General features: G+C 39.5%; 1 protein-coding gene across 6 annotated transcripts; it reads right to left on the reverse strand.

The window, feature by feature from the left end:
- Positions 1-98,653: 98,653 nt before the first annotated feature.
- Positions 98,654-237,812, reverse strand: Il1rap (interleukin 1 receptor accessory protein). Of its 6 annotated transcripts, XR_015736681.1 has the most exons (14): positions 237,639-237,811; positions 236,257-236,340; positions 194,164-194,228; positions 150,173-150,458; positions 146,950-147,136; positions 135,013-135,178; positions 132,619-132,690; positions 129,044-129,170; positions 126,756-126,904; positions 118,561-118,710; positions 117,002-117,145; positions 107,059-107,622; positions 106,695-106,776; positions 98,654-101,302 (listed from the first exon to the last, which is right to left on the reverse strand). XR_015736681.1 is itself a non-coding variant. In XM_087901790.1 (13 exons), coding segments are annotated over exons 2-13 (1,992 nt in total). In that variant the 5' UTR covers positions 236,337-236,340; positions 237,639-237,811; the 3' UTR covers positions 106,248-106,774. The 6 variants fall into 6 exon arrangements, 4 of the variants coding, with proteins under 4 accessions (XP_087757916.1, XP_087757913.1, XP_087757914.1 ...); XR_015736680.1 differs by having other exon boundaries at positions 106,695-107,622; positions 237,639-237,812; XM_087901790.1 differs by lacking the exon at positions 98,654-101,302 and having other exon boundaries at positions 106,248-106,776.
- Between the last annotated feature and the right edge of the window lie 5,981 nt (positions 237,813-243,793).

The raw sequence follows: 243,793 nt of genomic DNA on the forward strand, positions 1-243,793 counted from the left end.
ATATAGAGTGGCACTATTAGGATATTTGGTTTTGTTGGAGTGGGTATGGTCTTGTTGGAGGAAGTGTGTCACTGTGGGAGCAGACTTTGAGGATTCCTATGCTCAGGATACCGCCCAGTGTATCAGTCGACTTCCTGTTGCCTACAAGATGTAGGACTCTCAGCTACTACTCTGCCACCATGTCTGCTGGCATGGCACCATGCTCCCTGCCATAATGATAATGAACTGAATCTTGGAAACTGCAATCAGGCCCCCTTAATTAAATGTTTTCCTTAGAAGAGGTTCTGGGGCCATGGTGTCTCTTTACAGCAATAAAAAACACTGAGAAAGATTCCCTGTGTGCCTAGTTCAAAAGGTTCTTCAAAGACTTTCTGTTTGCTTTTGGCAAAACAGAGAATACTGTTCTGACATGTTCACATGCATCCCCTCTGTATGGAGATTAGTAGTGCTGAAGGATAGAACCACCCCCAAGAAGAACACAGTGCAGGGTTTTCATTGCTTCTATGTCTAATGCTAAGATATGTTTGCTGGCTTGTCAGAGGGCCCCAGAGAAAAGTCTCCAGACAGATAAGGGGTCATTCACTTATACTTCACCTTTTCCTTCTCCATTTTGCTTTCCCCACCTCTTCACTTTTACTCCCAAGAATTGCAAGGTGCTTGCCTTATAGTCCACTTTTTGAAGAAAATCAAATTGAGAGAATTCACAAAGGAAATGACCCAAGAATGTATGCACAAGATGGAATTTGTGACTAGGCCAATTGCTCCTTAGATGCTTGCCAGGACTATAGACAGAGGTAAAGAAATAGTTATTGTTACTGAAATGCTATATTCTTGTAGAATAGAATTACTAAACATGAATGAAATGTACAGCAAGCTATCACTTTGAAAGAAATGAAAGAAACAGTGGCGTTATGGAGTCAGATAACCTATTCATCTCCATGTATGCCATTTAAGAAAAAGAAAGAAGCAGCTTTATTCAGGTAAGAAATCAATTCTGGAAAGATTGTAAAAGATGGGATGGCTTCAAATAGTGTTGTAAGGAGGGCCGCTTGTTTTTCCCAGCTTCCCAATTAGCTTAGCCCTGGAATAACCACACAGAAACTGTATTAATTAAAAGGCTACTTGGCCCATTAGCTCTAACTTCTTATTGATTAACTCTCACATCTTGATTTAACCCATTTCTATTAATGTGTGTATTCCCATATGGCAGTGGCTTACCAGGAAAGATTTAGCATGTCTGTTTCTGGCAGCTCCATAATGTCTCTCTCCTACTCTGCCTTTCTTCTTCCCAGAATTCAGTTCTGTCTTCCCCACCTACTTAAGGTTTTCCCTATCAACTAGGCCAAGGGAGTTTCTTTATTAACCAATGAAAGCAGCACAAAGACAGAAGGACCTTCTACACCAAAATAGTGTGCAAAGTTATTCTCATTCATGAAGTCAAATAATGGACTGATACTAAAGTCAGGCTCAACATTCAGTTAATAGAGAAGTGGAGTTATGAAGGGGCCAAAACTGAGTCTCTTGACATTGGGGTTATTATAAAAAAAGTAGTAATTTCCAAAGACCTGGGAAAGAGAGTATTTTGATATATGTTTAAGAACCAAGAAACTACATTAAACCATTCTGATCTTGCTAGAAAATAAGTTTTCTTTCCTTGCCTGGAGAATACACAGATGCTGTATCTGAAGTGAAGATCTCACGGGAATGAAGTTTTCCATCTCCTAATTCTGGTCCTGTCTCTGATTGTGTGTTGCTCAATTAATAGGGCTATTTTCTGTTTAGAATAAACTGAAAGAAAACATACTCTTTAGTCAGATAGTTATTGTTATTTTTACTTAAATGCTTCAAGTTCAAATTAATGTGAAAGGAAGCCATCGCCTAAAAGCATCCTACTAAAATTAAGGACAAACCCAAGTCAAAAAATAGGAAAATAATTTGTTCAATGGGAGAATGTGCCCTTGACTCTAAATTTAACACAATGACAATGAGCATGCTCACATATGGTATTTAAGCATTATTATAATACTCTTTGTAAATTGAGCATAATGAACATTACAGAAAGCCAATGAGGTGTAAATGTAAGAATTCTTTTCTGAAAACTGGATAGAGAAGTCAGAAAGCATATGGGGATAGGCGAGTTAGAATTGTTCTAACTTGTAGGAATAGTGACCAATCTTGTATCTTCTGAGGTGGTCTGGAGGGTACACTCTTCACTTAGGCAATGCAGTTGTGAAGGGAGTATTGGCTTCACTGAGAACATCTTTGCCCACTGTCTTTTCTCAGCCAAGGTTGACTGTTAAAGGTTCACCAAACTGGAAAAGGTTATGTTTGAAGGAGATTAGATATCAGTAAAACAAAATGCAGGTGTCAACACTGAATCTTTGTAGGAAACCTGAATTGAACTGGAGATTCGGTATGGCATCAAAGCATTTAGAATCTTCAGAATTGGTGTCAATCATCAGTAGACAACAATGATGGTAATGTGAGGTACATGGACTTTTCTTTTTTTCTTTTATTTTAGAGTTTCTTTTTTTATTTATTAAAAATTTCCACTTCCTCCCCGCCTCCAATTTCCCTCCCTCTCCTCACCTCCACCTCCCCCTCCCCACCTCTCCCTCCCTCTCTAGTCCTAAGAGCAATCAGAATCCCCTGCCCTGTGGGAAGTCCAAGGTCCTCCCCCCTCCATCCAGGTCTATAAAGGTGAACATCCAAACAAACCAGGCTCCCACAAAGTCAGTCCATGCAGTAGAATAGAAATCCAGTGCCATTGTCCTTGGCTTCTCAGTCAGCCTTTATTGCCAGCCACGTTCAGAGTGTCCATTTTGATCACATGCTCCAACACTCACAGTTCAGCTGGCCTTGGTGAGCTCCCATTAGATCAGTCCCACTGTCTCAGTGGATGGACGCACCCCTCGTGATCCTGACTTTCTTCATGTTCTCCCTTTTTCTGCTCCTCATTTGGACCTTGGGAGCTAAGTCCAGTGCTCCAATGTGGGTCTCTGTCTGTATCTCCATCCATCACCAGATGAAGGTTCTATGGTGATATGCAAGATATTCATCAGTGTGGCTATGGGACAAAGCCAGTTCAGGCACCCTATCCTCTGCTGCCCAAGGAACAATCTAGGGACCTCTCCTTGGACCTGGAATACCCTCTAGAGAGAAGTCCCTAGCAAACCCTAAAATGGCTTCCATAATTAAGATATTTACTTCCTTGCTCCCATATCCACCCTTCCTAAATCCCACCCATCCCATTCCCCCAAGCTTTCCCCAATCCTCCCCTTCTCCCCTCTTTCTACCCATCTCCCCTTGCATCAGCCCCACCCCCAACCCCCGTGCACCCAAGTTTTGCCTGAAAATCTTGTCTACTTCCAATATCCAGGAGGATGACTATATGATTTTCTTTAGGTTCACCATCTTATTTAGCTTCTCTAGAATCACGAATTATAGGCTCAAAGTCCTTAAATTATGGCTAGAATCCACTTATGAGTGAGTACATACCATATTCCTCTTTTTGGATCTGAGATACCTCACTCAGTAAAGCGTTTTCTATTTACATCCATTTGCATGCAAAATTCAAGATGTCATTGTTTTTTACCACTGAGTAAAACTCTAATGTGTATATGAGCCACACCTTTTTTAACCATTCTTCTATTGAGGGACACCTAGGTTGTTTCCAGGTTCTGGCTATTACAAATAGTGCTGCTATGAACATAGTTGAACAAATGCTTTTGTAGTATGATTGGGCATCTCTTGGGTATATTCCCAAGAGTGGAATTGCTGGGTGTTGAGGGAGGTTGACTCCCAGTTTCCTGAGAGACTGCCACACTGATTTCCACAGTGGCTGCACAAGTTTGCATTCCCACCAGCAATGGATGAGTGTTCCCCTCACTCCATATCCTCTCCAGCATAGGCTATCATTGGTGTTTTTGAGTTTAGCTATTCTGACAGGTGTCAGATGGTATCTTAAAGTGGTTTTGATTTGCATTTCCCTGATCGCTAAGGAGTTTGAGCATGATCTTAAGTGTCTTTTGGCCATTCGAACTTCTTCTGTTGAGAATTCTCTGTTCAGTTAAGTACCCCATTTTTTAACTGGGTTAATTAGAATTTTAGTGTCTAATTTCTTGAGTTCTTTGTATATTTTGGAGATCAGACCTTTTTCTGATGAGGTGTTGGTGAAGATCTTCTCCCAATCAATAGGTTGCCTTTTGGTCTTAATGACAGTGTCCTTTGCTTTACAGAAGCTTCTCAGCTTCAGGAGGTCCCATTTATTCATTGATTCTCTTATTGTCTGTGCTACTGGGGTTCTACCTAGGAAGTGGTCTCCTGTGCCCATGTCTTGTAGACTACTTCCCACTTTCTCTTCTATCAGGTTCAATGTGGTCAGATTAATGTTGAGGTCTTTAATCCATTTGGACTTGATTTTTGTGCATGGTGATAGATATGGATCTATTTTCATTCTTGTACAGGTTGACATCCATTTATGCCAGTACCATTTGTTAAAGATGCTTTCCTTCTTCCATTGTATAGGTTTAGCTCCTTTGTCAAAAATCAGGCATTCATGGGTTTGTGGATTAAGATATGGGTCTTTGATTCGATTCCATTGGTCAACATCTCTGTTTTTGTGCCAATGCCAAGCAGTTTTCATTACTGTAGCTCTGTAATAGAGTTTGAAGTCAGGGATGGTAATGCCTCCAGAGGTACTTTTATTGTGTAGGATTGTTTTGGCTATCCTGGGTTTTTTGTTTTGCCATATAAACTTGATTATTGTTCTCTCAAGGTCTGTGAAGAATTTCGCTGGGATTTTGATGGGGATTGCATTGAATCTATAGATTGCTCTTGGTAGAATTAACATTTTTACTATGTTGATCCTCCCAATCCAAGAGCATGGGAGATTCTTCCGTTTTCTGGTATCCTCTTCAATTTCTTTCTTCAAAACCTTAAAGTTGTTGTCAAATAGATCTTTCACTTCCTTGGTTAGAGTTACCCCAAGATACTTTATGCTATTTGTGGCTATCATGAAAGGTGATGTTTCTCTGATTTCCCTCTGTGTATCTTTGTTCTTTGTGTATAGGAGGTCAACTGATTTTTTGGAGTTGATCTCGTATCCTGCCACAGTACTAAAGGTGTTGATCAGCTGTAGGAGTTCTTTGGTAGAATCTTTGGGGTCGCTTATGTATACTATCATATCATGTGCAAATAATGAAAATTTGACTTCTTCCTTTCCAATTCGAATCCCCTTGATCTCTTTATACTGTCTTATTTCTATTGCTAGAACTTCAAGCACTATATTGAAGAGGTATGGAGAGAGTGGACAGCCTTGTCTTTTTCCAAATTTTAGTGGGATGGTTTTGAGTTTCTCTCCATTTAATTTAATGTTAGCTGTTGGCTTGCTGTATATTGCCTTTATTATATTTAGGAATGAACCTTGCATCCCTAATCTCTCCAAGACCTTTATCTGAAAGGGGTGTTGAATTTTGTCAAATGCTTTTTCAGCATCTAATGAAGTGATCATATGGTTTTTTCTTTCAGTTTATTTATATGATAGATTATGTTGATAGATTTTCGTATGCTGAACCAGCCCTGCCTCTCTGGGATGAAGCCTACTTGATCATAATGTATAATTTTTTGGATGTGTTCTTGGATTCTGTTTGCCAGTATTTTATTGAGAATTTTTGCATCAATGTTCATGAGTGAGATTGGTCTATAATTCTCTTTCTTGGTTAAGTCTTTGTGTGATTTTGGTATCAGGGTGACTGTAACTTCAATAAAGGAGTTAGGCAATGAAACACATTAAGGAGTATAGATATTAACTCTACTTGGAAGTTCTGATCGAATTCTGCATTGAAACCATCTGGTCCAGGGCTTTTTTTGGTAGGGAGATTTTTGATAACAGCATCTAATTCTTCACGACTGACAGGTCTATTTAGATTGTTCACCTGGTCTTGGTTCAACTTTGGTATATGGTACTTATCTAAAAAAATGTCCATTTCTTTAACATTTTCCAACTTTGTGGCATATAAACTTTCGTAGTAAGATCTAATGATTCTCTGAATTTCCTCTGTGTCTGTGGTTATGTCCCCCTTTCCATTTCTGATCTTGTTAATTTGCGTGTTCTCTCTCTGCCGTTTGATTAGTTTGGATAGGGGTATGTCAATCTTGTTGATTTTCTCCTGGAACCAGCTTTTTGTTTCATTGATTCTTTGGATTGTTTTCTGTGTTTCAATTTTGTTGACTTCAGCCCTCATTTTGATTATTTCCAGTCTTTTACTTCTCCTGGGTGAGTCTGCTTCTTTTTTTTTCTAGAGCTTTCAGGTGTGCTGTTAAGTCTCTAATGTGTGCTTTCTCTCTTTCCTTTATGTGTGCATTTAGTGCTATAAACTTTCCTCTTAGCACTGCTTTCATAGTTTCCCATATGTTTGGGTTGTTGTGTCTTTATTTTCGTTGAATTCAAGGAAGACTTTAATTTCTCTCTTTATTTCTTCCTTGACCCAGGGATGCTTCATTAGTTGACTGTTCAGTTTCTACGAGTTTGTAGGCTTTCTGGGGTTAGAATTGTTGTTGAATTCTAACTTTATTCCATGGTGACCTGATAGTACACAGGTGATTACTACAATTTCTTTATATATATGGAAGTTTACTTTGTTACCAATTATGTGATCAATTTTTGAGAAGGTTCAATGAGATGCTGAGAAGAAGGTATATTCTTTTCTGTTTGGGTGGAATGTTCTATAGATGTCTGTTAGGTCCATTTGGTTCATTACATCTGTTAGTTCTCTTATTTCTCTGTTAAGTTTTTGTCTGGTTGACCTGTCCATTGGTGAGAGAGAAGTGTTGAAATCACTCACTGTTAGAGTGTGGGGTTTGATGTATGCTCTGAGTTCTAGTAATGTTTCTTTTACATATGTGGGTGCTTTTATATTAGGGGCGTAGATATTCAGGATTGAGACTTCCTCCTGATGAATTGTTCCTGATATGAGTATAAAGTGTCCATCTCCATCTCCTCTGGTTGATTTTAGTTTGAAATCTATTTTGTTAGATATTAGTATAGCCATACTCGCTTGCTTCTTTGGTCCATTTGATTGGAAAACCTTTTCCCAACCTTTTACTCTGAGGTAGTGTCTGTATTTATGTTTGAATTTTGGATCTTGATTTTGTATCCATTCTCTTAACCTGTGCCTTTTTATAGGTGAGTTGAGTCCATTGATATTAAGTGATATTAATGACCAGTGGTTGTTGACTCCGGCTATTTTTCCTGGTGGTAGTGTTTGTGTGTTTTTCTTCTTTGAGTTGTGCTGGTGGAGGATTGTCAGATGCTTGTGTTATTATGGGTGTTGTTGGCTTCCGTGGTTTGTGATTTTTCTTCTATTATTTTCTGTAATGCTAGGTTTGTGGCTACATATTGTTTAAATCTGTTTTTGTCCTGGAATATCTTATATTCTCCATTGATGGTAAATGCAAGCTTTGCTGGGTATAGTAATCTGGGCTTGCATCCATGGTCTCTTATTGTCTGCAACACATCTATCCAAGACCTTCTGGCTTTCATGGTTTCCATTGAGAAGTCAGGTGTAATTCTGATAGGTTTCCCTTTATATGTTACTTGACCTTTTCCTCTTGCAGCTCTTTATATTTGTTCTTTATTCTCTATGTTTTGTGTTTTGATTATTATATGGCGAGGGGATTTTTTTTTGATCTAGTCTATTTGGTGTTCTCTATGCTTCTTGTACTTTCATAGGAATATTCTTCTTTAGATTGGGAAAGTTTTCTTCAATAATTTTGGTGAATATATTTTCTGGGCCTTTGAGCTGTAAATCTTCTCCTTCTTCGACACCTATTATTCTTAGGTTTTGCCTTTTCACGGTGTCCCAAATTTCCTGTATGTTTTGTGTTAAGAATTTGTTGGATTTGTTTTGTTCTTTAATCAGTGAGTTTATTTCCTCTACAGTATCTTCAGTGTCTGAGATTCTTTCTTCTATCTCTTGTATTATGTTGGTAATACTTGTCTCTGCAGTTCCTATTCGTATACCCAGATTTTCCATATCCAGCCTTCCCTCAGTTTGTGTTTTCTTCATTACCTCCATTTCATTTTTCAAGTCTTGAACTGTTTCCCTTACCTGTTTGATTGCTTTTTCTTGGATTTCCTGTTCTTCTTGGGTATCTTTGAGAGATTTATTCATTTCATCTACTTTTTTGTTTGTTATCTCCATTTCTTTAGGGCAGATTTTCACGTCCTGTTTAAGTTCCTCTATTATTTTCATATAGTTCCTCTGAGAATCGATTTCTTCTATTTTTTCTGGAGTAGGGTGTTCAATTCTTCTAGTCTCGTGATCCCTGGATTCTGGTGATGTCATGTTGCCTTTCAGGTTGTTGGAAGAATTCTTGCATTGGCGTCTGCCCATCTCTTCCTTCAAATGGTGTCAGGAGAGTCTTGATGTTTTGGTTCAGTTTTTGCTGTGACTGACTCTCTGGGTAGATCTCTTCAGTGCAGGAGCAGGAACTGTTCCTGTCCCTCTAGATGGCACTCCTCAGCACCTTCTGGATGGAATTCCTCAGCACAGACACAGGGATAGCCCTCTGGATGGAACTCCTCAGCACTGAAATAGGGATAGCTGGTATTCCAAGGACACAAGAGACAAAAGGGCGACTGTGGCGGTAGGGTAGGGTCGAGTGGAACACAGAAGACTCTGCAGCAGAAGCTGGGCAGGGGGACTGTGCTCTCTACCAGGGCAGTCTGCCCAGGATAGGACATACTCACCCCTCTGGATGGAACTCCTCAGCACTGAAATAGGGACAGCTGGTATTCCAAGGACACAGGAGACAAAAGGGCAACCGTGGGGGTAGGGTAGTGTTGAGTGGAACATAGAAGACCCTGCAGCAGAAGCTGTGGGGGGGGCTGTGCTCTCTTCCAGGACAGTCCGCCCCAGATAGCACACACTCACCTCTCTGGATGGAATTTCTCAGAACTGAAATAGGGATAGTTGGTATTCCAAGGACACAGGAGACAAAAGGGCGACCTTGGGGGCAGGGCAGAGTCCAGTGGAATAGAGAAGACCCTGCAGCCTACATGGACTTTTCAAGATTGTAAACAGAAAAATAAAACACTGAAAAGATGAAAACAAATTGCAGTGGTTACCAAGAGATCTTCCAGGCATTTCCTTCATAGAAAAAAAAAATCTCAAAACCAGAGCCCACCAACCAAAATATCCTAGAGCAAAAATCTGCAATGATATCACTCAGAAAAAAAAAAAACAAAACAAAACAAAACTACTTCCCAATTATTATCCCCATGGAACAATAACCATGTATGAGTAAGTGTTCACAATACTTCCAGAACAGATTGATCAAAATCTACATTGACACTGGACATGACTTATGAGATCAAAAAATATTGCTTCCTTCTCAATATGTAGACCAATAGAGGCCAGGTGATAAACAAAAGTGTGGACCAAACCAATCTGATTGTGCTTCTCTGTGTATACGTATGTTCTCTGGTCATTTCTTTGATCCGAAGTACACAACTGGGATGAATATGTACCAGATGACAGAAACATGATACTATTTATCATTGTGGAATAAATGGTTTTAAGGTAGCAAGGGTCAAGTGGATCTCCTGGAACTCTCAAAAGTTACCAAGAGTTTAAATCAGCACCAATACTGCACCCTAGGAAGAACAACAAATGTTTGTGTCATCATTGTAGATATATAGAATATAGGTCGTAGTGATACCCATTCACTTCATAATATATAATCCAAGTTGGATACACAATTACAGGATCAGGGCTAAATATGATCAGCCTCATAAGGTGCTGGAACTAACTGTGGCTATCACAGCTTTGGATCCGTATTGTGACAAAAAAAGACAGTCTGATTCTTCATGTTCTGACAGATGAACAGGAGCTGTTGTTCTCAAACTCCTCCAATAAAAGGGTAAAATACATGCACATTTTTCTGATCCTGTTCATTCTTCTGGTATCCCTCATATTAGAGATTGTATCAAGGATCCTGATCATCTTAAACTTTACATGACAGTAAGTCTTTATAGTAGCCTAGTACTTTGACCCATCATGCTGATTGGACATGAACAGGAGAAAGATAAAAGTATTTTTGGAATCTTTCTGTAGCTTTTAGATAACAAAATGTTATGACTTCAGAAAACTAATGACACTTCTTTTTGTGTATCTAGCACTTTGTTTTATTTATGTTTTTACATTGGTATGAATTTTTGTATCATTTATTTATTTATTTATTTATTAAAAATTTCCACCTCCTCTACTCCTCCCATTTCCCTCCCCCTCCCCCCTCCACCTCTCCCTCCTTCTCCAGTCCTAAGAACAGTCAGGGTTCCCTGCCCTGTGGGAAGTCCAAGGTCCTCCCCCCTTCATCCAGGTTTAGGAAGGTGAGCATCCAAACAGACTAGGCTCCCACAAAGGCAGTCCATGAAGTAGAATCAAAACCAATGCCATTTGGATCTTGGGGGGCTCAGTTCGGTGCTCCAACGCGGGCCTCCATCTGTATCGCCATCCAACGCCAGATGAAGGATCTATAGTGATAAGCAAAATATTCATCAGTATGGTCACGGGCCAAGGCCAGTTCAGGCACCCCCTCCTCTGTCCAGAGAACAATCTGGGGATCTCTCCTTGGACCTGGGATCTTATATATAATCAAGTTTCCTGTAAACTCTAAAATGACTCCCTTAGTTGAAATATATTCTTCCCTGATCCCACATTCATCCTTCCTCCCTTCCCCCAATCTCGGTCAGCCGAGGTTTCTCCATTCCTCCCCTACTCCCTTCTCTCTAACCCTCTCCCATTCCAACAACCCTCCCACCCCCCCCCCATGCACCCAAGGTTACCTGGGACTCTTGACTATTTCCTACCTCCTGGCGGATAGCTAAATAATCTTCATCAGGTTCGTCTTCTTATTTAGCTTCTCTAGGATCACGAATAATAGGCTCAAAGACCTTAAATTATGGTTAGAATCCACTTATGAGTGAATACATACCGTGTTCCTCTTTTTGGGTCTGGCTTACCTCACTCAGTAAAGCGTTTTCTATGACCATCCATTTGCATGCAAAATTCAAGATGTCATTATTTTTTACCGCTGAGTAAAACTCTAATGTGTATATGTTCCACACCTTTTTTAACCATTCTTCTATTGAGGGGCACCTAGGCTGTTTCCAGGTTCTGGCTATTACAAATAGTGCTGCTATGAACATAGTTGAACAAACACTTTTGTAGTATGTTTGGGAATCTCTAGGGTATATTCCCAAGAGAGGAATTGCTGGGTCCTGAGGGAGGTTGACTCCCAGTTTCCTGAGAAACCGCCACACTGATTTCCAAAGTGGCTGCACAAGTTTGCATTCCCACCAACAATGGATGAGTCAATGAGGACCAGAAGGAGGAAGAAAATGACGAAGGACTGCGAGGGATACTATCACCCACTGATACAAGGGGTCGGATCTAATGAGAGTTTACCAAGGCCAGATGGACCGTGACTGAACGAGCATGTGATCCAACCAGATTCTCTGAATGTGGCCGGATTTTCTGAATGTGGCTGGCCTGCAGTCTTTCTGAGAAGCCATTGACAGTGACACCGGGGACTGGTTTCCTCTGCATATACTGGATTTTTGGGATCCAGTCTGTTTGGATGCTCACCTTCCTGGACCTGGAGGGAGGGGGGAGGAACTTGGACTTCCCACAGGGCAGGAGACCCTGACTGCCCTTGGGGACAAAGAGGGAGGAGGAGAGGGAGGGGGGGAGTGGGAGGGCGTTGGGAGGAGGGGCGTAAATGGAAACTTTTTATAATTTAATAAAATTACTTTAAAAAAAAAACAAAACCAATGCCATTGTCCTTGGTTTCTCAGTCAGCCCTCATTGTCAGCCACATTCAGAGAGTCCAGTTTAATCACATGCTCCATCTGTCCCAGTCCAACTTTAATAGATTTACTTGTTTGCATGTTCAGATATCTTTTCTTTTTTTCATTAAAGAGTTTCAGGAAAACTAATGGGAGATTCAAGAATAAAATTATAATTATAACTTGAAATATTTGAAAACTTTACAATAGTTAATATTTATGCACAAAATATAAGTATTTAATTTATATGTTCCTTAAATTCTATACTCTCTAAAAATTCTGTATTATTGCCTCTACAAATGCAGTATACATTAATTAACCATAATATATTCATAAGGAAACAATAACCATTATGACTAATCAAATATAGATATTAGAAAGAAACATGGTACTTTGTATACCTGATCTGCGTAAATACAGATGTGTGAAGGAAAGAAGACAAATAATAATAGTGAGTCTCTCTAATACCACATAAAGAAACAAAGTAATGGTTAGCTCAAATTGATGAGGTGTTTTGTACGTGGTGTGTGTGTGTATGTGTGTTGGATGTGAAGGGGGCACATGTTGTGTACACAGAGGACAGGACACTATTACTGTCTACTATACTCCCTTGAAATACATTTGTTTTCTGAACCTGGAGCTCGGCTGGCAACCAACCATCCCCAGAATTTCTTTTGTCTAGTATCTCTATCCTTTGCCACATGCACACAGTGCTAAAGTTACAGGCATCCACAACCACATGTGGCTTTTCATGTAGGTTGTAAGAACTTGAAGTCAGGTCCTTACACTGAAAAGTAAACATTTTTCTCCTCTGAGCCATCTCCCCAGCCTATAAGTCACTGTACTTTGTTATTATAAAGTTTTTCATGTGGTCTTAATAGTATTTTTGGTCAAAAGAAAAGTTTCAAGGTAATGAATGACAGTGCTTGTGTACTGTAAAAAAAATTCATTTAAGTATAGCAGAGGTATCTACTATATATAATAGATGCAATATAAAATAAAGAGTATAATGTTTATGTAGCTATATTTTATAATAGAATGTATAACAGCAATGCAGGGAGCACTGTAGTCTCCAAAAGGAAATTTGTGAATCAAAAGAGATTGATGGCATTGCTTTAGAAACTGTCCAGGAGTAGGTTTTAGTAGTTTGTTTATTCTTCTTTATTTTAATATTCTCCTAATCCACTACATAAGCTTTATAATTTTAACAGTTCATGGGGTCATGGTGTCTCATGCCTTTAATCCCGGCACTTGGGAGACAGAGGTAGGAAAGTCTCTGTGAGTTCAAGGCCAGCCTGGTCTACAGAGCGAGTTCCAGGACAGGCTCCATAGCAACACAGAGGAATCCTGCTTCAAAAAAAAAAAAAAAAAAGAAGAAGAAGAAAGAAAGAAAGAAATTTTAATAGCCTAGAAAATATGCGTTCCCGTGACGGCATTGTTTCAGCCTGTTGTACAAAGGCATTTTGTTGGCAAATGTGAAAATGTACTTGTTACACAGGAGAAGCTTTGAGGACACAGCCTTTATTTTCATTCCTTCAGAGTTTATCTTAGAGCAAATGGTTTTATCAGCTGTTTTATGGATTTGGTTCACATTGTTAACTGCATTAAAACAAATTGAAAAAGCCAACTTTACATTCTTCTGCATGAGAGCAAAAGAAATCCCCTAATCCCCTAAGACAAAACCCAAGAAGGATGACTGACCTAACAACTTTTGTACTCTTATTTGTTGAGGAAGTGGAAAGGGCCATAAGATTGATTAAACCAAATAGCTAGGTTTGGGTTGACACTCTGGGCAATTTGTTCATCTCTCTTTGTTTACCCCTGTTCTAAGCACTGCCAAGTCTGTTTCCATGCAAGCAAGCATGATTTCTGGTAAATTATTACTTTTTAGAAACAGAGTTAATGCTGGTTCCTTATTTATAGAAATTAATGCTAAGGCTAATGTAAATACCCAGCAGCCCATTGCTGTTTGTGTTTCAGTTGGGTGCTTTAAATGCTTTATGATTTAGTTTCCTCTCCTCAATCAGCAGAGTCCCTTTTTGGGTCTCCTACTAAAAGTTAATTCCTTCCATTCCTTTGAGCGCAGGTAGTACGATCTGAAGACAGTGACCTGCATTTTAAGAAAACCTTTATTTTATAATTACTATTATCCTGTTTATTCCTAGTCCTTTCTATGGGCAGCGTGATGAATTCGACAAAATACACAATTGCCTTTCCTCAGTAAGGCCTTGATATATGTTGAAGTCAGTTTTAATAACAGGACCTCTATTGGCTTCCAAAAATAGAGAATCAACTTAGTTTCTTTTTTTTGTTTTTTTAAAGATTTGTTTTTATATGCACAGCATTCTTCAAATATAAACTACAAAATCAAAAAACTAAAGAAAAGCTATTTCCTATGAACACAAAGGCAAAATTCCTGAATAAAATCCTAGCAAAAAAAACCAAAATACCAAGAAGACCATCTACAACAATCAAATTGACTTTATCCATAAAACGCAGGGCTTAACCCAACATATGTAAGGCAACAAATATAATATATCACATAAGTAAACTTAAAGACAAGAACTATCACCATCATAACAGATACAGAAAGGACCTTAAATAAAATCCAGTGTGATTTCATAAAAAAAGAAGTCCTAGAGGAAACAGTACTGGGGGAAACATACCTCAATATGGTATGATAACTATATATAACAAATCCACAACCAACATTACAAGAACAGAGAAAATCTCAATCCCATTAAAATCAGGAATAACAGGACTGCCCTCTGTCTCTGCTCCTTTTCAATATGGTGCTGAAGCACTAGCTGGAACAACAATGGAGGTGGTGAAAACTGAACAGATAGAACTATGAGAAGATGTTGAGTAATCCCCATTTGCAGAGAGTATGATATTACACATAAGAGATCTCTCCCAAAAAAAATCTACAGAAATATTCTAGAAAAAAAAATCAACAACTTAAGAAAAGTGTCCAGGTACTAAATCAACCTACAAACATCAGTAGGTTTTCTATTCACCACCAATGAACACACTGGGAGAGCATAACCATTTTCACTTACAGTAAACATCAAAGACAAAAAATATTGTAGAATAAACAAATCAAGGGCTGAAGACCTCTACAAGAAAAACTTCAAATTTCTGAATTAAATGTTTGAGACAAAAGAAAAACATTAGAGAGTAGAAAGACATCCTGTGCTCATGAAGTAGAAGTAATATTTTAAAAATGTACATCATACCAAAAGCTATTTACAAATTAAATGCAATCCCAGCCAAAATGATCATTATACTTTTCACAGAAATAGAAAAAAAATCATAAAGTTCATATGGAACCAGAAGAGATCCCAGATAGCTAAAGCAACCCTGAGCAAATAATAATAATGGAGAGGTTACAATTCCAATATGTAAGATATACTATAGAAGTAGACAGATTAAATATAGTACTGCCATAGAAATAGACATGTAGTCCACTGGAGTAAAATTTATGACTCAGATATAAGTGTCCATAATTATTGTCATCTGATATTTGACAAAAAGTCATAAGACACCCTGGTGAAAGAGAGAGAGAGAGAGAGAGAGAGAGAGAGAGAGAGAGAAAGAGAAAGGAAAGAATTATAGAAGGAAGGAAAGAAGAAAGGAGGGAAGGAAGGAAGGAATAAAGAAAGCATTTTTAACAAATGATGCTGGGAAAATTGGATGCCTACATACAGAAGAATGAAATTAGACCCACACTTAGCATCCTATACAAAAATGACATCGAAGTGAATCAAAGACCTCAAATTGAAACCTGAGTCATTAGAATGACTAGAAAAAAACACAAGAATTACAATAAAAATATAGGTGAAAAGGACTTTCAAAATAGGACTCCATATGTTCAAGATTTAAGGCTGACTACTGGGATCTCATAAGACCAAATACTTTCTGCACAACTAAGGAAACAATCTATACAGTTAAGAAGAGACAGAATAGGACAAAATGTTTGCCAGGTTTACTTCTCAAAAATGTTTAATAAACAGAATATGCAGAGAATTCAAAAAAAAACAAAAGATCAAGAAATCAAATGACCAATTTTTTTTAAAGTGGCAGGAATCTAAACAGAGTTCTCAAGAAAAGAAATGACAAAGACTAAGAAATACCTTTAAAAAGTGTTCAGCACCCTTAGCAATTAGGAAAATGCAAATTAAAACAACTTGGAGATTTTTATCTTACTCCAGTCAGAATGGTTAAGAACAACAAAACAACTAACGACTAACAACATGCTGGCCAGTTCAGGGGAAAGGGAAATCTTCATTTACTTTTGGTAGGAATGCATATTGGTATAACCGTTCTGGAAATCAGTGTGGCGATTCTTCAGAAAACCAAAACTAAATATGCCATATGACCCAACTATACCACTCCTTGGCATATGCCCAGAGGACTTGATCAGCGATGTGCATGGGTCTTTTTAAAGTTATCAAAGTATGTTATACACTCAGTTTCTTTGAACACCACAATCTTAGACCCTGGTTTGTGACCAAATGATATACTTCTTTTATTTCCAGCTTCATTTCTACCATGTTTTGGTATTTTCTAATTCCTGCTGAATTAATTTCCAGACCTTTCAGCCATTTGAACCATAATCCAACCTCCATCCTTTATCCACTTGTAAATAGGGGAAACAAATGCCTGACAACCTACAATAACAATCTCACATAGAACTGTATCATTCAGATGATTCTGTTCAATTCTTTCATTGGATGAGAGACAGAAGAAACTATGGACTCAGTGGAAGAAATTTGATTAGAGTAATGAGAAAATCTGTGGAAAAGGCAGGAGTGACTTCTGGGTCCCCCTCTCTGTTCTCTTTCATCGATACCATACAGCTTTAATGACTCTGATTTATAAAAGGTGCTTTTCTAATAAATACTCAGAATAGCTTTGACTAAACCATAAAAAAACAGTGTTAAGCAATCACATTCCTCCTCCCATCCCCTCTGCAGCAACCTTTAGATTTCATGCTGAGTGATTCCCTAGATGTGAGCTCTGCCATACCAAACACATGTTTTATCTAAAAGTCATTAACTTGTTCTGCGTTTTGAATTCATCATGGCGTCATAGGTTTAAAAGCCCCTTGAGGAATTGCTAAATGTCTCAGACATTTCAAAGATGTTCTGGGTCAAAATATCATTTTGAAAGAGGACACTCAAATTAGAGGTGAACAAATGAGTTGAAAATCAACTGATTTAATCTCTGAAGTAAGCAGGGATGTCTCAATTATAGGCAGGATCGGGTCAGGGCTCTCTGGAGGTTCTATAGTGGTATATGATTTCAGTGTCCCCGAAAGCCAAACCTTTACAGGTGACCTAATTTAGTTATAAAGATAATTGCACTAAAGGGCAGTCTCTTCCTTGTGTCAGACTTAAACATCACCTTTTCCAGTTCATGAATATATTTGATCTACTTTGAAAGGTACAGCTTTCTGGATACGGGGTCCTTATTTACTCTGTCTCATTTTCTTTTCCTGCTTCAAATGCTATTCAATTTCCAAGTTCATAAAGTCTGGCTAAGCTTGCAGACTGCAAAAGATAATTAAGACATGCAAGTTAATGGTCAGTCATACTGAGTACAAATCTAATTTATTTACAGAAACAAGTTCGGAGAGAGAGACCAGTTTTCATCTGTCATCATACAGTCTTCTTTTATCCCCTGTCATACAGCATTCTGCATATGATGTCAACATTAGCCAAGAGAAAGGAAAGCAAAGCAAGTTTAAGGTAAACTTAGTTTGTTTACTATAAAATATGATTTTAAAATGGTTATGAAAGATTAGATACTTGAGTAAAATGGATTAAATTTACAACTCACTTGCATGACAGGAAGTCTCCAGACTCAGCAAGTTCCCTTGGATGGAGCTCAAGTTCCCTTGCATGGAACACCATCCCACCCGAGTAAGTCACATGCTAGCTTCATTACAGGACAGGAATGTAGAAGCAGTAAGCCCTGCAAGAAGTCAGCTGTTATTCTATCTCTGACTGTGTAAGCCTGACCTGTTCTGGTCATGTAGATCTAACTATCAAAAGCAACCTCCTCCTTATCTAAAAATGAATTATTCCTCATGTCTAACACAACAGGAAGATGGATTCTCTTGGCCAATGGAGGATCTCATAGTCTGGACCCACATAATAATATATCTCAAACCACAGGGAGGAACAGAGAGGCAAATAGCAATCACTCTGCTTTCAGTGTCTCCTGAACTGATTTAAGAGAAGTCTGTGAACCGGGGAACCTTGTACCTTCCTACAACAAGACGGTATGGGACATGTATGCTAGCTCAACTGGTCATGTCTTTTGCTATGATATTCAGTTCTTCCTCTAAGCAAAAACTAATTTCAGGGTCTGAACACTAACCATCATGTTCCCTCATTAAAAGAAGATGTCAGATTCTTTCATAAAACTCATAGCTTTGTAAAGTTATTCAGAATATTCAAGCAGTGTCTTTGACAGTTGGTTTTCTATCTGTAGAGTCAACAAATGATTCTACTAAGTGATAGTCCAAGCCCTCGGATTCTTCAGAAGGAAATGACCTGGATGAAGGAGACTCTCTCCAGTGTGGACTCACCTGCAGTGCTTTGAAAATGCAATCTAGTTTCCACCCAGATAGAGGGCTTCAGAGTCAGCACCTGCAATCTCACCTTAAAGCCTATAAGGAGTTTATGGATTTGGCAGTTTGATGATTTGTATGAGAATGTTCCACATAGGCTCATATATTTGAATGCTTTGTCACCAGCCAGTGGAATTACTTAAGAAGTACTAGGAAGCATGACCTTTTTGGAGTAGGTGTGGCCTTGATGGAGGAAATGTATCACTGTGCATGATAGTTTAAATGCAATTGGCTCCCATAATTTCAGAGGGATTGGCACTTTTAGGAGGTGTGGCTTTGTTGGAGTAGGTATGGCATTGTTAGAGGAAGTGTCACTGTGGGGGCCAGCTTTGAGTTTTCCTATGCTCAGGATACTGCACAGTGTGTCAGTCAACTTCCTGTTGTCTGCAAGATTTAGGGCTCTCAGTTACTACTCCAGCACGACATTTGCCTGCATGCTGCCATGCTCCCTGTCATGATGATAATAGACAGACCCTCTGAAATTGTAAGTGTGCCACCCTAATTAAATATTTTCCTTATAAGAGTTTCTATGATCATGGTATCTCCTCACAGAAATAGAAACCCTAACTAAGATACTGGGCTTTGAGGTTTCAAAAGTCAAAACCATGCCTGGTTCTCTCTTCCCTCTGCCTGTGGATCTGGATGTACAACTTTCAGCTATGTCTATAACACCATGTCTGTCTCTGTGACACCATGCTCCCTGCCACGATGATAATAGACTAAACTTTTGAACTGTAAGAAAATTCCAATCAAATAGTTTCCTTTGTAAGAGTTGCCATGGTCATGGTGTTTCATCACAGCAAGAGAACATCAACTAAGATGCTTATGGATGTTTTCAAATAAATTCCAAAAGTTGTTATTAGTTAAATCTCACTTACATTGATTATTGACTTTACAAATTATGCCTCTTAACAGCCAATCTAGCTTTACACAGAGCAATATTAAGAACCTTTCTTACTGCCCTCAGTGTATGGTAATGCAGAGATTTCTCTATCAACAAATGAGTAAAGAGTTGGCTTTAGGTTTCTTTGTTAATTCAGTCTATGATAAGACTTATTTATTACAGATTTGACTGACTGCTATTCTTTTACATCAATTGGTTGAGTATATCGAATGAAATGTTGTAGAGAATTCATTTTCATTAATTGATTAATTTATTTGGCATCCTGACTGCAGTTTCTCCACCCTCCTCCTCCACCCCCATTCCCTCTTCTAATCACCCTTCTGTCCCCACTCCCAACCCATTCCTTCTCCATTTCTCTTCAGGAAAGGGCAGGCCTCCTATGAATATCAATAAAATGTGGCATATCAAGTTACAGTAAGACTAAGTACCATCTCCCCATGTATTAAAAATGGGCAAGACAACCCAAAATGAGAATTTTTATGGGGAAAATTAAAAATCATCATTCTGGTTGTTACGTGTCAAGGTAATCAATTACCTAATCCTTCAATGGAACATTGATATATGGTCCAGCCAGCTGTATAATTGCATTTAACCTTACGTTAACTTTATGCAAAAGTTTTCCTCATGTGTCTTTGTGTCTTAGTTGCTCTCCACAAAGTGGTACAGTTGTTACCTCCTAATTTATGTTCTGGATCTTTGCCAACTGTTAAGTTTCATCAAGGCCCCTTGGATGGACCCTCTTCCCAGGCACTCTAATTGCCTTTCTTCTCTATGCCTTCTGTCACCCTTGAAACACTTACTGAGAGAGCCTGATGCCCCCAAACGTCTCAATGCAGTTCGAGTGACCTCTATATGGGGACTAATGGGTTATGGGCCACCAAACTGATCCTTCTTCCTGCCACTCTGAATATTGTTTGGGGGACTTAGAACTAAAATAGCTGAGGTGAAGCCTTTTTTGCATCAGTTAACCTTCCTGTCTCACCAGCTAAGGTCAGCCAACTACCCTTCAGGGCAAGCTCAACTCCTTGACTGCAGAAGAATTCCTAAATGAAAAAGGACTAGATTTGACTTCTGGGATGGGATTCGTGCTCTCATCTGCAAGCATGCTGTTTCCAAGCCAGTGATCCTAACTGGTTTGAGATGATGCCTAGAGAGGGGCCAGACAAAAATTCAACCACAAGCCTCCTCCAATAGTTCTGTCCCACTCCAGCTCCTTCCCTTGACTCCTTATTATCTTCATACTTATGTTTTTAACCCACCTTTTAAATGTTTTACTTTTCATCTTATATTGCTCCGACAAACACACACATCGACACACACACACACACACACACACACACACACACACACACACGCGCGCGCGTTTTTTCAAGAGCTCTCAGCCTGCCACATCTCCATTTGTTTTGGATACACCTGCAAAAGACCTTTTAGATTTTGTGGAGAAACTCTGGCTAAAAGGAACCCTTATGTCCCTTTCACCCCAGGTCAAATACAATTCTTTACACTTACTTTCTATTGTCCTCTGTTCCCTTCCCTGGATGCTCTGTTGCTACCTGCTTCTTCCACTAACTCAGTTTGGTGCACCAGTCTTGACAATGAGACCAGTCACTGTCATCCTGAATCAACGTTATGATCACTTTCTCTCACCGATCCACTGTCTCTCACACCTCTACTCCTCCTCCTCTCTCCCAGCCTTCCCAGAAGATGTTTGCTCCTCTCTGTTACCAAATTATCTGCCCTCCAGGAACTATTTTCCAAGTCTTTTCGGGAATACAGGATGACAATCATCTGATCCATCTCAGCTGACCAAGTTAAGGCTCTTTCCCTACCTACAACATGACCAGAGGACCCCTCTTCAGTTCACACAGCTCTATGCCCTAGGACAGAGACCCTTCTAAGTAAAACACTGCTATACCTCTCTGCCCTGCATTGTTTGGACACAGGAATGATAGTTTCCTCTTGATAGACTACACTTCCCAGCTTCCCTTGTGGACTACAGGAGTCATTTTCACCCCTATAATGGACTGCATCCCATCTTCTGCTGTAGGCATTTCAACCATCCTCACACTTGAGTACAAAAAGTGCTCCCTTTGCGATGAATCAACGGGCCTAGTTCAGATCTCTCTTTCTTTCTGCCATCTGTTTCTCTACAGCTGCTTTTAACAATTTCACAAACAGGAGGTGAACTTCAGAGTCACCTGAGACTATGGTAATAACCTTCATTTCCTTACTTCTCTCCTCTCCCATTAGTACCTTTTACCTCCTACACGGTTCTAGTTTTACATCATGTATACATATAGGACTTTATAATCCATATAAATTCTAAGAAATACAATGAGAGAGACATACACTATCTGTATCCCTAAGATTGTTTTAATTCACTTAATATGAGTACTCATTTCATTGTATCCATTTTTCTACAAATAATGTAAATTTGTCCTTTAGGACTTACAAATTTCCACAGTGTATATATACTGTGTTTTCATTACTCGTTACTCTGATGTTGGACAACTAGCCTAGTTTCATAACTTAGTTATTGTGAATAGTGCTGTAGTAAACATTGATATGCAAGTACCTCTGGGATATGCTTCCTTGGAGTCCTTATATGGCTGTTTAAGTGATAGATATGTCTTGTTTTATTTTATTACGTTTGTGTGTGTGTGTGTGTGTGCGTGTGCGTGTGCGTGTGTGTGTGTGTGTGTGTGTGTGTGTGTGTGTGGTGACAGGCATGTTGTAATGCTACTCCTGAGGAGGTCAGAGGACAGCTTGTTTGAGTCAGTGCCATCTCCATGTGGGTTCTGGGGGTTGATCTCAAGTCATCAGGTTTATCAAACAAGTACCTTTAACCTTTCAGCCCTCTCATGGGTCTTCCTTTGGGTTTTATATAAACCTGTATACTGACTCCCATAATGCTCGCGCTGTTTTGTGTTCCCAAGAGCAGATGCATCCGGGTTTTCTCTGTTCACAACCCCACCAGCCTTACTTTTTTGTTTTCTTAGTGCCTACCATTCTGACTGGGTAAGCTAGAATCTCAAGGGAGTTTTGTTTCAATTTCATTAATGGCTAGTGAAGCTAAACTTTGTTTGCATATGAGTATTGGCCATTTGTATTTAATCTTTTGTGGACTACCCATTCATTTCATTAGCCGTGTTGCTGGTTGGATTGTTTAGATTCCTATAAGTGAAAGATGTCGGAAGGAAGAAATGTAGCAGCCTCACTTACAGGAAAACAACCATAAGGATATGACCAGCAATCTAATTGCCAAAGACAGCAGGATTTAAAAGAATGGAGGAGAGCAGCTGTTGAGCTTCTATTGGTAAAATTTGGCTCAGCTTCTATATTTAAGTCACAGGCTAGAAAATTGATTCAGATATTAGAAATACAAGGGCTAGGTTAAACATTTTAAATATTTGCCTGACACATGAATTTACAAGTATATAAATATAGGCCCAGAATGATTTGGAGAGCAAGAGATAAAGAAAGTACGAAAATAGATAGATAGATAGATAGATTGATAGATAGATAGATAGATAGATAGATAGACAGACAGATGAGAAAGAGACAGATAATTTTCAAAATAAGAATTTAATTAGATTTTTAATTTTTCATGGTATAAAATCAGTTGACAAACAGAACATAAAGCCCAGTAATGACATTCTAGAGCATCATGACAGAGAACTCTGAGACAGGTTACCTTCCCTAAGAATTCCTAGGATATGTACCTGCTTGTATTTCCTCTTTAAATGCATTGGTTAACTTAACTGTGAGTGTAGTTCTTAGCTGAACTTCGTTAAAGTTTGTTGTTGAGTTGTATTACATAGTAGACCATCTCTTTATTTTCTATGAGTATTGAAAGTTTCAACAAATATAAGTTGAAATTCAAAGTAAAAATATTAAAATATTTAAAATTGAACTAGACAGGTAGATTTAACATGCATGCACAAATATACAAACATACATACATATACGAACACTCACAAATTAATGAACAATAGCATTTAGATTAGAGAAATTATTGAAAATTTATTAAATGATACATGTTACTAATCTGTATGTATTTGTGTCTTAAAAGAAGACAGCAAATACAAAGTATCAGGACAGCTCTTAGCTTCAGATTATATAGGAGATCTGATACATATTATTTCATTTTATAATGCACATTACAAATTTCTTTTAAAAGTGATATTGTATATTCATAGCCCTGTGTGTTCCTCAGGAGAGTTACTGTTTGTAACAGCATCCTGTGAGAAAATAAGGAGCATTCAAATGATTAGTACATTTAAAGGCAGCTGGGAAACGTGAGCTGCTGCTGAGTCTACGAACACAAATTGAAGCAAGAAAACATCTGTTGAGGTATTTGGATTACATCTCTTCATAAAGAAGATATCAGAAGATTTTATGTTCTGATCAAATTTACTTTTTAGGAAAATAACTCTATTGAAAAGAAATCAAAGACAGAGTAACAAAACCGGGTTGAAAATATGTATATGTTACTTTTCTATTGCTATCATGAAACACCATGACCAGAGCAACTTACAGAAGAAAAAGTTTGGGATGGTGGTGGTTCCCCAGGGACAGAGTCTGTGATGGCAGAGAAGTAGCAGGCATCTGAAATAGCAGCTTAGAGTGCCAACCACTAGCAGGAAGCGGAAAGAGCTAACTTGAAATGATATTGGTTTTCTGAAACCACAGAGCCTGCCCTCAGTGACAGATTTCCTTAAGCACTTCCTAATCTTCCCAATAAATCCACCAACTGGGCACCAAGTATTCAAATGCTGAAGTCTTATCAATCCCCTCCCTCTCCCTCCCTCTCCTCTTCTCCTTCTCTTTTCCTTTCTCTCCCCTTTTTTCTGCTCTCTCTCTCTCTCTCTCTCTCTCTCTCTCTCTCTCTCTCTCTCTGTGTGTGTGTCTGTGTGTGTGTGTGTCTGTGTGTGTGTGTGTCTGTGTGTGTGAGAGAGAGGAGAGAGAAAGAGAGAGAGAGAGAGAAAGAGAGAGAGAAAGATTTCTTCAAAATTCTATGTGAGAATTTTTTTTTAAATTAAAGAAGTAAGAGAAAGAATGGAATTGCTGAAATCTCTGCTTTTGTACTCCCTGCCACAAATCTTCTGGACTTACCACCTCATAAAAAGTAAAAGATAACCTTGGATTTTCTAGAATGCAAAACAAATTGGTCTTATACCATTCTAGAGCACCAAGATAAGATGACCTTATTGTCTATAATCCAATTTTGATTCTTCATTGCAAGTTTCCCTTGATCAATTTTGTGTATTTATTCCTTTGTCTGAAGTTCTAAGCAAATATATAGGGTTCCCTTCTCTCTACACATGGGAAAATTCCAATCTACAGGGAGATGTGTACGCAATGAGTGGCAGGAGATTCATAAACTCAGTTTCAATTAGCACGTGAACACCAAAAAAAAAAAGTGATTCTGATTCTGATTGGGAGTATGGAAAATATAGAGCTAGTATATGGACAAATGTAGTTCAGAAGAAATGTACTTTTTTCACATTGAACTTAATGTACTTTTTTCTTTGGGGGAGGGAGCTCAAGGTTCAGGGGGCTAGTGGACCTGAGAGGAATGGGAGACGAGTGTGATAAGGGTGTATTGCATGAAATTCCAAAAAAATTAACAAAAATACTAAGTTGGAAAAAGAAAATGAAACAAAGATTGGGTGTCTCTACTCGCCTGACTAGGAAACATCTCCTGTATGGTTACCAATCAGCTGGGGTTCTTTTTGTTCTATTCTCTCTAGGTCCAGCCTCCTTGAAGTTACCAACTCCTGAGCTTGTAGTGTCAGTGGGCTTTAACTCAGGGTTGTAACTGATAGAACTTCGCCAGTGCTGTTTCGGCTGTTAGTTTTGAGCACCAGTGGCCCTCGGATATTCAATGGTCTGCAAGCTTATGATAAGTGGCTCTGGACAGTTCTTCCAGCAATGGGTGCTGGTTTGTGGTCTTAGCTCTTCACTGCCCCCTTGCCATCCACAGTTCCTCAACTCGCCATACTCTTGTGCTGAAACACTCTCTGGAACTCCTTAGCTACCTTCTAGTGGGCCTGTGACAAGGGCTACCCACCAGTACACAGCAAAACCACAGGAATGAGGGTTATCAGGGCCTGCACTGCTGCTGTCGGGAGGTCCACCATGGAGGTCTGGACTAACCAGGGCAGAGTGTGAAGGTTTCTCATATAGCTAGCCCAATTCTTGGGCTTAGTTTTACATGGTTGTCACAACCAGTGTGGGTGCAGGAGATGTGCCTCACCCACATTTGCTGCAAGATGATCTGGTCTTCAGGAGAAGCTATGGGTTGAATCTGTAGCCTGCAAAGGGACTCGTCTAGAGTCCCTTAGGTTGTCCGAAGTGGTGGGGATGGAAACAGCATCTCTTTTCTTAACAACTAGTGAAACGGGGCAGAAGCAGGGTCTCTGCCACAGCCACAACACCTACACCCGTTTCTGCTCCTGGATTAAAGTGTCCTGTCTGCACTCATGGCTAGAAGTCCCTATGAGCAGGCATGAAGCATTTGAAACGTCTTTAGCTGCCAGGATGACAGACTAACCTAACTGTGAAAAGAGCCGTTAGTTGATGAACAGCCAGGTAATTTCCAACAAAACAGAAGAAGGGCTAAACTTAAAGCGGCTGTCTTTATCCACAGAACTTCTACACGTGCAGCAAGGTCACGTACAGCCTTATTGATCTCTGATGATGCAAAAGTAAGTGTTGCAACCTTCAGTGAGACTTTGATCCCTGCTGGACCTGGCAATCTGCATGCACCATTCCCTGCTCCCCACTGTTCCACGCATCCCAGTATAAGAGAAGAATCTAACAGTTTGCAGTCAAACAAGCAAAAATAAAACATCAACGAATGTTTAAAATAAAGATCTAAAGATAAATAACACTTTTCACAGAAAATTGTATTTAAATCCAGCCCAACAGTCGTAAGGAAGAATGAATCGTCTTAATCTTCCTCTTAAATTATTTTGTGGTGCAAATTCTAATTGGCCTTAATAGTAAAAACCCAGAGACAGATATTAGGGGGTGAAAGCTGAAATATCAGAGAAAGAGGGTCAGCCACTACTTCTTTCCTCTACGAAATCCTGAGATCGAATGGGTATCCTGTCTCTATAAGTCCACAGACTGAATGCCTGAGCATCTGCCTTCTCCTGTCTTGTATTCTTCACTTTGCCCAGTCATATCCCTTCCTGTCTCCAACTCCCCAAGGCTAGGATTAAAGGTGTGGGACACCACTGTCTGGCTTGTATGGTGAACCAGTGACTTAGTTTCACACTCTGTTTTTCAGGGAAGCCTTATTTGTTAAAGTACAAGCAAAATATCACCACATTATCTTTTTGAATTTTTTCTTTTCTAAATTTATTTTACATCACAACCCCAGTTTCCCTCCGCTCCTCCCCTACCACCCCCCAACACCTCCCCTCTGTTTTGCTTCCATCCACTCTTCCTCCTTTTCTATTTAGAAAAAAACAGATCTGCTATGGCTATTGAGAAAACATGGCATATTGAGTTGTAGTAAGACTAAGTCTCCCACTTTATATATTAAGGCTGAAGAAGGCAATCCAATTTGAGGACTAGGGTTCCAAAAACCAGTAAAAGAGTCAGAGATAGCCTCTATTCCACAGTGTTAGGAGTCTCACAAGAAGACCAAGCTACCCAATTGTCACATATATGCAGAGTGTTTGTCAGTGCTATGCAGTCTCCCTGGTTGTCGGTTCAGTCTCTTGAGCTCCTATGAGCGCAGTTTAGTTGTGTTTCCTGTGATGTCCTTGGCCTCTCTGACTCCAATAATCCTTCCTCCTTCTCTTCAACAGGAATCCACAAGCTCAGCTTAATATTTTACTGTGTGTCTCTGCATTCTGTTTCCACCAGTTGCTGGATGAAGCCTCTTTGCTGACAACTGGATCAGGCACCAATGAGTGAGTTTAGCAGAATATCATTAGGCATCATTATATTGATATTTATTTTTCCTGCAGTTCTGTTTGTTTCTATAGTAGGTCTCTGGGCCACCCGGCCTCTGGGTCCTGGTGCCCCAGGCAGTGTCAGGGGTGCACTCACTGTCATGGCACAGGTCTCAGGCTGGACCAGTCATTACTTGCCCACTCCCACAACCTCACTGTCACCCTTACCCTAGCAAATCTCATAGTCTGGACAGACTGTAGGTCAAAGGTTATGTGGCTGAGTTGGTGTTCCAATCCCTCCACTGGTAGTCTTGCCTGGTCATAGGAGGTGGCCAGTTCAGGCTAAGTGTCCCCTTTTGTTAGGAGTCTTAGCTGGCATAATCCTTGTAGATTCCTGGTGGTTTCCCTTGCACCAGGTTTCTACCTGACTCTGAAATGACTCCCTTTCCAGTAAGCTCTCAACATTTCTTCCTTCCTTTTCCTTTTATTGAACCTCTTCTATATATCCCTTCTCACTCTCCTTCAAATTCAGACCTCCTTTTTCACTAACTGCTATTGTATATAATTTCTATATATAGAACGAATATTTATAAATATAACCTCTTCAGAAATCTACACCTCCTGTTCGCAACTTTCCTCAGTTGTTTAGAGTTCTTCCTCATGTACTTTCTTTGTTCACTCTGGCATGTCCACCGGTGTCATCCTTGTTCACCTCACGTTTGAACCATCCTGTTCATGAGACTTCATGCTGTGTGCTTCTGATATTATTAGGAGACAATCTCACCACAAACTCCCTGATCCTCTAGCTCTTATAATCTTTCCACACCTTTCTCTTCAAAGAGATATTCCCTGATATTCTCTTCAAAACATATTCCCTGAGCTATATGTTCAAGAGTGTTTTGTAAATGTATTTATTGGAACTGGGCTCTATAGGTCTGCATTGCACCTGGTTTCTGTAGTGGTCTCTATCTGCTGTAAAGAGAAGTTGAGGGGTGAAGACCATGCTTTTCTGTGGCTGTCAGGACAAACGATTGTAGATTTTTGCTAGGAATCTCCCGTAATATCTCTTCTTAGGTGCTGGCGATTCTGCTACCTATCAATCTCAGACAAGCCATCACGTATGTAGCATTGTTCAAGTAAACAAACTCTTTATCTCACCAAGACATCTGCTTTATTATGCAATTACATGTAGTGATAAACTCACCTATAAAAATAATCAAATAACTTGTGAAGCCAGACATTTAATTAATTAATGATCCAATCTTTGGGTACTTTATGAGTGACCATAAGCTGGCATTTGCTTCATTTTGTGCTCTGATATATAAGGTCTTTGTTGACTTTCTCTACCCTCATTATTTTGAACTGAGCCACAGTTCACAAGCTCATACTATAAAATCTAATTGTGCATGACTCTCAGGACTGTTTAATACTGTTAAACTGGCTTAGGATCTCCAAGGGCTCTAACCACAGACCTTGGAGTAACCAAGCACTATCTAGTGCACTACAGCCATCCTTAAGAAGAAGCCTATACAAAACAAATTCCTTAGCCCATAGCTACAGCATTTTTAACGATTTTGTCATTATTTACATCTCCAAAAATCTTGAAACTATGGCCATACAATTCAGTCATGAAGGTTGTTAATAAAGACAGTTTGTAATCTGGACAATAATGGTAGGACTGCTGAGGTGGCCATAGAAAGGAGTAAGTAGCACTCTTCTTGGTTGTCTGTGGCCTGGAAGCAAAGGCCACACATTGAACTGTGGAAATACTAGCCAAGGAATCTATGGCTCAGCCTTAACTGATTAACATGATACGATTTTAGAAAATGTACTGATAATACAGTAAAAAGTTTTTAGACATTTTGTTTTGAGTTTCCTCTTAGAAGCCAGGTTTGTGTTGGGGTTGAGTCTCCTTTTGGTGCTAGATATTCAGTCCAGACAAGAATAAAAAAATTCCCTGAGCATATTAAATGGTTTTTCTCTGTTTCTCCCATCTCAATAGGTACTCATTTATCCCAAGCTACTCGTAAAGTCCTTTTCGTTTTTTGAAGAAAATAATAACTGCCTTACCCTGTGTAAAATATCTATAATATATAGGTAATGAACATTTCTTACTTTGTAATAGACATAGTCGTCAGTAAAGGAAACTCATGATGTCCAGTGAATTTGAGGAGTATGCCTAGTCTTAAGATTTGTGCTGTCTTATCAAAATATTATTATCTAGTATTAATAATAGTGATGAAGTTAGAGGAAATCACTGATTATATTTTATAAAACAGTAAGTTGTATTAAGAAGAATGAATATGTCCTAGAAATGAAAATCTTAATGATATTTACATTTAATAATAAGCCCATAAGTTGAAACTGGTGATCCAAACCTGTGACCCCACCTATTTGGGAAGTTGAGAAAGAAGGATCTCAAGCTCAAGGGTTGCCTGAAGTACAAAGTGATTCCAAAGCTACCCTGCTCAATTTAACAAGGTCCTGTTTCAAAATAAAACGTGTATGTGGCAGGGGGCAGGGACAAGAATTACAGCCCAGGGTAAAGTACTTGCCTATTTGCAGAAAGCCATGGATTCGATCCCCAGAATAAGAAATCTATAACAATTTGAAGTTTTCTACCATGATTCAGAAACTTTGAGTGCATATTTTACTTGGAACAACGATTCTGAAAATATTCGATAGCTTACAAATGTTCTTAGATAAGTGCTTGTCAAATACTCCTAAGAATTTTGTTAGTTAAATATTATTATCTTTACTTTAACACTGAAAACATATGCTTACCTAATATAATGGGAGTACAGCATTTAAATTCTAATGTTTAGTTTATTAAGAATTTGTCCAAAGCTAATACAATTGTACAAAGAGAAAATTGGCAAATAGAACCAAATTCAGCCATCCACATTGAGCTACTTAACCACCTGACACCTGACCCACCAAGAACATTCATCGCACGTCACTCTAGGTCTCTTGGGGCTCTATTGCTGTTTGTAGCACCACAGGCTATTTTAACTATAGATTGATTTCTTTACAAACTTGAAATTTTCATTCCAGCATGAGGAACTCTTAGATAGCAATGTAATGCTCCAGAATCGAAGACAAATGAAAAATTGTGGGCTTAAAAGGAAGAATACAAAGTTTGCATCCTGAAGCGGCACACTGCTCTTCTGGGAAGATAGGAGGCAGATATTATTTGCCAGGGTCACAGTGAGCCAGGGCCACAAATCTGATCTCCAGACTCAATGCAGTGCTCTTTACACTCTCTAAGTATATAAGTAAAATTTCATATTATATTGATTTATAGTCTCTCAACCTCCAGGAATTGGTTTGCAAACATTCTTGTTCAGTTCAAACTGCAATGAGAAAGTGAACCCTATCAGAAGAAACAGGTTTGGAATTCCATTCTTTCTGGCCATATCAAGGCAGATCTAGTTTCTAGCTTCCACTTTTATGAGAAGTCACCCAAATATATTATCTATTTTCCATATGACTAACAGTGTGAGTCCATCAGTTGATAAAAACGTGCATGCTCTAGGCTTCTGAAAAGGGGTTACTGTGATTGTGCAGACTACAAGCTGCGTTGACTCAGTGTCATTTCAGCAATTATATCCATAATAATGATTATATTTCCATAATTAGGTGCAATTGATTGTATGAAGTGAACTTTATTATTTAACATAGTTACTGTATGCCACTCAGTAAATAATAAGCTTGAATTCCACTGATATATTTGAAAAGTGCTTGTTTTATAGGAATACCTTTCTAATGAAGGCCTAATTGCAATCCATCAACAATGACTGCACAGCCACTTAAGTATAGACAAGGGGCAACAAAGAATGAGAAATCAAGTGCCAAACCCTTGCACAGGTTACTGGAAAGTTGCACAAAGTATTATAAAGATGCAAAGCCTCATGAATTATAATATATAACAGTTCAAGTAAATAGGATAAAATAAATGGAGCTTAGAAAAGAAACTTCGTACTGTGAACTAAGAGGGGAAAGATTGCATAGGGAAGGAGGGTTGCTGTTTTTAGAGAGAGCAATATACAAAATACAACAGTATTTTATCCATGAGCCTAAATTTTAAACTTCCAGAGAAGACTTGACCTTAGTCACGTGATTCTTCAAATATATAATTTCTTCACAACACCATGTTGTTAGTTATGAATATAACAAAATTTCTGAGCTTTAAAAATGTACTAAATTTTTGGGATTCCACACATTCCCATCCTTAGAAAAGAAAGAAAGGAAAGAAGGAAAGAAGGAATGGAGGAAGGAAGATAGAAAGAAAGCATTTTGTGCTGCCCAAATATTCTTGAATGTGTGACCTTCCATGTGAGCATGGTCAGTTTAGCAGAGGTTACACTTTTGGTGGAAAACATCTTTCCCTATTCCATAAGCTAACAATTGCCAATAGTTCCACAGTTATGGGTGAGAATTCATGCTCAGCTTCTCTTTCCAAGATGAGTTTGGTCTGTCTTGAGCTTGCCTGGGTCTCATGCATGCTGTCATACAAAACTGCTCTGAATTCACTTGGACACCTGCTTTACTGTGTCCTGAAGACATTGTTTCCTTGCAGCATTGAGCATCTCTGATTCTATTACTCTTTATATCCCACTCTTCTGCAATGGTCCCTGAGTCTTGAGAGGCGGATGTACAGGTGTATACATTTCATTCAGGATTTACCATTTTCTAGTCTCTTATTTTCTGTACCACAGCCAGTTATGGATCTCTGAGTTAATAACCACTTACTACAAACAGAACCTTCTCAGATGTGGGTTAAGACAGATACACTAATCTATGGGCATAACAATAAGTCATTAAGAGTTGGCTTATGTCCATTTATCAACAAAATTGTAATAGATTCTTGAGGGTAATTGTTCTAGATAGGCTTTTGTCAATTCATAAAAAGTAACCCATTCCTGACACTGGGCTTTTCATTTGTTAGTTGCTGGTATTTAGTAGGGGCATTATTGCCTTGCTATTACAGTAATACCATTTTAATTCTTTTTGTGCACATGCACACACACTCACACATGCACTATGTGTGCATGCACACCTACAAAATGTGTTTTTCTCTATATTTACCCTCAGCATTATATTTATGTTATGTCTCAAAAAGAACTTGTTTTTATTTCCTGTAATGTATTCAGTTTACAGAGTTTTGAGGGAGCATAGACACTCAAATGAAAGTTTTCGTGATTGTTTCCTTCACACCACACTATCATCTTCTCCTCTAGAAACAGATGGAGCAGAGCATGATACTGGTTTCTATGCTCCTCGTGGCAGGGCCCTTCTCCCATTCCGAGTCATTGTCAGTTAAGCACTTCTTGGTGAAGGGAGAAAACTTTTGACTATAACTTGATTCTTATTCACTGAAACTGTTTTTCCAGGAACAGAGCCTCACAAAAGTCTTAAATAGGAAATACCTGACCTCATTCAATACATATTTATGAGACGTTACACCAGTCCAGCAGTCCTGGGGGGTTCAGGAGTCAAGGCTACAGGGCTAATGGAGAGACCCTTAATGATTGGAGAATGTTCCTTCAGAATAGTTATTCTCTTGTGAACTGGGTTGGCCTACTACCAGAAACTAAGGAGAAAGTAGTATCCCCATCAAATAGTAAAATCCCTATGTGCCATGGTAATCTCTCTGTACATGTCCTCTACTCCCACTTTCTAAATACACCAAAAATCATAAAATGTAGCAATTCAGAGCATGGAGTGGGGGACTGGAGAAAGAGTTTTGTGGTTAAAAGTACTCATTCTTTGTTGGTCCAACTTGCATAGGAGAGCTAACATGTCTCTAACTCCAGCTCCAGAACTTCTGAGCCCCTCTATGGCCTCCATGCACACTACACACAATGTTCACAGACACACAGGCAGGGAAAACACTCACACAGACAATAAAAATAAATAAATTTATCTGGGTATGGTGGTGCATGCTTTAATCCTAGCACATGGAAGGCAGGCAGATCCCTCTGAGTTCAAGTTCCTGGATAGTTACAGCTACATGGAGAGTCCTTGTTTCAAAAAAATTGAAACAAATAAATGAATATATAAATCATGATTTTAAAAAAGAGCACAGAGTTGAAAAAAAGAGAGAGAAGAGAAATATCCTATATGGCTAATACGTGATAACAGAAACTACGGATTATTGTGCTATCTAGTTTTATGTCTACTTGATACAAGTTAGATTTATCTAAAAGGAAGAAGCATCAATTGAGAAATTTCCTCCATAATATATTGTTGTTGGGTATTTTCTTAAGTAGAAATTGATGGGGGAGGGCCTGGCCCATTGTGAACAGTGCCATCCCTGAGATGGTAGTCCTTAGCTCTGTAAGAAAACAAACTGAGTGAGCCATGAGGAGCAAGGCAGTAAGCAGTATTCTCCCACAGCCTCTGATTCAGCTCCTGCCTCCAGGTTCCTTCTCTATTAGAGTTTATGTCCTGACTTTTTTCTGTGGTGGGCTACAGTGTCGAAATAGAAATCAAATAAAATTTTCCTCTCCACATTACTTTGGTCGTGATGTTTCATTACAACAATAAGAATCTCAAATACAATAATTATTAAACAAAAATCTCAGTGCCATGTGTGGGATACCTTCTCATGAGCTGTTGGTCAGGGAGGCCCCAGAGGTCCCCAAACAATTCCAGGATCTGGTTGCCCAGCAGAACCAGGTTATGAGACCTTTTTGTTAAAGATGCCATACACCTTGATTTCAAAATCCTGAGATTTCAAAGTGTAACTGAACTGGAAGGTTCCCTCTTGCTGGTTAGGTTTTATAATTCTAGAAGGTGTTATTCATGCTGTTGGAGATTAGAAAAGGAACAGCATCAAAATCTTATCCTCTGTGAACCCTATACACTATAATAGCAAACTGTTGGGCAATATGTGACTGCTGGCTCAATAGTTTCACAACTGTTATGAAAGTAACCAGCTGCTTTCAAGTTCGATACAAGACACATTCCACAAGAGGAGAATCATGCATGATAATATAAGCATGGTAAACACCTCATGGCTGAGGACATAGTGGGCCCAATGGAATAATTTATTGCTGTTGTTTATTTAATTGGTATGTTGCCATGTTGTATCGAACTATCTATGTTTATAGCCACACACAAATGCTACTCTTAGCCTTAATCAAAAAGGCTTCTCTTTAGAATGAATGGCAGTGAATATTGGGACATACTATTGCTCAAGGTACTGATAATACTTGATTCTTGAGTGCCCAGGCATAAACCAGCCATGTATTACTACCTCTCCTAAGGCTCAAGAGAATACCAAGGAGAAAAAAAGCAAAAAAAAAAAATCAGACTGGGATATAAAGAGAGTACTAAGACATACTATTTTCTAGGCACTATGAGCTAATATGATCATAACTTCAAAGTAGCTATTGCTGCCTGCCATAGGCCTGCACAAGACTGGGCCCAGCAACACATAGACTGAGAAGGGTCTTTTAGAGCCCTACTCTCCTCATTGTACTATTCACTGCTGAAAGATTCTGATGAGGAACAGATATTGTCTTAGATTTCAAACTCCCTGTGTCCTCCAGCTCCCAAGTGTCTGTGCCAAACCTATGATCACACATATGGCTAATGTTAAACTCAATGAGTCATACAACACAACAAGAAAACCATGACTGGAGAAGGATCTGTAGGCCTGAAACTATCAAGAACAATTCAACACCAGTTATAAAAAAAATTAAATAAAAAGAAATCCAGGTTCATCATTATCACTAGCCAACAGTAACTCATTAATTAGCTTCAAGTGTGAAGAGTCAGAGGCAAGAAGGTTGGCTGAGGAACCTGATACTCTACCTCTTATTAGCTGAGGCCCCAATCTTTTTCTTTTTCTTTCATCTTAAAATTTAGTTAAAAATTATACCTACTCAAAGGGTTTTAGTGTAAAAAAATGTGTTATTGTGATTTTGATCATGAAACAGAATCTGGAAACAGTCAGCATTGCTAGATGCTTGCTATTATTTTTTGACTAATTTATTTAACATCTATGATTGTCACTTTAAAGTTGGGAGTATACTTAAGTATCATTGCTTCATCGGTTTGATGTAATTAATAGTCTGGTTTAGGTAGAGCATGAAATACAGTTTCAAGTTTATGTATCAGCATTACTGCTGTCACACTGGATATTGGTCTTATTAAAACACGATATAGAAAGACATGACTGTTTGCAAGATGTGATGCAATGTGCATGTCAGTGGGCTCATGGGTCTCTGAAGCTTTGTAGCCCTTTTGCTGGATCTGGTCTGTGGCCTTCAACACTCCTTCTGATCTTTCTCTCCACCAGCCTGCAAAATAGATCAAAGTACTCCCTAGAAAATTAAATGTTCTTTAACAGCACACTTGGGAAAGACTTTAAAAGATGCATTACTTCCAAAAATTATCTTCACGCATGTCAATATCCACCCCATTTTTTGTTGTTGTTTTGAAACAATGACTCTCATGGGTGACAAATCCATCAGAAGTATAGTGAAGCTATAGGTCTTTGCAATGAAAATTGATATGAAAACAACCTGGGAGGAAAGACAATTTTACAGCTTGGTTCATAGTAATATTATTTGGGTAACTGTGTAATAGAATTTTGGATTCCCCTTTACTGGGTTTGCTTGTTGGTATATTGATTTTTCACTGTCAGAAGTAGATTCTAAGAACCTTGCTTCCATTTTCCAGCATGTCTTCACCAGTATACCTGACAACACAGAAACAGAAGAAAGGAGACAAAGATAAAATTCCATATGCTACTCCTTAACATGAAGACTGTGGGACTTTTCAGATATTGACCACATCAGTGCCCTGTCCTAAACAAACAAATAAACAAAAAAACATTCAAATTCAACATAAGCAAAAGGAAGAACTAGACATCACACACAAACCCATGACATCTAGAGATGACTCCCATGTGTATGATGTGGGAGTCCCCTCTGTATTCTTTGATTACAATTAATGAATAAAGAAACTTCTTTGGACCTATAGCAAGGTAGAACTAAGGTAGTCAGGGAAAGCTAGGATGAATACTGGGGGAAAGAAGGGTAGAGTCAGGGAGAAGCCAGTACTTGAGACAGACTCTGGGAACATTACCTGGTAAGCCACTGCTACATGGTGATACACAGATTAATAAAAAAGAGTTAAATTAATTTAAGAGTTAGCCAATAAGAACTTAGAACTAATGGATAAGCAGTGATTTAATTAATATGGTTTCTATGTGATTATTTTAAGTCTAAGCTAGTCGGGCAGCCAAAAACAAATAAGTGGCCTTCTCTAACGTGTGTACAATGGGTAGCACAAAAAAAGGAAGCTGTCTGATGCTATGAGAGAGTTTTAATGGCTTACACACATTTGAAACCAGATGGTCATTATGACTTTTTGTCAGGTGAGGTCAGACAAGAAACATAAACCAGGTCTCCAGGTACAGTATTCTGATATATTTTGCTTCTGTTACACGATTAAATAAATATACACATAGTTATCCAGACATTTTTTATTCCATGAAAATAATTCCAGCTCTTACTTTTTAAGTATACACAAATAATTACTTGCTGTACTAGATTTTCTGTCCCAGGAATTCTACCAAGAATATATTCTTGACTCTGAAATGTTCATGAGAAGTATCTCATTCACAATTCAACCATACTTAGAAGTAATACTTGCACCAGCAAATACTTAGTTTTTCTAAGTTTTCAAAGCATCCTGACATTTCTAGTCATCTGGATCCAGGTCAACAAAACACTTATATGTGTGTAAATACCACATGAAATGTGGCTTTTATGGCTCTTAATTTCACACTGACTCACAGTAGCATAAATGGTTTAATTTTGTCTGTATGGTAATAATACTAGACTGACTTTGGCCAAAATTTGGGCTTTTTTTTAAACAAACTTTGATGGGTTACAAAAACAGATCTTAATTGGAACAATAAATGTATCTACTGAGTAAACATGGCAAGGTCTAGTTTCTGAAAAAAAAATCAAGATTTTAAAAGAAAATCTAGAATGCCAACATCCCTGTGATAACCTGACCTTAGGAAGTAAAGAACATTCTAATGTCAAATCATTAGATGAGAAAATTGGGTGGATTCAGCCCTAGAATTTAGCAGAACATAAACGGAACAGAATGCTAACTTCTTTCTTCCTATAAAGAGATCAGAAAATCACCTCACAGAAATACTAATACGAAACCATCTTTACCCTCCACAGATGCAGAGGTCCCTCTTGAATCCCCAAAATGATAAATTATAAGTAAGTATTGCTCTTTATATTGCCTTTTCTTGGTAATATGACTAATAAAAATGATTTGGATAATTATTTCAGCATGGTATTAATAGAGAAGGTATCTCCGTCTTTTCCCTTTCTGTCCTAAACTATGACTCTACATGTCCCTGATGAAATTTGACATGAATAGCGCAGGAATGTTTACTGCATTATTCAACAAAGGAGCTCAGATGACCAAACTTCACTAAAAGGATTGCATTTGCTCTTCCAAACAACATTCCTCCAACCACAAAGATGTCTGCAAACACTAACAAAGTTGAATCTCATGACAGGCAGATAAATAAAGCTAAAATCAAAGAAATTATTTCTGCAATTACTCAGTTATTGCTTTTCACCAGGTCTTTTCTTTATGAAGCCTTCAGATCTACAGCACTTTGGGGGAAAGAGGAACTGCATGGCCGTGTTTAAATTCCTTTGTGTTGTAACAGATCTGGGATAGGACTGAAGTTAAGTGATTATTCAGTAAGTATGTGGATTCCACAAAGTTTTTTAATTTTTAAATTTTATTAGCACATATCAATTATACATAATAATGGGTTTTTCTATGATAATTTCATGTGTGTAATGTGACACATCTTGACCATATTCACTATTGTGCTCGCTTATGTTTCCTCAGCTTCCACTTATGTCCTTCCTCCTCCCAACTATGATATTTCCACTTTTAAATTAGTCTTTTCTTCCTCCCTTCTTTTTTTCCTTTCTCCCTTCCTTTCTTTTTCTTCTTTATTAAGTGTTACTTTCAGGAACGTTAATGAGAGACTATTTTTCAAGATTACAGATACCTTACCAGTGTCTACACTAACAAACCACATGCTTTCTCTCACCATTAGCTACCTAAGGTGCTCAAGATACTTTAGATCCTCATGGACTCCCTCACCCATCATTGTCTAGACAGATTGTAAAGCCAGGTCTCATGAAGGTTCTTTGAAAACAGTCACAGCTGAGGGGAGCTCAAAAATGCCATGGACATTTCACATCTAGAAGGCAGTGTCCCATAAGTCTGCTTGTTTTCCTGACTTTTTTATTCTTTGTATGTCCTCTTCTCCTTCATCTTCCTTGAGCCTTGTAGTGTTCCATTGATGACTAAACATTAAATGGTCACTTGTTCTTAGATTTTGACTTATTTTTGAGTCTCCACAGTTACTGGTACACGCTGCAAAAAGAAGCTTACCAGACCAAAGCTAGTGTTAGCTCATTTGTAGGGATGAGTGTAATAACTGGGGGGGGGGGTTGGTGGTTACACAATAGCTATAGCTTCCCTACTAGGGCCTATAAAAATGATAACCCTTTAACAGAGAAACTGACTGTTCGGAGTGCAACAGGTATTTAGACTATGTGTGCACACATGTGTGTTTGTATGTGTGTCTATGTGTATGTTTCTCTGTGTTTCTATGATATGTCTCTGTGTGTACATCTCTCTGTGTGTCTCTCTGTGTGCATGTCTGATCACATCAACAGATGTAACTATTATATTTGATACAGTGTGCATTATACTGCATGATCTGCACATTCTGCAAAACATTATACTGTATATTCTGTATCCCGCATTATAGTCATTTTTTGGTAAGGATAACACATAGGTTGTACACTCTTAGCTCACATGGAAATAAAATATGATGGAGTTATTATTTTGCTTCTGTAAAGAAAGCTCTCCATATAGGGGGAAGTGCAATAAGTCCTTGGAACATTCTGAGGGTTCTAAGTTGAGTCAAATAAATGCAAGTTTTTTAAAAAAAAGGATAAGCATAAAACAGCACTATTAACTCCCTGGGAAAAGGGCAAGCACATAGAGTGAACACTTGCTTTTCCAAGTATGGCAAATGCCCAGCACACATATGTTGGCTTTCTCATCATCTAGTACAAAGTAGTGAAGCTCCCAGTGACAGCAGGGCCTTGCTATAGGCCACTATGCAAAAATAATCTTAACAAGCAGAGGACAGTCTTGGGAAAGATATGTTGTCCCAGATCTGAAAAGAAGTTTCACTGAGGAAAGATAAATATTTTTACAGAGACATTAATGGGAGGAATAACTTCTCTCTTCTGCAACATGATGACTATAGTTAGTAATAAAAAATGGATTACATATTCAAAACTGCTTTTAAAAGTAGAACTTAGATGTACTCACTCCAAAAAAGACAGGTGTGTGAGGTGATAAATATATCAGCTTGATTTAAATACACATACATTTCGTACTCAATATATTTATATATACACATATATAATTACATTTGTTACTAAAATTTAGTAAATAATAAAGTTTTTTTTAAAACACCCCCAAATCAAATTATGTGCCTCATGGACTTTACATAAGAATAATCACTTACTGAATTCAGTACTTATGGGGTACTTGTCTTAGTGTCACCAATTTTAAATACAATACTTCACTTAAGTCTAGTAACAATTCTGTGGGAAAAATAAAAACAGAAGCTTAGAAACAAGTTTGCTTAGGTTATAGACGTACCAAGTGGCAGATACTGTTTCTGTTAAGTGGAATATTGAAATAGTATCTCCGATTCTGCCTGTTTCTCACTTATTTCTGCACAGCAACATACACACAGAGACACATACACACTGCCCAGTCCCTGATGGGTGAATGCTTGACTCACAAGACAAAGTGCTATATTTAGTTTTGAGCTGCTTCTTAATCTCATCTCAACACACAACTTCCCTCTTTTATTGGAGTTCTGTGCCCAACAAACCCTCCATATTGGACAGGCAGCTTATCTTTTTACAACTTTACTAATGTGGTTTCCTCACTTTCAGACAATCTTCACCTAATTCTACAACTAGAAGGAAAATCCACTTAACATTTTTTTTGATTCAATTCAGAAGTCACTTAAGACAAAAGATTCACATAGCTCTATATGCTTTAAAACATGAAGATAGTTCAGAAGGACACACTCTAAGAACTTATCTGTGGCTCTGGAGAGACAGTTCAATGGTTTAGAACACTGGTTGCTCTTTCAGAGGACATGGTTTTAATTACCAGCACCCACATGGTAGATCACAACCATTCCTAACTCCAGCCCCAGGAAACTCAGTCTCCTCTTCTTGCCTTCACAGACACCAGTCACATATGTGGTACACACATATGTGATATCTGTATTTCTGTTGCTTTCATTGTTTAATTAATAAAGAAACTGCTTGGCCTGATAGGTCAGAACATAGGTGGGTGGAGTAGACAGAACAGAATGCTGGGAAAAAGACAATGAGGCAGATGCCATGCAGCCAGCCACCAGGTCAGACACACTGAATCTTTCCCGGTTGGTGACATACAGATTATTAGAAATGGGTTGAAGTCAAGATATGAGAGTTAGCCAGTAAGAGGCTGGAGATAATGGGCCAGACAGTGTTTAAAAGAATACAATTTGTGTGTTGTTGTTTTGGGTGTAAAGCTAGCTGTGCAGGATCCGGGTGGGACGAAAAGCAGGCCTACTTGCCTCCTCACTACATATATGCATTTAGGTAGAATACACACACACGCACACACACACACACACACACACACACACACACACACACACACTAATACAGCTTCTGTGTAATCATTAGGGTCTGGGCAGCCAGGAATGAAAAAGCAATCTCCGTGAAAGTCCCTAGAAGATCAGTAGAGGCAGTTATTGGCATCTGAACTTTCATAGACTTTTCTGTCCTCACAAATTAAATGACACTGACCAGAGTCATCCTTCAGTCATTCATCCTGCTGAATTCTAAGTAATTAGGTAGAATACTAATCAAAAGTGTCTGCTTCTGGTCATTCATTTATTCCGGGCATGGTCACTCTGGAGTTTGCCTCACAGTACACTGGCCAGTGTAGCGTTAAGTGATGCTCTTTTCCCCTCATACCTGTGGAGATGCTTTATTTCAAAGTCTTCTCATGGTACACACCCTGCAACTCGCCTGGTGGACACATAAGCATTCTCATGGTGCTTTTCGGTCACTTCCTCCCTCATTACAACTTTGTGAACTCTAAAAATACATTTTAATTCCACTGTTGGAATCCTATCAAAACAAAATATTTTTATGATGACAAATGTCAACCTACTCAAAGAAGCTCATTACATGTAGATATATATATATATATATATATATATATATATATAATATATTTTAAAGTAAAATCATCTGAAACCTGTATCATAATGTAAAGCTGTCTGAAAACTCCATACCCAGAAACTGTGTGTAGAAAAAGTAAACCCTAAAGGAATAGTATAAGATTGAAATAGCCTGGGATTTAAGTTATGCCTGACTTCCTGGGTAGAGACTGAAGTTGCATTCTGAAGAATGATTATGAAGGAGCAATGTTCAGTTGTGATAGGAAAAGCATTCGAGACAGACAAAATAGACCAGAAATGTGGTAGAAAAAGGGAATCCCTCAGCATTGTCAATGGTGTATTATGGGTGCAGTACAGTAATGCACAATAATTACAAGAGATGGGAATTTTGGTAGAGATCAGGTTATCAGACCTGTGGGCCACTTTAAAGATTTGTGTATTTACCCTCTGATGTTCTGGACCTGTAAAGCACAAGCCCAGAAGGGGTAGTGCGATGTTTGCAGAAGGTCCTTCTGGCTTTACATACATTGTGTGATAGGATTAGGTATAAAGTGTTCAGGCAGGAGGCCTTGGTAATATCCTGGAAGACGAGAATGTAAGCCATGGATATGAGGGAGAAATACAGAATATGAAATTTATTTTGCATGTGCAACTAGGATAGCCAGAATAAGCATCTCTGGTTAAACATATTATTTGAAAGTTTTAGTCAAAATTATATGACCAAGTAATATTGGCTCTGATTTTAATATATATTCTCTTTTTGTCTATAGGGACTCCATGTTATTCACAAGGTAAAACTGTGGTGATGGTCTCTGTTTCCAGATATTACATTCTAGCAGATATTACATTATATAATACCAACCCACCCACCTCTCAAGAGCTAGCAAGGAAAGAAAGAATTCAAGACCACTCCTGGGCTTCCATCAGACAATGGGAAAGTTGAAACCACTATATATTTTCAGGTGACTTCCCAGAACACCAACAGAGCTGAGCTCTCAGATTTCAAATTTATAATCAATGAAAGGATTTACAGTGACTGCATTTGGATTAAGGAGCCCAGCACAATAGTATATATTTATAGAACATGTGCTTTAAAAAGAAATCAAATAAGAAATTGCAAATCCTTCTATTCAGGTTCCTTAAGTACACAGAGATAAAATGGAAACCAAAGGTTTGTTCAAGGGCCAAGGGCACAGCTAAGAGCCCACCCCAACTCCTTTCCAGTACTCCTCAATTGTTGCAAAAGTGTTTGTACCTGAAAGAAAACAATATCTCAGAAATGATTCCAAGACAATAAATCATGAAATCTGGTTTGTTCACATTTTTTCTTTTTCTTTTCTCTCTTGGAGTAAGCCTCCCATGGAGACAGTTGCACCACGCAGAACATCCAGCTAAACAGCTGAACTATATTTATACTACCTAGGCATTCATATCTGTGGCACAGCTCCAATCAGCAGATGTGGAGGAAAAGTGTGGTGTGGTGTGGTGTGTGTGTGTGTGTGTTGCATGCTTCCTGTTTTACAATCCCAGCTGTTCAAATATTTATCATTTCATTTTACAATTAAGGGAATTCACAGGGAAGCAGCATAGTCCTCCATCAAGTTTCCATTTGTAAAAGGACTGCAACAAATAAATTAAGAATGTGTATGATTTTGACCTAAGCTAGTTTGGCTCCTTCAAATTCATTCCCAATCAGTCCTTTTAGCCTTCTTGGGTTGCAAGCACCATCAAACCACCATTAGTCCCTGAAGTGAATATTGACAGCTTTACACTTCAGAAATATTTTGCATGCATAAAATCATGCAGAAACTCTACTAGGAAGAGACACTGAATGTGGAGTCTTCAGATTCTTACTGTTGATGTGACAAATGTGAGTGAAGTTTGGTGTGCAGTCACAGCTCTCAAGTTTCTTAAAGAATTTCTAGACAGCTTAGATGAGATTATATATGGAAGGGTGATTTTAAATGTCTGAAATGAGCAAAGGAAGGGCATTAAACTAAATGGCATAAAATCAATCTGTATTTTAAAGATGGAAAGTAGCCTAAATTGAGTAATCCATCTGAAACTAAATTGTAGTAAGCCAGAATCAGAAAATCCACATCGTGATTTTAAGTGTAGAAATCTTTTTACTCCATCCACTGACTCGTGTTATATTTTCTTTCTTTCTTTTCCAAAATGTGAATTCCATAATCTTACATAGAAATGGATGAGCTGCAATCTATCTCAAAGATCAGGATGAAGTGACTTAGATCTTAGACATTCTGAGGTTAAGTCTGAGCTCCCTCCCTCACTAGTTTTTTGACCTTGATTCAGTTTTCTGTACCTTGAAGGAATCATTCTTGAATTCAGAATGAATTAGCACAAAGATCATAGAGTTACTCTGAAAAGTGTTTGGGCCAGTTTGATATAAAGCACTTGCAATGCTTCCTGGAAGGTGGGAAACATCCAATCCACAGCAGCAGCTCTTATGCCAACAGTGCCATGGTGCTCTAAGACGGCCTCCTGGGCAGGACTTGGCATCAGTCGTCACAATACAGCTCTGTTTTTAAGTCTAAGAACCACACTGACTGTGAGTGGAGAGGTACAAGACACTGCTGCAGAAACTCTCAGAGGGAAACCCCAACTTCAAAATGAGCTACTCAATGTATTGCCTGAGCATGTGGAAGCGCCATATCTGAAATAAGCACACACTGCTCATTTGTTCTCTTTCGACAAAGACCATAAGATCTTAGAAGAGATTAAAATAGGTCGAAGGTATCTAAGGTTAGTTATTTTCTCCACTTCCACAGCATTTTTAGAAACCTAATAAATGGGAGAGTCCTTTGACACAATAGATCTACTGGAAACAGCATATACTAGAAAAACACATCCAATTATATTAAGGTATGGAAAAAATTTGAGGGTGACCTTATCCTTACCCCTATCCTATCCAACATATGACTTTTCTCTCTAAGAGTCCTACAAAAATTATCTTTCAGTCACTACTTATTTATTTGAAAGGAATACTTATTCCCAAAGGAAATTCATTTATTATTTGATAGTTTAGATATTTAGAAATTTTTCCATAATTTTGGATACAATTTAATTTCATAGTAAGCCCTGTATGTAGAAACCAATCCTTAGCCCTAAGAGAATAACAATATTCTGTAAAAGAACTATGAAAGTTATTAATAAGCCTTATAAAATAATACCAAGCCTTATGAAATAATCTACATTATTGAGGACGATGAGATGATCCCTACTACAAAAAATTAGATATTTTAGTCTTCACATCATGCTCCACAGGTTTTCACATTAACCATGACCTTTCCTGCTCTCATTTTTGGCAAGCACACCTGATTACCTCATCTTTCATCTCTGAATTCACAGCATGTCGTTAGTTGGTAATCTTTGCCTCCTGATCAAATCATATGTGAACAAAGCGTATATTTCTATTTTTCCTTTTTCTGACCCAATTTCCCTTGTACTGTCAATATTTATTTCTGAGCTGCTAACTATCACTTTTAAAAACAAGATGATTATGGCATATTCAAGAGCATTTTTCTGGGAATAAAACAATTTTCTAAAATGAAACCATCATTGCCTTGAAACTGTCTAGTGATGTGAGCACTACTGTTCAGCTAACAATGTAATAAGAATGTGTATTATGCTGTTGGAGTATTGTAGTCTCAATTACTAGTGAAGAAAAAGCCAGAAAAAGCATTATGTACAGTAGGCATTTGCAAAGAAGATGTACTTCCAGCCTTTCTCCTTTGTATTTGCACTTCACTTCAAATTGTCTTAGGTAAGTTTCAAAACAAGCATGCTGGCTAGAAGACACGTTGATCAGCCTGGTCCTCAGACTCTCTTACCTATATGATGCTAAAAATTAATTTCAATGGGTCCCAAATGTCATGTGTTACAGACGATAGCAATTTCAAAGCTAAGAACGCAAACTTCTGGCCCAGTTAAGACAATTGTGACTATCATTGTTATTATATGGGATATTTTGACATCAAACATTGCAGTGAATTTAATCTTGACCTAAAGGCTATTACTTCAAGTGTTGTGTTCTTCTCAGTTGCTAGTGGAAACGTCAACAGTGTTCATTGTGCCATCTAATCCAAGTAAAAGTTTCCTGCATCTTAAAATTCTGAAGATGTAAGCTTCTACGCAAACACCTTACGCTTAACATGTTCCTTAGCATAGACACCCAGTTCATTTATCTCTCTTCCAACACAGACAGGAAAGGTCGAGGACCAATGAAAATAGCATTTGAAAATACTTTGTCCAGTACTATAAAGATCATTACAAATGCACACAGTGCTGTCTTCAGGTCACTTTGCTTTTGCCAGTTGGATATTGACCACTCTACCATCCCATATGTATACGTAAGCAGTTTCAGCTAGGTATGCAACACTTTCTTCTTGAATGTTCATCATTTCTTTTTCTCCACTTAAGACCTGTCTGGTCTGTCTTGATCATTGCACATAGGGAAAGGGTTATAATTCAAGCCTTATCTCTGGTTGTCATCTGGTTAAGGGGCTTGGGAGTAAGGAAAACAGTCTGCAGTCTGAGAGAAAAGATGACATCTGATATCCAAAGAAGACATGACAAGTATCAGCTCTGGAAGCAACTGAAGATCAGATTATGAGTTTAAGAGAGGGTGGGATGAAAAGAGAAGAACCAAGGAAACATTGGCACTTCCTTGAATAGCTAGAAGCTGCTGTCAGCTGAGAAGGGAAAACATTTAGAAAAAAGAGTGACCATTAAATATTGGATATTTCTGGTCTTGGGTATATGCTAGGTAGTTAAGTAGACCTGCAAAAAAAATTGAATATGAGAATTTAGAGCATGGGAGAAATAGAATCTGAAGTTACAAACTCAGAACCATTGAAAAAAGTTAAATAAAATCACTATACAGTGAGACAGCACAGAAGAAAATATAATCTACATCTGATGCCTGGACACCTTCTGTTCTGACCTGAGAAGAGAGAAAAGGAAGATGCAGGGAGTAATTGTTTATTTCAAAGGCAATTTGGGATGATATAGTGCTGGGAACAAAATGCAAAGCTCTTAAGTAACCCACAGTGTGCACATCTATTGAGGATCTAAGGAATTCGAGAAGGTAAGCTACAGTACCTAGTCAGACACACCATGTTGTCAGAGGTTGCTTGTTCGTCCCGGTTGCTCAACCCCAAAATAATCACACAGAAACTGTATTATTTAAATCTCTGCTTAGTCCATTAGCTTTGGCTTCTTATTGGCTAACTCTTGCATCTTAATTTAATCCATCTCCATTAATCTGTGTATCGTCACGTGCCTGTGGCTTACTGGGTAAAGTTTTGGCATCTGTGTATTTCTGGTAGGGCTGCATGGCTTCTCTCTGACTTTGCCTTCTTGCTCCTAGCACCCAGTTTAGTTTATCCTGCCTAGCTAAGTGCTACCTTATCAGGGTAACCCAGTTTCTTTATTGACCAATGGTATTCAGAGCAAACAGAGGGGAATCCCACATCACATCCCCTTTTCTGTTTAAATAAAAAGAACGGTTTTAACTTTAACATAATAAAAATACATAAAACAGTTATCAAGCAAGAATTACAGTTCCTTTATCCAATGGAAAACAATAACTATCAATTTTTCAACTCCATCAAAGACCACAGAAGGATATAATATTACCTAAGTAAACAGTAAGTACATTGTAAGCAACTTCCAAAACTCTAGAAATGGCATAGACAACTCACTGCCTGGACAGTCACCCAAAGTTCTTCTGTATTTTTGGAGCATTCATCTTGAGCCTTCAGGCCCATAATATCCAGCAGACTTTTCCATGAATCAGGAAATTTCAAGATAGTTTTACCTATAATGGCAGTTCATCAGTCACTTTCTTCTGTGTTCTGCAGAGTGTCTGGCAGACTCTTTCATGAAGCAGGGACCCCAAAGGATCATCTCACCTTTAGGCAAGTTCAGCAGTCATTTCTCTGTGTGTCCTGCATGTTCAATTAAGCAGTCCAGGCAAGAGAAGTTTCTTGCCCAAATGGCTAGCCAACTCCATAAGGAGTCTCTTCGAATCCTATCTTCCTCTTGAAGTAATTGGTTCTGCCAGGAGCAGATGTGTCTCACTTTCATGAAAAGTCCTAAATTCTTAAAACATTTTAAATGCCATATTCTGAAGAATATGAATTCTGAAAAATTTGAAGAATACCTATCTGACTGAAATGTGTCTTTATATATCTAGAAAACCTAACTAACATGACTACAAGCTTGATTATTATAGATATCTATTATAGTTATCTATTAACCTATATTTCCCAATTATACATTACTTTTTTAAATGAACTGCCTAAACACAATACCTTAATCAAGAGCAGAAATATACATATACAGACTATAATAAAATTGAACTTAAATTTGTATCAATAAACCAAGATCCATACCAATACAAATCTCTCTAATATATCCCCCTTTAAATGTAAACAAACATTTATAAACAATATTTGGGAATATGGGACTCGTTTTCATCATATTGCTCCCTGCTGTTTATTGTGAGAAGTAATTTTTTGAGGGGTGTTCACGGTGAACTTTTAGGAGGTCCATCAAACCACATTAGTTTGGAGGTATTCCACAAGTTCTCATCTTCTGTGGAAGCAAAAGAACCTGTTTTCCAAAGTAACATATCCTTAGACCCAAATTTGAAGACAAAATACCTTTAAAGTATATGTGCTGGTTATTTAGCTCCTTCACAATTAAAAAATTAAAAGAAGACACAATAATATACATATTTCAGATTCTCTGTGAATTTTCCATCTTTATGTGGCTTATTTTATACTCTATTATTCTTTAATATTTATTTATTATCTTTACTCTTTTAATCTATGACTGTCTGTACTCTGTCTCTTTTTTTTCTTTTATTTACTTTTTTTTTGAGACAGCATTTCTCTGTAGCTTTGCCACCTGTCCTGGGACTAGCTCTTGTAGACCAGCCTGGACTCAAACTCACAAAGATCCACCTGCCTCTGTCTCCTGAGTGCTGAGATTAAAAGCATGTGCCACCACTGCCCAGCTTGTATTCTGTCTCTTTAAAGATGTTGATTTATTTTTTTTTCTAAACCATTTACTTCTTTTTATAACTCTCTGTACTTTTTTTCTTTTCTCTCCCAAGCCTATTTACATTTAACCAACACTGTGACCCATTTAGAGGTCTTTTTTACCTGAATCTGTATCTGTAATTATTTTCTGACCAGAAGTGCTTCTTAAAATGCTAAGCCCGTCTTATGAATTTAAGTGGAGCTATTGCTAAAGGAAATACAGCACTGCCTGCTTGCCCCACCCAGACCAGCATGATGGAGTTGTTTGCTGCCTCTGAGTACCATGTACATTACCCCCATTTTTAGGCACACTACAGGTCTATGTTGTCATTAAGCAAGTTGTAACCCTCTGTTCACAAACCCCATTTAAACGTTACATAGCCAGACCTTGTCGGAGGTCACGCTGGCAACACAGCCCAGAAAACCAGCATTTCAAAACAGTGCAGCTTTTTTCTACTACTGCTGAATCAGGAAAACCTCTCTTAAAGGAGCCACAGCATGCCACCAGCAAGCAAAGCTCATCTGTAAAAAGAAATGCAGTTAAATTTTATTTTTTAGCATCTAGAATTTCTTTCCAAGCAGTCTCAGGTTGTATGTGGATTTAGTCCGCCATATTGGTACAGCAGTTGTTGGAGGCCACTTGTTTGCTTTCCTGCTGCTCAGCAGCTCAGACCTGAAATAATCACTCCGAAACTATATTATTTAAGTCACTACTTGGCCCACTGTCTCTAGCATCTTATTGGCTAGCTCTTACATATTAATTTAACACATTTCTAGTAATCTGTGTATTGTATGGCAGTGGCTAACCAGATAAAGTTCCGGCATCTATCTGTCTCCTGCAGGGCTACATGGCTTCTCCCTGATTCTGACTTCTTTCTCTCAGCCTTCAGCTTAGTTTTCCCTGCCTAGCTCTGTTCTACCCTATCAGGTCAAGCCAGTTTCTTTATTAACCAATGGTATTCACAACATACAAAGGGGAATTCCACATTATCATCAAGTCTAAAAGAACTGTTTGCTGTTGGCTTATTAGGAATTGAGGTTAAAATCTAAATCAGTTGACACAGATAATACACGTATGCACATTGAAACACATTCAAATCTGTGTTGCCTCTCCTGGTCCAGGGCAAAGGAAGAGAGGGTGGATTTGAGATTGAACTGTTGAAGGCTTTTAAAGAGGGCCAGCCTCAGAGTGTTCAAAACCATTAGTATTCACTGGATAAGCTTAAAAGCTGCCTTGGCACTGATATAATTGGCTCATTTGTCGGTTCAGCAAATCAGGTCTCAAGTAACTCACAGATATGCTTACACTTTAAATCAACTTAATAAGGAATTTACAGATATGGTAAAATGTTAAATAGTTTGCTTTCAAAAGACTTTTCCCATGTCCAATGGCATGCTTATATTATCTTTGAAGAGTAAGATCACTCATCATCATAAGTAAATTACAAACTGAGAATTTTAGTAACTTGATATATAGTAAATTGCTAGGAACTACACATCATTTTATTGATAGGAGGCCCATGCTCCTGGGAAGCAATTAAAAGAAGCAAACCAAGCAAAAAATAAAAGTTATGACAACCCTTACCACATTTTATAATTCCCTTTTTTTAAAGGTCAGTTTCAGATACAGGAAAATCCTTGAAATATTTAATTACTGATTAGTATTTGATATTTGCTCCAGTGTTGCAGAATCCCATAACACTGCATCTTACATCTGTGGCTTCAATGTTTTCTCAGGGTTACAATTTACTAGAAACCTCCATCTCTGCTGACTGGCAATGCCCCCCAGTGGTCATTTTAGAAAAACATTCTGAAATAAGGTCTCATAAGCCATGAGCTAGGCTATGATCAGAAACGACTGCTAATTCAAAGCTCACCCATTTTTTTTTCTATTTTATGTGGTTCTTCTGATAACCCATCTCCTTTAATGTTCTTTCCAATTGCTCTTCTTTCTTTCTATTACTTCTAAGCATATAAAACTGTACCCAGAGTCAATGCCAATTTGATAAAGATTTGCATGCCTAAACAGAGCTTGTGACAAGAGGAGAAAATGCAGACAAAAAGTATGTGTGCTATTTTAGACTTGCATGAATCCTAGAACAAAGCAGAAGATTGTTTGCTGAGGCTTTTATCCCTGGAAAATAAGTCCAAAAACTGCACTCACAGCATGCTTTTCCCAAAATATGTTGCCTAGGGATAAAATTGAATCAATAGTCAATTGATCTAGTGGAGGCCTCAATGGACAGTCTGTTTGGCTACTCATTATGAGAAATAACAGGCATGTGGAGTTAAATCTGCCATAGGAAAAAATGGAAACAAGGACAGAAAAAAGGCTGTACTAGTAAGAATAAGGGAGTAATGGGAAGATGATTATTATCATGTAAACTGTAGGAAAGATGAGAATCTGTGATAAAAATGCATGTTTATTTTTGAGGCTTTATCATGGTAAATGTGTTCAACATGCCCAACAATCCAACGAGTAAACACATTAGTGCCATTCTCTCACATATGAGAAAACCAAGTACAAGACAGTTAAGATATCTAATATGTAAAGTAATGAGCATCCAGCATCCAGAAGATCTTCTTTTAAAAATAGAAAGGCGCTCCTCTTGGATATCCTGTTGCTGCCTTGTGTCATGGAGATCCTGCAACTTTGGGTCCTCAGATGCTCCAGCAGTTCATAGATGAAGGTGAACGTTGGAGTAGGACAATTCATTGCCCTGGTTCCGGGCCTGGGTGGTAGCTGGGTTGGTCATTCTGCCAGAGTTTCCTCATCTGGACTACCTGGACAAGCTCTTCAGCACTGCCCCAACTAGTTCACCCATTGCAGCAGGTAGAAAGGAGTGGGGCCAGTTCTCCTGCTCTCATGTGATGTGGGAGTCCTCTCTGTATGCTGTGAATACCATTGGTGAATGAAGAAACTGCCTTGGTCTGTTGATAGGGCAGAACTTAAATAGGCAGGAAAAACTAAACTGAATGCTCAGAGAAAGAAGGCAGAGTCAGAGAGAAGTCATGTAGACCCGACTGGAGACACACACCAGACAGAACTTTACCCAGAAAGCCATAGCCATGTGGCAATACACAGATTAATAGACATGGGTTAGTTTTGGTTATGAGTTAGCCAGGGAACTGCCACTAGAGACAGGCATCCTGAAACTTTGCCAATAAGCCACTACCACATGGTGATACACAGATTAAGAGAAATGGGTTAAATTAAGATATAAGAGTTAGCCGATAAGAAGTTAGAGCTAATAGGTCAAGCACTGTTTTAAATAATATAGTTTCTACGTAATTATTTCAGGCCTGGGCAGCCAGGAACCAACAAGCGGCCTCCTTGCAACACTCACGCCCTATTTTGATGGTGTAGCAGAAGCCCAAGGTCTCAAACTAGACAAATGACCATTGCAATAAACACTTAAAGTAAAGATGTGTGAACTAAAGAGTACACCGTGTGACTCACTGTGGCACATGCCAAGACATTTCTGTTTGTTTGTTTGTTTGTTTGATTGGTTGGTTGGTTGGTTGGTTTGGTTTTGTTGTTGTTGTTGTTCTATTTTGTCTGTTTGTTTTGGTTTTGACTTCTGCTTTTCTTTAAAATTTTACTTTATTTTGAGAGGGAGGTTACAGGGATGAAGGGTAGATATGAAAGGACAGGGAGATGAGATGAGTGGGATCAGGATGAATGATATGAAGCCCACAAAGAATCCTTAAAAAGCTGAGAGAAACAGCAGCAACAACTAAAAATAGACCGGGGCTCACAGAGACTAAACTAGCAACCACAGAGCCCGCACGACTAACCTAGGCCCTCTGCGTATGTGTTACTGGTGTGTAATTGGTCTTCTTGTGGGACTCCTAATAGTAGGAACAGGGCTGTCTCTGACTCTGTTCCCTGCTTTTAGCACTCTTTCATCCTACTTGGTTGCTTTGTCCAGCTTTAATAGGAGAGGAAGTGCCTAGTTTTACTGCAACTTAATATTCCATAGCTGACTGATGTCTATGGGAGGCCTTTTCTGGAGAGAAAAGAAGTATATGGGGGTGGGACTAGGAACAGTAACTGGGTGAAGAGGAGGGAGGGAGGGGAAACTGACTGGTCTGGGCAAAAAAATTATTAATTAGTTAATTTACTTAAACAGCTTTCTGACAAAAAAGAAAGATTATATAGAAATTTAGACATAAGTAGTAAAGATAAATAGAAAAACCATGTTAAGATTTTAAAACCATGTTCTGTGTGTGTGTGTGTGTGTGTGTGTGTGTGTGTGTGTCAGCTTGAGCAATGTAACAAAGCAGATTGTGTAGCCTTTTTGCTCACACAGAAATTTATTCTCTTACTCTTTTACAAGTTGCATATCCCAGATCCAGATATAAATCAATTCTGTTTCCTGTTGTGCTCTCTTTTTGTGATTCCTCCTTATGTGTCCTCACACAGGCTCTGGAGACCTCTCCTGTTACTGGGGTATTCAGGTCTTCCCTCATATGGACACCGGCCCTAAAGGATCAAGGTTCTAACCTCATGACATTGGCCAGCTGTTACTACTCCTTTTCCTAGAGGTCCTATTTCTAAATAGTATAGCACAGCACGTTGGAATGTATGGCTTTAGCTTATAAACCTTAGGAAGACACAATTCGATCTGTGGTACAAACTTTGCTTTACATAAGTGAAAAACTTAAAAGAGACATCAAAATATTATTTAATACACTTAAATCTTACCCTGCAAAGTCTACATAATCTATAACTAATCCAGCACTCAGAGGGAAAGAAGATTGGTTGACTGAGAAGAACTATGAGCAAAAAAATGACCAGACCTTGAATCAAAGTTTTGGAAGCTGTCCTCCTGGAAGCAAGTTTATGAAACAAGAAGTGTGTAAAAACTAGTTCAAACTGGAACTAGTCTCCCCCAAACTTGACTTCTTTTTTCATAGCATAAATTACATTCCCCTGAAGGTCTTTGTAATTTGATTTTACAAAGCAAACACAGATGGATACTCAATGACAAATATATATTAACAGAAAGTGAGATGTGGCATCAGAAATAGAGGGATGTCTAATAGAGATATAGTACGACGTTTGTTACCCCTGTAAGTGGTAGGAACTAAATCTTCCTGGGGAACAACAACAATAACAAAAACTGTAACAAACTAGAATACAATGCGTGATTAATGAGGAAATTGAAGGGGGCGATGGTTATCTGTCCATTCTCAATAGTGCCATTGGTTGAAGGTCATTCTGAGGCAAAAACAAACAAATAAATCAACAAAAACTATAGCATGCCCATGGTTTCCTTAGCGTTAATCCCATATGCTCCTATACTCAGAAAAGGAAAAAAAAGTAGTACCCATTCATCAAAACTTTTGACCCAGTGTGGTTTTTTTATGTTGTTGTTGTTTGTTTTTTGAAACTGTTATCTATCATCTCAGACATATGACAACGTTTCCAAGTCCTCTTTTCCTGTAATGTTGCTTCCGGTCTCATCTCAGTACCCATAGTCCACCAAGTCAGGAGGATCTCCGCCTTTCAGATAGTTCCACATTTGAAAGCTTGGCTGACTTTTATAGATACACACACTATCACCAAATTTCTCTGCTGAACATAGTGTAATATTCCCTCGGGGCCATTTGAGGCATCGCTGAACTTGTTGGCATTCTTTGGATTTATTTTATAACGAGGCTTATCCCATTATCCTTTCCCTATACAAGCAACATGAATGCTCTCGCCCCCAGACCTTCCCTGCCCCACCCTTAAGTGATCATCAAAGATGGAAACCTGGTTTGGCCTAAAGTGGATCTCAAAACACAGCGCAGCCCTTTTGTAACAAAAGTCTTCTGTCTGTAAGGGTAATTGTTGATATTGGGGCTTTTGATTTGTCTATACTTCAAGAAGATAAAAATTACAAATGCCAACAAAAAAAGAACATTTTTACATGCTGTGATAGATATTTTTAAAATCTTCAATTTTCTGATTTTTTTCAAGCTAAATGACTGTGTCCAAGCACAACAGAAATTTGATGGTGGTTTCAGAAGAGAATGACACAGGGGTGCAGGAGAGGAATGTTTTCTAATTCAGAGTATAGTCCACTGGTTCAAAGCCTAAGTCCTTAGCTCCTCCCTCCCTTCTAAGTTCACTACAGCACGATAATCAAACTCGAATGTCTCACCTTTGAAGGATTCCTATACAGGCCTCTTCTCCCATCTGCTTTGCTACTGTCTGGGATTATTTCCTCCTCTGCTTTTTGGTTTTGTTTTTTGTCTGTTTGTTTTGGTTTTTCTCCTCTCTCCTCCTCCCCCCTCCTCCTCTTCTTCCTCCTCCTTCTTCTTCAAGACAGGATCTCATTATGTAGCTCACAGAGATGTACCTGTATCTGCCTCCCAAGTCCGGTGGCTAAAGGCATGTGCCATGGCACTTGGCTCTGATTTTCTTCCTTTACCTATAATCTTTTAGAAGCCACCTATCAAATTCTTCCCACCATCTAATCTCTCTTCCTTCCCACTCCCTGCTCACCTTTACTTTTGAAAGTGGAGACAGCAATCAATTGAAAACAAATAGCATCAAGTCATTAAATTTTCAAAATACGTTTATAACACTCTTGTTTATTGGATAAAATAACATAAAACATCCTTGTAAATCTGTATCAGTACTGATTAATAAAATATTTACTTTAAATCACTTCTAATGTAACAGCAGAACCCCTCACGCAAAGAAATTGTTCATATTCATTGGAAGAGTATTTTAGGGTTATTTTTTAAACTATAATTTTTGGGGAATTTTTGCTGTTTTTTGTTTGTTTGTTTGTTTTTTGGTTTTTCAAGACAGTGTTTCTCAGTAGCTATGGAACCATATTCTGGAATTGGCTATGTAGACCAGGCTGGCTTTGAACTCACAGAGCTCTACCTGCCTTTCCCTCCTAAGTTCTGGGTTTAAATACATCTGCCACCACCGCTGGCCAAAACCATAATTTCTATAATACCTTTTTTTTTTCTACATTGAACACCTGAAATATCTTTCTTATAGTAAAAATATCTAGTTAGGAAAGAATTGCAACCTTGTTTTAGACCGTTTTTTTTCTCAGTGCATGCTAGAATATCCAAAGCAACATTTTTAAAAGAAAAGAAAAAGGGGAAATCTGCAGAAGAGGACCAGCAGCAAGGACCAGCTGATAAAGGGGTTAGGTGAGTGACAGGTGGTCAAATCACATTTGTATATGTCTGAAAAAGTCATGATGAATTCCATTACTCTGAATATTTAATTTATATAACAAAATCATTAAACCTTATTTTAAATGTGGCTTAAGAACGTTTGTGTATCAGGCATCTACCACTAGATGGCGCTAGATCAAATTTTATCAAATTGTTTTTCCATATGCTGCAGAAATAGCCTGACAAAATGTGGTTTTTCTTGTTCTAAATCCTTCCCCTAGACCTCATCATTGAGTAATTCCCGTCGACCTAACTCAGTAAAGTTAGAGACCTGCCATATTTCCGATATTTCTTCAATTTTCCCAGTACTTTAATGACTTCCTATACCCTGGGAGAAAGACCATTTAAGACTACATGAGTCCAAAGTTCAAATAAGCCTTTGTTTTTGTTATGATTTTTTTCTTTTTTAAAAAAAGTTCCATAAAGTGAAAAGCTTTGTCAGATATTGTAATCTAACAATTTTCTACTGTGGAGTTTGGTCAGGTCTTGGCCGTAGCCCCCAGTGAAGGCGACTTATCCTGTAGACTGGCAGCCTAACACCTGTGTTCCCACAGACATTACCAGTCTATGGCTTATGGACAACAAAAATTGAAATGATCTTCCCGAGCATAGAATGCCAAAGCAGGCTGTGAGGCAGAGCTTAGAGCTTCTCACACAAGGAAGAGTCACAAAGAGGGAGGGATATGAATGGAACTCTGACAGTGTTTCCCAATTCAATGAAAGGAATCTGTCACACGATTCATATATATATATATATATATATATATATATATATATATATATATATATATAGAGAGAGAGAGAGAGAGAGAGAGAGAGAATGCTTTCAAATTCAGTTTCCCAGCTGACCAAATTCCTTCCTTGAGAAAGTCACTGGCTTTCCAGGGGCCAAGAACTACTTACATTGAAGAAATGACCAGGAAAGAAAGAGAAATAATGACCCACAGCCAAATGTTGACCCAGATTCTACCCAAGGATAATCTGCTGTTGTTTCAAATGCTGTAGAGTCTTCAAAGTTTTTGATGCACTATTATCCCGAAACCCATATTTCTCTATTGCTAATTTATACTAATTACCTGATCCTTTCTTAGCTTATCAAGGTTTCTTATGACTTGCCCTGTCACCCTTAGTAATTTCCACTATCTTTTTTACATCTTTATTTTCTACCTACTACCAACAAAATTCGTGGGTCATAAACGAATAAACATGCATAGAATATAAAATATCCAGCATCTATCTTATAGCAGCTACTAAAGAAATGTTTGTGTATAATTGGTTTAGACCAAGCTTTTTAATGTACAGCAAAGTGGGTTTAGCCTTTAGCAGTAAGACCCATTTCGTTTAATCTTCTAAAGGTGCCTCAGCTAATATACCTTCTCTAAGTATTCACTTACATAGAGGAATTGAGAGTCTATTCCTGGAAGAAACTAAATTCATGAGCTTTCTGAGGGCAGCAGCCTTGCCTGCAGGACCTCACTGACATTTCTTCACAGAAGGAAGCCACCCTAGCATCAGAATGAGCTGAGCAAGCCGTAGGTGTTACAGATCAGGACTTCACTTGGAAAGCCCACACAGCACACGCAAGCAACAACAAAAACCCCACAGTTTGTCTTCAGCAAGATGCACAGATGTGTGTGGGGAAATTCCTGAAATAACAAGGATGGAATGTAATTTTAGACCATGATACTGCAATAGAGGGCTCTTGGGGTGTGGCTAGGAAAAACTAAACCGGAAGAGTGAGGCATTTTAAGACACAGTGTGAGAAGTACTGAAAACCCAGCCCATAAGACTCTGTCAGATTCTCTTCCGCATTATATTTGGATGCATGGATGGATAGACAAATGCAGAAATAGATAATTTGGTATGTGTGTATGCCTGTGTGTGTGCATGCATGCACAATGCAACATTTTTCTTTTCTCAGACTTTACCATAACAAGCAACAGCAGTATTTATTTGGACAAAATCAAAGCAAAGGTCAGTGATCACAAAGTGCATGGATTTATATGCTGATTCACAAGACTCCGCCTCTCTTCCTACCCCCACCTCTCAGTTTTCTTTAGAGAAAAGTTTGATGTATAATTTTCCTTTCTGAAGCCAATATCGAAAATTATGTGTATTTGGGGACAAGGGGAGGATAGAAGACCCTCCCCTTCTTGATCACCAGGCAGTACCAGTTGTATAATTTGGGAAGGTTGACGATGCATTCTTAGACATTGCCAAGTTAGAAGGTCTGGTTAAACATTAGTTCTGGGGTCCACAGTGAGGTTACTTATGAATTTGAAACTTCACCTGTTTTGTGCTTTTTTTTAGCTCCTCGGGGCTCTATACCAATAGGTAAGGAAAAATTGAGGTGCCAAAGCTATTATCAGCCCAGATTACTGTAGCCCATGATGCTTCTACTGCCAAATGTTGACAAATGAAGAGTGTTTGGAGTTGCTATGACAATTTTATGCTAGGTGATAGAGAATAGGCAGTCCAATTACCACAGCCCACGCATACAAAGAAAAGCTCAGATCACACTAGGAGAGCCATGTCTATTGCAGCTATGTTCTCTGAAGAAGAAGGAGAGACAGAATGAAAAGTAGAAAAGGAAGATGAGGATGAATGTATTGACAACTGCCTCTGGATGTCACAGAACATGGGAGTGTATTTTAGTAGCTCTCTTGACTACAATCTTCCCATCTAATGTCCTCGAGCAGCAAACATGTAGATACACATGTTATGACAGACTGACAAAGACAGTGCATCATTCGAGACATGGAACAAGCAACAAGTTATAGCAGAGTCGGTGCAAAAGCACGGAGATGACTCTCAGGTATCCTCCACGGGTCATTTATATCTACTCAGTCTCACCGGATCTTCCTCCGTTCACAGATATTTGGACACCGTGTCCCCCATGTTACTAAAATGGCTGACAATCTCATGTTTTTACAATACATCTTCTTCCCAGCTAAGGACATTTCTCTTTAAAGTTGGTTTTTATTGATGACATGTGTGCGTGCAGGTCAGAGAAGAGAAGAGCATGCACACACATGAGTGCAGGAACCCACAGAGTCTACAAGAGGATGTCAGAGTCCCTGGAGTTTTTATGAGCTGCCGCTTATGGTTGTTTGGGAGAAAGCTGGGTCCTCTGAAAGAACAGTACATACTCTTAGTTACTAAGGTATCTCTTCTGATCCATTCAGGGGCATCTTATCAGTGATTCAAATAGGAATCTGTGAGGCAAACACTGAGTCCAAGGGGGAAATGTTTGCAAACAGTGTCATCCCTTCCCACCTGAGTCATATAAGGTAGGTCTTGTCTGGGTAATGTGAGGACCTGAACCATCTCATGTTATTCTCAAGATAGATTATCATCACAACAATAAAACTAGAGCAGGCCAACAGAAAAGATACTACAAATACGTCTACTGATGGGGAAGGCTTCATGACTGGTAAATGTCTGTATAGGCATGGGTAGGATTATAATCTTGTTGGTCTAGAATCCTTGGGCCCTGTCTATGGATTCTCAACAGAAAGAATATAAGATGGGAAAGGGGTCATGAAATTTGAGGATCTCTCTCTCTCCTCTTCTTTCCTTTGCTTTTCCCACACTATGCAGTTCCTTTAACTTCTGTGAGTCTGGCTCTGCATGTGTAGAATGGAAATATTGATAATGACTCCTCTTCGCATTCCCGCAGAGATGTGGTAAAGATCAACAAGGGAATATTTGTGGAAACACTTTAGCAAACACGAAGAGCAAAATCAATATTCCTCAACTATTAATATGATCCCCGTCATTCCTAGTCAACTCTTTCTTGGTTGAAGGAGTGTTTATTCCACATCACATTTAGCAAAGCAAATTACAAATACATAATTGCCTCTGTGAGCTATCAATAATTAGGTTGAAGTAAAAAAGCTCATTTTCTAAATCTTCTTAGACTGAAAATCTTTTTTCCATTACAACTGTGGGATCCTAGAGAACACCAAAGCCTTAGGGGTTAGCGCTAGCCCAGGAGAACAGACCTACTTAATTATGGGATATTTCTTCATTTATTATCTTCTTTATTAAAATAACACAGTCTCTTTAACTGGGATGAACTGCAGATGATTTGAGCTGAGAATATTGTAAAAATAGCTATTGTGCAAGTATTTTTAGACTTTATGCATTCCAGTCTCGACTAGCATGGAAATTTCAGGGGCATACTGGTAGAGACTGGAACGAGAGAAGATAAACCATATGAGAAAAAGAGTAGAAATTCACTTTCTCTTATAACCACCAAGACAATGAGTATTTTTGTAATTCCAAAGTATCTGGGCAATTAAAACCAATATGTGGGTGTTTCTAAGGTTTGTTTTTTTTTCTAATAAGACAGAGAAATGGAGTGGTTCTGTTGGGAAAGAAAATAGGGAAGAATTGGTAAGAGTAGAGAAAAGGGAAACTATAATCAGGATATATTATATGTGAAGAATCCATTTTCAATAAAAGAAAAAAAGTAAAAAATAAAGATATATTTGAGTAATTTTTCTATTACTTACACATGCCTTTATCTGTGTTAAGCATGTTTCCACTGTAGGAAAAGGGGAAATAGCTCCCATCCACCCTCCTAAGTTCTTTGCCGTGGATACAAATTAAGCTGGGCTAGACAGTTAAAAAAGGGAAAAACTGTACTTAGTCATACACATGCACCCAGGAGTCCCACAAAAAAAAAATGCGATTCAAGGAATGCCATTGGACTAAAGCTTATATAGCACTGTGGCCTTCCAGACAGAGTCAGGGCTTGGGACTTCCTGGAAGTGCTTTGAAACAAGACAGGGAGGATAAGACAGAGGAATGCACTGAGGATAAGTACTTCTTCGTTGTACAGACAGAAACATTGTCTCTGCTCAGCCTCATGGGGCACAAAGACAAGCAGTGAAGTAGGTTCTCTCCTGTGAGGACAGGGAGCTGCACCTTGCTGTGGACTGTCCTAAAACAGCCTGTTAACCATGAAGAAGAGTACCCTTGTAGGAATGTTTTGGGGAGATGAGTCCCAAGGTCCAACATTACTTTAGAAAATAATGTATCATGAAATAGAGATGTATTTGAGCAAAAAATAAAAATATGTCACATTTAAATGACAATAACTGACATATAATAAAACATGTGCCTGGCCATCTTCAGCTCCTTTCTTGAAGTCATGTCTCTCCCTGGCTTTCGGAGAAACACCCTCTGTTCACTTTACTCCTAACCCAGAACAATCCTCCCGTTTGGTTGTCTTGTTTGTTCTCTTTTTAGTCAACATGTAAAATTCAGATTATCTTTGTTTGAAGCACATTTCCTCATCTTCTAAAACCACGTGTTTTAATAAGTGATCTTGTTTTTAACTCACAGGCTCAGTTGCTATGAATCAAGGCAATTCACAGCTCATTAAGCTGGAGCTTTTCTCAGAACTACAGGATTGTTTTCAAAGCTTTCATTTATTGATTGATTTATTGTGTATGGTTGCTTTGTCTACATCACCTCTCTCTTTACAAATAAATAAATATGTGCACCATTTGTGTGTGTATGTGTGTGTGTATGTGTGTGTGCAATGCCTGAAGAGGCCAGAAGAGGGCATCTAATCCCCTGGAACTGAAGTTATTATTGGTTGTGTGCCACCATGTGAGTGCTAGGACTTAAATCAGGTCCCCAGGAAGAACTGTGAGTGCTCTGAACCTCTGAGCCATCTCATTGTCTGCTCCATGAACTGTAGAATATTTAGGTCCCTCATAAACTAACACTCAGCTTGGATAGTCTCATGGTCATCAAGCTCCACAACACTAAAAAGCCCCATTTGCCAGTGTTTATCAATGTTCCCTGCCTTAGTAGAATTTAGGATCGTCCATTCAATCATGCCACATAAGGAGTATCTATCCCTTCATCCACCAACAATCCTTAATGCCAGACACCGTCTTAGATGTTTAGAATAGCATCAAAGAAAACATGAAAATTCCTATCCATATGAAGGGAAATAATTTTCTTCACTCATAACCATATACATAGTCCATATATATCAAGTCCTAACATCTATAACACCTAATGGTCCTATTCACTTCGCATTTTCTTATAGCATAAACCCAACTACTCTAAACTACTGTCAACTTTTACTTGTACATTACCAAAATAGCCTCCCAGCTGGTCTTTCTTTCTCACTTGGGTCTCTATCTATAGTCATTCTTCCTGCAGCCAGAATGAGTTTTACAAAAGGGTAGTCACATCATACTTCTCTCTGATCCAAAAAGTTCTCAATTGTACTAAAATTAAATCTATCAGTACTTACAGTTCATAAAACTCTGTGCGTCTGACCAACCTTTGATATGTACCACCTAATTTTTTTGATAATAAGTCACAAGAAAATTTATATTAATACCAGTTTTGTTTTTAATTCACATTCTATGCCTCAGCCTCACTGACCTTAGCAAATTATCTGGAGAGCACAGTTTACTCAGTAAAATGCTTAGTAGGTGCTGATACAGCTCCTGATGATTCTTGAGGTTCTATGTTGGTGATACAAACACATCAAAACATGTGATGAAGTTCATCCCAATGAACCTCTTGGAATAATGCAAATAATGTAAAAATAAAGTAAATTAAAAATCTATTTAAAGCCAGGCGGCGGTGGTGAAAGTCTTTAATCCCAGCACTCAGAAAACAAAGGCAGGCAGATTTCTGTGAGCTTAAGGCCAGCCTAGTCTACAGAGTCAGATTAAGTTCCACCAGGGTTAATAAACCCAGAAACCTTACTCAAAAGAAAAAGAAAATCTGTTTAAAGTGCTTTACCTTTATTATAACCTAAGAATTATAAGTTAACTTTTCCTATCTTAAAACTAATCAGAATGCTTACATTAGCCTATAGTTGGATAAAATCACCAACCACAAATCTATTTTACCACAAAATAGTGAATATCTTGTGAAATTTATGACAAGATGTGCTGGAAGTGAAAAGGCAGAATTGTTGAATGAACACAATTTTGCCTCATTGGTGTTTGTTTTTCTTTTGTTTTTGAGACTATTGTGTTCAGAGTCATCGCACTGAGTATAGGAAGATCATGGTTTTGCTTTTATGAAGTGCTTGAAAAACTACAATGGAGTAAAAATGATACAGGAAAAAAAAAAACCAAGGTCTTCTTCCATCACAAAATAAACAGAAGTTGCACTAAGTACAGCAAATGCTTCTCTAAGAAACCCAGAGACCAGTTTTTGCTTTTTTTTTTTTTTAGTACTGCATCCCAGAAAAGAATAAACCAGCGAACTCGGTTCATTAGAAAAGTGTGTGATACTCCCCAGCCTATCATCAGAGCCTTTTGTTGTGGTCAGAACCACAAACTTTTCCTCTTTTTCTAGGAAAGGGAGATACTTAAACTCGTTTCTGCCTTGACTGAATCCAAAACCTGACTAGAAGAAGGACAGTAAGTTGGGCAGATCTGGGAATGGTTAGTTAAATGTGTGCAGGAGTTGGCAGTGTCATAGACAGGCAGCAAAATGGAACAAGATGGAGTGCCCGGAACACTGTTCTGCATGTTACCCATCCTGTTAGAACAGTCCAGAGAGACACAAGGCCACACCTCCTGAGAGGTTATGGACAGACCTTTTTCAGTGAATTTAAAGGCACAAGGCCAGAGAAGAAGCATCCAAATACAGCTTGCTAAACCTACAGAATATGCAGCCAAGCTGAACAGAGAAAACCTTCTATGACTGCAAACCCTGACTGCAAAACCTGATTGCAAAACCTGAGAGACTTGGAAATTTCTGCAAATGCCAAAATTTCAAACAATCAGACACATAATAAGAAGTCATGGAATATCTAAAGAAATAAATTCAATGCACACAAAGCAAAGAGGAAAAGATAAAAAGGCAAAGAATCAAGATACAATTACAAAGACACTTAGCAAATTGAATGAGTGACCAGACAAAACCAGAAAAAAAGTGAATAAACAAATCAAGAATTCTAACAAAGATGTAAAAATGTGAAAAAGAATTTTTCAGAAAACCAAAGTCTGAGAATCAAACAAATCAGAGCGGTCAAACACTGAAGTTTTCCAGTCGCCACTGCAGAAGAAAAGGGGGAAAGAAAAGAAAGACCGGGCATTGACAGGAAGACCATCAAGTCATGGAAGTGTCGAAAGCAGAAAAAGAAGGAATGGCACACGTTTAATTAAAATTTATTTGAGTAAGTAATATCATATTTTTCCCACATCCTAGAAGAAATGGATTTATAAGTTCAAGAAGTTCAGAAAAATGTTCATTATAATTATAAGAGGTCAACCCTTAAGTCAAATTATAGTCTGTTAAAGCAATGACAAAATAAAAAGGTAAAATCAGAAGGAGAAAATGACTCATCATGTACAAAGAACTTTCTGACTTACTCTCCACAGAGTTCTTAGAGCTATCATAAAATAGCAGAAATACTATATTAGATGTACCAAAAGAAAAAAAAAAACACTACTCAATTATACTCTATCTACCCAAAACATTCTTCAAAATGAAGAAATTAAAACTTTCTAGACACATTGCAGTCGGAACACCATATCTGCTTTACAAGATATTCTGAAAGTTTTTTTTTATACTGAGACAAGTTTCTCTGTGTAGTCCTGGCTGTCGGAGAACTCACTCTGTAGACCAGTGTGTCCTTGAACTCAGAAATTGCCTCCCAATTGCTGGGATTAAAGTTAGGCACTACTCCCACTTGGCTTCTGGAAAACTTCTTAATTGAATAAAAAGATGATAAAGAGTAGAAAAAAAAATCATGCAGAACATACAATTTCCAGGTAAAGATAAACATAATACATGCGTTTATAAAGAAAACTATAGAAATAACAAATAGATGTATAGCAATAATATGTAGATAAACATTGTTCAATGAATGTATAAAATATCAAGTAAGTAAATTTTATGATCAATAACAATGTGGGAGGGAGCAGAATATCAAAGGAGAATTTCATGGGCAATTGATGGCATCTGTCAGAATTGATCATGTCCTATGAAATACTGCATACAATTTTAGTAGTGTCTAGAAAGGTTGTATCTAGAGAATATATGCAGACAGAAATGAGAAAACAATAAAAATCAGCCTCAACAAAAATTACTGAAATGGGGATGGAGAGATAATGGCTCAGGGGTTAAGTGCACTGGCTGCTCTTTCAGAGGACCTGGGTTCGATTCCCAGCAATCATGCACTCCAGCCCTTGGAGATCTGTTGCCCTATTCTGGTTTCCATAAGCATCATATGCACATGTGTTACAGATACACATGCAAGCAAAACAGCCAACACATAAAATAAAAAATATAAAGTGAATTTAAAAATTAATGACATGCAAAAGTAGAAAGAAGAAACGGAAGTACCCACTATATCAAAGATTGATTAAAAAATAAAGAAATGGCTAAAAGTACAATAAATGTATCATATTTTGATAGCTCATTGTAAATGACATACAGACTAACAAGATAGAAGCTGCATAAGAGAAGAGCTGAGTGACATTGTACATGAAAGAATCAAGTAAAACTAACAGAAGAAGACAGAACACTAGATTAACAGAATACACATGTTCACTGGGTCCACACTTGACACATGGAAAGTGTGCCAAGATAGTAGTAACAAAAAAATGGAAGTATTTACGAGATTGAAATCAAGAATTTTTTTTTCTAGAAATCAGAAACCAGAAGTATTTGCCACTAATATACAGAGTATATATAAAGTATCCTTTAAATCTTAGTGACAAATGCTTCAAAAAATAATACTAAATCAACACTCATCCTCTTGCCTCAAGAAACTGGAATATGAAGAACAAACTAAACTCTAAAGCTAGCAGAAGTAAACAATAGGAATCAGATAGTGATGAATAGTGGGCCAATAATAAATCAATGAAACTAAGAGCGTGCAGTTTTTAAAAAATCAATAGAATCCCTAAACTCTGACTGAAAACATGAATAAAGACTCAACTCAAATAAGAAACAAACAATAAAGATGAATCATGTTGTAAAGGATGTTACAAAAACAAGAAGGATGATAAATTATTTATATACTAAAAAGAAATTATTTATCTGGTGGTTGGATAAGGAATAAGAGATATACAAAGTTTGGAAAGATACAATAAAGACTGAATCATAAAAACTGAGTAAGCTTACATCTCAGGGAAGATTTTAAAACAGTGATAAATCTCCCCCTAAAAAAAAGGGCTCCTGCCAGAAGCTTTGCAAACAAATTTAAACATCTAGAGAAGAGTTAAGGTCAATCCTTCCTTAAGTCTCTTCCCGATAATCATATGTCATTCGCAAAAGAATCTTCCTAGAAAGTCAACATTCCCAGAGAGCAAAACCAAGGACACCAAAAACCAAAACTATAAACTCACATTCCTTAATGATGTTATTATGCAAACATGAGTTAACATCACAGTGAAAGAAGTATACGCCATAATTAAGTAGGCTTTATACTCAGAATGTAATGATGTCTTAACTTATGATATTATACCAATGTAATAAAACACATTAAGAGAAAAGAGAAAAAACTAAGATCATCTCCATTTATACAGAAAAAATATTTGGCAATAGTCAATACATTTTTCTTGATAAAAACTGTTGACCAGCTAGTAACAGAAATAAACGAAGACAGGAATGAAGCTGAAAGACTTTAAAGTTCTCTAGGAATCTCAACCAAAGCCCCAAGGGAAGAGATACATACTAACTCTTGTGTAACCTAGTGGCTTCTGGTTTTATTTGATCTTATTATTATTATATAGGGGGCATCTGATTTATAGTTTCACATACCAAAAGAGAAAAAAAAATGAAAACTTTTTAACAACCTTTTGACAGGTAAGTAGAGCTTCCAAAGGGAATGTTGATAAAACTCAGACCAGTCTAACTCTCCCTTCTTGAGCCCATAGTCCTACTAGGGTGTACCTTACTTCCTGAGATTCTTTTTGGAAAAACCCACACACTTTCTGTTGTCTTGCTATTTTTGAGTGCCTGTCTTTCTCTTCACCCTCCTTCTTAAATCTGTACTAAAATACTTTTATTAAACCAAAACTACTTTATAAACTACATAGCCCTAATATTGTTTTCTATGAATCTAAGTTTCGCCCGAGTTAAGGCCCCTAAAAGTGTAAAGGACTTCTCAGACTGCTGGAAGTGATAGCAGGTCTTAGTGTGTCTGTCCCCTCACTGCTGACATAAGATTCTTCACCATCTACAAAAAGCTCAAAACTAGCTTCACATTATATTGTAAGAGGCTAAAAGGTTTTTCTTCTGTCCAGAACAGAAACTGTTTGCAGCACCATCAATGTGAACTGGAAGAACAAACAGAAAAACTGATGAGAAAAAGCAAAGTAGATGTACAAACTGGGAAAGAAGGCATAGACTCGTCTCTGTTTATTGATGGCTTGATCAACTGTGGAAGATCATCTACAAATTAAACACTCTCACAAATCTTATATCACATATACACATATATGATTGTTAGGGCCAGCAAAATAATTCAGCAAAGTTATAGTGTATAAAATAAATACTCAAAATTTAGCTATGTTTACATACACTAGAATAATATAAAGGAAACAATAAATTTACATTATTACATATTATCACAAATAATATGTAATAAACTTACAAGTTTATCCAAGGAGGGAAAGATGCTACATCAGAAATTATCAAACATTCATAAAAGAAATGAAAAGAAATAGCTAAACATTTCTAGGTTAGATTGTGAAAATAAATCTATTTAAACAATCTTCATAGTCAACAGTGTACTTTCTATTATAATTGTAAAGGACTGTTTTCAGAAACCTAGAAAAGAAACCCTAAAGTTTTTATGGAATCCTAAGGGATCCAAAAATTAAAAGTGATCTTGAGAAAAAAAAAAAACCAAAGTCAGAGCTTCACAACCGTTGATTTCAAATTTGTTTATAAAACAGTATCAAACAACAGTAATTAAGATCTCACAACACTAGTGAAAAAAATAGAGACTACAGATAATGCCACAGAATAGAGAGCTCAAAAATAAACCCTTGTTTACATGGCCACATGAATCCCAAGAACGCCAGACGTATACAATAAACAAATGGAGGATCTTTAACAAAGAAGATAAAGAAGAATAGGAAGAGAGCACAATTCTGAATCCTGGAATGAGCTGGATCCTGGCTTTACTGCATATACAGTAACTCCATATAGTCCATTTACATAAACATATACTCCATATACATAAATACTCTTTATACATAGATTAAAATATACTAAAGGCATAAATATAGAACATAAAACAGTTAAACTACTAGGGGTGGGGAAAAGCAGGGGAAGTTTTCAGGACAGTGATGTCAGAAACAATATTCCATGGATTAAATCAAAATAAAACAAAAGAGTGAAGAGATGGCTTAGTGGTTAAGAGCACTGCTGCTGTTCTAGAGGATCCAGGTTCAATTCCCAGCACCTACATGGCAGCTCACAATTTCTGTGACTCCAGCTCCAGAGGACAACCTCACACAGACATACATGCAGGCAGAACACCAAAGCAATATCATGAATATAAATTTGTTAAGGAGGTTGAGCTTGAAGCGGGCTACACCAAACTAAAACTTCTGTATGTGAATAGAAGCAATTTTCAGGGTGAAAATCTGGTTGCAGAATGGGGAGAAAAACTACAAATGACTTGTACAAATAGAATGTGAAAGATTCTAGAATTCACCAAAAGCAACCTGTATCTTGTTTTAAAATGTGCAAAGTGCTTATTTTAGTAATTCTGTCTTGTTGAAACAGAAAAACGTGAACTGAGAAACCTGTAAAACACAAACATTCATTTCTCACAGTCTGGAGATTTTGAAGTTGAAGATCAAGGTGCCAGAAGATTTGGGGACTAGAGCAACCTTTCTGGATTATATGTGGAGGCTTCTCTGTGGCCTCACATAGGAGAAAGGACTAAAGAGTTCACTAACACTAACATTTCTCCTTTTTAATAATGTATTATTTTCATTTTGAGAATAAATATTTTTATTATTTTTATTTTATTTTATTTTTTATTATTTTTATTTTAAGAATAAATATTTTATATTTTGTTTATTTATTTCCCTCATTCCCTTCCTCCCATTCTCTCCCCCTGACACACACCCCTCCTTCTGTTTCCACCATCCCAACCTCCTCCTCCTCTGTTCCTGTTTAGGAAAGGGCAGGTCTCCCATGAGTATCAACACGACATGGCACATCAAGTTGTAGTAAACACTAAGGATTGATCAGGTGGGGAGTGTTGGAGGGGGAGAATACTGAAAGAGACTACTGAAAATGGGGCGGGTCATTTCAGGATCATGTAAAACCTGGCACAAGGGAATCTACAAGGATGACCCCAGCAAAAACTACTAATGTCTCTTTTATGAGGATGCCAATCTCATCGTAAATGCTCTTTATTTATGAGTTACTTATCTTTCAAAAGTCTTTCCTTATGATACTATACCTTCAGTGTCAGATTTCAACATTGAGTGTCAAGACTTGCAAACCTTGAATAAACATTTTCCCAAAGAACATATGCTGATGGCCACTAAACACATGAACATTTGCTCACTGTCCTGAGATGCTACAGATATGAAAATCAAAAACCACAAATGGATATCTTCTCAGTCTCTTCAGGACAGCCAATGTTAGAAGAGCAGAAAATGGCAAGTGTTGACAAGTTTAGAGAGTGTTCTCAACTTCATGTCGTATTGGAGGGATATAAAATGGTATATCCTCACAAATCAATGGGTTAAGATTCCTCTTTATACAGATAGCAAAATGGATACTAAATAAGTGGCAAGCAACCAACTTAGAGTGTGCAGAAAGAAGAATGAGAACAATAATATAGGAAGACATTGACAAATTTGAGATAATAATTGATTATTACAAAGAATAATATAATAGAACTCTAAAATAAATGAGCAATTAAAACTAGGTAATGTGTAAATTAACAATATAAGAAGCAAAAGGAAATATTTCACAGAGATCCTAAGACACTACTAACAAGAAAACAGATGAATGATATTATGGTACAAGTTTAGCAACATTTAATTAATTTGGGGTAAATATAGTTCATGAAATATGCCTGGTAGTGGTGGGTTGTGGTGCACACCTTTAATCCCGGCACTATAGAGGAAGAGGCAGGAGGATCTCTGAGAGTTTGAGGTCATTTTGGTCTACAAAGCAAGTTCCAGGATAGCCAGACCTGGTATATAGAGGAAACCTGTCTTGAAAACAACAAAACAATAATAATAATACCAGTAACAATAATCTCATGAAATGAAGCAGAAAACCTATAGAGCATTAAAATATTGAGTATATAGAGTTTATTTTATTAAAAATTTTACAGTAAGAAAACCTAGGCCCATATATTTTCAATGGTTTATTCTAACACTTATTAAATAAATACTATGTAAACTTCCTTAGGTAATGAAAAAAGGCAAAGTACTCATAGGAGTATTTATGAAGAAGCCAATCTCTGAAGTAAAGGTCAATAGAGCTGTTCTTGGGAGATATATAGTAATATGTCCACTAGCACAGAAGCAAAATATCTTTGACAAAATTCTGGAAAATTTAACTCAAACAGAAATCAGAAAAATCATGAATTATTATCAGGTAGAATTAGCTCATAATAGAAGATTTATGTCTAGTTGATATTCATAATGCACCATATTAAATAAGTGTAGAATGAATCCATAGCACATTTTTCTTAATAAATGGAAAAAGCAAAACATTAGGTAACAGCTAAGACAGACATTATATTCCTGTTAATAAAGCTGAAGTAAAAGGAACTGGGTGTGTGTAAAGTAACTTGTTGATGAGACAGACCAAATAATGCACTCACGTACTGATAGTGGAGACACCAATAATGTACTAATTTTAGAAAAATTATTTGTTAGGGTGTTTTTTTTTAAATTGATTGACTTTATTTTTAAAATGATTTAGGGGGTAAAAGAAATAGCTCAGTGGATAATGTGCTTGCCACACAACTGTAATAACCTGAGTTTGAATCCCCAGACTCCATATCACAGCCAAACATAGTAGTAGATATACCTGTATTCCTAGAACTCTATAGGAAAGTGAAGATAGGAGAATCCCCAGAAGACTGTGGACCAGTACTCAACATTGAACAATGAGAGGCTCTGTCTCAAACAAGGAGGAGGTAAAAACTTATTTATGAGACTAGCCTCTGACTTCCACAAGCATGCACACCTTACTCAAATACAGAGACAAACACACTCACACACACATAAACAAATATTTTTGGAAATTTTTACAAAGTGATTAAGTACCAACTATCCCTGTGGATAATTCATCCAATTGTTAGTAAAAGAAAATAAAGTACTATGTTTTACAGCTAATAAACCATTATCAGCAGTTTTTAATCAACTAAAGTTCACTGTTTTTCAGGGTATTTCATCTTTCACCATTTTTTATTTTGGTTTGCAATAGGAGGTAATACAAGTTCACATCTCCTTTGGTCCCTCTTGACCATGTCAGTGTCTCAGATTCCCCTTGTTTTTTAAGACCCCGACACCTCCAAGGAACACATTTTAAAAATTTTTTAACCTTTCTCTGAGTTTGAGTTTCCATTGGAAATGTTATGGGATAGGAGAAAGAGACTACAAAGAAGAAGTGACATTTGTATCATTGCTTCAAAGAGTGCCTGGGTATGGCAGCATGTCTCAGGCTGCTCAGCTCCACTTTCACTTTTTCCTGCCTCTTTCTGCCTCTTTCCTTGCAACACACGTTACAAAGAAATCCAGATGACAATGTGTACTTAAGGAGCGAGGACTAATGTGATCCCCTACTCCAGGAAACTTTCACTACCTGGCTCCTGTATTTGATAATCATCTCTTCTTCCCTATTCATGTAGATGCTTGATTACTTATTTATATCAGTGGAGTTGTGTGAATATCTGTACAAGGCTACTACATTTTGTTGCTCAAATTGAGCCAGCTTTTACTGTTGAGAGGTCTTTCCATTCATGTCCTATGCTTTTGTGTATGTGTATGCAAATGTATGTGTGTATGTGTTCATAAGTGTGTGTGCATTTCTCTCTCCTCTTCTCTCTCCCTGCCCCCTTCTCTTTCCCTCCCCTGTTCTGTGTGTACATGTGTATGTGGGTATAAACATGTTCATGCATATGAAGACCTAAATCATTGCAGGTTGTCTTCCTCGTTCACGCTCCACTTAGTTGTCTTCCTCATTCACTCCCCGCCTTACTTCTGAGACAGAATCTCTCACTGAAAGTGGGGCTTATTGATTCAACTAGATTGAATGGCCAGCACGCCCTAGAGATTCTATTCTTTTTGCCTCTCCAGTTAGGAAATTACAAGAATGAGTCATCAAAACCCAGCTTTATTTGTGGGTGCTAGAGATTGAGCTCTAGCTTTCATGCTTGTACAGCAAGGGAAATTCCAATTGTGCCATCTCTCCTGGCCACCCCCATGCTCTTACAACGTGATGATGAATGTAATCATTTGGGTTTTTTGTTGCTCTATGTTTTGATTGTGATGGTAATAACATAGCTATAGAAGTTTTTCAGACTTCTAGACTATGCACTACTAAGGAATGAGTCTTAAAGCATGTTAACTATTCCTTGATTTTAAACTAAAGTAAGAATCATAAAGTGCCTGTGAGTGAGCACAGAACAATGCTTTAATACCCAGACAAACAGAAGAAGAGGCAATACGATATGTTCTCAATTACAAGAAATAATTTTGGCAAAGATAAAAGAAAAGAACAGAAACGTCAATTTAAAAAATCCTATTTATAATATAATACCAAATCACAAAGATATTTGCAGAAAAACTTAACATAAGACAGGCAAAACTAAAAAAAAAGAATCAACCAAATTAAATAATCTCAATAACAGGGGAAATGCACCATAGACATGGATAGAAAGATTCAAATATTCAAAATAATATTTGTTTCCAATTTGGTCTATAATCACAAATCTCAGTCATCCCTGAAAGATTAACGAGCTTGAAATAAGAAGTGTTTCAGGAGCACTGAGAAACTCTCACAAGGAGGCCAACATATTGGGAACATCTGCAGACATTTTCTCACTGGGAACTCTCAACAAGAAGGTCACTGTCGCAATGTGAATATCCATGGGCACCTATAGTCCTGGACTGCAGGAAACAGATTTATAGATGGAACTGTCCACCCAAAAATGAAAATTCCATTTTCTGCCCTTTAAGACGCTCAAGCCCTGTGTGCCTGGGTGCAGGCTCCAACCCTCAGACACACACTGCTCTCCTCTGTTCTCATACAGAACGATCTGCTTCTACAGATGTCAGTATCATCTTTTCATTTTCAAATTGCCTCCCTCAAGCCGGATCTAACAATCAAAACAACAGACTTTAAAAATCAACAGTTGGATACTGGATGTGTTGGCATGTACCTTTAATTTCAACACGGGATAGGGATGGGGCAGAAGCAAGTAGATCTCTATGATTTCAAAGTCAGCCTAGTCTGCACTGGAAAAAGTATTGTGCGTTTATGTGTGTGTGTGTGTGTGTGTGTGTGTGTGTGTGTGTGTGTGTGTGTGTGTTTGCATGTGTGTGTGTTTCTATGTGTGTGAGTAGGGTATGTATGCTTGTGGATTTCAGAGGTCAGCCTCAGGTGTAGGTTCTAGCCTCCTTGGTTTTTCAGAAGGAGAGATATGGACCTACCTACTGAAGATTTAAAATTACTCATCCAGGTGGTGGTGGTGCACTTCTTTAATCCCAGCACTGGAGAGGCAGAGAAAGGTAGATCTTTGCGAATTCAAGGCCAGCCTGGTCTACAAGAGCTAGCTCCAAAGTTACAAAGAAACCCTGTCTCAAAAAATAAAACAAAACAAACAAACAAAAGACTCATTGATGCATTCGAAGACTAATGTTGCTAAATTTGGTTTTTATTTGTCTGAAGTAGTGTAATGTGATCAGAATACTAATGCTCAATGTGACGAAGAATAATTAACCTAAATGCCATTTGGTGGCTTGCAAGGTGATCGTTAAGCTACCTTTAATGGCACAGCCATATCCTATGGGAGTGGCAGAAGTCATAAATCCATTAGAGCTGTTTGGCAAAGATCCAGCCAAGCTGAGCCACATGAGGGCCACCATGTCACCTTTGATTTTCATCTCCACCTATTGCATACTTGGGAGACTTTTAATATTTGTACAATTTGGGAATATTGGATTGATGGAATTTTTTATGAATCCTTTATGCCTTCTCCCAGGAATGCCATTTCGAAATTATCCCAGGACAGTCCTAAGCATTACTAGCCCCCTCCCTCGGCTTTAAGGAGAGATATCCTTATCTACTTGAAGGTCTTCCTTACACGTTGGAGGCTGTGAAACACATGAAGACAGAGATCTCTTTATGATATGATATGATCTCTTTATCAGACATTTTTTGCAACATCTCTCCCTGTACTTACACATGAAAGAAGATAACCAAAACAAAGTAAACTTAAAGAGACCAGCAACATTCAGTGGACTAGAGGAGTTGGTCACAGTTCAGATTGTAATTCTTTTCCTACTATACACTCAGGCAATTATATAGCATGTATAGCAAGAAAGCTAGATTAGCTGAAGTTACCTGTTTTACACAGATATTTATACTAATAGACAAAGAATGTTGGGAAAATGATAAAAGTATTATTTAAAGATATAAAATATTAACATTGTCTTATGCCAGAATTTGAATAATAACTGCAACAACTTTGATCTGAGGATATTTCTCGGGCACGCTGACCATTGCGAGTTAATAACACACAGCTTGGGATGTGTCGACATGGCCAGGCTGGCTTGAATAATGTTTTAGTCAAATGTCCTGGCAGCCACTAAAGCAACTAGCCAGACAACAACTTGCCATATGTTTCTAGATTCTTAAAAATTGTGTCATGTGGTTAATGAGTAAAAATGGTAAAGGTTTATTAATAATGTCAAAACTTGAGGGAAATGATTGGAAATGATAACTCTGCACTACCATAGTTTACTAATGATGACGAAAAGATGAGTAAAAGGAAGTGAAACATATGTCCAAAATAAAAAAATGATATGATCTATGTTTTGAAACAACATAAATGTGTCCCTACTTACTAAATTCTGTATAAAGAAGCAATCTGGCTCCTAGTCAGTGAGTCTGCAGTGAGTCTCCTGACCATCATGACCTGGCTCACTCACTCCCTCACCAACTCCTCACATCCTCTGCTGGGACCTGTCCACCATCGGAGATGGTTTCAGCAAATATAATATATGGTAATATACATATATGAAAGAAGAAAATACATATAATAGCAAAACTAACTAGAAAGACCAAAGAGAGCTTACATGATATCAAGATGCACTGTGAAAGTATAGTAATCAATAATCTATTATCATATAATAGACAGATCAATGAAATGGAGAAGTGGCCACAAATATGAACCCACACTCTTAGTATCAAGAATTCATCTGCAATCACAATACAGAATCCAATAGAAAAACTTGAAAAGGGGGCACTTGCCTACAAATCAAGCATATAGTAGGATGAGGCAGGAGAATTGCTATGAGTTTGAGGGACAGGACTCATGTGTGTGATTCTAGCTCAAAAAGCATAAGAAGTAGATAAATAAATCTAATTTATAAAGAAGATTTTTTTAGAAGTTAAATTGGAAAAAAAATAAAGTTTATGCCCTGGCATAATTGAAGCATGCATGGGCAGCCAGTAATATGGTGGTTCTGTTAAACTAAGTTGATGGGGACACTGACCAGGTCTCTTCCTCAAGAAGGCAGCAAATCTCATTATAGATGGTTGTGAGCCACCATGTGATTGCTGAGAATTGAACTCAGGACTTTAGGAAGAGCAGACAGTGCTCTAAACCGCTACACCCCTTCTCCAGCCCTTTTTCATAAGTGCCATTGTAATTATTAGATGTGTAAACAAGAAAAGTGAACCATGACCTTTAGTTAAGATCACACTCAATCACTGTTTTAATAAAAAATAAAAAGGAAAGAAAAGTATAAACTCAAATAAAATCCCTTAAGGAAACACAGTATAGATTGTTTACTGACATGAGATAAGAAATATTATATATGAAGTCCAGAAATTGTTCTCTGTGTGTTGAATGGCATGGTAATGGCAACATTATTTTCAAATTGCAAACTTCCCAACAGGATGGAAAGGGGAAACTCACTAGCTTAGGATGGTAAACAGGAAGTGAACAAAGGGACATCTGTCCAGGAGAAGGAAAATGTAGATTTTTGATGTCTGTAACCGACAGTATATTTGCTGTGGAACAATCTTTGTGTATTGTTAGTTTGTATTCCTCTCATTGGTTAATAAAGAGCTGACTGACCTATAGCTGGGCAGGAAGAACTTGGTTAGGAGAGCCAGACTAGGAGGATACTAGGAAGAAGAAGGGAGTCACAAGGAGTCACCAGCCAGACATGGAAGAGCAACATGGGAAGTACATACATGAGGTAAGCAACCCTCGGGACAGCACATGGGTGAATAGAAATGAGTTAATTTAAGTTGTAGAAGCTACCTAAAAGCAATCCTAAGCTATTGAAAGAGGATTTATAAGTAATATTGAGTCTCTGTGCGATTATTTGGCAAGTGACTGGGGAGAGGGATGGAAAGTCCAACTATATATGGTGTCCAAACTTCTGACACCTACATCCACATAAGACCTGAGAAAACTTAAAAGGTTCCTAAACTGGAGCCAAATTCAGCTTACTAGTCTTTGGTCTCTCAAGTTGGCTGAGGGACAGAGATGCATCTCCCAGCTGCTATCAACAGGCTTGAACTGCCACCAGCATGCCATGATCTAAGCCATATGACAGGTTGAAATTTTGCTCATGAAGACAGGAAAGTTTACAAATACACAGCAAAGAAAGGTGCAGAGGGAAAAAACTCTCTAAATTGATTGCAGTGTGTCTTAAAATGTACATAGGCTTGAGAAAAAAAGAGAAATGATATGGACAGTAATAAAAATAGTTTAAAAAGAATAAATCCTTTAAAGAAAGAATAAAATAATATGAAGAGAAAAAGGACACACAAAAAAGGAAAATGTATGGCGACTCTAGAATCTATATAATATTGAGTTTTCCTTGAATTTTTTTATTGCTGATGAAGAAATAACAGCTGCTACACACTGGATTGTGGAAACTTTTGTATTAAACCAAAATACACATTTTAAAAATGTCTTGACTTCAAATGGAAGTCAAATGATATGTTACTTTGGGGAAGAGTTTCCGCTTTTATTTCCAAAGGAAATGAGAGACTGGATTCATTCCAGGTTAATATGAATCAGGCACAAGAGAGTGAAAATCCTGGCTACAGACATAAACTAGAAAAACCATAAGACATATAGAATATATTTTACCTGCTCAAACATAAAATGAAAAATCATCTTTGGCTGACTTGTATACAACACACAGTCTATACTTCTATTAATAAAGATATATATGTTGCCTTTAAAATTTACAGAGCAAGGGGACCAAACACCAAAAGAAATGGATGGCCCAAATGATCCAACATCTCAGAACACCTCTGTTGCAATTTCCTCAGACCTGTGTATCCACACATCTTCAAACACCTGATTTTTGACAAAGAAGTTAAAAAACAATCAAATAGAAAAACAAAGCATATTTAACAAGTGATTCTGGCATAACTGGATGTCAACATGTACAAGAATGAAAATAGACCCTTATCTATCACCATGCACAAAACTCAAGTCCAAATGGATCAAAAACCTCAACATAAAGCCAGACACACTGAATCTTATAAAAGAGAAAGTGGGAAATACACTTAAATGCATTGGCACTAGAGACCACTTCCTAAATATAACCCCAGCAGCACAGAAACTGAGAGAAATAATTAATAAATGGGATCTCCTGAAACTGAAAAGCTTCTGTAAAGCAAATGGCATGGTCCACAAGACAAAACAACAGCCTACAGAATGGTAAAAGATCTTTACCAACCCCACATCAGACAGAGGTCTGATCTCCAAAATATACAAAAAACTCAAGAAATTGGTCACCAAAAGAACACATAATATAATTTAAAAAATGGAATACAGACCTAAACAGACAACTCTCAACAAAGGAATCTAAAATGGCTGAAAGACACTTAAGGAAATGCTCAAAATCCTTAGTCGTCAGAGAAATGCAAATCAAAACAACTCTGAGATTCCATCTTACACCTGTACGAATGGTCAAGATCAAAAACACTAATGACAACTTATGCTCGAGAGGTTGTGGGGAAAAGGGAACACTTCTGCATTGCTGGTGAGAATGCAAGCTGGTACAACCCCTTTGGAGGTCAATGTGGTGATTTCTCAGAAAATTAGGAAACAACCTTTCTCAAGACCCAGTAAAACCACCTTTTTGTATATATCCAAAGGATTCTCAAATGTGCTACAAGGACATGTGCTCAACTATGTTTATAGCAGCATTGTTTGTCATAGCCAGAACCTGGAAACATCCTAAATGCCCCTTGACTGAAGAATGGATAAGAAAAATGTGGTACATTTGCACAATGGAGTACTACACACCAGAAAAAATAATGACATCTTGAATTTTGCAGGAAAATGGATGGAGCTAGACAACATTATTTTAAACGAGGTACCCTAGACACAGAAAGACAATTATCACATGTACTCACTCATAGATGGTTTTTAAACATAAAGCAAAGAAAAACAGCCTATAAACCACATTCCCAGAGAACTTAGACAACAATGAGGGACTTACATAGATCTGATTTACATGGGAAGTAGAAAGTAGAAAAAGATAAGCTGTTCTGAGTAAATTGGAAGCATGGGGACCTTGGGGGAGGGTTGGACCGGGGAGAGGAGAGGCAGGGAGGGGATCAGAGAAAAATGGAGAGCTCAATAAAAATCAATAAAAAAGTAAATTAGGTATAAAACTTCAAACTCACAAAGATAGAATAGATATTAGAGTATTTTCTCTAATTTTACCAAATCAAAATGGACAGGATACTGTAACTGCAATTCTTACTTCATAACTGTTTTTTGTATATAATTTTATTATGCTACGTTAAAATCTTCCTTTTCAATTAGACAAAAAGGAGGAAATGCTATGGAACTATCTTTATATACTGCAAATACTTTTGCTCTCTGTGGAGGCCCAAAAATGTGAGCCTATTTCCACCTTGTCTGAAGGTCAGAGAGTTTGAAGTTGCTCAGTTGTTAACAACAATCAGGGCTTCACAACTTGAATCAGGATATGGTGACTTGGTTCTAAGATGGCCCATACAAGATGTCATTATTTTTGTCTACTGTGTAGTACTTCATTGTGTAAATGTACCACATTTTCCTTATCCATTCTTCAGTCAAGGGGCATTTAGGTTGTTTCCAGGTTCTTGCTATGACAAACAATACTGCTATAAACATAGTTGAGCACATGTCCTTGTGGCACAATTGAGCATCCTTTGAATATATACATAAATGTGGTATTGCTGGGTCTTGAAGAAGGTTGTTTATTAATTTTCTGAGAAATTAACATACTAATCAAAAGGGGTTGTACCAGCTTGCACTCCCACCAACAATGCAGGAGTGTTCCCTTTACCCCACAACCTCTCCAGAACAAGTTGTCATTACTGTTTTTGATCTTGGCCATTCTTACAGGTGTGAGATAGAATCTCACAGTTGTTTTGATTTGCATTTCTCTGATGGCTAAGGATGTCGAGCATTACCTTAAGTATCTTTTAGTCATGTTAGATTCCTCTGTTGAGGATTCTCTCTTTAGGTCTGTAGTTTATTTTTTAATTGGATTATTTGTCCTTTTGATGACCAATTTCTTGAGGTGTTTTTTTTTTTTGTATATTTTGGAGATCAGACCTCTGTCTGGTGTGGGGTTGGTAAAGATCTTTTACCATTCTGTAGGCTACCCAAGGCTAAATCTCAAACTTGAAGCTGAACTAGATAATATATGAGAGTTTCTCACATAGTAGTGGTTTTAAAGGTGTGAAAGAGTCAAAGAGAGTAGCTGAGGTTTGACATTGTGTGGTCAGGTTGGAGTTTAGAAGGTCATTGGTAAATGTATAGATCCGGTTACAATGAAGGTCAACAATTAAGAGAATCATGAGAAAGGATGAGGCTTGGCACCATGGATTGAGGTCAGAGTCCCTAAAAAGGATGAGTGAGAACATTGGTGAAAGTGCACCCTCAGCTTAGTGGAGACCTCAGGATATTGGACATATCAGGTTTCTGAGACATTCACCAAGGACAGTGGCAGGTGTGGAGTGGAGCCAGCCTGAGTCTGAGACAATCTGTTTGCAATAGACAGCAGAGCAAGAGAAAAAGAGCTGCCCATGCTTAGAAAATCATGGGTGAGTCTCAGATGCCAAAAATTGAGTTGCAGAATTTGATTTTCTCTATTGAATATTAGCTTTGCTGATTCTCCCCTGGATCTTCTCTCTTGAAATGAGAAAGTAATGGAACTAATTTTTTACTTTATAAGAGCCCACACTTGAATAACTAAATTTTCAAAAGAAATTTTAAAGATGGAATATTATATTTTGTAGTATCAATTTTAGATTTTGGGGACAAACAAGATAAGAGTGATTATGTTTCAATAGTGGTGTATTTATGTATCAAGAAGACAAGGGTTCCATTGTACTGGTTAGTCTCTTTCCATGGTGTTTTAGTCACTTATTTATTGCTGTGACAAAATATGACCAAAGCAATTTAGAAAATAGAGTCTAAATGGACTGACAGCTTTAGAGGGTTAGAGTCCATGATGGTATAACAACGGAATAGTGGCAGGAACAGCTTCAATTTGCATCTTAATCCACAAATAGGGAACAGAGAGAAGACATTGGGAATGACATTCTTCTCTTGAAACCTCAAAGACCTCCCCAAGGGACACAGTTTCTTCCTTAAGACCACTCCTCTTAATCTTTCCCAAGTAATTCCAACAACTGGGGCCAATTATTGAAACCTATGAACCTACAAAGTCCATTCTTATTTAAACCACCATATATGGACTCTGTTGACATCCTTGCCTTAAGGTTCCTACCATGAGCTCTTGACCTGTTTTCCCTCTATGGTGGAACATAGCCTGTAATGTGAAATAAATTCTTTCTTCCCCAAGTTTTTTTGGGTCATGGTATCTATCACAGCAACAGAGAAGCAAACTAGATAACGAGGAATGTATTCCTGGCTGGGAATAATTTATAGGGTACTTTGGAGATAATGGAAATATTCTATACTTTAATCAAGGTGATGGGTATACAGTTATAAATATATAGGCATACAGTAGATAAATGTTATTAACAAATACACATTATATGTATGTATAAATTCCTATAAATTACAAAATCTAAAATTATTCTTATTGCATCTAAATAAAAGAGATAGATTTTATTGAGCAAAAGAGTGAAGCAAATGACTGGATACTACTTACTGGTTTAGATCTAGAGCAGTAAACATTTTCCTTCAGAGAAAAAGTTTTTACACAGAAAAGAATATGAGACAATTTGTTTGCAGAAGACCTGCACTATCAAAATACTATTGGCTATTTAAAATAACATAACAATATATTACGGCATATAATTTGAATATACAAAAGTAAAATATAAGACAATTGCATTGTAATAGATGAAGGGCATAAAAACAATTATATAGTTTAAACTATCCTAAGATAATTTGGCATACCCTTTTAATGTAAACTGCCATAGTTTACAGAATATTTATTTTACTTCCTAACATAATAATTCAAGTATAACCCTTATTTAGCTGAAAGCTAATTCAAATAGTAAAAGGAATACTAACAACACTGGTCTATTATGCCTAAAGAAGTTCAGAAAGCAACTAAATAAACAGAATAATTGGAAAAAGGGGAGAATTTAGGTCACATAATGATTGCATTAAAGTAAATTGAAAAAACACTCCAATTAAATAACAGAACATTGTGAAACTGGATTAAGAAAAGAACCAACCATATGCTCCTTACCAAAGGCACAACTTAAACATAGAACACAGATGGATTTAATTGTTAAAGTAAAACGAAAAGAATGCATTAATGGGAAGAGGCTAATGTGTTTATCATTGAGTATCAAAGTATGACTTAAGATATAAAGTGTGCTACAGATGCAGAGAGTCACATGGAAATGAAAAGAAAAAACCCCCAGCATATTCAGAAAACACGAGAAAGACGATTTCTCACGCTCTTGGCATTCTTTAGTTGCCCATAGTTCTTTGTCTAGGGCTGAGGTCTCGTGAGTGTTGCCCATTTGTGTCTGCATGTCTGTTGATGTCCTTGACCAGGACATGTCTGGTCAGTCAGACTTCATAGATGTAGCTTCTCTGACATAGCCTTTCCAGGGAGGAGCACACCAATTTGTTACCAATGCCAAATGATCAGTCCTGAAGACATACGATATAAGTAAAATTAAATGGACTGTGCATATTGAATATATATTCAGCCTGTATGTATATTATAAATATATATTTATATATACACACATATATAAACAAAGAAAAAGTCTGTTTATTTGAAAGAGAGAATGAGAAGGTACATGGGAAGGGTTGAATGGAGGAAAGGTAAGGAAACTAAGGATGTAATTACATTATCGTCTTTGTCGTGGTTTGAATGAAAATGGCCCTCATAGGCTCATAGATTTGAATGTTTGGTCTCATTGTTGTAGCTAGAATATGCCTTCCCATCTCCTTCTGCCCTCAAAATGGGATTTACCTGTCTGGGATCCCTGCTTTAAAGTCCTTGAACTCAAGTTTAATTGCATCACCAGTTTTGATGAGTGTTTAGCCTGCAGATTATGGGTTTTATCAGTTAACATCTTCATGTGTAACAAGCGCTAGTAGCAGATTTGCCTATAACTCCATACAGGTGTGGTGGCACTTGCCTGTCAATCTAGCACTTGGGAGTTGGAGGCAGGAAGAAGTCTTGTTCATTCTTGTCAGGTTCAAGCCTCCCCTATGCCCAAATGACAATTTGGGCCCAGGTTAGCTGGAATCTGATAGGGTAAACACTCTGTGTCCCTCTCTCACCAGTCATTAGTAAGACCCCTGGGAGATTTACCCCTTTCTGAACCAGCATATCTATTGTTATTGTCATTTTTCAGGTCTTGTTTGGGCAGTCATTTCTAGGAGACACAGTTTCACAGCAGATCTCCATGTCCTCTGATTCTTGCAGTCTTTCTGCTTTCTTTTGCACCCTGTTACCTGAGCTTCTGATGCAGAAGTTGTGCTGTATTTTTTGGTCCTGGGTTTCCAAGGTCAGTTGTTTTCTGCACTGTGATGAATTGTGGTTCACAGTGATGCTCATCATCTGCTGTAAAGAGAATCATTTCTGATGAAGAGTCAAAGAGGAGTCTATACTCGTCTTTGGGCATTAGGTTTAGTTTGTTCTTGAAAAGTGGTGATATTCTCTTCCCTTCCAAGACCCTTTGACCTCACTAGTTCCAAGACATTGGTAGGTTTCTAGTTCCAGATCTGAGTTCCCTCTTGCTGGACATAGGTTAAGTACATTTAGAAATCTTTTGGTCACTGTGAAGATATGAGTGCCACTATTGTACCCCTAGGGATATCTTGCCATGCTGGTTATTGTGGTCCATCTATATCCAGATGGCTAGCACTAGCCATTGCTTCCCTCCATTAGCAGCTTTTATAGTACTTTCTGGTACTATGTGAGAGAGACCACAGAAAGAAGCTCTTTAGGTTAGATCTAGATTTAATCATCTGAGTCCTTTGTGCTAAGTGTGTAGTGTCCTAAGCAACAGGAACTTCAATTTCTGAGATGCCATGAAGGGCAATGGTGTAGGAGGGTCTTCTTTTTATGTGTTGCTTTTATTGGTTGAATAAAGAAAACTGCCTTGGCCTTTTGGTAGGGAAGAAGCTTAGATAGGCAGAGTAGACAGAACAGAATGGTGAGAGAAAGGAGAAAGAGACAGAGAGCTGCCCACCATGAAGCTGCCAGGTCAGACATGCTGAATCTTTCCCAGTAAGCTGTGAGAGCATGGTGACATACAGATTATTAGAAATGGGTTGAATCAAGATTTGAGTGTTAGCCAATAAGAGGCTAGAACTAATGGGCCAGGCAGTGTTTAACTGAATACAATTTGTGTGTTGTTATTTCAGGGTATAAGCTAGGCAGGTGGCCTGGAGCAGGGACGCTCCTTTTACAACAGGGCAATATCAGTAGCTTATAGTCTTTTAACCACAGTCTCTTTGACCACTCTAACCAACAACTTAAAAGGAGGTTTCTCATGCTTGGCACTGGAATTTTTGGTAGTCTGTGCTTCTTGTTTAATGCACATCCCCACACATTTGTGCGTTATATATAATTTAGGTAAATGCAAAAATAGCATGGTTCTTTGAGGTTTTATTAAACTACCTTGTTAGTATTTGTTCCTTTGTTCTTCTCGATTGATTTTTCTTCCTGCTCTTCAACTAGAGAACTCCCCCAATTTTTTCCCATTTCTCTTTCACACTACCTGTATCCTATTCCCCCCTCTCATTTTGGTGTGTGTGTATCTATGATGTGTATGTGTGTGGTTCTAGAGGCTTATGTACATTACACAACCACATCACTGAGCTGGATCCTACCTCCTGTAATGTTTCTTTAGCTCCCTCATTTTCTTGTCTTAGTTGGATAGATGAATTTGTCTTTCTGTCTATATTACTTGCAATTTTCCTCCTTGTCTCTTGTTTTGAAATTAAATATTATGCTCTGTACATAGTTTCTATAATATACAGACTAGAATGACAATTTCTGAGAACCAAATGTTTCTTTGTCCTGAACAACATCAAAAGAGGTGAGTCTACTTTAGAGGCCATCTTAATTACTCCCTATTTGGTTTTTCCGTAATCTTTTATTTCAATTACATTTCATTTTTACATTAGGAAAGCAAGCATTCTTTTAAATTTGCTTTCTTTGCTTATGTTTAGTTGATTCTTGGCTCTTATTTGATTCTTCCACACTGCTCCTTCCTGCTGACTTTGCCTTTTCCTTTTGATATATTGTCTGTTTATTAGTTCCATGGGTAGAACTTTTTTACTTACCTTTTTTTTTAAAATCTGTTATTGTGAACTGTCATTACTTCCCCATGGTTATGAAATATAGCTTAGCAAGATATAAATTTTATCCTGACATTCTGACTTATTTTTCCCAGTATTTTCATATTATTATTCCAAAAGTTGACTAGCATCAAATTTTGCTGTTACAAAGTTCACTGACAGCCAAATATATTTATTTTTGTATCATGATCTTTTATTCTTTTTCTTTTTCATAGATTTCCCCCGTTTCATCACTTTGAGCATTTGAAATGCAGCAGCATACTTATTTTAAATTCTCTTTCTTATCTCTTCCTTTCCTGTAGTCATAGTCAAATGAATTTTTCTGCTTGATAAGTCTGTTGTCTACTTACTTGTTACGTCTCTAAGCACAAAATCCATGGTCAAATTTTAGGAAGTCCTGCAAAATTTAAATAATGGGATTTTATCTTTGAAAGTAATTATGTAGATATCTTGCCTCTTATATATGCAGTGGGCCAATCCATTTTTTTAAACAAATTTTCTAATCAATGCTCTGTTGAATATTTCTATTAGTGTGAATATGGGCTCCAAAGGTACAGGCATTTTTCACTCTGGTAGAGATACTATTTTCTTACTTGTATCTTTATGGATGACTTTGACCTTGCATGCCATTAGTCAATAGATAGAAATATTAGAAAATTAATGCCCTCATATATTTAAAGCATCACGCATTTTGGCTCCTGACTTATATTTAAAGAGTGCTTACTACATGAGTAAAATGAAGCCCTGTATAATTTCTGTATATGTCATAATTTTAAAAGCAAACTCTAGTAATGGGCAACTCTAATCTCTCACAGAAGCAACATCACTTCAACTCATTGTCTTGATATTATTTTATTCTCTACTTTCATGAGGATATTTTCTTTTTTGCTTTGCATATTCCCTGACTCTTTTCATCCATGTTTATATGCAATGCAGTAGTGATACGTGTTCAGATTAATAGCCAAAATTTCTTCTCTATTAGCTCTTCCACTTTCCCTACAAATCTATTTCATGTGCTTAGCCCCTCCCTCTTCTTCTTTAACACCTTCTTTTCCCCATTTATCCCATAAAGCACTGTATTTTCTTCAGTGTTCCTCTATTTTCATTCCAGAGGAAGAGCTTCTAACTGATGCATCCAACACCGTTGCCCTGTGAGCAGACACTTCGTGTTAGACAACGTCACACATAAACAGCAGATTTATGAATTTGCTGTTCTTGGTAGTGAAAAATAATAGTTATACTCAAAGTGATCTTCTCTTAACAGAAGAATAGGTTGTGATTAGAAAATGTGTTATTATTACAAACATCCTTATTGGCATATTTAATATGTCTTCTAATGCAATGTTTGAACTTATGAAATAAATATGTATACTGGGCAAGTTTGGGTCAGAGTCAACTGGGAAAAGGTCATCTCAGCTGAGAAAATGCCTCCATCATATTGGCCTGTAGGGTAGTCTGTGAGGTATTTTGTTGATTAATGGCTGATGTGGGAGAACCCAACCCATTATAAGAGATGCCATCCTGGGCATTTGGTCTTACACTGTATAAGAAAACAAAAAGCATCACTCTTTGTGGTCCCTGCCTCAGCTCACACTTGTGCTTCTAGCCTGACTTCCCTCAAGGATACTCTATGATTAGGGCATGTTAGCCAAATAAAACCTTTCTTTCCCAACTAGCCTTTGGTTAGAAATTAATCGCAGGAATAGAAAGCAAACTAGAACAGTGTTAGACAGGGAGGTGCAGCTAAAAAAATAAGAGTATATTTTGGGCAATGGTTGTACAAAGCTATTTGTTGAAAGACTGAATGCATCAATGAAAAAATAACCTGTGTTTTGTACAGCCTCTTCACTTTATTAGAGCAAACTTTTTATCTATTCCTCAATTTTTCCACGATAAAACAGTGAGAATAATATTGGCGCTGCCTACTTCACAGGTTGCTATGAGAAGGGAAACAAAAGGAGACATAACTTGTGGAAATAGTTTGAAACTGTAAAATGGTATGTGAATGTGATTTATTGCTATTGCCATAAAAGCAAGCAAAAACTATATTTTATCTCCCAAGACAATTTAGGCAGTAATATTACAGTCTGAAGAGGAAAAATAGAGAGGCATAGTAATTGTGAAACCATTCTTGATAACATCACAATATGTCATCATTGCCAAAACGTAGACAAGCACATAAGAACCAATTTGGATTGAAATGTTATGAGGCAAACTGATTTGTGGGGAGGTTTAGACACTGGATGGTGATTGATCTAGCTTTTGATGGTTGTTTGATCTTTGAATAAGTTAGTGGTTTTTTTTTCTGTCTCTACTTTTCCTCACTTATGAAGTGAAGACAACTCTCTGACCTGTTGCTATCTTGAGATGATCAATGATTTAAAGTACAGGAGGATAGTAGACCTTGCCACTTCTTATGTGCCTCTCTTCAGCCAGTTCCTAAAGCCACCCCCACACAGTTCTTTACAGGAAGTTTCAAGGTCAGAGAGCTAGAAAAGAGCTGTGTAGTAGGTAGAGAATATTCATTCTTAAATGAAGACTAGTCATAAACATAACTAACTGAGGAACTGGAAAGGTGGTTCAGTGGTTAAGAGAACTTGTTGCTCTTGCAGAGGACCCTGGTTCAGTTCCCAGAACCCACTTGGTGACTCACAACTATCTGTAACTCCAGTTCCAGGGCATCTGACACCCTCTTTTTGAAATCTCCAGGCATCAAGCATGCAGATAATGAACATACATTAATGCAGTCAGAATATTCACATGGGTCTGAAAGTCATGTTTGTTGGGTAAGTGTTAACCCTACCAGTCCTCACCAAAGATAATTCTCTTTAGAGCAAACAGACAGCATTCAAGAAATCCATAAGCGCTCAACCCGAAGGAATGCAATTTATATCCCGTCTTCAGCATCTCTGGCTCAGGGAAAGGATGGAAAGACAAAAAGATCCAGAAGCAGCCTCTGAAGCAGTCTCTCCTAGAAATAGCTGCACAAACAAGTTCGAAACAATGGCAAGATCAATAGATATGCTAACATGGAAGGGGGAACTCTCACAGGGAGCTTCCACCTAAGCAAAGAACTGCAGGAAACCAATGACTCCCTAAAACAGGAGGTTTAGCCTTTCCCAGGGATGAGACCCCTCACTGCGGACAACTAAATGAACTCTGTGAGTTCGGTTTATATCTGTGCACACTTGTACATGCATACACATATATGTGTATATATGTCACAAGATAAAGAAAAAGAGGCTATCAGTTTGAGACTTGAGGATACATGAGAAAAGTCGGAGAGAGAGGACTTGGGAAGAGCTGGAGGAAGAAAAGGTAAGGGGGGAATGATGAAATTATATTTAAATTAAAATGCATAAAACAGATACATAAAAAAGAAGTAAATCTCAAAAAACATTATTAATTAGTTCAGTGCTGAGACATTTTCATGTAGCTCTTATATATCTAAGCTATTACACGTACTCTTTGAGGCAAGTCATTAACCACCTTGAATTGAACTTTTTGCCTAATCACTATGACCGGCTTTATACAATTATGCAGTTCCCTGAACAAAATATCTAGCCCAGTTTTGCCAGATCAAGGGATGTGAGACAAAATGATGCCGCCCATTATAGACATGCTGTAGGTATGGCTGTCATTCTCCACAAGTGAGCCTCTCGGTATCCTTTGTCTTTCTTCTTTGATAATTCTTCTAAAGAAAATAGTCTCCCCCAGCCAACTAATAAAATATGTCTTTGATCTTTTTTTTTTGAAGTTTTGAAGTATATTGGAACTCTTAACCAAGTGTTCTCTGGGTGTCTTCACTAATACATTCTGGGTTGTTTCTGAATTAATGATTGTTAATTAATTAATTGACTTACAGCTTTGAATAAAAGATTGCAATTCTTGAATGAAATACACTGAGAGCTCTTGCTCAGGGCTTCTAACTTGATGGAATGGAATAGGAAAGAGAAGTCCTTGGACATATTTTGATCTTAAACTTTACTCTGTTTCTTTCAAGGGCAGGTTTTGTTTTAAGGTTGTGTGACTTGTGTTGAATAGGGCACCGTCATAATTGAATGAATCTTTAATTGTAGACTTTGAATGGCTTTCAAAAGAAAGAATCATTTCCCTTTAATTATCTTTGGTTAATTATCTCTACATTAATGGCTTGACTGCAGTTATCCATCACATGAGAAGCATAAGGAGAGGGCTACAGCAGAGGAGCACACCCCTAGACAAGGTCTTTTCTTCTCACTTTCAAAGACACAAAACGTTACTATAAAAGGGGCCTATAAGGTCAAAAACTCTCCAGATCTGGGGTTTTGATGAATTGACCCAGAACTTCTGATTCATAATATATCAAAATTATTATGTTAATTATGGCCAATTACTTATAAACGGTGATATCCATTCTTATTGCCTTCAGGAAAATAGAAAATTGATGGATATATGTGATTGAAAACTCCATAGAAAGCAGTTGCTTAGGCAATGCTTAATGAAGAAACTCAACGACAGATTTCAAGCCATCCTCTTCATATTTTATTCTTCCCCCAATTTGGCTTAATTTAGATGGTGTCTTGCTAGAGAGTGAAGAATGAGATATCAGTTCCTATTCTCCTAGAAACTTCGAGGAAATACAATTTTCTTCCCATAACTGGCAAGAGTAGAACTAGTAAAATTTCTTTCAAGTAGTTTAGATGACTTCCCTTCTGTTAACTATTTATGGTGACCAGGAACATTCTACTTACAGAGTGGTCTTAAATCTGCTGCCTTTTGAGTCTCATCTGCCCATGAAACAAGGATTAAGAACAGGAAGAGCTAGATTCCCTAATGATTTAGATTTAGACTGTTATTATTGTGAAAGAGGGAGATTGGTATGGGGTTATAAAAGTCTGTCGCCATGTTTTGTCAAGAATGTGATGATTTTGTTTAACCTCAATCACCAAGCAGAAATTTATCTAGTTCCCAAGCAGTGAATAGCAGAGGCAGGTTATTTCTGTAGTTAGGATTCCTGATTCTTTATGTAGTATCATCTCTAAATGGGTACTACACTCAAGGCTCCAGGACCTGAAGTTTTCAAACATATTTAAATGTGTGCACAAATTTTGAGTGGAATAGAATTGCTCCTATTCAAAAGGAAGTTGGAAGAAGAGCTTGGTTTTTTATCCAAATGTTTTATGAAGGTGTCTTCTGTGTGTGACATTGTATGGCAAGGAGACCTTAACATGGAAGCAATGATTGCCATCTAAGGAACTGTTGCAAGTGACTATAGAACATGAAAGTCAATCACTCACTGCAGGGAAGGAAGCAAAGAGCCTCATCCTTCTCTTGCCCAGTAGCATTCCATTGGCTCATGAGATAACCCTACAGCTGTAGGTGGTACTCACAGGCTTCAACTTTTTCTACTGCAGTCACGGCCACATTATACTTTTCTACTTAGGGAATATTGCAACTAATTTTATAATCCCATCATGTTATGCACTTATTTCATCAACAATGAAAAAAATAGATGCTCTGCAGTCAGACTTAAAATATTAAAATCTGTTCCTTATACAACTTTTTACCTCTCCCAGCATAATCCAGTCTCACACCATATTTCTACTGGAATCAATCAAACAAGTTTTATTAGTAGTGACACATGAACCCAAGCCTATAATAATCAGCCCTATAATTTCACACATATTCTATACTTCATTTTTTCTGACCTTACTCTCAATCTAGACAATTCCAACATTCAATTTCCCTTAACAAGATCAATGATCATTGATTTATTTTTCTTAGAACATTTCTCCATTCCCAATGCACTAACTTCATTATTTATGTGATATAAATCCCATAGCCAATCAACACAATCATAATTTGATGTGCATTCTCAATTCCCACTTAATAACCCATTGTTTGCCCATTTACCTTCTGTACATGCATAACCCACATGACAAAGACAAAAAAAATAAGTATTTTGATTGCTTTTATACATTCCATGACAAAAATTCTCATGTAGATTCTTACTGCTCTTTCTAAATCTTGCCATATTGCTCTGGGCTATTGATTCCCCAACCTTTTTAAATGACTACCTCTTACATGGTTCATCTGCCTAGCATCTAACAATCATTGTTTCCTCCCTTACTCTCACTCTAGACTGATTATACTGTTTTGAAGCTGGTAGACCAACAGAAACAAAAAACCCTAGATGACTGTAATAGTGTTAATGTAATTGTTCCCATAAGCTCATAAGGGATGGCACTATTAGAAGGTTACATCTTAGTTGGAGTACATACGACCTCATTGGAAGAAGGGTATAATTGTAGAGAACTTATATACATTCAAGCCACACCCAGTGTCTCAGTTCACTTCCTGTTACCTTCAGATCAAGATGTAGAATTCTCAGTTACTTCTTCTGCACCATGTCTGTCTCACACCTCCAAGGCCAACCATGATCATAATGAACTAAACCTCTGAAACCAGAAATCAGTCTAAATTAAGTGTTTTTCTTTGTAAGAGTTGCAGTGGTCATGATGTCTGTTCACAGCCATAAAAACCCTAGTTAAGACAAAGATTTTGAGCTCAAATTCCAAGTAGAATGTCTACTCACCTTCTATCATGGCTCTCCTGTTTCTCAACTGTGTGGTATTTAAACAAACCTTCCCAACTAGTGTACTGGGTTCCACTCACTCAAGATCATTTCCTCATCTATTTTCTGTTCCTGCAACTTTAATTTGTCCCTTTCTATCTTCCTGTCTGCATGCAGCCCTAAAGGGAAGCACATGGAGTGTTGTAACTACTTTCATAACAAACATAGATTAAAATTCAGTAATGAAGTCTCCTGGATTTCAGTAGGATAAAAAAAAGACATCACAAAATACTTCTTGATGCCCCTTTTCCTCTCCTCTACCTAATTTTCCTGTTCCCTTTCACCAGATTACTTCAAATTTCTTGAAACTTCATCCTCTTTCTCAATGCTCTTGAAGACACTCCCCTGAGGAATTTGCTCCCATTATTCTGCAATTCTCTTTCTCTCTCTCTCTCTCTCTCTCTCTCTCTCTCTCTCTCTCTCTCTCTTATATTTTGCCAGTAGATGCTGACTAAACCAGTGGTCAAATCTCAACAGAGAACTTAACTTGATCCAGATCTTGCATCTGGCATATTGCTCATTCCCTTCACTTTGTTTACTCCCAGGATTCTACATTCCTAAGTCTTTTCTCCCTTCAGACTCTTGTTAGATTTTTCTCATTATCCTCAGTTCACATTTAGTGCTTCAGAACTATTCCTTGGGCATTTTAATTAATGGTTTTCTGATAATTACTGATGAATTAAATATGAGTCTATCTCTTTAAAACCTTTCTATTAAATGGTGTGTTTGCATCAGTAAACTGTCTCATAAACAGCATCATTTTAAAATCCAAGAGCATCTTCAACTTAAAACAAAACTAAAAACAGCAACCAAACCCTGAATTCCCAACTTCTCTCCCCCATCAAAACCACAATTCTTTCTGGTTGCTCAGACCAGAAGTGTGGTTTCATCCTTGTTCCTCTTCTGCTTACACATGGCTCATCTTATCTGGCAGAAGATCATGTCAGTTAACATCCACAACTAGAGTTTTCAGGCACATCCCACCACAGGAAGATCTTCCTACTCCCCCGAGAACCTGAGATCCAAATCTCCACCATCTCCTATTTTGTTTACTAAGGCAACCTCTCAGTGACGTTATCCTGGTCTTAACTTTACTGGTCTCAGAGCTGACTGATCTATCTTGCTAAAATATAAAGAACAAGATGTCCTTTTGCTTTGATCCTTCCAAGAGGTTTCAGGCCTCTGAAGCTGTAAGTCAACCCCAATGAAGGATTTTACTTTATAAGAATTGCCGTTGGTGGTCATGATATCTCTTTACATCAATAGAAACCCTAACTAAGACACAAGATCTCACTGTGTAGCTCTAGCTGGCCTGAAAATCACTACGTAAAACAGGCTAACCACTGCATAGAACAGGCTAACCTCAAATTCACAGATACCATCCCAAGTGCTGGGACTAAAGGCTTATACCACCACATCTGCTTTAAACTAGCCTTAAGATTTCCAATTTCTGAATGTTAGGCATTCCCTGCTGTTGGGATTATATAAGATACATATTCTATGTAACTATGAACAAAGAAAGCACTATTACAGCATCCGACAAAGAATTAATTAAGAATACTTCTTTCCAGTGTGTGAGCTTCATGGCATATTTCTTTACTGGGCTATTGTATTCCAAACACAGGGCCCTTTGCCCTTCTTTTTTATTTCTTAGTGGTCTTATACTGACTATTATTATATATGTCCAGTCCCTTATCTTATTGAATTCTTCATTCAAAAGTTTTCTTTTTAGAGCAACTGTCCATGAACACTATTTAAAATTACAAGTTCTGTGCTTTACACCATCCCATGTGTTTGATTTATTTGCTTCTATTGTGTGACATATTCTATAAAATCATTGTGTGTGTGTGTGTGTGTATGTGTGTGTGTGCTTACATAGGACATGTGTGCTTGTATATTCAAATGTGTGGTGCATATGCACATGTGACAGAGCATACATGTAAAGGTCAGAGGCAGCATCGGCTGTCCATCTATCTCCATCTTTACCTTTTTGGAGAGTTTCACTTGCTACAATCTATACCAAGCTAACTTGTACCTGAGCTTCTAAGAAATCTTTTATCTCTGCTTCTCACATTATTCTAGGAATTCTGGGAGCACAGACATATGCTGTCACATCCAGCCTTCCATGGGTGCTGGGGATTTGAACTCAGTTCTTCATGCCAGTGTGGCAAACAGCTTGCCCAATGAATCATTTCTCCAGCCCTCTCTATTATTCCCTCTTCTTTTGATTATTTTAACTCTTGTCACTAAAATGTGCATTTCAGTAGAAGATGTAACTTGTTCTGTTCATTCATGTTTCTGAATTTTGTAAGAGACCTGAGCACAGAGTAGACATACAATTATGTTGTTGAATGAATGGGTTAATATTAATCTGGAAGAATGCTATGTAAGATTAAAGAAAAGAAATTCTCTTTTTGCTGGTAATGCTGGAGAAATGGCATTTAATGTTGGAGAAATGGCATTTAAACGTCCCTGAAAAATGGACATATGTTTGGTGTGGTGGCCAGAAATCTTATTTCCAGCACTTGGGAAGCAGAAGCAGGTGGATCTCTGTGAGTTTGAGACCAACCTGACTTACATATGGAGTTCCAGGACTAGTAGCGATGTTACATAGAGAAACCCTGCCTCAAAAAACAAACAAACAAAGGAGGAAAAAAATCAAAGAAAATGGTTCTATGAGATGAATAAAGGGTTTTCCCAGACCATGATAGTATAAACATACTCACACTGATGCAAAAGCAGTTAATTTATCCTCAATCTCTTAGATGAATTAAATGCTGAATGTATATATGAACACAGAAGAAAATGTGTTTTTAGCAGTAGGCTGATACTAGAGAATGCAAAACCCTATATGCAAAGTAAAACAAATCCAAATGAATCAACTATTAGTACGGAAGTGATACACCAGGACTCTTGATTCGTTTTGTTGTAGTGATATTTCATTTGTCTTTTAATAAATAAAGTTTGCCTGAAGATCAGAGTAGTAAAACAGTTCCACTGGTCAGCCTTACAGACCAGACAGTAGTGACACACACTTTCAATCCTAGCAGCCACACTAGTTGCCATAGCAACCGAGCAATAGTGGTGCATGCCTTTAATTCAGGCCTAGAGAGGAATATAAGACAGGAGGAGAAAGCTCTTGGACACAGTCTCATTATGAGATTCCTGGAGGCAGGATCGCCATTTCAGCCTGAGGTGGAGGGAAGAGCCAGTGGTTGGCTGTTTTGCTTTTCTGACCTTTAGAATTAACCCCAATGTCTGTCTCTAGGTTTTTAGTCATCCTGCTACATTTAGTGCCCAACGTTGTATGAATTGACAAAATAAAAGTCACTTTCCTGAGGCTTTTTAGCAACCTGCACAGGCCAGAACTAGACTCAAACCCAGCCACCTGGGTTGAGAGAAAAACTAGCGCTTCCCCATCTTAGCTTCCTCTTTTTTGTGGTGGATTTGTGGCAAAATTGAGGAAGAGCTAGACAGTCATTGAGGGAATAAGAAAGCTCTGGACTCAGCACTGGTCTGAGTGTGGAGAGAGGCTGCAAGACAGTGCCATAGAGGACGATACGATACAAGGTGTGAAGAATTTACCTCTTCATTTTCCCCTTACCTACACCACCACAGTTCTCTATTTCACTTTGCCAGTGTGATATGGACTTTGAAAAAGCTGACAGGTTTAATTATTGTGGCTTCAAATCATTAGCCTGAGAAGCTCTGTGGTACACTGTAGGTAGAAAGTACTTATCCCAGCTCCATGTCCTGTCATTCTGAGCTATTTAATAGCGAGATCCCAAGCAGAACATCTGCCGATGAGCCTGATGCTGGGCCCTGCTTCGGCTGTTACTGCGGATGAAAAAGAGCAGGACGGACATCCTAATGTGAGGAGGCACCCAGGCCAGGCCTGGTACAGCTGGACGTCTTTTCATTCTTGTCTGTCCATGGATCATCTGTCCTCCAGTAACACCAAGGACCAAATTTACTGGTGCTGGCTATGGTATTGGGAGACGCAGGATTCCAATATTGGAATTCATTTCACACAGTGATGAACAAAAGCCTGAAGCAGTGCCTTTGATAAAACACTGCATCTGTAATGAAAGGGAAGTGGAAGAAAGACATAGGCAAGGCTCTTTTATTTTGCCCTCAATGATGATTGCCATGGTATTTAATTCATAGGACCATTAGTGGAAAGGTCGTATATGCTAGCCATCATGCTAAGTGCTCAAATTAGAGGTCCAATATATTATCTTCTCAGTGGAACTCGGGAACAGCGGGCAAAGTAGACATTGGGAAGTTTATGTTTCAGTATCAGAAGGATTATGAATTATACATTTGTAAGGTGGAACATCCTACTTGCCTGGGGAAAAATTCACAGACTTCGTAGCATTTGTACCAAACCTGGAGCATTTTAAGAGCCCTTGTATGAGGAAGAATAAATACTCCACCAGTTTTGTTAGAAATTCAGATAGCTCTAACCATGCAAGTATATGGCATGTTACTGAAATAGAGTCTATAGTGTTACATACCTTATATTCCTGACACCTTCGAGAAGAGGAGGCAATAAGATTTGCAGTGACATTTTAAGAAGGCAATGATTTTGTAGCATTTGCCCTTTAAGAGTTCCTATGCAAACACCTGGATTAGGGTCAGTAGGATGAGTTTGGACCTACACAGAAGTCACGTTTGGCTACTTTGCTCCACTTCATAGAGCATCGTACTTGAATTGCCTTGATTACAGTCAAGCACCTCTTCAAAGTCTCATAGCAAAGCATTAACAGGGGTGGATTTGAACCTAGAGCCCCTAACTCTGAAGATGCTGCTAGTGATACACTATGTCATTTCAAAACCAGAGAGAGAGAGAGAGAGAGAGAGAGAGAGAGAAGCAACACTGTTAAGAAGAGAAAGATAGGTTCTGTATAAACGCATTTATAAACCAGAAACCTTAGTCCCTGAGACGTAAAATGATTCAAAAAAATTACAGTACCAGTCTTGATCTATGAACCAGCTTCACATAATCAATGCTCTTTCTGAGCGTAGTGGTTTGGGGAGGTGAGAGAAAACAGCTGCTGAACCTTGTAAGTGAAAAGTCCATTTGGTAAAAGGCAGTAATTGACAGGGAAGGCCTATTTGTGACTCACATTAGAGACAAATCCTCGCTCCTTAAATGTCTTTTCCATAGCACTAACAATGACACGCTAGTAAGTGGCTATGTGCAAAACAGGGAGAAAATTGTTTTAGTATCACTCAGTGAACCTGTCAGAATTTAGCAGATGGTTCTGCTCCAATCCATCACTTTGAGGAATCATAAGACGGAGATACAGAAAGGATAAATGACTTGCCTATTAATATATAACCATTTCAGTACCAAGTATGATGAAGTTCTGGGTGACATGAAAGAAAACAAGTACGTGGTCTTTTTCTTTCTTAGTGACTGATTTTTTTTAATGGAATAAGTACTCATTTTCAATACCTCTATAAGTGAGTCCAGAATAAAAGTTATATTTTAATTCTTGGATTCCAGACCAAGAATTTGGCTTCATAGTCCCATTCATATCTTTCAGATTTGCTTCTATAGTTCACATTTCCTGTTTTGTGGTTAGGAGATAAGGAAATGGAGGTTGGGAGGAGAGAGAGAGAGGTAGAAAGAGAGATAGAAGGAGGAGGGAAGAATTAGAGATTGAGACAGGAAGAAACAGAGACAGAGAGATAGAAAAGCAGAGAGAGACAAGGAGACAGAGAGACACAGAGGAGTCGTATAGGACCACAAAGGAGAAAACTCTTCTCTGTTTCCCTGTTTGGGCTCCTTTCTAACACACAAAACAGTCATCAGTTGAAATATAGTCCCTTGGGGACCAGGTCATAGAGGGCCCACTGGCTTCCTCCTTGCCTATTGTTCTCAACCACATATTCTAAGAGAAGATAAGGCTGATGATGCATCCTGAAGCACCCCTAGTTTGAAAGTTCATATAGGACCGAGCAGGTATCATGGGAGCTCCCCACCAAGTACTATGAGACCATATTTAAAAGTGGGTCCTTGAGCCCCACTGAAGCCTCAGGTAACTACAGCTTTGGCCAATAGTTTGTTTCTCCATTTGTGATGTTGAGCAAGAATCAGAGAGTCAAGCCTTTGTCACATTTTTGATCCACAGAGCCGTAATGTAATAAGAATTCATTGCGTTAGGTTTCTATAGTACAATTTCTCACTAAGAAGCACAAAATACAATTATTGTCCTGCTTCTTACTTTTTAAATATTACTTTTGAGACATTCAGTGCTTAGAGCAATAAGAGCCTTGGTTGTCTACTCCCCTACTCTTTACATAAAAGATTACAGCTGGACCAAGTGTTCTAGGAAGCACCCTGATGTTCAGCCAAAAATTTCTCCTGGAGGTCTTCATCTCTTCTAGGAGATGAAGTATTATAATGAAATACTGCTGCTGATGGTGAGGAGGAGGAGATGAGTGTGATTATGTGATGATGGTGGTGGTGAGGAGGAGGAGGAGGGGGTGAGTGTGATTATGTGATGATGATGAGGAGGAGGAAGAGGAGGAGAAGGAGATGAGTGTGATTATGTGATGATGGTGGTGGTGAGGAGGAGGAGGAGGAGGGGGTGAATGTGGTTATGTGATGATGATGATGAGGAGGAGGAGGAGGAGGAGGAGGAAGAGGAGAAGGAGGAGGTGAGTGTAATTATGTGATGATGGTGATGGTGGTGATAATGATGAGAAAGAGAAGGAGGTGAGTGTAATTATGTGATGATGTTGGTGGTGATAATGAAGAGGAAGATAAGGAGATGAATGTGATTATGTGATGATGATGAGGAAGAGGAAATGAGTGTGATTGTGTAATTATGTGATGATGGTGATGATGATGATGAGGAGGAGGTGAGTGTAATTATGTGATGATGTTGGTGATATGAGGAGGAAGACAGGGAGATGAATGTGATTATGTGATTATGAGGAGGAGGAGATGAGTGTGATTGTGTGATGATGGTGACGGTGGAGATAATGATGAGGAAGAGGAGATGAGTGTGATTATGTGATGAGGAGGAGGAGGAGGAGATGAATGTGACTGTGTGATTATGTGATGGTGGTGATGATGACGACAACGACGACAAAACAATGCCATCACCACATGTGTAGTTACAGGTTTCAGAAGTTCACATTTATTGATTAATTTTACCCTTACAACAATTCAATGAGGTAGATATTATTTGCACTTAACATGAAGAAACAGAATTGGAGAGCAAACATGTGCTATTGAAATGCACATTCACTATTATAATTAGTATCCCAAATCATATGTACTGACTCCAAAGTTAATATTGTATATAATATCAAGCTTGAAATGGAAGTAACTGTCTATCTTTGTTCTCTAAGCCCTGAGACCTACCCAACACCTTACTCTAGTCGATACCAAAGAGATTTTACATTTTTTTCTTTCATCCTGGTGCTTCAAAGTAGGGAAACAAGGCTTGATAGTCTTCACTGTTTTCTTCAGTTTCTTCTTAGATATCATTTAGTGAAATTTGCCACTAACCAAGTGACTGGACTTTATACACTCTTTTCTGCTTCAGGGGACTGATAATGTGAAGATAATAAACACTAAGACCATTGTCTTCTTTGGTTATTCAGGTTAGAAGCTCTATTTACTTTTACAACTTTATGTTCTTTATTATTATCCTCTCCTAATCCAGAATGCAAACAATATGAAATCAAAGACCTAAAAAGGCAAAAAGATTTCTTTACCCATTGACAAATAATTCACTTCTAGCCTTTGACAATGAGTTTCACATTTTACCCTTTAAGGAGGAAGAATACTATCTGTTATATTAGTGGGTTTTTTTACCCTTTCATTCCATATATACAAGACATTATTACTGAATTTTCATCAACTCTTATTCAAAAATTATAAAGATCCTTCAAGCCATCATCCTTGAAAATATTAGGTTTCTCAAGCATTTGGGGGAGATTTGGCTCTCTGGGGCACATTGCCAGTATGTGCAGTAGGCCTCCATGACTAAGTTTACTTCTGGCTCAGCATCACTTGCCCTGGCAGCTAAAACACAGTTATCCTGTGACTTAGCTGTCACTGTTGAAAATAAATCAGTGGGTTAAATAAATGGAAATCAGGAGTTACTTTATTATTCTATTTTGAAGTATGTGGTCTCTCTATATAACTCAGGTAGACCTGGAATGAACTCTGTAGCATAGACTGGTCTCCAACTCATAATCCTTTTGCTTTCTCCTCCTGAGTACTGAGACTGGAGAACTGGTCCATTAAACATGGTTTGAAAGTGTTTTAAAGTGTTGAAAGAACAGTCATCCAGGGAAAGAGCAGAGCTCAGGATCTGCTAGCAGATGTTGTTCACATACTTTCATCTTTCTACCCTGTATATCTTCCAGAAAGCCATTCTTCACACTTTAGTATTTTTAAATGTTTGACGTACTCAAGGCAAAACTATGTGAACTATTCTTAGAAGGATTTTAGCTAGTGAATAATTTCCCTATGACACCGAGAAGCAAAATTCTTCTTTGTGCAACACTGCGTCCTCATGAACTAAGACTTGAAGTATTAATTTTTGCCAAATTATAGAGAGCTTTTAGCTATTACCAAATAATACTGTATACATTAAAAAATATATAAAATTCAGATACCTAATGTCAATAGAATCCAATCAGAAAGAAAGAAAATGCAAGAAAAGGAGTCACAGGCTCCATGATACCCATAGGTACTGGTCTCCCCTGAGCTCATCTGAGCTTCAGCACCCTCAGTTTGAATTCCCTGTTTAACTCTTTAGATAAATGGATCAATGATGCTTTCTAATGACCATGTTACATGCTCTACTGTGTTCTAAATGCCTTCAATTCTTCTGAGGCTCCCTGAATTTCCAAAATGAAACGGCTCATTTGCAGACAGTTTGAGCCTCACATTCTTAGAGTACTAACCAAAGCCACTAAATAGAAAGTAACTCAACATAATATCATTCAACTTATAGAACATGCTTCTTCTTATAAGCAGAAACTGTAATTATTGTAATGATGTCTGTCAACAACGTTCAATTAGGGAGCACTTACGTGCAAGCTTTATTCTTTTCTGTGTGGACTTTCATCTTGATTACTTGGCATACTCAGGTTGGATGTGAGCATCAGAGCCCTTTGTTGTTTTATTATATGAAGTAACAGAAAGAAGATCGAAGATCCCTCTTTGCTTCCTCACCCTATCTAAATATCTCAATCTTATCTCATTTGTAGAAGAAGACAATGCTACGTGTTCATAAAGGTCAATGTAATTTTCCCTTGCTAGTGACTGTAGAACATGTTTTGTAAATTTCTATATTATTGGATCAGGACCTTGGCAATAGTTCTAGTAAATAAAACATAAGGAAAAGAAATAAGAGGTGTCCGTTTAAGTTCAATTATAGGGCAACTGCAAGCTACACATTTCACAAGGCAAACACACACATACAAAAACCTGCAAGCCCCTATGCTGGACATTCAGCATCAGCAAAAGTAAGATATGTGATGGGAAGTTATTGAAATCTTAGACCAGCATAGCTTATCTTACTCTAGTAGAGATGATGGCTGGAACACTTCCACCACGTTCCAAAAAGCAGTGTTAGATAGTTCATGGGTTGTCAATACACTCTACCAACCACTCTATTTGATTGTTTGCTTGTGCTGAGACAATTCCAAGGTCTAAACAGGCCCTTTATTTTCAGCTATTGCCTGCAAACACTTTGTTAAAAGGATGATTTGTAGTCCTCCTTGGCTGGAGAAAATCAGAGCCTACAAGGGTAAAAGAGAGGTAAAAATTAATGGTTCTTAAACAATCTGTGCATCAGAATCCCCTGAAAAATTTCAGTGATGCTGTGCCCCGCCTTAGCGATGCTTTGCCCCGCCTTTGTGACACTCACTGCGTTCATCGTTTGAAGCAGCAGTAGGAAATGGGCATTTCCATGTGAGTACAAATGGTTCTGATATAAGGGCCTCAGAGACCGGAGCTTGTCAAGGTTAGGGCAACTGATTCTTTCTCACAATCTGAACTACACTATAGGAAATATGAAAAGTGTTAAAGAGTATTGTAGGCAATAGTTTTCCACGTAAGACTCATGGGGTACCTACCTTATTCAAATTACCAAAGGCACACTTGAAAAAGGCAGATACATAGACTGTGTGCCCCAACTTATGAAAACATCACTGTAGTGAAGGAGCTGTTTTTATGTCTTCAGTGTGGAGGTGCTCCCGAAGGGACTCCCAGAGACACGACAGTTTGCAAACATTATCTCTTTATTTACCTTGTGCATGTTGTAATAATTAGTTCAAGTTATTTCTAGCCTGGAATCTTAGTTTATCCAATCACTTCAAATCACCTGTCTGGAAGGAAATTTATTATTACTGGAGGTCTTAGTAATTGTAAGAGGAGGAACTCATAATGTGTGCCACAGCTTCAAAACCTTAAATTCTGGTTTTAATGTACACAGGTAATACACTTTTACATTTACTTTGGGAAAATTTAAAAGCATGATTTTAAAGTCCAGAGGACAACAATTCTAGTTTTTAATGTTACTATATATGAAAGCAAATTTGTATAAAATCATAATACAACAAGTTTAGATGATCCACTAGATACTTGCTATAACACAACTCTGTGTAGATCTTTCTTGTAATGGCTTATGGTTGTCGATTTGAATACATCCAACATCAACTAAAACCCAAGTAGCTTGTCATGCTAGTGATGGGTTTTCCTGGTGCTATCTATCACGTGACATGGAAAGACCCACACTAAGTCTGGGCCACACCTATTGCTGGCAGTCTTTGTAAAAGTCCTTTGAAGAAGCAAGTATTTGCTTTTTGCCTGCTTGCCTTCACTCTTACTGGCAAAATCATCCATGCTGTTGCTGACACCCCTCCCCCTTCATTGGTTGTATAACCCATTTCTTTAAGTTCTAGTGCAGACTAAAGACCAGTAGTTCTTTAAAATTTTATGATGCCAACACCTGTTCATCCAGCCTTGTGAACTGAATAACTACTGAATTCTTGGCCTTTCTGTTGGCAGACAGATATTACTGGACTACCTGGACCAGAGACTAAAAGCCACTCTAATAGACCTGCTCCCCCCCACACACAAACACTCCATTCTATTTATTCTGTTCCTACATAAAACTCTGATGTGCCTGTTTTTTTATATTGTGATATACATGGTCATGATAAAATAGTTCCACGTAGGAGGCTTGGAAAAAAATCCTTTCACATTCACCCACCAGGGTTGGTTTGAGAACTGGCACTGGGATGTATGTTAGAAGCTGAGCTTAGGGTGCTATCTGGGCACCATTGAGAAAGACACTCACCCTAGATATAATTTCTTGTTCTGTGTTGAATTAGGACAAATTTAAAAAAGAGGTGTTGCATACTAATTAAGCTTGTAGAATGTCATTTAATGCTCAAAACATTTAGTGAGATTAATAATATTACTCCTGTTTTAGCTAGCAGAACACCAAGGCTCAGAGAGATCATAGCCAAAGAGAAAAGAGATAAAGAAGACTTCACTTAACTTTAAAATCATGTTTCTAAATAGAAAAAAATAAATTCTTACATAATGACATGTCAACTTAGCCAACAATTACACCATTTCAAAGATAGATAGCCATGGTCCATAAGTAAAATTTCTTTTTATTTACATTGAAATACATGATACTGACTATCACGCTATTGTGGCATGATGGATCAAAGAATAATGCTAATTTCTGAGTCTTTTTTCATAAACTTAAAATATAGGTCATTGTCTTCCAGACTCTTAGGTAGCCAAATACCCAAAAGTATGACTTTATATTGTTAACTGTGTGCTTGTATCTTTTAAAGAAAATCACTATAAAAATTTAGCTTTGAGAGTACCAAAATTACACAGCTGTTTAACAGAACTTGTATTTCACATTCACTTTTCTGTCTTTAGTTCTTTATTTTATTTTATTTTATTTCGCTTTCTAAGAAAATGATTCTGCAGGACCTAGAGACATCAATCTGACACCTCCCAGGCAAATTTCTGTTTGTTGACTAGCTTTCATAGGGTCAGAAGGTGCTATTGCAGGCTGCTGGAGGAAAAAAATCTCAACTGTCTTACTCAACGCTGAACACTGCATGACACAATACCAACCTCCCAAGCAAGACACGTTCACTGCTGCAACGGTGGCATTATGTTTATGGAGTAACCAACTACTTTCTGATTGGATTTGAGGCCTGCAACATGTCTGGCATTTAATACATGCCTGGTATTTAAAATATGGTCCAAACTCTGTGGTTAGGGAGATGCATAGGCTTTACCTTAGGTGGAACTTTCTATGCTGTTAAATGGTTGCATTATCAAATCAGTTGCCTTCAAAATAGTTATATTTACAACCATAGACTTCTGCTGGTCAAAAACCTCTTTTTGCAGTGCAGATACTCATAACTCATCAGTGTGATAATAAATGATTGTGATTACCCAACCTTAAAGAGGGCAACTTTACCAATCACCCGGCCAAGGCTTAAGGAACACTGTGGAAGAGGAGGCAGAAAAAGTTATAAAAGCTGTAAAATAGAAAAAAAAACTGGTGTGAGATACTTTGTTCTAGACCTGAGACGACTGTTGTACTTGCAAACTCAGAGCAGCTGCGGTTCTCTGCACAAGCCAACCACACTCTAGCATGAAGGGCAGCAGAGCTGCGGTGCAAGCAATGTTTAGGGACAAACACACTTCTTGGGTCAGTGGCACTGGAGCTTCAGTTTCTGGCCCTACATCTATATACATATTGGTAGCTGGGTTTAGTGTGTGATTCTTTTTCTAAGACTTGAAGTTGAGAGAGGAACTTGCTGTCAGTATTAAGGGAGAGTTTGCCAAGGGGCCTAGTAGTGACTATGAGCATCTTTCATTGTATACAGCCATGATTTTTTTCTTTTCTTCAGTCACTTATATTTTTAATACTTATTTACTTGCATTTTGTGTGCTAACTCTGTGTATGCGCACCATGTTTTTAGAAGTCCTCAGAAGGCAAGAGTCATTGACTTCCCTGGAATTTTGGGTGCAAACAGTTATGAGTCACCATGTAGGTGCTGTGAACCAAGCCTAGGTTCCTCTGTAAGAGCAGTCAGCTCTCAACCACTGATCCACCTCTCTAGCATCATGGATGAAATTTGCAAGGTGTACTTTTGAAAATGTTTAAAATATTGTGCATAATTGACAAAGTAATTTCTTAAATTTTCCAAAGGTATTTTACAGTTTGAATGTTAATAATAAGATTATTTCCTCCCCTCACAGAATTTGAAGCCCTGTGTATTACCCATTTTCTGGCAGCTAAGTTGAGGCATTTGAACATCTCTTTAGAAAACGATGCAACCTGAAATGAGACCTTAGGAGGTGCTAAGTCTTGTCTGCTGAGTATCACATCTGGGCAGATCTTCCACAGTGACTAATGTTTTAGACAGGGCTATTCTTGTTTCAACTGAAAAAATGCAGGCTTCTCCCTTGTGCTTTATCTGTCTACCATTCCCATTGTGTTTGGTGGAGAGGCTGTCTCTGAACCCAGCACACTAGCAGCAAGAGGCTGCTGTACGGAAGGTGACTTCTTGCATTGAATATTGTCTGCTGTTGTTTTTGATTTACTTCTGTTCAGAAGCAGCAGATTTTGTGCTTGTAATGCTCTTAAAGTAAACACGGAGCATACAGAGCCGCAAGAAGATACACAGATTCTCAGCTGTCTTTTGGGCTGTAGGATTTATCGGATCAGTTCTATTAAGAAGGCCAGATGTTTTCAGCGTGGAGAGGGAATACCCACTTCCCACGTGTTCTCATAGCCAACTTACACTTCCAAGGCCACAGTTGCCAATGGCAGTTGCACCCCCATTTCAGCATACATTCTTCGGCTGAATATGTTTGTCCAGAAATTACATACTTGTGACCCTCAGGATGAATATATCTCACAGATGAAGGGTTTTTGCTTGTTTGTTTGTTTGTTTGGCCTGTTTTGTTTTGTTTAGTTTTACTCTTTGACTCTACTTTTATAAATTTGAGCCAGGATATAATTGCAAGCATGCATTCAAATATTAATGTGTGGGACCTCATAAAAGCGACTGGATGATCTGCCTTGCAGGGTCTAATTCAGTGTGAACAAGCAGAGCTGAGTGAGCACTCATGTGTTCATCAGTTATCTGTAAGCTCAAGGGATGCTGGTAGAACCCCGACTTGGGAATAAATTGCCGTGAGCCTTTTATAGTAATTAGAATGTTTGCAGAAAAGTCTGCTACTCTGAACCTGCACTCTATTCTGCTGCTGTTGGATGGAGTCAATGGGAGTTAAACCTACATCTGTCCTCTTTCTTCCTTTTCTCTTACCTTCTGCCCCTAGGAGGGAAGCATGTGAGCTCAACATCCCTTTTCAAAATCTTGAAGGAAGGGTGTAAGTGCCAAACCCTACTTACAGTTTCATTCTGATACTAAACTTTTTTGCTGTGGTCCTAACGAAGCAAGATCCTTACTTAAGCTCCACTTCTCATAGAATGCCAACTCAGTGTCTTTGGTACTTTCATAGGTACACACCAGAAAAAGAAAAGAAAACAAAACAAAACGAAATCACCTTTTACATTTTCTACCTAATCCAAATCTCAATTTCTTGAATTGGAATATTGTTTAGATTTGAATATAAAAGTCAGAAAATGCAAAATGAGGAGAGGGGATTAAAAATCTGTTAGTACAAAAGACATGACATAAAAATATACCTTTATTAAGACTGACAACATTAGGAAGTTCAGAGCACACTATTTACAGGAAGGCGATAGGATGCATAAATTTCTCTGAGAAAGTTTGATCCTGGGGGGAGGAGGAGGGCAAAATGTGCTGTAGGTTTGCTGCTGAGCGCTGCCCTACAATATCCACCAGAACCTGCTCCTTTTCAACTCACTCCCTTGAGTATACACACCCTGTGAATGTCAAAATCCTGTTCCTTTGGGTACATACACCCTGTGTCAAAGCCCTGCTCCCTTGGGTACACACACCTTGTGAGTGCCAAAGCCCTGTTCCCTTGGGTACACACACCCTCTGTCAATGCCCAAGTATACTTTACTGACCCACGTCATAAGGAAACCCCAGTTCTGAGCTACTTTTAAACCGCTGGGCAAGATCAGACACTAGGCAACTTTTACATACTGACCTTCTAGGGCCCGAGAAGAGTGTGCTCTTCCGAGGCCGTTAGAGGCAATAACTGCATTCAGGTGCTTCCGGTCTTTTGTCTCCTAGAAACAAATAGTTTTTAGAAATCAATAAAGGGGACACAAATCTGATAGTCTATTAGATGATAAAAATGTCAATTATTCCCAAATGTTTGTGACCCAGGGAGAGTTGGTAGAAATAGCAGCCGCCACCCTCCACATAAAGTGATTACAGGATATAAAAGTCATTGTTATTGGATAAATCTGTAAACTGGTGTCGTGCAAGAGCTGCAATCTGGGGAGCTGACTCGGGTCTGGTGTCGTTTTGTATCCACTGATTTTCCGACTCTTGGAGAGCAGGCTTACAGAGGTGTGTTTCCCACTGGGGTTGGGTATGCATCTCTGCCAGGCTCTTGCTTTCTCCTTCACAGTAGGTGACACAGCAGCGACAGGCTGCGGAGGGCTTCCCTCGGTGCTTGGATACGATGCCCTGGGTTGGCGCTACTCCAGGCACACGCTCTAAGCTCCGGAGTTCTGGGGGCTCTTTCAACCGACTTCTCCTCTGAACGTGATCCAGACTGGTGTCAGACTGAGAAGAGCAGCTCTCATTCCAGCCTGAGCTGGCGCTCAGACTTCTCAGGGGAAGAGCCAAGCGCAAGGCCTTCCAGAACTTGGAGCCAGAATGTTTGGACTTCTCTCCCTTCCAGCTCACAAAAGACACAGACTCCTTCAGCTGCAGGATGCCTGGGTGGGGATGCTCGAGGGGACGGTACTCCACCACAATAAGCTTGGTGGCAATGGAGTTCTGGCACATGACACCCAGCTTAAACTCCAGCATGCTGATGCTCTTTTCTGTCACATAGTCGGGGCTCAGGACAACAATCATCCTTCGGCTCCGCTGAATGAAATCAAACACGGCTTCCACCGTATCTATAGGGAAATGGAAAGATAGCATAGCATCTGGTAATGATGTCTTCACACCCAGCTGGTCACTGTCTGATCCGCCAACGATGGGCATGCACACGCTTTTGAGAAAATAGAATATCAGTGTTAAACTAAGAAATCAAGTCATCTCATCCACACCATTCTTACTGACAATTGCTAAGAATTTGTTCCCTGTTAGAAAGAGGAGTCACTTGAACTTAATCTCTCTCCCTACACAACACCTCCTTCCACTGCAGATAGTCTCTTCCCCTATTAAAAAATGCCATGAAAATATCTTCCCCTGATAGATCATGAAGATAAAGGGAATGAGAATTAGATGAACTGTTTCAGAAAGCAGCCTACTCTCTGTTTGTAAAGCATTTCTTGTTTTAGAATTCTCGTTTCCTTTAGTTTTATCTGGTGGCCTTAGACCAGATGTCTTCAAAGAGAATCTCAAAGGAGCTAGGTGCTATTGTGATGCTACTGTAGCTTCTTCTTATCACTGGATCATGTGACTTCAGGTATTTACTCTTATCCTATACCAGACATAACTTCCAGACCCTCCATCCCTTATCATCATCATCATCATCATCATCACATCATCATCATCATTCCTGTGAATAATAACTCAAACTGTATATATGTCTTCTAGAATAATAATATTTTAGATAACAATGAACATACTTACTTCTTCAGAATATTTGACTGTCAAATTACCAGGGGAATTAGCACTTCCCTAGATCTTGAGTTGCAGCCAGCCCCTGGTACGTAACATTTTGGGCACAGGATTGATCTCTATCAACTAAAATGCCCTATCTTCCTTGTTTGTTCCTTCCTGTCTTCCCATCTTTATTGCTCCAATTTTCTCTTGCTTTCCTTTCTCCTGTGTGTATGTGTGTGTGTGTAAAGAAGTGGCGTAGAGTCAATTAAAGAGCCAAATGCCACCATGGTAGTTAAGAATCAGTCAATTAATTAAGACTTCTGGCAGAGTACTTGATTCTAATGTTTGCTGAGGGGATATGGATAGGACCCAAAGGAAACTTCCTCCAATTAATGCAGTATCTAACCCAGTATGGAATGCAGGGACTTAGAGAAGGGTCTTAGATCATGGGAAAGAAATCCTACCCGTGTAACGCTTACTGCTGACAACTTTGAAAGCACGTGGCCTTCAGTGTTGAGGCTGGATTTGCTTTTTTTTTGTCTCCAAAAGACAATGAGAATTTGCAGTGAGTATGATCGCCATGAACTTGAGAGCAATGAGGAAGCCAGGATCCTTCCCCATTCATTCTTTCTAATCAGGGAAAGAAGCTTTTGTTCTGATATTGAAAGATTTAAATGTTCAGTTCTCAAAACCATGTGTGTGTATGCAGATGTGCATGTCTGAATGTGTGCATTTTGGTAACTCTCTTGTCTCATTTCCCCCTACTCAGGTTTGAAGAAATGCCTTTAATATATTAGAGAACACACCTGTGAGGAGTCTGTTGCTTTACCTGGATCATGAGGAATAGAAAATAACCTAGAAAATAGGACAATATGGCTAGATTTCCAACATAGGAAGCAGTCAAATCCCACAAGTGTGCATGTAACTTTAGCCAAACGATGATGTTAGGAATAATGGTAGTGTTGTTTTCAGTGGGTGAACCATGGATGGAAGTAAAAGACAGATCTTAAACATCGTCTTGGATTGTGGGATTAAAAAAAAATAATATTGCACCTTTCAACAAAGTGGAAGGTTTCCATTTGGAAGAGGACAGTGTGGATCCAGATCTGAGTGATGGAAACAGACACCGACAAAGGACTGGGGCTGCTCCCAAGATGGGGCTTCTCTTGTGCTCAGATCTTCACTTCATATTTTACAAACAAGCAGCTTCCTTTTATGCTTTGTAAAACTCCTCCCAGATTTTCAAAGCTTCACATTTGAAGATGAGGGTGATAGAGTTTGTGTAGAGGCATCATGAATTAGGTGATTTATTGTTGGGCTCAGAAGAATGAGGTCTGATTATACAGCAAGGGATTCATTTCTTTGAATCATTAGGATGTTTTTAAGCTTTGGTTCTGATCCGGAACTCTATAATCCTTATGGAAAAGCATGCCTTTAAAAATTGTAGTAGCCATGGAAGTCATATTCATCTACAAGAAAACCTTGAATCTGATGATTTTTCTTTGCTAGGGTTTTTATAGAAAAACCTCCCTTCTCATGCTGTCTGTCCTCCCTTTTACAAACAGAGCAACTCTGAAGAACCATCTGAATTCAATTATTTATTTTTCCTTGATCTCTCTTTTTTATTTTAATACCTTTATATCTGAGTCTATTCTTCTACAAAACACATATGATAAAAGCAAAGGTGTAGGGCCATAACAAAAATTAGCAATGGTCAAAGAGATTGTGAGACTGTATTAATAGTAATTATTCTTGTCTGCAGCTATTATAAACTAAATGCATAGAAAATGTAAACCTCATTACTATCATGAATTTACCAGGTTCATATTCTAAAACTATATCAATAACTGACAAAAAATCAATAAATATACCAGTTAATTTTATAATTTGGCCAAAACATAAAAATCAGAGCCAGTGAGATGAGTCAGTAGGTGAAAATGTCTGTCATTCTGAGTTTGATCCCTGGGCAGAATACGAGAACTGACAAGTACGTACCCATCCCCACATAGGGACAGAAAATAAATACATAAAATATAACTTTAAAAATGCTTCAAAAGAAACAGTAGGTTAGCTGCTGAACATGTCTTTCATTCCGTGCTGCATACTTGGCTGTGTGAAAGATCTGGTTAGGGATGTAGACAACTGGATGGAGAAAATGTCTTGAGAAATTTAAATAGGCAAGTGATAATGAGATTGATGACACTAATGCAATGGATGCCAATCCCAAGTCTTCTAAATGGATTGAAGGGTGAAGCAACTTAAGACTGGTTACCATTACATACAAAATGTAATACAATGCATATTTCCTAGAATGGAGAATCTAGATGCCCACAGTAGAGAATTTTGTTGCCTTTCAATTCTGCCTGACAGTTGTTTATTAACTGAATAGAAAACTGTGTCCTCTTGGCTGTGGTCCATGCATCCTGGCTCCTTCCTTTTGTTGACTAGTAAGACTTTTCTGTGCATTAGTGGCGTTTGAAGCTGAAACCAGAGAAATAACTGTGGTTTTGTTTTAAAGTTATCACTACATGTGGCTTTTGCTTCCCCGCCCCTACTCATCTAATATCCTGGACTATTCACTCTACTTAAGCAATTCTTTTACTCATATGCAGAGGAAATTTTCTTGATACAAAGTTCACATTTTTCTTATTCCTCAATAAATATTTTGCTATTATAACTTTTTTCGTTTATTTTTGTAAGCATAATTGCTCTTTTTTCCTTTTATTTCTCAATCTTAAACATGAATATAAGAACACAAAACACATGCACAAAATAAAATTCAAAGTTGAAAATAAATGGTTTATTGTAAAAAATATGAAAATATACAAATCAAATGAAAATGGAAAATACAAATGTGTATGAATAAAATTAAAAAGACAGTCATAAAATACTAAAACCTATAGAAACCAAATGCGTAAGTAACAAGTGGAGTGATGCTTTGTTTCCCAGTAGAGGACAGTACTTTATTATTAGAATCCCAGGGAGTCATTTAAAGTACAAAAGACAATTAAATAAACCACATGTGGCTGTGTAAGTAGACATTTTATATAGCATGGTTCTTTGTTAACCTGGGTGCAGACGTTCCCTTTAGCATAAACCCAAAACTATGGAGGGTGTTTTTTATTCATAAGAGACATGATGTATCTTCTTGCCCTCTAAGGACAAGTGTGCGACCCCTCTTCCAGAGCTCTGCTATTCTGTATGGAGCATCTTCTGAAGCTCAGACAAGAGTCTTGAAACTAAGCTTTCTTAGGATGAGATACGTTCTTTAGGTTTGAGATGCTTTACACTATAGCATTGGAGCAGGGTCAGTACAACAAAGAAGAATATAAATAGGAAACCATGAGGCATCTCTAGGGATACAGAACAGCAGTTGGGCTGAGGACAGAATCCAGCAGGCAGAAACTACACAGTGCAGAGAGTCGCCTGCAGTGAGGAGCTTACCCCTTGCTTTCCTATAGCTCATGCTGGAAGTAACATTCAAAGCGTATCTGGGGCCAGCTTTCATTTGGTACCGTGATTAAAGGGTTATTAATGGAAATGGTAATTATTTGAAATAACAAAAAGCGCTAATCTTTTAAAAACTTAAAAAGACTATATATTATAGTTTTTATGTCAAAGATTTGCAAGGGAACTCTTTTCAATTTAGAGTAACCAATAATTCTAACGCAGAGCAAAGATTTATTGCAGACACCAGTACTGATGACCACTTAAAATAAGAGAAAATTTCAGAATTGCTTATTAACATTAACACAACTTGGATAGAATCTTCCTTAAATTAGGAGTTGTGTTTCATGGGATACTCAGACTCATTCATAGCTATGTATGTTTTTCTTCATCACTCAGTAATCCACACGGCTGAGCACTGAGATTAACGTATCTTAGACTCTAAATATGTCTTGCAAGAAATATAGTAGAAAATCAGCTGATATCAGGTGACTACCTGCTGTTGAACAGTGACAATGAGAGCTCCCTGGACAAGAGATAGCCCTGCAACCCAGATCAACAGTGGGATCATTCATATTAATCCAGGGGAGGCAAGATCTGAGATAACTATACACAGAGAACCAAGAAGTGACAAATAAAATAGTAATGGAATGAAAGCACCAACAGAAAACCATTGCACTATAAACGTAATTTTAAAACTGGACAATAATTCTACGGGTTTTTAATATCATACTAATGGCTGTTTAAAGATATATATGTGTGTAATTATGTATAGACCCAAATACATACACATAGATAATTTATAGGCAAATGGATATACACACATACACATAGTTTGTGGGAACTTCTATATACATACACACACAAAATTCACATGTACCAATATCACAGGTGTGTATATGTATATATAAATACATATATGTATACACACATGCTAGAAACGATGTAGAAACTGGCCACTCTAAACATAAATGTACTTAGTTTTCACTTTTAGAAGTCTGAAGAAAAGTAAAACTCTGCTTAAAACTGAAAACCCCAGTTTCATCAACAGTGACTTTCAGGGTGATTTATTTGGAACAAGGTACTACATGTACTCGTAAATAAATTATTGGATGCGGTCATGCTTTTAGAATAGTAATGCCAAAAGGAAAATCGCTCCCTCTCAACTCCACTTCATAATGAAGTGGTGCGAATGAGCAGGGATTAACCACTTCCCCGGTTCTCACATTAGTAAGGTTGGAATTAAAAGACAAACTGCAAGTATCCTGCTCCCTGTTCTCTTCCAGTGTCAAGAATGCTCTGAGAGCATTTTGGCATTTTCTCACTTTCCATTAGCACCAGTAAAAGTTTGGTGCCTCCTATGAAACGTGGACAATGGACACAATAGTTAGGGAAATAGAGTGACAAGCATAGACCTTTCTATCTGTACACCCTTGAGAAGCTACTATGATAAGGCAAAAGCTGCTGTGACTTTATCAAGTTTATAAATATGCTATCCATTACCTGAGACGAGGGAAATGTGGTTTTAGTAGTAGGAAAGTGGTCTGCTACTTAATCCGCCATGAGGAAGAGCTAGGCAGTGGTTTCAACAGACAAATAAGCCATGGAGTGAATTATCCTCAGCTGAAATAGATTTAATCTCTGGTGACATGTTCAATGGATGACTGAAAATAAAATAAAACTCAAGGAAAATCCTACGGAGAAACAGGCGGTACTCCCATCAGCAGGGAACCTATCTTTAAAGGAGCTTTGAGTCACGGGGCAAAGGGGCTCCGATAACGGTGACATTTTTACAAGGAGATTAAGAGAGAGGGAGGAACAGAGACGGGGGATGTATCGAACACATCTTGACTTACAAAGATCATAATGGCTTTAGACCTGGCGACAGACTGTAGAGAACAGCTCTCTAACCCTTAAGTTTGCCTGAGAAGCCAAACTGCCAGTCGCACAGTCGCTAGAATGTTTCCCTATGAGGGGCTTAGACAGGGTTCTCTTTCTATCTAAGAAGCCACAGCCTGGGAGGGAAGATGGGGTCTCTTCCCCCTGTGAGCCCATTTGTTCTTTTCGCTCCTTCGCTTTCCCTTTCATACATTTTTCAGGGAGGAGTAGGAGAGGCCCTGCTTGTCGCTGCTAGACCACCTGGAACTCTTCTTCACTGGCATGGCCACCTGCAGCTGCTTCCAGAACCTGCCTTGGGGATACTTGGATTTTTCCCCTTTCCATTTAATGACCGTGAGCACCGTCTTAGCCCTCTTCAGCTCTTTCACCTTCATGTCCTTCACAGCTTTGTACTGCACTAAAATGACGTTGATGTTGCCCCGGGAGGCCATATTTTCTAAGCCCGCCTTGAGCTCCAGGAGGGCTTGTGTTCCCTGGAGCACGTAGTTGGGGCTTAGGACAACCAGGAGGCGTCTGCTTTTCTGAATGAAGCTCAAGGTCTCATCTGTGACAACTGGGAAAGAAAACACCATGGGGATTAGTGTTGGCCAGGAACTCCTGATGTACAGAGCTCAGGGAGCAAAGGCAGGGAGGGGACTGGGAATGGCTGCCTGCGAATCAAAGCTGTAATGCGCTCCCCAACAACAGTACTCATCTTTAATCCAAACATACTGTCCACCGAACGTCACTCTGCTCAGGGAAAATGGAGTTATATATAAATGCCCTATGCCCAAAATATTTCCAAATGAGCTAAGACCAAAATATGGTGGACTGCTGTCACCCAGACCTTACAAGCACTGTTTGGACAAGATAGACATTGCAGTGACATCAGTTTCTTCAAACAGCATTGTGTCTCAGCCCACCTGACTCCTGAAAGATACCCTAGAATAAGCCATCATATGAAAAGAATTAAAAACCATGTACTGCAGAGTCAAAGTCCCCAAGTTTCAGTTGCAGCTAACCAAGGGCAAGAGCAGAGAATGTGGAGTCTCCATCTGCTGATGGGTGTTGTGGAATAGAATAACTGTTAATCTAGGTACGATGTGTTGCCTTTGTTTATGCTGAATTTGTTTAACTATGCAAAGATGTATTGCTGTTTTACCTTGCCTACCTAAGGCACCTGATTGGTCTGATACAAAGTTGAACAGCTAATATCTCAGCAGAGGAAGAAAAGGTGGGACTGGCGGGTAGAGAGAAAAGGGGAGCCAGCTAGCCAGCCAGCCAGCCAGGAGCCAGTCAGACATGAAGGAAGCAGAAAAGCAGAACAGACAGTATTTAGATGCGGTAAACAAGCCTTGGGGCAGCGCATAGATTAGTAGAAATGGGTTAACTTAAGGGGAAAAAAAGACTAGGTAGAAACAAGCCTAAGCTAATGCCAAGAATTCATAATTAATAATGAGCTTCTCTGTCATGATTTGGGGGCTGGTGGCCCTAGAAAGCTGACTACAGATGTGTACTTTCCTGATGCCAACTGATGTCACAATGTTGCTGCATTAGTAACTCAAACAAATGGCATTTTGGCCAACAGTGTTTTCCCACATCAACGCCTTCCTTTTCTCTGGGGTGGAGATGAAAGCAGAACATGGATCTTTCTCCTTAATCTTTCGGCCCTGGAAAGCCAGCCCTTCTTCAGCAATTGCTAGCTGCTGTATTTACAATCACTAGCAAACACTTTCCCCGAGATGAACAAAACAAAGTGGAAAAGAGGGAAACACAGGCTAATTTTACTCAAGGGCTCTGATTAGTTCCTGCTGCTGAATTCTTGAGACTAATCTATCTGCTCACAGATGCTCAAGGAGACCCGCATAATCCTTCACCTAGAGGAGTGATGCTCGCTCGCTGGCTCCAGGCAATGCACTGGTGGTGTGGAAACCTGTATCACATTCCCCTCTGCAGTGATTTCCATTCTTAATCTTCACGGGTGCAGAAGTAATAGGGAAGGACTTGCCAGGTAAAATCTAACATGTGCAGCCTGGGGGAGGACCCAGGAAGAGGTGTGTATTTCCTCTAAGCATTTCCAGCAGAGGCTGACCCTGTCTAATCGTAGACAAGGTTCAGCAGCAAAGTGGCTTCAGAAAGAGCAGTGGGAAGAATCCAAAGAGAAGAGGGCCTGCTGTGTGCAAGAATAACTCTGCATCTTTTGAAGGACTGTTAGTCCCCTGTAGGTCTTATCCAGATATATACTGTGCACCTTTTATTCACTCTTCACATAGTAGATAAGATAGTTTGATTGACTTTGTAAACGAATCAATAGATGCATGAATGAGTTAAGCAAACTGTTAATTAATGTGAGTAGAACTTTGCCTTTTACCATGTAGGTGATCATTTCATCGCACAATGACACTCAAGGAGAGATCTTCTGTAGAATACAAGCTCAGGCTTGGGGTGATGACTGATCAGGTAGGAAAGATGATCTATTAACTCAGAATGAGAAGAAAACTGTTCCAGGTATCAATTATCCAAGCATTTCAAAAACGTATAAAACAGAGTCATCGTGAACAGATTTCTTTGGAAAAAGAGAGGAAAAGAGCTCGTTCTGCTGCAGATGGGAGTCAGTACCCTTATTTCAGATAGGAAAGGCTTATAGGGAATTGAACAGCGTTGCTGACATGCTTGTTACAAAACTCCTGAATGAACCATGACTCTTTGGACTTGAAAAGAGTCCAAACTTTTTGCTACTGTTTGGACTTGAAAAGAAGAAGCCTTGGTTTTTAAAATTTCAATAGTTGAAGCTTTTCCTTGTAAAACTTGGTAGAATTCAACGGCCTTCCACATTGTAAGCTAAAACTCAAACATCCACACTGCTGGAAAAGGAGATACAAACAATGAACAGGCAGATTTGGCCAGCAGCAGCTCGCTGGCTCAGAAGTGAGGAAAGGATGAGAAAGAAGCAAAGGGCATGCTGTGTTAGTGGGGAAAGGCTCGACGCTCTCTGTCCTGCAGCTCTGTTCCAGGTAAGTGGAGTAAAACTTTGTTTGTGTAAAGAAACATTCTCTCCACTTGGTCTTTGTTAAAGAAAATGAATGAAAATGATATGCGTGTCAGCCCAAGGCTTCTTGAAAATCTAACTTCCAGTGAGATTGACTTCCTCAGGGCTGGCTCTTTCATGACATGGAGCTCTTTGAGATTACAAGGGGAAATTTTAAAGTCAGAAACTAGACTGAACAGTGTCTACCTGGCACTGTGGCTGTACATCTGGAGAAGACTCCGTTACCTGAAGGAACTGCACGTTCAATATCTGAACACCATTACTGTGCTACATCCCATTCATGCACCAGAAACTCAGGACCCACTGCACCCCTCAGGGTGGCACCTGTGTTGCTCATGCGCGACACCTACTTCCCCCAGGCAGGCTGTCTCTGTCAAAGATGCACAGCTTGTATCCAAATTCATTCTCCAAAACGCCACGGAGCGTCAGCAACACAAATTCCTCTTCTTCAGCGTTTCTTGCATAGGAAACATAAATATCATATTCCTTTCCATCTAGCAAAAGGGGCACAGAGACAAAGCAAATTAGGAAAAAAAATCTGAAATTGTTCTTTTTTTTCTTAACTCTAACTTTTGGGTGTTGGACGTTTTCATTTTTTTTTCATTTTTTTTCCTTTTAGCATCTGTGAACAATGTGACAGATCTCAGTGTAATTTTTTTTAGTTGTGACCGTATTCAGGCAGAATGACCATATGGGTTCAGATCACGCCTGATGTGTCTTCTACTCTCATCTGAGGGAGGGACCCCTGGAGCGGACAAAGACTGTCCCATGAATCATGGGAACAGGGATGCACACCACAGGTGCTGGGAGCTAAGGCCAGGCAGGAAATTTCTACTCAGTGTTCTAGAAAACCACTTGCTAATACATTAGAATTCTAAATTGAGAAAGACTTTTTGAAATTGACTAAATTATACCCGAAAAGAACTAGAATTAAATTATGTTAAGATCGATATATTGATCTTTCCGAAATTTGCTTAATAAAATTCATGAGTCGTTAAAAATATAGATTATGTGTTTCTTCCCAAGGCCTGCTGAATTAGAATTTTAAGGGGTGAGCTGTTGCTCCTTTTCCTGTACAGCAGAGATTTGGTAAAGATTCAGATGTCTCAGTGGTACTGCCAGGAAAATTTCTACCAGGAATACACATTGGAAAGGTTTTTATTAGCGAGAGCAAGGTAAACAATACACTCTTATGTACACTGGGACCACCTGGATGTACTGTTATAGCATATGTTCTGGTTCAGAGGGAGTCATGTTTAAAAGTCTCCACCTAAGATGCTTTTGGGTGATCAAGATGCTGCTAGCCCATGGATCTTCCCCTGAAGCATATGAACCTACAGCTAAACGTGGTGGCACAGGCCAGCCATTCCAGCACTCAGGATTGAGGTCAGCCTGAGCTCCACAATGAGACACTGTGTCACAACACAAAGGACAAAACAAAGCAAAACAAAAGGCTGTGGCCCTGCACTGTCCTCTCTAGTGACCAAGAACCACATGTGTCTGCTGACCATCTGAGTGCAGCTGTCCCTACTGAGATGTGCCAGGACTGCAAAGTGGCGTTCTGCATTTGAAAGCTGGCAAAACATCTCATTAACATTTTAAATATCATTTTTATACTGAAATAACAATGTATGAATATTGAATCAAATCCTTATTTTCACTTATGCTCTTTGAACCATTGGGGGGGAATGTTAATTTCATATGTACTATGCCTCATGTTTTTATAAAGACAAAGCTAGTCTAGACTAAACCATATTTCCATCATGAAAGGCAAATGGCATACTGGAAAGATTTTTATTAGTAAGAGCTAAAAGAAAAAATGGATGATCTTGTTAAATGCAGTTGCTCATATGCTAGAGAAACACATTGTGGTGATACAAGAGATTTGCATCATATGTCCGATACTCACCAAGAATCGTTTCATCTGTTCCGAAGTGAGCCCGGTAAAAGAGGACCATCTCCAGCCAGTATACATGGTAGACCACGATGAGAACCACCACCAGAAATACCGTAGCTCCAAAACCACAGGCGAGTTCCACTGTATACCGTGGCGGTATTACTAAAACAAATGACAAAGTAATGATGATAGTTAACTTCTACTTAATGATCATAGTGATCCCCCATCTCCTTCATGACTGGATCAGCCATGCGGGCAAGTCAGGCACTTGACTTGCAAATGTTAACAAGAAGAAATGACATGGTAACAGTTTAGGCATCATCTTTTTCGAATACTAGATTGCATCCTATTTATTTACTCTTTTGTTGTTCTTGCTGCTGTTGCTTATAGTTCCTGGTACAGAAAGTGCTTTAAATGACTCAGTGATTTGAATAGATCCTAAATGTACACAAAATAAAATAGGCTCTTAACATTGGGAAGGATTTCCAGGAAGGTTATCATATTCAATTCAGCACAGGGTCTTGTGCATGCTAGGCAAGCTCTACTATTGAACTATAACCCCAAGTCATACATAAACTGAGAGGGTCCTGCTCTTCAGCTCAACCTCACCAATGTCCTGTCCCAGCCTGGGGACTGAGACTGCAGTACTGTGCCATGATCCTAGGACAAGGAGAGTTGTGAAAGCGACTGATTTTTCCTTCAGTGCTCTCCCAAGAACCCTCCCCGAAGAGAGAAGAGAGTCCCATTATCAGAGGAGGTAACCTGAGCACAAGTCTTGCTGTGTCGATTAATTTTGACTTCATCCTCTTTCTAACATCAATATCAGAGAAATTTGATCCCTTTCCTTTATTTAAAAAGAGGCTTCAAACTAGTATTTTCATTGAGTTTTGGCAAATCTACGGACTAGGAAGTGGTATTTGGTTCTCATATTTCCCACGCTCACAGTTCTGTGACAAACACTTCAAAGGCTGACCTGAACTTTCAGAGACTTGATTATTTCCTTGCTATCTACTTACTTTTTGACACTGTGAATATCATAGGCAGGCTTTATGGAAGTACCAGAAATAGAGTGAGATAATTCCCAATGTATTAAAAGCTAGGAATTAAGACAGAAGCCCTGTTCACTCCACCGACTATTCTAACCAAGTCTCCAATCACTCTCCTGTCTCATTTACGCTGTCCTTGTCTCAAAGGGCTCAGGAAAAGCAAACATAATGCTGTGACCATAGTTTGACTTCTGGCCATAGTATGTCTTTCTTTTATTTCTTAATTTCTTTTAATTTCCAAGTTCATTTATATATGTCTTCATTTCATCAATAAAGATGTTTTTTTTTTTTCAGACTGGGCTTTGTCCATAGAAATATCTACCTTTTAATGATTTTATCTCAGCAATATTAGTGAACTGTAGATAATTGTTACTCCTTCCCACCCCCTGCAAAATAGACTAGGCCTCCGCACCTTCCGGGTGCAAACCGTTCTGTCCTTCCTATCCCTGCGGCACCTGGGATCTCAACAAACTTTCCCGCAAATAGCACTTTCCTCTTTCAGGATAGGGAAAGAAGCCCAAAGTTACAGTCAAGGGCGGAAGCATCATTTGTTTGCTATGTTGGCTGTGGCACGGCAGCCGAAGACTTTGAGGAAGAACGGAGTAATTTGCTGGCGATGAAGCCGGGCTTGGTATTGGCTGGCTCGATAATGCCTTTCTTGGCATGTCTGCCAGACGCTTGAGGGATAGAAAGGGAAGACGGCAGGAAGGGCTAAAAAATCTAATGCAGGGGAAGCACAGAAACAAGAGAATATTTCATTGGGTTAGTTTAAAAATTGTTACTGATGTTTTGAAAAAGCAGGTCATGTGATGGGGTGACCTGGGCCAGATGGAGTGAGACTGGGGTGGGGGAGGTCAAAGAGTGGAGAGACAAAGATGCTTCTCCAAGCAGTCGAACACTTTAGGTGCTGAATGTCTGTCTGCTGAGATGAGGTGTGGAGAATCTCCTCCAGAGCAGGACTACTATCTAGGTTCTCTTCAAAGTGCATGGTCTGTGTGGAATGCTGCCATGGTGTTAGATCATTGATCAGATGTGGACTCAGTGGCTGGGAGGATTTTTCAAATGACGTTTAATCTGAATGAAAACATGGTAAGCAACCTGGAGTGGAGTCCAAAGTTCTCAAATTTCGAGATAAATCCTGGTCTTTCAAGTTCATCAACCTGAATTCAGTGTGTTGTGTATCTAGTATAGGGGAACCCTGGAATTGAGCATTCAAACCTTGTTATCGGGTGGACCCTAGCCCCGGGGTTGCAGGATGGTGGTCCTCTAAATGGGTGGATGTTTTTCCAGGTATTAATAGAGGTCTTGCTTGATGACCAAAAGATCAATTAAACGATTGATTTCTCTCTCCCAGGCTCATTTCTACAGCCTCCTTTACTTTTAATAGGGCTCTTCAATTTTGTTTTGTATCTCCGATGATACAGCTCGTATTTACAGCTCAGACTGCGTTTCCTGGTGTCATCTTCTTATTAAAGATGCCCTAACGTCACTTAACTGATTGGACCCGAAAATTAATAATCCACCAGACTGCTCTTCTAAATGGCTGTGCTTCTAAAGGGCTGTCTTGCAAAGTGAAAGGACGTTACAGGGAAGCAGTGACCCTTGGCCTGTATTTTGTGTCCTTCCTACTGCAAGTCTCGGCATTCGAAATGACAATTTTGCGCTGATGCAATTCCAGACAAAACGGTTTCCAAATCAAAAAGGAGTGACGCAATCTGATCACACTGGACTCCTGAACTCCCCCTCTCATTGATTGCAATAAGTCTCAATTAGAATGTAGCCAAATGCCGTCATTTGCGTGTTGTTTCTCCCCAAATCAGAACGCGCTTTGCAGTTCTGTATTATAAACTGGCCCTGAACTCCATGTACCCAGCCAGGCATCTTTGTTAAAAGAATGAAGGACCCCAGCGCTAGTCCTCTCCCCTGCTTTTGGTTCTGGCTCTACAATAAATTTTGTCCTTGGTAACCCAAATTATCTATCTTCATTGTTGTAGCTGGGCTTGCAATCTACTGAGCTCTTGCTCCAAATGCCAGGTGCCTGGACTGCCAATTGTCCCCTGCCACAGAGACCAAGGCTCGTCCGTACTAAATTATGCATAATTTTTAAAATTGTGGTGATGGCCATTTGTTTGAAATACTAACAAAAGAGTGTTTTATTTTAGTGATGTCAAAACAGAAAATGGTGTGAATTGAGCTGCAAATCTGATGGTTCAGGGATGAGGCTACAATCTCTGTCCTCTGAACCTCACCATTGGTACCAGAAAAGTAAATGATAATGAACTAGCCTGCGCTCCAGAATACCTTAAATAATGCTGTTGTTGTTGCATTTTAGCCTCATACAGTTGGAGAACTGGTAAAACTAAGATAAACCCACGGTCATTATGTCTTTTTCTTTCTAATAATTATCAAAGAGAATTTTCCAGATTTTGGTACAGAAAGGGAAGTCCTAAGAAGGTGGTGGCTGTTCTGAGCTAGGGAGAGAAATGAGAGTTGAGACGATTGTGTCAGTTTGAATTTCAGGGACTAAGGAATAGAAAGAGGAGAGTTAAGTAGAAAATGACCTCTGTCTACATGAGGTTATCTTCAGTCTGTGGCAAAGAATGCACGAATGCAAAGCTATGGAGACTTGGTTTGTACTTACAAAGTCCTATAAAGAACACCTAGGAAATGAAAAGCCATAGGAGTCCATGCAGATCTGAGGTGATCCAGGAGTCCAGCTTCAGAGCAAAGAAATAGCGGCTAGCCTGTGGTGCCTAAATGGCTGAACCTGAGAAGTGTATCCACCAGCCCTATTTAATGGCGGAGCTGGAGAAGTCTATCCACCCAGCCCAACCAGAAATGGCATTTCTAACTACTGTAACAAACGCGATCAAGAGAATTCCAGAAGGAAAAAGGGAAGGGAGAAGAGGAGAGGAGACCTATAATATAAACAAATTAAACACCTGCTACAATAAAACTCAATTTGCTCACAAAATACATTCCATGGTATAACATCTATGATGCCCAGAATAACGAAAAAACACTAGATAGCAGAAAAATAAAAGAATCATTCAAAAGACATATCAACAAGTAAAAATAGAATCCAGAATTGGCAGAGATGATTTAATGACTAGCTAAGCATTTTAAAATCCATATTAAAATGTGTCTGCTGAGGTCTTTTTTTTTTCTCAAATGAACACTTGTGAAGAGTAAATTGGAAATATCAATGGAGACATTCCAGTGAGGCAGAAATTCAAAACATAAAAAATATATTCTTGAAAAAGCATACAAATCACTTATCATAACAAAACCACCAAAGCCTCCATAGACTCTGAAACAATTGTAAGGAAATGATCCCCAGAAAGCATGCCCGTACATGACAACTTTGAAGAGCAAGAAAGTGCCCCGAAGGACAACTTAGAAAACTGACACAAGAAAACACACTCTTGAGGAAAGAGAATAAGAGAAAGACAAGCAGAAATTGTGATAATTAAATTTTGAAGAGCAGCTCAAGGTGAGCACATAAAAATCAATTAACTGCATGACTATGCTTTATTAATAAACAATTAGAAAAGTTAAAAAATCTAATGGCATAAATTTTTAAATTCTTTAGAGACGAATTTGATAATATGTAATAAAAACCTGTACACTCATTTTTTTAAATTGAGGAGATAAATTACTAAGACTTTATATAAATGGAGAGGTTTATCATCTTTATGGATTGATAGAATCAGTATTGGTAAGTCTTCAGTGTTACTCACAAATTTAATAGAGTCTCAATCAAAATCAAAGAGTAGATGTTGACAAACTGGTACTAAAACAGGTAAGGAAACTATGAATCTTTCTAAAACAGTGAAACTACCTTGAAAAAGAGAAAAGGGCAACAGTGTCTTATTTAAGAATTTCAAACTTTAGTAATAAAAATGGTGTAAGACTAAACAGCAACTAGTTGATTAAAGGGGTAGAGTAAGGAATGCAGAAAGTCATAAAGATGATTGAGTTTTTGACCAAACTTTCAAGACATTTCAAGAAAAAAAAAACAGAGAAACACATTCAACAAGATGTCAGAAAAACTATTTCTATGGAGAAACAGGACAAAGTCAACATCAGACTCCACCCTGCAACTCATGTCTTCAAAACTACAATCTAAGATGGAACAAAGGCCTAAATAGAAAGGAGAAATCCTTGAAAAAAGCCTGCCATCATTTGACTTATACAACAGAGAGTAGAAGTTCATTATTCAGAAAGCACTAACACATAAAAAGAGACTGATAAAATGAGCTTCCTCACATTACTGAGAATTGAGCTTATCAAAACATCAACTCATGGACTTAGGGGTTAAGAGCACCAACATTCTTGCTGAGGATTTACCACCTGTATGCTGGCTCACAGCTCTCTTTAACTATAGTTTCAGGGACTCTGATGTCTCCTTCTGTCCTCTGGAGGTACTAAGCACACACATGATACATGATACACATACATGCATGCAGGCAAAACACTCATACATGTGAATAAAAGCAAATCTTTCAAAAATGAATAAATTCACAAGCTGGATGAAAGTATTTTTTAACATTCAAAAAAGTTAACAAAGGATGTGCATTCGGTGTGTGTAAATCTGGGCGAGCATATGTGGTAGTGTGTCTTGTATGCATGTGTCCAGCATGAGTTACATACCGCACTAAATTTAAGACAAATGATCCAGCTGAAAATGACCAAAGATTTTTACCGGCCTTACAGAAAGATTTATTAACGATCAATGAAGTTACAAAAAAGTCTTCAGCATCACCAGGAACTCGAAGAGCAACTCAGTGAGACACAAACACTCATTTCCTAAGACAACTGTTAAAAGCTTAACAGTTGACAAATCCAAAAACTGGCGAGAAAAGTTAGTGTACGTAGGTTCTCTGCTGTGCTGTGTAGGGGGCAGTGTGCAACAGCAAACCTCTTTGGCAACTGGTTTGGCAACTTCTCATATGACTTAAAGCACATGTCTCCTTAGAACCTACCTTGCTACTCTCTGATCACCAAACAACTCCATGTTAGACATGTTTACTTTAGCTCTCTCATAGGGAGGACTTTAGTCAGCTGAATGGATGAAATGTGCAGTCAATAAAACCTGCTGGAGGCAATTCTCATTCCACATGTTAATCTCTCCCTGTCATATTCGTTGTTTGTGTTTGAGACAGGGGTCTCATGTAGTCCAAGCTGGTCTTGAATGTACGAAGTAGCTGAGGCTGACTTCGAACTCCTAAACTTCCTGGCTCAATCTCCCACATGGCAGGATTACAAGCCTGGATCACCACTTTGTGCTTCCTGTCATCCTTTTGATGATGTGCAGACAAAAAAAAATCTTAGAACCAACGCTCATTGGTCAAGAGGATCATTTGTTACTTCACAGCCTCAGTATTGTCCCCACTACACTCAGAATCTGAGTTTCTGTGCTACAGTAGCTACTCGGGTGGACATCCTTGGGCATGTCTCCCACATAAAACATTTTTTTATTTGTGGCTTGATCCTATTCTTTGATAAGTGATCAATTTATGTCATCTTCTATTATTGTTCTACAGAGTACATGCCAAAAAAGAAAACCCCCAGATTCTTTGTACTTCAGTAATATGGATTTTAACACAATTGAAAACACCCAGCCCGCAGCAATCTAAACCCCTGAAGAACTTCATTTGGAATGTTAAATATTAAAGGCTCTAACAGGTCTTGAACTAAAGTAATTTGATTTATTTTGTAACCTAGACTATAATGGTACTTGTTTGATTACAGATGCTTTAGTTAATTATTGCCTATAATACCCTCGGAGAAATAAGAGCTAGCATTTATTGAACAGTTGATAGTATGAATTAGTAACGATGCTTGCTCTGTGCATTTTTGACAACCTTAGAGGTGCTGGTATAATTTTCTCCATTTTTTTTATGATAAAAATGATGAGGCTCAGAGAGAGCTTTAGTTTTCCAAGATCAGAGAGTTGGGCTAAACGGAATCTAGGATTTTATTAGGGTATTTGATGTTCGAGCACAGATAATTCACTACAGTGATTTCTGAGATGGAAGCAATGGAACATCCTGAACAAATTCTTTAAGACGTCTTAAGATCTATAAACAATTTCTTTCTAATTTGTAAGACAACATTTGATTGTGTCCTCTTTGTTGCTTAGCTTAAAGTAAATAAATAAAAAGGATTCAAGTCTAAAGCAAATGCAACAACCATAAGTCAACGTTTTCCTTTTTATATAAATGTTATAAACTGTATCAAATATTTCATTTTTATATAAATGTTATAAACTAAAAATGTGAGAGCTAGGATGGTCCAAAATGCTATACTGACCATGTGATGTCTCTGTTAACTTTACTCCATACCTCTGAAAATATTCAGGAAGGGATCAGTTGGTTGGGATTTGTGCCGGGGGAAAGACCCAAAGAAAAATTTAGGCAGTATGCTTCAGGAGCAACAGCTCACACAAGAAGGATTTGTAATTTTTTTTATTTTTTATTTATTTTAGAAAATACAGGTATTAACATAGAAATTATTTTAACATCAAACTAAATCACAATTTAGTAAATATTATTTTATCAATTATAACATAAAACTGCCTAATGATGGATACATAATGTGTAAAACATGAATCTGAAATTACATTTTTTTTGAAAATCAGTATCCTATTCCTTCCTTATGTATTTATAGACAAACAGATGACTGCTACTTATGTTTCATTCTTTCTTACACTTCTAAGAATAGCGGAGGATGCGTGATTCAGGAAAAATTCCTAAAGGTCATATGGCATGATCAAACTTGTGCCCTTTGAACTCTGCTTTCAATTATATCTAAGAGCATCTTTGGACTTCAACAACAGTATGTGATTCTAGAAATTCTATTCCATCTTTACTAGTTTGAGGATTTTCATTTTTCCTGGTTATTTAAGATATAAAATTGTGTCTTGCTATTGCATTCATGGAGTTTTCAAGCAACATTTAGGTACTAAGGTGCTGGCACTTTCAGAACCAAGATGCTAGCCTCTTTGCAAGGATGGAAGCTTTCTCCTAAGGTTTTTCATTTAACCGACTCATTGTTTTGTGTCCGATGTGCTATGCACTGGCGTTCTCTCTCTGATTTCCTATTCACCACAGTGTTATTTGAGAGTTCACAGAGTCATCGGCTGGGTGCATCCATTACCTTTCTGTTTCACCTTGGCTGCTTGCTCGGCTTCCCCTTTGGTATTTCGTGCATGACAGACATAGTTGCGCCTGAGATCCTCAGGGGTGACTTTCTTGATGCTCAAAATCTGAGTCCTTGTTTCATCCTCTGTTGGGGAATAACTTAAACTACACACAAGGAGAAAGAAATCAAAATGTTTGTGAGACACACAGGCTGTGCCCTCTGTGTGAATAAGAAGCAAGCACCTACAGAGTCCTGTGGGAGAGAACTGTCATGCTGACAATGGCCTTATCATACCACACATTGGCCTAATGCCGGACAAACCCAATGCTAGATTCTCACTGCAGCTCTTCCTTCACAGCTAAATGTCACCCTTGCTCCAGACACTGAGGCACGATGACTGCATCAGCTTGAAAAGAATCTTCTGGTATCAGACTTATTTGGGGGGTGGGGGCGGGTGATCCATGTTTTGTCATTTGCTCCTTGGGCAATGTCATTAAACTTTCCATGCCTTGGCTGTTTTGTAAAAGGGTGTATTATGGGAATAATTTACTGAAATACTCAGAAGATTGAACATGCATCTCTCCTGCAGCCACGCTTGATGACTGCTCCTCTGAGCTATCACAGCCCCACATAACTGTCACGCTGCAGAGATACGGAAGGCTTGATTTCCAAATGCAGACAGGCAGAATGTTTGTGTGAAATGTTGAAACTGCATAGTTCAATCTTTACATGCAAAGACAAGAAATAGCTCAGAACATGAAAACTGAACTGTGAAGTAGGTATATCCAACTGCAGTAAGTCCAAGACCAAGTGTTTGTGTTTAAGACCAAGATTTAAAATCCCTTCAACTCCTTGTCTCAGAGGGGTCTAAATATATTTCTCCCTTAGCTGAGCAGGTTTTCCTTTAGATTAGACATAGTGTCAGTCATAAAACTGTGTTTCAGGGACAAGTATTTTTCTCCCAAACTTATTTTCCTGCTCTCATGAACACTGCAAGTCTGTCTTAATTGCAGCAAAATGGAATAACATGACTTTGTTCTCATAAGGATTCATTTAATATGAAGAGAAGAATCTCAATTCTCAGAAATCCCGAAATTATCAGTAACTGTCCCTTGGGGCCTCAAGTTGAACCTTTCATCAGTTCCTTCTACAAAACATGCCATGTTTGGAGACTTTTGCTCCCTCCAATTTTCCTCTGCTTCCCTAAAGTCCTTGTCTTTGAACACAACATTTCTTTTCACCAGCTTTCATTTCATAACTTAGCAAATTTGATGTGAACACTGTTTCATCTGTGGAATGCCCCCTAATCCTCCCAAACCGACAGAGTCCCCTAGGAACTCTTCCTGCAACACCCATTCCTTCTCAGTCATCTATTTATCTTTATACTTTCTACAAAATCTTAACTTACTAGTAGGAAAGAAACAGGTATTGAATTGTAAAAATTCAATGGACTTAAGGTCTGTTGGCATAAGGTGATAAAACTTGGGGACTTCTGCCACTCTGTCACATGCTTGACCACTGTGATTTATTGGTTTATGTAGCAAAGCAATTCTTTCTAGCAATTTATATCTCGCTTATAGAGAAATATTCAGTCTTCAGAGACCTGTACATCTCCTTTGTTAAAGTCTTTAAAATATCAAGTTTGCTTAAGAATAAAGTGACTCAGTTTGACATTTTTAGAGAGGTTAGCACTATTTCCCATCAGCTTTTAAAAAATTAGCTCTTTGAGAGTTTTGCACATTTACCTTTTAAAGTGAAATTTAAAGAATGAAAATGTTAGTATTTAACAAGTAATTCTCAATTATCAGAGGACGATAGGAAAAATATGGGTCATTAATAGAAGAAATAAACATAATTAGGAGAGAAGCAAATATCCAGACCCATGTTCCAGGACTGAGAAAGATTATAACCCAAATACTTTCATGCAACCACATCCCAATATTTCTCCTTCTCATTTATCTTTAGATTCATGAGGGAAATACATTCCATATGTTTCTAATTGAGAATCATATCATAAACATGTGAAGTCTGTAGAGGTTAAGACAATATAGCACATGCCTGTAACACCTGTGATGAAGACACCTGGACTCAAGACAATGTAATACCAAATTTTGACATGCAATCTATCAAGTGTGTGCACTTCCATTGCAAGGCCCATAGCCCTGCTTTGGGATGCAGCCACTGAAGATTTGAAAATCTTGCTACATTTTATTAAGGCAAAAACAATCATCATGCACACTGAATGGTGTGTATATGGACCTGAGATTGACAATGACTAGAGAGCCAGTATACACCCATGATACCTTTCATTAATGGTGATGTCAGTGGTGACATCATCAGGCTTCTTTCCATCGATGGTCCACCAGATCTCATTGTGGGAGTCCATGATGAAAGTGAAATAGACTTTACAGGGGATGAGAAGCTCTTCTCCTGACAAACGAACAAATTGAAAAGATGATGTTAGCCTATATTAATCCATCAATATGCATCTTTCATATGACTCTCATATGCCTGATTCTCTGGTAGCCACTAACAGCCAATAAACCATTCATCATTCTAACACCAAATGCACACACACACACACACACACACACACACACACACACACACACACACAAAACAAGAAGAGAAGCCCAGCAACTGTATATAAAACTACCAAAATGGCCATTTTCTATCACTATATAAATACGCTCTAAAATGCCGAGGAACTCTGGCAGCATTCTTCTCAGGCTCAAACCTTCCTTTTTGTTACTTCCCTCATAAAGTGTGACTGTCTTAGTTATTTTTCACCATGACCAAGGCCAGTTATAAAAGAGAACATTTAATTTGGGGTTCACGGTTGCAGAGGGTTGGAACTGACAACCATCACAACAGGGAGTTTGGCAGCAGACTAGCAGGCATGGTGCTGAAACAGTAACTGAACAGATCGCCTCTCATCAAAAACTATGAGGCAGGGAGAGCTAACTTAGAATATCATAGGAGATCTTGTAGCATCAAAGTCTACTCCCAGCCACGGCTCTTAATCCTTCTCAAAGAGTTCCATAAACTGTGCACTAAGAATTCAAATATATGAGCCTATCATGGCTATTCTCTTTCAACCACAGTGACCAATAAAAGAGTCCTTCGGTGATGGGTCCTTATCCAAGGAGGAGGGAACTGTGTCATCACCAAGAGAACCAGCCAGGGAATCCACATCTCCAAACATGCAGATACTTAGTTTTAAAAAGCAGTTCTAAGTTATGTAGCTGAGATGATGCGTGAGATGAGGGAGGTTCACAAGTGCGGATAATAGTGCTAACAATCATGTCAAGATCAACATAATTGCTGTGAACTTGGTAGAGCTAAATACGTGTGCTTGCTATTGTTCTCTTTTATTATTCTTATTCTTATGTTTTATTCTTTCAGAATCATATACATTTACATAACAAAGTCTGGCTATTTTCATCCTGTCACAGTCATCCTCCCTCTACTCCTCTGATTACCTTATTTTCACCAACAAGTCTTCTCATACGTATTTTATTTTGTGTGTGTGTGTGTGTGTGTGTGTGTGTGTGTGTGTGTGTGTGTGTAAAGCCATGAATATAATCAGGATTGTTTGCATGAGCATGAGTGTGGGTACTATTTACTAAAACATGAGCAACTTATCAATGGCTATGGTCCTGGAAAAATCAGTGACTGTTGAGTGTCTCAATCTATATGAGAAATCTCTATCACCCCTTCCATAGCTCAGGAAACATTAATGGAGGTAAAGCAGAAAGGATATAAGAGCCAGAGAATGTATAGGAGTCCACGAAACCGTTATTTAAATTACAGATATATAAGTGTATGTTTGCCTTGAGCTGTGGGTAAAGGAACTGTGATAGATGTATCAACAGGGATGGGTGCCTCATGGTCAGTTGATCTCGACATTTTGATCAGTATGGCCTGGCTGAGAAAAGAGGCTTCTTTGATGAGGGATGAGAGTTACACCTGGCTGTGGGTATTTACACAGAAGTTAGAAATTATACTGGCTTATGCAAAGGACAATAGTAGATGCTCTACTAGATCTCATAATCTCACCAGCTATCTATGTTTACAGATGCAGGCATGAATTCCTACCAATCAAGACGGCATTAAGTCTAACTAGGTGGCTGTTCATTGGTCCTGGTATAGAAGAGCCGTTATTGCACCTTTTGCAAGACCTTGATGTTCTGGCTATTTTAGTTTAGTTTGTAGATTTTACAGATGGGTAGAACTATTTTAAATGAACATAAAATATCATAATTCTCTCCAGCTTCTTAAAGCATCCTTGGTGTTAGATATTCCTCCTCCTTCCCTCTCCTTCTGTGTTGCCCTCCTCCCTCCCACCTTCCCAAATAAGTCTTCCCTACCCTAGGCATTTATTCTTAATCAATCAGCATGAAGTCTTTTAAAAATTAATGTGCCACGGAAGCAAAAGTTGAAATGTCTACATGTTAAGCAGCATAGTTTGTAGGTCAAATTGTTAATAAGAACTGGGGAAGGATTTGACCCAGCTCGGAACTGTCACACCAGCCTGTTGAGAATAATTCTGCTTTATGCTTGTACTCTTGGTTCACTATTGCCCAGGCTCTGAAGAAGCCTCTAATTATCTTGGGATGAACTGACTAACACTGGCTCCAAACCTTTCACTACAGATTATGAAGCACTATGTTTCCATAACAAAGGGAAAATGAACAGGAGTTCAGGAATGCTTCGGAAATGCGACCCAGTAAGTAGCTGAAACATACTTGGGTTGCTGATAGGTTTTTACTTCAACGGTGACAAGAATGTTCAAGTTCCTAAACAAAGCCCATATTAACCCTAGGAAAAGCAGTCTATTTGAGACCGACCAACTCAATATGTCATCTACTCCTTACGAGGCAAATCATATCTGAAAACTCAGAATATTGCCTTTTTGGCAATCCACCTACATGATCTCTGGCTTCATAGTTTCAATCCACACAAACAACTCTTCTTCTATACTTCTCACGGGTCTAGAATGGTCTTACAGTGGCTTGAGCGGTTTAGAGGGCCACTGGAAATGAGACCAGTATTTATCCCTAGTGCATGAACTGGTCTTTGGAACCCATTCCCTCTGGAGGGTTACCTTCCTCAGTCAAGATACAGGGAGGAAGGCCTTGGTCCTGCCTCAAGTGATGTGGCAGACCTTGTTGACTCCCCATGGGAGGCCTCATCCTCTCTGAGTAGTGGATGGTGGTTGGGTGGGGGAGATGGTGAAAGGAGCAGGAGGAGGGGAGGGAAAGGGAACCGGGACTGATATGAAAAATAACAAAAACGTATTAACTAAATTAAAGAAAAGAAGATTATGTAAAAGTGTCAGAATTTTCCGTGATTTTCTACTCTACTGTAGAAGGCTTTTAATCAAAAGAACAACAACAAAAAATCTTTTATTTGGTAATTTATGAATGATTTCTTTCTAGAATAAAACATTATGAAAACTTATGGGTGGCCCAGGGAGGCATGGCAACCATTTGACAGTGTTCTGAATCTAGCGTTCACGGATCTGTTTTTTCCATGACGCTCTCAGTCCTGTCTGATTCCATGCTCCACACTCTGAAGAGGAAGTAGAAACTTAAAAGCCGTTTTGTGCTTTTATTATGGCCCCGGCAAATCAAAACCCTGTGCAAAGTCAAGTTTTCATTCAATAGTAACCACAGAGGAAAACAAGGAGCAGAGGACAAAGGACTGGAAGAGAAGCTGAAACTCCCAAATCCTTCTATGCCATTGGCTTTCCATCACATTTCACTTGAAGCCTGTGTATTTCCGTCCAATTATACTTTCGCTTCATGCTAACCTATGCTTTGCTTCTTGTAATGAAGAGATTCTAACCAAACATAGGAACCACTCCTATAATTACCTGGTTCTTTCTCATAGACAACACGGTCATTCGGAGAATAGATCTGGGGTGGTAATGCATCTTTTGGCGAGCCTATGATAGGAAATGCAAAAGGGGGATGTTAAATCATTCAGGCTTATGCAAACCTCTGCATCCAACTTGTTCAACTTCCTGGCATAGTTTTTCGAGAAGGCCTATGGCCTAATATATACCCAATTCCTGGACTTCACTCTTTGAAAATGAAATGTGATGTAATAGGAAATATGTATTCATCGCTATTACTTATCCCTAACACAGAACTCCTGAGAGCCCTTTAATTTCCTGAGTGCTGCGGGTGGCGTGAGCATCTTTCATCACAGTCCTCTGATACTTACATTTAGTCCCCAGTTCCTGAACCAAGAGCTTTTGAGTCCCTCAGATTCTTTGAAGACAGGGCCCTCAATCTGTGTGGTCTGTGCAAACTCCAGGTATTTAGTATCAAAATGAATTAACATGTAGGAAACACAGATGGTGTCTCAGAGAACTGGAGAATTGCTTGGTGTGGAAAATTCGCACATTTAGTGACAGAAGTGTTGTGAGCACAGAAAAAAAACAGTTTTTTTTTCCTTTGCAAAATTGCAAACGAAATATATGGAACCCCCTGCATTATTTTGGGGTGGGTAGATTGTTTCATCAGTGTTCTTGATTTCCAGGGCTCATGTGGCTCTCTTGCCATATTAGAAATAACTGTTTCATGTCTCATTTCTTCTCTTTCTTCATCCTCTTTGAATTTCCAAGTTACTTTTTCCACACATATTCAACACACGGAACTACGTGCTCTCAGTTCGTAAACTGTGCTTATTATTTACGCTTACTGTCCAAGAATTTCTCCCTCGGATACTCAGAACGTCTAGTATGAGACCTGGATAACAGTAAATGAATATTTAGCTACGTGGAAAATTTAAGAACACTTGTACATATGTCTGACTGATTAACACAGCATTACTAGCCAAATGTCCATGCAGGGAAGAGCTGCTGCTTTTATGCCCTATAAATATATGTTAAAGTATCTTGAAAGAGTTTTGCAGTGTGATGTTCTTTGAACATTTGTTTATTTCCATTTTATGAATATGGATGTTTGGCCTACATGTATGCCTATGTATCACCTGCACGTCTGGTGTCCATGAAGGACAGAAGAGAGTCTCGGATTGCTTGGGTTCTCTGGAAGAGAAGTCAGTGCTTTTAACCTCTGAGGCATCTCTCTAACCCAAGCATGGTATTTAAGAGTGTGTGTTTAAAGACTGGCCAGGTTCTCACCCAGATTTCTCCATCTATTAATCATATGTACATAAGAATATTTTACTTTGAAGAATAAATTTTTTATAACTCTAAATATGGTAAATAAAATTCACCCCCAGTTTCACAAATAGGAATAAATTACATAAAAACAAGTTAAGCACAATATTACTAAAGCATCCTTTAGTGAAGTTTAATAAATGTCCAATGTGTCACAGCCTTGAAAAGTAAACTTGTGTCATTTGAAGTTTAGTTAAAAATGACTTCTACAGCTTTGCTGTGTCTGTCAACTACTTATACCTAAATCTGTGACCAAGAACACCTGTTCTTACTTTCCAAACACAGATAAAACTACACACATATAGGCACATAAACTCTAAACAACATCTGAGATCAACATTATGTGATATAATTCATCTGGTTTCTAAAACAAACTTAGATTCTAAATTCAGCCTTATTTTTTTCCTCATGAGTTCATTCAAAACCTAGCATCATTCCAAAAGTAATTGAAGAAATGCAATCACAGAATTGGTGGATTTAGATTTTACTGGTGCTGTGTTAAAAACTTGCACTATTATTTTCTTCCCTTTTTTGTGTTAATTTGTATTGGATCCGATAACATATTCACTCAAGGAAACAGTCTCGAACAGAGACTTGAAACTGAAAATCTTTCCACTAACTCATGCAGCACCTTTATGCAGTGTCCCCATCCATTAAAAGGTGGGGTATGAGGAAAGATGACTCACGTCTACCTAAACCTGTTACACACAGTCTCCATCCCAAGCCGTTCTCCCTCTGCCTTGCTATGCAGCTGATCCCTAGGCCTTGGTCAAAGTCACGTGACTAACAAAAGCACCCACAGACCATTAGCACCCATCTATCCAGCTGTGCTCTCATTCCATGACACCCTGACATGCTTGTTGCTCATTCACATATGCAGTAAGTTAACCAACAGTTACTGATTGCTTACTTTGTACATGGTCCTGCTTACAGGCTCTGGGGTTAAGGCAGCGAATAAATTCTGTATCTTTTTTTTTTTTTTTAGTAGCGTTTGCGTGATTGTGTATAATAACCCATTGAGAGCCTAAACAAAATCTTAGCCCTTCCGCAATACAGTTGTGAATGACAAGTCATGCTTACCTACCACCTTCACACTCATAGTCCTGGTGAGGTGAAAGAGGCGTCCATTTTCTGAATATGTGACAACACATGTGTAATTGCCGTTATTTGAAACCAAGGGGATGAAAAAGGTCAAGTTCATACCCTCAGGTAGTACATTATGAAAATCCACGATTTTAGTACAACCCTAGAATAACAAAAGCAGTTTGCTGTTTAGATACTTGTACACACATAACACATGCAAAAAGTGGCTTTTACACCTCATTTTACACAGAACATCCAAATACCTATGCTATAATTTTCATAAAAGTATTTAGTCAAGTATCTGGACAATGTTATTTGCAATAAAAAGTATATGGATTAAGTATAACTTTAAGTTTTGGTGCATAAGAGAAGTTAAACTTCTAATTCAAGATAAGATATCAAAATTGAGCTTTCTGTCTCAGGTTGAGTTTTCAAACTCTTGGAATCCCTTCTTGATAGTAAAGCAAGATTCATGTTTTGCAATGAAAATTAAGAAAATACGGACGGCTGCAAGCCCTGCTTTATGACAGTCATACACCATTTCCTGTCCCTCCTCGCGGATTCTGTCAATTCAGGAATCGCATCACTTTGGTAAACCTGACACCAATATTGACGTACAGTTTTGGCAATCTTGGCTGTTCTATTGTTAGTTATTTTCAAATGTTTTGTGTTCTTCTCTTAACTTTATTCCATTTTTTCTCAAAAGAGTATTCATTACAAACCGCTTTTAATCTGCCACCCCTAAACGTATAGGCTCAAGAAGTTATTTATGCTTCCAGTTCATATTTTGATATAAATCAGCTGCTATTTTAAAATATAAAACTGGAGTGTCTCTTGCAAAACAAAAACCATAGTCCTGTTGATGCCTTAGTCTCTGGTTGTGTGGTTTTATTTATAAAAAGTCAATGAATCACATGTGACAAAAATCTACTTTAAATATTTACTTTTCAAATATGGATTTTCAATTAAAGTTCAATTTGTGAATGACAAAATAATACATTATCTTTAAGGACTTGAGATCTTTAAGTTCCTGGATATCTGATACTGACTTGTATTTTAAAGTTCCTGTATTTACACATTTAACATTGAAGCTCTGGATGTTTAAGGGTTTTTTTCTTCCTTTTTACTTCAATTCCTGGTTGGTGCATTTTGAAAGATGACAGTTATCCCCAGAAATGCATTTTGCAAGACTTTGTCAGAGGAAATATAGTTGTGCCTCATGGAAATGAAGAGGAACTGATACTGGCTCAGGTAAGACACTTTCTCAATCTGTTTCTTCTGTTGGGTAAGCAGTCCTTCCAGATGCTTGTCACAACAGGACCCCGGGGTTACCCCAAAGTAGGAAGTCAGAAAGGCTGACAACTTATAATGAATTCATGTCAGACGTGGTTTGGGCTGATTTTATTATGTCCCTAGAACTCTATTTGACGGGACGGCACATTTCATTTGAACAGCCACAAGATAGCGTTCCTTCATTTGTTGACTTAGCTGTTCTTAAATCCCTGTGAAGCAGGCAGATCAGGCTGAACGTGTCCCAGTTTTGCTGATAGAAAAAGAAATGAGGTAGATAAAGAGTCATCCTAGACGGCACAGCATAGAGCTGAAACTCGCTTCCAGGTGCTAGAATAAAGGTCTCTCACTGGATTCTGAACAGAGTGAAACTGTTATTCAAAAGCTGAGGTTATAACAATTACAGCAGAACATGTGTTTAACATGCTATATTATCTCATTTGTCCCAAATTTAGAAAGTTTGTAATCTTCTTATCCCATTTTACGAATGAGGAAACAAAGATGTGTAGAAGTTAACGGCTGATTTCTTACAACTTGGCAGTGCTAGGACTGGAATTTCAACTGGATATATTTGCTTTTATTGTGAATCGAAATACATTTGTCTCAAAGGCTTTTACTTTTAACTCCACATAACACTTGGTTATCATCCTATGCTGTGGCCCTGCAACTGGGCCGTATCCCTGCATCTACGTCATACCCCTGCATATGCCATACTCATGTATCTGTGTGACACTCAAGGCCAACACCAGTGTTAAGAGTGTGAAAAGACTATTCTCTACAGTCAGGCTAAACTGGAAAGTATACTTCTCTGCATGAAGAGGTAGATATTTTTTCTGAATTTTTGAACAGCATATACTGAAATCTGCTTCAAAGCTGTTAGTCCAATAGCGTTTTATGAATAAAAAGGAGGGAAATGCTTACATCTTAAATATGTATATGTGCTGTATATATATATATGTATATGTGATATATATATATATAACAACTGAGCACGTTGTTATAGTACAAATGCACATTAATCTCAGTCTGCAGTTTAGTTAGATCATTTTAAATACAAATAGATCTACATATAGACTCTTTAGTATGTGTTCCAAAGACATTATTTTTATAGATAATAAACTAATCCTGAAAGCAATCATTATTATAGCTTCAGAGACATTTGCTTAGAATTCAGAAGAAAAGTGTCATGAACAAAGATTTGGCTACTCAAAAACATAAAACAAGTTTTTAAAATCAAGAAACCAGTTATCACTGAGTCAATTTCTTCAATGGAGCAAAAACACTTGTATAACTAGCAAATGGCCCTTTGATCTGGTCCATTAGTTCCTCATTCTGAATTCAAAAGAGAGAAGTTAAACACAAGACCAACTGGTCAACCACGCAATGGTTGCTATGACAACCAACCACACCACGTAAGTGGGCAACAGCACATGAAATGATTTTGGGGATCCTGGAAAGGAAATAAATGTGTGAGGAGATAAAGGTTGTGGGTAGGATGATGTCACAATAAAAAAAAGTTGCTTCCAGTCTATTACAAAACAGGAACTGTGTGAAAATATGACTGGAAAAGATACGATTTTCTAAAATGTATTTATAGGTGTTCAACCTAGTGGAAGACTGTCATAAATGAAGAGAAATTCATACTGGGGTCAAGAAGTGTACAATGAGAATCAAACAGAGAACCTAAAGGAAAAAAATCTTACTAGATAAAGATTTGTGTTGGATCTAAAACGAGATGGAAAACATTGAAAGCTAGTGGGGGAAGTGAAAGAACCCTCTGGGCACAGGCAAGAGTGAAGAACTTCCCTTCATTCTTGGAGTACCTTTTCTCCTGGATACTACCTGCATTGCTTTATTATGAGGTCAGTTTCTCTACATTGTTTACCCTCCTCTGGGAAACTAACTTCTATTGGGCCAGTGAGGGGTAGATAAGCACTGTGTCTACAGGGCCTGTGATTGGACTAATATTTGACATATTGAGTTTGAAACATTTGTGTTACATGATTGAAATATGTATGAAAGCAGCACAGATACATGTCACAGAATTGAGGGCTCAGAGAGCATGTGTCATATTAAATACACAGACCATTACACGTGGAGTAGGTTTTAGGGGATACTTGTAGTAATGGGAATAAAAATATAGAGAGTTTAAGCTGTACTGTCTGAACAGTTAGGGATAGCTATGGATACTCTGAGTCTATGAAAATCTTGGCATAAACTATGCTTCACTTTGTTGAGTTCTGTAGAGTTTCATAAGTCAGCCATTTCCAATAAAGAGAACTCAGTTTTTCAGTGTTTATAAATATTTACAACGTCCCTTCTATGTGCCAGGCAATGTTAAGAGCTAGACACATAATAATAAAGAATGAGATGGCATACATTTTCATGAAGTTTTACAACGCAGTCTAAATCCATTATTCAATCAATTCTTAAGTGCAATGAAGATTGGCTCCGTTTCGTGCTGTATGTTGGATATTCAAGAGAGGGCAAAGAAAAAGAACTCTCACGCTTAGCACAGAACAAAGAAATATAATCACGAAAGGTACAAAGATGAGCTATGAGTTAGGTTCCCCCAGTGTACACAATAGATGATTCATTTGACCTGATTTAGACTCAAGGTTTCAAAATGTCATATAATTTGGTTTTCAGCTTAAACAATGGATTTTATGTTTTCAGGAGCCCTAAAACTATATGCCAAATGCCATGTATGTATACCTCCACAGAATTCTAAATGTGCAGCTCTCAAAGAAAATATGAACACACTGACTTTATACCAAAGGTTAAAAATCCCTCTCTACAGATTATTGGCAAAAGTGGGAGATGAAGAACCATTCTAACTAGTTGAAATAGTAGCTTGCAGTAACTCAAAATCTATCACACAGAGATTGGATTAACTTCCCAATAGCATATGCCATGACAAAAGTCTGAGCCTGGTAATTTTGCACAAATGTTCTTTCCTAAGGTGATGTCTTTGACTTTTTATTGCTATGCTAAATCAAAAACAACTTGGGGAGGAGAGGGTTCATTTCAGCTCACAAGTCTCAGGTCACCCTCCATTGCTGAGTGAAGTCGGGCAGGACCCTGAAGGGAGCAGCGGAGGCAGGGCCCATGGAGGGATGCTGCTGACTGACTTGCTCAGCCTCCTTTCTTACACACCTCAGGACTGCCATCCCAGAGGTGGCGCTACTCATCAAGCATCAATCAGGAAAAGGCCCTGCAGTCTGGCCTATAGAGCAATCTTAGGCATTTTCTTAATTGACAGCCTCTCCTTTAAAAAAAAAATCTAGCCTGTGCCAAGTTCATATAAAAACTCACCAGCACAGGGTACTTTATCAGAAACCAAAGACAATACTTTGAATATTTTCTGAGAAACATCCACAACAGTATCTAGCCAATCGTGATTTATTTTATTTTAGGTCTGGGAGGAATTCGGGAAAGGGAATATATTGTATGAATTATTTTTATTTAAAAAATATTGAAGTAGAGGTACTGTGCCAAACTTAGTCACAACGGACATGAAGACATTCAGTTTATGTGAACTGTAATCTGGACTAACATCCATTCTGCTATATGGTGGGGAGGATCTTTACAGTTCCCGTAACACAGTTACAAAGCACCCAATTAAACAGTTTCCTCACGGGTTCCTCCCAGCTCATGGAGAAGGGAAAACTGACCTCCCTTTCCAAGTCTCTATAAAGTGAAATTTGAAATAGACAACCATAACAATAAAAAGGGGGAATTAATTCAACCACATGAAATTCATGGGTGGCATGAAAAATAAGTTCTACAATTAAAAATAATAATAATAAATGACAGTAAGAAAAATCACACTCTGAATTTACTATATGCTTTGGGATAGCTACATGACTAAACCAAGATTCTTTTTTTAAAATGTCATATTTTTTTAAATTTATTTATCATGTATATAGTGTTCTGGGCACCAGATCTCATTATAGATGGGTGTGAGCCATCACATGGTTGCTGGGAATTGAACTCAGGACCTCCGGAACAGCAGTCAGTTCTCTTAACCTCTGAGCCATCTCTCCAGCCCTTAAACTAGCATTCTTAAATACATTATGCATTCCAGAAGCCCTTTGACTACCCAGATATTTGGAATTCAGTAAATCACTTATAAAGCATAATATACTTTTCAGATGAGTTACCAAATCTGCCTCAATTGACAGTCACTTACTGAACAATTCATGCCAGGATTGCAGAAGTTCTGAATTAGGGAGACCCTACACTGAAGAAGATAGGATGACAGAGGAAGGAACGACATGAAGAGGCATGGTCAGTCTTGTTCCCCTTTTTCCACACTTCTGGAATGGAAACACTTGGTTTTCTCCTCCTCTAATCTCAGTCCACTGGAATCCTTTCCAGGCCCCACTACCCACAGTTTGCTCTATATCCCACCATCTAGTTCACAAACCAGTATATGTTCAAATATTGTCTTTCCCATTACAGTGCCCTGAGATCTAAAGGTAGGGACTGGACTCCCCTCTCTGTAGCAGTCTTAGGCAGGAAAAGCTTTAGAAACACCTAGAAATGGCCTGCATTCCCAGGATGTCCACTTGCAGCTGGAGTGTTGAATAAATTCAGAATGTAAAGCTAAAGTACATCCTCGTGACATCTGCAGTTGAAGCTTGGCTTCTAGCCCAGTGGTATTTGATACATTTCCCAACAGCATCTCACCTAGGTTTTTGTTACGGTTTTAATATAAAAATATCCTACAAAAAACTCATGTGGTAAAACTTGGTTGCCTGGTGATGGGCTGGGGACAGGTGATTGGCTCACAAGATCTCTAACTTCATCAATACACCTACCCATTAGTGAATTTCTCAGGAGCTGGCTGTGGTTGAAGGAAGTAAGTCACTGGGAACTTGCATTTTAAGACTATCTTTTCCCCTTGCCCCTTCCTGTCTGTCCCTCTACTATCTGGGTGGCATGTTAGACAGCTACCCTCTGTCCTGTCTTTTTAGCCATGTTGATTCTGCCTTGCCATGCTTCTAAGAGCAGTAGAGTCGGTGAATGAGTTCAAATCACTGACACTATGAGCCATTAAAACCTTAAAGTTACCCAGTTGAGGAATTTTTTTCCCAGCCTCAGAATCATTGACTAATGTAGTTACTGACTACAAAACATGGGAAATAGGACACTGTGTTTTCTAAGGGTATTGGGAGAATAAAGTACAGCAGGCCATTTGGAACACATCCTGTACCCTATTAATGACGCTGTCTACCGTTTAGAGTTCTGATGATCACTGACAGTGGTAATAAAGTACTTAGCTTACAGACGGCATTATTAAAGTGGAAGTCACTCATTTCCTCCTCTTCCTTTAAGCTGAACATTCTTCAACTTGCAGGTGGTAGGAGGAAGGCAAAATGAAATGGATTGTAATTATGTAATTTTAAGCCTCCAAGTTTTATCTCTATTACTCTAGAGAACCATTTAACTAAAAAGAAGTGCTGTAGATAGCAGAGGATGACTGCAGAAGGTAGAAAACTGAAATATTAGGACTGTCATCAAAACAAATTGGAGAACACACCCACCCAAAACCTCAGTCCTGACCCCAAGGTGGCAGAATTCTTGAGCTCAAAGGTACCAGTCAATTAGACAAAGGCAGAGAAATGAGAAACAAAAAGAGAAAGAAAACAATGCAACTCACATTAGCAGTTTCAAAATAACCAGAAGATAGAAGGAGTGGCTGTGTTCTCATCGTCTCTTCTCCTTTAAAACAGGTAGTTTTCACCGGGTGTGTGTGTATGTGTGTGTGTGCTTTCACATGTGTGTATATTTGTGTACTTGCATATATGTGGGTTTATTTGTGTTCATGTGTGGACATGTATGTGTGTGTTAATATATATGTATATTGTGTACATATATGTGTATATGCTTGTGTGTGTATATACACAGGCTATATGTGTCTGAGTGTGCACTTGTCTGTGCGCCACTCTCTCCTCACTTGTTCAGACAGGTTTGCTTTGAGGTACAGCCCCCCATTTCACTTAGACTAGTAAATCTCTGAGACTGCAGAACCTGCCTGTCTTGATGTGGTTGCAGATGTGCTTACCACAGCTGACACTTTATGTGGGTTTTGGGGATCCAAACTCAAGTTTCCACGGTATGCAGCAAATGCTTTACCCACCGAGTCATCTGTAAACTGTGAGGAGGCTGCATCAGCAATAGTTACATAGAAGTGATTATTTTCTCAATCTCTTATCTAGATTTTGTGTGTTCAATCACTGTGCTGACTCTCTAGAGACAGACTTACCCACTTTTTCTCCCCCCCCCTTTCTCTCTCTCCCTTTCAGTTTCTCTGTGTAACAACCCTGGCTGTCCTGGAATTTGCTTTGTAGACCAGGCTGGCCTCAAACTCAGAGAGATCAACCTGCCTCTACCTCTTGGGTGCTGAGATTAAAGGCATGCATCACTACCTCCCAGTGACTCTTCTTACTGTATTTCAATTTCTGGATGCTTCAACTATCACAGAGATGCGTCCATTTCTCTATGTACAGTGTGACTGTTTAGTTTCAGACGCTGACACAAGATAGCAAACACTCTCTGCTTGTCTATCTACCTGCTACCCTGATGTCTTAGACATCTCTGGATTTATATGATATTTTCTGAGTTCATAACTTACTCCAGAGAATCTTCCATTTCTCTTATCTTGATTATTAGCATCACCATTCATGAAGACAGGAAATTCAAAAATTGGAATAATTTGATATGAAATATGCAAGAGTCAACTGCTCTCACGGGACATCAAATTTTCTTATGAAAACCAGAACAATTTATCTCTACTACTTTGTATGACTTAACATTACACTTTTTATTAAAAAAAGATTTATTCAATGTTGTTTTACATGAGTGAGTATTTGCCTGCATGTGTGCATATGTACCACATGCCTACATGGTACCTATGTTGAATTGTTTGTTCCTATTGAGATTTCACTGAGCTGGGCATACATCTCATTTATCATGCTAAACCCCACTCTGTGTCTAGTATGAGGAAGCTGTTTATCTTTAGCCAGTGTATTCGCATGTGAACAGAAGACTCCAGCAGTGAGTGGAGTAGAAAGTCACCTTAAAAAGGGCATCACATAGGTAATGGTCTACAGGCATGACCCGGGGAGCAATCCATGATAGGAGTGGAATCTGTCTTGTTCTGAGAGAGAATCCTAGGCAGAGGCCATGCATGGGGAATATGAAAAGAAAAATAGAATGTGTATAGGAACACATAGAATTGAGAAACTGTCATGCCGGTGGACAAGGAGGCTTCTCACAGTAAGGTTTTGCTTTTCGGCGTGAATCTGTTAATATCACCTCACTAATACTAATGCTAATGCTAATACTAATATTAATACTGTCATCTGTAAATACTTCCGTGCGTATCTCTAAACTAAACCCCATCTACAATATAACTGAGGCCCCACTGTCCCACTTAAAAGTAACAATTTATTGCTATTATCTGTGTTCCACACTCAGAATATTCCGGTTTTCTATTGTGTTTTGTGAAACAGACTCCAACTTTGGCCCATACATTGCAGATGGTTATCGTATCTTAAATCTCTCTGTCTCTCCTGCTCACTTACTTCCCTTCCCACTCTCCTCCCCTTCCTTATTCTCTCTCTTGTCTCCCATACTCAATCCCTCCATATCTTTTTCATTTGTACTTATTTTAGCACACAGCAAAATATATGCAGAAACCAGTATGATTGTGTGAATTAACTATTGAGTTATTACAACGTATATTGTTTTTGTAAACACTAGCAATACCAGGAATACTGAGAATCACCATTTCAGGCCTTCCACACAATCCTTGTCAATCAAACCTCCTTCACTCTTTTCTCATCCGAGTAGATACCCATGTATGTGTAGGTCCATTGTTAGGTATGTGGGTTCATTCTCTTTCTTAAAAAAAATTGTTCCATATTTCCTTAATTTGGTACTTTTCCCTTTTATATCAGGAGAACCATGCATATCTGGTTTTCACTTTGCTGATTTTAGACTCATGATGTAGTAGCCCCAGGTTTTCCTGTGCTCTCTGTGTCTCTGGTATGTTAGCCCATGGCATGCTATTACTTTCAGAAAGAGAATAATTCTTATTTCTCTGTGTTTCCTAGTTTTCACGATCACACATTGATTTCCCATATAACTAGTTAAGTTTCAAAATTCTCATTACATACTCTGGTGGACTGAAACCACTGAATGTTTTACCATTAGTAAATTTCAGATTGTCCATTTCTGGCCCACAGAAGGCATGAGAAAAGATCATTTAATGATGGAGGAGGGCTAATTGTCTATGTGTTGCTTTCATTGGTTAATAAAGAAACTGCCTTGGCTTTTGATAGGACAGCAGCTTAGATAGGTGGAGTAGACAGAACAGAATGCTGGGAGGAAGAAGGCAGTGAGGCAGACACCATGCAGCAAGTCCCCAGGTCAGACATGCTGAATATTTCCCGGTAAGCCACCACCTCATGGTGCTACACAGGTTACTAAATATGGGTTAAAACAAGATGTGAGAGTTAGCCAATAAGATGCTATAGATAATGGGCCAGGCAGTGTTTAAATGAATACAGTTTCCGTGTAATTATTTCGGGTGTAAGCTAGCTGGGATCTGGGTGGTGGGAAAGCAGCCCGCCATTCCTTTTACAATTTAAAAATAAATTAATTTCATAAAAAAATACAAAATGCATTGCAAATTTTTTTTAACAGAATACTGGTACAGTTAAAAAAAACTGACTACTAAGTCATTTCAGTAGCAATTGACCAAGAAAGACAATTTAAACTGCTGAACTGCACTTGTGAATTTGTCTATTTCCCCCTCAAGTTCTGGCAATTTCTAAGAACTTCATGTATTTTGAAACACTTTTGTAAGTCAGAGATACTTCTGTTGTTTCGTGGCTTCCCAATGAAATGATCTTGAGACTATTGTGAAATGTCCGTCTTCTCTCTGGTAACACTCACTGTCTTAAAAATCTCCTTTATTATATATTTGTGTTGCCACTCTCACCTTCGATTATGGTTATCTTTTTACTTTTAAATTTTCTCTTTACTTCATACCAATCTTCAGCAGTTTCTGTGCACTGTGTGAGCATAGGAATGGGTATACATGTGTGCATGTGTGTGAATATATGGTTGTGTGTACTTCTATTTGTACATATGTGCACATATGTATGTACACAGGTACTTTGGTATGTGCAACGTGTGCATGAGTGTATGTGCACACATATGTATGTGTATATGTGCATGTGTACTTATTTATATACATGTCTGTGTGTGCATGTATATATTTCTGTGTACACATGCATGTTTGTGTGTTTGTGCATGTGTGTATATGTACATGCTTGGATTTAATGCTATTTTCCATCTTTCTTCGGTTTCATGTGTGAAATAATTTCTGCACATTAAGTTTTTAATATTTATGTAAGCTTCAGACAACTAAATTCTATTTCTGCACCTATTTATTTATGTATAATATCATTTTCCTGATGTAGGCCCGTTTTTAAACAGTCATTAATAATATAGCTTTCTGATATACTTTTTTTGCGCAGAAATATTGTTTTATGCACCCTTTTCTTGAAACATAAATGGGACTTAATTTTTTATTGCTCACTTTCATCTAAAAAGAACCTTTTCTGGGCTTTAGAATATGATTGTATCTTCATATGAACAGAGATTCTTCAAAATGCCTCAGTTCTGAAATGTTCTATCCTTCCCTTCCTTCATGTCTATCCTCAGTCCTGAGATGTTCACATTTTTTCCTTCCTCCAGGTCCAGCCTCCGTCCTGAGATATTCCCACTCTTCCCTTCCTCTGTGTCCAGCAAGGCCATTTTCTTTCTTTCTTTATACTGATCAAATCTTGCTGGCCTTTTTCTTTTCCTGTAAGCAGGGCATCAAACTGCAAGGCATCAGGCATTGTAGGCAAATGTCTCCCTAGTCCAACAGCTCCTCCTTGCTCTGGCTAGCATTTCTGAGAAGCACAACAGTAGAACAGCCCCAGCCTCATCAGAACTTCTTGCCGGAGGACTTTTGTGACTTGTCTCAGGGAGTGAAATTTCTCCCACTGCTCAGCTCCTAAGGAGTTTTGCTGTAGACTGTGTTCGTCACGTTGTTGCCAGTGGATACTCCACGAGATTCAAAGGCTACACTCTGGTGTCGCCACACGTGCCACCTTCCAATATTCACATATGTTGATAAAACATTTTTCCAGATCCTCAGATGTGGACACCAAAGACGAATGGTGCCCACAAATGAGGGCAATCCACAAAACGCACATGAATAAAAAATGACAGTCTTGACTCATCAAGGGGCTGAGATTCACATCATGAATCAGCAGCATCTGACCTCCCAAAGCAGTGAGAGGAAGCGGGCAGCATTTCTTAAAATGTGTTCCTGGGAGTTAACAGAAATCAGGTAGTTAGTTCTGGGACTCCAGAGAACAACGTGTGGGAAACAGTGGGCTGAGGAGAAGAAAACCACACCTCTCCTCCTAAAACAGAACAAAATAAGAAAGGGGCAGAAGTGTGTACAAAGATATTAATGAAGAAATCAAAGATCTGAATAGCAAAGAATCGGTGTTACCATTCAACTCAGGTATTTATTGCTATTTAAAAAAAAATTACATGCTCTAGTTTCCTTACCTTATACCAAGTGACGGCTGGTTTGACACTGGGAGGAAAGTAACCATCTACATTTGGACACGTGATGTTATGAATACTGTGCTCGATGTACAGTTTATGCACCGGGAGTCTCATGGGGGAATTGAAGCAGCTGTCCTTCTGAACGACTTCCAGCGGAAAGGCAACCTTGCAGCAATATGTAGTGTTCCTGAAAAGACAAAACATGCCCAGAGCACGGAGGCCCGTCTGCATTTGATGGCACATAGCGGGGACTTCTTTACACATGTGAATTCACGTGCCTCTTAAGTGACTCGCTGAAATATTTCTCACACTAATTAATACTATGCACTAAAAAGCAAACAGAGGCAACTGCTACTAATGTACTAAAATATTTATACTCGATCCATGACCTCAAACATGTATTTTAAAGTGTTCATTTCAAATACTCTCGTCGGCACTAGTATTACTATTAAGGCAAAGGGAAGGACGGCGTGTTTAAGGGTGCAATCAACCTTTGAAACAGAACAGTTTCCAGTTTATGACCAGTAAGGTTTGGAATCTTTTTTTTAGAAGATCAAGATTTGAAAGGGGGAAATAGAGACAGTATGTGATCCAAAACATCCACCCAGTGTCCCCTGTGCCAGGAAAATAAGAGAATTCATAGAAAAAACAAACTAAACAGGTCATAAAAAAAACTATGGCATAGTTTTCAATATTGTTGTACACACCTACCAGCAATGATGAAGGCAGAAACAGGTACAGAAAGCATCTTGCAGTGAGGGTGAAAGTGTGCAGTATTGTTCGCCCAGCCTGAGCCACACCTTCGTCAAGCTGCGTCTCTACTACACCTCACCCTACATTTCTATACTAGGTCTCCTATACAACGAACACCTTGGATATCCCTCAATTATATACATGATATTTAAAAACCATGTAAGTATGTGATAGCCATTATCTATTATCTTAGTAACATTTAAGTTCAACTGTACCATTTGAACATGAGAAACCAAACATAAAATAGAGGAAATTGAATCTAACTCCAAAGCCTTAAACATTCCCAAACCTTTCTGGCAGTTTGAATGAGAATGACCCCCATAGCTTTATACATTTAAATACTTGGTCCCAGCTGATGAAATTCTTTGAGTAGGGTTAAGAAGTGTGACTTTCTTGGAGGAGGTGAGTCCCTGGGGAAAAACTTTGAGGTTTCAAAAGCCTATGCCATCCCCATTTAGCTTTCTATAACTTATGGTTTATCATCAACAAAAGACTTCTCAGCTACTGATTCGCTATCATGCCTGCCTACTGACATGATTCCCACCTTAATGGCCATGCACTATAACCCTCTGGAACCAAGAACCACAACTTCAGTGCTTTCTTTTATAAGTTGCCTTGGTCATGCATCTTATCACAGCAATAGGAAAGTAACTAGAGCAGAAGCTGGTCCTGGGCTAGGAAAGCTATTGAATACCGTAAGCAGGGTTTAATGGGCCACCATAGTTGGAGCTCCGAAGATAGTCAGTGGAAGAAGAGTAACAGAGGTTCTGCACCATGAGGTGCACAGCAGGGTCATCAGCAGCACCAGGTGCACAGCAAAGGTATAAGTCAAGCAGAAGCAGCTAAAGGGTCCTCCCCAGGGACTGACCAATGGTTACCCAGGAAATGGTAAAGGATTAACAGTTGTCAAAGTTGAACATGTATCCCTCTCTTCCATGGTATAGATATGGATGCCAAAGCTCCAGATTTGTGAACAACTTGCCTCAGGTCACCAGCTAAGCATTAACAAAGGTTTTGCGTTTCTGTTTCTCATCCAATCCTCTTTTTGATACAATTTGCTTGAATGACATCACTTATACCATTTTGGCATGTAGATAATAAGAACAGGAACATTCCATGCTCACTGGAAGTGTATGTGTAAGTCTAAACCTTATTCCAATAGAATCATTATCAAATGACAATCTTTAAGGGGAATCACAGGCTACAAGCACTCTCCAAACACTAGTGATTTAAAGATTTTTTTGGGGGGGTGAGGTTTGGGTGGAGCAGAGAACATAGCATACATTTATCAAAACGTTGTTCTAACTTTCAGTGAAGCAGAGGTAAGACTCATGAGAGAGCAAGGAAATGGGATTACTAATTATTAGAGGATCAACTGTGTTCATAGTTCCCATTAATTCAAACGTTAAGTATTTAGCTCAGAACCACAGAACTGGATTACACATGGAACTGGGCCTCTCAAGACACAGTAAAGGCAGATGGGGTTGTACATGGACTGCCATCCAATGCAACTACTTGATTATAAGTGTAGATGAAGACACACAGACTGGAAGCTGAAGAGCGGGAGAGAAGATCAGAATCTGTAAGCTGCACACTGGAAATGAAACCCTCCAGCCAACTATGAGCTCAGACTTTCAGTCTCCAAAACTGATATCAACAATATCATATATTGTTGATACCAACAATATTATATATTGCTAATAAATAGTAGAAAATTGTGCTAAATTAAGTGAGAGACATGTCCTATATATGACTTTAGAAAGCACATTGCAACTTGGTAGCAAAATGAACTGTGAGAGCTAAGCCTAACTTTGGTGATTATTTTTGAAGGGATTTGAATATTAAAAAACAAACATTGGCATTGATGTGCAGAGAAGAAAATGGGCATCTTGAAGCAGTAACAATAAAAGGCACATAGCTGTTTCGAGAACAAAGACGGATTGGATAAACTTTGGTTGCTTGCTTTAAGTCGTATTTTTGGATTCCCAATGGCATGGTATTCACTTGCTTCTGAAGAGAATTTTGGTTGAAATTTGAAAAGCACTGTGCTAAATATATTCGATACATCCCAAACGGTCTTCCTTCTACAAACATACCCAGAGTGTGGTGTCTTTGCCAGGTACTTCAAGAAAAAGCCAAGCATAACAGATATGAATTGGCTCTTCATTGTTCATTTTCCAGGGAAACGATGCCTCCAGGCAAGGTAACCATGTAGGCAGGATCCAGGGCCATGGAAAAAAGCCAATAAACTCAACCCCAGATTCTGACAACATTGCTGTGTATAAGAAGCCACCCGTGAAGAATAGTCTCAGAGACAGAACCTCTTTGCTCACCTCCCATATCACTGAGGAAAAGCATAACCCATATAATGTGTCCTTCCCCTGCCCAGTTGTCACGGCATACTCGTGATTTAAATAAAACTCTAGGGACTTTAAGGACAAGGGAAAATCACCGCCTAGAAGCAGCCTACCTCAACATGCAGGTGTAATTGCCTGTGTCATTGAGTAGGGTGGGCCGGAACCAGAGCACATCTTTCTCCTTACTGATGCGATTCTCTGGGAGGCGGAAGTTAATGGGCTCCTCCAGGTCCCGATCTTGCCTGGTCCAGTACCAGATCAGGGTAAGTCCAGAGGAATGGGCAGTGCTATAGTTGTATTTCAAGAAGTGTTCAAAGAGGGGACATTTGATGCGGGCTGGCTCGTCTTCAAACACTTGGATTTGTCTCATTGTATCTAGTCCCCAGTCATCACAGCGTTCTGGAAAAAGCAAAAAGAAAGGGTAGGCGAGTCATTTCCCAATAAAGACCCCAGAATGTTGTCTCCTTGATACTGTCCGGTCTTTTCTAGGGGCCTCTTTCTCCAGACATCTCCAATAACTTCCCTCTGATAAACATACCTAATAAACACTAGCCAATAGATAGAATTACTTCTCTTTATCATTACTTCTTTATCATTTTGGGCTGTATCTTTTGTTGACAGCTACCTGTGTCTTGGTACTGTAGAATCCTTCAAGGAATGTCTTTAAGAGAAGAGATGGATTGATTAAGCCACAGGGACATAACGGTGTTGATGATGAAAACATAGCTAAAAAGACAACTCTGTTCTACATGGAAAGAAGACTCCTAACTCTTCCCAGGTCTCCTGCTTTTGGGGACAGCTGTACTGTTCAGCAGAAATATAATGCAAGACACAAAGTCAATAGAAGATACCAATTTGCCACATTAAGGAGGCAAAAGGAAATACTATTATATTTTGTTAATTGATAAATTCAATAAAACCAATATATTGGTTTATTTTTAATACCATCTACATTTGTGTAGTAAATATTTAAAATTCAGTGGGCCTTATAGTTGTGCTGCACATCATGGGATATCCCTTTCATGTGAAGGGATGACCACACTGTGCAAACAGGACTACAAACTGAGGGGGGAAAATGTTTGCTCATGTTTCAGTGATTGAAAAAAAAAAGGTAATGGTTTTTATAACTTATTTTATGATGAAAAGCAACCACTGGTGTATTCAGGGAAAAAAAAGACATAATAATTACTTTTGTTCCTGAGAGTGACATCAGAATGTTACAGTACAGACAGAAGGCACCATAAGAATACATAAAGTATTCCACAGATGATAAGGGTCCTGTGAAAACCAACCAAACCACTAGACAAAAGTTTTATTTATTCCTTGGACTCCCAATAGTCATACATAAATACATATATAATATTTTATATAAGTGCATAAATATATATCATATATGCATGTATGATATGATGTATACAAAACATATGGTATACTAAATGTAAGATGCATACAATATTTAAACTCAGTATAAGCTTCCTTACATTCTAAATTGCACCTACAACTTTCTATGATATTTATAATAAATGGAAAGCAGATTTTTGCTTATCATATAGGTAATGGTATTTTAAAATAAAATGGCAACCAAGGATATGAAAGACTTTGTAGTGGTTTAAATGAGAGTATGTAAAAGGAGACTGTTCATTTGTTTCCTGGATGCCTGGCCCAAATAATCACACAGAATATTAACACACTATATTAACTACTATATTACTTGGCCAGTGATGTTAGTTTTAGGTGTATTCTTAGCTAGTTCTTACATCTTAGATTAATGCATTTCTATTAATCTGTGTATCACCATGAGGCTATGGCCTACTGGTAAGGTTCTGGTGTCTTTCTCCTTCGTTGGCTATATGGCACATCTCTGACTCCACCTACTCTCTCTTTCTACCTCTATCTCTGCTCTGATTTCCCACCTGGCTTTACTCTGCTAAGTCATGGGCCAAAACAGCTTTATTCATTAGCCAATAAAAGCAACATATATACAGAAGAATATCCCACATCATTTCCCCTTTTCTGTCTAATTAAAAAGGAAGGTTTTAACTTTAACATAGTAAAATTACATATGCAGAACAGTTATTAATCAAGAATTATAGTTGCAATATTTAGTCCATTTACATTTTGCAAATTAAAGAAAATACTCTATCATCTAAGATGATGTGGGATGATTTGGGTCGGGGCAGATGGGAAACCAAAGAGCAGCCACAGTTTACAAAAATGGTTCCCATAGGTTCATATGCTTGAATACTTGGTCCCCAGCTGCTGTAACTATTTGGGGAGGATTAGCAAATGTGGCCTTGTAAGGGGAGGGGTGTCACTAGAGGAAGCTTTGAGAATTCAGGAGACTCCTGTCATGTCCAGTGTTCTCTCTACTGCTTATTTGTGGACCAAGTTGGGATCTCTGAGTTGTTCCTGCTGCCATGGCTTTGCTCTGCCATGATGAAAGCTAACCCTTCAAAACCACAACCCCAAGTAAATGCTTTCTTTTATAAGTTGTGTTGCTTTTAGTGCTTTGCCACAGCAATTGAAAAATGACTACACAGACCCCTTCAATGAACATCATAAAGGGCTAGTTAAGAAAACCAAGGCATTCAAAAGAAAGATGTAGTAAGATCACTTTGAGTTTGAGGACTGCCTGGTCTACATAGAAACTGATAAAAGGAGTTCTCTAAATAAGAAATACAAATGGCTAATAAACACTTTCAAAAGATGATTTGCATCATCAAGAATATTTAAACGACTTTAAGATCCTGTCTCACCAAGTTAGAATTACTGTCATCCAAAAAGCAATTGGCAGCAAATGCTGGTGAGGATGTGGGAAAAGGGTAGCCCTTATGTACTATTGGTGTAAGGGGAAGTTGGTGCACTCACTGAGAAAATTAGTATGAATGATTCTAAAACAACCACAAATAGGAATACTACATGACTCATCTATACCACCCTTGGACTTAACCCCAAAGGATTCTGTATCATATTAGATACTTACTCATCCAGATTCATTGATGATCTATTCATACAATATAGGAAATAGAATCAGCCTAGATATCCAGTAACTGATGAAAAGATGAGTAAAATGTGATCTGCATACACACTGGAATTGTATTCAGCTATAAAGAAAAATTGAACTTGGCAAGAAAATGGATGGCACTGGGAAATACTGTATTAAATGGAGTAATCCAGAAAGACGCTCCACATGCTCTCACTCCTAAGTGAATCTGATTTAAATTTTGTAGATTGGTGTTAAGTTTGAGGTGTTTGGAGAGCTCTGCAAGCTACAACTCATCTGCGAGATGCAGACAGTGAAGAGGTGGTGGGGAGGGATGGTAAAGCAGGGGATGAGTACTGAGAGTGTAAGGTCTTAGCAAAGATGGGAGCCGAGGGCTGGGGGAAAAGAGTAGGTCAGATGTGGGTTAGTGAAAAAGCTTTCTGGACATCCAGTATTTTGTCAGCTAAGGAAAAATATGATTTAACAGCAATAATAAAAGCAGAAGGAGTGTGAACAGAGGTCCTCTGCATGGGTGAATAATGCTTCCTCCAGAAGAAATATGTTATTAAATGTCAGTGCATAGTGTGGGATATCTCCCTACAAGTTATTGGTTAGGAAGGCCCCAGACACACCCTAAACAACTTAGATTGTTATTTTCATCATCATCACCATCATCATCATCATCATCATCATCATTGTTAATTGTTCTTGGTTGCCCACTGTAACTAGATAATATGACCCTCTTGTGTAACATACCACAGTTTGGTTCCGAAACTCACAAATCAAGCTGGAACTGACTAGGAAACTTCCTCTATGCTGGCTAGCTCTCACAGTGTTAAAATGTGTTTTGCAAGCCACTGGAGGAAAAAAAAATCATCAATGGGCTTATTCAGTGGTAGACTATGCCTGATAGAACACTGATCTGCCACATAAGATATAGCCATTCGTGAAATAATGGTATGCCTGTTATGGGGTAACCAAGTGTTGTCTGATTAGATTTTAGGTCTGTCCACAGCAAAGAACTCATGCCCTCTACTGCAAATCTACTTGGTCAAAATCCCGTGAGTGGGAAGGTCATGTCGTGGTAAGAAATGACTTACTATTGTTGTTTTGTAAAATATACATGTTCTCCATGTGTTTTCTAAATATTTATATTTAAATCTATATATGGTGCTGCTTTCAACCTGGTCAGAAAAACCTTTTTTTCCCACAGTGGGCAGCAGTCAGTTTAGGTTCCTAAATGGTCAAGGTGCTGAGAATTGTGACAATTGAGTGCTCAGTCCTACAATCAATATTTTTATAGCCAACAACCACAGAACATAACTGTAGAAGAGTTATGAAAGAACATAAGAGTCTGAAACTATTACAGAGTGTTACAAAATGCTGTCTTCTGGACATGACTTGGCTGCTGCCCTCACTACTCATGTACAACAGCAGTGGTGACCCAGACAAGACATGCCCAAGATCACGTCAGTCAGCAACCCAGCATGGACTAGACAAAGGCTCCTGAATTCCTTTCCTAGGTAAGGCGCTGTTGGCAGTTGATGGCTGGTAAGGGTGGTGGTGGGGTCTTCTTCAAGTGTGTGGCCACTGGTAGGTTGCCCACTTGCTGGTAGATGACCCACACCTATGCGCATTTGGGCAACTTTTATTGGAATCTCTGGGTCAGAAAAAAGGAGGCATGAAAGTGGATGTTGAGATTCCAGAGGAGTGGGGGAGAGGAATAAGGGGATGACAATGGTCAAGATATATTGCATATAAGAAAATGCATGAAAAAGCACTAAAATGTCAATTAAGTAAAATATCATTAAAAATAAAATGATCACTTTTCCTTTTTAAATTTTTAATACATCCCACATTTAATCACAAGTAATAGAATGATACAGCATGCAGAGACAATAAAGCTGCAATTACTTTAGTAAGCTGTTTTTAAATAATGTTTCTATTCATTCCTTGAGAATTTCATATAGTGTATTTTGATCATTTTCATGTCCCTCCAAAATGCCTCCCAAATCCTCTCAGATCCTCCTCTACATCATTACACACCCAACTTCATTTCTCTCCCTCCCTCTCTCTTTAAAGTACTTTTGAAATTGTATTAGTTGTAATATCCTCATATTCATTGAACGCTACTATTTACAGCATTTACCATATTTTTATTATCATATTTGACTGTACAAAGTTGCTCAAAGTGTGAAAGCTACTTTTCTTCTGGAATGATTAATTTGGATTTTGAAATATATCATTTGAATAATGTGTAACAAATTTATAAGAATTGTTAAATACAAAATTTTATGAAAAAGATTCTATATTTATTTTATATGTAAGAAAGCTTTGCCTGCATGTGTGTATGTGCACCACATGCATGTGTGGTGCCCTCAGGGGACAGAAGAGGGCATTGAATTCCCTGGAATTGCAATCACAGAAAGCTCTGTGATACAATGTGGGTGCTGGGAACTGAAGCTAGGTCCTCCGGCAGAGCTGGACCGTCTCGCCAGCCCCAAAATCCTGTCTGAATAAGTCTGCTTCTGAGGAATAAAGGTGGCATAGCAGCTGGCAGTTCATCAATTATATGTCACCACTTAGGATTTTTTTTACCCCAAGAAATTAAAGGTTACACACATTTAAAAGACCTTCTTTGATGTGCCTGGTTTATCTATCTCAATAGAAAAGTTAATTTTAATCATCATTTGACCATTCTAGAGGTTGTCATCTTCCAAAACAGTCTGTATTCTTTTTCTGTTCTGTGTCTTTCACCTTCTACAATGGGAAGCTACACTGTTTCCACCCCCTTCAATCTGAACTACCATGGAAATCTACACTGGCAGATACAATGGAGCCCACAACCTTAAAACTTAAGACTTTTTTTGCCTTCCTCTTATCACTGTCAGAATCAACCCGGTTCAACTGGGAGCTGAAATGAGCAATAACTTGTATACACATAGACCACGTCCAGAAGGACAGCTATCTGGCAAAAGCCCAAAACAAATTGACCAGCCAGCCCAGAGAAATTGCCTCTGGCAGCCTACAGACTCTTGAGCCCAGAAACAGGTGTCACACTTAAAGTGAAGTCTTGTCATTCAAGTTTAGGATTGTTCAACGACTTTTTTGCAGCAGTAACTAAGCTTCGACACAACTAAGTCAACAACTATTTTCCTTTTGACAAAAGCCAAGAATTGCATCTTTCTATCTCAGAAAAATAAAAAGGACAAGATTTGCCTTCCAAGTAATCTTCCTGGAAATTACACATAGTACTTCCCAGGACTCAGTAGTGGGTAACTTTTGATCTTTGATGGAGGAGGGTCATCAGTCTATGTGTTACTCTCATTGGTTAATAAAGAAAACTGCTTGGCCTGATAGGTCAGAATATAGGTAGGCAGGGAAGACAGAACAGAATGCTGGGAGGAAGAAGGCAGCGAGGCAGATGCTATAGCTCTCCTCTCCAAGATGGATGCAGGTTAAGATCCTTCCTGGTAAGCCACCACCACGTGGTGCTACACAGATTATTAGAAATGGGTTAATCAAGATGTGAGAGTTAGCCAATAAGAAGCTGAAACTAATGGGCCAAGCAGTGTTTAAAATGAATACAGTTTCCATGTAATTATTTCGGGTAAAGCTAGCTGGGCAGTGGGAAGCGGCCTGCTGTTCATTTTACAGATCTTTTTTCATTAACATTGCTTTTAGTATTCAACATGCACGGAGAACTGGAAAGTTCAAAGGCTGTTTACATCAACGTGCATTTGCGATAACTGTATATTATTTTTATAAAATATGTATTCACACTCATTAATTATATTTCCATTGGTGCTGTGAAGCTGCAGAGTAAGTTCATTTGCTTTACAGAAAATTACAACAGCTTTCGGAGAAACTTAACAGTTTTAATACGTGAGACCAATTTCACTACTTTCTCAAGCTCCATTAAAACAAAAATATTTTTCCAAGACATGATCGAAAGTAATAACAAGGAAAAGAGAAATGACTTTGTGGCTATGTCAATATTAAAGGAACACAGGCTAACAAATTTAGCAGATTTCAAAATACAAATCTTAAGCCAGCAAGGAAATGTTGGAGAACAAACCAAGCTGCAATCCTGAATGCAGCCAAGACCCAGAAACTGTCAGCACCAACACAAGGAGTCATCATTGCTGTTTACCCCACATACCCAGGCCTCCTCCTCACATATTATACACATCTCAAATAAGAAGAGGCGTATGACTTACTTAGGTCAATACACAAATGCCACTCACGATGGGTATTTTAATGGCGAGGTTGTAGTTCATCAAGCGCTCTTTTATCTTGTGAAATAGGACACTTATACTGAGACTCCCTTGGTTGGGTCCCTCTGTGTAATGCAGCCGGTTTTCTAAGCCATGGTGATTGGGATTTTCTTGTTACCAATACCATCAATACATTCTAACCTGGCAAGTGAATCACTCTGAATGCAAAAGATATGGGAGAGTAGCAAAACAGAAAGGATGAGAAGAAAACTATCAATCAAGGTTACATCCTGAGTTCTAGTCCTCCTCTCACTGAGAAGTATACAGCACACAGCTCCAAAGTAAAGGCTTCCAGACTAGGTTTTAAAGACAAGGTAGTTACTATGGAGCTCTGATAGCTGGGAACTAGCTATGTCGATCAGAGATCTGCAGGCCTCTGCTTCCTGGTACTGGGATTAAAGGCATGGACACCACCATGCCTTTCAGATATTCAGACTTTTGCATACACCCACAAGCAGGAAAAAAAAAGCTCTTTGGAGAAAGACCAACCATTTGAACTTGAGGCTCTTGAACTCACTGTGAAGCCCTATCTCCCCAGGAGAGTTCCAAAGTTGGTCTCAGATTCACACTCAGAATTCTAATCAACTGCTTAACTCTGATTATATAACTCAGGGAGAATCCCAGAACATTTTGACACAAAATATACTTCTCAATGACATAGAGTGAAGGGATTTGGTGAAAGCTAAGATAATCCAAGAAAAACACTTTTAAAGATATTTTAATTCTTATCTTCAGAGAGGTGAGGAAATAGCCACACTCCTGCAGGAGAACAGGATCCTGTGATTGAGGAATTCTCAGAAAGTCTGAAATTCAAGTGTAACTGCAAATGTAAAACTATAATGCATGTTTTCTTGGAAGTTAAAATTGAGGTTTTCCTAAAAGGTAAAGCATATAGAAAATAGGCCTGGAGATTAGAAGCCCGCCAACGAAATGTATTTCATGATACAAGTCACAAAAGAAAGGGAATTAAAGAGAGAGAAGAAAACTTTCAATTAAATAATTCAAAGGCAAAGGTTCCAGAAAGGAAATATAGAACACTCTGATGAAAAGACCCCTATCATTACAAACCCATTACACCCCACCAGAAAGTGAAAACAGATGCACACCCAGTAAGGCATTCTGAAAATATTACAATGAAGAGATGATTCTACAAACTACAAAGAAGTAAGAAGGACAAAATTGCATACTTAACTAATGTCATAAAGGAAAAGGCTGCAGGAACCTCAGAAACCAAAATGAAAGACCGGAGACAAAAAATAGGCTAAGGAGCGAAAAAATAATTTCCCATCTTGACACTAAGCCTAATGGACAATCAGGGGTTAAGGTCATCTTTGCAGACACGCAGAACTTATTCCTGTTATTTCCCATGCTCTCTATCAGAGAGCCTCTGGGATGTGTATGTCATGAAAATGGCAACAAAATAATTACAAAGGAAAACACAGGATCGGGAACAGGGGCCCCAATTTAAGCAAACAGAGAAATAATACACAGAATGACTGTGAAGGTCTCATGATAACAGCCATGCGACTGAGCTCAGTGAAGAACAGCTCAAGGAAAGGCAAGTGAAAGCACAGTAAGGGGAGATAGCCAAACATCTGGAAGACGACAGCAACTTTATCACTCCATAAAAGGGACACAGAAAATCAACAAAATAAGTCAGAAAATGGTTATGAAATAACAAACTAGAGTAAGAACATGAAAAATACAATTAATGCATTCAGAAATTAGGAACGAAACCTAACAATAGTTTATTGTAATGTAAAGTTCTATGATTTAACTGATTTTTGATTCAATTAAATATGCAATAGTATTGGATAATGAGGAATAGATATAAAAACTGGGAAGATAGAAAGTAAAAAATGTCCATTTATTATAATAAGAATAAAAATATGACACATTGGGTTGAATAAAAATATATCCAGCACACAAATTGACAAAAGGGACATGGCCAAAGAAATAAGTAAAAAATTTGAAAGTGTCTTTGAGGAGGACAGCTGGTAGGGAAAGGAATGTCATAATGTTTTACAATGACTGACTTAACAAATCCATATAATTGAGAACATTAGAAAAAGAAAAGAAAGAGAAAGGAAGGGAGGTAGAGAAGGAAGAAGGAAGGAAGGGAGGGAAAAAGGAAAAGAGGGAAGGGAGATGCGAGGGAGGGAAAGATTATGTCACCTAATTCAACTGACAAAGCTTTTCCCAGTGTCAAATGAACTTAGAGCCACATCCTTTCTTTTAGAATATTTCTTCACTTTTTTGATTACAAAAATCATGCTACTACGAACACATATGACAGTCAGTTCACTTCTCAGTTATAAAGTGCATACCTTAAAAGACACAGAGACAGAAGGTTTGAACAGCTGATGGAGGTTCGGACTTCCCTGTGCTATGCCTGGTGTACGAATGATCTTAGGCATCACTGGCTTATGCTTCCTAAAGACACTCTTTACTGTTTTGCTCCCAAAGGCAGCTCCATCTGCTTTTATCACAAGTAGATGATGGTAAAGACAAGACTCTCAGGTGAGAATTATCATTTTGATTTAGGGGACATCTGAGAGGATGGTTAGGTCACTCTCTATTCATGTTGCATATTTCAAGGATAAAAAAAATTATAGACAGCAACTGAAAGTTTATTTAGAAGAGGAGGTGGAAATGCACAAGCTGGGAGGCAGCACAGGAGACTCCAGTGAGTGAGCATTGCTGCCCTGGGTAAGGCCAAGGTGTGTCTTTACTCTTGTGACCTATTTCATAATAATGAGTGGTGCTGATCGTATTAAAACTATTCAGGCATGCATGCCATATTAAGAGTTGTGTAATTATGTTTCCAGTGGTGAGGTGGCCATGTGTACTGTTTACAAGTGTTTACAAGTGATGGGCTTGTAACCCCATCCATAATCTTCGAAGTTTTCTCTATCCTTACATGGGGGTTTTATAGAACAGAAAAACAATGACAACGAAGCAAACAAACAAACAAAACCCCAGCAAATTTTCTTCATTTTAATTTTTAATTTAAATATAATTACACCATTATATTCTTACTTCTCCTTTCATCCCTAACCCCATGTGTTCTCTTTGCTTCCTTTCATAATCATGGCTTCCTTTTCTTTAACTATTATTGTGGTGTGTATACAGATGGATGCATACACAACCCCACACATATGTCTATAAAACATAAATACAACCTGCTCAGTCTGTCTAGAATTATTTCACCATGGATGATTTCAGAGCTGATCACCTGGTATTGGATAAGCAACTACGGGGCTCATTCCTGAGGAGAAATATTTCTCCCATTTCCCAAACTCTTAGTTGCCGATCATCTATGTCTTTGTATATGGGTGGCCTCCGTGAGATTTCCATCTCCAATATTAGCCTGCCTATTGGTACTGTACTCGTTTAGGTCTGGTTGAGGCAGCCATGCTGCTGAACCTTCATGGGTGTAGCTTTTCTGACATTTCCAGAAGACAATTTCACAGGAGATTGCTGGGTCCTCTGGTTCTCAGTCTTTCTGCACGCCCCCGCCCCCACTTCACATTGTGACCTGAGCCTTGAGTGCAGGTGTTGTACTGTAGATGTATGAATGGGGCTGGGCACCGGACGGTCGCCTTGTTTTCTGTATGCTGACTGTGGTTTTCTGTAATGACCGAATGATGCAGCATCCCATGATGGGACCCTGTATCCCTACCACTTGGAGCAGAGCTTTTCCAAAAATGTGACCTTGCTTTCATGGAGCTTTGACATGAGAAAAATAGATACATTTCTGTTAAGACACTGAGATTTATCACGAAAACCAATGACTATCATGACTGATGCGGAGAGAAGTTTTGTTTCCTAACATAAATAAACCAAGAACGGAAGATACGTTTAAAAATTGCATGTGTTGTTGGCCCAGCGGTGGTGGTGCACGCCTTTAATCCCAGCACTTGGGAGGCTGAGGTAGGTAGATCTCTTTGAGTTTAAGTACAGCCTGCTTTTCAGAGGGAGTACCAGGAAAGGCTCCAAGCTATACAGAGAAACCCTGTCTTGGAAAATAAAAACAAAAACAAAAATAAAAGCAAAATAGAGTTTGTTGCCAATAGCTTCTCAAGTAAGACTTTTTGCCCACCTCCCCCTCACTCCCATGTTAGAATTTTCTCTGCTTTGAGCTTACTCAGATCTTGCGCACATAGTCAAAAATATTAAGAGTTCATGTACAAATGTCCTGCTGTGTCCAGGAAAGAGGTTTTTTTTTTTTTTTTTTTTACAGTCATTCAGCACCTCAGGCTCTAACAATCTTTCTGCTCCCTCCCTAGTGATAATCACTGAGCCTTGAAAGGAAGAAGTTTGATGGAGATGCCCCATTTGGGGCTGAGAACTCTGCAGAAGAGTTCTTGCTCATTGATGGCTGCTGGGAGAGGGAGAGTTACCATTCGGTAGCAGCATGATCCACCGTGCTCCACAGGATGGCTATACAACCAAGAGCACATGGTCAGCACAAATCGGATTCAATGGGTTTTTAAAATGAAAACACAAAGTTGATGGCTAAGAAGGGGGTAGTGTTGGGATGACTTAGATGGGAGGAGTTAATATGATCAAAATACAATGTATTAAAATCCCAAAGAACTAACATATACATAAAATAAGAAAATAGTACTTATTGAAGGTCTCTACATATTGGCATCTAAATAAGGACCACACACCAATTCAACCTGATTTCAGTGACTCACTATACTTTCAACTGAACTACATGCAATTTATCTTTAAAGGGACAAGAAATAACTATACTTTCCAGGTGTCTTTTTTGTATTCTGTTTCATATGAGTAAGACTGTAAGTGAACCAGACTCTTTCCCACAGGGATTGAGAATATACATATCAGTATTCATGAACATTAGTAAAAAATGCTATTATTATTGAGCTTTCCCTTTGGGATATGAATCCATTTGAAATTTATTCTGTGAGTTTTAAGTTTCTCTAGCTATTATCTTAGGGGTTTTTTTCCAGAACATTTTTTAAAATTATTCAATAAGCAAATAAAAATAAAATTTGTGGCAATAAGCTGCAGTGTCGTATCCAACCAAATTAATTATATGATTCACTCCAGGCACTGGCCTTAGAACAGACAGGGAAAGGCTGTTATGTAGAGTCATTTCTAATACTAGGAAGGGATTGTAACAAATTGCTGGTACAGTGAGTTACTTTTCTGTTTCAAATGCCTTTTCTTACACAGGTTACTCCACAGTAGAAGGCCTGTCTAAATTGGCCCTTCAGCGTAAGGGAGACACAAAGTCATCATTTCTCTCAGCCAAAGGGTTTCCTAAGGCTGAGCCTGGGTGACACACAGGAGTAATGGAAAAGCTGGGCAAAGCCAAGTCACTGGAGAATCCAGCCCACGCTCCTGACAGCAATTAGCATTTATATAGCAGGGTATACATTTTAACTAATTAATCTCACAACACCCTCTTGGGCCTCCTGCCCATTCCCACATTCCATGCCAGGAAGTGGAGACAGAGAGATTCACTGGCTTCCTCTCGCCCCAGTGATAGCACAAATAAAAGCTGCCCGCACATAGATCCAGGGCACTTGTTTCAAATCTATGCACAGACATTCAAAGCAGGGTATTTCCCACAGGAAAGCTGTTCATATATTTGTATTTATTAAATATTTATTGAGAGCCTGCTGTGGCACTGAGCTGAGTGTTGGGGCGGATAAGAATGCAGGATGTTCAGACACAGAAAAAGCGAGAACAAAGCTCTGCATTGTGGAAGACCTACAGTAGAATTCCTTTCCACATGGAGCTACTTTCCATATAAAATTCACTTTTGATGCGAAACAAGGAAAAATGCTTCCTTTCGTGTAACACACATAACCAACCTATGTGGCAACAAACTTCAGGGGTCTCATATAAAAGATCACATATAAGTTTTTTTTTTGTCTTCTTGATGTGCCACATGAAGTAAATGAAATTAAAAAGAGTAACTTTGACTCAAGATTATAGAACTTTTAGCCCATGATCTTATTGCTCTTGTTACGGGCTTCGGCGATAAAGGAGGAATCTTTGAATCCTGGAAGTCTGAAGGAAACAGAGGAAGGACAGGGCCTCGGTTCCCATATCCCCCAGAAACAAATTCCTCTCCCTAGGCTCCACCCCTTAAAGGTTCTACAGTTTTCTACTGTTCCAGGCTGGTACCTAAGCCTTCAAGGCATAACATTCAAGATTCAAACTATGGCAATGTATTGGTTTAATCTACATAGTAAGCCTGAATTGGTGCTACCCCACAATGAAGTTAATGGTCTTCATAAAGCTAATACTGAAATATGATTGCCAAAACGAACTAATGGAACAAGCAAAGCTGGTTTTTCTAAAACATACCGCCTCTTCCCAATAGTCTGCCACTTAATGAGCACCTCAAGTGAGAAGCTTGGCACTTGTGTCTTCATGTTGAATTCATCTTCTTTCTAATTTCCACTGTAGAAAAGTTTTTTTGCTCAACTCTACATATAGCCATATTAGTTACATAAGGAATGCCCTTATGGAATTGGTAAAAAATAAGTCATATAGGGTTGATTGATCCTAAATTTTTCTAACCTCTCTTATCTGTCTTTCAGGCTGAAATCTCTTAGAAAAGAGGAAGCACAACGTTTTCAAGATTCCAGGAATGGTGAGCTTCATAAGTAGATCATGGCAAGATGAGACTGTCCCCACATAGAACTACTACCTCATGACAGGAACTGAGGCTGAATACTGATGGGAAAGGAGCTGCATTGCTCTATAAGCAATATGACTTCTAGGCCTTGTAAAACCAGACATGAGACAATAAACAACCCAACCAACAGGTGACCAAGGCTACTTGAGGACACATACTTTTCATCCCCACTGCAACTCTTTTCTACTTAAACTTGAAAAGTCACATCTTCTGAAGAGTATGCTGAGGACACTAATCCCTTTATCTTCCTGATCTAACTACGTGGAATACTAAATTAATTTCTTGATTTTCATCATTACTATTCTATTTGTCTTTTGGAGTGAATGGTCAGACTCCATAATTTGGATACAAATCAGGAGCCTTTCTATCTTAGAACTCATAACAATAACCAAAAAATAGCATCTAAAAATAAGCATGGAAGTGGGCGGTGGTTGTGCATGCCTTTAATCTCAGCACTCAAGAGGCAGAGGCAGGTGGGCCTCAGTGAGTGCGAGGCCAGCTTGGTCTACAAGAGCTAGATCCAGGACAACTAGGACTGTTACACAGAGAAACCCTGCCTCAAAAAGCCAAACAAACAAACGAATGAATGAATAAAACAAAAATAAGCATGGAAATATGTGGTTTTGTAATTTCATATAATAAAAAAGAGTTTATTTTTATTATAATTTTATAATAAAAAAGAGTACAGGATGGCGGTGGTGGTGCTGAGAGTCCATCGGGATTATTATCAATTCATTTTTACATTACGAACTGGAGTGTAATGTTGATCAGAACACTTTAAAAATCTTGCCATTAGAATATTCTAGTACTGCTATGTGACAACAAAGAGCAGTGAAAACACAAAGGCTGGTCTTACATCCAATCTGAGGGCTCACTTAATTTCGTGTTTTCAAGTGGTATGTGTGACCCAAGGTGTGAGCCAGTGATAAGGTAAGCAGCCACATCCATCGAGCGTCATGAATATCACGAATAAATCAGTCAACCCAGATGAGTTTATGTAACAAAGGCAGGAATTTCAGAACGAAAACAAATAGGTGTCCAAACAGAGCAAGCGTGTAGCAAAGAGCATCAGGGTTGGGGAATCAAAGACATGATTCAAAGGCAGGCTCTGACACCTATTGGCTTTGTTCATTAATTGCTAAGCCACATGCTAAGCATCCCATTGTGTGTGCGTGTTACAGGAGGGTCTCATAGACACTACAAAGACCTTCTAAAGCTCATAATACCCCAAACTACTAATACCAGATAACTGTCACTAAACAACATAGTAAAATAAGGAAAGACATATATAGTAGCCTGTTGGAGACTGACAAGTCAATGTGGTTCGACATAACCACAGAACCTGGTACGGTGAGTGGGTCATGGATGGCAGAGGAAGCAAAAAGAGTGGCGCAGAGGGACCCGGCATTAGCACTGATGACTCTTGACTATTTTCAGCACCTTTTTGACGTCCAAGAATCGAGGCTCCTCGTTCCACAGACTTGTTATGAAGCATGAAAGACACTACAGTATGAATCGCCCATATGCTAGGAAGTTTCATCTAACTACTAGTTATAACTAACCTGTGGATTGCCATTCTTAGTTGGGGCAGATCTCCATGTCTCTGACAGGTCTTGTTTGGGCATGTCCCATCTCCTGTCCTCCTATGCCAACCTCTTCCCTTCTTTTAGAGTTGGAGAATTTCAACTTTGACTCATAGCTACTCAAAATAAAGGTGACATTTTCCAGCTTGTCATTCACACACATGTGGTATGAAAAGTAAGTGGAGCCAATGGAATGAAACTATCCTAGGGTAGAGTTCAGAACTCTTCCTGGAGAGACACTGAATAGCTTCTGCACCCCATCCATATCCCTCCCTCTATCTAACTGCGTGGAACAAGGGCGTGGGAGTTGCTGTTCTTTCACAGGTTGTAAGCATGGGACATGCTAAAGTTGCTGAAACAAGGAGGGATTTTGGAATGCTTGTACAGTTGCTTTGCTGGTCTTGAATTTTCTCCTCTAAGTTTTACGTGAAAAAGAAACACTTTTATATCATATTCTATCTACATCCTATTCAAAGTATGGTCCTCGAGCCATCAGCACCCCAGGAGCCTGACAGGACTGAAGTGTTGGGACCCCATTTGAAATCCAAATGCACCAGAGTTTTCAATTTAAAGACGCTGTGCTGACCCTTGGGCCTACTCAAGTTGGAGGCTCATTCACTAGAACACACGCTTACTTTGAGTCTTCTTATTTGTAGCCAATTTATCAACCCTGACATTGAGGTCTCATCTCACCTGTTATAGTGAGTGCTCTAACCATTCCTAAGGTTTTATCACACCCACGGGTCTGTGTCTCTTTGATTAATATTTAAATTTAAAACATGTTTGACCTTTCATAGAACATTTAAAGTATTTAGGCATTTCCCTGGCACTGTCTTGCCAATAATACCCAATTTTCAAAATTTTACAAATGACATTGGTAGAGAATATGACACGTCACAAAATATTGAAACTTAGATATCACTTACTTGAGAGGGAATAGAAGGAAAGTCTCAAGCCAAGGTATAGAAAATACCTCTGAAAGATTCATATTTGTCAACAAAGCCATCAAAGGGAATGAGATGGAAGTGAGAAGGGGGAGGGGAGCTGAGTGGCCCAGAGCGCCCATCATCCATCCTCATGTCACTTCTGCTGTTCAATAGTCCTGGGCTAATAACTTGGCAGATGGCTTTCCTGGACCAGATAATTAGAAATACCTTACTTCCACCAAAAAAAGGAATTTTCTTGATTGAGTAATTTGAAGAAAATAAGAAATAGCCCTGGGCAGATGATAGCAGATGATGAGGTTTGTCAGATAAGGGAAAAATGCCAAATTCGGAAAAAGGCGCAGGCTGGGGAGGGAAATCCACAAGGCACCCTTCAGATGTGTAGTTAGAGATTGCTCCGGAACAAGCTTGCTGCAGAGTTACTCTAATCCTCCATGTAACACCAGCTATTTCTCTTTACACTGCCCTAATGGCTGTCATTTTATATCAATTGCAAGTGGCAGCCTTGTCTGATTTCCAAGCAAAAGCCCAGTGGATGTGCTTACCAGTCAAACACAAAAACAAAGAGAAAGGGAGAGGGGAGACCAGGAAGTAAAGGGAATAGAAAGGTAGAACACACAGGCCGATTAGATGAGAACCACCAATTAGGAAGTTTAAATTCAAAACTACAGCAGCTGATATCTGACGTCACAGAACAAATTATCTACAACATTGCTCAGAGCCAGTGGTCTTTCCGACTTCCCGGTACTACCGAGTCAACACACAAGGACACCTAAATGGCTTCTTGTTTTTCATTCGATGTCAAGCCGAGGGTCCTCGCTTTGAGAGCGCAAGTGATACTTTCTACAGTTTTTCTTCTGGCAGAGGACTTTAACAACCTTGGTCAATCCTAGAGCATTTTAGTCCTCATAGGTCTCGACAAGCTGCTTGAGGTCTCCAGGCTTCTCTTGATAGCTGCCACAAAGCCATTTCACAAATGATTTGGAAGCATCAGCAAAAGACCATGAATCCTCAGGCCTTTATGCCCACAAAGGGTCCAGAGCCGCCCTGCCTGCAGGTGGGCACAGGAAGGACAAAGGTGGGACAGACCCTGTGGCTGAAAGGGTCTGCTGTTCTCATCACAGAACAACAGAGGTTAGCATGCTAAACCATGGCTTCAGGGTGTGATGTTTCTGTCCCACGGTCCCATTATTTCCTTTACCCAAAATGACTCTAATGAGGATCCTCATGCGGCTGAAGGGAATGCTTTTCTTTGCAAGGCTGTTACAACAATAAATAACCTGGCTTATGTCAAAGGTGGCACGGTACACTAGGGAGAGTCTAAGCAGTCATTAGCTGGCCTTTGCCTTTGCACTCCTCCCTCTCTTTCTCCCGGACAATCTTTTCTAATCCACAATTAAGATGTAAAGATCCAACTACTATTATGGTTTAACACTCAAACAGTATCCAGTCCACTCTCTGCACTCTCTGTATGTTTATTATTATATGATATTTAGTCAAGATCTTATGAGTACTAAGGAGCATGCATACACACACATACACACACAGATACACACACACATATATACTCATACACACACACACACACACACACACATATATATACAGACATACATACATATACTCATATATACATACACATACACACATACACACACACATATATACAGACATACATACATATACTCATATATACATACACACACACACATACACACACACACACACACAAACACATATATGATGACCAGAATCTGTAGGTTGTCAATAAAGAGTAGGCTCCAGCTCCCACAGGCTACCTGTAATACAGATGAAATGAACCCCGCCAAAAAAGACTGAACAGTGTCACAATATGTAAAGTGGGGGAGAACAAACCAAGCCCTTCATATGCCCAAAGCAATGTCCCTTTGAAGGATACAGCTTTGAAGGATGTCAACTCTAAGACAACCACGATTCCAATCTTCATTCTGCTTCTTCCTAGCCCACACGGCATGTGTAAATAACTTGATGCCCCCTTACGTAAAAGAACACGCTTTTGAAGATAAAATTCAACTACAATTGGCAGCATGTTTAGCAGAGAGCATTTCATGTAGCCCTTGCTATGAACATCATTACCTTCTTCCCTCTCAATTCCAAACTCAGGACAGCCAACTCCTGCTATGAAATGCTACTGATGGTTAATTTATGATGCCTGAGCTCCAACACCTTGCTAAGAGTATAGGATTATAAAGGGGCTTTAAAAACATTTGGAGGAGTCTAATTTTACAAATAAGTTATAAGCTAATGAGTTAGCCCAGAGCTATGTTCGTGAACTTGATGTCGAAACACGGCTCACTAGCGTCTTTCTTTTTCACCTCAAATCACATGTACTTTATACTCTACCACGTTAATCACATAAATATTTTGGATATACAGAAATATAACTATTCTCAGTCAATGTCAGAAAAGAGTATATATGCACAGTCTCTTTTAAAATAGAGGACAAAATTCAGGAGTGAAGGCAGTGTACACAAGTCATATAGGTACTTGAATGTGGAAGCAAAAAGCTCAAGAATTCACCCTCGCCCTCAGCCAGATAGTGAGTTTGAGACCAATGAGGGCTACATGAAACACTGACTACGAAAATGAAGGGGGACAGTGGAGTCAGGACTTAGTGGTTAAGATATTTACTGCTCTTGTATAGGACCCAACTCTATAACCACCTATAATGACAGTTCCAGGGGAGCAGCAATGCCTTCTGGGCTCCATAGGTACTTCTACACATGTGCACATAACCACACAAATATACATACATTCACATAGATAAAAATAAGAATGAATGCCAAACATGATTGTACACATCTTTTATCCCAGCACTCAGAAGGGATAGTCAAGGAGGACCTATGGTAGTTTGGGCCAGCCTAGTGTGGACAGAGAGTTATAGGAGGTCAGTTGGGAACACATAGTGAGATCTTGTATCAAACAAAACAAAACTCAGTGGAAGTAAATAAAAGTAAAATGTCTACAACTACCTAGAAAAAACTGATACACTAGAATTTCACCAGTGGAACACAGGCCATAGTTGAACCTGTTTATTTGATCAAACCACTTAAACACATGAATTTTATCCTTATTTGCCAAATTAAAAAAAAAACTGATGGTTAGGTCTTTACTTAAGCAAGCACTGCTTCCCATAAGTGTGGTGCCCATAAAGAAGGATCTAGAAGCTCTGCCTCTATCCAAGAGTACATGAACAAAGTAGAACACTGATGAAAGCCCCTGTTTTACGGAGTTGTGGGTATGACTGAATGAAACCCGACAGGAAAAGTTCACCTGGCTCCTGGCCTGCGGTAAGAACTTCTGAGTTTGGGCTACAATTGTACAGAGAAGGAAACATGAATTATCTTGCAATTCCGCCTTTGTACTTTTATGAGTACAGAGAATTCTTTTAGAGAATCAGGGCAAAAACATTGAAAATGAAGACTTCAGTCATAGGATATGGCAAGCAGACTGACTCGCTTAGGAAGGTATCACTACCACTCAGCAGAATGGAAACTGAACATCCTCCAGGAACCCAAGTGTCTCTGGAACCTTCAGTCCATGTTTGCCTCATTTCCCAGTGGGAGGTTCATTCCATCAAAGCAAGTAGAAACCTTCAGGTTTCATTTTGGGACAAGGTGACTCTCCCATTGAACAATTTGCAGCCATATTTTACTCACAAGAACAAAAAATCAGAGGAAAGCACAGCTTGTGAGCCCTGCCAGAAACCTCCCTGCCATTTCTGCAGACATTGCCTGGAGCAAAAGAAGCCTACTATTGTAATCACCTGCCAGAGGAAGAGATGCAGGCTCCAACCCTGCCACTGCGTTTAACAGAGGCATCACCGGTGCACATCACTGGGGTCTCATCCAATTTTAATAATGTGTCAAATACGCATATTTTTCTTGAAGGCTGGTAGTGACAAGCAGAAAACAAAAGATTCTAAGAGGTACTCGGGTGAAGGAAGCATCAAAGCTGAGTGCATGAGAAATGGATCTTAGGAAGGGCCTGGGAGTGATAACGCGGTGACAGAGAATTCAATAGGCAGGCCTCAGAGAGGCTAGATTTTCCGTGGTCAAGGAACTATGGTCAGAAAACAGAGCTAGTTCCCGGGAAGCAAAGCAGGGAGGAGGGCACATGCTATTGTGAAATTCCCTTCCCATTCAAAATATTCAAGTTACCTGTAACTCTAAGTGCATCTTAAAAAAAAAAAAACTAATGGAAATCTGAGTGGGAAAGGACTTAAGAAATCATTTGGCCGCAGATGTTTTATTCAGGTTTGTTTTAGAGCAGTGTGGTGAGAGAATGCGTGAGCTCAAAGACGGTTAGGGACAGGCACAGGGTGAAGCTCCCCTGGAATTCCAGCTGTTCAGGTAAAATCAGATACAAAGGTGTTCTCCTTACACTCCTTATCAGTCTGGTTCCCTCTTCTCCTCAAAAATTAGAGGGTAACTTTTGTAACCCACATTTCTATCCAGCATCTTGACTCACTATACTCTTAAAGTTGAGAACGTTTGTCTCCTACATAGTCATTGCTGAAAAGAAATCAGAAACTGACTTCTCTGAAATCCGGAGTTCTTAAGAGAAACAAAGCATGGCGTGGCTCTACAAATCCTCACAAATCACAGGACAACACTCCAAAACACCTAACTCCCACTTTGAAGCAGAGTCACGTGGTGACTTCTTTCCCTAACCATTCACGCCCGCCACCCACGGCGAACCCAGCAAAAAGACTGCCACCTATGAAAAACTCAACAACTATGAGGAAGTGGCCAAATTAAAATGAGCAAAACAGGATCTGGGGCAGGAAGAAAGACCTGAGGTCCTATGAAGAGGGCGTTTAGAAGTTAAAAGGTATGGCTATAGTAGCCCAAATATGTCTGCAAGTGCACATACCTATTGTGTGTGACTGTGTGTAAGTGTGTGTGTACATCTTTGCACATATCCCAAATCAACACTGCCAAGTTCAGGACATTAATCTTCCTGGGACTCCCAGTCTTCCAGGGCTATATCTCTCTGCCTCATGGAAACAATCGTGAAGCTGGCTGCACAGAAGGAGGTGAAGTAGCTTTTTATTTCACCCCCTGTGAGGGAGAAAACTGCCCTAATCCCATCACGTAGGAGTCATTCCCTTCTTTCTTACACCACTCCTCATCCAAGACTAGAAAGTTGTCAATTGTAACCGAATGTGTGTGATTGATACCGGTTTCTGCTTGGTGGTCCTTGTTCCACTGTGGGGTTGGGAAAGAGGCAACCAGGGCAAGCTGGGGAGTTCAGAGAGCTAACGAGGCTACCAGGGCAAGCTGGGGAATTCAGGGAGCCAATGAGGCTACCAGGGCAAGCTAGGAGATTAAGTGAGCCAATGAGACTACCAGGGCAAGCTGGGGAGTTCATGAGGCCAGTGAGCAGTGGAGTTTCCACACACCAGAGCAAATGCTCTGCCCACATACCTTCTCGGTTCTCAGGACACACTCAGCCTCAGAACTCATGTACAATCTTTTCCCTCAAATACTTTATATTCTTGGATTCTTTATCTTAAGAATCATCTCCACCATGTTCTTTCCACTGTCCTGTAGCAATCCACCTACTAAATCACCTGTTTTCTTTATTTCTTTCTTTTCCTATTTTAAAGAGGATGTAATTATGAACCCCAAGATGACCTTGAACTCTCAACCCTCCTGCTTCAACATCTCAAGTTCCCGGCAGGTGCTACAATCCCCAGCTTGACTCTTTCTTTGACTTTAGCAATTAATCATCAGAGAAATCCTTTAAAACTGTGTTACCACACAGCATTGCCCCTAAGGTATATTGTGTGAGAATCTCAGGAGAAAACAGTATCATCGGGTCATAAAATGGGGCACTTTGTTACAGACCTCATCACCTCATTACTGAACATTTTTCATGCAGCAATTATTAACTATTTGACGTGGCATGTTTAGGTATAGTGCCTGCATGGGTGTACACATGTGGTGGTCAAAGGCAGATGTTGGGTGCTGTTATCGTTCTCCATCTTTCTTTTTTAAGATTTTTTTTTAAAGAAAAAAAGCACTTTTTTCAAGTGTTTGCCATCATGTGTGTGGCTGGTGCCCTCAGATCTCCTATGACTACAACTGCAAATAGTTGTGAACTACGATGTGGCTGCTAAAAACGGAACTTAGGTTCTATGCAAGAAAAGCCAATGCTCTCATTTGCTGAACCATCTCTCCAGCTCATCCATATTATTTTCTGAAACATTATATTTCACGGAATCTGAAGCTCACTGTTCGGGCTAACCTTGATGACCACCCTAGTATCTAGCTGCCCCATGTCTATGATTGAGTTACAGACCTGTGCCACCATGGTTACAGACCTGTGCCACCATGCCCAGCTTTATGTGAGTGCTAGAACTGACCTTGGGCCTTTACTTACATGATGAGAATTTTCCCCACTAAGTCTTCAGGAAAACTCTTCCACATAGTTTTAGCGCTTGTTCCCTTTACAAAATGAGTAGGAAGAGCCCATGTAAAATAAGGGACATCCACACAATACAACAGCAAGTATGCAGAAGACAGGGAGTCTAAACCAAAGTGGCTTTCTCGAGAATCCAGCATCTACTGTAGACTCTGCCCAACTACTGTTCCTTCTCTGGTATTCACGTTTTATTTGTTCATTATAAGACGGTGGGATCACATGACCTCCTCATCCCCATTCTCCATAACAGGACAGGTTTATAATCAACTCCAAGTCCATCTTGGCCTGAAATTAAAATTGTAAAATCAAGTTTTTCAAAAAAAGGAAAACACTGTGTGTGTTGCAGACATTGGAGCAGGGGGTGGGGGGCATTGTTCACAAGCTAATCATAAGTGGGGCAAAGTGAGTCTCTTTATTAAGAAGCATACAACTCTTGATTAGCAGCTCTCGGCACCAGGTGTCACATGTCACAGCCAGAGGTGGCGGAGCCAGTCACGTCTGTCTCAGAATGTCATCACAAGCTCCAGTGGGGGTTCCAAAGTTATCTTCATCCTCAACTATCCCTCACAAAACCCACTTTTCAAAAGCAGAGGAGCTGGAAATGTCAAGCCATCCTCCGAGGCAGCTCCATCAAGGGAGCTGTCCCTGTCTCATTAAGTCCACGCAGACATGACTCAGCACCTCCATCAGCTGTCTGCTAAGAGCATTTCTTGCTGGCTAAAAAGCACCTAGAGCAGAACAATGGGAGGCAACGAAGGGAGATGATTGGAGTCAGGGTGCTTAGTACTCAAAATCAAATCAGCCCTTTTCTCTTCCAGGCAGAAAATAAAAAATTACAGCCAATGGGAACAGAGGAATGTCGTCGCTTAGAACACCTCGCGTCACCCTGTCACCGGCAGTTACGGCGCGCAGCCACTGAGACACTTCATCTGTCTGGGTCACAAAGCAGGGTGACATGCAGGTTAGGGCACGTCTTTCAATCAGCAAGCCCTCAATGAAAACCTACCACACGTGACAGTTTATAGCAGGAGATAAAGATACCGGGAAAACATAGCACTCCTCTCGAAGCTCTTAAGATCTGGAATAAAAAGGCAGGCACATGGTCTTAGAAAAAGGAGAATAAAGCAAATGTTCTACAGAGAAACGACACGTGTCAGAAGAAGACAGATGGGACTCTTAATTCGGACCGCGAGTGGGGAGAGTTCAGTGGTGCCCCCACCAAAGAGATGACAACTCAAGTCATTTCTTATCTTCTCTTGATGGAAGCCTGAAAAGTACACAGATACGTACAGACAGATACAAGGAAGGAAGCCAGACTCTGGGAGTCATGACTGCTCAGTCCTGCAGGCGCTGGAGTGGGACTAGTAGTAGACCTTTTGGCTATTGGAGAATGGAGTCATATAGCTCTGAGAGTCAAGGATGAAGCAGTATAAACTAACCCTGGGGCACAGAGCAAACATGGGTTCAGAAGCATATTGGTATCATGCCATTCTCTGACAAGAACCATGTACACAAACACGCATCTGTAAAAATGAGATTATTTATCCATATGCAATCTTAGATTTTACTTATATGAATCACACACGAAGCCAAGAGATAAATTAGAGCACCGAGGACCGAGGAAGGAGGCTGCTAAGCTAACGTTTTAGGACGTTTTTTGCCCCACAGTCAGTGCAGAGAATTGGGGTTTACGAAGAGGGAAACACGAGGTTCTCTGGCTCATTCTCCTACCACCCACCAATCTCCATCAACATCAGTGACAATGGATGGGGTCATCACCTTATCCCGGTTTTCAAAATCTAGCAAGCTGGAGCCTTCAGTATTCCTCTCCAGTGAAATCTGCTTTAAAATTACTTTAAAAACCGGAAACCTCAATGGAGAGCAGTGCAAAGCTGGCAAGGCAGAGTACACTGTCTATTTCGTCACATGACATTCAGAACTCACCTACTAGGCTACAGATATTTGAATATCTCGATTCTCTTCCCAAGTACCTTAAGGCTCCTTGCTAGCCTGACAATGGCCCTTTTCATCTTCTGACCCTCGCCCTAACTTTTGTCTATGAATTAAAAAAAAATTGAAGCTGTTCAAACACATTGAGTAGGAAAATGGATGGTGAGTGATCCAGTGATACATGCGGGGCAAGACTAACAATAAGTAGCAAGCCATGAAAGGAAGTACTCACAAGCCACAATGGGATAAAGGTTTGATATCCAGAATCCGGCCTCAAGAACTCTCAAAGTTCAAGGAGAAAGTAAATCCTCAGAAAAGGGAAAAATGATTTCAGTAGACACTTCGCCAAATAATGAAATACGGCTCAACAAACAATGACCTTCAAATAGACAAAGCAGTGTGGATATTCTTTCAGTACATTCTACTAGGTCAGATAAAACCAGTGCGAGCTCCTCTGGCTGAGATTCTGAAGAAGTCAGATTTCTGGGGACAGAAAATAGATCGGTGGCTGCTAGGGACTGGGAATAGGGATGGCTGGTGGAGCAGATTGAAAACACTTTGAGAGGGTGTGGAAAATTATCCATAGAATAATAGCCCTAGTTACACTCTCAAATCCATCTTTCAAAACTCTTAGCCTCCATGCGTTAAAATCCTTAATTACATATAAATATACATGAATAAAAAATAAAAACAAAATTTCAAAAGTGCATGACAAGACTTGGCTTTGATTGTAAACCTGGAACGGGGAACGGATTTGCTCACAGACCTTTTTCAATGCCTTTTCTCCACAATCTCCGAAGACTAAAATTGTACCCATCATTTAAAGCCTCAATTGGACATTGCACCTCTGGACGTAGCTGTCTGTTCTCAGTTGGAAGCAATTTCTCTCACTTTGAAATCTCTATAGCATTTCCTCGGGACCTCTTGTACCAGTGACCACTTTCTACCTCATGTAATTATTATCTCAGGATGCGGCTGATCCACAGCAAGACTGTGAACTCCAAGCCAGAGCCCAGGTTCTGCTCACTCTGCAAGGTGCCCAGCACAGAGTCCAGTACACAATGAGTTTTTATGCTGGGCGGGCTGAGGGAGCACATAGTGAAGGCAGAGGTCAAACAGTGGTATAGAAATGGAAGCATATGACCTGTCAGGACTGCCTGCCATGTCTGCCATGTGTCCCCATACAACACAATCTCACAGCTGGCACAAAGCAAGAAAGAGTTGCCATCGACTATATCAGTGTATTCACACATGAAATATTTACTGAGCATTCACACAGAGCAAAGCCTCTATTCATAATTAAAGGTAGATGAATTGATCCTGTCCTCCGAGGGTTTTCATTCTATAGATGATTGACCTTATGTAACAAATTAAATCAATAGGTAAATACTAAGCAATCAATAACCAATTACTGTTTGAATGGGTGTCATAAGGAAATACCGGCAGTCTGAAGGACGCTACATAGGGATATCACTAATTTTTAGCTTCTGGTGTTTGGTGATATAGCAGATGTTTTTTGGGCAGTTAAGTATGAGAGGCAAAGCTTAAAGAAATATATGTGAAGAAGTGAAGGAATAGCTTATCCCGAGATGGAAATGGTGTACAAGGATGTCTGAAAGAAACCCAGGGCATGGAATAAGCAGAATAAGGCTGGAGAGATGAACCCGGGGGTAAAGCTTCCATGCCTGATGATCTTGAGATGCTCTCTGAAATGTGTGTCCTCCAGAGTGCACTATGGCATAGACACACCCAACATGCACATGCGCGTGCGTGCACACATACACACACAAAACATGATCAAAAAAAAAAAAACCCCACAGGAAACATAAAGGCATTGGCATGCCAGAATGCCAGATAAGGATCTGAACACATAGTCTTAGGAACCAGAGGCACTGAAAATGAACTCTGAGAATAGCAAGACCACTACCTGGATTTTCGTCCGCTGAAGTGCTTGATCTAAAATAATTTAAATAGATAACTAGCTGGTTTGTTGTATAAAAAATTGAGTACAGAAAAAGAACGAAGGCATCATCAAAGTATTGCAGAAAAGTCAGTCGAGCAACAATATGGTGGAGCTGGTAGTAAGGTGAGTCGAGGTGGGCAAAATGGACAGAGTCACGTAAACGAAATGGTAAACTGATGAAAAGAGAAAAGAAAGAGACAGTGACTTTGTTCAGTGGCTCTTGTTTCCTCACTTATATCTCCTCACATGGTGGCTGATGGGAGGTACTTCGTGGTGCCTGAATGTGGACTTCAGAGGAAAACTTTCCCAGCTGGGTCCCTCCTTCCACCACCTGGGTTCTAGGAACTGAGGGCGTATGCCTTCACCTACAAAGCCATCTTTGCGGCATGGCTCAGAGGCTCATGAGCCTCAAACATTCCAATTTTACTTATCTGTTTATTTGTTCATTTATTTATTTCTTTCAATTTTAGCATCTTAGTGAGGTTGAGTCAGAAGGAGCTGAAAGATTTTACAGAGACATACCAATTCTCAGAGCTTAAAAAGTTTGCCCAGCAAATCACCAAGACACTTGAACCTCTGCATCAGGTATGTTGTGCCTATTTTGCTCTCCATCCTTCATGCAAAACAATAATAGTAATGGCATTATCCATGAATCATAGCAAATAGCAAAAGACTTTCAGACAGAAAACAAGCACAGGGGAGTCCTGGTGGTGTAGAACAAAGGAGCTGCATCTCTGTTGCTCACTTTGTGTCCTGTGTTAATAGATGCCTCGGTCTTCTGCAATTATACTAAAATTATAAGAGAAAATGTCAGAACTGACTTGGTGTCCTCCAGGACAGAAGGAGTAGTAAAGAACACCGGGACCTGGTCTGCATCCAGCAACTGAGTGAGAAGGCGCTGCTGGCTCCCTTTGGCTCCTAGAACACGGATAACTAAAAAAAACACTTAGAAAGAACACAGGTCCTTTCTGGGCTGAGGTTTATCAAAAACGGAAATGAGGCCGCCTGTAATCAAAGAACCTTTCAATGCAAAAGTCTCAATCAGAACCTCAGCACAAGGAACAGTTGGTACTTACTCATCTACCATCTATTGACTGAATGATGTCTAATTCCTGGCTCATCCAACGGAGCATCTGTTGCCTGTTGTTGATAACAGAAAACTTTCAAACATATTATCTCTTGAGATCTCTATAACAAGTCTGCTATGAAGGCATAACCAGTATCTTCTTCATTGTCCTGATAAGTATAAATGCCCATTGGGTTTCCATCCACGGGAGCTGAAATCATGTTCATGGTCACACTCATCCCTACATCCAAATACAAAAGTAAGGTACAGACCTATTAGTTGCTTGCTTTTTGATGCAATGTAGTTTTCATTAAGGATCCCATTCTATAGATACGAACCCACTATCTGAAGCTTTTAAAAATACTACAGCAATAGGAACAGCAAAAGAAAAGTTGATATGATTGCTCACATTCAAAATCCAAACACTTGGGAAGCTACGACAGGAGGGCTGTCCTGACATTTAGACTAGTCTGGAGAGCACAGTGAGTTTTAGGCCATCCTGTGATACTGAGAGAGACTGTGTCTCAAAGGGGAAAAAAAACTGCATGCACAATAGTAAAATCACCTTGGTGAAAAGCTTAATAGTTATTCAAAGGTTAAAAAATGAAGTTTTTTTCATGCCCAGCCTGGCAATTCTCTTTCTTGGTAAATAACCGAGAGAAATAAGAGTGCATGTCTACATGGAAGCTTAAACAAATGCCCATAGCCATAGCAACATTATTCTTTATAGCCACAGAACAGAGACAACGTTCTTGTCTATCAAAGACAAATGGATAAAAGGAAGAATATTATCTGCTAATAAAAAGTTGTGAAGCATGGATTTACTTCAGAGACCTTTCATTAAGTGAAAACATTGTACTATATGAACCTATTGCAAAAGTCACCTAGAGTATGATTCCATTTATGAAAGGATCCTGAATAGGCAAATCTATAGAGATATAAATTAGATTAAATTAGATTATTGAAAAGGGTTCTAAAATTAGACTGTGGTGGGAACTCTCAGATTAACATGTCTGATTTTATTGTTTATAACATAGAGCACTTATGGCGAAAATTTATATAATATCCTGAGTAGACAAATGGTTTGGAGTCCAAGAGGTCAAAGAGCAATGGTCTTGGCAAAAGTATGATTATTTTTTTTTATTGACTCTCTATGTGTCCATGGCTGAATCACTGAACCTCTACAAGCCTATATTGCCTCTTCAGGATAATACTGTATTTCACAATATTTTCCTAAGGATCAAACATTTTTGAACTGAAAAATACTTAATTATGTTATTTATCACTTCGATAACTAGTGAGTAGAAAATAATGTGAATATCTCTGGCCCATGTTAAAAAAAAAACCCAATGTTAAATATATTTGTCGCAATGGAGAAAGAAATTCAGGAAAGCTAAGAGATGAAGAAAAAAGTAGTCATTTGTTTAACTCATACATAATCAATGTCTACAGAAACTGAAAATGCTGACAGTTGGCTGAGCAAACTCTGCAGTATGATTTTTGTCTACATAGTACAAAAACAACCAACCGAACAAACAAAAACAAAACAAACTAGAAGACTGCCTGTAATCAAAGGAAATGTTTACAAACATAAATTAAGTCAGGCAAGAATCTCAGTAGTTTGGAGACCAAGTACCCCAAATTAGAAATGTTGATGAACAAAAATTAGGGCACTTCTAAGTGTTTGCTTAGTTAATATTTGATTTCAAGAACTTACTACATACTTAACCAGTAGCCACAGTTGTAGTACAGAAAAATCAATAGGCATAACTCTTCTTCCTCCCAGAGCATCTCAGTAAGTAGCCTACCAAGATAATAACATGGAGTCAGAAATGATTTCTGGACTAGGACTTCTTAGCAGCGAAGCTTAGCGGGAGGAACTATGGTTGACACTTTAAGACTTGCCACCACTGCACCAGGGTGGCCATCCTGAGTCAACCATGCGGTTCTCACTCTTTTCCACTTCTGAAGACTAACTCAGTCTTCATTTTCAATGATAAGTACCATAGAAGTGTGATTCATTAGGACAATAAGTAAAGTTATGTTGAGTGGGAAAAGCAACAGCAATGTTGTTCTGTCTCCTAAAGATAGCGCCAACAGGTTCTATAGCCATGTGCATGCTAGCAGCCCTGAGGAAACTCAGTGGGGTTTAAAAGGAACACCTCCAAGGGGAAAGAAGACAAAGGCAATGATTCCAAGGTTGTGGGGGAAGAAATTGGGGGAGGGGCTGAAAGAGTGGTAAGGAGAAGGATCCGAGTGGGTGATTACTTTCAAAATTGTGTAAAATTCTCGAAGAAGTAATTAACATGTTAAACAAAAGAGATCATGAAGCTAGAAGGAAAAATAGTATCAACTATGGAGGAGCTGGAAGGGAGGAAGCAGGGGTTGAATTTGACCAAAACACATTATATATGTTTATGATATTCTCAAACAATCAATTTGAAATAGAAAATGGGGATAAAGGGAGGAGGGCATCCTAGCGAAGGTCTGTAATTTCATGTTTTTGCCTGTCTGCCTCTGTGGTGGGCTATTAATGCGGCTGGGAAAGACAGAAGGGGGATAATTTGAAGCATGAATTTGCCCATTTCTACAGGATTAATTCTTTCGAAGAAGGCAATTTGAAAATGCTGACAACTTGATAGCTGGATCAAAAAATCTGAAAAATTAACAATTGGAACAAAGCAGTGTTTCCCAACTTGAAGAAACAGCTGATGAAGTCTTGTAGTCTTCTGCTTTACCATAACTGGTTTAAAACTGGGAAACTGGGAAAAAAAAACTGGGGGGGAAACTGAATATCACATTAGCAAGTGTAAGTGTAGGCTATTTCCACACTGGTTTCCGTAAGCATAGCACCTTACTTTCTGAATGAATATTTCAGGTTTTCCATGTTACCAGTTTTAAGCATCCTAGGAAAACCCAGGTGTGAAGGTATCTTTGTTTCTTTTCTTACCAAAAGCTTCATGTCAGGGTTAAAAGGATGGGTTCTGGGAACATCTTTGACGCAAAGAACAAGGTGTCCTGTGCACAGCCATCTCAGTCATCAGCCATGTCCTTGCGTATGGCTCGTCATGACCTGAAGGCACTAGCTAGAACTGTACTCATCGACGTTTGACAACTCCAGGACTTAGAAAAGAAGCTCCTTACTTTTGTTTCCACTTTAAATTTTAAATTAGCATTTACCTTATTCTAGGTAGTCAACATATTATGTTTTCTCTATTTCCATTCAATTCTTTTTTTTCTTTTTAATCCTGAGTGTACTTTCTGTCTGTAGAATGTCTTTTTATTGCAAAAATCTCCTTGCATTGTGATGTCATTAATCTTTCCACATATCTGTATTTTCTTAATTTTCACTTGTCATAGAGACCGTAGCATTTTTAAGCGTTTATTGTTTTGTGTGGGTGAGTGTTTTGCCTGCATGTATGTCTGCACCACATCTCCTGTCTGGTACCCACAAAGACCAGAAGAGAGCAATGGGTTCCGAGAACTGGAGTTTCTAGAGCAGCATGTGCTGCCATGTGTGTGCTGGGAGTGAAAGCCAGGACCTCGGGAAGAGCAGCCAGTGCCCTGAACTGCTGAGCCATCTCTCCAGCCCTAGTTTAGAATAATTGGATGCCCCACTAACGACTTCCAAATCATTACTTTGCCAAAAATATCGAATGATTTTAACTTTGATGATATATTTATGAAAACATTTTTTAAACCAATCCCAACTTCATACAAATATTTGATTCCACTATAATTAGCAATTTAAGCCTTCACATTTGAATGTTTAATACAATTGAGTTTAGATTGGATATAAACTTTAAGGCAGAAATTTTATTTTGAATAAAATTATCAAAATATCCAAATAAATCTTTTGTTACAGATGAAATGATACCCGGGGCACTAACAAACACGGAGCTAGCTTCCTTTCTTTTTGGATTTCTGATTTGACTTCAGTTTGGGCTTCTGAAGTGTTCCACTCAGGAATTCATCATAAAACCGATTTACTTTAAAATACAGCATTTCTATGCATTTTATGTTAAAAGAGTTAATTAAAGATCTTGTGCATCATAGTGAAGAAAACCCAAGTCTTCCCCAATCCATTTTCAATATAATATTAGCACAAATATTTAATTACTAGATGGATAACACCAGGACACTGCTCAAATCATTCAGTAAATTCTCACTTCATTGATAGAAATGGTCAGAACATCTATATTATTCTCTGGACCCTAGCTACTTCCTTTTCAGCCCACTTTTTACTCTCTAACTGCTGAAGCTCCAGCAACATTACAGAGTGAGCCCATGCCTCAGGGAATCTCTTCACAGTTGATGGTCCACTGCTATCCCCTACACATTGCATACAGCAGATGTTTATCATCCTTCAACTTTTAAGAGAAGAACGGTGTCATCTTCTGTAAATCCTTCTTTACTGGGTACCACACAAGAAAAAGTATGATTGCAGCCAACTTTCCAACTAGATGATGCTCTATAGATGGCCACTGTGAGACTGTTATAAATTCTTTACTTACTTCATTTTTTCCAGTCTCAACCTATTCCCCAAACTGTAAGCACCCTAACCCCAGAGAAAATTCCTGCTCTCCTAACCAGTAGAAATAAGCAGAATTTCTGCATATAATCACACAGTATTAATGAATGGATAGATGAGTAAATGAATCAATGGGTCAATACAAAATGCCTTATTTGTTTGTCCACTTCCATGATACACAGCTTTGTGTCACGAGTGCCCTGAAAACACTTGAGGAACAGGTGTTTCATCAAAAAATTTCAGCCTGTCCAGAAGTAGAGAGGAAGGAACCCCAAAAGGTAAGCGTTCACAGATTAGGGTGCACAGATATTTGGTCTATTTCTATTAGTAACAAGACAATATAATAAACAAAACAAAGCAGGAACTTACATTGTGGGAAAAAGTATTATGTGTTTTAAAATGAATAGGTGGGATACTGGGAGACTGAGTTCTTAGGACTCAAGAGGGTTTATGCTTGACTTGATGCTGGGGTTTCACTTTGTGAAGCTTCCCAGCCTACCTACCTGTGAATAAATGGATGACCATCTCTCCAGCTCATTTGTGTGTGTGTGTGTGTGTGTGTGTGTGTGTGTGTGTATGTATGTGTGTATGTGTTTGTGTGTGTGTATGTGTGTATGTGTGTGTGTGTGTGTGTGCACTTGCCAAGTCCAGGTGACAGTTATGCTAGCTGATTTGTTGCAACATGTAAAAAAATTGACAGCTTCTGAGAAGCATAAACCATTCCAATTCCATCAGAAATAACCTAGAACTTGGAGTGAAACCACAACGAAATTTCAAAAATTCACACCCGATCACTGCCAAAGTCTGCAGAAAGAGGCTGGCATTTTTAGAATGAAAAGAATTTTCTAGAACTATACACTTACTGGGAACTAAAAAGAAAGTATGTTTCTGAGCTGCATGCTAAACTCTGCTTATTGAGGCTCTACCGTCTTGGAGGAAGAACAGCGCCTCCATTAGTTGGGTGAAAAGGAAAAGCCCTGCACTGTGGGTAGCATCTTTGAGTCGGCCCTGGAGAGATCAAATGGCTAGCTAACCTGAGAGCACCCCTGTAGCATCCTGAAGCTAACAGCCCCACCGCCATATAAACCCGCAGGGTTCATCCTGAGATACCACCCATGTATTCAACTGCCCGTGTCTTCTTGCTCAGAACTTCTATCCTTTGGAAAATGTTCACAAACTTGAAAACATTATCTTCAATTTGAATGAAAACAAAAGAAAAGAAAAAGAAATATGCTGTCTGTGTCTTAAGAAGAGGTCGGCGAAAAATTTGAAAGAGAATTTGCATCATAAATACACATCTATGCTTTCTGTTTTTTTCAGTGGTGGGGAATTACTTTCCAAATGTGTTTTTTAGGTCTTCAGTTATTGACAGGTTACCTTTGGTTGGCATAGTTTAAAAATAAAATATCTTCATTGAAAGAATCCAGTATTAGCAACACATTTAGATGCTGTGCTTCTCAAGCAGAAACGCTGCCTTACTCCTCACTAATTGTAGTGAACTTAGAGCAATTAAATCACTTTACTGAACCTGGAGTACCTTATGGGTGAAGACAGAAGGAAACATGCCTCTAGCCCAACAGTGCTGATTAACATAACATTATATACACTGTACTTCTTTTAATGTTTTTTCCTTTATCTTCCTTTCTTTCAATCATACACACAAACTCACACGCACACACACCATAGAACTGTTACCCATTTATAGACTATTGAAAGAGATTTAAAGTCTTGTTTATCTTAGCATGATCCCCTTTTTCTTCAATGATTAAATATTTCAGTATCCTAGACTGTCTCACGGTTCTTGCTGCCATCATCAGATATCACTGCATTCTGGATGAGACAAAGAACATTTTTAATACCATGATATTTAAGCTATAAATGTAGGATAACGAAGCCGTTGCTTTAATGAAGCAACTAAGAACAATAGCTTTGTCTTCTCTTTTCTCCGAAAGCCCCTTAGCATCTCAGTGACCTTATACATAATGAGAGGGAGGGATTCCTCCAACACTTCCCTCTACTAATTATTCCAATGCCATTTCCAAGTTTTCAACATTCTCCAGACAAGGCTACATTCCCTGTCTAGACCCCAGGAGAAACTGAGTTCATACGGAACCTTCCTCAATACATTACCTCCAGGAAACACTGCCCAGCATCAAGTACACGCAGTAGCAGATTGCTTTTGCTTCTAAAAACGCGAACATGCGAAAGATGATCCGGGGTCCTACGCTGTCCCCAGCTGTCACCTCTTCCATCAGGTTCGCCAAGGCCATGAAAAGCTCTAGGGACTGTCAATCTCTGCTGTTTATCTCCTCCGGAGGGAAAGTGTTCCTGACTGACAGAACCTTTCCACTAGAGACAGGACAACTCTCACAACTGGAGGGGCAGACAATGTCAGGGAACTCCTGTAACAGCTACCAGATAAAGAACTTTCTATCATTTTTAACGTAAGAAGGAACAAGAATGTTTAAAGGGGGAAAAAAACTGGAAAGATTCAATTGTTCAAAAAGGAAACCAGACAGGGCAAAGCTTCTGGTAAATGTGAATATTTGAGTGTAGCTAAAATGGTTTCTGAAATTTGAAAAAAGTATGAAGATAGATTTACATCAAATCTACAAATGTGTTAGTAAAAGACTATCTTTTTACCTCTATTTTTAATTTGCATTTTGATCTCTCTCGCACTTTTCCTCTTTCTCTTACCTCTTTCTTCATTCTCCTCCCTCCCTTTTCTTTCATCTACCTTTATCTTGAGGGAACAGTGAAAAATTCTGGAGAGGCACTTAAAATCAAACCATGGATGTCAAAATATCCAGCAGAAGAGAAATTCAATTTTCTCTAGGAGAGCAAATAAGTCAAGAGTCCAAAGAAAAGTAGAAGAAATTAGAAGGGGCAAATTAATGTTTTCTCTTGGAACAAAAAGAAAAACTCGGTTCATTAATCAGCATTTGAACAGCCTGAATACCCAGAGAATCCAGAGAAAAACATACATGCATTTTAAACTAATCTGTTGATGTGTCTGAGCCATAAGCAAGACTGTGGTGAACAATGGTTGCTTCTCCAAGTGAAATAGGACAAATTAAACTACCAAGAATAATAGTTAAAAGTAGATGTAAGATGCTTGGGAATAATAGTATGTATGTCTATGTTGCTTCAAAACACAATAAAGTTTGTTGTCCTTAAGTTGACTTGTATGCACACTAGAATTAAAGCACAACTATAACAAATTAATAAATGGTGATATTGATATAGGAAAGTTACAAGTTGCTAATGGGCACACACTTGTGTCTTCCGTGTCCTCGGAAGTATATGCAATCTCCCTTTAGCCACTCAAGCAGGAAGGCAAAGAAAGGCAATTCTGAACACTGGCTCCTGGGGGGTTGTACAGCAGATACTAGGATGTAAGGGTTGTGGTTCCTTCATTTTTTTAATGCATCTATTTTCTATGTCTTTCAAACACAAAGTGCAAGAATCATGTTGTTGCTTTGGGTGTAAATCTGTTTTGTTCCCTGAAGAATTTAATCAGTTAAAATGAAAAGAAAAGTTTTAAACCATATAATAGAAACAGGCAGAAACAGGTCTGGCAGCAAGTTACCACTAAAGCTAAGCCTGGGAGCTTCCAAATGGATTGCAATGGGGGAGATACCTCCCAGACCACTCTGCAGAAAGCGGAGAGAAGATGGAAGTCATGGCAATTTAAAGGGCACAACCATTCTTATGAACCCAGCCTTCCCATCTACAACCATAGGCACTTGTAACCTCCCTCCAAAAACCGGGGTTTCTTATAACTAACATGGTCATAGGAGGAAAGAATCAAGTCATTTTTCCAAACATAAAATTATCACTGGGACACAGACGCTCTTTATTTGCAGAGTAAGCGTCAAACCAATCAAGTAGGGCACTCAATTCTCTTCTAAGTCTACGTAATAGTCATCCATAGGAAGTAAATGGAATTTGAAAATAAGTAGCCAAGTGTTTCAAAATACAAACGCAGCCCGGACATAAAGGAGGGGTGAGATCTGCTCTCAGGCAAACTTTAGAGATGGGGTGGAATTCTCTAACTCCAAATGACCTTTAGGACTAAGAATAAAATGGAATGATATTCTTCATGCATTCTCTAAATGTTTGAACAAAATTGCATAGAAACGAAGTGTTCAGTATGTGCAGCCGTGGGCAGCAGAGACAGGACTGAATGTCACAAGTACATTTGAATGCAGAGTGTTTGAAAATGCAACCTTGTGTAAAACGAGGTCTTTGAGTCTGGTAGCAAATTGAATTTCTGGAAAAAGTTGAAAGAATCATTGCAGGGAATTAAGAATATTATATGTCTGGTCAGTTTTTGGTGCCTGATGATTTTATTACCTATTTGTAACTTTAAAAAAATAAATTTATCAAAGTAATAATTTTGTCTTAAATAATAAAAATATTTATTTTTAAATAACAATAAAAACATTGAAGAAGAATTCAAGATATAAGAAAATGGAAATGGCTCCTATGCTCATGGATCAATAGAATTAATTTAGTAAAAATGGCCATCCTACCAAAAGCAATCTACAGATTCAATGTAATCCCCATCAAAATTCCAACACAATTCTTCACAGATCTTGGAAGGAATTTTTTCAGCTTCATATGGAACCATAAAAGACCCAGATTAGCCACAAACAATCCTGAATAATAAAAGAACTATGGAAGATATCAATATCTCCAACTTCAAGATTTACTACAGAGCTGTAGTAATAAAATAACAAGATATTAGTACAAATCAGTGAAATTTATCAGTCAATGGAATCAAACTGAAGACCTAGTCATAAATCCACATACCCATTGACGACTGCATTTTCATAAAGAAGCCAGAAACACACACTGGGAAAAAGATAGCATCTTCAACAAATGATGCTGGTCAAACTTGATATCTGCATGTAGAAGAATGCATATAGATACATACTTATCACCCTGCCAAAAATATCAACTCCAAATGAATCAAATATCTCAACACAAAACCAGGTACAGAGAACCCGAGAAAAAAGAAAGTAAGGAATAGCCTTGAAGTCATTCACAGGAAAAAGAAAAGACTTTCTGAACGGAACACCAACAATGCAAACACTATTTCCACAATTAATAAATGAGACTGAAAAGCATCTGCCTGACAAAAGACCCCATCATTCAGACAAGATCAATTAAGCCTACAGAGTAGGAAAGATTTTCACCACCTGGACACCTGATAGAGGGCTAATATCCAAAATATACAAAGAACTCCAACTAGATAGCAAAAAATAAATAAATAAATATGAATAAATAAATAAATATAAATAAATAAATAAATAACCCAATTCAAAACAGGGAACAGATCTAAACAGAGAATTCTCTAATGGGGAAACTCAAATGACTGAGAAACACTCAGGAAATGTTCAACATCCTTAATCATCAGGGAAATGCCAATCAAAACTTCTTCAGGGTTCCACCTTACAGCTGTCAGAATGACTAAGATCAAAAGTGACAGCTCATGCGGCTGAGGAGGTAGAGTAAGGGAAGCATGCATCTGCTGCTCGTGAGAGTGTAAACTTGTACAGCCAAAATAATCTGATGCATGAATAACAGAAACCCAGAGACAAATTGGGGTTCAACCTGAAGACCAGAAAAGCAAAGCAGCCAACCACTGGCTCTTCAAATAATTTTTAATGTAAAAATACTATATGGCCCTCCAGAAAGAAAACAGAGTTTTTTAAAAAAAATACTTATTTGAAAATTTTGGACAGCATATTTTTATTACGTTTACCTCCTGCTCTTCTCCCTAACTTCTCTCAGATCCATCTCACCTCCCTACCAAGCCACAACTTCATGTTCTCTTTGGTTTGGGTTTGGTTTTACTACAGCTCACTGGCTCCAAGTTACGCCGCCTATATGGTCATAGGTATGGAGCAGTGATCCACTGTGTCTTGGTGACCTACCAGGAGTCTAGAAGAACTGACTCTCTGAGAGGTGTGGACTGGACATAGCTTCTCCGTTAGAGACTGCCCCTCACGAAGCTCTTCCCTCTCTGTGTTAGAACGTTGCCTGGCTTGATCTTGTGCAGGTAGTAGCTACAGTTGCTCTAAATTCATGAGGACAGTGACCCTAACATGTCCCAAAGACACTAAAACAAAGCTTTCAAAAGCACACACTTCGCTTCCCAATATATCTTTTCAGTTCCGGTTGTTTGTTTATGACTTAAACAGTCTCATGTAGCCCAAGCTTGCCTCAAATCTCAGTGCTGCTAAGTAACCAAGGATGACCTTGAAATTCTGAACTCTTTGCCCCTACCTTAAGTAGTAGGATTACACGCATGATCCACCATGGTTATTTTATGTGGCACAGGGGATCAAATTTAGGGCTTCATGCTTGCGAGGTAAGTACTGTACTCACTGAGCTGAATCTCTGGGCTCATTAGCATGGCTTCACACTTGCTTCATGGATGCTTCACACGACAGCATTCTCAGCTGAGGCGTCTTCCCCATTACAATCATGAACACACACAACTACAGATCCCCATACAAGATAGGGTCCTTCTGACTTGAATGGAAGACAGCCACAGACGCCCTCCTGAGGAGCCAGTGACTGTCCATAGCTGCTGAAGAGGGCATATCATTTTCTCTAAAAGTTTAGCTGGGGGACTAAGTGGGAAAATGACGGGAAAGGAAAGGGGGTGCCAGAGAGAAACAGAGGGTGAATATAATCAGAATTTATCATTAATATGTATGAAACCATAAGACAATAAAAAAATTCTTTCTCGGGCATTCTGAAAGGTTTGAGAGTTTCTCTGTGTCCTTGTGGCACCGAATCTAGTGCTTAGGTTCTTTTTTTTTTTAATCTTGGAAAATATACTTTAATTTCCTTCAAAGAAGTATCACCCCATTTTCACATTGGACTCAACCATATAAAAATGATCAAACCCATGATCTTCACAATTAAAGTCATTGATATAATTGTTATTAAAGACTGATTAATTAGATAAGAAATATATATCCCAGGTGTGCCCATGATATATAGTATTCTTTAATTTAAAACAAAGAAAGTGTGTAGAAGACATGGCTGAGCAGGCAGAGGCAGTGGTGTGTGGACCTGTCATTCTGAGCTTGCTCCTCAGATCTTGGGAGAGAATTTATGCAGAGAGATGTCCTCTGATCTTTATATACCTGCCCTATGATGGATGTGTGTGTATAGACACACATACACACACACACACACACACACAAAGAGGGGGGAGGGAGAGAGAGAGAGAGAAAGAGAGAGAGAGAGAGAGAGAGAGAGAGAGAGAGAGAGAGAGAGAGAGAGAGAAAGGAGAGAAAGTGAGTAATAATCTGGTTGGGATCTACTACTGCTTTGGCTAGTTGATTGACTTTGGTTTTAGTTTGCTCATTTATTACCTTCAAATCTTATTTATCTACTTGCATGTTTAGGCCTTTGGGCTGCACCTATGTCTGTGAACAGCATGTGTGCACAGTGTCTGCAGAGACGAGAAGAGGTGGGTCAGAGTCCCTGGAACTAGAATCAGAGATTGTTGTGTGTCGCCCTGTGTGTGTTAGGAACCAGGTCCTCTAGAGGAGTAGCCAGTAATCTTAACCACTGAGGTAAGGAAGAGCACAGTGACAGGAAGTGGTGATGTAATTCTTAACAGCGTCAAACAGCTCACGGAATAACTCTCAGAACTTGAACCCATGTCTCAATCGTTAGGAAACCACAGGGTTTCCACTTACTTATTTCATACTGTGTACGTCATGCCCTACAAATCATCAGACCATAAATTTCAATAAAACTTAATAAAGTGAATGTGACTTCCGTTTCCAGAACAAGGTCCTAGGATGACAATGCCATATAAAGAAAAGATGAGGGAGCTAGGGATATGTGCTGTGGGGCGGGGTCAGAGCACTTGCTAGAAAACAAGAAAATCTGAGTTCAAATCTCTAGCGCCCACAGGCAAAGCCAGGCATAGCAATATCCCCTGGAGTCTGGTGCTCAGGGGTGAAGACAAGCAGATCTCCTCCCAAGAGCATCTCCGTGAGCTACATGCTGCACATTGGTCAACTTCTAGATTCTTTCATCAATTACAAGGCTGTAGTTCCTCTTTCAAGGACATGGGTGCAAATTTAGCCTTGTATGTGAGCCATCATTATCTGTGTTGACTTTGAAACAAAAAATACACTTCCATACATCTTGAGTGTGTCCACAAATTTTGGGGAGATAATGCATTACCTATTTTTAATAAGATCTACATAAAAATAATTTTGATATAGTAAAATTTTCAAGTTCACCACCCTGGACGCTATTTTCAGTTTCTCTCCAAACCTGGAGTCAAAGGGTTCAACCAAATATTTCTTCCTACTCTGAGGCAGCTTTAGCAGTTCAGCTTTCTACCATGCAGCTAAGGGGAACAAACCAAAGAAGAGTGACCAGACGAAGTGACAGTTTCCCTTTGAATCCCTGTAAGCGGGAACTCCTTCCAGCCCATAGTGGGAATGCCGAGAGCTCTAACAAGCTAGGAGGAAAATGCTGAGGTTGGAAATGAGCATCACAGTGATTTTTTTTCCATCTAAAGAAAATGGTCTGGAGGGAAGGGTAAAGACGTAACTGCTTAAGTGGACTGCACAGAAACCAGCAGGCAGTTCTTCAGTCATGAGCGAGGGACCCCCTCGCAATGGTATCCCACTACTCTTCGCATCACAGCCTTCTCTGTGCATCGTTTATATTCTGGTGGAGCCCAAGCTAACTGTATTTAACAAGAACAACAGGAGCCTTAGGAACTGAAGCATGAGAGGAGACTGCAGTTATGCTGAACACTAGCTGTGTGGACTTAATTTATTTAGCCACATGGGACTTGAGTCTCTATTGGAAAGGAGGGAGCTACAACAGCCATGATCTTGTATGAGAGCCAAGTGATCCTGAGTGTGTAAAGTGTAAACTGCTTTTAATGTAAAGGAGTTATATTACTTCTAAGATGACCATGTTTAATTATGTTGTCACTAACGTAATTATCCAAGCTTTAATTATGCTTGTTTTTATTAGTGTTGTGGTTACTATTATTATTAGAATGAAAACATTTCTTCCTCAGTTTTTGAAGGTATGAAGAAAGCAGAGTTCACCTACCAGGAGACCACATTCTGAAATCAGGATTTTCTACCTTGAAGGCTACTTCACTGTGCAGGAACCTCACTGTAGGACAGTGAATTTGGGGTCCAGAGTGCCAAATCCCTGACTTGTGTCCTGAGAATATAGAGTACTCTAGAGTACTCTGCGCTTTGTTGCTTATGTTACTGTGTGCTTCCAATAAGAGGAGAAACTGGTGCACAGAGAGCCTCCTGGAAGACCAATCAGTGTGTCCGTCCACATCCCATCCCTGTCCACGGTGATGCCTTCATGCTACGGCATTGACTGATCTCTCAAGGTCGCCATGATCCCTTTTATCCCCAGAGCCAGTTGCCCCTTTCATTTTTGTCAACAACGCTTCCTCTTTGTTGCTGTCCCTCCAATGAGGAAGTGCGGCACAGACACAGACACAATACACCTCTTCATAAGGAAGGCATGAGTGTGTGCCAGATGGGCCGAGGGGATTACAACATGTTTCCTCTCCCATGGTGACTCAATGGGGCTGGTATGAGAACTCATCTTATTCAAGCGGGCAGCTTCCCCTGATAGAATTATGAGTCACAGTTCCTGGGGAGAAAGTGCACATACCCACAACCTTGGGGGGAAAAAGGGGATCTTTGGGTGAACACATAAAGGTCGCTCAGAAAAGCAGCTCCGCCAGGACAACTGGGCAGGCAGCTGACCTCACAAGCTTCTGGAAGCTTTGATCTCTCCACAGCAGTGGCGATGGTTGGCGCTCAGTTTGACTTTCAGGTGTGGCACTTGACGCTCTAATGGGAATCATTAGTGTGGCTTTAAAGAGGGCCAACAGGAAACTGTCCAATTTGAGTAGAGGGGTTTCCAAGAGTTTAGGGAAAAAATGAATAAATCTATGCCTTCAAGTACCTTAAAATACAGAGAGGGGTGGTCATAGAGGAAAGGAGAAAGAAGAAGAAAGAGAAGGGAGAGGGGGAGAGGGAAGAAGGTTGGAAAGAAAAAAATGGCAGGGGAAGAGAGGCTAAGAAGAGGTTCAAAGGCAAATGACAGGAAAGTGGTACAGTGAGTGAAGTGCGCTGATGGGGTGTTAGCAGATGATGGGAGATGCCAAAGCAATGCTAATGGGGTACAGAAGAGTGATGGGCAGGGCCATTTTAACTTCAAACGGTCAAGGAAAGCCTCTGCGAGAAGATGACAGTCAATCAGGACTAAGTCAAATGAAAATAAATTATAGTCTGGGGTTTTCATCACCATATTTAAGAATCACTACACCAAGTTCCCTCCAATCAAACAGATACCCAATAGATGCCGGCATATTCGTGTGGCTCAGCTGTACGCTAGCACATCCCAGTTGAATCGCAGGCCTGGTTAAAATACAGCCTTTCCTCTGTGAAGTCCCACAGGGCCCCACAAGTTTAGATATGATCTGTTCTTTCAGCTGTACTCTGTCCTAGTTACACCCTGTCTTTAGAGTTATTTTTGGTTTCTAATACAATGCTCTGAGTGGCATAGAAAAACTGAAATGCACCCAGCAACGATGATCAGGATGGTAGGAGGGCTGAAATTCATGCCAAGTGAAGAAGAGTTGAAGGTACATATTGCAGAACACAGGGGTCATGGTTACATAATGCTGATTTAACACTTCCAAAGGGTTCTCAAAGAGAATAGCCATTAAAGCAATGATAGTCAAAGTGCAGCCCATGGTGTTCATAGGAATTATACGTAGGGATCGTTATTAAAATTAGGATCCCTGGGGTCCCTGTGTAAAAACCAAAGAACCTGTGCTTTTAGGTATTTTCTTTTTCAATCATGAGGCTAAATCAAAGAAATATATGAAAATGACAGACTATTTCAGTCCTATGTGCAAGATTTTTTTTATAAAAATTTGATGAATCAAAAAAATAAAACAGTCTGCAATTATATGTTCACTAGGTAGAGCAAACCTGGGTGATGATTAGAAGCAATTTAGAGATGAGAGGAGGCATCAAAAGATGGGCTTTGGAACACCCAGCCTCATACCTCTGCTTACGTGGGATCTAGGACCATGGTTACTAAGTTTAGTTACTCAAACTCACTAAATATCTTGGTTGTATCCTCTTGCAAAGTCATATCCAAAGAAAGAAAGAACCTACCAGCAAATCCTATGTTGCCTATGTAGTTTAGATGCAGTTTGATTGAAAGCATCGATTTGGTTTGGTTTTTAGCATCCCCCTGGACTGCTTATGAATGAGTCTTCTTTGGTGCTGGTACAAGTTTGGAAACTAGGTCTTGCTAGATTCCTGCTATTTCCTCCATAGGATTTAAGGTAAGAAGAAGGAGGAATATGCTGGAGGGTATGGAGTTGAGATTTCCCCTGTGTTTATACAAATCAGCTCTTTTCCTAAGTGTTCTAGTTCCCCTCGTCCCCAAATTCTATTGCTCTTGCAGATAACTCATTCCGCGCAACTACAGAAGAGCACAGAATAAAACCAACATTGTGTTCTCTTAAGTTCCCCATGAGAAAGAGAGGACACATGATCCTGGATGTTATCCTAATTTCAATTATTTAATAAGCGCCACACACTCACCTGAGGCATGACTCTGCAGGATCCCATAAAAGGACAGACTCATCAAGCACCATAGTAGTCCCATCCTGTCAACATAAATAGAAAGGTAAGGGAGGGTAGTTCTTCCCCGGAGAGTCTTAATAATCACTGGCAATTCATGCTAACTAGAGGTCCAGAACAATCCCAAGGGTTTCACAATATTAACAAGTTTTATTGTCAGAACCAACAACAAAATTGGTGAATTTTGTTTCACATTGTCATTTGCCTTTGAATCCCCGAATTACATGTTGATAAACTCAAACAAGTTTTAATAACATAACTGGAATCCCTTGACTAGAAAGTGATCCAGGCACCATTTCATTCCAGCTGTGAGGCTCTCAAACTCTCTGCTAATCCATGAACTATAACTGGTACACTTTAAAAAAAAAAGTTCATCTGGATTCTTTGACCTGGACTCACACTTCTGGCAGATGAATGTGACCCTCTTACCCTTCTTTAAGTTCCCTTGTCTAGCCTCAGCAGGAAATATGTTATGATCAGGTACTTTTCCATCTTAATGACAAATTAAAAATCTAGAGGGCCTGGATTCAGACAGAGCCTGCAGTCAGTCACACAGAATTTGTATCTCTGGGAAATATTGAAAGCTCCTGCCCGGGCTTATGCACAGAAAAGACAAACGACAGGGCAGTAATCTCTATGATCTTTAGCTTCCTAATGATAACCAACAGGAACTGTCTACTAGCAAGATCCTGCTCCCATATATGGTTGTGAGGTCTTTAATGCAGAGGATTTAACAGTGCTGTAAAGTACATCTTTCTTTAGTCCTCTGGACCTGCCTGACCAATGGGGAAATGTCTGCGGGGTTATAAATACAGAAATATGGAATGACTCAGACATTCCAGGCTCATGACTTCTGCCTTCTGGTTGATGAAAGCACTCATGCAAACATGCTTGGAGACATCTGGGAACTTGTCAACATCACACTTCTAGAAAACAATGGAGATCAGATTTTTTAAAATTTTATTTTTAAACTCTCATCAAGTGCAGGGAACCACATACCTAAAACGGCCAAAAATGAATACTTGACAGTATGACATAAACCATCAAAATGGGCCACGTTTAAGAGTACTACATGGAAATAAAGGGTATGAATTGAAATCACCCAAACACCATAGGCTGTGTTGTAGATCCTAACACAAAATGCAAATTACTACCCCCAACACTGATCATAGCAACAGACAATCAGTTTCTTCTTTACCTTACCTATATAAAACTCACAGGTGAGTTTCCCACAAGAGGTATCGCATGAAAACATTTCATCTCAAATATCAATTGCTATTTTTCTTTCTGAACAACTGCTTTCCAATCCTCACAACATTATCTTAAAATTTAGCTGTGTCCATCCATCACTCATTCATTCAATAAAGTACTTTGAAGGCTGGAGAGTGAGCATGGTGGTATAGCACTTCCATAACATATTCAATACCCAGGGCTTGAGCCACAATACCATCTTCCTCCTAAAAGTATTACTGAAATTTTAATAATTTTTATTTATTAATTGTTTAATAAGTTACAACAATCCAATTGCAGTATATTTTGGCTTGCATAAAACAGGGCCTTTTATGAGACTGCTTTTCTGCTGTAAATAAATCCATGAAAACCACCTCGATGTCTTTAACTATGTATAAAAGACACACATGCAGACAGACCAGAAAATATGATTTATCAGACAGAGGGTATAGTAGTAAGAATCTTATGGGAACTTAAAATATGCACCAAAAGAATAAACTGCAGTACAAAGTCAATAAATGGTAAAAGAAAGCAACCAATCAATACAATTGAATATGAGCAAAAAAATAAAAAATAAATAAAATTAAAAAAGAGAGATTTCTCCAGCCAAAGACTGGGAAGACTGAACTCTATGAAGACTCTTTCATAATGAGCAAAAACAGGGTGGTTATTGGGAACTGAGGCAGAAGGAAAATATGGGGGGAATGGGGCTCTTGGAGAATAACAGTTACAGATAAAGAAACTACCAGACACAAATATACAATAATCTAATAATAATTCCTTTAGACTCAAGAACAGGGTACTGGAAAAAGAACTATAGATAATTGTTGGAAATCTGAAAGGGCCAGGAATAGAAAATGCCAACACGGTGAAGGGCAGGCTAAAGCCATGTGATTTAACTTCCACAGCAAACAAGAGAACTGATGTCTTCTGAGTGGAGGAGTGCTACAATGACAGAGGACTGATCAGCTTATGCCTTAGGGAAGTCACTCTGCCACACACGAAGGGGAAGAAGAATTCGGCCACTAAATTCTGTCTTGGAGTCATATTGGATCCTGAGTTCATCACACAGTAATTGCTCTCCTGCTGGGTTTTTTTTTTGTCTTTGACACACTTGCTCAGCATGCCACCTATGTCCTCACCCAAGTCATTAATAAAAGTAATTAATAATTCTGCATCAATCCTTGTCAGCGTGAGCAGTAAGATTTTGCACTGCTGATTCCGAGCACAGCGGTTTCAGCCCCACTGCTCAGCTCTATTAAAGTATTCTGACCTTCCTTATTGCTTTTGGCTATTACACACACACACACACACACACACACACACACATACACACACACACACAAACTCTCTCTCTCTCTCTCTCTCTCACACACACACACACACACACACACACACACACCCCTCTTTGGATTTTACCTTTTCCCTGTTTGTAAGTTGCTGGATGTCTAGAGCAACACGTAGAAGACATGCTAATTAGTGTGATTGAGGACCTTAATTGATATTCCCAAGAGTGACTGGATTATGCAGGATGGAGCAGAGTCAGGTCACCAACAGAGAGCTAATCCAAAGATAACCTTTGTTCAAACACAAATCCAGGGTCAACCTTGCCCTGTGATGAATAAAACATCAAGCCTACAAAACAGAAATTGGCTTGTGCAGCATGTTTTGACAGACTAAAGGTACCAAGGTTAGTGGAAGATGGCTGGCTGGCCTGACCCCCTTTAAAAGGTGATGATCCATTTAATACTGGCTTGCATTCAGCCTTGGAATTTTGTTATTGAAACAAGAGGAATACGCTTTTAGTTCTGGGTTCTTAGAGTAGAAAACGGCACTGAATCGGAGATGGAGAAATTGGCAGAAGACAGGGGAACTGTCTACTAACTCAAGGATTCAGTGTCTGAATTATAGTTAGTTTTACCTAACAGTGGTGGTGTCTATCAGATCCTGCTCTTGCTTCAGATAATAGAGACCTACCTATATTCCTAGACAACCTTTCCTGTTACCCACTTTACTTACTACCAGTACTACTCTGATGATCGGTGTCATTATTTCTTAATATACAAACTTGGATGTTTATATTATTTAGCAAGCAGTTTCAAATACATGTTTAATTCTACATAGGCATAAAAATGTTATCAAGGATTTACTTTCTGCTCACTACTTGTATACCTATCTCTGTATGAGTAACTTCCTTGGCCACATTCTCTTGGATTCTCCTAGCCCTGGATCTCCTAGGCTTTGAGAAGACCATCGTGGATTCTCTCCCTGGACCAGCATCCTCAGTTTGCTGCCCCAAGGCTGCTTGTCATGCATTTGCTCAGATTTCCATCTGCACAATGCCATTTCCCTAAGCCATGGAGTAATTATTTTCTGATTTGACTCTATGTATAATTGTATGCTCACAGAATGATCACCCCTGAATTCTCACTAAGATTTCAGTCAGTCTGGCCTCTGTCAGTTTTCCTTCCCAAAAATCTTACCGTGTTTCCTATAAGGTCTTCCTGTAAGTTGGATAAGCCTCCAATGGGCATGACTCTCATTCTGTGGTTAAATGATCTAACCACAGAAAAATTGGCCACTACCACCAAAGCACAAATCTTAGATGTCCAAACCCATGCAAGGTGAATACTGCTACCAACACACTTCCCTCAGTCCTATGCTATGTGCATAAGTCCATCCATGTTCTCCCTTTCCACTCTCTAAATTACAGGGAAACCTGAATAGGTTCATGTTTCCATGAACACATCTGAGGCATGACAAGCAAACCTCTACCTCATTTTATACAAAAAAAAAATAGGAGAATAATGTTTATTAAGGAAGGAAGATCGGTTTTCATTCACCTTATATGGCCTCACAGATACTTTTGACCTGTAAGAGGATCTCCGTGAGATAATTTCAGGAACCATTATTTACAAATAAGCAAACTTCCCGACAAACTAACATGAAAGGCACTCATTAAAGGTAATATGAAAGAAGTGTGCTCTGCCCTGTTCTTCTTAGCAACAAAGCCTTAGCACACAAACACAAAAAAGGGCAGTGCTCTGAGGACTCGAAAGCACAAACAACTGAGTAATCTATTTAAGTACACAGAGGACATTCACCCAGGTAGGTCATAGCATGTGTGACCAATCAAACCATGAGATCTTTAAATGAAATGAGAAGACAGTCCTTAACCATAGTGTCTGATGAGACATAAAAACAGAGAATTAAAGGGGAAAAAATCTTCAAAGGTGAGTAATAAAGTTCTAAATAATTCATGGGTCAAAAGAAAATCTCCAAGGGAGAACAGAATTGAGTTTGAAATATCATATACCAACTCTGTGCTTAGAAAACAATATATTGTAAGAAATGCACTGCGCTAGAAAGAATGCTATAAAGTGTGCAGTTTGAAAGTCTATCTTAAGATCCCAGCAGCAAAAAGACAAGCAAACTAAGAAACAAAACACAAAGCAAACATACAAAGAAAAAAATATAACAAACAGAGATCAAAATATTTTAAATTGGGTAAAAACAGAGGGGGAAAAGTAAAACGGGCTTTCAGAAAAGAGGGGTGAAAGTGATGTACCTCTAGCCTGGTAAAGCAAGAAGAGACAGAACATACATAAAGCAGGCACGAACGATATGTCCATTGAGCAGAGAAAAATTAAACATATAAGACAGCTCAGTAAACTTGGGCATATAAATTAGATAACATAGAAGCAATGAACCGACATCTTGAAAGACACAAACTTACATTATTTAGCTAAAATAAAATATATCCTGATTAGTCCTTTGAATACTGAGGGTATGAAAATGTGTTCATCTCTAGAGCTTCTAGAGGAGTACAGCTTTGATAACACCTAGATGCTAATCTTACAAGAGCAAACAACAAAAAAAAAACAAGTGCATTGCTCTGCCTCTGTCCTTCTGGCTCACAAAAATTATGTAACGTCTTGGTGTCTTGTAGTTATTTCTTTGTTTATCTGTTTGAGTCCAGAGATTTCCCCTCTGTTTTACTCATGCTTTAAGAACCTATTTTGATCACATTCAATACCAAGTCTGCCCCCAACACCTCCCAGATGATCCACCCTCTGCTTCATGGTTTTTTTTTCTTTTTTAAATAACGTTTGCTATTTTAGTAAATCATATACTCTAATTTCTACCTCCTATACGCTCCTCAGTGTGAGACAATCCACTAGAGGCTGCATCATGGCTAATCTTCTACGATCTAGGATTGAGGATAACTATCTCGTCCCAGAACCCATCAACTGTCCATAACTTCTCAGTTATGGCCAGGGGCTCATGAATTACTTCCCTCTTCTTGCTGGAATGTTGGTTTGCTTGTTCCTATGCAGAGATCCATAGCTGCTGTAAGTTCTTGAGTATAGCTGTCCTGTCATACTCGTAAGATACTGTTTGTTTCAACTGGCCTTCTCAACCTAGGCTCTTATACTCTTTCATTGAGAAGACACTGATTTTTCCCAAGCTTACTAACAGGTTTAGTTAATTCCAACCAGAATGTCAAAAAGAGCTTTAGATACAGAAAGATGATTTACATGGAAGATTGGCACGGAAGAAAGGAGCAGGACCCCGTGATAAGAAACAATTTTTTAAAAAACAATAATAATGAAGTTAAAGGCATAACACAGTCAACAACCTATTCTTGAAATATTAAGGCTTTGAGTTTACCTAACACAATATGCAGTAGGAAAATAAACATGACAAAGATTGTTTAAGATCATTGCCCATTAGGGGAACATAAATTAAAACCATCAGTACCACTTGTCAGAATAGCTAACATTAAAACAAAACTCGAAATACCTGTGGCTAAAAAAGGTAGAAAGTAGCCGAAGCGTCCTGCTGAGGGAGTCCGGACTGTAACACAGTGTGGCAGATTCTTGTGAAGTTAACCATCAATCCTGCTATATGACTCCTCACAATTTCACTCTCAGGCCTTTCCTCCATTATAAATAAAATCTTTGCACACACACACACACACACATACACACACACACACACACACACACAAACACACACACAATCTGTATATGAAAATCTGTAGTGCACCATTAATTGCTTAAACCTGCAAACAACTCAAATGTCACTCGATATATGAACTGACCGGCGAGCTTTGGATCATGCAAAGAAAAGAATACTATTCGGCATTCCGAAGCAATGAGCATTAGTTAGTGTATGTTAAGTAACTTGGGGGCACTTCAAAGGAATTCTGCTGGATGAAAGAAGCCATTCTGAATGGGCTACACACTGCATGATTCCATTGACATGAGATTCTCAAAAAGATAGAACTGGTATGACCAGGACCAGTCATTGAGGGTTGAGGTGGTAAAACAGTATATTATAAAGGAGCTGTTCAGTAGCATGAATCACTTGAACATCCTGATCATGGGCGATGGCTCTGGGGTCGAGGACACAAGCTAAAATCCATTGTCTTAGTTTCATTCCCATCACTGTGATAAAATCCCCTGACGGTGAGCAATGTATGGGAAAAAGAGTCTATTTGGGTTCACAGGATGAGCTTACAGTCTATCATGCAGGGAAGTCAAGGCATTAGGAACTCAAGCAGCTACCCATAGTACACCACATCTGCAGTCCAGAAAATGTTAAAGGCGGGCTCAGCTTGCCTTCTCCACCTAACACAGTCCAGAATACTCTGCTGAGAAAATGGCCCCAACCCACACTTAAGACGAGTTTTCCCACACTGCTTGACTTGATAAGTAGAAGCTCATGGGCCACTGGGACGCCTCAGAAGTGAAAGGCAGTTGCCACTTGATGAGAGGGACATGACCACGTGAGTCCAGCCTCCAGCACCCACACAAGTGTGGAAAGGGAGACCGGACTCCGCAATGTTGCCCTCTGACATCACACTCACACACTGTGGCGCATAAGCCCACACATTCATCGCGCACACATGCAATCATAACAAACACATCTTTAAAACATATAACCCCTTACAGACATTTTCAGAGGTTAACCTTAATCATGGCAATCCTGCATAGGCATAGAGACCTGCCTCCAAGCCTGAAGTCAGTAATTGATGGTAACTATCACATTCATAGAACTGTGCTTCAAAAAAAGTCAATTGTATTATATTCTTACTGAAATACACTTTAAGTTACATGATTCTTTTCTAAAAACTGATCAAAGATTTGTGAGGTTCTTTAGACTTAGTGAAAGTCATTTTAACTGAAATATATTAGTTTCTATTTTCAATATTCACTTTCAAAATAACAGTCTGATCATTAAGTACTGAATGTTCCAGAAAAGTCCAGCAGTAGATGTAAAGAGAGAGATCAATGAACTGTCCTCAACTTGAAACTCACCGAGCCAGTGCTACTAACCTTTCCCGGTGAAACATCAGGGTCGAAGGTCAGACCAGAAAACATTAGCACACTCTTTCCCCAGAGCTTCAAAACCCTGGGAACTTTGAGAGGACAGATATAATACACCACCTGCCATCTTCTGAAGCTTGGAATAGAATGTGAGCAGAAGGCCTTCATGTCAGGCTTTAACATTTTGAATAACAACGTGTTCTGAGAGGTGAGGGAGGACACATCGCCACGAGGGCTCATCTCTGTCACACAGAGAGCAAAAGTAGGTTTGCTCTGAGTGAAGGTGAGAGAGGAACTTAACACAATGCTAGATCTGGGCTTGTTGGTTTGAGTATGTAACCCTGGACACCCTGAGAGAAGAGGGGAGGAGCAAACAACTGGCGAAAGGTGTCCACTTCAGAAGAACGGGGACCTGATCATTGTCCAGAATTTCAGACTAGTGGGCAAGAAGTCCACGGACACTCCCAAGCAAGGTTGAGAGGGCTTTATGTGACTTGTTTGCAGTGTGCAGACACTCCAAAGACTAAAACTTCATTGTAGGGACACTGAGGCTGGCAGCTGGTAAACATCGACGTTTTGCACCCTTATTTGTTGAGGGACATCTTTGAGTGCTCCTGAGGGAACGTAGCATCGTCCAAGTGGGAAAGTAGTTGTCAGCAACGAGAGGCAAGCATTAGCCTCTCCTGTGAGAAGACAGGTGCTACACCTGGAACCGGGGCATCATCTACATAGCATTAGCCTGTCCAGTGAGATGACACGGGGCAACACCTGGAATCGGGGAGCCATCTACATAGGTCTATAACAAAAACGTCCTTGAATATTTTCTGCCAGAACTCAAGTTATTAGGGCCTCACTCACAGTCAACTGCTGGGTACAAGAGAACAATGCTTGATGTCTTATTCATGGATGTACTGGGCTCGAGTTTAGTTTAGTGATTCTAAAATACTTCAAAGGCAATGGTCAAGGTTCAGGTTGAATATTCACACATGCAGAAAGCCAAGACTGCACTGGTATTCTCTAAAATGAAATTTGAACTTGGAAAAAAATGATTTTACTAAATCAGGGCGGGGGAGCACCTTTCTATTTACAGGTATTATTTAAATGCCAAACACTATAAACATCTTTTATTATTAAGGAAGTCTGCTTTACTTATCTTTGAAAGGAGGCTATGCCCTGGCATTCCTTCTAATGCACTCAGCAAATGTTTAAGAAGAACAAGGAAGAATAGATGTTATCCTGTTCTTATGAAAGGTAAAATTCTCTGACAAACAGAAGCTCCCAGGCTGGAAACCTCCTACATCAAACGTTTCTAATCATATGCACGTAGAGGGGAGAAACCAGCTCACTTGGGTGCCATGATGCCACCTGAAGTTCAAGTAGGGAATGAGGTGGAATTATTGCCACCACCGACACAGAGCAGCCATGTCACCTTAGGATTAGCAGCCAATCACTTCTGGGTTAGGAAATTAATTTCTTTTCCCAGCACAGAGAGCTTCTCAGCCATCTGAGGGTTTCTGCTACTTAGATTTCACGTCAAGACATGACTACCAATAACCTCTCTAATTCACAGGAATAGGGTACAGAACACGGTCCTGCCTGTAAAACTCTCCAGAGAGAGGTACCTCTAGAAACCATTCCAAAAAGGCTGAAGTGGAGAAACTGTAGCTACATTTTCATAGACCCGTGCTTAAAAGACCCCCACAGTCTACCTTCCCAGTCTACAATATCACATTCTCTTCAAGTCCAAAAGTTATTTATTGAGCTCCTGCTTCAAATCATTACAGAGATAAACCCAGTGATGGTTAACGTTGTTTATCAACTTGACGAGGCCTAGCTTCAACCAGGAGACAAATCTCTTGCCATGTTTGTAACAGGGTTTTAAGATTGGATTTCTCTGAGAAGACCTACCCTAAATGTGAGCAGTGTTGTTGCACTGGTCCATGAGCCACGGCCCCTGAATAGAACTTAATATAAAGGAGAAAGCGTGGGGCACACCAACATTCATTCTCCTCCGCTTTCCTTACTACAGACTGCCTCAGGCTCCCTCACCTAGACAGACCATGTCACAAGTGTGTGAGACAAAATAAACCTTCCCTTTCTTAAGTTGCAGTCATCAGACATTTTTTTCACAGCAGTGAGAAATAAGAAGGGTACTGTTGCCATAATGAGGAACCGCACAGCTTGGGAACCAAGATCACATACAGAAAAAGGAAAGAAAGGGAAAATATATAAACAAAAGAACAAGAATGTAATGTTCAACTTCATTACAAATGCCACCAAAATCATGTTGAGATCTATGAGGCAATTTTTAGTGAATACTTTGGAAGACTGTCAAGCAAAACTTAGGGTTCATGACTCCTAATGACATTTTAGTGTCTTGAGACAATCTGTGAAGTAAATATCATAGTTAGCTTTGTTTAATAAAATATTATCCAAGTTTATTTGACCATGAACTCCTTCATATGCAAAATAAATATCTGGGTCTCAGTGGAAACACAGACACAGACAATAAAGCATCTAACTGTGGAAGGAAAGAAGACAGCAAGCCATCATTGAGAGATCAATGCTGGCTCCTGAAGACACAGCCGCCTTCCCACTTGACGCTGAAATGAAATGAATCTAACTGTCCTCAGCCTCGTGCGTGCCTCTCCGCTCCTTTTCAACCTTTCCCTGTTCTTTTTCTGGAAATAAACTGTCCTCTTTCTAAAAGCTCAGAGTAGGTGTTCAGACTTTTCAGAGTGCTTCACGATAGTTCTGCCCTGGTCTATTGTGTTCAGGCTTTCCTCTTTCAAAGTGGGACTCCAAATTTGTGCCCACAGGATACAATCTAAAACTGTTACACAATTAAATGTGTGTGTGTGTGTGTGTGTGTGTGTGTGTGTGTGTGTGTGAGAGAGAGAGAGAGAGAGAGAGAGAGAGAGAGAGAGAGAGAGAGAGAGAGAGAACCTCCTAAATCAGGACAATCAACTTCTTAATTTCTTATTGGTCACTTTTTAACTGGGCAACATTGGATATGCTAGACAAGTACTATAGACCCTGGTATTTTTATCAATAATACAGGATAGAAATCTTTACTTTGAAAAGTACTATAGGACCATGTTAATCTTCATGAAATAGCCCCATAAATGGTGAGACATCAATATTCCGTTTTGTACACCTACCTACAGGTTCATTGTGAGTTGTCAACCTCCTGGAGAATCCTATGAGTCTTGTCAAGATCTTCTGCCTGTGAAATAAACTTGCCCACAGTCGCCATACTTGAATGAATCTTGGACGCCAATGTGCATCATGCTTTCACAGAGTACGTCCCTATGTTTCCATGGCAACCATACTTGAATGGATCTTGGGAGTCAACGTGCATCATCCTTTCACACAGTACTTTCTCATAGTGTTTCCCTATCAAAACAATGACTAGCTTGCTAGAGACAATTGATCAAACTACACCCTCTTGTCCATTGCCTGAGGGCCCTAGATGGGCCTCCCTTACTCTGTCAAATCAAGTAACACCAAGAGATATCCCATCCTCAATTACAAGAGAAAAAGTAGAACAATCCTGGATCCCAGCTCTGACTGTTCTTATTCACTCTGTGAACTTAGCCATGAATTTTTATTGTCTATGTGTCTCAGCTTCTACCACTAGCTTTATTAGGAAGAGTTAAAGTCAAGAGTTAAGCCAGAACCTTCAGGGAGGACTTAGCATAACCCAGGCTGACATGGTGCCAACTGGGAAGCACAGTGCCTTCTATGCTCGTTTTGTCAGGGCACAGGAGAAAACAGTCTGCTCAGCATCCTTTCCCATCCATATCCCCAGTCCTGTCCCTGAAATGCAAAAGTAATATTCCTTGTCTTGATGCAAACTTGCAGAAGGCAATTTGAAAGAGGGTGAGAATAGCAAGGTTTAAAGACGATACCCAGTCTCCGTGTCTAAAGCGTTAAAGAGAATCTGCTTCGGGACTAACACTGAGGATGTCTGTGTCCCCAGTGAGAAAATTCTATGGCTTCTTTCACTAGGTTTTGGACACCAGGACCATCCTGACAGATGGCAATGTACACCCACCAGTCCCCGAGTCTGGGCTGTGACCTCAGTCCACCAAATCACACTGAGAGGAGGGGCGGGGGAGGGGCTTCCTCGTCGCATTTCATTTCTCCAGCACTGGATATCTGGTGAGCTTATTGCATACACAGAAAGTAATGCCATGCAGTCTACCTTGTATAATAGTGAAAATAAGCTGGAATTTTACAGTGCTGTCATGTCATGATCTCCTAACCACTGAACACTCGCGACACTAATTTCAACAGTTAGGCCGTACCTTCACCATACAGCTACTTAACACTTCACTGGCCTCCCTCGCAGAGAGGTATCCAAGTAGTGGTTAATGTGAGGTTTTAAACAACTTAGAGAATCAAACTGCACAGAAAGACAAAACATGTACAAGATGAGAATCTTGTGGCTACACCATAATATTGCAGGGCAGGGGGAGCTTTTATTCCACTGCAAACTGATTACTAGCATGAGTGAATGCCTACAATATGGAGTTCCTATGCCAAGTGCTAAAGGCAGCCGAAATGTTATCAGTTCTCAGGCACCCAGGAGCTAACATCCTAGCAGAGAGAATCTCCACCTTAAATATGACTGATTATAATTGATTAAAATTGACTTTAATTAGTTATAATCAACCACAAAATTGGGAGATTAAAGTCCCTACTTTATGTGTTTATTGATGGAATTATAACAGCTAACATGTATATTAGATATAAATATATAGAGTGTCTTAAAGAGTATTTGCTATCAGTCCTTAAGTGACATTTAATTGTGTTTTCTTATGCTATTATGAGCATATACCCAGTGCAAAGAGCACACTGGTATACTGTAAGGAAGGCATCGGCTGCAGTGTAATAGGCAAGGGAGACTGGGGCCTGTTTGTTGGATGATAGAAAGGTGCTTCAACCCCGAGATGAAGTAGTAGAGACTTCCTCAGAGATAGAATTCAGGTGTACTCTGAAAGCAGGTAGCACACTGAAAATACAACCGTGCATAAACAAAGGCATTCCAGACAAAACTGTCACCCAAAACATGCCATACTTTTTTTTTTGTAACCAATGATCCTAGAAGGCAAAGGAAAAGGTACTGAAATGCTAATTTCAATGCATCTATTCTTGCAGGCTTGTAGATGGGGAGTGGGAATTTCGTTCTGTATATCCCAAGGACAGGCACGCCTTGGGGCTGCCACTCATATCAAGGCTCGGGTACTACATTCTGCCCCAGATAGCAATACAAGTGCTGATAGGAGCTGACAGGACATTTCTCAAGCCATGGGACCATAGAAGTCACTTGTATCAGAATAAAACTAGTCATTTACAAGAGGAATTTATATCCATTAACAAAAAAAAGTGGTTTTAGAACACTTTGTCTGACGCCGCTTTCTTCATAAAGAAACACATTTAAACCCCTTCAGACTTTCACGAGACTGCCATTTAATACTGAGCCTATTCTACAAAACCACTGGTTTCCCCAAAGTTCCACTAAGGATAAATGGGGAAGCCTGTGCTCGAACCCAAATCCCTTGACACCAAAGCTTGGGATCTTCCATTCTGCAGGGACGCTCCCTATTTGCTCTTGTCATTACTGGAAAAGTTGGTGTCGAAGACAGGAAGTCACAAAGACACCATTTTCAACTGGAATGTGAATGTCTGCCTTCTGCTTAGCAAACAATCTGTGCATTCATCATGTCCCAAGGAAAATCCCACATTGCTCCGTGCCATTGATTTGCCACTGTCTCCAACAGAAGGACCTGCGTGCCTGCCATGGCCCTGGGAATTTTAAACAAGAAGTCAATGAGAGACGCTGGTGAGAGGTCTGTAATTGTCTAGGGGCAGAGGAAACCTTGCTGGAATAACAATCATATCAATATGCTGGCTACGTGAGTGATCCCGCAGTGAATTACAACAGGGTACTTACACTCCAAAGCCTAGGGTGGCAGATCTGCATAATTAATCTCACTCTGCAATAACCCTACAGGTTCAGCAGCACTGGCATTCCACGGTCAAAAGGAATGTCTTATTATTTCTCTCCGCTTTGGTGTTGCTTTGCATGCACGAAAATAATATCACATGTAGGAAAAGAATATCAGGTGCAGCAACTCCATTAACACAGACAGGATGTTAAAGGTTCATTCAGCTACATTCATCAAAAATACCCTCATGTAAATCGAAGCAGAAAGACAGGACCAATTCAACATATATATTCCTAATGAATACAGCTACTAAACTCTGGATGCTTCAAGCGTTTATTTGAAGTAAACTCAAACTCTGGATATGTTACTCTTAAATTATGATAGAACCGCTATTGGTCACATACTGTTCCATCTGGGCTTCTACCGAATGAAGTCATGGATCAGTGCGATGCCTGCATTTTAGGTATACACTATACATCATAGGTGAAGTCTTAAGTTAAGAAGCCCTCTTTTTCTGCAGGTCTTCTTGGGACCTTTTAAAATGTTAATGTATATTATGAAACAAAATTGCTTAGGAATGAATCACAGTATTCCTCAATCGTAGCCGACTGCAATGATTTCCTTTCTATAATATCTCCAAACATTAGGGTCCTTGGTAGAGGTTAGAAATGCTAACTGGCCTTCCTTTAGAAAAACTGAGGCTTTTGACTGCTTGAAACAATCCCCGAATAGACCAAGTTTAGAAAGTACCTATAAATTCTCCCATGAGGCACAAAACTAGCTTATTGTATTTGGAGGCGGGGTGTTAAAGTAAGGGTCATGAATTCCTAATTGGTGAAAAAAGCAAAGAGAACTTCAAGTCAATTTTATCTTTTGCTAAATCATTCCCACCAGCAGCTCAGGAAAGTGGAGAGCATGAGACACAAGCCATGCTGGTAGGGGTAGGTATGATGCTTTGCCAGTATAGCTGGGGGGAAGGGACCAGGCTCCCATTCCAGCATGCGGATGCTATGAAACCACTGTCAAGTCCAAACACGAGACAACAGAATCAGAAAAACAGACAGCAGCGAGGATTATCCTATGACACCAATGCGTGGTGGGAAACCCAGGTGGCCCTACTAATTGCCATGTCATTTTGAAAAAGAGAAAGAAACTGGGGTTACTCGTCGGGCTGGTCCTAAACCTGATAGTTTTCATGTTCAAATATTCTCCCATCCAGGAATGCATGAAAAACCAACCAAAATCTTGTCCTCTAAATCCCGAGGAAGAGATATTTATCACAACGCAAGAGAGAAGCTTGTAGAAGGCTTATGTAAGGCATCAGGGGTGACTGATGACAAAGTCCAAAGCCGTTTTTTTCCCCCACACAGAACATCGTAATGCTATTTCCCAGATGTCCTTCGCATGACATTCCAGATCCTCCAAGCCTTGGCAAGAGCTCTTTCCAATTCTTTTCTGAAACTCTCTTCAGCCCCAGTTTCCACTGCAGGTACATGTAGAGAGAGCAGCGCATAGCACCCTGGACCTTCGTTCCCTTGTAATGGTCTCTTCTGTCGAGGACGCTCTTCACTCCCCTCTGCACGTTTACAAATGCCATCAGTCGTCCGAGAACTAGTATCGGAACTATACCTTCCGTGAGGGGCCCTGTTTCTACCTATAGAACGTGATTTCTTCTTGTACTTTCTACTATACTTCCCGAGAGCTCCAGACATGAAACACTTCTATCACACCACAGCTAGCTATGCACATTTGCGCTGCTCTGATTCTTGGAGACAGGTTTAGTCCTGGGTCATGGTTGTCTCCTGAGGTCTCACATGAAGCCCGGTACATACAGAATATTTGAGCTGTTGATTGAACGACTGGTCATCTGGAGACAGCGGTTCTAGAGCTTATTCCTCAGTACAGGGAAACACTGTAATTCTTTCGTTTGCTTTCTACATAGTCAGCATGCATACTCTCATCTCACCAGTTTCCCTGGCTCCCATTCAGGTATTCCTCCCTAAAATTGATCAAACTGCAGTCGATAAAATACGGTTGGGTTGTTAGCTGTCTTCAACAGAATGCACGTTAGTTATATGTCAAAATGGACCCCTTGGCACTTAGCATGTGCATGATGACATTGTGCAAGAGTCACTCAGAGATCTCTTATCTGAGAGGACATACTGGGAACTCCTGGGACTAAGGCCTGAATGTTGCTTAATTTGGATTCCCGGTGTCTGATTCATTCATTATCTTGGGGTCAGGGTGAAATCCCCCGAGCATGATGACACTGTGCAGAGAGCAGATGCTTCCCTCCTTCCTGTGTGTTTCCATGGATGACTCTGCCTAACTGTTCTTCAACCTGCCCAAAGGTTTACGAAAGAAGCTAAGTTTTTAGAAAGGAGGAGGAGACTCTACCAGAAACCCCATGAATTCCTTCAGGCTGTCCTCCAAATTCTGTAGAGGTCAAGAACGAATGGACAGCAAAGAGTGGGGAGATTATGGGCCCACTCAGGGGTACGCCAGGGCAGAACACCAGGTCATAGAACATCAGGAACACTATGGCTACTGTATGCCTCACTGCCTCGCTGAGCAGAAATAACTCCTGCTTTGGCAGAGTGCAGGGACTCTTTTCACGTCGCATGCTACTTGATATTCACACAGCTCATTCAGAAGAGAATATTATAATTTTCCTGTTTTACAGATGATGAAATTAGGTGCAAAAAGGTGAAGTGTCTAATTCAGGCTATCACAGCAATCAAACGGCAGAGCTTGGCTTTAAGTAAGGCTCCCTGAGGCCAGCAGATTGTCTGCCCTGGATCTTCACCTTGCTCTCATCAGTGCCCACTCTAGGCAAGAAACCTAGCACATGAAGGAAGTCCCTGATATTGGTTTCCTATATTTCACAAAATATACCAAAAGATCAATTTAAAAAGGCAAAGATTCACTGAAGTGAAGGTCATAGCGACTGCCAAGACTATGTTAGCAAAATGACGAAATTATAAGGAAACATAAACTCCAGCAGGAAAGCTTTTCCATCCCTTTACAGTAATGGAGGAGCAGAGATGAGACGCCTCTGAGTGGGTGCACAAGCTTACACTACTGGTAATTAGGGTGGCAGCACCCACATAAGTGGAGGCAAGACAGGCAAATGCTTCGGAGTTCTTTTTCCCAGCTTCCCAAGAAAACACCTTTGCCTTTCAAATCCAGAGAAACACAACCCTCTACTTATTGCCCACAGGCAGGATATGGAAATCTGGAGGGCAGTTTTTACCAGAAAATTCAAAATGTTAGTAACAATAGTTGCCAGTGGCCGCGAATGGCGGAGAATGGGAAATTGGTGTTATTGGGGCACAGTTTCGATTGGCAGAGGCGACCCACCTCTGGAGATGGATTGTGCTAGATGGAGTAGACAGAGCTTTGGAATAGCATCAATGTCCCTATTTCTACAGAACAGCAGACTTAAAATGGTGATTAGTATATTCATATCATTTATCAAGAATAGTAATAATTAAAAATGCTTATGAATAAAAAAAATACTGATTTCATCATGGAGGTGTGAACCAAAAATGTGGGTCAGGGAGATAAAAGGCAGTCAATGAAGTTCTTGCCACTCATCCAAAGTTCAATTTCTTTTCCTGTGTTGAAACACCAAGACCAAAGCCACCTGGGGAGGACAGGGTTTATTTCCGCTTACAGATGAGAGGCCATCCTGAAGGGAAGTCAAATCAGGAACCTAGAGGTTCCTGAAGCGGAGGCTGCGGAGAACCACTGACTACTAGTTTTCTCTCCGTGGCTTGCTCAGCCTACTCTCTGAAATACCTAAGGACCCCCTGGCCAGGGATGACACAGTCATTTCTCAAGAAAATGACCCCCAGACTTTCCTGCAGGCCAACCTGATAGGGGTGATCTCTCAGCGGAGAGTTCCTCTTTCCAGCCAATGCCAGCTAGACAAAAAAAAACCAACCAGTACACCACCCATCCCTGAAGACCTGAATTCAGTCTACTAGTAACCAGATGAAATCAACACAAAGCCAGGTTGGCATGTGCTGTAATTCCAGCACTGGGAGGCAGCAAAAAGTGGTCTCTGGAACTTACTCGAAGTCTGCCTTGTCCTACAGGACTATCCTGTTAGCCAACTAGCTACCATTATCAGGAGTTCAGTTGAGTCTGCTTACAAAGGATCATCAAAGCTGGACTGGCTGACTCAACTTTCCCCTGCAGAAGGAAGGGATAGGGAGGGTCCCAGGACCTTCACTGGAGTAGCCAGTCACTCCTCTCAACCAGCACCATGCACTTTGGCACTAGCTGCGTGGGACTGCTGGGCTGGACACAATAGGCAGGAAACGACCAGGAAGAGGGCTCTATTTACAAGACCACGGAGAAGTCATCAGACAATCCAGTGTATCTACTTTAAGGTCCCCACCCTAACAAACTCAGTGGTTCCCAAAAGAGAACTTTGGTTGAATTGAATGTCACTTTGTCACTGGGACCTTAGAAGGAGAAGTAGATGTCTCTTTTGTCTCTCTTAGGGAAGGAATTCTAATACTACCCTCGTCAAGTCAGCAAGACCCTGGACCCAGTAAAAGACCTTCTCTGAAGAAAATACTTGATGTTGATCTCTGACCTTCACATGCGTGGGCACACATATGAATTCACACCCACACATGTATGTACACATACATCCGCCACACATCCACGTATATGTCCATACCCTTCCAAAAACAGTTGAAGATCAATTTCAAGCAAATTTTTGGCCAGTCTGAAACTAAGCGGGCAAAATCAAGATGCCTGTTGTGAACTATAATGAACAAACAAACAGAAAAATAACTTGCTCACTATAAGGGATGGGATACATATGTTAAGCAGAGTCAGCTGTTTCCTGGTGAATGTCAGGAAAGCCCTTTCCCCTTTGCACCCTATGCCCCAAACTTTCTCATGGGATATTCACTTTATAACTCCTATAATTTTCCAATACTTTCTTCTCTTTGAAATGAATAAAAATCTCTCCCGAACAAAGAGATTTTGTCCACTTTGCAATCTTAGCATGCTGGTTTTCTTTTTTCTTTAAAGTCCAGGGCCCATTTCTCACACAGACACCCCGAATTTCATTTTCAATGGAATAACAAGAGTCTAATGGGTTGGTATCCACTATAATTTCCAAAATTACCCCCTGCCACAAAAGTATGAAAATCTTGGTTTCCTTTGGATGAAGGAATGTAGTTAACAGAGATCATTGTCATGACTGCCAAATCTATAGGTGACACATGGTGTTTGATATAACTTCTTACTCAATGTCTATTGTTTATTTGTTTAAACATGAATAAGACAGACTTGATGAACATATAAAGGAGGTGATGTGTGTGTGTGTTTGTGTGTGAGAGTCGGAGGGAGAATAAGAGGAAAGAAAGAAGGGGTGCAGAAATTAGCTTAAAGTGTCAATGTAGAATCATTGGGAAGGAAGTCTCAAAGAGGGACTGTCTATATTAGGCAACCTTGTGGGCATGACTATGCAGAATAATCTTGATTTGTGGGAAACCCTGCCCACTGTGGGTGGCACCATTCCCTGGGTAGCATATGCTGAACTGTAAAGGAATGAAGGAAGCAGGTGAGCTAAACACAGGTTTGTGTGCCTTAATTAACTACTTTCTGCTTGTAATTATGAATGCAAGGTGACTATAAGCTTCAGCTTCCTGTCCTCCTGGCTGCCCCATGATGATGGACTACTACCTAGAATAGTGAGCCCAATATAGCCTTTCTCCCCTAAGTTGCTCCTGTCAGGGACTTTTATCACAGCACCAGGAAATGAAGCTACGACGAGTGGAGAGAGGTAATGAGAGAAAGTGATGGAACATATGTGGTATGAATGCAGGAGAGGGAACAAAGGGGGTGAGGAGACAAATTAGGCAAATGTGTCTCACACCACAGAGAAACAGATATACAAAAATGCCCAGAGGAAAAGCATTACCTAGTATAGCTGCTATCAAAATGAATTTTAAAACTGTAAAAATGTTGTTGTTTTATTTATTTTTTTAATGAGTGAGATTTTATTCTGGCTCTGCAACCATTTAGTGAATTACTTACAACTTGTTTCACATTCTACAGAAATGCTTCTTCTCTAGGAAAAGTGACTCTTTTTATTTTTCACTTTTCTGAAGAAAATTCCTTGACTGGGAATGGTTTTTGTGTCTAATTTTATTGACTTAAAACCTTCTAAACACATAACCTTTATTTTTATTAACATTAAGCAAAGTGTGTGGGAGGGAAAAAAAACCTTACAATACACATGAGAAAGATTGTTTGCTGTCAGTATATCAAGGCAGGGAACTCAGAAGTGGAAGAAAAAATACAAAATTTAAAATAATGAATGTTGGTACCTATAAAAAATAAATACATTAGCTAGTCATGTATCCAGGATGGGGACAAAAGACTGACTCATATAGGTTCATGACTTCCCACCAGAGAATTTTGCATCTTCAAACTTTCAATTTCAGGCCTGCATCATGCAAGTATTCACCCGCTGAAGACAAGAACAGAAAACAAGAACAGGCAAGATGAGGCTGTGAGAATCAAGAATAGCCTGGAGAGAGACAGAGGGATGAAAAGTGAGAGAGACTTAAGGAAAGAACATAAGAAGGCTACAGTTAGAGAGAGGATGGATACAGACTAGAACTTACCTGTGCACACACTTTCTGCTCTAACAGACTTCCTGGCCTCTCACCCTTTCTGCATCAGCAGCACTTTGAGAACAAATAGGTCAATTTCTTTACTCGTTTGTTGGTATTTGTTAACTTCTTCCTTCTTATCGTTTGATTGTATATTGATATCTTTGAATGACCATGCCAAGCTCACCTAGAATGCCAATGTGTTATCCATTGCACCTGTGACTGACATGTGCAAAAAGCACAGCTGACTTGACGACCTTCCATGCTGATAGACAAATTGACATTCTGAGATTGTGAAATGGAATGTTGTAGACCAAGAGCCAGAATTATCCTGGGATGTCGCCGTCACTTCCTACGAGCCTCCTAAGTGGCATAACATCTTCGTGACTATCAGGTCAAAACATTCAGAATGTCTAATCGCTTGGGCCACTTGCTTCCACCAACCCCAAAGCTAAGATTGCCCTTAGATAAGATCTGAGAACTATAAAAGGGATTTGCCCAATTTAGCTGGAACCCGCCTACCTGACTTTACCACTAAAAGCACTTGATAAGTGTATTAATCTATGACTTTATTTTTATTTTTTGACTATGACAATTCACACACCCACTTCCATAGCAAAGGTTGTTATTCAGGATAATCTAAATCTGCACCTCCACACCATGGCCACTTACAGTTGGCTCAGAATAAACTACCTAATCCTCTGTCTTTGAGTGAGACCTGTACTTGCACCTAGCCAGCTTATTAGTACACATCTTGGCTCTTCCCTCATTTCATATAAACTTTAAAGGTTGGAAGACAAAAATAGTTGTGTGGGTTTTTTAATAATTCATTTTTACCCATTGAAATGCCACATACAGAGCACAACTCAAAAAAGTATTCTCTAAAAGAAAATACTGGATACTTCTGGGATGAATCTATGTACTGCCACACCCTGTGTGAGGCATAGAGTGAAAGATCCAGAAAACAAATCGGCCCTAAAGAGAAGAAGACTGAACAAAGATCAGAAGCCACAGAGGAAGTGACAGGACAGGCAAAAAGTGTGGAGAAACAGAAGGGCAAGTGTGAAAGAAGCAAGCGACACAGAGCTTCAGTCATCCCTGGCAGAGGGGTGGAAACCCACAGTCCCACCCACAGGGTGTGACTACGGTTCTCTCAAACCTGTAACCCAACTCAGGTTTAGGTGGGGTGAGGCAGTGACATCTCAGGCATGACAGGTGAGCCTCAGCGAGGTCTGTTTTGTCACTTTGCATGCCTCAGATGGCTGTGTCCAGTTGTCATCTAGAAAGACCTTGGACTTAAGACTGGAATTCTCTAAGGGCCTGATAAATAGACTAAGCCACAAGTCAGAGTCCCTGGGGACCACTTGTCATGACAGGAAAGTGGGAGACATCCACGTGAAAAAGCTGTGGGGAGAGGAAATATCAGACATCAAAGAGATGAAAAGATCAGGCAATAGAAAACTAGACTGAGGCAGAGAAGGGTAAAAGCGGGTACCAGGCCTGCCCTTTGTGGCTAGAACCAAGGCTTTCCTATGAGCACAAACATGGAGTCTGATAGCTCATATCCTGAAGTCAGCCATTGCCCAGCCTATAGAGCTGTCTATCTCCCAATAGGTTCACTGCTACAGAGTCTGAGAACTCTGGATGTGGTCACACCATTCCTGACTGCTAGATCCCCATCCCTCCGCCACCAAGGGCTCCAATTGTGAACAAGTTTGAAAGCAAGAAGACCCGTCCACTTGCACAGATCTGTGCTGTGTTTGCTCTCCCCACAACCAATGCACCTATGAAAGGGTCTTGGCTTGAAGATTAGCCACCACAGACTTACAGACTGGGGGATCTAGACAACAATAGTGAGAACAACCCTGTCTGATACCCAGCCTGCAAAGTTAAGTGTGGTCAGCAGGGTGCCTGGCTACACAGAGGAAGACTGCACCTGAAAGGGAGCTCTGGCGAATATCCGAACACTTCAGTGGTCGGCATTCAGTAGCAACGTAGTCAGCATGCTTTGAATACTATTTCACCTTATTTTTGATTGAAGTTTTTGTTTTTATTCTTCTTCTCCTAATCTAATTCTACGCACCCCTTTCCTTGCAGTGTAGACATAGATTCTCTGAACTTGAGTGGAATACGTATAAACACTGCAATGCACATATGTAGACTTACACTCTCGTGACCCGATACCACTAAGAAAACAGCAATGCCAGGGAGGATGTAAAAGAGGAGCACGGTAGGGCAAAACATCCGATGATGATCTACGCCAGGAAATAGAGGAGGATCTGCTGAGATTATGAAGCTTCCCCTATTCCATCCTGTTGTCTGCTTCGTTTCTGATAAAGGTAGCCAATAAGAGAATATCCTATCCCTGACATGAAATACACCAGCTCTTATTCTTGACTCTAGGATCAGGTGTCTGATTTCTGAAACAGAACCATGATTATGCCAGCATACTGACAGCTCTCCTGGGACAAATCTCGATACGGACCAGTCCTCTCCTGTAAGCACAGATTCATTGGCAGTGAATTCATCTAGTTGTAGCTTCGCTCAAAGGACAGAGGAAGAAGCAGACTTGATAGTGTGGTGAGTCTTTGGCACCCTCTCAATGACAGCCTGGGCGCCCTTCCATGAGCACACACTTGCAGCCCCTTCTAGCCATGGAGCACTTCATCTTGCCTTGCAGAGGAAAGCTGTCGATACAGTCTCTGGTCACATGTCACAGCTTCAGATTCGACTGACCCAAAGCAACCGAAAGAAAGGGAATTTGGAGACATGCTCTCAGATGTTGCTGCCCACTGATGAGTCGTGTGAGGATAGCTGAAGATCGAGGCAGGGTGGAGCCTGGTACTCATTGAATCTAGGGCAAGACAGGCTTCTGCGTCTCCAGTCAACCCACAGACGTGGGTTGCTGTGGTTGCTGCTCCATAAAGCCATACATTCAGAAAGAGCAGTGTGACAATGTGCAGACAGGGAATGCTATTAGAACTGACTCCTTCCGACCTTAGAAATGGTTTTAAATGGAAGAACCGTGTCTAGGCAGGGAGACAAGCAGATGTAACAGAGCCATGTGTGTCTGTGTGGGTAGGTGGGGATCAGAAAGAGCACCCAATGAAGAGGAGAAGAGGGCAGAAAGGATAGGAGAGAGAGAGAGAGAGAGAGAGAGAGAGAGAGAACAATTTAATTAAAACTTACAAAGCCGAAACTATTAGAGGAAAGCAAGGGCAAGAGGCATATAATCTGCGAAGGAATAGATGAAGAACTAAAGACGGAAAGACTAGATTGGTATTTCCGGGAGAAAGGATGCAGAGCCTACGGATGTGGATTTGCCGCCGGGCGTGGGAAGGGGGATGGGAGGAAATCCTGGTCGGCAGAAAGACTGCCACATTCCAGCAGTTAAAATGAATTATGCAAAATTACAGATCTTCCACATAGATCTAGACAACTGCTTTTCTGTTAATCCCAATCCAGTCTCAAATGAATACTGTTTCATCAAATGAGTTATTTAGGGCCAAGCAAGGAAGGATATATTGGCCAAGCTCCTTGCAATGTCCTCCCCGAGTGCCCTAAAATCAAGCAGCAGTTCTGTGGCAGCACACATCATTTATATTTATTTCCAGATCCTGATCATTTGTGGAAATGTTTCATGGTGCAACATCACGAAAAAGAAACCAAATGAGGCTATAAGAATGCACGGTGCTTTGCCCAGCTGCCTACATGTAGAGGCATGGTGCTGGGTCAATACTGAGTGTCAGAGGACAGAGGTGAGACACAGATACCCAGGGCATCCAAGAAAATGCAAACGCCTAGGGGACAAGCACACTGCATGCCAGCCAACAACACTATTAGTGGCAAAAGAGAAAATGTATCTCAAGTAAAGACATCTAATAAATTCTCTGTCAGTGCTTCTTTATGTGTCTGTCCATATCAGCCCCGTCTTTTAAATATAACCTCGGTTCTGGGATAGGAGATAAAGTTCACTTAGAAGTAAGTTCCCATTAACTCCTTCAGCAAGTATGTCTGCAGACAGCACAACATACAATCACCCATAGCATAAATGCTTAGAAATACAGCAAAGTGGCCATTGCGTAATGGAGAATCGAGATGGATATACAGGGAGGCACTGGAACATATTTCCAATTTGGATGTACGTTTTCAAACTTTCACAGTAACCGTGGAAGGGGCTTATGCCCATTCTCTAATGTATTCAGATTGATGTGAATCCTGCCTCTTAGTGTTCACCAGTTCTCCCTCCCACAGTAAGCACATGTAATTAACAGAATCAAAGTTTTCCATTTCCACAGTTTTACGTTCCCTTTGTGTAGAAAATGAATTGTACACGGATCTAAATTTTCTTCTTTGACTGAACGATACATCAAGCATGTTTTTCTAGATCAGTCCATGTTACTGCACTTCATCCCTTTTAATGACTAAATGGGATCGTATTGTCCAGCTATACCATAGTGTATTTCAATTATTTTCCCATTAGCAGCATTTTGATTACTTTAAAAAGAAATCCTTTTTCATACATACCATACCAAGGCTTATGTTCACTCCCCTTTAAAACAAAAATACTAGCACCATCACACCATCCTACGCTGTCCCAATGATATGAATTTGTTGGCCAAAGGTAGTAAGGTCTGACTCAAGAGGAAAGGGAGACTAAGTCTTATTATCTCTAACAAGCAATAGAAGTGGCCATTAAAAGGCGAAGCAACCTTTAGCCAATGACTATAATATAACAAAATACAAATTTAAAAAAAATCAGTTTTATAAGGTGCAGTTCCTTGGCTCCTCATTCTAACTTAGCTATCTGAATCCATTTGCTAAGCAGAGACGGAGCAAACCTAATGAAAAGACCTTTACAAGTAGATGTGTTGCCACACAAAAGCAAGAAGGGAGCTTGGCAGATGGTTCAGTCAGCAAGACCACTGTTGCACTGAGTTTGGCGGGCCAGCATCCATGTAAAAGTTAGGCTGGGCGTGACCTCCTGTGTCTGGAACCCCAGTGCCAGAGAGTAGAAGTTAGAGACAAGAGGATCGCTGAGGCTTGCTGGATATCAGCCTAGTAAAAAACAGGGTGAGTTCCAATTCCATCAAGAAGCCCTGTCTCAAGGAATATGCTCTTCTGGACTCTTCAGGTGTGTGCACCTGTACACACACATGCACACATATATACACTACACATATGTGAAAATAATAATATTAACAGAAAACTGTTAAAAGGAAAAACAAAGAAAGCCAAAAATATATGTTTATGGCCATTTACTCTTAGAGTTTTATTTATTTATATAAGTCCTGGAGATATTAAATGCAATGGGGAAAACAGAGGATGTTCAAAATTATGAAACTGGTTGGCGGTGGTGGTGCATGCCTTTAATCCCAGCACGTGGGAGGCAGAGGCAGGTGGATCTCTGTGAGTTCGAGGCCAGCCTGGTCTACAAGAGCTAGTTCCAGGACAGGCACCAAAGCTACAGAGAAACTTTGTCTCAAAACAAAAACAAAAATAAAAAACAAAACAAAACAAAAAACAACCAAAATTGTGAAACTGAATTATCAACAAATGAATGTTTTCCCAGGATACCTGACACACTTTAGAAAGTTATCCTATCAAGATAGTACAAGATCCTCCATTGCAGAAAACCTGAGGAAGACATTGGATCAAACACTGTACCAAATGACAGAAGGACAAAGGCATGGATTCGGCCAGTTTGATCCGAACTCAGTGAGTGGCTAGGAACAGTCAAAGTTATAACACAGGACACGTGAATTTTATGCCACCAGTTGATGTTACTCCAGGACTTCAAAACAAGTAGGTAGGGCCTGAAGGGTTAGCTTCCCTTATTGCCCTGTGACGTACAATGCACGCAACCTTGGTTGGTAGACAGTTTGATTACTCAGCTGATGGTGATTGTAAATATGAACATGAGTAGCTCTGGGGAGGAGCTAAGAATGAGTCCTAGGGCTTAGTTCTCTGAGAGAGGGAGAACACAGAAGCCAGAAAGAGATATCCACTGACGTCTGTACTCATGGTGCACACAAAGGAAAATAGATCCGATACACTATGTGCTTATGCAATAAGCACATCCTGTTAGCACATTCTTATGGCCACCAAACTTCATTGTTCAGAGTGAATCAATGCTTAGAAAAGAGCCCCACTCTTTCCCTGAGTTATGGGCATCTGAATAAACTAGAGACAGTACATATAAATATACATGGCTAAGGAGGTGGGACACGTAGGATCTTAGCTCTGAGTAACACTGGACAAAGACCTCATGGTTGTTTTTTAAAGAGCAAATTGAACATAATGGTCTGTTAAGCTTCCCAGAGGCCCTCAGTCCTGTTTCTAACCAGCTCTCAGCAGACAGGGGAGCAAAGAGGGTTATCCATGTGACACGTGACACCGAAGGGATGTCCTCACAGGTCCCCTTGTTACAACAAAGGCTTGTTGAGAATTACTTAGAACACTGCCCTCATGTTTCCAAGCTTACATGCTGTAATTTGCTGTTACTTTGTTTAATTCTCTCATCCTTCTTATCTATTGAGATAGCCCCTGGAAAATCAGTAAGGACCTCAGAAGTCAATAATGTCATTGGGAGCACTGTTGGGACACTGCAGCCTGGACAAGGGAGGTGCCTTTCAGGATGCTGATAACTTATGAGGAGAGATGGGAGATGTCTTTTGATTCCCAGTGCAGGCTTTTCTCAGATGATGGAACCACGCTGTCTCCAATCTCTGTTAAATGTCCGCCAAAAAATAACATGCCATTTAGATGCCAAGAAAGATTCATTTCTAAACAAGCAAGGGTCCTGTATCAAAAAAAAAAGACAGCTTCCAGGGCCCAGGAGCAATAAGCAAGCTGCTGAAGAAGCTGAAGCTGCCTTTCTCTCCTATCACGCAGTTGAGATTTATGGGGCACGTGGGAAATCTTGGCCAAACTTCCTACAGGCAGCTCTGAACAGATCCCGGTGGGGTTCCCACAGCTAGCACGTTGGCAACATCATTATTTCCTGGTAGCAGTTGGACTGACCTAACTAAAGCTATCAAAGCATGCTGAAGCTCCCTGACAAGGAACAAAAGTGCATACTTTGAGACATCCTAGCATACAGATTTGAGTGAAACGTCCTGAGATAGCCCATCAACTGATGAAGTTGAAGTGGTGTGGTGGCAAAGTGTCTGTCTGTACCACAGGGTCAGATCGACTTACATATTTCAGATGTGTTGCCCATCCAACTATTGGGAAAATATTCCTTCTGTAAAGCGCCTATCAATTGGCTGAATTCTGTCATTAAGGGATTATTGCTTTTCAACAGCAGACATTTGGAATCGGTAACAAACAACTGGAGAGAAGAAAAGAAAACGAGGTAGTGGCAGTGGCCACATCCCGAATAACCCAGCCTGCTAACAGCTTGTCTTTGAAACGGCAAGAAGAAGAAATCTCCCCGAAAGACACTTTTTTTTTTCAGCTCTTGCCAGCTGCAAAGGGGATATTTTTCAGGAGGTGCTTGTCTGGTCTTATTGGAACTTGTTTCTGGGTGTGTCGCTAGTCCTTCAAGAGCTTTGCCCTGGGCAAGGCTGTATTCGGCACAAAGTTAAAAAGGAAAGAAGAAAAGAGAGAAAAAGTCTAGAGCGGCAGCCAGCGGGTGGCTTTCCTACACAGATGTGCTCTTCCCACGTGCTCTGGTCGCAGACAGGACTGGGCTGGTCAGAGGGCCTGACGGAACGGTGCCAGGCCCAGACACAGTCCCCCATTCTGAAAGGCAATGCTGCCAAGTGGGAAGGAACCACATCCTTCCTCATCCTAAGTCCCCTTCTTAAATTGAGTAGTTGTTCCAAAGGGGGAAGCACAGCGGGGGAGGGAGGAGGCGGCCTCTCTAGTTGGTATTAATTACAACAAGGGGGAACCTTTATTCCCAATATAAAGTTTCTAAGTGAATTCAAGACAGACTCTCCAGGCCGGAAAGACCCTTAAATGTCATTTTGATTCAATCCCCCACCCGCCACCAATATTCAAATCTTCCTATAAAATCCTTGCCAAGTAGAGGTTTAGGTCCTCTTTAAATATCTCTTGTGATAGAGAACTCATTACCAATCTCATTTCCACATGGTCTTACCTATAATAAAGTGTTATTATGTGGCACTGGACCCTGGCCCTCTGTAACCGTGTAACTGTGTGTAACTGTCCTGACTGAGATCCCTGGGACAATGTCAGATAAGTGACCCTCTTCCGCAGAAACATCTGGATCCAGCTGTGCAAGCAGAAGCTTCATGGCTCCATAAAACTCACTTTCCAAACTGGGAAGCATGGGGAGGGGGAGTTCCCATACCCCCCCCCAACCCCGAGAATGATAAAAACAAACCCAGGACATGAAAATGACATTAAAATGTCAGCAATTGATCAAGGCATCTCCCACGGTGTTTTGAGTTTAAAGGGAACTGATAAAGGAGCAAAGAAAGCAGTAAGGAGCCAGAAATGCAAAGGGCCAGTGGGGCTGGCTCAGCACAGAGTGAATTTCTAGGAAACTGTCAAACAAATTTGCGTATTAACTAGGGCTCTGTCACAAGACACTTCGCTGTACATGGGCAGAAATAATGGAGGAGCCTGGAGACACAGGACAAGACTTAGTCATTTGCGGCAAGGTTCAGGACTTCACGACCGGCTTTCATGCCACCCAAAGCTGGCATCTGTTCATAACTATGCAAACTACCTAGGCATGCTGAGTCTCAGTCTCAGCAAGATGAACAGAGCCTCAAGGAATTATGTGAGGGGGTGACGTCAATAGCTCCTTAAACATCTGGTATAGAGTCAGCACTTGATCATTAGATAGTGCTATTATCCTTTCTTCTTATTAGTAGAAGTCTAATCTTTGATTCTCCTAAATGGTTCCCTAAATACCGAAATAAAATAAGGAGTTGGAAACCCATGTATGTGGCAGGACATTGAGGCCGATGGGAAACCTGAATCAAGCGAAAGGACCACCCTGCCCTGATTTCTGTACCACACTTTGGAAGACTAGTTGTAGGTAGGCTTGGCTAATTCCAAACAGGGCATATTCCTCAATGGATTATTTGCAAAGTCCGACATTTAGCCTTTTGACCCCAGCAATCTAGTATTTATTTCCTGATACATACTCCATGCAATGGTATCTATGCAAGCTTGCTTTCTGTATACTCCCCCCAGTTCCCTGACATCCATATTTCTGTCACTGGCTACTAAAAGACAGGACTGGTAGGCACCTGAAATCTATCTGCCCTAGAGCCCTCTGCACTGAATGGTGATCATAGGTTTTCTAATCTCTGGCCTCTTGGCTGTTGAACTCTCAGGAGATGTTGCATTGGGGTGTTAAGTATCTGTTTTAAATGGGTCAAGACGAGTGAATAAGTTCAGCTGCATCGTGACAAGTAAGAAGCTAAAAAACACAAATTTTAAATATTCAAGAGTGTCCTAGAAGTGCTGACTGGAAAGACTTGGAAAAAGCCACAATTGAGGGTGTACAGACCTTGGCATCTGAGCACACTCAGGTATATTTTTGTAAAAGATATGTTCCTCTTTACCTTGCATTTGATGGGAGCTTTAAAAGCGCTACAGGGGAAGTGAAGGGCAATAACACTCAGGTTACTGGAAGCCTGCTGTTTCAGTGGAAAGCAACCTTGAAAATGGCAATGTCTAAAAATTATGGATACTTTCAGGAAGAGAGACACAGCATAAGCAGAGATGTGTCCCAACAACACTCTTGGGCAGTGATGCTGAGAGATCCAAGGAATAGCAAAGACCGAGGCCCCACGGAACATGCAGAACAGCAACAAATACAATCCAATTATCAAGAGCTGAGTGGCCACTTGACAGTCATTTCAACCTCTGAGCTACAGTGTTTTCACGTCCAGCACCGAACAAACTGACCCGACAGAGCTGGGATTGAGTCAAGTGGTATAATGGACACACAAGCATCTGGTAAGCTGCTAGACACTTGGATATGCCTCAGAAAATGCTCCCTTTGCCACTTAGGGAAGTCACAAGCATTGGATTACTGATGCAAATAAGCAGCTTTATTTACAGGATCTGTCCTCTCAAAATGATGACAAAGTGGTCACATTTAAGCCAATGCCCCATGATGTATACACTTCTGCTCTTTGCACGTGAAAGAAGGGTCCTCATGGACTTTTTAAAGAAGGTATGTAGCTATTTCATTGTGTCATTACAGGTGGAAATCACTGTGACTTGCAATGTACAGTGGCAGTTTTAAGCCCATGGCTTCCTGAAGCAGGGACTGGGATGCCTTTGGACCATACTGGCCACTGCTGGCTGATTTTCTAAATGGAAACCACATCTACTGTTCCTCTCATGGAACATCTGAAAGATCTGAGCCTTCAAGTCTGAAGCCAGGCAGCTACAAGGCTGTGTGTACCAGTCCCTTCTGTAAGTAACCAGTTATTAGGGTAACAGAGAGAGGGAGAGAGAGAGAGTAAATGGCTACAGTTTGTTCTCCTGACTTCCAGACCACCTCCCCCTTCAGGACTAGCCTTTCTTTGCTAGTGCTGTCTTTCCACAGCCTTCTGCTGGTGCGAGAGAATTGTCTGTATTCTGTCAATCATGTTTTAAATGAACGATGATTGGCCAGGCAGGAAGTACAGGCGGGAAAATCAGGCAGAAAGTAGAGGTGATGCAATGAGAACAAGAGAATTCTGGGAAGGAGGAAGCTGATTACTCCCACTCCCACTCCTGCCCAGACCACCGAGGAAGCATGTGACCTGTCAGCTGAAAAAGGTACCGAGTCATATGGCAAAAATAGATCAGAAAAATGAGATGTGAGAGTTAGCCAGTAAGAAGCCTGGCCTAATGGGCCAATCAACTTTCTAACTTATAGAGACCTCTGTGTGATTTTCTTTGGGGTTTACCGGTTGTGGGGTACCAGGTGGGACAGAAACCCCCAACAAACAAGCAGGCCCTGTTCATGTTACATTCTGCACTAGCTCTTAGTCCTTGGTTAGGGGCATTTCTCATGCCCGAACTGTGTCTTTTTGTGGACATTTATTGTCCTTCCCACACAACTGGAATTCTCCCTACCCTTACAACCCTGTGTATGTGTTTATGTATGTGTCTGTGTAGATTGTTTCTCAAGGAAAATCACCCAGCTTGGTTCACTAAGACATCTGTGTTTTCCTTGTCAGATATACAAGAACAGAAGCATCCTCTTTGAATTATTTCAGAAAAGCAACAACAACAAAAGGAGACTGCACAGTCTATGGTTTGAATAAGTTCCCCCAATGTGGAGTGTTCAAAATTTAACTCCCCATGTAACAGTGTTGAAAAATGTGCCTTTTAATTGGTGAGGAACCCCAGAGGGCTCTCTCTACCCTCCTGAACACATTGATACCATACTGCTGGGGAGATGGGGACTCATCTGTTATCGGGGAGTGCACCGACAGAAGGATAAGCCCAGCACCCTTTTCTCTGAAGTGCGGATATACTTGTCTTTCCTCTTCTGTCTGCATGATGGTTTTCCAGATGTGGCCACTCCACCATGGACTGCCTACCCTCTCGAACCAGCAGAAATAAATCTGTTTTTCATCAATGACCCAGTTTTTGGTATTCTCTGACAGCAGCTCAAAATGATCTAAGCGTAAATAAACACCATATCGGCTTCTAACAAAGATGCAAACAAATACATCTAGCTAAACAGTGCTGGCTCGCTACATTAGCTTCTTCTCAAGCACACACACACTGCCAAGTAGAGAAAAGCTTCGCAACTTTGCTTTGTCTCATTTCCCTGCCAAGTATCTCTTCATTACAGGGTAGGCCCCCAGCGCTGCAAGTCTGCACAATTTGTTTTTAAGAAAAATAAAGCAAAACAAATGTAAGAAATACCAGATTTTTTCTCACCACAGTCCGTAATGCACACACGGAGGTAACGTGGCAATGTGTCATTGCGAATGTTTTTTTATTATTTATCAATTTTTTTCTTTGTTTCTAAGTTAGGTTTACAACTAAAATTAAACACCTTTGCAGTAATCATTGAATAGGTTCATGAATACAAAGTCCAACTACTTGGGCATAGTTCTCAGCACAAAGACCCTGGGCCCACCTCAGGATCCACCTTTGCAAGTCCATAAACTGACCTCCGTAAGTGTTATTTGGAGGAAAGTGTTGGACTTTCAGTGGTTTGTTTTCTTATGACTCAGAAGGCTCTGCAGGCATTGCTAGGACACATAATACCTTTCCAGCTTGGCAGAATAAGTCCGGAGAAGGATAGGTAAGACTGGATGCAATGCCTATAGTCAAAGCACCTTTTGCTCCCATGCAAACGCCAGAGTCTAGCTGGTCTTCCAACGACAGGGCCTTTCAGAACCCACGAGATATGCTTTGCTCTGCGTAAGGGTACCAGAATAGGCCCTGCAAGAAAATTAACATTGCTGATTATGAGCAGTTTGGGGCTCTAAATTTTGAAGGGTAGCTATAAAAGCGAGCACAACTATAAAGTTCCCTGTGTACATAAGCATATGTGTGTTATTTTAGTTGAAAAACATAAATAAAAATGCCATAAATTGACTGAGTACTAATTGCATTCCAGGCATTATACTATGTACATTTTTTGTATATTTTATTTAATCTCCAAAACAGCCAAGAACACCAGTGAGGACACACTTAGAGACATAAACAATTTACCTATCCCAGGATGCTGAAATGATTTGCCTGCCCAGGTTATCTCAGCCTAAAACCCATGTTTTTAATCACTAAATGCTAATGGAGAGATGCAATCTCAAAGAACAGGCCACATATTGATTCCTTGATTAAATACAGTTATTGAGCTATTTCTCTTATATAAAGCAGCATGAAGTAGGAGGGACAGACGGAGATGGATAAATATTAAGGTCATCTCTTACAAAGTACAAAAGGGTATTATTGTAAAGCTTGCTCGAGTTCAAACACAAGCTCTACCAGACACCAAGTCTGTGACTTTGGATCTTCGTTTCCTTCTCTGCAGAATGTGGATTATAACTGTACCTGTCGCTTAGGGTAATTTCGAGTTTTTTTTAAAAAATGAATATTTATAAATCACATGAAACAGCACCTGGCCTGTACTGCAAGCTATGTGAAACTCATATTAAGATGCATTAATAAGACTGTGTATGTCCAGGCCCATAAGGCTTCCCAAGGAAACGGTCTGTAAGCTGCTGCTAGTTAGAGTAGGAGCCGTTCAAACTTCCGGAACTAGTGTGAAGAGACTCATCTTATGCGGAATTGAATGTTCTCACTCGTTAGCACAGCAGGGTTCAGAAAGTGGTAGTTAAAGATTAACAAGGAACTAATCCCAGCCCCAATGTTTTGGGGAACTGATTACATAAAACACCTACACAGGACTGTAAAATTCCCAGCTGAATTGAATTGAGCAATATGCATACATTTCTTTCCATCACTTAAGGCATTTGGAAATGAGATAGATTCATTGGAGAAAAACCAAAGGAATCCACTTTTGACCATTTTACCTGATTTCCTTCTCCTTTAAGATGCTCCCTTGAGAGCTGGAGGTTTGAACGAGACGTGACTGAAACTAGACTATCTTTCCATCTGCTCCCAGCAGCTCTTCTGAGGCCAGGCACTTTATCTGCTCATCGGGTGAATAAGCTGCCTGGCTGCACTCTCTGCTTTCCACCCTGCCCTTCCCTTGACATGACATCCCGGTAAGACTTTTTACACATTTCCCGAGCTCCTCTCTATGGCAGCAGGACTGGTCTAGTCTCAACCCTGACTATCACAAAACGTTGTTTCCACACCTCTCCCATCCCAGTCCTCACCTCAGCAATGACCCCAGGTCTACCCTGGCTCTTCCACAGCCCTTTTCCTCATTCCTAACTCATGTTCTCAAAGACAGACTTCCCTGATTACTGCACTTAAAATCATCCACGTCCACCTTTTGATGTTACTTGAATTCTAGCCTCCCTCCCCTTAATCTGAAACCTCTTATTTTGCTTGCTTTTTAATCATCTACTTGTCTACCAAAGAGATAGATAGATAGATAGATAGATAGATAGATAGATAGATAGATAGATAGATACATAGATACATAGATAGATGGATGGATGGATAGATAGATAGATAGATAGATACATAGATACACAGATAGATACATAGATACATAGATGGATGGATGGATAGATGGATGGATAGATAGATAGATAGATAGATAGATAGATAGATAGATAGATAGATAGATACATAGATACATAGATAGATGGATGGATGGATAGATAGATAGATACATACATAGATACACAGATAGATACATAGATACATAGATGGATGGATGGATAGATGGATGGATAGATAGATAGATAGATAGATAGATAGATAGATAGATAGATAGATAGATAGATCGATCGATCGATCGATCTCACTTTTTGGTCTCATCCCAAACTGACACTATTGCCACCAAACAACAGGTCCTTGGATGCCTCTGCTTGCAAAGGTAGATTTAGACAATTCAAAAGATATGGCTACACAGACTTATACCTAAACACAAACACATACACACACAAATATAGACATAGCTGATATAGATAGATAAAAATTCATGTACAGACTTAGGAATAAATATGTGTGTATATACACACATAGATACATATGCATACATGCAATAATTAAGGATTCTAAATAAAATCCTCACCACCTCTACCTATATTCAAGTACATATATACATATACATATATGCATGTATATGTTGCATATGTGTATCAAATTATTTCAGTATTATATATTCACACATACAATTTGTTTTCTTATTCATTCTATATATTTCTTTCTACCTCTTGGGGACAAATAATACATAGTTATCAACTCATACACTTGCTTGTTCATCATTGAGTCATGATTGAGAAACATTTTCTAAACATTTTTCTAGCCTCCCAGGATGTAATAGTAAGAAAATGTTCCTGATCACATACATTTTACTTCCAAGTGGGGGAGGAATAAAAATAAATAGTAGACTAAATAAACACAATAATTAATTGGTGTGTGAAAATTTGATGCAACCACCTTGATGGTACGTGTAGCTTACTATATGCTTACTATAAATTTATAGGTAAGAGAACTGTCTTAGTTAGGTTTTATTGCTGTAAAGAGACACCATAACCACAGAAATACTTGTAAGGAAAACCTTTAATTGAGGCGGTTCCCTTATAGTCTTAGAGGTTCAGTCCACTATCAGGCAACAGGAGGTCAACTGAGATACTAGGCAGTATCCTGAGCATAGGAAACCTCAAAGCCCACCCCCATAGTAACATATTTCTTCCAACACGGCCACACCCGCACCAACAAACACATATCCTAAGTGTGCCACTCCCTATGAGATTATGGAAGTCAATTACATTCAAACTATCACAAGAACTAAGTCTAAACAGGCTAAGCATGAAGTATCTAAGATTTAAATACTGAATCCAGCACCTCTAACTTTTTGTCAGCTGTCTGTATCAATTACACTCTGAAATTAGAAAATTAAAATCAAACTTTCCAGAGAAGTGTTGCTTAATGTGTGCTCAAGTCTCAACCATTTATACCATTTGAATAAACTTCTTTGTCTTAATAAGAAGCAAGATTCTACCATGGACAATTTTTGAAAAGCTCAAAAAAAAAGGTACACTCATGATTCCAGAATCAGAACAGAAGCCAAGGACTGTTTTTTATATTTTTAAATATTTTGCCAAATATTACAGTGATACAGCATTTGCTTTATATTTTTAGGGTTCTATTTTTATGTCCAAAGAGAAAATGTAGGTATGGCTGACTACTGTCTTTCCCCATCTGCAAACCTGGATTTCAGAGCATGGAAGAGTCTGCAATCAGAAGAACAAAGCGGAACCATATGCCCCAGGACACAAAAGTATTCTGATAGACCTGTGTTTTTGTGATTCTCACTGTGGTCAATTAGCCTGCCAGGCGTGTGTGACCATGATGTTTCATGGACCATGATATGACTCTTTGGACAGAGTGGAGTTCTGTCCTTCACCTTGCACACCATCGTCCACACCTTACTCTGTAGCCATGGACACACAGCAGCTACCTAAGAGAGTGCCCTGTCCATACCCTTATTCATCAGCTTAAAATAGCAGGCCTACCAAAGAAATCCATGCCAGGCTGGTGGGCTGGATGGGTGTGGGATGGACAGAACACATTTTGGTCATGCAGTAAGAGCTATAAAGCAAGATGACCCAGGTCTCAGCTCCACTGCTTACTGTACACTTTAGTGACTTTGAGGCTTAGGGTAAAACTTATTGGCAACATCTGATCCCATTACCTCAGAGCTATCATTGTTACAGAGTAAAAATTTTATATCTACGTTCATATAAAAGCAAACATATTAAATTTTGAAACAAAATACATAAACCAAACTGTTGGTATTTGAACACGGGGCATCTTTTATTGTCCATCCTACTATCTACATGAACATGCACGGAAATCATTATCACTGCAGTTAAAGACAAAGGCCAATGTCCCATGTGCCAGGCTCTTAACAAATGTCATGGCATATGACTAACACCTACCAAACATATGATGATGGTATGGGCCTCATTATCCTATTTTAGAGATGATGCTGAAAATAAGACAAAGACAGAACAAATACGCTCCTCAAAGTCAATTCCACATAGGCCATCTGATGTCAAAGCCACCTATAGCACAGAAACACAATTTAAGTTTCAATAGCTTCTAACAAGAACCAGTTTAAAGGATTGCACTATCAATAAAAAGAACGTTTTCAGATACCAGAATTTATAAAATGCCTCCTTCTCTTTTCTGTTTACTTTAGAATTGGTTGGGAAGCTGGAAAGTGAGTGGAACCATAAGGATGCATGTGCCACTCAGGAAGAAGCCACAAATGCCCGCTGAATAGAAACCAGAACAAAAAGATTATCCATCCTTTGGTTCAACTGAGGCCAGTTACATCAAATAATAGCTGGATCTATGGATTCTTTACTACTTTTATGAATCCTAAGATCCAAGCTCATGACAGTTACCCACTTCCACGGAAACGTCTAACCTTCTCTCACAGGTATATACTTGTGACACTTGACACAGGGATCAGGCCAAGCAAGCGTACACTTCAGGAACACCCTTCACAGTTTGCTGAAAAACAGCCTTTATTATTAGGATAGAAAAGTGTTACGTTTTCCCACCCCTGGGCTAGTGATGTACAGTCCTCTTAGGGTATCTGATTCTTTATCACCTGTCTGATTTTATAACCACAAAATTAAAATAATTTGTTTATAGAAGCAACCCTTAAAATAAGGAATTTTCACTACAGAGTAGAAGAAAACTAATCATGGGCCTGTTGATCTAGCAGTCTATCAATTGTTCAATTTGTCTCCTATATGTACAAGACACTGTGCTAGACTCAGGGTGGAATAAGTCATGTCAAAATGACTTAAATGTTAGCCAGAGACACAATCAACGACACAAGTAATAGAGCCATAGCTTTCAATTTGAAAATATTTATAGGAGGTATAAGAACTTAAGTGGGGTTCATGAACTAGGATTAATTAGAAAAGGATTTAGAAGGTAAGAAGACAACAAAGGTAGCAAGACCACAGCTGAAGACACAATAAGAGGCACTTATAATAGCAGTAATAAGGCATAGAGACACCACAGTGCAATATCCAATAAATACAATAAGGTAGACCAAAGACCCTGTGCTGTAGAGTGTTCTAATCTGTGTGAGCTACATAAGCTTGGACAAATCACGTTTCTCTACATCAGTTCTTTCACCTGAAAAAGATGATGATAGACAGAAAAAGATAAGTAGTTAAGATGACAAATGGATGATTGATAGATAGATTGAAACAGTGATGTAATAGTTATAATAGCTATTTTGGCCTAAATGAAATGGCAAGGTTACCTGTACATGTTCATTTTTCTTGCTGTTTTCTCTTTGGTTGGAAAATATATTTGGGCATCAAACAACAAGGATACTTTATCTTTAGTTCCTTTGCTCCACTGCTTGATACTTGCTAAAGAAAAAACAAAGTTTGGGAGCAAAACATATTCTAAAGAAAGCATCAACTATGACATGACAGAATAACCTTAGAGGCTGTCTTCTCAGTTCTCTCACATTTTAGTTCCCTAATGGACAAATAGCAGTATTATAGTGCTTGTGTGTAGATGGGAAGGTTCACAGGTCTAAGTGCTGGTATTCAACTCTGGTCCAGAGACAGGAAAGTTTAAGTTTTTGCTAGCTCTAAGACGAAATGAAATAATGGATCTGAGCAGCATTTACTCGGCTTAAACTATATGGCATGAGCTGTGCTTCTCAGCCTCCAGGAGCCTCCATGTCCTCAAATGAGAATACACAGAATCATCCCAAGGCTTAGATGAGACAGCATGGGGAGGACAGTATCATAAATCCCAGTAGAGGTCAATAAATGATAACTGATAAATAATGAAGACTGTAACTTATCAGATGGATAAATGGAAGAAATTATGAACAGAAAAATTAGTGTTGATAGAATACTTTCTATGAAAAACATGCTGGGAGTGGTAAGAGGAAAGAGGATCAGAAGTTCGATGTCATTTTTGGCAACAAGGCAAATTTGAGCCTGGTCTGGACTAACGAGTTTCTTTCTCAAAAAAACTAGCAAACAAGCAGACAAACAGCAAGCAAATAAAAGAAAGGAAGGCAGTGAACAGAGAAGGGGGTACTCCTGAGGCACTGTTTCTAAGGAGCTACTAAGGAGCTTTAAAATTTGAAGAGCATCCCTTTAGAATCACCTGCTTCAGGTATTTGCCAGACTCTAGAACTCACGGCTGATAAAGCCTGCCCACCATTCCATCATAATAAATTACACATTCTACATTAAAAACCAATGAGCAGCTAACCCGGATACATGCTTCAAAGTATCAAACTCCAAGTGTTCTGCAACCTTCTTGTTCTTGGGTGTTTTTCTTTTCCTTTCCCCCTACAGAACAATTTTGAAAATGGGCAAAGAGCACAGTAGGTGGCTCTCTTTAATATTTCATAGTCAAGGCAACAGTGACTCACTAGATCCTACATCTGTGCCACCAGCAAAGGCTTGATGAAGCTGAGCAACAACTGAAGCCCTGTGTGTGCTGAAGGTAATCTTTTAGCTTTCCCTCTGCCTCCTTCTCTGATTTCCTCCAGTCATACTTTGCCTTCCTAACTCTACCCGAGAAGATGAAGCTAAGCGCCTACGCTGGGACAAGGGCTGACACAGGCTCCCAACTGGCCAAACACTTCTAGAAGTGCATTAACCAGGCTGCTTGTAGGCTACAAAGGAAATAGGCTTGATTCGGGAAGACTCTCCATGGGTAAACGGCCTCAGCCACTCCATCCATCCTTCTCTATGCACCTGGACCTATCAGTTCCTACAAACAGGGCTGAAACTCTAGACCAATGGCTAGTGATAATACTGAGTATTGAGCATCGGTTCCCTCCAAATGCTGCTTCTGCATACTTTGTTGGTTAACTTTCTGCCGTTACCACCAACATACCTAACATAGACTCCCCAATGGAGGAGGGGTTGATTTTGGTTGAGAAAATGCAGGTCAATCATGGGACTGTTTTCCTTTGGATGGCTACAAAACTTTGGTGGGGTGAGAGGCTATGGGAGAGGATTTCTGTTTACATCATGGCTAACCAGGAGACACATGCACACAAAAGGAAAAGCCACTGTTCTGCATAGGGCTTCCTTTTACCCTTTTATTCTCTCTAAGTCTCCATCCTATGGGATGTTGTCTGTATTCAAGGTGAGTCTCCCACATCACAATTAATCCTTTCTGGGAATGTCCTCTCTCTCTCTCTCTCTCTCTCTCTCTCTCTCTCTCTCTCTCTCTCTCTCACACACACACACACACACACACACACACACACACACACGAACATGGACACACATGGACATGGACACACATGGAATGGACACAGACACGGAACCACACGGACACAAACACACACACACACACACACACACACATGGAGGGGGAGAGAGAGATGTTTCACAAACCTAAGTAGTGATTCTACATCCTATCAAGTTGACAATAAAGATTAAGCATTAAACATCCTGTTCTCTTTATTCCGCTCTATGAAAGCAGTGAGAGATCTAGAAGTGCTAGGCTACTTGTGGCGTTTCATCCTTAGCTATCATACCAATCACCAAGCAATTACAGGAAGGCAGGAGAAAGAAACCACCCAGAACAGACAGATCAGCCAGACATAATCCTGATCTCTATGTCTTGACAGTACTTTTCTTCCTTGAGTCTGAGGTTGCAGCCCCTCAAATACATGAGAATGGAATGCTGCCCTAGCACACATCAGTGGGAACTCTACAGGAGATCAAAGCCACAAACTCTACAGAGCCACGTTGAAGAGCTCTTTTCTTTGCAAAGAAATAACCACTTGGTGACCTGAAATCACCAGCCAAATAAGGTCAGTCTCAGACTGGAAAATAACTTGCTCAGGTTCTACTGGAGAGGTGGCAGGGTGTGATGGGAAGGGGCCTGAAAGACACTGAAGGAGAACTCAGAAGCGTGAACTGTATTTCGGGGGCCGAAATTCACTAACTCTGTGATCCCTGGAAACCTCTTATTCCTGTAAGTCTCACTTTAATTTTCTTTCCAACGAATGGAGATAAGCTAAGAGAGGGGCTATTTAATGAGCAGTTCTCGACTGCAAGTACCTGATGGTAACCATTGAACTTCATCGTCACAGGAAACCATAGCATAGGCATTTTTTAGACATTTAAGAACTGGATAAAACAGAAGCTCTGAAAGTTAAAACAGGACAGACCCAGAATTTAAAATCAAATAGCTTTTGCCACAACATAGGCCCTCCCACTAGTAATATGCTGGCCATGAGCACCTCCAAGGGTCATCGCATGCAATGAGGAAAATAATACGTGTGGAAAACACCTGGAAATTTTAAAGTTACACACACACACACACACACACACAGAGAGAGAGAGAGAGAGAGAGAGAGAGAGAGAGAGAGAGAGAGAGGAGTGTTTGGGTGTAACAACAATGAATAATATGTATCAGGAAAGATAAAACTCAACATGCTTTCTTCAAAAACCTGGAACCAAAAGGGATTTGCTTTCAAAGTCTTGAAAACCCATCCCTTTGTTTAACCTTCTTTTGAACAGTTCCCTCTTCCCTACAAGTCACTGGCTTCTCAGACACACATTCAGACATATCCTGGTCAAGTCATCATAATACAAGCAGAAGGGAGAGTCGACAAACAGATGTGACCCTGTCCTGTGGCAGCGCCTGGTGTGGGAGGGACCAACACCAAACACTCAGCTTCTCTCACGCAGGATCCCGCTCCTTCCCTGAAGTTCATCAATATTGCATGCAATTGCTGAGGACTGTGGAAGGAGGCAGCCCCTTAGAAATGCTAACCGCTCATTTCAGGGACTTGCAGCACGGCCAGTAGATGGTAGTAAATAATTGTATGGATCAAAATAAAATCAATTATCATGCAAGTAGTGTAGGTGTGTCTACGGAAGCTGCTTAATTTTAAAAGACAAGGAAGACAGGAAGGCTCGTGTGAGCATATGTATGTGTTTGTGTTAAATAAAGCAAATCAGTATCCCGAAAAGACTGGACTGCAGGGTCATTGAAGAATATATAAAAATTCTGTTGCTTGCTGATATTAGCTCAAGAGTATGAAGTCGTGAGATAGACGTAAGAACAGGAATCGAAGGCCTGGCATCATCTAGGACATTGCTACAACTTCAAGCTTCTGCCTCCTGTCTTTTTTTTTTTTTCTAGTCCCTTTTGAAATACAAGACCCTCTTTGCCAACCTGCGATGCCTCCTACCAAGGCATTTCACAAGTTGGAGGCTTGATCTAAAAAGGAGGAGGAAATTTGCATTGCTCAAACGCCAATTTTACAAACAAGCCTACCTGGAGATAAAATTCAGAAAGCACTGGAACAAACTATTGAGGCCCTCTGGTAAGGTCACCTGCCCCCAAACAAGTTCCATTCACCTGGTGTAAAGAGAGGTCAGATTCCTGAGAGCTGTCCTCTGACCTTCCCACACATGCATACACACGCACACACAATACACACACACACACACACACATACACACACGAGTGCACACCCATGCATGCATGCATGCACATGAATGAACATACAAATAAATGCACAATTTTTTTTGAAAAAAACAATATTTAAACTTTAAAAGGGAAAAATATCATTCTGTTTACAGGTTTAAAAAAAAAAGGTCACTCCAAAGTAGTAGGAAATCACATTTCTCAAGACCCTCGAGACCCTACAATATTTATTGTTGCCAGGCCAGATACCACTCGGAACATGTCACTTGTTCTTCTCCGTCCTCCCAACTACCCCGAGGAACCACAGAGAGTGCTCTGGCGTCTTGACATAGGCTGGGAAGGGTGGGCTAAACTGCCCAAGCTCACACAGCTAACACAGGCACAGACAGAAAAGGGACCTTTTCAGGCCATTGCTAACCAGGAATCTGCCCTGCAATGCATTTTAAGGTTTCTCGTGGGCCCTGATTCATAATCTCACAGTCAGTGTGTTGAGGGAAGGAGGAGATGGGGTGAACTAAAGGAAGCAGCAGAAGTTTGCTTTCATGGTTATGGTTTTCTCTTGAACTCGGCTTCCTTATTCCCAATCAGGACTTAGAGGTAGAAGGCACCTCCAGGTTCCATGAAGTCAGCTGTTCCTAAAAGGACGGGCATTCTGTGTCCCCCAGGGAGAATCTTTCCTGCTGCCTCCAAGGCTGGGAGAGTGGTGACCAGCACCTGGCTCTATCCTAACTCATGGGCGCCTTGGTAGAGACCAGCCTTGCTCGGGAAGAAAAAAAAAAAAAAAGCAGGTCAGGAAAGGCACTAGCAAGGCTGCTGGCAGCCTCTCCCTAGGCTGTCACTGCTGGGGCTGCTAGCGACGTGATGGAGTGGGTGTTCTGGGACACAGCCTCCTGCTCGCCTCACGCTGACAGCGCGCTCCAGAGAGCCCTTGGCGCTGGGAAGCTGGTGTAGCGATCTCTCAAAGGGGCTGAGAACCCACACACAGCCACGGACAGCTGTTCCACGACTGCGATACCGAAGACAGGGTTTTGGGTTGTTGAGTTCGAATCCCGACCGCCGCACTAACTAGTGGTGTTAGAGGGGTTAGCGTAGCTTCTCCTAGCCCTGTGTCTCAGTTTTCCCGTCTGTGGAACAGAAGGGTTGTAGGAGCTTATCTATAAAAATCCTACTACCCCGAGTTACTGTGGCTGGCCATTCCAACCCAGTCCTCCCTGCAACGCGAGACTCACCTTCCTGGGCCAGCCGAGAGGGCTCCGCAACAGCTACGGGATGGGTGCAGGGTGGCCGGCCACTGTCTCTTTCCGATCCCGGGTCCAAGCTGAGACCAGGAGACCCAGATCCTGGCAGCCGTCCCCCCGACAAGCCTCTTACTTTCCGCCGCACTTTCTTTTTCCCCTCTGGGGCTCCTCCCCCGCCACCGCGCGATTGGCCCCGGGATCCGGCCACAGGCTCCACCCGCCTTGTTGGCTAGCGCTCCGCCCGTGAGCCAGGCTTCCCAAGGGTGGGGTGGGGGCGGCACGCGGGCCAGTCCCGCCTGCTGCGAGGAGGAGTCGCACGGGGCCCGCCCGCCGGCGGATGCCGGGCTGCGCTGAGTGCCCCAGCGTGGGCCAGCGGTGCCGGGGCGGAGCGCGTGTGAAAGGGCTAGCCTTGCAGCTGGCCGGGCGCGCAGCCAAAAGCTCAGAGCAGGTACGGCGCCCCCCTGGACACCTAGGCGCACCGGCTTGCTTCTTGCAAGATCGCGGTCCTGCAGCCCAGAGCGACACTACCGCAAGGCTTGTTCCGTCTGTGCATTCACCTGTCACACACTACTGGCCGTGTTTCGATACAGGCTGCACCCTGGAGAGCTCACCATGTGCCGAGCTCATAGAGCAACAGGAACCAGAAACAGCAGAGCGATGTCCGCAGTCAGGAGATCTCTCTTGCTCTGCTAGAAGTGGCGGTCACTGGAAAGAGAGCGCCCATCCTGACCTTAGGACTTAATCAGTATCGTCCACTGTTCATAACCAGCGGCTAGTGCAGTGAGAGGCACAAAGCTGATATTCAGGTCGAGTAAGCTAGAATTAAAAAATAAATAAATATATAGGCGAGCGAGTGAAATAATCGATTACAGAAGACAACAATTTCCTATTCATTCATTCTCACGACTCTGGATCCTTAAAGAAGCTTCAGCTGCCATCTCCAATCTACACTGCAGTTTATGTAATCATCCAAGGAGCTTTATAATGGCCTTCCTTGAGTCAATTTTCTTGTTCAAGAGCCTCCCCGAAAGGAAGGCCCTTCAAACCCTGTTCCCATCACAGAGTATCCCCCCAACTAAGGCAATCTGCCAAACACACTTGTCTCTTTCCACAAACCTTGCTCTTTGCCACCTCCTTTAAGTCTGCTCCACTTCCAAGCTACTAAACTGTCTTATTAATTTGTTTGTTTAAGAAATCGAGTCCCCGATAGAGCAATTAAGCAATGAAAAAAGGGGTGTAAGAGGAAAGGGCCTGCGTGAGTGGGAACAAAATGATAGCCAGGAAATACCAGACTTACTAAGATACTGGCTGTTCAAACCTCAGAAATATCCCTGACCTAGCGGAGCGTCATTCATGTATTAGTTACCTTTACTTTGAGCTGACCAAAACACCTGAAAGAGCAGCTGAAGTCATGGGAAGACCTCCTTGAGCTCACAGTCTGAGAGATTTAGCGCAGTCCTTGGCTCCGTTTTGTGCCTCTGGATGCTGCTCTGTAGGAAGAGTATGGGAAAGGGCCTGACGGTTCACTTTACAGACTACCGGAAGCAGAGGAAAAAAAGCTGGCAAGGGACCAGAGAGAGGTGTCACATCTATGCTGCGTGGGATGGGATTCCCTCATCCAGCTAGAGTTCACCTCCTACAGTTTCCAGAATCTTCCAAAACAGATCAGTTGTTCAATACACATACCTATGAGGGACATTCCTTATTCAGACTGTAATAACTCTCTAAAAGAAGTTACAGAGATGGTCACCTGTCACATATTGACCTAAAAAAGTATACCCATTCCATTATTATTTATGTCTGGCTGTCTGGCACATAGTACATTCCCACAGGATTGTCACTGATCCAAAGAGGAAAAAATGCAGAATATTTTAAAAATTATTGATAATAAACAAGCATAAAAACTCTTTGGTTTATTCATTAAATATATTCCAGGAACCAACTTTTTTTAGTGTAGTACAATTATTAAGCACTTTATTGATTACCTACAAAATAGAAAGCATAAATCAATTATAATGGTTTCCGATATATTAATTCACTTAACCCTCACAGCAACAGATAGGATGCTATGTTGAAGATATGAAGAAAATTTGCTCAATGCTAGAAGTCAACAAGTGGAAGATGCAAAAATCAGGCAGCCAGCACTGACTTTCCTAAGCACCCTCCTGCACACACACACACACACACACACAAAATGTCTTGACCTACCTAAAAGCCAGTCAGTTACGGCAGTTCACAATGGGTCCAGATATTATCCTGGACATTGAAGAGCTGCACACAGCATCACAGAGATAGAAAGGATAACAATAAACATAGCATATTATGAGTTCAACCTACATAAATAGTAGAAATAAAACTACTAGTTAACCAATGCTATATATATCCATATAATAAGGCATTTATTATCACAATTACTGTATCAAGGACATATGTCTGGAGAAAGGCTGGGAACATAACAGGATGAAACAAAAGTTAACGAGGCATATGAATAGCAATTAAAAAAGATGTGGAAAACAATGCAGTGTAGATTTGGGAATGGAACGTGACCATTGTGATGCTCAGTTCTGATGGGGGAATCCCACATAATGGAGAATAACCTGGGAGGTGAGTCTTAATGAAAAATCGTGGATATTTGGTTGGCCTGTGGGCAAGCCAGCGCCAAGGTTAACTGGGATGTGAAGATTCACCCCAGTGTAAGAGGGATGATTTCACTCACTGAGATCTGACCTGCATGGAAAGGAGGGAGGTAGCCTAGGCAGGCCATGCTCTCTGCTTTTGACTGTGGATTCAATGAAATCAGTTCTTTCGGATTTCTGCCACTCTCTCTACTAACATGATTGGCTGTGACCTGGTACTGCCAGCTGTGTCAACCCTGTGTCTCTTAAGTTGCTTTGTCAGGGTATTATCCTATCACAGCAACAGAAAAAAAAAATATAGACAGTCATCATTTTTCCCTTTAAATATATGGTTCATTTTCAAAAAATAATAAAAATAAAAAACACAAAATCAAATTATTCACCACATAGTGGATACTCAATGAATAATCATTTCCTGAGCAAATGAATGAATGCCTGAAAATTCAATTTCATTGCTGCTCAGTGCCTAATAGAGCTAGACGTGCAAGAGGTGCACGATGAAGATCTTGTAGTTAACTGAGATATTTGTGGACAGTCACCCCATTTCCCTCTTCTACTACTTCCTTCCTCCCTACCTTCCTCTCTTCAGGCATCTTTAACTACCTCAGCAAAGCTATAAGGGACCTCGGGTTATATAGTCTTTTCAACCTCATCAATTAGGGTAGCATTACTAATAAGGGATGATCAAAGATCTCTAATGACCTCCATTTTCAATGATCAGTTTTCATTTTGCTTGACCACTTAAGCTGCTGCATTGGACAAATTTGACCCCTTGATCTTTCACCCTCAGTCATGTTTGGCCCCTGTTTTTATCTGTCCCGGATCCTCCACTTTTTGCACAGCTCTGTTAGATCTCTCTCTCTCTCTCTCTCTCTCTCTCTCTCTCTCTCTCTCTCTCTCTCTCTCTCTCTCTCTCAAAGCAGTGACAGTCCAGTTCAGTGTATGGAATGATTTTATTCCCTCTTGCAGGCATCTTATCCAGACACAAGCTTTCTAAAATATCTATATGATAATGACCTGCAAATTTAAATCTACAGCCCAAACCACAGACGAAACATACTGTTCTGCCTCCCTCATATCCATTCTCGATAGTTCATGTATATCTCAAACTTCACATATTCAGAACAGAACTCATTAAGGACAGAGTTTCTGTAGCAAGACGGAATTCGATTCTGAATCCCGTAACACATGACCACGTTGCTTGTTTTTTTGTCTTACTTCCATCCTCTGCAAATGTGGGAAAGGTAGCGTGTTCAGCATAACACTTAAAAGTAAGCACCTCATGCAAATGAAACTCTCGGAACCGCGACTGACATCAGAAATGCTTTGTAAATCCGTTACTATTTTTGTAACGAAAGAGCATGAGGCTGGGGCCCAGCTGAAAGGGTTAGACTATTTGCATAGCGTGCGTGAGGCCCTAGGTTCAATCTCCACTACTATTGGAGAAATATAGGCTACACCATCTTCAGCTCTCAAAGACTGCGCAATTGGCCATCACGTTGGGCTGGCCTCCAGAGTTCTTCCTGGAACCTGTCCAACCTGACGTGGCCCAATACCACGCTAGTTCTTAAATCTGTCACTGTGTGGCCCCTGTGCCTACTCAAGCACATTGCCAGGCTCCCGTCCTCAGGACTTTGCTCCTTCTGATCTCCTTGGAATGCTTTTCCTTCATGGCATCTCTGTCACGCACATCCTCCCGCACCAGTCAGCTTACACTCACGTGGAATGCCTTCATTCTCTAGCTTAGCCACATTAGAATCTCTCTCGGCTTTGAGCACCTTTCTCACTGGAATGAAGGCTTTACGGAGGGTGGTGGGGCAGGGCAGGCAATATGAGACCTCCCTAGCAGATAGGCATAAAAGCAAAAACAGCCATCATTTAATAAGCCTCAGCTGAAGTATAGATACAATCCCCAAACTTTCTCTTTTTACTAATACGTTATTATATTTATTTATTCATTGTATGTGTGATTGTGTGTGAGAGTGTGTATGTGTGTGTGTGTATGTGTGTGTGTATGTGTGTGTGTGTGAGTGTGTGGTGGGTGTGTGTGTGTGTATGTGTGTGAGTGAGTGTGGGAATGTCGATGCTATGACACAAGCACCTTTCCTAAGCCACCTGACTGGCTCCAGTCCAGAACTTCTATAGTTCAACTAAGATCCAGGTTTGTTATGTGACGAATGTCTTGTCCTCCTCTGTGTCACAGTTGTAGGATGCTAAGACAAGGGAGGAGGAGAAGTAAACAGCAGCTATCAGTTTGGGCTGCTGTCAAGGTGAAGAAAGTATCATGTGTAGACGTGTTACTGTGTGCTTCCTGGTGAAGGTAAAGAACAGGTCTGAGCCAAGGGGCTTTGGAAGGTCTATAGACAAGAAGAAAAAGGCAGGCATGTCACTTCCCATATTTATTGTGTTCCTGCTTTTTGTATCTCTTGGTTCTTCCCGTCTTCTCTCGGTGTTACAACCATTTTCTACTTGGATGAAGTAAGACAATGCTATGCTCTTTAGTTCCTGCCTCTCCCCCTTTGCTGCCTGTGTTCCTGATTAAAGCCACCTACTCCCCTCAGCTTGGGTCAGCTAAGGGTAAAAAATTCATAAGGCTGACTGACAGCACATTGAGGTTGAGGTTTCTATAAATTCAGCCCCGTCTTTTCAGAGATGTGTGTACATTTCTCTGAACGCAGACACATGACTGCCAGAATTGAAGGTGGAGAAGGAATTGAACCTGGCCTGTACAGCAGGAGGCTCCCTCAGCCTCATCCCTCAGCTTTCTCAGACCCTTGCAGATGACCTGAAAAAGGGCCACAGGAACGTTGGCATCTTCTCTGAAATTCCTTTCGTATGCCCGCGGATGGGTTGGGAACCCACAAATGGAACAGCATGAAGTTGTTAAAGATGAATCCTGCTGAACACTAGTGAAGGCAAGGGGCCAGATTTCGTGTGGTTAGCATTGAGAGTAAGGAGAAAGGGGTAAGTCTCATTCCTCTGTGGACCAGAGGCAAACTGGACATTTTAAAGGACAGTGAAGGACAGGAAAACAGATGCTCAGAAGACACAGAGAAGTGAATAATTAAAGGATGCCAGTGTTTGGGGCCGGTGAGACAAATCAGTGAAAAAGGCAATTGCTGCCAAGCCTGATTACCTAAACTCAATCCCCAGGACCTGCAAGCAGAAGAAAAGGCTGACTACAACAGGCTGTCCTCCAGCCTCACACATGGACCATGGCACACGGGAACTCACTCATATATACACAAAATAAATAAATAAATGAACAAACAAACAAACAAATAAATAGATAAGTAAGTAAGTAAGTAAATAAATGCAGTTTAAAAATCTAGAGAATGGTGGTCACTGTGAGGTAAGTAGGTGGGTTATGATTATTTGAAGCAATTTCTACCCTCTCATAGAGACAGAATGATAGGCTCCTTTCCAGATGATTACATCCAAGAGGAATATTTCTAGGCCTTGAGATAATGTTGAGAGGTAAAATATTAACTCACAAGTGTCAGCATATTT

This window comes from Myodes glareolus, chromosome 2 (genome assembly GCF_982192425.1).
Source record: "Myodes glareolus chromosome 2, mMyoGla1.1, whole genome shotgun sequence".
Taxonomy (NCBI): domain Eukaryota; kingdom Metazoa; phylum Chordata; class Mammalia; order Rodentia; family Cricetidae; genus Myodes; species Myodes glareolus.

Excerpts from the sequence above, each read along its gene's own strand:
- Il1rap (XM_087901787.1), bottom strand. The coding sequence starts at position 236,336 with ATGGAACTTGTTTGGGGGCAGGTGACCTTACCAGAGGGCCTCAATAGT. Across the intron at positions 150,459-194,163 it reads CCTGCAGAGTCATGCCTCAG|AACGCTGTGATGACTGGGGA; the intron begins GTGAGTGTGTGG and ends TGCTTTTTCCAG. Across the intron at positions 135,179-146,949 it reads CAGCCGTCACTTGGTATAAG|GGTTGTACTAAAATCGTGGA; the intron begins GTAAGGAAACTA and ends TTGTTATTCTAG.